Source organism: Callithrix jacchus, chromosome 15 (assembly GCF_049354715.1).
Source record: "Callithrix jacchus isolate 240 chromosome 15, calJac240_pri, whole genome shotgun sequence".
NCBI classification, from domain to species: Eukaryota; Metazoa; Chordata; class Mammalia; order Primates; family Cebidae; genus Callithrix; species Callithrix jacchus.
Genome location: NC_133516.1, coordinates 99,343,731 through 99,614,455, shown reverse-complemented (window position 1 = coordinate 99,614,455; position 270,725 = coordinate 99,343,731). Strand labels below are relative to the sequence as shown.

The window sequence follows — 270,725 nt, the reverse complement described above, 5'->3', positions numbered from 1 at the left end:
ATGTGTGAAGCTGGCTGTGTAAAAACAGAGAGAGTAATAACCAAGGTCACCCTGAACCATTTAGTGTGAATGACATTTCATGCAAATACCCTTCAGATAAGACTGACTGAAGCCATGACTTGAATTGCGGCTATCCTTGAGCTGCTAAGTAAGACACTTAGATTATTGATGTTGTAGCCTGATGCAAGGAACATAATATTTTGTTTGCCATGTTGCCTGGGTAGATGTGGGATGTGATCCACCCAACTTATGATCATACTGCTGATATTTCCAGTCTGTGTTTCTTTGTAGGATTAGTTCTGTGATCATTACATACTAATCACATTTATTTCTTTATGCCTCTTTTAAATCTTCCCTCATTCTACAAACAATAGTATCACCTTAATTTTACCAACTGTGTGATTCTCTATTTAGGAAAGTGGGGAGCCAGAGGAAAGTAAGAGAGAATATGAGCACATGGCACAAAATTCAAAAATTAAAAGATACATGGACTTTCTGTTTTAACATGCTAAGAGCTTGTCTCTCGCTCTCACAAGAAAAAAAAGCTGGACAAACTGAAAAATTAGTGGCTTACTTTAGATCCATCATAGAATTGAGGTTACAGGACAAATCATCGTTCTGAGCACTGTAGAGAATACAGTTGAGTATGGATCGACTTACCTGAAGCTCCGGTAGGAACACTTAAACTGTAATTTTGACAAATTACTAGAGGCTGTGTGAACAGCTTGGGAATTTAAAATTCTTGAGCGCCCTTCCAGTCAACCGTTCTTCAGAGGAGGACCACATGCAGCTATGGCACCCTGTCAGAATGGCATGATCCTAATGTCTCAGTTCCACAAGGAGTGGCCAGTGGCTGTTCAGCTCAACCAGGTGACCCAAAAGATCCACAGATACAAGGCCCAGCAGGCAAAAGCACACTACTGTCGCCTATCACCCTGCATCTGGACCCATCCAGCCCATAGTAATACATCCCACGGGAAGGTATCACACCAAAGTATGAGCTAGCAGGAGCTTCAGCTTAGATGAGTTAATGTGACCAGCATCCATATGGTGACCCCGACCTTTGGTATCTGTGGATCCAAAGAGACATTAGAATAAGGCTGGTGAGTCCTTAAAGGCCAGCAACTCTGGCTGAAGGAGTACTACTCCAAGCTCCTCTTCTTCCCCAGGAAGCCCTTGGATCCCATGAAGGAAGACAGCTCTGCTGAACTCAAATCGGCCACTCAGTTGACAGGACCAGTAATGTGCATGTCAGTGTCTACGAGGAGAAAGCCAGGTTGGTCTCAAACTCCTGACCTCGGGAGATCCGCCCACTTCGGCCTCCCAAAGTGCTGGCATTAAAGAGGTGAGCCACCTGACCAAGCCTAAACATGCGACTGTTTTTCTAATGCAATTTGTTCAGAAACAAAAACTACAAAGGGAATGTCAATATGCATTTAAATAACCCTTACCACCTATTCTGAATTGGGAGTTAGGGGATGTCTTGGTTAGCGGATACTCATGTCAGATTTGGATGTGTGTGTGGTTTTTGTTTGTTTTGGTTTTTGGGGGTGGCCTGTTTTATTAACTAACAAGTCAAAATAGTTAATATTATTTCTCAATAAACTTACCTTAGTGTACAAACCTCCCCCCTCAAAAAAGTACTCTATAGCTTTTTACTAGGCTCTCACATTGTTAAAATCTCCTTAGTGGTCCTCAAATTTGAGTGTATATTAAAATCACCCGGAGGTCTTATTAAACTACAGATTACTGGTACCCAGCAGACACACTGTTATAGACTGAATGTTTGCATTCCCACAAGATTTGTGTGCTGAATCCTAACTCCAGATGTGATGATATTTGGCGGTAGGGCCTTTGGGAAGAAATTAGGTCATGAGAGTGGAGCCCTCATAAATGGGATTAGTGCCCTTATAAAAGAGGCTCAGGAGAGACCCATGCCCCCACTACCACATGAGGACACAGTGAGAAGATACCATTTATGAAGCAAAGAGCAGACCCTCATCACACACCAAAACTGCTGGCGCCTTGATCTCGGACTTCTCAGCAACCAAAACTGTGAGAACTAAATTTCTGTTGTTTATGAGCCACCCAGTCCATGGTATTTTGCTGTAGCAGCCCAGATGGAACTAAGACATCCATCCTCAGAGTTTCTAATTTAGTAGGTCTGGGACAGCTCAAGAATTTGCATTTCTAACAAGTTCCCAGGCAGTGTTAATGGCCCTGATCTTGGTACCATGTTTTCAAATTTGCTGTCTTAAAATACCAGTGCCGTGGTGTCTTCTTCCACACCTATTTTGAGATAATAGACCCCAGTTGGTGTTGGATGCTGTGAGGAGCTGTGTATTATGTTAAATTTCCACAAAGTGGGAATACGGAAGTAACTGAAATACCAAGCACATCATCAAAAGTTGCTTCTCAGAAACAGTGAGGGTTTATTTTCATACTGGTTTAAGAGACAATGTCTCACTGTGTCATAGAGTGCAATGGTGTGATCACAACTCACTGTAGCCTCAACCCATGGGCTCAAGTGATTCTCTTGCCCTCAGTCTCACAAGTACCTGGGACTACAGGTGTATGCCAGCATGCCCAGCTAATTAAAAAAAAAAAAATTAGTAGAGATGGGATCCTGCTATGTTACCCAGACTGGTCTTGAACTCCTGGCCTCAAATGATCCTCCTGCTCTGATCTCCCAAAGCACTGAGATTACAGGCATGAACCACTGAACCTGACCTAATGATTTCTTGTATCATTTTTCTTAAGCTTCAGGAACAACTTGTAAAGATGACAATTATGAGACTATTTTTACCATATATCTTTGTGATAAAAATGAAGACAAAAACCAGTGTCTCATTTAGTGATAATTGAATACCTCACTTTTTTTGAACTTATGAAAGACCGAATCGTTTTAATTTAGGTTTAAATGCCATTGGTTTGATAGAGCATTTGTCAGACATCCTTCTAGGAATAAAAATATTAGAGGAAAATATACTATCACATAGACTGGTCTAATTTTCTGTTTTCAAGAAAAAAGAATTAATATGGCTGACATTGTGTTTTATTATAATATGCAATTGGAGTTTTCTGATGTGAGTCTTAGTGATTACTCTCATTCAGCTTTCTTTAAAAACCTAGGCATCTCATTAGAATTCTGCTACTGAGCAGTGCAATCATTTGTGCAGCAGCTGGAGAACGATCATGTATTTCACAGGACTCCTTAGATTAATGACAAGAAATGCCTGGTAGTGACCCATGAATGGAAAGCAGGAATCTTTCAGAAAAGCTCTTCAAATGTATACGCCAATCTTTTTTAGAGTAAGTATTTTTTTTTAATGATTATGGTAAAGATCTACTTGGTTATACATTGTTTCCCTTCATCTATAGATTCAGTCTCAATATTCTGAGGTCAGTCCTGGCTTTTATCTGGAGATATTTAACCCCCCTGCAGGAGAAGGCAGGGTGACGGTTTCACCTTGTTGAACTTGCTGTCTAGCCAGTCGTAGTTGGATGTCCAGATTCCATTACCTAGGCTTTAGTCTTTTAACGAAATCCTAAATTAAAACCAAGTCCTGATAAATGGATTCCTGTCCTGCCACATGTATTCTGGTTTCCTTTACAAAACTCCAATTCCTCCATGATTAGGGCCTTGTGTAGTCCCCAGGTCTTTCAAGGTATATAGTCCCAGCTCCATTTTTACAGTCTGGCATCCTGTCCAGTACTTTGAAATCTTTTGCTTGCCCATTGGAGATTCCAGTGTATCTCTCCCTGGTTGATCATCATAACTAATATTTGTGTAGGACTCTGCCTTTAACAAACCACCTTAATCTTTTTATACATTCTCTTGTTTGATCATCAGAAATTATCAGGTGAGTGTGGTGATCACATTTTCATTTAATAATTTAATTACAGACAATCTAAGGCTCAGAAGGACTATGTAAACTGCCCAGGATCTTAGAGCTAGTAAATAATAGATAGTTAGGGGAGATCAGGTCTTCAGAGCATAAATTCAGTGTTTTTCTTGTCTTCCCTTTGTGCCAGACTGCCCTGAAATTCTGGCATGCACTTCTGCCTGAACTTGTTTCTACTCCATTCTGTTGGGACCTTCTCAAGGACAGTCTGCTCTTCAAAGCAAACTTGGTCTCCCCCATTTTGCCTATCCTCCTGCCAGTACTCCTGAAAAGAAAAAAACGTTTTATTATTTTTAAAATATTTATATCTGAATCAAATGAAAGTACAGTCCAAAAAAATACATAATTTGAGACTAGAAATAACAAATTTATCTCATAAATAAGGATCCTGGTCCATGGAAAAGTTTATTTTATTTAATTCTATCATCATAATCACCACCATCATGTTTCAACCCTGAATACATTCCAGTTACCAGTTGTTGAAACAATGGTAAAGTGGAACTACAGGCTCAGTAGCCAATATGGTGGTTTGACAGTTATTCTTGATGAGTTCATCATTCAGATAAGCATGACCTTGATGGTATTCTCTGGTACACCTCTGACCTTTAATTTTACTGCCCTCTTTTAAACAATAAGGGTTGCATACCCTTGATCTTAAAGAACTATAGTACTTCCTAAATCAATAGTAGGAAAGTCTTTCTGAGATGACATATTAGTCAAGTTTCTCCAGAGAATTAGAAGCAACGGGGTGTATTGTATGTGTGTACAGAGAGAGCCAGAGTGAGAGAGTTATTATAAGAAACTGGCTCAGATCTTCCGAGACGCACTGGAGACCAGATGGGTGACCGTTCTGTTATTTAAAGGTGTAAAAAATGCAGGAGACTTGAGAAGAGAAGCCATGGAAGGTACCATCGATGGATCACTGATAAATCCTACAGTGACTGTCGATCCATTTCAGATACTTGTGGCAGCAAACAAAGCAGTTCACCTCTACAGTCTGGGAGAAATGAAGACAAGAACTCTATCTGCTGAAATTATGTACAATCTTTCCCCAAATAACAATATATCAGAGGCTTTGAAAAAATTTGGTATCTCAGGAAATGACACTTCAATTCTAATTGTTTACATTGAAGAGGGAGAAAAACAAATAAATCAAGAACACCTGATATCTCAAGTAGAAGGTCGTCAGGTTTCTCTGGAAAATCTTCCTGAAATAACAAATATTACAGAAGTCAAAAAGATATATAAACTCTCTTCACAAGAAGAAAGTATTGGGACATTATTGGATGGTATTATTTGTAGAATGTCAATGACAGATGTTTTGTTAAATGTCAGAAATATTAACAGAAATTCTCAGCATTAAAGAAAACATTGATATTCCTTTCCTGATTATAAAACATATTTCTATATGTTCATTATAGAAAAGTTTCAATCACAGAATGGCATAAAAAACACTTCTAGTGCTACCTCATATTATTTTAAAAGGTAACCAGTTACTATTATTTGTTATTATCTTCTACAGTTCTGTTTCTGTTCAAATGGATTTTATTTTTATATAATTGGAATAAAAGTTCCAAACACTTATGGAGTGCCTACAGTGTATAAAAAAAAAATGTCCCAATGTCTTCAGTTGGCAAGATGCAAATACAAGAGGGCCAATGTGCAGCTTCAGGGTGAGAACCAGCAGATCTGACCGCGGAAGTTCCAGTTTGAAAGCTGGAAAAACAGCGACTCAAGAATAGCCAATGTTTTAGTCAGAGTCCAAAGACCAGAAAAGATTAATGTCCCAGCTCTAAGGAGTCAGGCAGGATGAGTTCCTTCTTATTCTCAGGAGGTCAGCCTTATGTCCTATTCAGATGTTTTGATAGGATAAGGTCTGCCCATATTAGTGAGGCCAATCTGCTTTGCTCAGTCTACCAATTTCTATCTCCTTTCTCTTTTACCTTTCTTAAGAAAAGTTCATTGGCAGACTGAGCAGAGCAGACTGGCCTCAGCCAAAAACACCCTCACAGATATGCCGAAAATAATCTTTGGCAAATATTTGAGTACCCCGTGGCCCACTCAAGTTAAGACAAAAATTTAACCTTCACAAATGACAACATTTAGGATCTCTATACAGGGAAAATGTTCTATTTTAATTTCTATCTCATTTCTCTTTTACGTTTCTTGAGAAAACTTTAGCTACTTTCTCCCCACGCTCCCCTCCCTTTCCTTGCTTCCCTAAAAATTGTGTATTCTGAGATGAGAGTGGGAGCTCTCCCACACACCTGATAGTGGTTTTTCAGTTTTTACCTCTTTCAGTTTCTACTCTAATATTGTACCCTTAGGATAATTACTTAACCTCTCTAAGTGTCAAGTTCTAATTTTTCAAATGGCAAGACCTGTTGCTAATAGTCATTCTTAGTAACAAAATATTTATATTTTACTTTTATGATGTTTTAAAAATATTCTCCCTTTCCTACATTATTTCAGCATGTCAGAGGCTGTTTACTTTGGAGACCTGCTGCAAATATGGGTATGGCCCAGCTTGAGATTTACACCCTCTCCCCCAGATTTTCGAGAGCTAGTGAGAGCTAACCAGAGGCTGCAGGAACCATGACACTTTCCAACACACAGGCCACTATCTTGGGATGAACCCATTCTAGCACACCCTGCCCTTCACAAAGGAAAGAAAACTCTCCCTGGGGCTCCACCAGCTTCTCTGGGATCAGTCATGTTATCATACATATTAATTTTAAAAAATAAGATCTTTCTTTGTATTCCCACTGGTTTTAGGTCAAAACTTCTCATTTCTCTGTTGTATTAAGGTTACCATGTGCCTGAAATCATTGGTCTCATTCTCTCCATCAGTTCTGTCCTGCATCCTACTACCTATTCAATCTTCATAAAATACGAAAACTTTTAAGCCAAATTTTGCTGAAAAGCCTTCAGTATTGAGTTTCCAATAACTTACAACAATAATTCCCAAATTGTGCTTCACTGAACCCCATGATATTGCTCATCTTGAGGTCAACACTTCTTGAGCCACAACAGCTATTCCACGCTCTACTTATCATATTCAGTATTTCCTGTGGTTCCTAGAATATATGAAATACAGTTATAATAACTATTTAATCATCTTATCTACTCATCCCATCATCTGTGTCATTTCTAGCTTCATTTTTATTGGATTTTTCTTCTCATTTATGCGTATTTTTCTGCTTCTTCGAATGCCTGGTAATTTCTTAAAGTATTCTTTAGGTCCACAGCAAAATTGAGAGGAAAGAACGGAGATTTTCCATATACCTCCTGCCCCTACACATACATAGTTACACCCATTATCAACATCCCCACCAGAGTGGTAATGCTTGTTACAACTGATGAACCCACGTTGACACCTTATTATTACTCCAAGTCCATAGTTCACATTAGGGCTCACTCTTGGTATAGTACATCCTACAGATATGGACAAATATATCCACCATTATGGTGTCACTCAGAAAAGCTTCACTGCCCTAAAAGAATCCTCTGTCCTCCACCCATCTCTCCCTCTTCACAACTCCCTGGAAACCACTGATGTTTTTACTGTCTCCATGTTTTGCCTTTCAAGAATGTCATACAGTTGAAGTCATATAGTATATAGCCTTTTCTGCCTAGTAATTTTTAATTAGATGCCAGACATTGTGAATTCTAGCTTGTTGGGTGGTAGATATATTTGTATTCCTATAAATATCCCTGAGCTTTGTTCTGAGATATAATTAAGTTACTTGGAAATGGATTCTTTCCATTTGGATTTTTAAGCTTTGCTAGAAAGGACAAGAGCAGTGTTTAGTCTAGGTCTAATCGCCACTATTGATATGAAACCCTTGTGAATACAATTCCTGATTCCCCATAAAGTATGAAGTTTCCCTTTCTGATTGCAGGCACAAAATCTATTTCTAAAGGGCTCCAAGGATTTTTCTTTTAATTTATTTGAGTAGTCCTTTAATCCTCATAAACATGCATAGATCACTACTCTACTGATGACCAGATAAGGATCCTCTGCAGTTCCCCAGAGCTCTCTCTGAGCAGCTCTCTCCTGTCCAGTGCTCTTCTCTGTCAACTGCAGCCATCGTGGCCACTGCAGACTGCCAGCTTCATATCCTTAACTCAAAGAGGTTGCTGGTGGTGGTCTGAAAATTCCCTGTGCTATGTCCTGGAAACTCTCCAAGCTGAGGCAGTCATGGGGCTCACCTTGTTTGCTCCCCTCTCTCAGGGATCATTGTCCTTTTTGTTTATTAATCAATTACTTAAACCCATTGTATCATGTTCTGTGCTTTTTTTAAAAGTAGATAAACCCCTGTTCACACCTTGTTGGAAGTAAATGTCTCAGTCAAAAGACCGATATTGGGCTTGTTTGAAAAATGTGTTTTGCCCTAAAAGAATGTGTTGAAATCTAGAATAAAATCTAAACTCCTTAGTGAGGCAGCCAAAGCCTTCTACAGCATGCTCTCACTCTGAATTTTGAAATTATTTCCCTGTTCCAAGCACAATGACTAACTATATCTTGCATGTTTCTACCTCTTTATTCACAGATTTCCCATGCTGTCAACACAATGTTGCCTTCCTGGCTACCGTTCTCCCATCTGATCCTCGATTTAGGTCATTCCTACTTCATATGATCATTTTACTTGTATTACCACATCTTACCAAAAAGATCATATGCTCTTTTAGGATGAGAACTACGTCTAATATCTTTATTTTTTTCCTAAAAGGCTTAGCAAAAAGACTGGGCAGTGAGTGGACTCCCAACATATGTTTGTAATTTGTCTAACAGAATGCTGAATAGCTTGACAGTAGGCGCCTAGAATTTTATTCTTGCTAGTCTTAATCAGCAGCATGCCAATTACTATATGATAGCATAAAAATAGGCCATGATGTAACTGCCGAGTGATCATTATATGACATAAATGTAGTCAGCCTGCTTTTTAAAAATCCAGACAGATGGTAAAACACTTCATGTGATTTCATTCTGTGTGCTCTTGTGTCCAGTTCACAACACACAACTTCTCGCTCCCCTATTCTCAGACACCAAGGATCATGGTGCTGAAATTTTCCACCACATTTTTCCTCTGTATTTAGTGGGACAGAGTGTGACATGTCACCTTCTCTATTTTTGCTGATACCAAAGTTGCCTGAATTCTAATTTACTGAGGGTAGTTTTCTCTGGGACCAACCTCAAGGCAAAAAGTCAGAAGAGTTAAAAGCACAGTCTATAGTGTTAGACTGGATGAGTTTGAGTACTGGTCCTGCTGAGTATGAATCAGCACTCCGACCTTGTGAAGTCATCTCTCTTTTCCAAACCTCACTTTCTCACCTACAAACAGAAGACAATAATAGTACCCAGCACATGGAGTCCTGTGTAAACACAGGAACTTAGACCATCTTTCCACACACTCAGTGGGAGTTTACTGCTTCTGGATCGAACTGAGATACATGCTCATACAACTAAGTTAACTCATTGCTTTTAAAGACAAAATTCCTTATCAAACTATTTAAAGCCCATGCCAGAATGCAGAAAAACCCAACCATCATCCAGATTTCAGTGTGTCTGTGTCTCAACTGTTTTACCAAGAAGACTATTGCAAGAAGTTTAAGATCCAGAGAAATCCATCATACCTTATGCCTGCCTACTGGGCTTCCCATGATATAGCCATTCTTTATTATTAAGAAACTGGATCCAATTCTACTCATCTATACCCCCAATATAATTACAGTTCTTTTGTAATAATTGTTTTTTCTCTTTATTAAATACCTTCTCTGTTCTGGGTACTCTTCTGAATATTTTACAGATATTATTTTATTTAAAATGAAAACCGTATGAGGTAGACTGCTATGGTTTGAATATGTGTCCCTTTCAAAACTCATGTTGAAATTTAATTGCCATTGTTACAGTATTAAGAGGTAAACTATTAAGAAAGAGGTGATTAGGTCATGAGGGCTTCTACCTCATTAATGGACTAATACTATTATAAGAAAGTGGATTCTTATAAAAAAAAGTTGCATTCCCCCTCTGCCTTGCTCTCTGTCCCCCACCAAGGGATGATTTTGCAAGAAGGCCCTCACCAGATACAGACTCCTTGGCCTTGAACTTCCTAGTTTCCAAAACTGTAAGAAATAAATTTTTGTTTTTTATAAATTATTCAGTCTGTGGTATTTTGCTACAAAAGCAGAAAACAGACCAAGATGAAGGCATACTATGGAAAAGAAAACTACATCCCAGAAAGAATAAAGAATTGCTCAGTGACACCTAGTTAGACAAGAACAGGGTTGTGATTCACACTCAGTCTGACTTCAGAGCCAACTCTTAACCTCTAAACTCCTCGAGAAGCGATGAGATTTTGTCTATGGTGACATTTTTCAAACCGACAGTTGATCTGACTAGTTTATATACTAAGAAATTCAGAGACATGGTCAACACAAAGTAGGAGTCATGGAAATGCATTGCAGATAACTTCTTAGGGGTGAGATAGGAGACAATTTTTTAAAGAAAGAATTAGACTCTATTAGAATAAAATAAATTGTCTCATAAAACATATGACTATCTGCAGCTGAGAGTCCTTTAAAATGAAAGGTGGTAAAGGATGTTTTCAGGCAGACCTGTGCTAGGGCAAGGTGCGTGGGAGGAGCAAGATTTGCCTCTTCTGGACTATGGAGGAGGGCTGGGAATGTTAGTGTTGAGGTCACCAGAGAAAGGCTAATTGAGGCTGCCCCGTAGGGTTGGCTGGGTAGGCAGATCTGATAAGAATTCAGTAACCCCTGGCAGTTAAACAGAATCCTCCTGCTTGCTTACTGGGGTAGAAAAGTTCTCCAGTCTAGCACAGTAGTTCTCAAAGTGAGATCCCCCAGACAAGTAGCATCAACAGGGAGCTTGTTCATATGCAAATTCTCAGGCCCTGTCTCAGATCTACTGAATCAGAAACTCTGGAAGTGGCACATGGCAATCTGTGTTTTAACAAACCACCTAAATAATTCCAATAAATACTAAATTTTAAGGACAACTGCAAGCAGAAAGCTTTTTGAGCTCCACAACTAGAAATAAGAATATTAAAATGTGAGAACATAGTTGAGAGCTCTTCAAAGTGGATTAGTTATGGATAAAAGTAAATACATTTTCATTCAGTGCATTTGATCTGTTTTCCAATTCTTTTTGATGGAAATAAGTCAACCAAAACATCAGTCCTCACCCTTCTTCTCAGCCATGTACAGGACTCGTGTTCATGAAAGCCAAGGCTTAATAAGGCTCGCAGCATCGATCAGACGGGCTGCAGTTTATGACCAAGTTTCAGCCAGACCCTTCCACTGGAGAAACATATGTGAGTGATATCAAGTAGTAAGTGTTAATGGACAGATATTTTAAAACCTGTTCTAATTTATACTTTTTAAAATGAAAATCACTGGAAAACATCAGAATGCAATTATTATTGGCCTGTTTCAGGTAACTGTCAGGGGTCTTAACACAGACAGGTCTGCTTCTGCTCTAGGGCACCAGTTCCCTGAGGGCAGGGACCTTCCTTATTCACCAGTGCCCACTCTTTGACTGGCTCAATAAACAGATCATGAGCCGAACTGACTGGAAACCTGTGAACAGATCAGAGAGCATTACCCTCACAAGTGAGAAAACAGAAATAGAAAAAGGAAGCAAACAGGGAGAATAAATTTTAGAATTGACAACTTTATCTTCTTTAGTTTAGGATGTGGAAGTATATGCCTCACAGCTGGAAAATTAGGTATGCTCTAATTTGCGTAAGTTGTCATTTTAATGTACTTGTTGGTGGCATGAACTGATTAATAAAGTGCTGCATGGTGAGTTTGTTTATCGAAGCATCACTGTTTAAGAGTTTAGCTTTATTGGCCCATTTGGCACATTTGAGTTGAGTTTCAATCATGAGGGAAGAAGTTGTTCTGCTGAATGACAGACACGGGAGTTTTCCCAGATATTGGAATTGTAAATGAGTATCTCAGAACCGGATATTTCTTCGCTTTTCTTTTTTTTCATATTGCTACTAGACCTGATCAAATAATAAAATCAAAAGATGTTTGTTTGCCTACTATATGCCCTTAATTCTAATTCCAGACCATTTATCTAATAATACAGATATTTTATTTCAAAATTGGAGATCTGATTTCATCAAAAAGTCTGCATTATTTTGAATATATAGCAGACATCAGTGAAATAGATTTTGAAATTTATCACTCAGGTCCAAACAGCAAACAGATAACAACCCACGTTATAAGCCATGGCATCTGCTTTGCCTCCATCTTTACCAGTTAAAGATAACATTTATTACGTTTTGTCAATGTGTAATCTTATTAAAAATGGGCTAGACATGAGAGCATCTAAACAGAAGATACTCCATTGAATAGAGCCACTTGTTAAAAAAACACCCAGTAGCATTAATCCTTCTAGCTGGAAAGTGTTTCCAGTTGATTCTTTCATTTATCATTTTACCACGTTCATGAGGGAAGTTTCTAAATTGCTAAGACCATCAGATGTGTGAGATAAGCAGTTAATGAAACTGAGCAATGCAGTGTGCTGGGTCATTCTGGCTGACAGAAATTTTTCTAATAAGTAGACGTTATCTGCTAAAACATCTGAACCCATGTAGCTACAGAAGATGATTACTGGGGAGTGATTGTGTTGGAAGAGAGAGGTTAAGGTAAATAAACGAGCTCTAGAAAAATATTAAAAGTGAGTTCAGTCATTTACTAGTCATCATTTATCTGTTTTATTTAGAGTAGCATAGCATCTTTACAAAATCATTCTATCCCAAATCACTAGTTTTAAAATATGTCAGCTAATTACTCTTTTGAAGTAATTGCAGTGACCAATGGCCATTTCTTTCCATCTCCTAAAGACTGGAACCCCTATTCTTTAGCTGAAATCAGGGCGTCGTAGACTTTCTACAACAGTGGCCAGGGAAACATAAGCATCCTTTGCAACTAGGTGTAACTGTGTAATTAAGTTCTTAATAATGTGATGTGAATGGAAATGGCAGACAATGTTTGGGAAAAATCCTTAAAGGACATGGCTCTTCTTTTCATCTTCTTTCTTTCCAAGTGGAAATAAACAAAATGGCCGAGTCTCTACCAGAATGTTGAATCATGCCCTGACCTAGGGAATAAAAGCCATGAACGGCCATCGAGACAGAAGAAACCTGCTCTCTTACATTGGGATATACGTAGGAGCCCCGGATTAACTCCTTCCAGACTTAATGAGAGAAATAAACTTTGGCTGTATTTAAGTCACTGTTATTTTAAGGTTTTTCTGTTTTTGACTTCTGTACTTGCAAAGGGCAATTTTGTTATTGTTTTGTTACCCTTGGCAACTAATACTAGGACTACCAAGAAATACTGACTAAATATAACCATTTATAATCCTCCAAAGCTGGACCAAAAAAAATGTTAAGTTATAAAAAGAAAAGATAGGCATATTTAACTGGATAAAAATGTAAGACAGTCCGGGCACAGTGGCTCACGCCTATAGTCCCAGCACTTTGAGAGGCCGAGGAGGGTGGATCACGAGGACAAGAGATCGAGACCATCCTGGCCAACAAGGTGAAACCCCGTCTCTACTAAAAATACAAAAAATTAGCTGGGCATGGTGGTGCGTGCCTGTAATCCCAGCTACTCTGGAGGCTGAGGCAGGAGAATTGCCTGAACCCAGGAGGCAGAGGTTGCGGTGAGCTGAGATCGTGCCATTGCACTCCAGCCTGGGTAACAAGAGCGAAACTCCGTCTCAAAACAAAAAACAAACAAACAAACAAACAAGAAAACAAAACTAAAAACAATAAAAATGTAAGACAAAAGTTACCATAAGTGAATTCAGAAGAAAAATGATAAATTTGGTAAATTAAATTAATAATAAAAGACAAGATTAGCGCACAAAATGTACAAAGAACTATTGCAAATTGAAAAGCAAAAGCAAATACCCCCATAGAAGAGTAGACAAAATAAGCAGGCAGAAAAAACAACTCAGACAAGAACTAATCCAAATGAGTATTTGAAAAGTTGTTCAAATTACTTAATAGATAAATGAAATTAACAATGAAATATTACTTTATACCTATTGGATTGTCAAAAAGTTATAAAGAATGAAAAGGTCTATTACCGTCCGTAATGCAGGAAAAGTATTTTTATATATGACTGGTGAAACTGTTAACCGTCACTAGCTTTTTGGAAAACAATCTGGCAATATCTATTAGAATTTTAAATGTGTATTTTCTTAGACTTAGCATTCCCATCCCAGGATACTTTTGCAAATAAGTGAAATCATGAGTAATGACACACATACAAGGATGCTGATTACATTTTTATAATGGTAAAAAAAAAAAGGTCCATGGGGAATCGCTGAATAAATTATGATACATAAGGATGATATGAAATCATTAAAATCATGCATTTGAGTTGTGGCAGTTGATTTGGCAGATTTTCAATGAGGTATTATTGAGTGAGAAGAATTAGGACATAGAGGCCTGTATATAATTGTTCTTATTTTGTTAAATGGCCCACGACAATATGCAATGTGTCTGAGTATTTGTTTACCTGAGCACATAAGCATGGAGAAAAATATTGAAGAGTACGTCTCAAATTGTTAATCTGGATTATGTGTGGGATGAGTAAAAGCAAGAGGGTAATGTGAGTGGAAGGGTTAAGAGAATCCAAGATCTAATATGGGCTATGACAGAAGGACAAAGGCAAGCTTTATGACATGTTTAACTTCTTGATATGTAAAATTAATTATCTGTTATTTATATATTTACAGGGGCATATTATATAGTGTGTGTATAAAAACATATAAATGACTTTGATCAAACTTTTGAAGTTTGATTTTATTTTTATTTGATAAATAGTAATTGTATATATTTACAGGGTACACTGTAATGTTTCAATATGAAATATATCTACTTCTGACCCTAACTTATACCCAGAAATACTGACCATCACCTTATTTTAAGATAATCTTTATTGAACAAAAAAGATATTTTTATTATAGAAAGAAAAGAGGCCAGGCACAGTGGTTCACGCTTTAATCCCAGCACTTTGGGAGGCCAAAGTGGGGTGGATCACAAGGTCAGGAGACCGAGACCAGCCTGGCCAACATGGTTAACTGCTGTCTTTACTAAAAATACAAAAATTAGCTGGGCATGGTGGCATGTGCCTATAGGCCCAGCTACCCAGGTGGCTGAGGCAGGAGAATCACTTGAACCCTGGAGGCAGAGGTTGCAGTGAGCCAAAATCGTGCCACTGCACTCCAGCCTGGTGACAGAGCGAGACTCTATCTCAAAAAAAAAAAAAAAAAAAAAGAGAAGAGTGGAAAATACAGAGTTGCAAAATCATTTTAAAAAATCCATAATCTCACTACCCAGTGATAGCCAGTTTAGAACTTTTATTATGCATATAATCTTAAATATGTTGTAGATACTGTTTTATAACTCATTCTCATTTAAATATAACACACATCTTTAATAACGAATTCTCAGAAGCATATGATGTTACATTATAACAAATACGAAACTATCATTTTATATCCACACATTAAGTCCTTTGACAAATGTTCTCATTCTCAAATCACACCAACAAAACTGGGAAAGAAGGAAGATAGGCATCTTGGAAGTGAGAGGATTTTTTTCCTTCCTTTGTAAATCTGTAGAAAATCTGCGTGGAAGATGCCCTCTTTCCCTCCCTCCATCACCTAATACATTCTAACATTTGTTATTATATCAACCCTTCTTTAGGAACAGGAAGGAATAACTGGCATTTTAAATTGTGTCTCAGAACACCATCATATGAATTATTTGGCTCTCAAATAGTTGGGTAACATCTGTGTCATAAATGCTAAAAAACATTTCCTCTTTTAGCAATTATATTAGAAAGGTTTCAGAATTGACTTTTGGTTCAGTCAATTACAGTACTAGATGAACTACATGTGAAGCAGGACAACTTGGGTCGTCAATAGGCAAGAAGTCTTCAGAGGGGCTCTACGCTGGGAATAGCTACTTTCATTTTGTCATCAAGTCAGCCATCCACAGATTCTATGGGATTGAATCATTTGGATACAGCAACTGTTAACAGAGCTTAGTTCTCACTTGATTTCGGTGGCCAAGCCTGTAATCCCAGCACTTTGAGAGGCCGAGGCGGGTGGATCACGAGGTCAAGAGATCGAGACCATCCTGGTCAACATGGTGGAACCCCGTCTCTATTAAAAATATGAAAAATTAGCTGGGCACGGTGGTGTGTGCATGTAATCCCAGCTACTCAGGAGGCTGAGGCAAGAGAATTGCCTGAACCCAGGAGGCGGAGGTTGTGGTGAGCCGAGATAGTGCCATTGCACTCCGGCCTGGGTAACAAGAGTGAAACTCCATCTCAAAAAAAAAAAAAAGATCTTCCTTTACATTAAGACCCTTGTTTTGAAATCTATTCCCTGTTCAACCCAGAGAAGAAGTAACACTGCCTCGCGTTCCAGGGGTTATAATAAATGATGCCATAGGCAAAATTTGAATCTCCAGAGTTGCCACACCTGTCTACTCTTCAGATTTGTCAACTACCAAATGCCTACTAAGCCACACCAGCATCTCCCTGATCATGCCTCTTGCCCTTTCTTGGGATTTTTTTTTGTAGACAGGACCACAATCCCCCTCTGTTTGTCCACCATGTTCACTACATACACGTCCTCTTGCTCCCCACAACCTGCTCTCAGAGTCTACTGAGGCATGTCTCCCAACCTTTCAAAAATGGAAATAGGCTTATTACTTTTAACAGCTGTCTCTCATTTATTTCAAACTAAACCCCTCCTGTTAGTTTCTGTAAACCCAGTCCTGTTAATTTCTTCCACAACTGGACATCTTGAATCCTCAGAGCTCCTTGAAATGGAAGTTAAACTGTTTTGTTTGCTTGATGTGGACTGAATCTTTTACAAATGTCTGGACACAACCCCACACCTTTTATTCAGGCCCCAGGCACTCCACTTTCAAATGTCTTGCAGCCTCCCAAAGGCCAAGTGGGGAGCTTTGCTGTCCATTTCCTGTGGACAGAAAGCCAGGCAGGGTGTTATAACTATTGCTTCATCTCATATTGCCTGGATTTCTGTGAGGTTACTGGTGACTTCCATTTACCTATTTACCGTCGCTGGAGATTCTAATTAAATCACATTCCGGTTAGAAGCAACAAGGGTCATCTCATTAGACTGCCATATTGACTTATTTTGGTAAAACTGACTGGGTGTAATTATAAGTACTTGATTCAGCATTTACTGTTAGCTCATTTCTGCCCTCAGTGCTGTTGTCATAGACTTCAGTAGCGGTGTCTCTCTACCATCTTTTATTCCTCAATGGGAAATGGTTAATACATTGTTTCTGTAAAATAGTTATGCGGAACTGACCCATGAGAAGTGAGAACTGATTGCATAAACTGTTTCCTATGACTCGAAGAGTTTGCTTTTTTTTTTACATTATTTCCAAAAAGCCATTTTAAAAATAGTGCAGAAAGTCTTTTGCTGCAGAGAGACATTTTAAGGTTTTGTAAAAGGCTTATAAGTCCTAAGAAAGTAATTCAAAGTCAAAGGCCTAATGGCTAATCTCCCCATTTATAGCAATCAGTCAGCTGTTTGCTTCACCTAGACACTCAGTAAAAGAAAAATTTCTCAATGTCGAAAGAGGCAAATAGAAATGCACTTCTTTGGATAGACAAGACACTTGTAAAAATTACACTTTTGTGTGGGAAAAAAACTAAAGAACTGTATAAGAAGTATGAGATAAAAGTTGTATATCATAATTATTATAAGAATAGATTTTGAAGCCCAACATCTAGGCTCAAATATTGTATCCCAAAATTACTGGCTTATTACCTCTGCCTTTGTTTCCACATCTTTAAAATGGGAATAATAAAATCTATCTTAGGTTGTTATGAGGCTTATATAAATTTACATATGCAAATTGATGGGAACAATCATTTGGAACATAATACAACCTTAATAAATACTGTTTCTTTCTCTTTTTTTTTTTTTTTTTTTTGAGACGGAGTTTTGCTCTTCTTACCAGACTGGAGTGCAATGGCGCGATCTCGGCTCACCGCAACCTCCGCCTCCTGGGTTCAGGCAATTCTCCTGCCTCAGCCTCCCGAGTAGCTGGGATTACAGGCACGCGCCACCATGCCCAGCTAATTTTTTGTATCTTTAGTAGAGACGGGGTTTCACCATGTTGACCAGGATGGTCTCCATCTCTTGACCTCGTGATCCACCCTCTTTGGCCTCACAAAGTGCTGGGATTACAGGCTTGAGCCACCGCGCCCAGCCAATAAATACTGTTTCTTAGTGTTCTTAGAATAGCCTAAATAAATAGTAGATAACTATGATTAACTATTTTCTTGGCAATATGGAAAATGTTGAGAACCTTAACTTAATTGCTCCAAATCACTGGAGAGACAGCACTAGAGCCCAAGGCTCCAAAACTGATGCCACCTCAGAGGGTGTTGCTGCTTCTCTTATTAATATTGTCTAATCCTGTTATGTAGCAAGCATTTGGGGAATGAGTTAAATTAGTCTTCGGATTTTGGTTATAGAAATGGAATCATATTCTGGCATCTCATACCCTTGCCTCAGAGGTATTTGGGGTGCCAAATCCAGATCCAAGGGTTCAACTTCTCAAAAACCAGTAGACAAATTTAGAAACAATGGTAAAATTGACTGAGGCTGTCACCATTGACCTTGACAAGAGTGTATAAAGTCTTGACTCAACCCTGGTCTGCTCATTTCTTTTGATCTTTCCCAGGTAGGTTTCTATCTCTCCCTTTTCCACCAGTACATTGAATAGCGGGTATGAAAAACAATTTGCTATTTTTACTGATAGTTTTTGCATGGGGGTTGTTATATGAAACAAAATATTTTAAGAAAAAGATGACGTATTCATAGAATAGGATAGTTGCTCTGAGGTGAGAATTTTAACAGCAATTTGTTTTAGTATGATATTCTGGAGAATGTATACCTATTATTTTTCTGGCCATATTGAAAACTGTGTTGACAAATCTTTGTTCCTGCTAGACCTGAATCTTGAAACAGAAGCCATGTCTTAATTATTCTGCTATCCCAAGCATTTTGATAATTCTCGGCACTTATTGGGCGTTCAAAAAATTGTTATATTTATTGAACTAGAAAACATAATAGTCTAGTTTTATTTTAGGTAAGTATATCTGAATATTATGCAAAGATGTTTACTACATTTGTACATAGTTAAAACTCATAATTATGCTGGGTTAAGAACATTCAGAAAATACGAAACCAATAAATTATTGAAAATAATGCAATTAATACCTAGAATCTATATGTCACCTTTTAGAATCACTAAAAATATATAATGCATATCGTTTGTGTTGAACAATAGCAGCCTCAATTCTAAACTGGTGCCACTCTACTAGGCAGATCACGGGTCACTGACCCTAAGGAATATTATCACAACAATGCGATTTGAGCTAATATTTATTCCATGACTGTGGTATTAACTAGTATTTTATAGGAGGTTATATTTGCCTTCAGTTATGAAGCACAAAAGGACAGCCCTCAATCTCAGTTTCCTTCAGTTCCTCGTCATAGATCTATCATCAGTATTTTTCCCTCAGCTCTGCTCAAAACTATCATGCTTTCATCCTGCTCCACTGTTACTGGTTGGTGAATGTGGGTCTTGTCCTTGCATACTCGCCTGTAAATTATGAAGCACTGAGCCAGCTGATAGTAAAGAACTTTTAGTTCTCAGATTCAATGGATTCAAAAATCTTGGGGCAATACAATTCAGATGTATTGACTTACATACCTTTATCTAAAAAATAAGTTGCCTATTTCAGTCTTTCCCTACCAGTTTGGTTTCCTTGATATGGTATCCCAGTTGATTTTTATCCGTGGCATACTTCTTTCGAACTGTAAATCTAAATTTTTCTCATCCAACTTAGAAATGAAGTGGTGATGGTTTTTTAGAACAGGGGCATGTTGCCTGTATAGATACGTTGCATTTCGCTTAGATGCTTTTCTAATCAAGAACATCACCCCCTCCTAGGCTGGAAGCTCAGCTAGAGGAAGTACAGCATCATGCTTAAGAGCAGGGACTCAGAAGTCGGACTGATGGGTCTACTTTATTTGCTGATTCATTCCCTAAGTGTTTATGAAAACTCTAGACTGTGCAAAGAACTAGTCTTCTCTGAGTGCTTCAGGCCTAGTCCCTGCCCTCAGATTGCTTATGTTTCCTTTGGCAGATGGGCAATTATATAATCATAGGATGAAAATTATCATGATGCAAGTAGTAAAGAAATCTAAGAACACATCTAGCTGACGGAATGAACCTAGAGAATACCTTCCTGTAGAAATGTTGTCTATCGGAGAACCAAAGGATGATCAAGAATTAGCCAGAGGAGGAGGGACAGGCCTGAATGTTCCCGGCAGGGGTCACATGATGTGTGGACACCCAGAGCTCAGAGAGTTCTCCTGGCATCTATCAACAGTGTCCGAGCCAGGTCAAGCCTGGGGATGAGACAGTAAGACAGATAGGGGTGGGAGTGTCAGTCAGGCAATAGGATGGAGAGCTCTATAGGCTCTGTTCACATGTTGGGGTTTTATCATAGGATGCAGAATGATTTACTTTTATTTTTATTATACTTTAAGTTCTGGGGTATATGTGCAGAACCTGCAGGCTTGTTACATAGGTATACACGTGCCATGGTGGTTTGCTGAATCCATCCCCCTATCATCTATATTAGGTATTTCTCCTAATGTTGGCCCTCCCCAATCTTCCCCACACCCTGCTATCCCTCCTCTAGCCTCCCCACCCCCTGACAGGCCCCAGTGTGTGATGGTCCCCTCCCTGTGTCCATGTGTTCTCATTGTTCAACATCGCCTTTCGAGTGTGAACATGCATTGTTTTTTAAATAAAGATAGTACGATAACTGTGCTTCTCTGCTTGGGGGCCTCATTCTGGATTGGCTGCTGTCAAGAGACTAAGAGAATACAGCGATAAGCCAGCAGAAAAATGATGATGGCCTTGATCCAGATGTGGCAGGGGCGATGGAGAGATGTAGATGGTTCGAGTGGTACTGAGAAAGAGTTAGCAGAGCTTGGCAACTGATTGGATGGAAAGATTAGCAACGTAGAAACAAGAATGACTTTCACGTATCTGGATTTAAAACTACAGACAACACTCGCTAGTTCTCTAAGACTCAGTGTTTCGATAGAATAAAAGTTATTACATATGTCCTTCATAGAGCTATTGTAAAACTGAGTCGTTACGTATAAAGCACTTAACCTAGTACCTGGTGTGTGATACACATTCAGAAATGGTAACTATCTGATACACTCAGACTTGCTTCTATTAAATAGTATATTGGTATTGTTTCCAAAGGTATCATTTCAGGGATGTTTGAGATTCCTTCCTTTAAGTCGTAAACTGTTATTCTTAAAAATACAAATATAGGCCGGGTGCGCGGGTGCGGTGGCTCACGCCTGTAATCCCAGCTCTTTGGGAGGCTGAGGTGGGTGGATCATGAGGTCAAGAGATCGAGACCATCCTGGTCAACAAGGTGAAACCCCATCTGTACTAAAAATACAAAAAATTAGCTGGGCATGGTGGTGCGCGCCTGTAGTCCCAGCCTCTTGGGAGGCTGAGGCAGGAGAATTGCTTGAACCCAGAAGGAGGAGGTTGCGGTGAGCCAAGATTCTGCCATTGCACTCCAGCCTGGGTAACAAGAGCGAAACTCCGTCTCAAAAAAAAAAAAAAAAATACAAATACAGGTGAGTTGGTTATGCCTCCTTGACCTGTATGGCCCTGTACATTGCTCTATCCTCGCACCTACCATTTATCATATTGAATTATAGTCACTGATTTATATCTCTGCTGCCCATGCCCATTAGAGTGGGAACTTCTTGAAGTCTTATTACTTTTTTAATCCACAGATCCTAAGAGGACATACTTTAAAATGAATGTGTAACAGAATTTAATTAGAAGGAGACTGGGCATGGTGGCTCACACCTGTAATCCCAGCACTGGCCAACATGGTGAAACCCTGACTCTACTAAAAATACAAAAAGCTGTGCGTGATGGCAGGTGCCTGTAATCCCAACTACTTGAAAGGCTGAGGCAGGAGAATTACTTGAACCTGGGAGGCGGAGGTCACAGTGAGCTGAGATCACACCATTGCACTCCGGCCTAGGCAAAAAGAGCAAAACTTTGTTTCAAAAAAAAGGAATTTAATCAAAATTTTTTCTCTAGATCAATAGCCAATAGCTCAGTGCAGAGATCCAGCATTTTGATCAGATATTGAGAGAGAGAAAAGTGTAGGAGAAGGTAGTTCTGGAAAGGATAAAAGAGCCAGCAAAAGCTGAGAGAGAGGAACTAGTGAGAGGAGGGAGCAAAAGAGAAATGTCATTGATATTCACAATTTTAACTGTGGATGGAACTTTGATTAGTGAATGAACAACTGGGGAAGAGAAGAAAAAGAAGAGGGAGTGTCAAATGCTGCAAAGAGGGTGAGTAAGATTAGAAACTGAAAAGCACCCATTTAGGATTTGTCTTTAGGAGATCATTAGAAAGAAAATTTTCTGTGGTGGGATGGAAGGAAAAGCCAAATCCCAGTGGGAAAGGAGTGGGGAGCAGAATCTAGGAGTGTAAACTGCATTGCCTGGAGTCCTGTCTGTAGCTGTAATAATAATCACCCTTTTAAGCAAATGCTTTAAATAATAATTTGTGCAATACTCTTGATTTGTAATTCAACCTTTTAACATTCCTCTTTGAAGATAAAACCTGCCTAACGCCCCTGCTATTGTAGAGAGATAAACTGTATATGAATAAATAAACTGCAGGTAGTGACGCTGATTAAGGGGTGGTAGATTTGTGCCTAAAGACTAACCACTTAAGATTTTCTGTGGAGGAAACCTTGCTGATTAAGGCACATGACATGATTATCTCAGCAGCATGAATACTAGGAAGCATCAGCATCATTTGTCTACCCAGTAGTGTCCCCAATTAGGAGCATCTTGCAGCATTTCCCCAGATTTGTGGCATTTACTGGGCCTTGTAACTCAAATGTGTTTCATTTACTGCCTTAAGACATATGTTTCAGCTTGTTTGGGATCATTTAAGTGCTTGATAATTCTTCCCTTTAGCTGTTGACATCTGGATAAATCCATTCTCATTTTCAGGCATTGTCTCCAATTTTAATAATGGAAGAGGCTGTGTCAAAAGATGCTTAGTGTTTGTTTACTCAAAGGAATATTAATATTTGTTTTTATTACTTACATCATGGCGTCCCAGCAGTAGAAGGCTTTGAAAGTAACACGCAAAATAACGTATCTTGATGAAGAACTCAAGCGAATCTAATCAATTATGATGAAACCTCCTTTTTTTTTGAGACGGAGTTTTGCTCTTGTTACCCAGACTGGAGTGCAATGGCGCAATCTCGGCTCACCGCAACCTCCGCCTCCTGGGTTCAGGCAATTCTCCTGCCTCAGCCTCCTGAGCAGCTGTGATTACAGGCACGGGCCACCATGCCCAGCTAATTTTTTTTTTTTGTATTTTTATTAGAGACAGGGTTTCACCATATTGACCAGGATGGTCTCGATCTCTTGACCTTGCGATCCACCCGCCTCAGCCTCCCAAAGTGCTGGGATTACAGGCTTGAGCCACTGCGCCCAGCCTGAAACCTTCTTTAAAAAGTATCAGGGCTGCCAACATGAAAAGAGCTTAACTCTTTTAACAATTCACTTCATAGGCAGCATTTGAGTTTCTGCTTACAGTTAAGGCACTGGAATGCCAAGGAGATACGGATTTCTGCACCCCCCTCATCTCCACATTTATTGTCTAGCTTTGATTGAAGGAGATGGTGCTGAGTGATGGATTTACTGTGGTCAGCAGTAAGAGGACTAGAAAGTGTGACCTTTCAGAAGCGACCACCATCCAAATAGACAATTCCCTTCTCTTATCTCCCTCTACTCAGCTAATAGCTGCCACTCTGTGAATTTCCCTCTTTACTTCCCTGTGCTACTATCCTCCATTATGGTTTTGCACATCTCAGGTCGACTAAGCAATTTGGAAAGCAAAGCTCCCCTCTTCCATACTTAGCACAGTGTTTGAAGACTGTATAAATGCTTGTGGAATAGTCATAAGAACAGCTAACGTGGAGGAAGGTTTTACTCTGCACCAGACAATGTGCTCAGTGTTGTTCACAATCTTCAACCATCTTAGGAGAGAAACTCAAACCTGTGTTAGGACAAAGGCTGAGACACAATGCATTCGTTAAGGATACTTTGATGGCAAATAACGAATACTCACTTGAGATTATTAAAAGTTGGGGAAGAAATGGGAACGTACTGAAAGGTCATTGAGAGAGCTTATAGAAACCAAAGGCAAAAGTGAGTATGGGTCTCAGGAGGTACTGTTGCCAGGAAAGCTCTTGGGAATATAAGAAAGTGGTCTCTCTCTCTCTCTCTCTCTCTCTCTCTCTCTCTCTCTCTCTCTCTCTCTGGTCTGTTATTGCCACTTCTCCTCATCCTTGTGACTTCCTCTCTACTAATACTTTTGCTGATTAGCATGCATGTGGCACCACATGACCATACCACATTGGCAACCCCAACCTTCAAGTTTGTATCACCCCATTCAAGCAAAGAGCCCAGATGGAGAGTGGCTTCTAAATCTCAAATCTGTATTCCAGGTGGGATAGCCTGATTGTCTCTGGTTATCCCAGGAACAGATACTCAAGCCTGGTTTGTAAGCTGGGCCAGGACACCAGTGTCAACTTATGGATATGGCTACTTGTGGCTCATTCCTGTGGCTGAGAGCAGGCACTTCTAACAGGAGTGTGGGCTCAGCAGGCACTCCAAACTCTGTCGGCTACAAGTGGATAAAATCTGGTAATTATACAATCAGTAAAACTTGAAGATGAATTGAATGTGGCATGAGACAGAAGGAGCAATTAGAGATGACTCCAAGGGTTCTATCCTGGGGGACTAAGAGGACTAGGATGAGAAAAACAACAACAAAAACAAGCCCATTGTTTGTTTTTTTTCTTGTAAATCTGTTTTAGTTCTTTGTAAATTCTGGATATCAGCCCTTTGTCAGACGGGTAAACTGCAAAAATTTTTTCCCATTCTGTTGGTTGCCGATTCACTCTAATGACTGTTTCTTTTGCTGTGCAGAAGCTGTGGAGTTTGATTAGGTCCCATTTGTCTATTTTGGCTTTTGTTGCCAATGCTTTTGGTGTTTTGGTCATGAAGTCCTTGCCTACTCCTATGTCCTGGATAGTTTTGCCTAGATTTCCTTCTAGGGTTTTTATCGTGCCAGGTCTTATGTTTAAGTCTTTAATCCATCTGGAGTTAATTTTAGTGTAATGTGTCAGGAAGGGGTCCAGTTTCTGCTTTCTGCACATGGCCAGCCAGTTTTCCCAACACCATTTATTAAACAGGGAATTGTTTCCCCATTGCTTGTTTTTGTCAGGTTTATCAAAGATTGTACGGTTGTAGATATGTTGTGTTGCCTCCGATGCCTCTGTTCTGTTCCATTGGCTTTGTCTCTGTGTTCTGTGGGTCATACAGACAAGTAAATGGACTTTGCAGTTATGAAAAAGCTGTACCCTCATTGTCAGTTTAGAAATTACCATTTCGAGTCATCAATTCTCATATTAGTAGATGGTCCATATGTCCCTATTTGCTTGGGACAACCTTAGATTAAGTTTGTTGTCCTGATTTAAATATTAATAGCATCCCTTCTTAAAAATCCCAGTAAGAAAAAGGATGTCCAGGTTGGGTGATGAATTATATGCGTTCTTAGCAGCATAGTTATGTGATCCCCAGAGCTTAAGCGCTCCAGGACGTATTGATAAATCAAGCTCCTGAATGTTCAGAGGTAGAGCTGGGCCCTAGAAGTGAGACTCACAGCAATGTGGATGCAGCCCTTCTGCCCTACCCTTTCCTCTTCTCCCAGCATTCCATTGCTGCCCGCTGCTCTCCTGTCTTGTAAATATATGCAATAGCAGATGCAAGTGGACATCAGAATCCTCTGATAAACATGTACAAGTATACCAGTCTTGAATATAATCTCCTTTCAACATGTAGATGAACTTTTCCTTCTAAGAGAATTACTTTTAGTTCTATACTCATCTATGTTTCTCTGTCATTCACAAAATATAGCTTCCTGATTATTTTGCTGTCAAGGTTAATTTGTTTACTTCTTTTGGGCATTTGGGCTCTTTCATTTTCTATTTTAAGATGTTGCCAGGACTGGGCTGTGGCAAGTGTGTTATTCTATAAAATGGTAAAGCCATATGTGCTACTGGAACCTAAAGGGACCCCGAAGCCAGTAGGACATTAGGGGGTTAATGAATGCTGAGGGGTCCAAGGAGAAAGGAGGATTTCAATCCTGTTTATGCTCAGGTGAGTCACTCTCTTGGCTTCAGCTACCTATCTCCAAGTGGTTGCCAGGCCCCCCCACTCCTGGCACCTACTGTTTCCTACTTTCTAATGCCTGCTCCTACACATTCTGTTCCTTGTCTACCTTTAAATATGTTAAATGCTCCAAACTTGGAAGGAGAGTTACACAGCTGTGCGCTCTATGTCTTGCTGTGATCTTTTCATCTCTGATGTTATAATAAGAACTACTTGTAAAAAATCTGTTAATTATGAAATATAAGCACATGGCACACATTGACAGACTAGAATGGAATGAAATGAAAGGCAGTTCTCTCCTTCTCCTTCCCACCTCCTGTTCTCACTACTCAGACAGATATCCATTTCTTAGGTATCTTTTCAGGAAGCTTGTACACACATATATTAATGGAGATCTTTTATATTCCAATTATACTTCCTGAGCTCTACTGTCTACTGAGTGTAAGCCACTGGGAAGTCACACATACAGAGAGGAGGAGGACACAGTGCATTCTTTCACAAATGCAGACTCACAACTTGTCTCCCTGACTACAGGTTTGCCTTATCCCCATCTACCCAGAATATGCTGCCAGAGCCATTTCCCTAAATACTGCGTCCTCATGTCCCTGCCCAAAGAGGCAATGATGTTTCCCGTCGTCTGTTTCTAAATTTCTCTGCCTTACTTTCAGAGCTTTCCTTTATCTTGAGTTCTTCTACATCCAACTGTCTAATAACATTATTGCTGTAGTGGTTACAAAACCTGAATCTGAATGCTCGCCCACAGAAAAATCAGTTTTGTCTTTTCTGCTGAGAAATGCCACCTTCAGTCCCATCTCTGGAGGGAATTCACATACGTTGTTTCTCTTAAGCATCTTTTCTTCTCTCCACATCAGGAAATGTTCCTATATGTTAAGAGTAGTCCTTGCATTGCATAGGCGAGAAAACTGCACTTACTGGGGCTGATGCCCACAAGTCACATGCCTACTTTCTGGCAAAAACAAAACTAACTCTGAGCCCGGACCACTATCTTTGCTTTAAACCATACGCCTTGAACCTAGAGCCTAGAAGTGGTATCACTATACCTTTCCAAGCCACCACGAAGAAGAGCGCAGATTAAGTGCAGCGAAATGAGTTTATTGGATTTGTTCATTTCAAGATAGAAAGTGATTACAGCTCATTCTGAAGCTGTTCTGATCTGTCCTCAAAGGCAGCATTTGAGCTAAGCAGACGTGGGCAGTCCTCCTCTACCTTCTCATCTGTAAGTGGGGCTAGTAACACTTGCCTTGCACACTTGCATGAAGAGGAAGACTATTTTTTTTGTCAAAATACAGAGAATAGCTTCGCATTTAAGATCATGAAGGCCCAGTTTCTATTTCTTTCTTTCTTTTTTTTTGAGACGGAGTTTCGCTCTTGTTACCCAGGCTGGAGTGCAATGGCGCGATCTCGGCTCACCGCAACCTCCGCCTCCTGGGTTCAGGCAATTCTCCTGCCTCAGCCTCCCGAGTAGCTGGGACTACAGGCACATGCCACCATGCCCAGCTAATTTTTGTACTTTTAATAGAGACGGAGGTTTGCCTTGTTGATCAGAGTGGTCTCGATCTGTTGACCTCATGATCCACCCGCCTCGGCCTCCCAAAGTGCTGGGATTACAGGCGTGAGCCACCGCACCCGGCCTCCAGTTTCTATTTCTTCTCCTCCCTGCTGTCAAATGTAAAGTGTGAAAATTAAAGGTAAACTATGTCCAGGGTTTGGTATAGAGCAGGTGCTCAGTGACTTCAGCCTTGATAATTTGCCTAGCAACTCAGTCCCTTTAAGACTGGTACTTGCCTTGCTTGAGCCAGTGAGCTTCTTTATTTACTGCAGCCCCACTCTGTCACCCTGTAACCTGCCAGCCACCGTCAGCCTGGGTTTCCTCATTACTGCTCTTGGCCAGGCCTCCCATATGCCCATCTGCACCAGTATTTTTGTAAATCACCTACTCCCAGACACTTATCTCTGCCAAGATACTTATCTTTTTATCCCTTTACCGTATACTACTGAACATTTATCGGAATCACTTCTCTTTGTAACCATATTCTGTCTATGATGGTCTGTCTGCCTGGATATAATTAGATATCTCAAAACCTGCGTCCACTTCTAACAAGGAGCCTAGTGTCTGCAACTTGACGTTTCTCTGGTCCATCCACCACCAGTCAGAACTGCATGGCCCAAGGTTGCATGATGACTTTCACAGGCTATAGGCACTTCTGTCTTTTATTTATTTTATTTATTTTTTTTTGAGACAGAGTTTCACTCTTGTTACCCAGGCTGGAGTGCAATGGCGCGATCTCGGCTCACCGCAACCTCCGCTTCCTGGATTCAAGCAATTCTCCTGCCTCAGCCTCCCGAGTAGCTGGGACTACAGGCGCGTGCCACCATGCCCAGCTAATTTTTGTATTTTTAGTAGAGACAGGGTTTCACCATGTTGACCAGGGTGGTCTCGATCTCTTGACCTCGTGATCCACCTGCCTCGGCCTCCCAAAGTGCTGAGATTATAGGCGTGAGCCACTGCGCCTGGTCCTCTTCTGTCTTTTAAAGACCATTTCTCCGCAAAAAAAAATTAAAAATCAGATTTCATAATTGTGTTGGCATAACAATGAATATAATCCAGGCTCTGTTCACTATTTTGTATCATTCATATTATATTTTTCTTCTGATTTTAAAATAAACATTTTCATGGGCCCCCGAAAGCATCGTGTGCTTCAGGCACTGTGCCTTCTATGTCTAGTGAATAAATCAGCCCTGCTAGAGTCAGATATTCTTGAGTCCAATTGTGTCATAAATTTGAGACATAGCAAAGAGAAAGAAGGGGCACAGGTAGTTAAAGGAAAACTTAACACTCTTTGGTCTGTCTGTGTGGATGGTTGCTCATTTAGGGCTTGATGCCTCATTTCTACTTTTTTTTCTCTATACCTTATTTTTTGCAGAGTGAATCTTTTCTACTCATGTTGAGGCCTCGCCCTTTGTTGGTGGATCACTTTAATGAGGATGGATCTGTCAGAGCTTGGAGAAGCTGCAACCTTCCTCAGAAGAAGCGAGGCTGAGCTGCTTCTGCTACAGGCCACAGCCTTGGACGGTGAGACATATGGTGGCTTCTGGCTTCACTTTATTTTGCTACTTCAAGGTGGCGACTAAGATATTTGATTGATAGACAAGAGCCTTCAGTTCTAGAGACTAACTTCTTTGCTTGGGGTGCAATCAGCCTCTGGGAAACTGAGTAATTGAGGACCTCTGAGTATTCAGGGTAGGTATATGGAGTCTGGAGGTATCCACAGAAAAGGAGGGTGGCTGGGAGGCAGCCTAGGCCCGGGCCCTACACACTTGGTCCTAAGACAGGTTTTCTCTTCAAGGAGCCACAGTTATAACATAGACACCTGCAGGAATGGCCACAGACAAAGCCTCTCCCAGAAACCTTAGTTATCAGTGAATGCCACAGTAGAGAGAGGGGACTGTGAGTTAGACTAGAGGGTGGGGCTTGTGCACTGTGGGGAAGAAGAAAGGGAAAGGCTCTGGTGAGGCTGCAGGCTTTGAAGTTGTCTCTGGCTCTCCGGCGTTTTCTGATGTCGGAGTTTTGCCCTCTGGCAGTCTTCTAGGTTAGCAGGGTCACTCAGCCAGCACTAAACGAAAGATAATCAGGAGAGTTGCTCACCCCGATTCATAAATCCTTGGTAGTTACAAGCAAGGACAAAGGTTAGTGAGGATTTAGCCTTTTTTTTAAAAAAAAGGCTAAGTTCTACTTTGAAATCTCTAAATAAATGCTATTCTTTTTCCAGCTACTTTTACATGTCTGGGCTGAATTTCAGCTAATTGGAGATTTAGAAATCAGATTCACAGTGTGATATAGCATCAAGCTACCTACATGTCGTAATTCCAGTTACTCAACGGTGGAACATAAGAACTGGCTGAATGTCGTTCTTGTACTCAGAATTAGTCAACATTAGACTTTAATATAACCGATTATAACTTAAGCCAGTTATGGAGGATATTATATTTCCATCACAGACCAGTCCTGGATCAGTTCCCAGTTTCCAGTCATTGGATTTCATGACTGTGATTGGATTTTAGGCTAATTACAATCCATCAAATCAAATACATTAACAGAAGTATCCCTGAGGTCAGAACTGGTCATGCAGAGGCTTAGCGCAGGTAATTAGATAATAGAGAACGAGACAATAGTGGTGCCAGGAAGAAACTAAAAATTGCCCCTAAGCATCAGAGATAATTGGATGATGCATTTATTAAAATCAACACCGTAAATAATTACTGAAAACATAGCAATCTACATAATTTTCTATTAATATTTTTGGACAAAACAATCCTTCCTCATAGAAAAGCACTGGCAACAAAGAGACAAGTGTTAGCAAAAGTTGTTCATCTTCCCAGCCTAGTACACAGTGGAGTTTGCCTTTTTGTAGTCGGGTCACAGGGAAGCGGTGTGAGGACGAGTGTTTCCCAGGTAGTCTTAGGCTCCAATTCCCTGTCCTTGGCCATCTCTGGCTGTGTAATTGGAGTAACAACTTCACTATATTGAGCCCTGGTTTCCTCCTGTATTGAAGGAGATAATAATACTTGTCCTGTCTACATTCCTCCATTGCTGTGACGACCAAATGAGACTATACATATGAAAATAAACATAATACATTATTATGATATTTGAGAAGGAAAACTAGAATTCCTAGGTGTCAGGGAAGAAGTCCAGGTGCTTTCAGAGCTAAGACAAAACATTATTCCAAAGCCAAATGTAAATCATTCTTCTTTTTTTTTGAGACGAAGTTTTGCTCTTGTTACCCAGGCTGGAGTGCAATGGCGCGATCTCGGCTCACCGCAACCTCCGCCTCCTGGGTTCAGGCAATTCTCCTGCCTCAGCCTCCCGAGTAGCTGGGACTATAGGCCCGCACCATCCTGCCCAGCTAATTTTTTGTATTTTTAGTAGAGACGGGGTTTCACCATGTTGAGCGGGATGGTCTCGATCTCTTGACCTCGTGATCCACCCGCCTCGGCCTCCCAAAGTGCTGGGATTACAGGTGTGAGCCACTGTGCCCGGCGTAATCTTGACTTTTGTGAACCACTTAAGTGACAATCTGAATGTCAAAAGTCCCCTGGCCCTCGGAATGTCCAGAGCCCCTCACCCTCATCTCCGCCCAGGAGGTGGTTTACATAATCCACTAGTCTGCAGCCCCTCATCCCCACCCCTGCCCCTCACCTTCACTACCAAGGTGGTTTTACAGGTATAAAAGGTCTTGACACCCTCCTTTCGGGGCCATAGGTTGGAGAGACGCGAGTCCTCTGTGGCAATAAAGACCCTGCAATTTGGCACACTTTTGTCTTGGTGTCGACTTTCTATGCTCAGGCCAGTACAACAGTTCGATTACGGATGATTAAAACCATTCTTTTTTTCATACATTTCTCTACTCTTCAAGTTTTCTTCAATAAGCACTTATTAGTTTTATGCTGGAAAAGATATTTAATTGTATAAAAATATGAAATCATGTAGGAAAAGGCCTACTTTACAGATGAGAATACAAAGGCCAAAAGAGATGAAGTCATGGGTTTGTATCTTATTACAAGCAAAGCCAATGTAAAATCCTGGCTGGCTCCTCAAATCCATTGCTGTCTGCATTTCCAGCTCTGCATTGTTTATGGACACCAGGAATTAAAATGGATGGAGTTCATGTACTTCGTTTTCCAAAACGTCCCTGTCAAGGTTTGGGCTCACGTAAGAAAGGATTTCTGAAAACTTTTATCCCCCACTAAGAGTTTCCAGGGGTGGTAAAAGAGAGACTTCATCATGACGCAGGCGGCGAGCGTGCTCCTGGAGTGAAGAATTGGAGGAGAAAAGCTAAGCATGTGTTAGAGGAGGCAAACTGTAAAGCAGGAGCACTGATTCAGGACGGGGAGGATCTCATTTCTAGAGTCATTATGACAGTGACTGCCACTAATTAGCTATGTGACTATGGGCAACTCTATCTCTCTCCCAAAGTTCTTCTTCTAAAAAGATACAGAGAAAGACAGAGGGAGAGAGACTGTGCCAGGTGACCTTCAAGTTTCTTTCAAGTGATAATGCTCTGCATTTTAAACACACAAAAAACTGTATGCTAAATGGATGCTTTTCAGAAGCAAGCATCTTTTCATAGACATGACACAAAGCAAAATTAGTTTTTGCAAAAAGGGACCAAAATAATGAATACAATGCAAAGCCAGTATTTAAAACACAAACGATAAGTAGAAAGCAAATGCACAATCAGTTAGATGGGAACATAAACTCCTCTTGCCAAGCAGTTTTAGTGGTGAATTGTTTGTAATCAGGGAAACAAAATAGGCAGCACTGATAGCAAGAAAGTCGTGAGCAACCCAACTCTTTGCAGAAACAAGCATGGTGGAAGAAGCGGCGAATGACGCCTAACTTCAGCTTCTTCTCACAGGCTCCTTCCCCAGTCTTACTGCCTACCTGTGGGAAATAAGGACAACCTGTCCGGCAGCAGTGAGCCTTCTCTAGCTTTTGTGACCCATATATTTAGAGGTGACGGTGGTACTGAGTTTGCATTATCTATTAGTGCTGTGGTTATAGTAGGGTTTTCGCCTGCGTCTTCCCTAGCCATTGGCTAACATTTTCCCTCTTTCAATCAAAGGCTTTCCCCATCTACCTGAGTAGCCGTGAGCTGGGGACTTCTGTAAGCGTCTACTAGGGCTCATTTTTCATATATATATAGGTATGTTTATATATATATATATATACACATATATACACACACACATATTTTTTCCTTTAAAAGGAGAGTATGACACACCACACACACACACACACACACACACACACACACACACACAACTTTTAAAGGAAAATGAGCCAGCTCCTGGGCTCAGGTGATCCTCCCCATCCAGCCTCCTGAATTGCTAACACTGCAGTCATGCAACATCACACCTGGCTCATTTCTATTTTTAATTTATTTTAAACTAACTCTGAGGCATTTTATTATAAAAAGTTAATACTCATATACATAAAGTAATAAGTACTTAAAATTCATGATACATTTACTTCATTTTTTAGCTTGACCTTCTAGTAGATCTTTAGCGTCATTGATTTTGGCTGCAATATAAGGAGCTCCTCCTCTGTCAGGATGATTTAAAAGCATAATTCGTCAATGAGCATCTCTTATTTTCCCTTTATAGGCAGTAGGCCTTACACCTAGTATTCATGCTGCTTCCGGCTTTGTCATTTTGGGTTCCAACCCACCTCTGTAATAGCCACCACTGAAGGCGGATTTTGGTAGACTTTGAAAAACTTGCTTTACTTGACGCTCCATATGCTTCATGGCTTGCAAAACATAACGGCCTGCAAGTCCTGCAGGGGCAGTGGTCAGCCCAACTGTTACCACTGTACTGGCCATGGCTGCTGGGCTGGGTTCCCTTGCTTCCACCGGGAGCCCGGCTCATCCCAGCGCAGAGATCGCGGCCGACACCCACAGGCCTGGAGCAGAGAGCTCTATTTTTAATTTTTATTTTTTGAGACAGAGTCGAGCTGTGTTGCCAGGCTGGAGTGCAGTGGTGTGATCTCGGCTCACTGCAATCTCGAACTCCCCGTTTCAAGCAATTCTCCTCCCTCAGCCTCTCGAGTAGCTGGGATTACAGGCACGTGCCACCCTGCCTAGCTAATTTTTGTATTTTATAGAGATGGGGTTTCACCATGTTAGCCAGGATGGTCTCAATCTCCTGACCTTGTGATCTGCCTGCATCAGCCTCCCAAACTGTTGGGATTGCAGGCGTGAGCCCCCATGCCTGGCTTAATTTTTTTTTTTTTTTGTAGAGACAGGATGGGGAATGGAGGGTCTTGCTATGTCGCCCAGGCTGGCCTTGAACTGGGATCAAGCGATCTTCTCACCTTGGCCTCCCAAAGTGCTGGAATTATGGACATGAGCCACTGCACTCAGGCCCTTAAAAGCATATTACTTGTTAACACTAGCTATCTGCTGCAAGTGGGAGAGAAAGGGAAGCTGCTTCAGGAGTTCATAAGACTTCTGGGTCATTTCACCCAAGACCTCTTACTGATTAATTACTTTATGGAGGGCTACTTTGCTTAGAGATGAGGTATGGAAGTGAGAAAGCTGAAGAGAGAAAAAAACATATGGGGGGAGAGATAACATGAGCTGGTTACATTATGTGACTGAAACAACCCGTATTCTCTCTCTTCAACCTGACCCTGCCAATTCTATCGTGTAACTCACTTAGCAGACTTCCATTCCAAGATGAGAAGTAAGGTCTAAAGAAACCTGAAGAACATGACCATGAACCTAAATTTTCACTTATTCATCCCCAGACCTTTCTGAATGAGTTTTTTTGAGGGAGGGAATCTGGAAGGGGTGCAAGCACTGGGGCAACCACTGAAGTCCTGGCTGTGAGTGGAGGTTAAGTGTTGGGAGTGTGGTTAAAGTTTTGGCGGGTGTTGGCAGGTAACTTTCTTGTAGCAAAATGGTCTGTGGCGCCCCCAAGGTGCTGCTTGCTGAGATGTTTCTTGTTCCTGTAGAGTCACTGTGTGAGTGAGTGTGTAACTTTCTTGTAGCAAAATGGTCTGTGGCGCCCCCAAGGTGCTGCTTGCTGAGATGTTTCTTGTCCCTGTAGAGTCACTGTGTGAGTGAGTGTGTCTTCAGGATGAGCTTTCATGATTTTATCTAACTTTGCAAATTCCTATAGTCAACAAGCTGATTCAGCAGAAATGAGATTAGACCCATCAGTATGAAAGTGTCCAGTGTACACTTCGATAAGTACTATAGCTATAACCATTTTTTTTTCTGAGACGGAGTTTCACTCTTGTTACCCAGGCTGGAGGGCAATGGTGCGATCTCAGCTCACCGCAACCTCCGCCTCCTGGGTTCAGGCAATTCTCCTGCCTCAGCCTCCCGAGTAGCCGGGATTACAGGCGTGCGCCACCGTGCCCAGCTAATTTTTGTATTTTTAGTAGAGACGGGGTTTCATCATGTTGACCAGGATGGTCTCGGTCTCTTGATCTCGTGATCCACCCGCCTCGGCCTCCCAAAGTGCTGGGATCACAGGCGTGAGCCACTGCGCCTGGCCCAGCTATAACCAATTTTTTTTCTCTGCAGGGAAGAAGAAATGCTGGATTCCTGATGGTGAGCATGCTTACATGGAGGCTGAGGTACAAGGGAGTGAAGATGATGGAACAGTAATTGTTGAGACAACAGATGGAAAGGTAAAGGAATTTTTCTTTCATCGTGGGGATAACTATGTTCTCTATTTATCAAATAACTAAATATATTCTTTTTATAATATTTGAGTTAAAGACCTGGGGTAGGAGATGCTACTGACTCACTTCGAAGTCATTCATTTTAAGAGGCTCCTCCTTAAGTGGACAGGCATAGCGGCTCATGCCTATAATCTGAGTGCTTTGGGAGGCTGAGGCAGGCAGATTGCTTGAGCCCAGAAGTTTGAGACCACCCTGGGCAACATGGCAAAATCCTGTCTCTACAAAAAATACAAAAATAAAGCAGGCCTGGCGGTATGTGCTTGTAGTCCCCAGCTACTTGGGAGGCTGAGGTGGGAGGATCACCTGAGTCTGAGGAGGTCAAGGTTGCAGTGAACAGTGATCACACCACTGCACTCCAGCCTGGGCAGCCAGAGTGAGACCCTGTCACAAAAAAAAAGGGAAGGAAGGAAGGAAGGGAGGGATGAAGGGAGGGAGGGAGGGAGGGAGGGAGGGAAGGAAGGGAAAAAAGGTTTTTGAAAAAAGCTCCTTTACTCACCATCAAGGATTTAATGAAGAACAGTGAATAGATCAGGGTAAAACGATTGCCAGTGGCAAGGATTATTGACTGGAACTCACAGCCATTTTCACTGTTTCATCAATGTTTCATGTTAGTTATTTTAGAAAGGTCTGCCATGGGGTGAATAATGACTTAAAGAACCATGAAGCAAGCTCTGTTTGTAGGATCAAGAGTGAGGTGTATGATTTGAATAAAAGTGGCGTAGTGTCACAGAAGCCAAGAGACGGGGGAATGGCCAGTAATGCCAAACGCTACAGAAGGAGATTAAGAGTTGGAGAGAGCCTTGGATTTCAGAATGAGGAGGTCATCTATGACCTCTGAAAGAAAAGGTTATACCAAGTTTGGGGTATAAGCTCGACTCTAATGTTCACAGAGGAAATGTGTAGTGAAGCCATGGCAGCCCCTCCTCCCTGCCACCAAGGCATTCAGAGCAGCAGGGTAACATTGAGAAGACAGCTGACTTTCCGAACCTTTGCCTGCATTTCTGACTTCACATTACCTGCCCCTTCCTGGTGTAAGCTGAGCCCCATTTCTGTCCTGACTTCAATGAACATTTCCTTATAGATTTTACAGATGACTCCCTGCCAATATTCCCTCCTCTAAGCTCCTTTCAATTCTGCCTCTTCCTAAATCCATAACAAGCCATATCCTATAACAAAGAGATATTGTTGTTGCCGAGAAAGTTTGTCTTTTTAATGCTATCTTTGTTTTTAGGCAATGTATGTTCTAATGTGTTGTAATTTGATATTTAAAATTTTGGAAGCTACTCATAAACTATCACACAGAATGCTTTCATGTCTTCCTGACAGTCAATATCCGTGATGAACAAAAATCTCAAATTAGGTAGATGTTATATAACTCACGAAATTAGGAAAAGAACTCGGTCCTTTTCAACTGGAGTATAAATAAGTGGACAAGCGAAAATTCAGCAAGAAATTTTCCTTAGTCCTAAATTAGTAAACTAAAAAATAGGGAGAAACTCAATCAGGGTCATTTAGCCTTGGGACAATATTTTATTAAAAAACATCCCCCAAAGAAATCTTGTGCCCATTAGCAGTTACAACCCCTTCTTTCCTCCTGCACCAGCCCCAGGCAATCACTGATCTGCTTTCTATCTCTGCAGATTTGCCTATTCTAGCAACTTCACATAAATAAGAGCAAATAATTGGTGACCGTTTGTTTCTGGCTTCTTTCACTTAGCAAAAAGTTTTTGAAGTTCATTCACAATGTGACGTGAATAAACATTTCATTCTTTTTTATGGATAAATGTATTCCATTTTATGGATATACCAGGTTGTTCATCCATTCATCAGTTGATGGTCACTGCGTTGTTTGTATGTTCTGACTATTATGAATGATGCTTCTATGAACATACATGTGCGAGTTTTTGTGGGGATGCCTGTTTTCATTGCTCCTGGGTGTATATCTAAGACTGCATTTGCGGGGTCATATGGTAACTCTTTGTTTAGCATTTTGAGAAATTGCCAAACTTCTATCCAAAGTGGCTACCGTTTTACATTTCCACCGGCAACACATAAGCATTACACTTTCTCCACACCCTCACTGACACACTGTATTTCCTTTTTCATGGCAGCCATTCTAGTGGGCATGAAATTGTTTTACGAGATTTTTATTTGCATTTCCCAGTGACTAATGATGTCAAGCATCTTTTCATGTACATATTGGCCGTTTGTTTGTCTCTTTCAGATAAATGTCTATTCCAGCTCTTTGCCCATGTTTTAAATGGGCTATTACCTCTTCATTATTCAGTTGTAAGAGTTCTTTTTACCTTCTGAATGTATATCCCTTATCACATGTATTATTTGTACATATTTTCTCTCAGTCTATGCATTGTCTTTTCATTTTGTTGACAATGACCAACTACATTTTATTAGGCCTCCAGATGTGAGGCTTGCTCTTCTGAGCACATTCTGCAAAACTGCTGTCCCTTCAGCAGTACTTAAGGTGAGTTGTGATGATAATGTGCTTACGACCACAGGAAGAAGAGCATGAAAGCCATTCATGCACGTAGTAAAAAGAGTCTGAAGGTGGTTTATTGTGTCCTGCTTGTCCTTCCTTCACTTAATGAAGGTCCCATTCCCCCAGCCTCACTTTCTCTCTGTCTCCCTGGCTCCAGGATTCCTCTTCCTGATGTTAGAAGTGACTACACGTCCAATCACCTTTGGTCTTTGTAACATTAACAAAGGCAATAAATCCAGTGGGTGTAAAGGAGTAAAGTACTATTTACTGATAAAATTGGTTATGAAAAATAATAGAAAAATAGAATCAGGGAAAGGGGGTGGTTTTTGAAGATGTATGAGATATGATTACACTCTGCATGGGTTTGAGGGGAGATGAGGAGTCCTTGAAATACAGAAACTGAAGAAACTCAAAAGAAGAAGGATTACTGTTCGAGCAATGTTAAAGAAGACAGCTGGATAGAAATTGAATTAAGAGTGTAAAGAGGCCGGGCGCGGCGACTCACGCCTGTAATCCCAGCACTTTGGGAGGCCGAGGGGGGTGGATCACGAGGTCGAGAGATCGGGACCATCCTGGTCAACACGGTGAAACCCCGTCTCTACTAAAAATACAAAAAATTAGCTGGGCACGGTGGCACGTGCCTGTAATCCCAGCTACTCGGGAGGCTGAGGCAGGAGAATTGCCTGAACCCAGGGGTCAGAGGTTGCGGTGAGCCGAGATCGCACCATTGCACCCCAGCCTGGGTAACAAGAGCGAAACTCCATCTCAAAAAAAAAAGAAAAAAGAATGTAAAGAGTGTGAGAGCCTTGGAAAGAAGTCATCACCAACTGGGATTAAATAGGGCAATCAGTTGACGCAAATATTTATTAATTGTGGAAATGGGCTATCAAAAGAGTGTTAGGAAATCTGTGAGAAGAATCCCAAGAAACGATTTGATAGTTTTAATCAAGATATTAGTATTTATTGAGTATCTACCATATCCCAGGCATTGTGATAGATGCTTGAATAACTGTAGTTATTAAGACGGTAACATCAAAAATGGACATGCATGTGCAAGCTTTTGAACTTCTTAAAGAAGAAGACTGGGAGCCGCGGTGGCTCTGGCCAGTTGTCCTGGCGCTTGAGGAGGCGAGGTTATGAGTTCAAGGCCAACCTGAGCAACATAACAAGCTCTCGTTGATTAACAAAAAAAAAAAGCAGGGCACAGTGGCTCATGCCTATAATCCCAGAACTTTGGGAGGCCGAGGCAGGTGGATCACAAGGTCAAGAGATCGAGACCATCCTGGTCAACAAGGTGAAACCCCGTCTTTACTAAAAATACAAAAATTATCTGGGCATGGTGGTGCGCGCCTATAGTCCCAGCTATTGGGGAGGCTGAGGCAGGAGAATTGCTGGAACCTAGGAGGTGGAGGTTGCGGGGAGCTGAGATCGCACCATTGCACTCTAGTCTGGGTAACAAGAGTGAAACTCCGTCTCAAAAAAAGAAAAAAAAAAAGAAAAGAAAAGAAGAAGACACCATCAAAAATCCTTCTTAAGGTACTTATAATCTAGCCAGAAGATAGTCTAACATAGTCGATTATTAAAACGTACACAAGAGTATTAACGTAAAGATAGTACAAAAGAGGACAAGCTGATGAACTGGAGTAGTTGGGAACGTCTGATGGAGGAGACAGGTTTTGAACTAGGTCCGGAGGGATAAGGTCTGCCTCCTTAATCCTCCACTCCAGATTTCTTCTTCTAAATCTCTAAGGTATGTTGGGACATCAAGGACTAGGGGTTAGAGGCTAGATCATGTGTAATATGATCTATGTGCTCTCAGAGGGAATCGGGGCTAGCAAGAAGCCACAAACTTAAGGTACTGCAAGACAGAAAATCTTGGTATAACAAAAACACTATGTTTGCTTCATCTTTAGGAAACGAGAGGGCTTTTTCAGGGAGAACACCCGTTTCTTCCACAAAGGTTGGCTTAATTTCTTCTGGCCCCATCCCCTAATGAGGCATCTTTTTTTCTTTTTGAGTCTGAATATTCTTTCTAATGCATCGGAAAATGAATAAGCATAGGAGACAGGGGAATATATCATATGTTTTACTTCTCTCTGTAGAGTCTGAGCATACAAGAGGACAAAATCCAGCAGAGGAATCCTCCGGAGTTTGAAATGATTGAGGACATGGCAATGCTGACTCATCTCAATGAGGCCTCCGTGCTGCATACCCTGAAGCGGCGCTATGGCCGGTGGATGATCTATGTGTGTAATGTGCTTTCCTGCTCAACCCTCATGCTGGCACTCACACTGGATGTCCCAATCTCTCCTGGGTGATCTCTTACATTGAGTTTAAGCATGCTCACATGGGGATAGTCCTTAAGGAATTTCTACTGAGATAGGACCTTATCTTAGTGTTTCCCCAATGTTATTTTGTCAACATTCCTGTGCCTTCCCACAGGCCATCCTTAGTTAAAAGCATGAGGCTTAAAGCCTGGCAGACTAGTCATCAGCACCGTCACTTACTAGTTAGTGATTAATGAGTGAGATGATTTTTTCATCATCATTAAATTGATGATTGTTAGTTGCTCTGGTTCTTGGACTTACTCAAAAACTACGCAGCAGAAGCAGTGCTAAATAGATTAAGCTAAGATGTAGCATCGGGGACCCATTGCCATTGAAACTGTAGCATGCAACCAGCTTGCTCCTCAGCTATCTGATTTACCATGTAACTGTGTTCGTTTCCCTGGGATGCTGCTACAAAATTACTACAAACTGGGTGCCTTAAAACAACGGAAATTGTTCTCTTACAGTGCTGGAGGCCAGCAGTCCAAAATCAAATCCCATCAGCAGGGCCGTACTCCTTCTGGAGACTCTTTGGGAAATCCTTCCTCATCTCTTCCAGCTTCTAGTGGCTCTGGCGTTCCTTTTGTTCACAACACTCTAGTCCCTGCCTCCATTGTCACATCACCCTCTCCTCTGTGGGTCTCCTTATAAGAACACGAGTTATTGGATGTAAGACCCACCTGAAGGTCATCATCCTGAGATCCTTAAATTCCGTTTGTAAAGATCACATTTTTTTCCAAATAAGATTACATTCACAGGCTCTGGAGATTAGGACATAAACATATCTATGTGAGGGCCCCAATTCAACCCCTTCAGTGACTAAGTGACCACATGAGCTATTCCTTCTCAGTGCCCTAAAAGTCAAGCCCCTGATCTTGCTGAGGCAGAGTCCCCGCTGGCCTCAAATGCCTGATAGCTGGTCACTGAAGTCTCTGCAGGCCTGCCGTGAGGGTCTTCTCTGTCTTTAGAAGTTCCATGAGTCGGATGTGCTAGTAATTAGCAGGCCTCCCAGGAGAGAGGTAATCCCAGGTCCTGATGTTACCCTAACCTGGTTCTGTCTCTTCTTGTTAGAAGTCCCTTCTCTACATGATTCCAAAAGCTCTCCTCTGAGTTCCTTTATAAGTAGTATTTGAGCAAATGTTACTTGACAGTGGAAGAGCTGACAGACCTGGAAGTATTTCTCATCTAGTTTCTGAAATCTTTTCTGATCTTACCTCAGACATATTCAGGTCTCTTCTGTGTGACCATAAACCCATACAAATGGCTTCCTGTGTATCAGAAAGAAGTTGCGGCTGCCTACAAAGGGAAGAGGCGATCAGAGGCTCCCCCTCACATCTTTGCTGTCGCCGATAACGCATTTCAGGACATGCTTCACAGTGAGTAGCTGCCCTATAAAATCAAAAGTAAAAATATCTGATCTACTTTTTCTCTATATCCCTATGAGGCACTTAGGCATTGTGAGCGGAGCACGGCCTTTACAGTTAGCTAATCACTTGAAGGCTCTGTTTCCCTCTGGATAAAATGTAGGCAAAATAGTACCTACCTCCTAGGGTTATTGGGCCGATTAGTTTGTACATCAAAGCGAGGTAATGCATTTAAAGTGCTTGGTCCAGTAGCTGGCCCAGAGTAGGCCCCTATAATTATATAAAGCATCAGCTACAGTGCCTGGCACAGAGAAGTTATGCCAGAGCTATTATCATACAATGATTCTTCAAAGGCTTAAAATGGCAAGAATCTCAACCATTAGTTGATGATCATTTGTATGTAGGGCAAAGAAATAGGCCTTGACTTTATATGTCCTTATCACTGGCATACATAAGGGCAAGAGAAAATCCATTTTACTCTGTACCATTTGAGTGGTATTTGATTCCAACTATACATGATTCGAATCCTTTCCCTTGTGTCTGATTTCAAACTGTAGCCAGGGAAATTTTGAATAAGATCATGCTAATACATAAGCCTCGAACAGAAGAATATTTTGGCATTTTTCTTTCTTTTGTAGATCGAGAAAATCAGTCCATACTCTTCACGTAAGTGTTTGCCTTGCTTTTCATTTTTGGCCTTAAATAAGTTCCAGTGGCATTAGACACCTCCATTTCACTGGAATAAAACTCATATTCACCGTCTTTGAATTAATTGCCCCCTAGATGCAATACATTTGATAAGAAAAAGATACTCAGGAAATTGTCATAGTGCTTTAGTCAGTGATGACTCCACATATGGTGTCAGCCAGTCTGCCTCCCTCATTTTCAGAGATCTTTTAGAAATAGTGCACGAGCTGGTCTTAATCATCTTCTTGAGGATTAAGAGAGCTCTACTGTTCCAAATGGTTATCTTCAAAGGCCTCTGGACTGGCTAAGCAGAAGGGCTGAATATCCAATAGGTATGACCATGGAACAGATAGCAGGCAGTTGTGGGCAGCCCGATTGGGGCAGGCCAAAGCCCTTGAAGCAGTGGGAACTGAAAGATGGTCAGGTTTAAGCCGGGCGCAGTGGCTCACACCTGTAATCCCAGCACTTTGGGAGGCCGAGGCAGATGGATCAAGAGGACAGCAGATCGAGACCATCCTGGCCAACGTGGTGAAACCCTGTTTCTACTAAATACAAAAAAAATTAGCCTGGCGTGGTGGCACATACCTGTAGTCCCAGCTACTCGGAAGCCTGAGGCAGGGGCAATCACTTCAACCCAGGAGGCGGAGGTTACCGTGAGCTGAGATTGCACCACTGCACTCCAGCCTGGTGACAGAGTGAGACTCCATCTCAAATAAACAAAAAGTATGGTTAGGTTTACAGAAATAAGAAAAGGGTAGAAGGAAAGATCACAGTGATGTCTTATTATATGTCAATTGCGATGAAAAGACGCTTTTACTGGCAGGCCAGGTAGTGTCAGCATGGTGACCGAGATTCAACGGGCTGTGCGTGCTGAAGTCCTTAATCATCCCATGCAATGATGATACCACCTTGTATAGTGGGCTCCACTGGCTTCAGTTATCCCAAGAGGGATCATACGGTCACAGAATTCTAGAGCTAGATGAACAATTGGAGTTCAGCCTTTCACAGAGAAGATAAACAATTTTCTGGGCTGGGCACAGTGGCTCACACCTGTAATCCCAGCACTTTGAGAGGCTGAGATGGGTGGATTGCCTGAGATCAGGAGTTCAAGACCAGCCTGGCCAACATGGTGAAACCCTGACTCTACTAAAAATACAAAACTTAGCTGGGTATGGTGGTGGGTGCCTGTAATCCCAGCTACTTGGGAGGCTGAGGCAGGAGAATGTCTTCTGCCCAGGAGGCGGAGGTTGTAGTGAGCAAAGATTGTGCCACTGCACTCCAGCTTGGGTGACTGAGAGAGACTCTGTCTAAAAAAACAAAACAGAACTATTTTCTGGAGTTTTGTATAGATAAAGGCAGGCAGGCCTTTGAGCCTATGGTGCTTACACTGAAGAGGCTATAAATTCACCACTGTGCTCTTCCCACATTACAAAGTTAGCTGATTGTCAAGAGTAAGGTAAAGCCCAAAACCCAACTGCCTGGTAAAGTGATTGGCAGCCTTCTTCTGAGAAGAGGGTTGGACTTGGCTGTGGTAGCCTTTGCACATGAAAATCTCTTGAACAGCTGGTAGTGAGGAGACTTTCTAGTTAGGAGAGGTGGTGTCCTGCTTTTTGTTATTGGGACCACAAGGAACAAGCTTCCTAATAGTTACAAAAAGTTGTGATTACCTAGCTCCAGATTTTTGCTTGTGCCATTTTTCTAGGCTGAAATGCCCTTGCCCTTCTCCCAACCAAGTAAATGTCACTATATCCTCAAGTTCCATCTGAAACTCTACTTTTATGTAAAGTTTCCCTGCTTGCCATAGCAACTTTCATTGCATTGATAATCAGAACCAGTAAACTGTGTCACTGACTTTCAAATCACAGAGGAGAATCTGGTGCTGGAAAGACTGTGAACAGCAAACATATTATCCAGTATTTTGCCACCATAGCTGCCGTGAGTGAACCCAGGAAAAAGTCGGTAAGTGTTTATGTATCTTGGCAGAAAAGATCAGGTGACCCTATCCAGTGGAGCGTGGAGGCTCTGTCCTGACTACCTTTGGGAAATAAGGAGGCCACAAGCACCGCAGGACAATTTGCAAATTATAGACAAGTATGTTTTTAAATCTTTCCTTTGCTCCTTGAGAGGATTGTCAAGTCCTTCAAACAACAACATGAAAACATGAGTTACATAATTAATCTCATGTCTGCTTAAAAGGGCATTTTCTGGTCTGGTCTTTGTTTGTTGGACCTGTAAGTTATGTCCTCAGCATTCAAACCATCTTACCCGAGGGCTGGGGTCCTCAGGGGCTTACATATTTCTGAACCCCTTTAGTTACTCTGAGATATCAGATTCCCACACATATGTACCAATAAAAGTTTGCTTCATTCATACCTAACTCCTGGATCAAATTCTAAATGCCTAATGGACATACCCTGGATGTTAATCACATACCATGTCCAGAAAAGCTTTGCCTTCCCTATTAAAAAAAAAAAAAAAAATCCTTGTTGATTTTAGTTTAGCTTATTTTGTTTAGCTCCATTAACATGTTAATGAATGTCATAATAACTTGAGAATAACTAAGACCATAAACATTGGTATGCAAAATAAAATTAGATAATGCTGAATAGAACTCAAAATCAATGAGTTATTGAGCTGTTAGACCTCTCATTTTTCTAGAAAAATGTCTGGCAGGATTATTTTGCTTTTCCAATTAGATTCTGGATGTTGTCAGCTGTTTTGCAAAGTAAGAAATATATTAAAATAGCCATCTGGGCCGGGCGTGCTGGCTCACGCCTAGAATCCCAGCACTTTGGGAGGCCAAAGTGGGTGGATCATGAGGTCAGGAGTTCAACACCAGCCTGACAAACATGGTGAAGCCCCGTCTCTATTAAAAATACAAAATTAGCTGGGCATGGTGGCGCGTTTCTGTAATCCCAGCTACTTGGGAGGCTGAGGCAGGAGAATTGCTTGAACCGGGACCCAGGAGGTGGAGGTTGCAGTGGGCTGAGATTGCACGACTGCAGTCCAACCTGGGATGCAGAGCAAGACTCCATCTCAAAAAAAAAAAAAAAAAAAAAAAAAAAAAAAATAGCCATCTGGCCCAATTTTTAAACTATAGAAGCTTCTTTTCTAACCATCACATTCCTGAATTTGATTATTGATTTCTTTGGGTATCATTTAATTCTTTTATTCACTAGATATAACTTTGTTTTTACAAGCATTGTAGATTTTTTGTGGGTTTTTTTGTGTGTGCATTAAATGGTTTGGCCTAGCCATTGAGTTTCATGATAATATATAATGTAATACATAATACATAACACTTCTATGGAAATTTCTGCCCACATATGTAATGTTCTCTAACGTATTTGAAGGACAATAAACCCATATTAATGAGAAGGGATATAATATTTATAAATCCATAAATTATTGAACACTGTGTACTATAAAATTACCCCCACAAATTGGGTCTTTAAGGCTAACTGGAAAACAACAAAGCCATGTAGATATGGTAGATACCTAGACGATCTGTTTGGGCCCATCAGCCTGAGCACCCATGATTCAAATTCAAGGTCAATACTATTAAAAGTCACTACAGGGCCAAGCGCAGTGGCTCACGCCTATAATCCCAGCACTTTGGGAGGCCGAGGCAGGTGGATCACGAGGTCAAGAGATCGAGACCATCCTGGTCAACATGGTGAAACCCCGCCTCTGCTAAAAATACAAAAATTAGCTGGGCATGGTGGCACATGCCTGTAATCCCGGCTACTCAGGAGGCTGAGGCAGGAGAATTGCCTGAACCGAGGAGGCGGAGGTTGCGGTGAGCCGAGGTCGCGCCATTGCACTGCAGCCTGGGTAACAAGAGCGAAACTCTGTCTCAGAAAAAAAAGCCACTACATGGTGTGAACCTCCAGATTGCTTAGGAAAAGAAGCAAGCAGAAGTATAGCTTAATAATGCCGAGAGTCTGTTGTATTATCCTGGGATAAATTTCCAGGTGTGAAGATCAGATGGAAGATTAATAATGGGGGGAATATATGATATAACGTTTATCTGGAAATAAGATCTGGTACATTTTTCTTTTTCATTTGGTGACCATTTTCTTTTCCCACTCAGGCCAATGCCAACCAAAAAGGAAGCCCTGCAAATAAATGAGCTCCCATGTACTCACAGGGGTACTGTGTATTGTCAGCCTCTCTCGTCCATCTGTTTTTCTGATTCCTCATTCCAAGATAATAGAACCAAATTTGGAAGCAGCTTTTGGCTGTTGGTTATCAAAGCAAGAATGGGGTTTGACCTGGGGCTGGAGGGCTTGCCATGTCACAGAAATCTGCTAATAGCTTCCTTGGTCAGCTCTACTTCCCTGCATGTTTCTCAGGGGCCGTTAGAAGATCAGATCGTGCGAGCGAATCCTATCTTGGAAGCATTTGGAAATGCTAAAACCCTGAGAAATGACAACTCCTCTCGGTTTGTAAGTGACATCATTTAGCATGGTATCAAAGTGTTTCATTTGTAAGCGATGGTGAAACTCATATCTAAGCACATAGGTATGGAAAACATTCTAGGCCGGGTGCGGTGGCTCACGCCTGTAATCCCAGCACTTTGGGAGGCCAAGGCGGGTGGATCACGAGGTCAAGAGATCGAGACCATCCTGGTCAACAAAGTGAAACCCCGTCTCTACTAAAAATACAAAAAATTAGCTGGGCATGGTGGCGTGTGCCTGTAAACCCAGCTACTCAGGAGGCTGAGGCAGGAGAATTGCCTGAACCCAGGAGGCGGAGGTTGCGGTGAGCCGAGATTGCGTCATTGCACTCCAGCCTGGGTAACAAGCGAAACTCCGCCTCAAAAAAAAGAAAAAAGAAAAAAGAAAAACATTGTAGGACCCCATGGAAGGTCTTTGATTAAAGTCTGTAATGTTATTTCTTTCAAAAATAATTACCATCTATGTCATTAAGACAATTAAATTTTTATAAATAAATATGCATCTGAAGAGTTCCTATTTGGTCAATGCCAAGAAAAAAGCATTTATCTTAATAGTTTCAAATTCCATTCCCATTAGAGAAGCTCACCAAAAAAATGATAATAATACTTTACATTTATTACATTGTACGTATTTGAAATACTTTCTCCTTCATAATTTCCTAAAGTCCTTATAACAGGTCAATTTAGTAGCACTCCCTAATTTGCTTACTATAATTACTGTTTGTACTTTTGCCTATGGCTTCCCTATCCCTGCATATTTTTCACTGGAAACTTTTTCGGGGGGGGGGGCGGGTATGGAGAAAGTATTTTTAAGTAGCTTTTGATAACTAGAAGTCCCATGACAGGAAGAATTTGGATTTCTAAACCTAGTTTAACAAATCCATATTATGCCAAGAATGAGTGGCAGGGAGCCACTGTATAATTTACAAGAAAATTTGCAGAAGGCTTCCTGTTGGAGTCTCTGGGCATAATTAAATAATAGCCTCATGCTGATTTGGCTAGTTTCCATCCAAAGCCTTAGAGCTGCTCTGGCCACATTCAGATGTGCTTACAGTGTCTGGCTGGTCATAGCAGGTGCTAAGACTGTTCATAAAACAACTGCTGGATTTGGGATTTGTAAGAATGCCAAAGGACTTTCTGCTGAAATCTGAAAGATAGAAAGCTGGGAAAAAGCAAGGGAGGAAAAAGCAAGGAATAGAGGGACAGAAAAATACAATTTTAAAAAAAAGGTCAGAAGAAAGAAAGACAAGGAAAAATAAAAGGAAGAAAAGGAAAAACATCAGGTAGAAAGAAAAGTAACCAGGTATGTTGGCTCAGGCCTGTAACCCTAGCACTTTGGGAGACCAAAGTGAGTGGATCACTTGAGCCCAGAAGTCTAAGATCAGTTGGGATAACACAGTGAGACTCTGTTTCTTTCTTTCTTTCTTTTTTTTTTTGAGACGGAGTTTCTCTCTTGTTTCCCAGGCTGGAGTGCAATGGTGCGATCTCGGCTCACCGCAACCTCCGCCTCCTGGGTTCAGGCAATTCTCCTGCCTCAGCCTCCTGAGTAGCTGGGATTACAGGCACGCACCACCATGCCCAGCTAATTTTTTGTATTTTTAGTAGGGACGAGGTTTTACCATGTTGACCAGGATAGTCTCGATCTCTTGATCTCGTGATCCACCCGCCTCGGCCTCCCAAAGTGCTGGGATTACAGGCGTGAGCCACCGTGCTCAGCTGACTCTGTCTTTACTAAAAATGAAAATAGCCTGGAGTGGCGGTGTACACCTGTAGTCCCAGTTACTCGAGTGGCTGAGGTGGGAGGATGGCTTGAACCTAGGTGTTTGAGGCTGCAATGAGCTATGATCACATGGCTACACTCCAGCCTGGGCAACAGAGGTGGAACTTGCCTTAAACAAAAGATAAAGAAGAAAAGAAAGCAACTGAAAGAGAACAGAAAGGAGACAAAAGTTGGAAAGATAGAAGGAAAGAAGTAAAAGAGCAAAATAAACATAAAGATAGATAAACTGAAGGAAAGAAGAGAGAAGGAAAAAGAGAAAGGAGTTCAAAAAAATCAAGAAATTTAGGTTAAAAGTTTCAATTAATACTGAATAGGTATGTAGACATATACCTCTGTATGTGTGTGTGCACACATATATATGTACCTGCACATTTGTATGTGTGGGTGTATATTCATGTGTGTTTGTGTCTGTGACTCCTACTGTCCTATATATTTTAACATACTAGTTCGATCCCTCTGTACAGAGCTACTCACCTCCCCTTGCCAGGCTGCTGTCCTGCCATGATGCCTTTCTGGCATGTTCCGCCTCCATCAGGCTGCCTTCCTCCCTGTTCCAGCATCCTCATCCCACAGGCTCTAGCTGCCATCAGATGGTGGCACCTTCTCAACTGCATCTGACATTCTCACATGGGCACTGGCACCTCTGGATGGCATTTCTGCCCCTCTAGAGCCTGCCTTCCATGTTTTCAGTGATATGCCAAGGTGTGTTTTGAAACATAAATGGGATCACATCATTCCGCTGCTTCAAACCTTACAATGTCTCCCAAGCACACGTAAAATAAAACCCTACTCTTTTCTGTGTTTGACGTGGCTTACATGATATGGAGTTTGTCTACCTCTTCGACTCCATTTTATGCCCCCTTTTCTCTGACTTTTTAAGTTCTTTGTAACTTACAAAAGCTATCTATCTGGGGCTAGAAGGCAGAACCACCGCTGGTCCTGACGCTTATTCTGGCTTTCTTTAGAGATTAGCTGGTGCTGTCTCATCTCAAACCCACATTGCATTTTTCTTTCTTTCTTTTTTCTTTTGGGGAAGTAGTTGTTTTGAGAGTTACATACAATGAAGCCATTGCAAGTGTTTGGAAAATTTGAATAGGAGACTGTATTCTGTGTTCACACTAGGGCAAATTCATCAGGATGCACTTTGGTGCCAGAGGCATGCTGTCATCTGTGGACATTGATATCTGTAAGTAGTCATTGCACTATCTGATTACTTTTTTTCTTTTCTTTTCCTCCCTCCCTCTCTCCCTCCCTTTCCTCCCTCTTTCCCTCCCTCCCTCCCTCCCTCCCTCCCTCCCTCCCTCCCTCCCTCCCTTCCTTCCTCCCTCCCTCCCTCCTTTCTCTCTTTCTTTCAAGGGTCTCACTATTGTTCGGGCTGGAGTGCAGTGGCATGATCATGGCTCATGATCTGTAGCCTCAAACTCCTGGGCTCAAGCAATCCTCTATCTCAGCCTCTCAAGTAGCTGGGGCTACAGGCATGTGCCACCATGCCCAGCTTAATTTAAAAATTTTTCTTTGTAGAAACGAGGTCTCACTATGTTGTACATGCTGGTTTCAAATCCCTGGCCTCAAGTGATCCTCCTGCCTTGGCCTCCCAAAATGCTGGGATTACAGTTGTGAACTACTGCACTCAGCTTGATTACTTTCCTTCTGTGTTTTGCAAGAACACCTAAGTATGAATCTTTGTTCATTTCTCATCATCCAGATTTGCTTGAAAAGTCTCGGGTGATTTTCCAGCAGCCTGGAGAGAGGAACTATCACATATTCTATCAAATTCTATCTGGACAAAAAGAGCTCCGTGGTAAGTATAAGATTCTGGAGCTTAGGGTTATTCCAAAACAAGGGAAAGAAATCATATTTGGGGAATGAAGATCAGAATATCCATCCTTAAAACTTAGGGAATTGAAGCAATTATAGAACTAGTGTTCCATAATTTTACATGAACAGACAGTAAATGGTAACACTTACTTTACATTTGGTAGCAAAAGGAAGAAGAGTGTTTGAAAGTGGGTGTGATGCCCAGCAGAGGTGAGTGAGTGAGTATGTGTGTGTATGTATAAGCATTCATTGAAGGCCTTCATTAGAGCTACATGGGTGGTATAGACAAGAGGCCAGGGGAGGGAGCTAGTATCACAGTATGTGGTGGTCAGTGGAGGTTTTCTCTCTCTTTTTTTTTTTTTTAAATAGAGATGGAGTTTCACCATGTTGGCCAGGCTTGTCTCAAACTCCTGGCCTCAAGAAATCCTCCCACCTTGGCCTCCCAAAGTGCTGGGATTACAGGTGTGAACCACTGTGTCTGGATCGGGGAGTTTTATAAATAAGGGGAATTTGGGGTGGGATATGAAGAATGGGAAGGGAATTCAGTCAGACAAAGTGAAGAGTGGAGCTGCTTCTGGTAGGAGGAAGAGTGTACACAATGTCAGGAAAGGGATAGCAGGGGCAGGGAACAGAGAGCGCAGCTCCGCTCACGGAAATGGTTTGCATAGAGGAATATGGAGATTGTATTCTGCTGGTATCTGGGCTCGGGGTTGGCAGACCTAGTGTGTCAGTGTGTTGTGGGGTGAGGCAATAGAAGGTCATGATTTGCTGAGGGCAGGGTTTGGGATGATGAAGCTGGTGTGATGGGCAGGATGGTGGAGGCAGAGGTTTGGATGGAAGGGATTGCAAACGTCCCAGGATGAGATGACACGTTAGCGATCTAAGATAGTGTCTGGGAATGGAAGGGTCGGAGGGAGGGATAGATGCATAGAGGAATAGACAGGCCTTGGTAGTGACTGAATATAGGAATGAGGAAGAGTGAAGAGTCAAAAATATCCACAAGTTTTAGAATTGGATTAAGAGGATAATGGGGCCATAAACAGAAAATGAAAAAAATAATTGTGGGATAAGGGCATACATTTCATATATTTATTCAACAATTTTTTTTTTTTTTGAGACGGAGTTTCACTCTTGTTACCCAGGCTGGAGTGCAATGGCGCGATCTTGGCTCACTGCAACCTCCTACTCCTGGGTTCAGGCAATTCTCCTGCCTCAGCCTCCTGAGTAGCTGGGATTACAGGCACGCATCACCGTGCCCAGCTAATTTTTGTATTTTTAGTAGAGACGAGGTTTCACCTTGTTGACCAGGATGGTCTCGATCTCTTGACCTAGTGATCCACCCACCTCGGCCTCCCAAAGTGCTGGGATTACAGGCTTGGGATTACACCATGCCTGGCCTTCAACAACTATTTATTATAGAGCTCTTATGTGTACACCAGGTATTGCTTTTTAATCATGGGCAGTACAGTGGTGAACAAGATAAACCTCTGCCCTTGTGAGCTTACAGTCTAGTATGGAAGACAGGCAACAAAGAATATATGATCTAGGCTGGGCATGGTGGCTCATGCCTGTAATCCCAGCACTTTGGAAGACTGAGGCAGGTAGATTGCTTGAGGTCAGGAGTTTGAGACCAGCTTGGCCAACATGGTAAAACCCAGTCTCTACTAAAACTATAAAACTTAGCCAGGCATGGCAGCAGGTGCTTGTAATCCTGGCTACGCAGGAGGCTGAGGCAGGAGAATCACTTGAACCTGGGAGGCAGAGGTTGCAATGAGCTGAGAATGTACCACTGTACTCTAGCCTGGGTAACAGAGTGAGACTCTGTCTCAAAAAGGAAAAAAAAATGTGATGTAATTTCTTTGTAGGTTATATAGCAGGTCTATAAAGAAAAATAAAGTACAGTGAAGGGATAGAAAGAAATGGAGTTTGGTAGGGTTGTGGACAGTTCTATTTTAGATGAAATTGTCAGGGAATTTCTCCTAAAAGACAATATTTTTGCAGACACCTCAATGAGTAAGGGAGCAAGTAGGCAAAGATTTCCAGGAATAAAATTCCAGGAGGAGGGAACAGTGAGTGCAAAGGTCCTGAGGCAGGAATGCATTTGATTTATTCTTGGAATAGCAAAATGGCCACTGTGGGTGGTAGAGAGCGAGGGTAACGAAGGGTAAAGTAGGCAGGGACCAGATCATGCAGCACATTGCAGAGCATGGCAGAGAGTTTAAAGGGGCACAGGAAGTCACCGGAAATGGAGAATGACACACTGATTAGATTTCCAAGGTATTGCATTTGAGGAAAGTCTTTGAAGATAGCAATGTTCACAGAAGTGGACGTAGGATAAGGTTACAGATCCAGGCTCGCAAACTGCTGGGAACAGTTCTCCCACTCCATTATGCTTAGATTAAGTATGGTGTAAATTTAGCAGTGTTTTGACCACTTGGTCTTTAATGTACCCTTACCAAATGGGGAAAGCTCTGCAAACTGGACAATGGTTTTTGCCATAGATGTAAGTGGTGTTATGTAAGCAGTGTGTATTCTCCTTCCCGCATTCTCTCCACCTCAACCTGGAATGGGAATTTTTTGGTCTTCCATTGATTAGCCCTATCAAACCTAACACTCTTGGCGTGTGTTTCTGCCTGGTATAGGGCAATTGACACATAAGATCTAATGTGGGTACCAGCAGAGACTGCAAGATAGCTTTCAGAACCTCTCTGTTTACTAATAGAAGCATCTGATGCCTTTGGTGTGCTGTGGAAAATTCATGTTTATCCTAAATTCATTTATCTTCAATCTTTGGGGGTTGCTGAGATTGATTACTGTGCAAACCCTGACATCTGGTGGTCAAAATTGGGTATTGTCGATCTACCTGTTTTAGCACCCATTGTTCTTTTGAGGGACATTTTAAAAGATGATCTGGAACTCTTACCATCCCTGTTTGCCAAAGGAGAGCTTCAGAGTATCTTGAGGCTTAATGCAAGAGGGCATATCTTAGCAATACAAGGCTGCTGTCCAAATATCCTGAAATATGAGGATTTGTCCATACGATAAAAGAATTGGGTATGGAAATCACAGCAGAGAGATTGGCCACGCTCTGAAGGAACCAAGGAACGAAGTGACATGTTACCTCAGAGCCAGCCCCTATTTGACCTCTACATGGCCAGGAGCACCCCTTCACCCCCTTGTTCTCGATTACATCTGATGCTTGTTCTGGGCATAGCTAAGGCTAACTTCTTTAGTTCTTTTGGGCAGGGCTCTTTCAGAATCCTTAGTTCTCACTGCCATCTCCATAGCTGGGACCTACACATATCTTCCCTTTTCTCCTCTTTTTTTTTTTTTTTAACTTTTTCTTTTTATTTACATTGTACCTATTCTTGCTATTCAACTAGTGTATAAATTCCAGGAGTGACGGTAAGTGACACAGATATCCTTCCATCTTGGAATCCTCGACATTTGGCCTCATACCCTGAATATTCACTGCATAAAGTGTACAACAATCATGCGTCATCAAGAGAGAATCTACTGAATAAATAGGAAAAACATTTGCAAACTGTACATCCAATAAGGGGTTAATATCTAAAATATATAAAGAACTCACCTCAATTATAGCAAGAAAAAAACCAGATTAAAAAATGGATAAAGGACCTGACACTCATTTCTCAAAAGAAGACATGCAAATGGCTAAAATGAGAAAAGACTCAACATCAATATCGTCAGGGAAATGCAAAACAAAAACCACAGTGAGATATTGTCTTACATCTGCTAGAATGGCTGCTATCAGAAGTCAAGAGATAATAAATATTGGCAAGGATGTGAAGGAAAGGGAACACTTGTTCACCATTGTACATTATTAAAGCCATTATGAAAAATGGTATGAAGCATTACACATAGAAAGGAACAACCAGTATGAGCCTTTCTAAAAATATACCAAAAAGTAAAGAGCATCCACATAAACATGAATTTACATCAACGAATGGATAAAACAGCCAGTTAACATCAAATGGCAGTAACCCTAAATTTAAATCGACTAAATCCCCCAATCAAAAGATACAGCCAAAACCCAACGGTATGCTACATCCAGACCCATTTCACATGCAAGGATACACAAAGACTCAAAACAAAGGGATGGAGAAAAATTTACCAACCAAATGGAGAACAAAAATAAATAAATAAACGAAAAGCAGGAGTTGCAATTCTCACATTTGATAAAATAGATTTCAAAGCAACAAAGATACAGTGGTAAAAGGATCAATGCAACAATAAGAGCTAACGATCCTAACACCCAGATACATAGACAGATTTAGACTTAACGAGACAGAAAATTAATAAAGATATCCGGGACTTGAACTCAGATCCGGAGCAAGTAAACTTAATAAATATTTATAGAGCTCTCCATTTTAAATACACAAAATATACATTATCCACTTTAAATATACAAAATGTTGATCAGCCATTATTAATACCCATTTTTAGAATAAAGCAATATTCCCGTTCTCTCTCCCTCTTTTTCTTCCTCTTTCTTCCTCTCCTTCTCTCCTTTTTTTCCTTTCAAAAAAAAAAGAAAGAAAGAAAAATGGTATGAAGATTCCTCAAAAAACTACAAATAGGCCGGGTGCTGTGGCTCAAGCCTGTAATCCCAGCACTTTGGGAGGCCGAGGCGGGTGGATCACAAGGTCAAGAGCTCAAGACCATCTTGGTCAACATGGTGAGACCCCGTCTCTACTAAAAATACAAAAAATTAGCTGGGCATGCTGGCGCGTGCCTGTAATCCCAGCTACTCAGGAGGCTGAGGCAGGAGAATCGCCTGAACCCAGGAGGCGGAGGTTGTGGCGAGCCGAGATCGCGCCATTGCACTCCAGCCTGGGTAACAAGAGCTAAACTCCATCTCAAAAAAAAAAAAAAAAAAAAAAAAAAAAATGCATATATTATTCACCTTCCGCTTGATTTAAGCTAGGCCTCTTGCTTTTTATTTTTAAAGTTTTATAAAATAAATTTATTGAAGTACTTATCACCTAAAGTACACTGCACATGTTTTAAGTATGCAACAGATAAACGTTAGCATATTATGGATGTGTATGAAACCATCACCACAATGAAGATAATGCATATATACTTTCAACAGTGTCCTTGAATCTTTTATAACACCTCCACCTGCCCTTCTCCTTCCTTGCAACCCTCATCTCCCAGCCTTTGTCCCTAAGCAACCGCTAATATGTTTCCTGTCACCATAGATTAGTTTGCATTTCCTAGAATGTTTAAAGACAAAATTATAACGTACATATTCTTCTTGTCAGACTTATTTCCCCCAGCATTAATTATTTTAAAATTCTTCCATTTCCGGCATGTGTTCATAGGTCATCCCTTCGTTTGCTGAATAACCATCCACTGCATGGATATACAACAGTTTGTAAACCCATTCAACTGCAGATGGACATTTGACTTGTTTTCTGACAAAGCTGCTAGGAACATTTATGTAGCCTAATTTCTTCATTTCTGAAATACGAGGTTTAAGATAACCAATTTTCACTTCACTGAGCAATAAATAGAAAAATAAGATCAGCTCAAAAAAACTTCATTGGGAGCAAGTGTTGAGCAGTGAGAGGTTAACGTGATTGTGCCAAGTCAGTTGATGGGTGCGGCTGACAGCCTGCCTCTGCTTCAGTCTGCGTGATGTTTCCTGGCTAAGGAATCACGTCACGACTCCTAGACATATCAGGGTGCTGCACTGAACACAGCAGCTGATTTATGAATCCCTTGAAAGACAGACTCAGCTCCCCAATAGCAAGGATGTGATGTGACAGGGTTACCCTGCTCATGATCCCCGAGCGCCGACCCCAGCGCCTGGCTGCTTCCTAGCTTTTGAAGCTCAGGTCTGTTCTGCTTGTAATTTTACAAAATACTTATGTCCTCCAGCCCTTAGCCATAAATCTAGGCCAAATTCCTGTTTTCAAAGTTTTGCCAACACACATTATCTGGTTTTGTTTTTGTTTTTTGCACCCATTGAAACTGCTGTAATTGAATTTTGCCAGCCTGTCGTCTCTGGGGAGGCATGGTTACATGACCGACAAGTTAATGGAGGGCAAACATTGACTGTAGACGTTTGGGTCTAAAATATGGATTTTATTTTGGTTTGCTTACAAGTATGATATAGGCTGTAAGAGTAAACTGTGAATATTGTTCAATTATTTTCTAAGGCTTGCGGATTTCTTTAAGCTGTTTAATGAATGGTTTTCCCGCTATAGACATGCTCCTGGTGTCTGCAGACCCCTCCGACTTTCACGTTTGCTCCTGTGGAGTAGTTACTGTGGAGAGCCTGGACGACGCTGAGGAATTGCTGGCCACAGAAGTAAGGCCTGTTATTTGTCAAAGCAAAATCTGGTCATGGCAATGAGAAATGAAAGACAGCACTTGAGAGTTCTGTTCTTCGGGGATCTGGAGAAATGGCCTTGCTTCCGCTAGGGGTGAAGGGCTCCTTCTGTCCAAAGTTTGCTTACTCATGAGAAAACTCCACATTGCCAATATAGTAACTTGGAAGTTTTCAAAAATAGAAAGATATTTCAACCCAATGGCAAACATCTCTAATTTTATGTGTATCTTTATAGTCTTTGGTCTGTTTGTATCTATTTGCAGCTGCTTTTGTATGGTCATGTTGCTGTTTTTTGTTTTCTTACCAAAGACTGCAGTTATGCTGCATATACAGTTGGCATATAGAATTTGCTTTCTTAGGCCAGGCATGGTGGCGCACGCCTGTAATCCCAGCACTTTGGGAGGCCAAGGCAGGTGGATCACGAGGTCAAGAGATTGAGACCATCCTGCTCGACATGGTGAAACCCCGTCTCTACTAAAAATACAAAAAATTAGCTGGGCACAGTGGTGCACACCTGTAATACCAGATACTCAGGAGGCTGAGGCAGGAGAATTGGCTGAACCCAGGAGGCGGAGGTTGCGGTGAGCCCAGATCCCGCCATTGAACTCCAGCCTGGGTAACAAGAGTGAAACTTCGTCTCAAAAAAAAAAAAAAAAAAAAAAAAGAATTTGCTTTCTCAGTTTAATCGTTTAAGCATTTCAGGTATCATTAGGAACTCTTTGCAAACATTTAAGTGGAAACTCAAGATTCCATCGGTCCTGTTGTTCATTGAGCTATTCTCCTAGTGTTAGACTCACGGTTTTCTGGTTTGTTTTTTCACCCCCGCTAAGGTGAATGTCTTTGTGGCTAAACACTTTTTCTGTATACCAGATTCCCCTTATGCTAAATTCCTAGATGTGAAAATACTAAGGATTATGAATGTTTTTATAGTCTCTTGGTACGCATTCTAAATTAACCACAGAAAGATTGTACCGATTTTTTCCCTCCTGGAGAGGATGAGAATGCACATCTTGTGCAGCGGATTCTTAGGCTGCAGTTTTATGGGGAGGTGGCTTTTCTTAAACATTTCCTTTCATCGTCTTTGAAATGTGTCTGCTCTGGAATAAAGTCAGGAGAACATGTGGGACCACAGAAATAAGCAACCCAGCCGATATGGTGCTTTCTGCCCACGAAAGGCAAAATAATGGACCTCATATAGCCAGTAATTGATCTGTTGTGGGAAGGAACAAGAGAGGGGCAGAGCATTGAAGGAAAGTTATAAAACTACTGGAACTAAACAAACCTAGTCCTGGGCCTTCCTAATTCTCATTTAAAGGAATGAGCAGACTGTGGGTGACCAAGTGCCGACAGGGCTGATTTGCATTGCTTTGAACAAAGCTGTCTGTCTCATTCCCTTCAGCCCACAGCCTGAGGTGGAACACAGTGGGGGTGAGGTGCACACTGCAGCCATTAGGCAAATGAAGACAGGGCCATCTGTTTCTCTTTTTACAGCAAGCCATGGACATCTTGGGCTTTCTTCCTGATGAGAAGTATGGATGCTATAAACTCACTGGGGCCATCATGCACTTTGGAAACATGAAATTTAAACAGAAACCTGGAGAAGAGCAACTGGAGGCAGATGGCACAGAAAGTAAGAATTACTTTGAAGACACGGCATATACTTCAAATCCCTGGCCCCAGGCCTGCTCCCCTTTTCCTTGCAGTTAACCTCACCTCTTGAAATTAATCAATAGTGTCTCCCTTGACTGCTGCTCTTCAAAAATGGTTCTGTCAACTACCATTCTAAAGTAGAATCCTTCTATCACAGAATAAGAAGCACTCCTCAATAATTATTGATGATAGAGTCAATTTGCTAAACTTGGGTGAAAGCTAATTGATTAAGACACAGTCTGCCATTAGCACATAGATTATTGAGAAAAATGAGAGAAAGGAGCAAATTATGGCTGGACATTGTGGCTCACACTTGTAATCCCAGCACTTTGGGAGGCCGAGGCAGATGGATCACTTGAGGCCAGGAGTTCAAACCAGCCTGGCCAATATAGAAAAACCCTGTCTCTACTAAAAATACAAAAAATTAGCCAGGTGTGCTGGTGTACACCTATAATCCCATCTACTCAGGAGGCTGAGCCGTGAGAATCGCTGGAACCAGGGAGGCGGGGGTTGCAGTGACCCTAGATCGCATCACTGCACTCCAGCCTCAGTGACAGAGCGAGATTCAATCTCTAAAAAAATAAATTAATATTAAAAAAATAAACAAATTATGACAAAACGTATTAAGTGATATAACGGAAATGTGAACTAAGGCCTTTGGAATTTCAGCAGTAAGTAACTAACTCACAGGGGTGAGACCAGGAGGCTTTACTTCCCCTTCACATTTAACAAATCTGTATTGTTATCTGCTTACCAGAAAGATTTGAGGCACCTTACAATGAATGATCTGTCTAGAATGATCATTGAAAGAAATCCCCACAATTATGAAAGGAAGAAAGCAGTTATTACATTTAATATTAAAATTCCTTTCAACTGAAATGAAAAGAGAAAACACATTCATTCAATTCTTTCAACAAATAATTTTAATTTTACATTTTTAATGTATAAAATATACATAACATACAGTTTACAGTTTTAGTCATGTTTGTATGTACAGCTCAGTGATGTGAAGAACATTCACATTGTTGTGTAATTAGCAATGTTATCCATTGCCAGAACTTTTCATCATGTCAACCTGAGTAAGCTATGCACTCATTAAACCAAAACTCCCCATTATCCCTTTTCCATACTCCTGGTAACCACTATTTTACTTTCTGACTCTAGGCACTTTATGTAAGTATAATTATACAATATTTGACCTTTTGTATCTGGCTTATTTTACTTAGCATAAGGTCTTCAAGGTTCATCAATGTTGTAACAGAATTTCATTCCTTTTTAAGGCTAAATAATATTCCAGTGTATGCATATCTTTTCATCAATCTATGGACACTTGATTGCTTCTACTCTTTGGCTATTGTGAGTAATGGTGCTATGAATGTTGGTAAATTAGATCTGTTTGAGTCTCTGCTTTCGATTCATTTGTGTATATACCTAGAAGTGGAATTGCTAGAATGAATGGCAATTCTATTTTTTAGGAACCATCATATTGTTTTCCACAGTGTACCTCTTTATATTTTCACCAGCAATGCACGAAGTTTCCAATTTCTTCATATCTATGAAAACAGTTGTTGTTTTCTGTTTTGTTTTTTAATTATTATTATCCATTAAGATCTAGGGTACATGTGCAGATCCTGCAGGTTTGTTACATAAGTAAACATATGCCATGGTGCTTTGCTGCATCCATCACCCCATCATCTACATTAGGTATTTCTCCTAACGCTATCCCCCCCAGCCTCACCCCTCTGTTATCCCTACCCTAGCCCCCCACCTTCCAACAGGCCCTGGTGTGTGATGTTCCCCTCCCTGTGTCTGTGTGTTCTCATTGTTCAACACCCACTTATAAGTGAGAACATATGGTGTTTGGTTTTCTGTTCTTGTGTCAATTTGCTGAGAATGATGGTTTCCAGCTTCATCCATGTTCCTGCAAAGGACATGAACTCATCCTTTTTTATGGCTGCATAGTATTCCATGGTGTGTATGTGCCACATTTTCTTTTTCCAGTCTATCATTGATTGGCATTTGGTTCCAAGTCTTTGCTATTTTTAAAAATTTATTTATTATACTTTAAGTTCTGGGATACATGTGCAGATCATGCAGGATTGTTACATAGGTATACATGTGCCATGGTGGTGGTTTGCTGCATCCATCGCCCCATCATCTACATTACTATTTCTCCTAATGCTATCCCTCCCCAATCACCCAACCCCTGCTATTCCTCCCCTAGCCTCCCACCCCCAGACCCCAGTGTGTGATGTTCCCCTCCCTGTATTTGTGTGTTCTCATTGTTCAGCACCCACTTATGAGTAAGAACATGTGGTGTTTGGTTTTCTGTTCTTGTGTCAGTTTGCTGAGAATGATGGTTTCCATTTTCACCCATGTCCCTGCAAACAACATTAACTCATTCTTTTTTATGGCTGCATAGTATTCCATGGTGTATATGTGCCACCTTTTCTTTATCCAGTCTATCATTGATAGGCATTTGGGTTTGTTCCAAGCTATTGTGAACAGTGCTGCAATAAACATACATGTGCATATGTCTTTATACTATAATGATTTATAATCCTTTAGGTATATACCCAGTAATGGGATTGCTGGGTCAAATGGAATTTCTATTTCTAGATCCTTGAGGAGTCACCACACTGTCTTCCACGATGGTTGAACTAATTTACCCTCCCACCAGCAGTGTAAAAGTGTTCCTATTTCTCCACATCCTCTCCATCATTTGTTGTCTCCTGATTTTTTAATGATCACATTCTAACTGGTGTGAGATGGTATTTCAATGTGGTTTTGATTTGCATTTCTCTAATGTTCAGTGATGATGAGCTTTTTTCCATGTTTGTTGGCTGCATAAATGTCTTCTTTTGAGAAGTGTCTGTTTATATCCTTCATCCACTTTTTGATGGAGTTGTTTGTTTCTTTCTTGTATATTTATTTAAGTTCCTTGTACATTCTGGATATTAGCCCTTTGTCAGATAAGTAGATTGCAAAAATTTTTCCCTGTGTGTTGGTTGCCAGTTCACTCTAATGGTGGTTTCTTTTGCAGTGCCAAAGCTCTTTAGTTTGATTAGATTCCATTTGTCAATTTTGGCTTTTGTTGCCGTTACTTTTGGTGTTTCAGTCATGAAATCTTTGCCCACACTTAGTCCCAAATGGTATTGCCTAGGTTTTCTTCTAGCATTTTAATAGTGTTAGATCTTACATTTAAATCTTTAATCAATCTTGAATTAATTTTTGTATAATGTATAAGGAAGGGATCCAGTTTCAGCTTTCTGCTTATGCCTAGCCAGTTTTCCCAACACCATTTGTTAAATAAGGAATCCTTTTCCCATTGCATGTTTTTGTCAGGTTTGTCAAAGATAAGATGGTTGCAGATGTGTGGCGTTATTTATGAGGACTCTGTTCTGTTCCAGTGGTCTATATATCTCTCTTTTGGTACCAGTACCATGCTGGTTTTGCTGTTTTGATTATGGTAGCCTTGTAGTATATCATAGTTTGAAGTAAGTTAGTGTGATGCTGGCCTTTTTTTTTTTTTTTTTTGCTATGCTGTCTGTTTTTTGGTTCCATATGAAATTTAAGGTGTATTTTTTTAAATTCTGTGAAGAAACTCAATAGTAGCTTGATGGGAATAGCATTGATTACTTTGGGCGGTATGGCCATTTTCAAGATACTGATTCTTCCTAACCATGAGCATGGAATATTTTTCTGTCTGTTTGAGTCCTCTCTTATTTCCTTGAGCAGTGGTTTGTAGTTCTCCTTGAAGAGGTCCTTCACATCCCTTGTGAGTTGTATTCCTAGGTATTTTATTCTCTTTGTAGCAATTGTGAATGGGAGTTCCCTCATGATTTGGCTCTCTGTTTGTCTGTTATTGGTGTATAGGAATGCTTGTGATTTTTGCACATTGATTTTGTATTCTGAGACTTTGCTGAAGTTGCTTATTAGCTTAAGGAGATTTTGGGCTGAGACAATGGGGTCTTCTAAATATACAATCATGTCATCTGCAAATACAGACCGTTTGACTTCCTCTTTTCCTAATTGAATATCCTTTATTTCTTTTTCTTGCCTGATTGCCCTGGCCAGAACTTCCAATACCATGTTGAATAGGAATGGTGAGAGAGGGTATGGTATCCTTGTCTTGTGCTGATTTTCAAAGGCAATGCTTCCAGTTTTTGCCCATTCAGTATGATATTGGTTGTGGGTTTATCATGAATAGCTCTTATTATTTTGAGATATGTTCCATTGATACCTAGTTTATTGAGAGATTTTAGCATAAAGAGCTGCTGAATTTTTTTGAAGGCCTTTTCTGCATCCATTGAGATGATCACGTGGTTTTTGTCATTGGTTCTGTTTATGTGATGTATTATATTTATTGATTTGCATATGTTGAACCAGCCTTGTGTCCCAGGGATGAAGCCAACCTGATTGTGATTGATAAGCTTTTTGATATGCTGTTGAATTCAGTTTGCCAGTATTTTATTGAGGATTTTCATATTGATGTTCATCATGGATATTGGCCTGAAATTTTCTTTTTTTGTTGCGTCTCTGCCAGGTTTTGGTATCAGGATGTTTTTGGTCTCATAAAATGAGTTAGGGAGGAGTCCCTCTTTTTCTATTGTTTGGAATAGTTTCAAATGGTACCAGCTCCTCTTTGTACCTCTGGTAGAATTGGGCTGTGACCCATCTGGTCCTGGACTTGTTTTAGTTGGTAGGCTATTAATTGCTGCCTCAATTTCAGACCTTGTTATTGGTCTATTCAGGGATTTGACTTCCTCCTGGTTTACTCTTTGGAGGGTGTAAGTGTCCAGAAATTTATCTGTTTCTTCTAGATTATCAGGTTTATTTGCATAGAGATGTTTATAGTATTCTCTGATGGTAGTTTGTATTTCTGTGGGATAACTGGTGATATCCCTTCATCATATTTTATTGCATCTATTTGATTCTTCTCTCTTTTCTTCTTTATTAGTCTGGCTAGCAGTGTATCTATTTTGTTGATCTTTTCAAAAAACCAGCTCCTGAATTCATTGATTTTTTGAAGGTTTTTTTTGTGTCTGTTTCCTTCAGTTCTGCTTTGATCTTAGTTATTTCTTGTCTTCTGCTACCTTTTGAATTTTTTTGTTCTTGCTCCTCTAGTTCTTTTAATCGTGACATTAGGGTGTCGATTTTAGATCTTTCCTCCTTTCTCTTGTGGGCATTTGGTACTATAAATTTCTGTCTACTCACTGCTTAAAATGTGTCCCAGATATTCTGGTACATTGTGTCTTCATTCTCATTAGTTTTGAAAAAATCTTTATTTCTGCCTTCATTTCATTATTCATTCAGTAGTCACTCAGAAGCAGATTGTTCAGTTTCCATGTAGTTGTGCAGTTTTGAGTGAGTTTCTTAATCCTGAGTTCTAATTTGATTGCACTGTGGTCTGAGAGACTGTTTGATATGATTTCCATTCTTTTGCATTCACTGAGGAGTGTTTTACTTCCAATTATGTGGTCAATTTTAGAATAAGTGCAATGTGGTGCTGAGAAGAACATATATTCTGTGGATTTGGGGTGGAGAGTTCTGTAGATGTCTATTAGGTCCACTTGGTTCAGATCTGATTTCAAGTCCTGGATATCCTATTAATTTTTTTGTCTCATTGATCTGTCTAATATTGACAGTGGGGTGTTACAGTTTCCCACTGTATTATTATGGTGTGGGAGTCTAAGTCTGTTTATAGGTCTTGAAGAACTTGCTTTATGAATCTGGGTGCTCCTGTATTGGGTGCATATATATTTTGGATAGTCAGCTCTTCTTGTTGCATAGATCCCTTTACCATTATGTAATGCCCTTCTTTGTCTTTTTTGATCTTTGTTGGTTTAAAGTCTGTTTTATTAGAGACCACAATTGCAACCCCTGCTTTTATTTTGCTTTCCATTTGTTTGGCAAATATTCCTCCATCCCTTTATTTTGAGCCTGTGTGTGTCTTTCAACGTGGGTCTCCTGAACACAGCACACTGATGGGTCTTGACTCTTTATCCAATTTTCCAGTCTGTGTCTTTTAAATTGGGACATTTAGCCCATTTACCTTTAAAGTTAATATTGTAATGTGTGGATTTTATCCTGACATTATGATACTAGCTGGTTGTTTTGCCCGTTAGTTGATGCATTTTCTTCATAGCATTGATGGTCTTTACAATTTGGTATGTTTTTGGAGTGGCTGGTATTGGTTGTTCCTTTCCATGTTTAGTGCTTCCTTCAGGAGCTCTTGTAAGGCAGGCCTGGTGGTTATAAAATCTCTCAGCAGTTGCTTGTCCATAGAAGATTTTATTTCTCCTTCACTTATGAAGCTTAGTTCGGCTAGATATGAAATTCTGGGGTAAAAATTATTTTCTTTAAGGATGTTGAATATTAGCCCCTGCTCTCTTCTGGCTTGTAGGGTTTCTGCTGAGAGAGCTGGTGTGAGTCTGATGGGCTTCCCTTTGTGGGTAACCTGACCTTTCTCTCTGGCTGCCCTTAGCGATTTTTCCTTCATTTCAATCCTGGTGAATCTGACAATTATATGTCTTGCTCTTCTTGAGGAGTATCTTTGTGGTGTTCACTGTATTTCCTGAATTTGAATGTTGGCCTGTCTTGCCAGGTTGAGGAAGTTCTCCTGGATAATGTTCTGAAGAGTGTTTTCCAACTTGGTTTTATTCTCCCTGTCACTTTCAGGTACACTGATGAAAGGTTGATTTGTTTTTTTCACATAGTCCCATATTTCTTGGAGGCTTTGTTCATTTCTTTTCATTCTTTTTTCTCTAATCTTGTCTTCTCACTTTATTTTACTGAGCTGATCTTCGATCTCTGATATTCTTTCTTCCACATGATCATTTTGGCTATTGTAACTTGTATATACTTCACAAAGTTCTCGTGCTGTGTTTTTCAGCTCCATCAGGTCATTTATGTTCTGCTCTATGCTGGTTATTCTAGTTAGCATTTCGTCTAACCTTTTTTCAAGGTTCTTAATTTCCTTGCATTGGGGTAGAAAATGCTCCTTTAGCTCAGAGAAGTCTGTTATTACCCACCTTCTGAAGCCTGCTTCTGTCAATTTGTCAAACTCATTCTCCATCCAGTTTTGTTCCCTTGCTGGTGAGGAGTTGTGATTCCTCAAAGGAGAAGATGTGTTCTGGTTTTTGGGTTTTTTAGCCTTTTTGTGCTGGTTTCTTTCTATCTTTGTGGATTTATATACCCTTGGTCTTTGAAGTTGTTGACTTTTGGATGGGAGTGGACGTCCTTTGTTGATGTTGAAACTACTTCCTTCTATTTGTTAGTTTTTTTTTCTAACAGTCAGGCCCCTCTGCTGCAGGTCTGCTGGAGTTGGCTAGAGGTCCACTCCAGATCCTGCTTGCCTAGGAATCACCAGCAGGGGCTGCAGAACAGCAAAGATTGCTGCCTATTCCTTCCTCTGGTAGCTTAATCTCAGAAAGGTACCTGCCAGATGCCAGCCAGAGCTCTCCTGTATGAGGTGTCGGTCAGCCTCTGCTGGGAGGTATCTCCCAGTCAGGATACACGGGGGTCAGGGAGCCACTTGACTGTTCCTTATCAGAGCTCGCATGCTGTGCTGGGAAATCTGCTGCTCTCTTCAGAGCTGCCAGGCAGGGATGTTTAAGTCTGCTGAAGCTGTACGCACAACCACCCCTTGTCCCAGGGGCTCTGTCCCAGGAAGGTGGGGCCTTTATTTATAATTCCCTGACAGGTTGCTGCCTTTTTTCAGAGATGCCCTGCCCAGTGAGGAGGGAGTCTAGTGACACAGTTTGCCTGCAGAGGTCTTACTGAGCCGCTATGGGTTCCACCCAGTTGCTGTGTAAACTTCCCAGTGACTTTGTTTACACAGGTGAGGTTAAAATCACCTACTTGAGCGTCAGCAATGGTGGACACCCCTCCCATCACCAAGCTCAAAAGTCCCAGTTTGAGCTCAGATTGCTGTGGTGGCTGCGAGAATTTCAAGCCAATGGATCTTAGCTTATTGGTCTTCGTGGGGGTGGGACCTGCTGAGCCAGATCACTTGGCTCCCTAGCTTCACCCCCCTTTTTAGGGGAGTGAACAGTTCTGTCTCACTGCCATTCCAGGTGTCACTCAGTTGGAAATGCAGAAATCACCCACCTTCTGTGTTGCTCTCACTGGGGGCTGCGTGCTGGAGCTGTTCCTATTTGGCCATCTTGCCAGCAATCCCTAAGGTATTTTTTGTTTTGTTTTTTATAATGGCCATCTTTATGGGTATAAAGTAGTATCTCTTTGTGGTTTTAATTTGCATTTCTCTGATGGTTGGTGATGTTAAACATCCTTTCATGTGCTTGTTGGCCATTTGTATATCTTTTGAGAAATGTCTGTTTAAGTCCTTTGCCCATTTAAAAAATTGGGTTTTTTTTTTTGTTGCTCGACAAATATATGATTCTTTTTTGAGACAGAGTCTTGCTCTGTGGCTTAGGCTGGAGTACAAGGGGAAGTCTTGGGTCACTGCAACCTCCACTTCCCAGGTTCAGTGATTCTTGTTCCTCAGCCTCACAAGTAGCTGGGATTATAGGTGCAGCACTACACTGAGCTAATTTTTCCATTTTTAGTAGAGATGGGGTTTCACCATATTGGCCAGGCTGGTCTCAAACTTCTGATCTTAAGTGATCCATCCACCTTGGCCTCCCAAAGTGCTCCGATTACAGGCGTGAACCACCACGCCAGGCCTGTTGGACAACAAATCATTTTTGAGGCTAGTCTGTGCCAGGGACTCTTCTTGATGCTACGGATACACCTGTGAACGAGATACTGTCCCTGTCTGGACTAGTGTGGGAGTTAGACAATAAATGCACAAATATATAACAAGTTCCATACGAAAAGAAAGTAAAGCAGAGTTTAAAGAAATAAAGAATAATAGGATACAGGGTTGTTGTAGATAGGATGGTCAGAAATTCCCTCAGAGAAGACACAGCACAGATGTGAATGAAGGGAGGGAATGTGCAATGAAGACGTTACAAACATCTTACATGGTAACCTATTCATACATGCTTTCATGGCATCGAATTTTACTTTTGCCATCCTGTTTGCTTTTTCCATGCTTTAAAATGAAGGTTGTTCTCAAAGAATTATTATTATTACAAAACAAGGCATGCTTATTAATAAATCAGAAAACACAAATGAGCAAATAAAGTACGTAATCTCATTAGCTCTCCCTTTTTACTCTTTCTCACGTTCTTCCATGGAGCTTCCACATCTTCCCCACCGCTAACTGCTCTAGGGCTGCTCTGGGCACAACTCTTGAATCTTTTCTCTTCCCTTTCTATACTCATTTCTTTGGTGACCATCTCAAACTCAACATGAATACAACTGAACTCTTCATCCCACCCTGCCTTTACTGCCAACTCTTCATCACTTGGTCTTCTTCATAAATGTCAGCTAGGTTCTCCCAGTTGCCCTGACTCAAATCTCAGAATCATCCTGGACTCCTCTCTTTTTCATCATCCCTACCTTTCAAATACATCCAACAGCTCACGACTTATCACCATGGCCATGTCCACGGCCACCACCTAGCCCGAGCCAACATCTCTACCAGATTATTGCCACAGCCTCCTTCCTAATCTCCCTGCCTGCATCCTTGCTATGATGGATAGATGGATAGCTCTGCACCCAGAAGCTAGTGTCGGTCCTTTCACAGTGTCAGTCAGCCCTTGTCCTGCCATGTCCTGCCTCTGCTCTAAACTCAACAATGGCTCCCTTACTCCAAATAAAACCCCACGTCCCTGTCACAGCTTCCTTAACCTCTATGATATTAGGTTGGTGCAAACGTAATTGCAGTTTTTGTCTTTACTTTTAATGGCAGAAACCACAATTACGTTTGCACCAACCGATACTTCTTTCTCTCTCTAATCCCTCCCATTGGTAGTGAAATCTGCCACCTTCTGTTGTCTGGTTTCCCTCCATGGATATGTCCTGGCTCTTGGTTGTTTCCAGAGCATGTAAGCCCTCCTATTGCAGGGCTGTTTTCATTAGCTCCTCCTTCTGCCTGGAACTTTTCGCCTGTTCTCATGCCTTACTCCCTCACTTATTAAAGTAACTTCTCAGATGTTACCTTATTAGAAAAGCCTTCTTTAGTTACCTCTACCACTATCCCCTACGCTAAATATCTTTCTTCGTGTTATTTATACTGCTGGTTTTTACTGAGTGTCCTTGCCTCCACCCCTCAATCTCCACCAGATGTGCACTTTGTAAGAGTGGGGACCTAATGTGGTGTGTTCCTCGCTATATGTCCAGGTTATAAAATGTGCCTGGCACACAGTAATGGATAATTATTTGTTATGTGAATCCTACCTACTCAGGGACAATCACAGTGAATACCAAAGGACATATTTTTAATGTGATTTTCTAGTTGAATATGGACGTAAAACTTTTTAAAATAAAAATATATGATCATAGCTGGGCGTGGTGGCACGTGCCTGTAATCCCAGCTACTCGGGAGGCTGAGGCAGGAGAATTGCCTGAACCCAGGAGGTGGAGGTTGCGGTGAGCCGAGATCGCGCCATTGCACTCCAGCCTGGGTAACAAGAGCGAAACTCCGTCTCAAAAAAAAAAAAAAAAATATATATATATATATTACATATATATATATATTACATATATATATATATGTAATATATATATATTACATATATATATATATTACATATATATATATATGTAATATATATATATTACATATATATATATATTACATATATATATATATGTAATATATATATATATTACATATATATATTACATATATATATATATGATTATATACATGTTGTTTTATACTAGTTTTTTAAACCAAATTGTATGTATCTTTTGTCTTTTCTGTAATATCTTTTTAGATGGCTACAACGTATTCCATGGTACGGATGTACCATAATTAACTTAAGCATCTTACTGGATACTCAGTTTTTTTCAGTATGCTTCTACCTCCAGCTCATTTTAAAAATGGAGGTGTTGAATTTTTCTTTAATTCTAAGGGTTCTTAATATATTAAGTGTTGGGAAATTTCTCCCAGTTAATTATTTAGGAAGGAATTGAAGGAGCTGGACAGATGGAGAAGAGGTTGGAAGGAGGAAGGGCACCCAAACCCAAAGGGGCATCTCAGCTTTTGCCTCTTTCTTGCGTTCCAACTCCACGTTACCGACTCTCAGCTGTATATTTTCTAGTACCCTAAACTCTGCATGGCTAAGAGTCCATCGTCTTCTTTCCCCCAGTGATGTCTTCCTGTTGGCATTTCTATTCATATTTACAGTATTGTTCTTTTCTCTGCTTCTCAGGCTGGAAACATCCTGGTCATGTTTCTCAGTCTCTCTTTTCCCTTCCTCATTACCAGTTTGGAGCCTCAGCATCTCACACGTCGGCATTCTGCAATGAGTTCACTCTCTGTACTTTTAAACTCTTCCTACTCTTGTCTGTCTTGCACATTTCCAAAATTAAGCATTTGAAGGCATGACTCTAATTATGCCATTTCTCTGCTTACAGCTCCTTTAGCATTTCTCCATTCTTTCATAAAGTATAGGGGCATTAGATGTCTTTTGCAATCAGAAATCACCCACTTTTCTCAGTTTATCACTCACCCCCTGGCATCGTAGACCAATCCATTTGGGTTATAACCTCTTCTTTGACCATACCTTGTATTCTTCAGTGCCTGTGGCTTCAAGTCATGTTGTTGATTGTTATGGAAACTCTTGTGCTCCCATATTTGCTTACAAAAACCCTTGTCATCCTTCAAGGCTCAGATTGAACGTTGTTTCTTTTTTAATCCTTCCCCAGTCATGCAGTCCAGAAGCCCCTACTTCACACTTTTGTGATACTTGATTCTGTGTCTCTTATGCAGTTGTTTTACTGACATACTGTTTTTTTCCTGTATTTTATTTACTCTCAGAGATGATAATTTCTTGATGCCAGGGAGTTTTGCCTTGTTTATCTTCTTATTACATTATCTAGCATCAGGGCTTACATATAGCAAATGCCCAGTAAACGTTGTTTAATAAATTAATGAAATATGAACAGCTCAAAAATTGCATTATAACCTTCCATAAAAGAGATTAATGTCATTATCATAACCCCTGTAGACTAACAAAACTGGGTTTTGTTTCATTCTTCTATATCTGGTTATTTGCAGATGGGACTGAACTAGGATAGAATTTTAAATTTGGAAACAATTGCTTTTTGGATTTCTCTACCTTTTTACCTATTTTCAGGTGAAGTCTTACCTTGTTCTTTCCATCTTCCTGATTTCAAAATGAACTTACCAAATCTGGCTACTATTCTCTAGACAGGAGTTTGCAAACTTGACTGCTCACCAGAACCACTGGGGAACTTTTATAGTCCTGAAGCTTAGGTCTTACCGAAGCCAGATAAGCCAGATTTCTGTGGGTGAATTTCAGGCGTTTGTTTTTACAACTTGCTAGGGACCTCAGTGTGCAGTCAAAGTTGTAAACTACTGCAATAATGACTTTGTTCTTAAACTTTTATATGTATCAGAATCACCTGGGTAACATGGTAAAACTAGAGAGGCCCAGCCCTGACCTGCTTCAGGGAGCCTGTTGTTTCAATCTCTGATGAGCTCTCCAGGCCATTCCAAAACACACTGATGCTTGAGAATCACCGCTCTAGCTAAATGTTACCTCTCCCAGGTAAGATCATGCAGCCTAATTAAAATCCATGGGTTTATTCACAAGGTCCTGAAGGAACTCATGCTTATTGGTGGGAATTTCATAAAGCCTATTTGGGAATATGATTAAAATATATTTATACACATTGCTGCCTTTACAGTAGTAGCTCCTGAATGTCAGATGGGTGTTTATTCATAGATTTACGTTATTGTCATCTTGGTTGTAAGCTGTAAATGTTTAGTGCAAATAAAGTCATGTACTTTTTGGAACATGATGACCTCTATGGTTTCTCCTGACCTGGCCCAAAACACAAAATAAACAGAGAGCATATGTGATGCGTAACGTAAATCTCTGGAGCAAATCCAGGGCACACTAGTCCCATCTGTAGATATGCAACTATCTTTGGAGTAAGTGAAAAAATAATCCTGTAATGTTAGATGCTATTTCTGTTAAGCTTAAGGTGGGATACTCCTGAGAGAATTAGAGTTTCTTTTGTTCATGGATAAAAATAGACTCAAAGGACTGTGCTTAATACTGGAAAGAGGATATATGTAGGCTCTTGGTGTGGGAAACTATACTTGGAGACCATTATTACGTGTATTAGCCCTCTGCATGTTTCCAAAGCTTAGAAAAAACAAATGTGTTTCTCTTTTTTTAAAAAAATCTGGACAGATACTGGAAAATTGTTTTTCACATTGTTGGTTACTGTTCATCTCCACTTGGATTAACCAGGCACATTGTATTTCTTCCCATCTTTGAAATATTTTCACAATGGATTAAACACTCTATGAAATCTTGTCTAGTTCCAAAAGTCTATGATCTGACATACTGGATCCTCAGCTTGAAATTATCAAGCTTTTGCCTACAGACCTGGTACTCTTAGCAGGTGCATCTCTTTTTTCTTTTTTTTTTTTCTTTCTTTGTTTCTTTTTTTTTTTTGAGACAGAGTTTCACTCTTGTTACCCAGGCTGGAGTGCAATGGCGCGATCTCGGCTCACTGCAACCTCTGCCTCCTGGGTTCAGGCAATTCTCCTGCCTCAGCCTCCTGAGTAGCTGAGATTACAGGCACATGCCACCATGCCCAGCTAATTTTTTGTATCTTTAGTAGACACGGGGTTTCACCATGTTGACCAGGATGGTCTCGATCTCTCGACCTCGTGATCCACCCGTCTCGGTCTCCCAAAGTGCTGGGATTACAGGCTTGAGCCACCGCGCCCGGCCAGCAGGCGCATTTCAGCATAGGATGAGCGTGTCTGTTCTACCTTTGATTTTCATTTATTTTTCCAAGTAGGCTTTGTGTTTTGAAAGGTTTCATAGCAACCAAGTACTCAGGCTATTATCAGTGCAAATAAACTAACTTAAAGTAGGTATGTAGCTTGTAGCAATGTATGTATAATATATATTGATTTGAGTTTATAAGCAAATCAAACATTTCAAACATTTTAAGCCTCTGTAAACATTTTAAAGACTTTGAAAAAGAAATTGATATTGCTAATGCAGACGAGATAGAGCTCTCTAATTGTATTTTGTTTTTATTTTCTGTTTGTGATTATTGCTCAGGAAAAGTTGCATTTTTTTCTTTAGTGAATTAAAGGAAGGCTGCATTATCTTCTATTATAAGACATTATTCAATAGAAGGATGTCAGAGATAGTAGCATATCTCCAAATTCATTTATAATAGAAAACGGAGGTTTCAGATGTGTGAAACATTTATTTTGTTTGGTTACTGAAATAATCTACAACTTGAAATATGTTTATAAAGTTTTGCCTGTGTCATTTTTCCTTCTGATAATACTTTTCCTTCTGCGAATACTTATTCTCCACTTCTGTAGGAAATGGAAGTGTTTTAGAAAACAGTTTTGTGGGGTGTAAATATTATTGTTGGATGGCAGAGGGCACTACGGAGTAAACAGAGACTTTGCAGGGAAAGGGAGGGTGTTTTACAGATAACTGGCGAATGTCCTGGCTTCTGTTGATTGGTGCTTGTCTATAATTATCAGATGACATGGCCCGAGTCTGTGTTTTGTGGAAAGAATCCACAAGTACATACAGAAAAGGAGAAAACAGACAAATAATAAAGATGGCATTTTCCATGTCCTTCAGGCAAATTACATCTGAATTTTTTAAATAATCTATTTTTTGATACTAGTCCTCTTTTAGAAGATTGACATACCATAATATTCACCCTTTTAAACTGCATAGTTATTGGGTTTTAGTATTTTCTCAAGGTTGTGCAATCACCACTATCTAATTACAGAATACTTTATCAAGAAAATAAACCTTTTTTTTTTTTTTTTTTTTTTGAGACGGAGTTTCGCTCTTGTTACCCAGGCTGGAGTGCAATGGCACGATCTCGGCTCACCGCAACCTCCACCTCCTGGGTTCAGACAATTCTCCTGCCTCAGCCTCCCGAGCAGCTGGGATTACAGGCACGTGCCACCATGCCCAGCTAATTTTTTGTATTTTTAGTAGAGACGGGGATTCACCATGTTGACCAGGATGGTCTTGATCTCTTGACCTCATGATCCACCCACCTCGGCCTCCCAAAGTGCTGGGATTACAGGCTTGAGCCACCGCGCCCGGCCAAATATAAACCTTAACAATTTTTTTTTTTTTTTAAATTGAGACAGAGTCTTGCTCTGTCACGAAAGCTGGAATGCAGTGGCATGATCTTGGCTCACTGCAACTTCTACCTCCCAGGTTCAAGCAATTCTCCTGTCTCAGCCTCCCAAGTAGCTGGGACTAAAGGTGCACACCACCATGCCGGCTAATTTTTGTACTTTTTGTAGAGACAGGATTTCACCATTTTGAACAGGCTGGTCTCGAACTCCTGACCTCAGGTGACCCACTCACCTCGGCCTCCCAAAGTGCTGTGATTACAGGCAGGAGCCACCATGCCTGGCCAAAAGAAACTCTTAGTAGCAACTATTGGAATCGACTGTCTGTCCTTACGATTTGTTTGTTCTGAACAGTTCATAGAGATGGAACCCTACAATATGTGGCTTTTTGTGTCTGACTCCTTTCACTCAGCATGTTTCCAAGTTTCAGTCACGTGTCAGCACACATCAATGCTTCATTTTGTAAAATGACTGAGCGATATCCTATTATATGAGTATACCATATTTTATTTATCCATCCATCCGTGATGGATATTTCACTTTTCTCCACCTTTTGACTATTGTGAATAATGCTGCTAGAAACTTCTGCATACAATTTTTTGTGTGAACGTGTGTTTTCGTTTCTCGCCGTGTGTACCTAAGAGTCGAATTGCTGGGTTCTAACGGATCTATGTTTAACTTCAGAGTAACTGCCAAACTGTTTCTCACGGCAACAGCACACCATTTTGCATTCCCACCCACAGTGCATGAGGGTTCAGATTTTCCTACATCCTTGCCAACACTTGTTTTTGTCTGCCTTTTTGATTATAGTCATTCTAGTGGGTGTGAAGTGACATTATATTTTCTTTTTCATTAATGCCAACAAACTGATGAAGTGGCATTTCAATGTGACTTTGACTTGCATTTCCAAGAAATAGATTTCTTTAAACTTTTAGGATTCAGGCACTTATTTGAAAACTACCGTCTACCTTCCCGCATCGATCTAAACACACCGTCTTGCTGACCTCTGTGGAGTTAGTTTGGCTGTAATGAAATGAATTTTTACAGGGTTTACCTCTCTGTTTTCTTTTCTTCTTTTATTTCTGATGACCAGATGCTGACAAAGCTGCTTTCCTTATGGGCATTAACTCCTCTGAGTTGATAAAGGGCTTGATCCATCCTAGAATCAAAGTTGGCAATGAATATGTTACCAGAAGTCAAACTATAGAACAGGTAAGTTGATATTTAAAGAGCATTATTATTCTATGATCGTCCAGTAATTGTATATATATTGTACTTATATATTTTTCAATGTGAAGGACATTTGAAATAATTGAAGCTTCTATTAAAAAAAAAAAAACAAACTACTGGGATGAGTGTTCCAAATGTGTTTACTTGTGATGCATGGCACAGTAAATGCTCTTGTCTGAAACATACATTGTGAAAGTGTCCCTTAGGTAGCAAGTGTCTTTACGGGTGAAGGCAAACCCTTCACTTGTTGTGATCAACATCTTGGTCATCCAGCGAGGAAGCTCTCAAAGCTGTTCATTCCTCACATGGATAAAATTGGCAAATTGGCATGCCTCATGTATTTGGCATATTGATTCCTTTGGCATAAAAGACACATGGGACACATTAGTTAAGAAATAGTTTTGGGACATATGCTAAAAACCAGTATTTGAAGGGAGGTGGGTATTGAAAACAGAAATGAGAGGTGGAAGGTCATGTAGGTTAGGGTTAGCATCTGGGACAACGTTACAGTGGCAAAGGTTATAGCGATAGAATAACACATTCTCTGAGGCTTTGCCTTAATGCAGCAAATATTCCCAGGGCCACTGGATAATGAGACCATCGAAGTATGCTGGTATGTTTCAAAAATAATAATTTATATCTGTAACGTGTAAGGGTCAGTATGAGATAACCTGGGCTGCAGTAATGCATACACACTAAAATCTCAGTGACAACAAAATATTTTTTACATCAAGCCCAATACAGAGTATACAGCCTTCTCCATTTTGTAGTTCTATGTAGTTCTTTTGTAGTTCTGTGTAGTTCTATGCCATCTGGGACACATGGCCCCCAAAGTGACTGCACAAGGAGAAAAATAATTTGTAGAGAAAGTACAACCACCTGTAACTGCTTGGGCTAGAAGTAATGTCACTTTCACTAACATTCCATTGGTAAGAATTAGTCAGATAATACCCTGAGCTATGAAAGGGGGCTGGGAAATGTAGCCTTTCTGGAAAGAGCAAATGGTGTCATATATAGTATGAATAAAGCATCCGCAGGTATTATTGCCTTCTATTCTTATAGCAATACTCAGAGCTAAGTAGGGCAGAAATGCGTACTTTATGTATTTTTCTAGTTGAGACAACTGAGGCGAAGGGAATGTTGACTAACATTCCAAGGGATATATAGCTAGTACTCAGGTGACACTGATTGTCTTATTCAGCATATGCCCTAACTTTGAAAGACAGACAAATGTACAAATTCATGATTTAAGACAGTCATCTTATATGTAATGACTAGATGTGTTTCCCTTAGTATATTAAGGTAACTGATGTGTCTATGTTATTTAAAACACGTGAGTAATCAAAATCAATTTATTAATTTAGCTTACTCTATAAATGTATAATTCTACCTCTACTATAATACTAACTATACTATATTGAAGTAATCTGCTAACATTTTTGTCTTCTAACCTCTTTGAGGCATGGGCTATATCTACTTCACCTTGGTACCCCAAGCATCTAAAACAACACCCTGTAAGCAGTAAATGCTCCACACGAGTTAAAATAGACTACATTGAGCTAAACTTGAATCGTGGTCAGCAGGACACATAACGGAGCTGTTTCTCAGCAGTTTTGTGCCCTCTTAGACATTCACCACAACGTACATGCCTGACGTGCTATTTTATACACGGTTTTCCTCTGAGTAAAACTAACGGGGCTGAATAGTAGAGGAGCAGATTTTGAATGTTTCTAAGATAAAGAAATGATCAACGTTTGAGGTATAGATGTGCTGATAACCCCAATTTGATCATTACCACATTGTATACATATGTCAAAAATACTGTACCTCATAAATATATATAATTATTTGTCAATTAAAATAATAATAAAAGCAGAAAAATATATAATAAAACGAATGAACCCAGAGGAAGGCTGAGATCAAGGCTTTGGCTCTCTAATATTGTGCTCTGAGGGACTAAGAACACAGCATCCTGGTAAGGACTCCAGCCTTTACTGTAACAGGACCAGTGAAACAAACTCATCTATTATTATTGAACATTAAAATTAAACAATCCTCCTCTTTGGCTCTCTCCTGGAGACACAGTAAGAAAGCACACTCTAAGGCTTTTTTTTTTCCTTGGGAATTTTACTGATTTTGTAGAGACAATTGCCCCTGCTAAAAATAGAGACATGTATGCTCTGTTCATGACAATTGCAAAAGATGGGAAACATGTTTGGTGCTAACGTTCTATACAAAATTTACTTCTAGTTATAATGCTACCAACTCTGTTACCGTGGATAATTATCTTCATCTCTGAGCCCCCAGGGAAGTGGTTGAACAACTTTGTTTCTCCATGGTAATTGGCATTTACGATGGGACAATTATTTATGGACAAGAGTGTCCTGCACATTGTAGATGTTTGGGATTCCTGGCCCCCAGGTAACTAAATGCCAGTTGCATTCTTAGTCACAGTGACAACTAGAAAATGCCACTCGCATCTCCAAATGCATTCCTCCTTTGGGGAGATATCACCCCAAGGCAAAAACCTCTATATATGACTAATGACTACCAAGAACTAAGGGTCTTCAGGTCTAGTATTTTATGATTCCATGATATTTCTAACTATTTCAACTAGAAATATGTTACTTTATGATTAATAATAACCAAACAATAATAATAATATCCACTGAGTCTAACTGTAGGTGAAATACCAAGTGCTTTGTATGGATTATCTCATTTAATCTAATAACAAGCCTGTGAAGTAGATCTTACTATTTTCATTTTACGGCTAAAGATAATGACCCTTAGAAAGATTGACCACTCAAGGTGACACATCTAGTAAGTAAATACTGGGGTAAGGATGAGGAAGTGAGAAAAGCAGAAAAAGAGTGGGAAAGGGAGGATCAACATTGATTGGATACTAAGTGTCGAACGTGCTCCATCAGTTCACATCCTCTGTCTCATTGGATGTGTCACAAAAACCCTGAGCTATGCATATTTCATTATTCTTATTTTACAGATGGGAAAGGCAGGGATCAGTATAGTTAAAAATTTTGGCTGGGCACAGTGACTCATACCTGTAATCTCAGCACTTCGGGAGGCCAAGGCGGATGGATCACCTGAGGTCAGGAGTTCGAGACCAGCCTGGGCAACATGGTGAAACCTCATTTCTACTAAAAATACCAAAAATTAGCCAGGCGTAGTGGCGTGTGCCTGTAATCCCAGCTACTTAGGAGGCTGAGGCAGGAGAATCACTTGAACCTGGGAGGTGGAGGTTGCGGTGAGCCGGGATCGCACCATCATACTCCAGCCTGGAGTGCAACAGAGCAACACTCTGTCTAAAAAAAAAAAATTAACTATTTGACTTTGTTTTTTTCTGTTGTTTTCTATCACGCACTATTGCCCTCAGTAACCAAAGTCTTCTGTGAGGTTATTTTATTTTATTTTATTTTGTTTTTGTTGTTTTGAGACGGAGTTTCGCTCTTGTTACCCAGGCTGGAGTGCAATGGCACAATCTCGACTCACCGCAACCTCCGCCTCCTGGGTTCAGGCAATTCTCCTGCCTCAGCCTCCTGAGTAGCTGGGATTACAGGCGTGTACCACCATGCCCAGCTAATTTTTGTATTTTTAGTAGAGACGGGATTTCACCATGTTGACCAGGATGGTCTCGATCTCTTGACCTCGTGATCCACCTGCCTCGGCCTCCCAAAGTGCTGGGATTATAGGCATGAGCCACCACGCCCGGCCTTGTGAGGTTATTTTACAAAAAGCTAAGAAATGGATCCATTTAAACCCTGAAAAGTGGAAGTATAGATTTAGCCACCTTATACCCTCTTCATTGGACAGAAAATGATGAAAATGACTAATTAGTGAGTAGCATATTGATCTGCTTCATGAATTCATTCCGTAGACCTTTACCATCCATTTCTCCTTCTGCCCACACCTCCAGGCTTTCTCCCTGTGTTTCCCCACCGCTCGCCACACCTGACCTAACAGTGTCTCTCCCACTCCCACTTGTCAAGTATTTAGGGAATTAAAAGAGGGTGAGCAACTTAGTCATGTTCTTTTTATAGCCTCTGTGACTGCTGTAGACAGAGTGAGTTCTTCGCTGTTAAAGAGGATGAAAATCATTTTTGGTGCTTTATTTGTACGTGTGTGCTCCTCATGCTGATAATGAAAATCTCTGATGCCATCCGGCTTATGGATTACCGTGGAAATGACTCAAGATAACTGATCAGGGAGTCGGTGACTCATAACTAAATCACCACCAGACACCAACTGGCTCCTGCTGCGTGCTCTCTCCTGGGCAGAAGGATGGATGTGATAGGCCTGTTTTAAATGCTAAGTGCTTGGAGCACGTTCTGTTTCCAGGTTTGGAGAATGGCCAGCGAAAATTCTCTCCTCCTTGGAGAATGTCAGAAACCTGCTACTATAGTAGTGCTTTAGAGTTATGAAGCAGGATCTGCAGTCGTAAAGCATCATCCAGGCACAAAGGTTGGAGCTCTCTCTCCCCAGTGGTTACTTTAGAACTTTTGCCACACCCCTCCAGGGAAGGAAAAGGCAGCCTCAGCTTTACAGTAGGAGAATCTGAGTCAGAATGATGCACCAAATGGCTATTCTCTGTCCAGGTTGTTGAGAGCAACACTGGGAACTAATATAATAAAGATTTGGAAGCCAAGGCTAGGAAGACCCTTCAAGGGTGTTTTTCAGATGAAGATGCTGCTTTCTAGAAAGATTAGGTCACTTGCCAGAGCTTACCCAACTCATTAGCAGCTGCAGCAGGAGCAGAACAAAGGTTAGGGATTAGAAGTCGCTAGTGTACTATACCACTGCTTTTCAAACTATTGTGCATGGTATTGAAAACATTTCGAAACTTGTTAAAATGGTAAGGAAGACTTTATTCAGGACTGCTTCAATATATATATGGCAACAGGGGAGAGATATTGTGCTCAGCTGCAAATACAACCAGGATAAGTGGGGATTTATAACACAAGACCAGAGGGAGGGGATCCGTGGTTGGAAAATTACTAACGGTAGGGGGTAGGAGGATTTTTTTTAAACTGACCTAACAGGATTCTTGCTAAGGCAGGCCAAGAACATATACATCAAAGGTGAGGGATGAGGAACTTAATCAGAGATGAACGATGAGGGGATTTCAATGGAGAAATTCAGCAGACTTCTTCCTGCAGCTGGGCTAGTCAGGCTAAAGGCAGGTCGGAGGAGCCTCACTAATGTTTGGTGGAGGAGAGAGTCTTAATAAACTGCCAGGCAATGCTGCTGCTGGGCTTAGGGTCACACTTTGAATAGCAAGGCTTAGGAGCACATCTCCACACCGTACCCTGGGCTAGTTAGTCCTTTAATAATAGGAATCTGATTCCTCTCATCTGTGTTTTCATAAGGTGGCACCAGGGTAGCTTACTCCTTTCTCCTACCCATCTCCGTTTCTTCTTTCCCTCCTTCCCTACTTTTTTCCTCTCTTTTCCCTCTTTTTTTCCCTCCCTCCCTCCCTCCCTTTCTTCCTTCCTTCCTTCCCTTTCCCTTTCTCCTTCGTTTTTCTTTCTCTCTCTCTTCCTTCTTTCTTTCATTTTCCTCTCTCTCCCTCCCTCTCTCTTTCCTTTTTTTTTTTGAGACAGAGTTTCGCTCTTGTTACCCAGGCTGGAGTGCAATGGCGTGATCTCGGCTCACCGCAACCTCCGCCTCCTGGGTTCAGGCAATTCTCCTGCCTCAGCCTCCTGAGTAGCTGGGATTACAGGCACACGCCACCATGCCCAGCTAGTTTTTTGTATTTTTAGTAGAGACGGGGTTTCACCATGTTGACCAGGATGGTCTTGATCTCTTGACCTCGCGATCCACCCGCCTCGGCCTCCCAAAGTGTTTCTTTCTTTCTTTTTATCTTTTTCTTTTCTTTCTCTCTCTTTCTCTTCCTCCCTCCCTCCCTTCCTCCCTTCTCTTTCTTTTTTTCTCTCTCTCTTCTTTCTTTTCTTTCCTTCCTTCCTTTTCCTCCTCTCTTCTTTCTTTTCTTTCTCTTTCTTTTCCTCCCTCCCTCCCTCCTTCCTTCCTTCTCTCTTTTTCTTTCCCTCCCTCCCTTTCTCTCTTTCTCTTCCTCCCTCCCTGCTTGCTTGCTTCCTCCCTCTCTCCCTCCCTCCTTCCTTCTCTCTTTTTCTTTCCCTCCCTCCCTTTCTCTCTCTTTCTTTCTCTCTCTTTCTCTTCCTCCCTCCCTGCTTGCTTGCTTCCTCCCTCCCTCCCTCCCTCCCTCCCTCCCTCCCTCCCTCCCTCCTTCCTTCCTTCTCTCTTTTTCTTTCCCTCCCTCCCTTTCTCTCTCTCTCTTTCTTTCTCTCTCTTTCTCTTCCTCCCTCCCTGCTTGCTTGCTTCCTCCTTCCTCTCTTTTTCTTTCCCTCCCACCCTTTCTCTCTCTCTTTCTTTCTCTCTTTCTCTTCCTCCCTCCCTGCTTGCTTGCTTCCTCCCTCCCTCCCTCCCTCCTTCCTTCCTTCTCTCTTTTTCTTTCCCTCCCACCCTTTCTTTCTCTCTTTCTTTCTCTCTCTTTCTCTTCCTCCCTCCCTGCTTGCTTGCTTCCTTCCTCCCTCCCTCTCTCCCTCCCTCCTTCTCTCTTTTTCTTTCCCTCCCTCCCTTTCTCTCTCTCTTTTTTTCTCTCTTTCTCTTCCTCCCTCCCTGCTTGCTTCCTCCCTCCCTCCCTCCCTCCCTCCCTCCCTCCCTCCCTCCTTCCTTCCTTCCTTCCTTCCTTCCTTCCTTCCTTCCTTCCTTCCTTCTTCCCTCCCTCCCTCCCTCCTTCCTCCCTCCCTCCCTCCCTCCCTCCCTCCTTCCTTCCTTCCTTCCTTCCTTCCTTCCTTCCTTCTTCCCTCCCTCCCTCCCTCCCTCCTCCCTCCCTCCCTCCCTCCCTCCCTCCCTCCCTCCCTCCTTCCTTCCTTCCTTCCTTCCTTCCTCCCTCCCTCCCTCCCTCCCTCCCCCCTCCCTCCCTCCCTCCCTCCCTCCCTCCCTCCCTCCCTCCTTCCTTCCTTCCTTCCTTCCTTCCTTCCTTCCTTCCTTCCTTCTTCCCTCCCTCCCTCCTTCCTCCCTCCCTCCCTCCCTCCCTCCCTCCCTCCCTCCTTCCTTCCTTCTCTCTTTTTCTTTCCCTCCCACCCTTTCTTTCTCTCTTTCTTTCTCTCTCTTTCTCTTCCTCCCTCCCTGCTTGCTTGCTTCCTTCCTCCCTCCCTCTCTCCCTCCCTCCTTCTCTCTTTTTCTTTCCCTCCCTCCCTTTCTCTCTCTCTTTTTTTCTCTCTTTCTCTTCCTCCCTCCCTGCTTGCTTCCTCCCTCCCTCCCTCCCTCCCTCCCTCCCTCCTTCCTTCCTTCCTTCCTTCCTTCCTTCCTTCTTCCCTCCCTCCCTCCCTCCTTCCTCCCTCCCTCCCTCCCTCCCTCCCTCCTTCCTTCCTTCCTTCCTTCCTTCTTCCCTCCCTCCCTCCCTCCCTCCCTCCTCCCTCCCTCCCTCCCTCCCTCCCTCCCTCCCTCCTTCCTTCCTTCCTTCCTTCCTTCCTTCCTTCCTTCTTCCCTCCCTCCCTCCTTCCTCCCTCCCTCCCTCCCTCCCTCCCTCCCTCCCTCCCTCCCTCCTTCCTTCCTTCCTTCCTTCCTTCCTTCCTTCCTTCCTTCTTCCCTCCCTCCCTCCCTCCTTCCTTCCTCCCTCCCTCCCTCCTTCCTTCCGTCTTCCTTCCTTTTCTCATTGTATTCAGCAGAATGCTAGAACCACAGAAGGTCAATAAAGACATCCTGATTTGACTAGAGGGTGGTTGCTGATAGAGAATGCCCAGGATTGACATGAACCCTCCTGTCAGATGAAGGAGTGTTTTCCATGTGATTTCTAGGTAGCCTGTACTGTGGGCGCCCTGTCCAAGTCAATGTATGAAAGGATGTTTAAGTGGCTGGTGGCACGGATCAACAGGGCCCTGGATGCCCAGCTGTCAAGGCAGTTCTTCATTGGCATTCTTGACATCACTGGTTTTGAAATCCTTGAGGTAAGTGTATCTGGTAAGAAGGAAGTCAATGCGTATGTACAAGAAGGTTAGAAAATGTCACTTGAAGATGGGAAAATATGGTCACAGCATGAGGACAATTCTGTGCAAACCTTCAGGGCTAACCTGGTTGGAAAAAAGCTATAATTGTTATTAATAATAATTATTGTTATAATTAATGATAGTATTTATCGATTTCTTAATTCTGGTTCACATAAAGGCAAATCGTGTTAAAGGAATCATGCTTTCAAATTTTAATACCATTAAGTGTTATTTATTGTAATAATCTTCAGAAAATTGCACTTAATGATCTTACAATTCAAAATGACAGTTAATTGAGTTAATTGAGCATTTCTTACTTGTTGAATCTACTTGCCATCATATACTAATGGTTCTGTTTTTGTGTTTACTGGACATTCTTGAAAGTGGACCTTAATTTTATTTTTATCTCTTCTCTTCACCTATTCATATCCTTGAAGTATAATAGCCTTGAGCAACTTTGCATTAATTTTACCAATGAAAAATTACAACAGTTCTTCAACCGGCACATGTTTGTCCTGGAGCAAGAGGAATATAGGAAAGAAAGCATTGAATGGGTGTCTGTTGACTTTGGTCTGGATTTGCAACCTTGCATAGATCTCATTGAGAAGGTAATATATGTTTTCTCCCTGTCCATTTTCATTTCGGGAGGATTGTCCCTGCCTGCTACGTTGATCCATGTCAGGACTCAGGCTATGTCAGGGGATGGGAAACGGGGTCGGAAAGCCCGGCACATTTTATCTCAATGGTGTTTGTGTGCATGACCCGTGGCATCCGAACGAGACTCTCTTGTCGGTTGCCCCACTCCATCATCTCTAACGCAGGCTTTCACTGCACATTTGCTGCTAATGCACGGCCTCCACTGATAATGTGAGAGGAAACTTGTCGAGATTAAAAATGGTCATGCTCTTGACTGGAAAGACACAGAGCTGAAAATATGAGCACTGTAGGGCCTGACCGATTAACATAAGGTGAATGAGTAGACCCAGAGCAGCTTAACGAAATTTGGCAAATTAGCATGCGAACAGACAACTGTCATCAGTCCTCAAGGCTGCTACCTTGCAGGGTGTAGTTTGTTCATTTAATTGGACAAGTACCAGTTAGTTTAAGTAATTTATGACAATACTTCATGGCTTATTAGTAAATTAGCTGCAGTGTACGGTTTCTGAATTTGGTGATGTCCCAGTACTCTGAAATCTTTCTGCTTGTTCTGGGAAAGATGAGTGGGGTTTGCAGGGGAATTCTGTGTGATTCTTTCTGTGGCTTTCTCCACGGGAGCAAGCATGGCAGCATGTGAGTAGTTACAGGACCCTTATGCCTCGCCATAAGCGTGGATTGCGGCAAATCTTGAAGATGGGTCTGGGCAGCCTGAAGCCTTTAATTTCCTGAAAACTCTAGTGATGCTGTCACATTTGATTCTCAACAATCCTGCTCTGAGGGAGCTAGGGCGACTGACCTCTCCATGTCCTTCGCAAGCTTCATGTTTTATCCATCTGTGTCCTATCAATTTCATTTATTAGGCTTTAGATCTTCTTGAAAATAACTATTATTTTCAACAGGGAGTGGATATGCCATTGATTTTATGTATTTTTTAACCAGTGAAATTCCCGGGGGAAAGACAGACTGATTAAAAAATAGTAATAATGAATCAACCATGAGCTGATTACCAATAGTAATAATGATGAAGCGACTCTGATCCGGCCTTATAAAGCTGTAGTTCTCTGATTAGAAACGAAACAAAAGAACTGGAGGTCCTCAGAGGGACAGATTTAGCTTCTGGCAGTTGTCACCTGTACTACATACTCACTTTGATTCTGACAAGATGCTTTTTGTAGACAGGAAGGTGGGACATAGACATTGTTCAGATCCTGACAAGTTTTGTGAATGTTACTGATTTTTAGTTGAGCTGAAGTCTGTTGCCTCATTTATGCCAGTCTTGGTTATTCCAAATAACACACCAGCATCACGGATGTAATTTCCTGTTGTATTTTCTACTGATACGATAAGATGAGAAAAAAATTACTGACCAGATGATAAAATGGAAAGCTAAGTCTTTGGTTTTCCATGAACAATTTTAACAGGATTCAGGTCAGACAAATGAAAATAAGAAACCCTTTCTTGAAAAGATTCTAAATTTTGAAAAGACCCATTATGTTGGTTGGGGGCTTTGTGGAGAAGATTTGTAGCAAATATTAATCATCAAACTCATTCCTTGAAATAAAATGAGTCATGGGTTGTTTTTAAGATTCAAAAGAACTAAAACACATCAACATGCATAAAATGTCATATAGCAGGTATTTCTATATACATATATGAAAAAAGGATTTTCATATATAAAAGTTTCATATTTGGAAGTTTATTTTAAAAAGTTTATATCAGCTGGGTTCAATGGCTTAGTCCTGTAATCCCAGCACTTTGGGATGCCAAGGTGAGCAAATGACTCAAGGTCAGGAGTTTGAGACCAGCCTAGCGAACATGATCAAACCCTGTCTCTACTCAAAATACAACAATTAGCTGGACATGGTGGTGCATGCCTGTAGTCCTAGCTACTAGGGAGGCTGAGGCAGGAATAGCTTGAACCTGGGGGGTGGAGATTGCAGTGAGCAGAGATCATGCCACTGCATGCCTGGATGACAGAGTGAGATTCCATCTCAAAAAGAAAAAAGTTTATATAAACTAAAACAAAAAATGTATTCTAAGACACACTTTCATTGTTAATTTGGTCTTCGAGTTTATAGTGACCTCCTTTCGCATTTATGCCGTGAACAAGTCTGTTATGGAATTAGCTCACACTTATTTCACCACTTGAAATATTCTAGTTTGTTTAGAACTTGGGCATCAAAAATGTACATTCCAAAGTATTAATATATGACTACAAATTCATGGTTGTACATAAGGCATTGGTCAAGAGATTTTCCCTATTATTTCTTAATAAAGGTTCTGCAATTTGTACATTTTAAAACTTATTATTCATTTGGTGTCAACACCCTGGAAGGCAACATACTTACTCCAATGATTTAGCTCTTTGGAAACGTTCTCAGAAGATCGGGTAGATTTTAGAATTTGGCCAGGGAAATTTTCGAGGGCATATTTGCTTCCATACTTTTGGTTCACCGGTTTTTGAGTCCACACTGCACTTTCTCAGAAGATCGGGTAGATTTTAGAATTTGGCCAGGGAAATTTTCGAGGGCAAATTTGCTTCCATACTTTTGGTTCGCCGGTTTTTGAGTCCACACTGTACTTTCTCAGAAGATCGGGTAGATTTTAGAATTTGGCCAGGGAAATTTTCGAGGCAAATTTGCTTCAATACTTTTGGTTCACCGGTTTTTGAGTCCACACTGTTTGATCACACTGTTTGCCTTATTGGCCTGACTCGACCTGAATGAGTTTTATTGTTTCTATACGAAGATATACCATCAGACAGCAGGAATTTTTGATGCATCAGTGGTCCATAGTATCAGATATCCCAAAGTGCTAAAATGTTTTACATCCTAACAACATCTTGGCATTATGTAAGTGTTATCAGCTCCCTAGAGGAGCTTTTCAGATGTGTTAATTCTTGTGGTTTTAACATAAAATAAATCACATTAATATCTAGTTGTATCTTATATGCACATGAATATTTTCCTTAAACACATAACTGCATGCTTTTTTGGTTGGAAACTCTTAAATATTTTGTTTGATAATTGATCACAGCAAAGCAGTGAGGTTCCCAGAACTCAAACCTGTATATCTCAGGGTTCACCTGTCAATTAATTACTTGGCAGAAATGTGCTGAGGGCCTACACTTTAGTTACCTCGGAACTTGCTACCGTAAGAGTTAGGAAGTGCAAACCCCAGAAGGCATCATCCTGGCACTCCAGGAACTTCCAGTATTATTGGAAATAGCCTTAAAACAAAGGCTTTTATTTTTTAATTAAACCATCAAGTTAATCTGTTTTGCAGCTATTTGTTGTGGGGAACTAGCCCCACATCACACCCATGGGTACCCCGAGTTAGGTGGCAACAAAAGAATGAGAAAAAGACAGATTAAGAGAGAAAGTGGGACCCGGGGGGCATCACTCATTACTGGAGGAGACAGTGATCATCTACAGTATTTATTGGTTACAATCACTTTGATCCATAGGGTAGGGGTGGAGAGATGGAGGGGAGAGGGTGACAAGATGGTGGAGTGAACCGGTAAGCCGGAACTGGTATGTCATTCTAAAGATTGGTAACAGTGGCGGTTTGGGAGTGTCACAAAACAAGAACGTGTGGTTATCTTTATCTTATTATGTGTAGCTGGTGGAACGTGGGCCTTACAAGGAGCCTCAAGTCTGGCTATGTCATAGTGCTACGAAGGAGTTCCATGTCCTTGAGCACAATGTTTACGGTAACAGAGCCGAGGTCACCCTGCACCGGAACAGGAGGCGTGGAGAAGTCTGCCTCCGCAGAGGCCTCCTGCAGTTCGCTGTGATTTCTTGTTCCCAGTTTATATGTCATTCATAACCAATTTATGTAGGCACTCTGCAAGTCTGTTCTCCTTTGCTGCTTCCCAACATTTGTTTTGATTGCTTCCTCTTCACCCCATTGCTGAGAGAGGGAATCCCATCCTAGGTTTATGGCAAAGACTGGACATATGACATCTAACACCAGACAGAGGAGAACAGCATTTTATTAGTCACAAATGCACACAGCCTGCAGTGGGGATACCCTGAACCATGAAGGGCCACAAGAGGGTTGTGCTGAGAACAGAGTGAACAAGCAGGGGCTGTGGGAGGCAGACTTTGTCGTAATTACAGGTGACGTGACAATAGGATCCTACAGGAGGATGTCAGAGGCTTGTTTGAATAATGTCATGGGCTGATAGAGAAATTAAACCCATTATTCAGGAGTAAGCAGGCACTATGTCTGGTCCCTGCCATAAGGAGGGTGTTTGGCTAAGGGACCTAACATGGGAACACAATAGAAAGGGAACTTTTGAGCCCCTCCTGGTTTTTCCCACATGTCAAGACATACATAATGTGGGGCCTTCTACCACACTGCTGTATGTAACACTCTGCGTAAATGCTGTAGAAAAATGTAAGCATTTCTTATAAATAGCTTTTCCCTTCAGGAAATTTGCAGTCAAGTAAAGGATTTGTAAGTCTAATAAATGTAAAAATACATTTAAAATATTATGAGCAGTATAAATGCAATAAAATTTTCCTACACACCACATTCTCTCCATCAGCGAGTGGGCACCCAGTTCTAAATTCAATGCATATTTAATTTCTAATGACTTCTCATAAGCTCCAACACTACGAGTACTCTAGACCAAGGGTCAGCAAACAGATTTTGTGGACCCAATCTAGCCTGCAGCCTGTTTATGTAAATCCACTTTTGTGGGAGCATGGCCACACTCATTTTGTTTACATGTTGTCGCATGCTGCTTACAGTGCTTCAATAAGTTGATGGCAAAGGTGTGACAGAGACTATATGGTTCTTTAGAGAAAAACTGTGCTAATGGAGGTCATGAGATTTGCACTGACATATTGTGATTGTTTTTTGAGATGGAGTCTCTCTCCATTGCCAAGGCTGGAGTGCAGTGAGTGGCATGATCTTGGCTCATTGCAGCCTCTGCCTCCTGGGTTCAAGCAATTCTTCTGCATCAGCCTCACAAGTAACAGAGATTACAGGCACGCACCACCATTCCTGGCTAATATTTGTATTTTTAGTAGAGAGAGGGTTTCACCATGTTAGCCAGGTTGGTCTTAAACTCCTGACCTCAGGTGATCCACCCGCCTCAGCCTCCCAAAATGCTGGGATTACAGGTGTGAGGCACCTCACCCAATCTGCTGGCTTTTTAAAAGCCTTTACAAATGTAAAAACCATTCTTAGCTCACTGGCTTTCCAATACAGACTGAAGGCAGGACTGAGCCCATGAGCCCTACTTTCTAAACCAATGATCCTCTTTAAGCATAAATCAAATCACAGTGCTTCATTTAAAAAGTCCCCCAAAGGCTTCCTATTACACTTAAAATAAAAGCCACATGTCTTACTGCAGCCTGTAAGGCCTTTGAGATCCAGCTGCTGCTTAGCTCTTCGACATTCTCTATTACCATGTGCTCCATCGAGCTAGCTTTGCTCTGTTCACACTGACCCCGGTAGGACCTCAGACTTGCTGAGCCCCAGGCTCTGGCCTCGGGGCCTTTGCTGTCTTCATTTTTCTGCCTGGAATACTTGTGCACGGATCTTCTCAGGTTGTTGGTCTCATTTAGGAGAGGTGTCTTACCCGATGACTATCTAAAAGAGCTCCCTTCCTTACCTCCTGTCATTCTCTATTTCTTTACGTTGAATGTTTTCTTCAGAGCCCTTTTATAAACTAAGTCGTTTGTTTCTTCAGTTATTTCTTCGTCTACTTTCCTATTGCCTGCCACCCTGTTAGAAAGCATGCACCCTGAGGACAGGCACTAGGTATACAGGGCTCACAGGCATGGATCACCAGTGGCTACAGGTATCGGTATTAAGGAGCAGATATTTAATTAATATTAGTTGAATGGGCCGGGCGTGGTGGCTCAAGCCTGTAATCCCAGCACTTTGGGAGGCCGAGGCCGGTGGATCACTAGGTTAAGAGATCGAGACCACCCTGGTCAACATGGTGAAACCCCATCTCTACTAAAGATACAAAAAATTAGCTGGGCATGGTGGCGCATGCCTGTAATCCCAGCTACTCAGGAGGCTGAGGCAGGAGAATTGCCTGAACCCAGGAGGCGGAGGTTGCGGTGAGCCGAGATCGCGCCATTGCACTCCAGCCTGGGTAATGAGCGAAACTCCGTCTCAAAAAAAAAGTGTTAGTTGAATGGATGACTGCTAGTTCTGTGCAGTGAATATTCTTCCCTTTGTCAATTGATTAGGTTCCTGGGAAAGAATTTATACTGACCTCCTACTGAAAGTGCAGATTTTTTTTTTTTTAATCTGCTGCTCTTATGCCTCTTCAACAGCCAATGGGCATCCTTTCCATCCTTGAAGAAGAGTGTATGTTTCCTGAGGCTACAGACCTGACTTTCAAGACCAAACTCTTCGACAACCATTTTGGAAAGTCAGTTCATCTCCAGAAGCCCAAGCCTGATAAGAAGAAATGTGAAGCTCATTTTGAACTTGTCCATTATGCAGGTGTGGTGAGTTACCTCTGGACCCCCCGGGCTTCAGTTTTCCTGACTTTGTTTCAAGTGCACTCAGCGAAAGTCCTTAGATAATATTTAAGTAACGTTTAGATTAAATGAAGAGAAGAACAAAATACATCTTAGTCCCCCAACAAAAAAGGTAGTGTTGCCTTTTAGCTCTCAGGAAATGAAATGGCCAACTACAATAGCATTCCATGTGCACAGAGGTCAGAAATCTCCAAATGGACTCTGTCACCTCAACTCAAAGCAAGGCAGCTTCAGAAAGGGATGGAGACAGTAAAAGTCATGGTTTCCCCCCATTTGTCCTTCCTTTTAACTTAACATTGTGTGAATGAGTGATTTCGATTGATCTTTTTATTGAAGATTTTTTTTTTTTATTCTCCCATAAAGAAATAGTCAATGTGAAGTAACGGTCCCCAAACTATGGCCAAAAAAAAGGTTCTAATGATGCTTGCTGCCTCTCCTCATTTCCTCACCAGTGTATATGCCCCTGTTTCTGCATTTCTACTTTTGGCCGATGATTCTGGGTGGAACAAAAAGAGAATTGATAAAGGATAAAATAATACTTCAACCTAAAAATGATCTGCCAGCTGTACACAGCTATGTTTACAGTTTTCTTCTTTGATATACTGGCATATTAATTAGAATGATATATACAGTAAAGTAGCATTATAATTGCTGGCTTTTGAGTGTTCACTGTGCATCAGAGACAGTTATTTCAGCATTCTTGCCTTTGAGGACCAGTGATGTGAAATTCTGTTCAACCTTCCTTCTGCTCTCTTGCTCTCTCTCTGCCTTCTTTTCCCTCCTTTCTTCTGCTTCTTCCCCTAGCTCTCTCCCTTCTCCCCTTCCTGTCTGTTCCTTTCTATTGACAACTTTAATGGTAAGAATCTTGAGAATCTTTCTCGACTGCACAATGGACTTTTGGAGTATTGTTCAGTACTGTTACATTAAACTGATTTAAGGGGAAAGGACCCACACAATTTGTAATTTTTTTTCAAAGTAGTACACAGGCTGGGCATGGCGGCTCCTTATAATTCCAGCACTTTGGGAGGCTGAGGTTGGTGGATTGCTTGAGCCCTAGGAGTTTGAGACCAAACTGAGCAACATGTTGAAACCCTATCTTCACACACACAAAATAAATAAAAATACAAAAAAAAGAATTAGCCAGGCATGGCAGCATGTGCCTATAGTCCCAGCTACTCTGGAGGCTGAGGTGGAACAATAAACTGAGACCAAGAGGTTGAGGCTATAGTGAGCTGTGACCGTGCCACTGCATTCCAGCCTGGATAACAGAAAAACACCCTGTCTCAAAAAAAAAAAAAAGAGAGAGAAAGAAAAGTAATACACAGTCTTCTATGTTAACTTATGCAATTTTTTTCTTTTCGTTACCCAAAATGCATGCCTTTCCAAAGGTACCTTATAATATCAGCGGTTGGCTTGAAAAGAACAAAGATCTCCTTAATGACACAGTGGTAGCTGCATTTCAGAAGTCTTCCAACAGACTCCTGGCGAGGCTTTTTGAAAATTACATGAGTACTGACAGTGGTGAGTCATACAAACTTCCCTGATTTTCCAGCCTCAGAATGAAACCTATGGTTGCCTCCGCTTTTTCAAAAATTCTAGCTTCTTTCCTGTGATATGTTTCTGTTCCCTGCGGACTGGGTCATCCCCTCTTATTAGTCTTTTTGTCCTTGGGCTGGGGGTTCTTCAGGGAGATGGTATTAGTGCTCCAAGATAGATTCAAGAAATCTGTTCCTGGCCTGCTTTTGTCTTCTACTTCACCTAGCTGCAAAGGGAAAACAAAAAACTATTTTCATGAATAATTTGGGGGCAATATCTATCTATCTATCTAGCTAGTTATATATACATATGTATATAGATGGAAGTATCTTGGAATATTCTCTTTCATAGCACTCTGTGCACTTAGGGTTATTATAAGTTTCATGAGGGCAGGGATCATGTCTGACTTGTTCAAATGTAGCCTGTAGCATGCAGCAAATACCTGTTTAGCAGGCATTCTATTCTGACAACTAATCTTGTTTAGTAGTTTGTAATTTACAAACTGCTGTTAGTTACATTATCTTAGTCAATTCTTGCTATGACACTTTAAGATATATACAGAGTGTTTCTATGTTTACCAGTGTTCTTATTTTACCACTTACCATGACACTTTAAGATATATGCAGAGTGTCCCATCTTTCTACCTGGCCTTTGCCATATAGTAGATTTGTAAAATCTATCCGGGAACAAGGACAGAGAAGTCAAGTAGCATCCCTGATTTTACAAATCTACTATATGCCAAAGGCCAGGTAGAAAGAAGGGCTTCTGTTTTCTACTTTAGTGCCTATCACACTCACTGTCTCCCAGGAATGAATAAAACAGAAACTTCTGCCCCATCATATGATGGATTTGAAGATACTGAGCCAAAGTTGCTAACACCAGCCTCATTGAACTAAATGCTAACTACATACAGAGGGAAGCTCTCCACTACTTACAGCAAAAGTCACAGATTGAGAGCCTTTGAGCTGAAACTGGCCTTCAAACACATTTTGTTTGGTCCACAAAAGTTAAAAAATCAGATTTCATATGCACATTTGAGTTTCCGCTTTCTTTTGAAAAAATGGAAATTCTGGGGAAATAGATAATCTAGCCAGCCTGGGTTCTGATTTCCCCATGGCAACAGTGTGGCAGAGTACACCAACTGTTCTTTAAATGGGGCGCGTACTCTCACTTTCCATCATACTTACCCTGCTGTTATCTTACACCCAGCTGCATGTTAACTCCCGGCCCTTATCAGGCTGATTGGTTCTTCCGACTGACATAGGGAATGGAGAGAGAATTTAGCACTTCCTGGCCTCATCAGCACATGATGACATAATTCTGGAACATGCCTGAAATCCTCTGGGCCTGCCTCAAGAAGAGATGGAAGCTATTGTGTCTGGACCCGGCTAATCTTCAGGCAGTACATTTGCCTGATTCTAATGGCTGCTAAAGTACCTCTGAGAAGTCTGATAGTAGCCACATAAGCTTATGACTCCCAGTTGAGTAATTCTCCGATCATAAGAGATCAGAGAATGGTTTGGGCAGAGAATTAGAGGAGAAATCGTCTAACTCTTCAGGGTGTGTTCTGTGTTCTTTGGAACTACAAGACAAGAATTGTCCAGAAAGGCCTTTTTTTTTTTTTTTTTCTTTTGTAATTCTTTAAGCACTCTTTGAAAATACTTGCCTCCACATTTCTGACGAATCCAAACATTAAATTGCTTGTAATAACTATACTTTCTCCTGGGGAATCCAAATAATTTAAACCAGGGTTATAATTCTTTATAAACATTAATGAAAGATAGTGTTATTCCCTTTTCATGGATGGAGAAACTGAAGTACAAAGAAGTCAAGTGTTTCACTTAGAGGCTTGGGTGTTTCAAAGGAACATGACTGGTTAAACTTCGTGACATCTGCCACCGCACAGTTGCTGCTCAGGCACAGAGAATATTTTATTAGTTTTCCATATTGACGGCTAGCCCGTTCTCTCCAGCTTGCCTATGGATTTCGTTGCTGCTGTCTTGAACATCTTAGTGAGTTAGCCTATTCAAACGTTTGTAAAGCTGGTTGGCTTAGAATAGGTTTTTTGCTTTTAGAAACTGAAAATAGATTTTTTTTTTTTTTTTGAGACGGAGTTTCGCTCTTGTTACCCAGGCTGGAGTGCAATGGCACGATCTAAGCTCACCGCAACCTCCGCCTCCTGGGTTCAGGCAATTCTCCTGCCTCAGTCTCCCGAGTAGCTGGGATTACAGGCACGCACCACCATGCCCAGCTAATTTTTTGTATTTTTTTTTTTTTTTAGTAGAGACAGGGTTTCACCATGTTGACCAGGATGGTATCGATCTCTTGACCTGGTGATCCACCCGCCTTGGCCTCCCAAAGTGCTGGTAGATTTTTAAAATAAATCATGGAAATAAATACATGAATGCTGCTAAAAAGCAGAGACAATATAGAAAAACTGAAAAAAGAACAGAAAAATTATCTGTAGTCCCATATAGACTAACAGACGGTTGACATCTTAGTATTTACGCCTCTCCACATTTTCACGTTTATAGTCACCCATAACACAACTGCACTTAAAAACGTGTATACACACTCAGGATCATCACATATAAAATTCAGGCTTTGTAAAGTAACTTTTTGTTTACAAATATCCTAGAAATCCTTCCATAGAAGTTATATGGATCCATGTCATCATTTTAAAAGCTGTTTCACTGTATGCATATTCTCTCATAATCTCCTGTAATGTGCATTTGTTGATTAATTTTATTTTTGCTTAATTTTTTTGCAATGACTAAATAATGCTTCAACGAGTATGCACAATCGCCTGCTTATATCCTTAAGGAAAAGCAGTAAAAGTACACATTTTGTGATAAAAGGCATAACTGTTTTGAAGCTTTTGGTAGCTATTGCCATATTGTTCTAGAACTCGGATGAATTTATGCTTCCATCCGTGGGGTATGATAATGTGACAAAAATGAGCTTTTTACATGTTTTCATCTTTGGTTTTTTTTTTGGCTAGCTATACCATTTGGGGAGAAGAAACGAAAGAAAGGAGCTTCATTCCGAACGATTGCATCTCTGCATAAAGTAATTTTTAATTGCATCTATTCATATATTAATTGCTTCACAATCAAATATGTTATTATTGATGTGACATTTCACATCTTCAAATAAGGATAAAATATCGGGAGTTAGCAAGCTGGAAAACTTGAAGTTTATGTGGTTATTATCGAGGGTTTTAGAGGACACTGCTGGTTCCCACCTGCATCCCTTTATCATCCTGCACCCATCTTCCAGCTGATGTGCATATGGCTCCTAACAACGCTGAGTTGTCAGAACTGGACTTCGCCAAAGGAGAAGCTATGCTCCTCTCTGCCCTCCTCTCCAGACGTTAGCCTCTCCCTTGCCTCCAGGGGGCACCACCTATGGTGAAATTGGTGCATTTGTGTAATCAGGCTAAAGCTGGGTCTCATTAAATGCTTTTCTCTTCCCCTGCTTTTCCCAGCTTTCTTCACTCCCTAAATAAACCTCTTGAACCAGAATTCCCATCTCAGGTTTGGCTTCTAGAGAATCTGACCTAAGACAAACGTTTTCCACAGAGAGAGAACTTGAGAAACAATTTCTTTTTTCAAGTCCTTTTATTGCCCTGCCATAAGTTATTGCTATCAAATTCAAAATAGGTAGAGATGATTCACGACGGAACTATGTCTGTCAGAGAAATATTGACTTGCCACAGGAAAGAAATGATGTGCATTTGGTAGGCAGGAAAGAATGCTGAATTCATTATTTTACTGTTAGAATACATCTTGGCTGTGAGATTAAGTTGATAGATTTGGAGACATTTGTGAAGCGGATTAGTGTTTTTAGTGATTTGTAAAGTGATTTTGTGTTTATTATGGTCTCCATTTTAGGAAAACCTGAATAAATTGATGACTAATCTGAAATCAACAACACCTCATTTTGTGAGATGCATAAATCCCAATGGGAACAAAATGCCAGGTAAGAACTAGATTTCTTTGTAATTCACGCTAGGAAATAGATTTGATTTTAGCTATATTGAATATCTTTTTAAGAAATATTTATTGGTGCCTTTTATATAGGGGTAGAATTTCGTATAGAAAAATGAAAATATGTTAAAAATGAGGTCTTTGGAACTTCCTCAAGATTGCCTTGTAAATGAACGTAGAGAAGAATCTCACAAAGCAGGCTCAATTGGACGTTCGAATGTTTGCTATTACTATTTAAATTCCTCCTTGAATTTATGCTGAACATGGATGAGCTCCCATGCCATTGTCTACAAGGGCAAACTATAAAAAAAAGGAATTGAATAATCAATTAGGGAATTAACGTAGATATTTCAGCATAAAGGAAGTTATTTGGTCCGAGTTATCTAAATTGACCATAAAGATATTTGGTCGGAGTTCTCTAAATTGACCATGAAGACAGTTCCTAAATCCATTTCTAATTGTGATAACACCCTCTAGTCCTCCTTGCCAATACCAGCATCTTCTTCCCTCTGTTTAATAGCATCTGTTTTTTTTAGTTATGTAATTCTGGGCAGTGGATATCTTTTGATCAGTGAATGGTGGTAGGGGGATGATGTAATAGGTAAATGATGGTGATTTTTTTTTTAATGTTTTCAATTCCCCAAACAAAGGTTTTACCAAAATTAACTACATAGATTACTTTCCTTACTTCTTGAGCTTGAAGATCCCCAGCCATCTTGTTGGAGTTACAGGCCCCTCTGGAGCTTTGTTTGGAGGCTGTCAGCCTCCAAGAAGTGCACATGACAAGCCCTATGTCTTCAGAGCACTAGCCACCCTTGTAATACGTAGCCAGATGTTGCTGGTTGTGCTTTCTGAGGTTCTGTAGTTTCTTGCGTTTTTATTAACCTCCTGTAATTAGTGCTCCAATCCTGACAGTCGATGGCCTATTTTGGGAAAGTGTGATACGAAACAATGATGCTGCAATTTGAGTTTTTGCAATACAAACACTTCATGTTCATTCATGGCTGTATGTTTTTGCTTCATTGTTTCCTATCAGCTGGGTTTCTGGATGTGTCTAGGGACACTGCTTCCATCTAGCAAGGAATCTAATTAGCTGCATTCTATTTTGGAGCAATTCTGTTACCTATTAGAGTTGCTTCCCATCAAGTCAACTTGGATTTCAGAGGTTTGGTTTTTTTCTTAAAGTCATAAGACAAAGCCATAAGAAAAGCTTCATGATCTAATCAAAACAGTTATTCATATGTACTTAAAGAGGATGAGTTTGATGTTAAGGTGTCATAGGATTCTACTACTTGTACCCCCCTTTTAAAAAAACAATACCACTTTGAGACAGAGTCTTGCTTTGTCACTGAGGCTAGAGAGCAGTGGCTGGAGTGCAGTGGTATGATCTCGGCTCACCACAACCTCGGCCTCCTGAGTTCAAGCAATTCTTGTGCCTCAGCCTCCTGAGTAGCTGGGACTACAGGCATGTACAACCACACCTGGCTAAGTTTTGTATTTTTAGTAGAGACAGGGGTTTGCCAAGTTGGTCAGTCTGGTCTCAAACTGCTGGCCTCAAGTGACCTGTCCACCTCAACCTCCCAAAGTTTTGTGATTACTGTAATGAGCTGCTGTGCCTGGCCAACTTGTCACTTCTTATAGGTCATTTGTTTCTGTCTGTGAATGGAATTGGAGGATAGAAATACGGGTATATGGTTTAAGTTTATTTCTGTGGCCTTGGGCATAGAGTCCTTTTTGTTTTTGTTTTTTTCATTTTTCATGTAATACCATAGTAGGAATTTGTGTTAGGAGATGTGGTTCTTGGCTTCTTTCAGAAGACTCACTGAGGGCAGGGACAGTGGCTTCTTGGATGATTTTTCAAAGGCTTCTATTGGAGATTGCAGCTGACAGCTGCAGTAGAGCTTCTTTTGATGAATGAGAAGGTGACAGAAGGATGCTATATGCTACAGAATAGAACGTAGATGCTTTCATGAATATAAGGGGAGAATGAAGTCTGGGATGTAGACAAGTCCTTCCTAAGCAAAACTGTAAACAGAATGTGTGGTTATGTCCACCTTCCTTTCTTATCCCATCCCCCTCCTGCACAGAGAGGAAGTTCTCTTTTGTGTTCTTATCACCCTTTCTAGCTGGTTTTGGTTGGAAAACGAATATGAGACCAGCCATTTACATTCTAGCAAAAAAAATGCAATCTTTTTGCCTTCCAAAAATATTTGCTTATAAACATCTCATCTAACTGCGAATTAAGGAGTTTGTTCCATGTTAAAGGAATTTCAGGCAAATCATTTTTGGAGATGCCTGCATAATAGGATGATTACCACGAGTATTATAAGGCTCTAAGTGAGTAAACTACTATGACCCATCATGTAGAAAATATCCAGTTCAGACTATTTCTTTTTAACCAAACATGCAGCAATTGGTACAAAATCTGGGCTAATAATTTTTTAGGCACAGACCCACCATGACTCATTTTTTCCAGGTGTACTGGACCCTTACTTGGTTCTACGGCAGTTGCGCTGTAATGGCGTCTTGGAAGGGCTTAGGATATGCCGTGAAGGTTTTCCAAACCGACTGCTGTATGCTGATTTTAAACAAAGGTAAACATACATTCCAGGATCCAAGAAGCCAGAGGCCGTTCATTCTGTTTTCCTCCCTTTCCGCATGTTTAGGCCTGCATTATTTGTTTGGTTGATGTCCTCCAGACTAGAAATCAATGTGTTTGGTGGTGGTAAGATATATGATGACAGAGTTTCATTATTTTTTCCCTTAAATCCAACATCTATGTAACTGTAATATCCTTAAATCTCTATTAACAGATAATAGACCCACATATAGAAGAAATATATACAGAAGAAACATGGAAGCTGAATTGAATCTCTGAAATGTTCTGTATACTTAATTGTAGCTGCCATCCAAACAGGCTGTGGCTTTACTAGCAAGCCCCTGAATGGATGGAAGCCAGCAGGGTATATGGCAGGAGGCAGAAGCGGCATCTTTTCTATTTCCTGGATTCTAGAAGTTTAAATTATAGGTCATCAAGTCAATTTGAGCAAAGTCTGGTGGGGTAAAAAGGGACATATTTCTTGCTTTAGAATTAAGAGGCATATTTCTTGTTTTCCACCAACTCGCCAACAGGGTGAAAGAATCCTGGAAAAGACATTTAATGTCTCTGCTTTTCCGTTTCCTTATCCATACAATGGAGATTCTTATGCTTTCCCCCCTCCCTCTCTTTCCTCTTCCAATCCCCCCACTCCTGCCACCACCTAAATTGAGCAATCAATCAAATGAAGTTGCCTTTTAAGCAGTATGAAAAGTACAAATTATTATACCAATGAAAGAGATTATTGCTTGTACCCTCATTATTGTTACAAAGAATCTTGTGAAAATTGAACAAATTAGTAACAGATAAAAATCTATATCTCCTTTCACCTCATTTGTCTAGATTAGTCTTTACTTGAATACTAGGATTTTTTCTGTATTTTAAATTAGGTACCGCATCCTGAATCTGAGGACCTTTCCAAAGCGCAAGTTTGTGAGCAGCAGAAAAGCAGCAGAAGAGTTACTTGGCTCCTTGGAGATAGACCATACCCAGTACCGATTTGGAATCACGAAGGTAACCCGAAAACTGCAAAGAATGCATTTAGAGACGAATGGGGGGCGGTCCTAGTGCGTGTCTTAAAATACCTGCGAACACTCAATTATAAAGCATTCTTAGGTGCTCATGACCACAAATATCACTAATAGATCCCAGTTGAAGGTGAAAACTTCAGTGCTGTTTGAGAAAAAAATTTAATGTTTTTTAAACCTCAGTTTTGACTACATTTACATTTTTATAATTAGTCATCTAAGCAAATTTCTGCCAAGATATAAAATAATGAATCAACCTGATGGTATAAGAAGATGTGTATATATCAGAGCTAGAAAAATGTGAATCAACTTCCTGGAGCTAATGGCTTGTCTGTGTGTGAACTGATTCATTCACAGTATCCTTTTAGGGACGAATTTCTAGAAGTCTATTTGAGTAATTTAAAACTTCAAAGTTCTGGCCGGGCATGGTGGCTCACGCTTGTAATCCCAGCACTTTGGGAGGCCGAGGCGGGTGGATCACGAGGTCAAGAGATCGAGACCATCCTGGTCAACAAGGTGAAACGCTGTCTCTACTAAAAATACAAAAAATTAGCTGGGCATGGTGGCGCGTGCCTGTAATCCCAGCTACTCGGGAGGCTGAGGCAGGAGAATTGCCTGAACCCAGGAGGCGGAGGTTGCGGTGAGCCGAGATCGTGCCATTGCCCTCCAGCCTGGGTAACAACAGCGAAACTTCGTCTGAAAAAAAGAAACTTCAAAGTTAACCCACTATCAATTAATCCAAAACCAACTTCCTTAGATGTAATTCCTTAAATTCTGCTTCATCTTAGATGATCTTGGCATGACCCACATATTTTGGGAAACGTCTGACTAATGAATAGATTTGGTCTTATCTGGCAGTCAGTGTCAGTTTGTTCCTAATGACATCCATATAAGAAACAAATTATTTGAAAGAGAGTTGGAAAATTTAGGATGAAGAACTCAGAGAACTAGAACCCTGTAGGATATGGTTATAAAATGGTAACTCCCACATTTTGAGTAACTGAGAGTCAGTTTCTGTTGTTTATTGTTTCTGCTGATTTTCACTGACAATGCCTTCTTTGTGTGTTTAGCTATTTTTGCTGTATACTATTCATCTAGGCCAAGATTGACATGAGGCAAGTGAAGCTCCTAAGGCACAAATTCCAAGGAGGCTCTTATTCTCAGGGTTGAGCAAGTGAGGCTGAGAGGCACACACTCTCAGGACACTCTCACACTGAGTGCCTCCATAAAATGTGTACCTTAGGCACCTCACTCATTTCACCTTGTTTCTTGATAATTATTCTTGAAAAAATACTTTTGTGGATTATTTGATGCCCAGACAAAAGTGCCTTACTGTAGAACAGAGGTCAGGAAACTATGGCCCAAGAGCCATATCCATGGACTATTTTTTTTAAATGGCCTACTAGCCAAAAATGGCTTTAGATGGTTCATGTTTGTTTGAAAAACAAGAATATCCTACAGAGATTGTATGTAGCCCATGAAACCTAAAGTATTTATTATCTGATCCTTTACAGAAAATGTTTGCAGAACACTACCTGGTACTTTGGAGTGCTGCATGCCTGAGCCCATCTTTAAACTTAAGCCAGGCTCCCTGAGCAATCAAGATAAAAGGGGAAGAAATAAGGGGAAGAATAGTTTAAGTTCTTAAGCAAACAATAGAGCCACAATTTAATAAAAAGTCTTTTGCACATTTTAGATGTCTAAAATCAAACTTTCTAGGAAGTAGATTTTATACATTAAATAAATTTAACAAGAAATGGAATTGATATCCCTAGGAACACAACAGTTGCTCACAGGGTCAACAGACCTTTGCTGAATACCCATTATGAGTGGAGCTAACATCTGACTTTTCTTTTAGGTATTTTTTAAAGCTGGGTTTCTGGGCCAACTGGAAGCAATGAGAGATGAAAGACTAGCTAAAGTCTTCACATTGTTCCAAGCCAGAGCACAGGGCAAACTGATGCGAATCAAATTCCAGAAGATTCTAGAAGAAAGGTATTATATGCCCACCCTGAACCCCCACTGCTAGGATAATAGTTTGCCTCAACCAGTGCAACCTAATCTCATTGCCTTATAGCAAGCAAGAGCTGCCTCCTCTGCTTAGGCTGGGTCTTAAACATTTTTATTTATTTATTTATTGAGACAGAGTTTTGCTCTGCTGCCCAGGCTGGAGTGCAGTGATATACTCTTGGCTCACTGCAACCTCCGCCTCCCAGGTTCAAGCAATTCTCTGCCTCAGCCTCCCGAGTAGAGTAGCTGGGATTATAGGCAACTGTCACCATACCTGGCTAATTTTTTGTATTTTTAGTAGGGATGAGGTTTAGCCATGTTGGCCAGGCTGGTCTTGAACTCCTGACCTCCTGATCCACCCACATCAGCCCCCTAAAGTGCTGGGATTACAGGTGTGAGCCACCAGCCTGGCCAAACATTTTTAAATCATGATATAACAAAAAGACAGAGTGCAAAGGGCTTTTATTGCCCTATTTAACCAAGTATAAGCATAATTCAGATATTTCTTGCCATGCTTTCAGGCTTCCCCTTGGGAGGATCTTTGTATTTTGAGAAGTCTGGCTCTGACAGTGGTGTGGCTCACAATTTATATCAGAAGCCGACCTGGAAAGGTTTGCACATATCCCATAGCCAACTCTGCGAGGAAGTGTGCTTCAAAGACCAAGGTGTTCTGACCTCTTTATTACCTCCCGTGGGTCAGAAACTGTGGCTCTTGTTGACATGTAATCATAATGTTCACTAGGGACATTTATCACCATGCTTGGACATTCTTAGGCATTGGTTTTGTCTATTCTTTTTTTTATTGCATTTTAGGTTTGGGGGTACATGTGAAGAACATGCAAGATTGTTGCATAGGTACACACATGGCAGTGTGATTTGCTGCCTTCCTCCCCTTCACCTATATCTGGCATTTCTCCCCATGCTATCTCTCCCCAACTCCCCACCCCCCTCTGTCCCTCCCCCCAACAGACCCCAGTGTGTGATGCTCCCCTCCCTGTGTCCATGTGTTCTCGTTGTTCAACACCTACCTGTGAGTGAGAACAGGCAGTGTTTGATTTTCTGTTCTTGTGTCAGTTTGCTGAGAATGATGGTTTCCAGGTTCATCCATGTCCCTACAAAGGACACAAACTCATTGTTTTTGATGGCTGCATAATATTCCATGGTGTATATGTGCCACATTTTCCCTGTCCGGTCTATCATTGATGGGCATTTGGGTTGGTTCCAGGTCTTTGCTATTGTAAACAGTGCTGCAATGAACATTCCTGTGCATGTGTTCTTATAGTAGAACAATTTATAATCCTTTGGGTATATACCCAGTAATGGGATTGCTGGGTTAAATGGAATTTCTATTTCTAGGTCCTTGAGGAATCACCACACTGTCTTCCACAATGACTGAACTAATTTACACTCCCACCAACATAGTGTTCCTATTTCTCCACATCCTCTCCAGCATCTGTTGTCTCCAGATTTTTTAATGATCTCCATTCTAACTGGCGTGAGATGGTATCTCAATGTGGTTTTGATTTGCATTTCTCTAAGGACCAGTGATGATGAGCATTCTTTCATATGTTTGTCTATTCTTTAATAGAATCATGGAAAGCAAGCTGGGAAAATCTCTAAACAATGGGAGATGAAGATGCTGAAGTTATATTTACTTTTTCGTTAGCATACATTAGCTTCTGAAGAGAGGTCTGCCAATCTTGGTATAACTTATTTAATTGACAGTTTGTTAATTCTGTTTCTTCCCAAGAGAAAATGCTTATTTCGTGGTGATGTTAAAGATATTAGAGAGATGACTCTGAGGGTCTTCTCTGACTCTCATGTAGTGGTCAATGTGATATAGGGGTCTGGAGATCAGGGAACATGGCTTCTAGGACTAGTTGTGTAAACTTGGGTAAGAGTCTTAATTTCTCCATAGCTTACTTTCTTCATGTCTAAAATGAAGCCCTTATGATTCGTTCTGTCTAAATCGTGACTTCAAAGATTATTGTGAAAGATCTCCAGCAAATAGAAAATACAGAAAATATTATAATGCGTATGCACGGAGCCATTACAAAAGTACATCAATTATTAACATTATTTATTTATTTATTATTTATTGTTTTGAGGTGGAGTTTCGCTCTTGTTACCCAGGCTGGAGTGCAATGGTGCGATCTCAGCTCACCGCAACCTCTGCCTCCTGGGTTCAGGCAATTCTCCTGCCTCAACCTCCCGAGTAGCTGGGATTACAGGCATGTGCCACCATGCCCAGCTAATTTTTTTTGTGTGTTTTTAGTAGAGACGGGGTTTCACCATGTTGACCAGGATGGTCTGGATCTCTCGACCTCGTGATCCACCCGCCTTGGCCTCCCAAAGTGCTGGGATTACAGGCTTGAGCCACCGCGCCCGGGCAACATTATTATTATTATTAATGATTTTTGTAGAAACAGGGTCTCCTATGTTGTCCAGTCTGGCCTCAAACTCCTGGGCTCAAGCAAACCTCTTGCCTCAGTCTCCCAAAATGCTGAGATTACAGGCATGGGCCATGGCACCCAGCCAACTCTTAACAATTTTTTTTTCTGTAATTGCTAACAACATTTAAAAAATTAACATACATAGTTGAAGCCCCCATATAGTTCCGCTGTAATCCAAGTCCTACCTTTGTCTTCTCAGATGCTGAGTTTGTGTTTCTGATTTCATGTTTATTTTATTTTATTTTTTGAGACGGAGTTTCGCTCTTGTTACCCAGGCTGGAGTGCAATGGCGCGATCTCGGCTCACCGCAACCTCCGCCTCCTGGGTTCAAGCAATTCTCCTGCCTCAGCCTCCCGAGTAGCTGGGACTACAGGCTCCGCCACCACGCCCAGCTAAATTTTGTATTTTTAGTAGAGATGGGGTTTCACCTTGTTGACCAGGATGGCCTCAATCTCTTGACCTTGTGATCCACCCGCCTCAGCCTCCCAAAGTGCTGGGATTACAGGCTTGAGCCACCGCGCCCGGCCTGATTTTATGTTTTATATATAAATCATATAAAAGTATGTTTTTAATGCCTTTACTTACTTGATATGTAGGTATCCTTAAAATGTGACATGATTTTACATGTGCTTAGTCTTCATGTAAATAATATTCTGTATATATTGTCCTGAAGTTTGTCTTTTATATTCAGTATTATTCTTTGGAATATATCATTGTTAATAAATCTAGGGCTAGATTATTGATTTTAACTACTCTATAGTATTCTATTAAATGAATATATCATAATTTATTCATTTTCCAGCTTAAGTAAATTTGTTATTTTCTTTTTTTTATTTTGCTACCAACTTCTGCAGTGACATTTTTATAAATGTCTCCCCATACATATTTGTAAGAGTTTCTTGAGGCCATCATTACTCAAAATACTCCGTTTTCTGGTAACAGTTTGTGGACAGTGGTTGGTCTGAGGCACACACTTTGAGAGGCATTTCTCTAGAGGATGAATTAATAATAGGTTTTAGGTCACATACAGGTTCAGCTTTGCAAGATGTTGCCAGGTAGATTTCCAATATACCATAGTCTCTGCCAGTGATGTATGAGAGTCCCCTTGTCCCCTGTTCTCACCAGTTGAGGTATATCAATCAGCCTTTAAAAACTTTTCCCAAATGTCTTCATATTTCTGATTTTGGGGAAAGTGGTCATTTCTCTTTAAAGAATGATGTTTTCTGTAGATTTTTTTTGTAGATATGACTTATTGTATGAAGGACATTGCTTCTATTTTGTTTTGTTAAGCATTTTATCAGGAAATGATTTAATCATTTATCTACATCTATTGAAACAATCACCTAGTTTTTCTAAATTAATCTGTAAATGTGTGGAAATATATTAACAGATTTTTTAAAATGTTAAACTCACTTTGGTTAAGAAGTATTTTCATACATTGGTGGGTTTGATTGTAATATTACCACGAGATTTTTACATCAATATTCATGAATAAGATTGGCCTGTAATTTTCTTTTCATCTGCTATGTTATCTGAACTTGAATCAAGGTTATCCTAACCTCATAAACAGTTGAAGAATGTTTACTCTCTTCAAAACATGAACCAACTTAAAACCATATATTTGAATCTTTAGTGGACATTGCCTATAAAGTCATCTGGATCTGGTGGCTCTTTTGTGATAGGTTTTATAATTTTGATTCCATTTATTTATTGGTTACATGTCTAACGAGATATTTTCTTCTTGAATTAGTGCAGGAAAGCTTTCTTTTATTAAAGAAGAAAATTTACATTTTGAGTTTTTCAATTTGATAGAGTTTTAATTTAATTTAATGTAATTTTTGATACAGAATCTCTATTGCCCAGGCCAGAGAGCAGTGGCGTGATACCAGGGCACTGCAACCTCCACCTCCCTGGTTCAAATGATTCTTGTGTCTCAGCCTCTTGAGTAGCTGGGATTACAGGCATGTGCCTCCATGCCCAGCTAATTGTTGCATTTTTAGTAGAGAGAATGTTTCACCATTCTGGCCAGGCTGCTTTGGAACTCTTGGCCTCAGTGATCTGCCTGCCTCAGCCTCCTAAAGTGTTGGGATTACAGATGTGAGCCACCACACCTGGCCTTATTATTTTTAAATCTCTACTGTATCTATAATTCTATTCCTAGTGCCTAATCCCAAGTTATTTATATTTATAGAGTGTTATCATTCCTAGTATTGTTTTCTTGTGCCTTCTCTCCTTTTTCTTTACCATTCATGCCACATGTTTATTTAGTGTATTTAATAAACAAAATTTTCTTCTAGGTCACTAATTTCTGATCTTATTTTTATTCTTTCGTTTCTTCTACTTTCTTTGGGTTTATTCTTTTTCCCTTTTCAACTTTATTCAGTTGTAATTGACAAAGGTTGTGTGTATTTATGGTGTATAATCTGATGTTTTGATAGATATATGTATTGTGAAATGATTACCAGGATCAAACTAATTAAGTGTCACCTCACAAAATTATCTGTTGTGTGTGTGTGTGTGTGTGTGCGTGTGTGCGTGTGTGTGTGTGCAGGCGCATGTGGTGACAACACTTAAGAGCTACTCTCAGCAAATTTCTAGCATACGATACAGCGTTAGTAACATACTGTATATTAGATCCTCGGAACTTACTCATCCTGCATAACTGAAATGTTATGTCCTTTGAGCAGCAGCTCCTCATTTTCCCCATGCCCTGGCTTCTGGTAACCACCATTCTACTCTCTATCTCTGTAAGTTTGACTTTTTAAATATTCTACACATGACTGAGACCATGCTGTATTTGTGTTTCTGTGCCTGGCTTATTAAACTTAGCATAAGGTAACCCATATTGTCACAAATGACAATGCTTTCTTTTTTAAGGTTGAATCATATTCCATTGTATGCATATGCCACATTTGATTGATTTATTTGTCAATAAATACTTAAGTTGATTCCATATCTTGGCTATTGTGAATAACAGTACAATGAATATGGTAGTGCAGATATTTCTTCAAAATAAGAATTTCATTAGTATTTTTTTGTTAAGCATTTTTCTTCATACTGTTTTCCATAATGGCTGTACCAATTTACATTGCCATCAACAGTGTACAAGGGCTCCGCTTCTTTCACATACTTGCCAACAGTTGTCTTTTGTTTTTATTAGTAGCCATTCTAACAGGTGGAAGGTGATAGCTCATTATGGTTTTGATTGGTATTTCCCTTATAATTCGTGATGTTGAACATTTTTTTCATATATCATTGGCCACTTGTAGTCTTTCAAGAAATGTCTATCAGGTTCATTGCTGATTTTTAATGGGGTTATTGATTTTCATGCTATAGAGTTAATTCCTTATATATTTTGAAGATTACCCCTTTATTGCATGTATAGTTTGAAAATATTTTCCCCCGTTCCACAGGTTGTCTTCTCCTTGTTGACTGTCTGCTTTGCTGTGCAGACACTTTGCGTTTGATGTAATCCCATTGTCTATTTTCGCTTGTGTTGCCTTTGATTTTGGGGTCACATTTTTAAAAAATTGCCAAAACCCAGGTCAAGAACCTTTTCTCCAAGTTTTCTTCTGGTAATTTTACAGTTTCAGATCTTACATTTAAGTCTTTAGTTCATTTTGAGCTTATATTTGTATTTGTATGAGATGAAGATTCACTTATTCTTCTGCATGTGGATATCTAATTTACTAACACCATTTATTGAAGAGACTGCCCTTTCCATAATGTGTGTTTTTAGCAACTTTATTGAAGATCAATTGACCATAAATGCATAGATTAATTTCTGGGTTCTCTGCACTGTTCCGTTGGTCTGTATGTTTGTTTTTATGCTAATACCATGCTATTTTGATTTCTATAGCTTTGTAGCATATTTTGAAATTAGGTAATGTGGTTCTTCCAGCTTTGTTTCTTCTGTTTAGGCTATTTGTGGTTCCATTTAAATTTTATGAATATTTTCCTAGTTCTGTAAAAAATGCCACTGTACTTTTGAAAGGGGTTGCATTGAATCTGTAGATCACTTTGGGGACTATTATCTTTTAACCAAAAATATCTTGTGCTCTTCCAATTTATGAACACAGGATATTTTTGCATTTGCATTTGTTTGTGTCTTCAATTTCTTTCATGAATGTTTTATAGTTTTCAACATGCTGATCTTTTACCTCCTATTTAAGCTTTATTCCTATGTGTTTTATTTTATTTTTTGATGCTATTATAAATTGACTTCTTTTTTGGCTAGTCCATTGTTAGTATGTAGAAATGCTACTAACGTTTTATGTTGATTTTTTTGTCCTGTAACCTTACAAATGTATGAAATCTATTTTTTTGGTAGTCTTTAGGGTTTTCTGTATGAGATAGTTTAAATTATTTGTTTCTAATTTGAATGGCTTTTGTTTCCTCTTTTTGCTAATTACTCTGGCTAGGACTTTTAGTACTATATTGAAAACAAGTATTGAGAGTGGTCATTCTTGTCTTGTTCCTGACCTTGGAGGAGAAGCTTTCATTTTTTTCACCATTAAGTATGCTGTTAGCTGTGGGCTTGTCATATATGGCCTTTATTATGCTGAGGTGCCTCTTTTCTATACCTACATTGTTGAAAATTTTTATAATGGATGGATGTTAAATCTTGTCAAATATAAAGATATTTATATCATTTTGATGAATTGACCCATTTGTCATTATATAATATAACTTCTTTATCTCTTGATACAGTTTTTGACTTATATATATTTTGTCTGATATAACTACAGCTATCCCTGATCTTTTTCAGTTTCCATTTGCCTGGAATACCTTTTTCCATTTCTTCACTTTTAATCTGTGTATGTTCTTAGAGCTAAAGTATGTCTCTTGTTGGCAGTGTGTAGTTGGGTTTGGTTTTTCTATTCATTCAGCCACTCTGTCTTTTGATTGGTGAACTTATTTCATTTATATTTAAAGTAAATATTAATAGATAAGGACTTACTACTGCCATTTTGTTATTCGTTTTCTGACTTTTTAAAATGGTTTCTTTCTGATTTCCTTTGTGATGTGATAATAGTTTATATTGCTAGGTATTTATTTCTTTCTCTTAATCTTTTGTGTATTTATTAGAAGACTTTTCTTTGTGGTTACCATGAGGCTTACATAAAACATCCTGTAGTTACATGTTTATCTTAAGCTGACAACATCTTATTTTAGGCTGGCAATAGTTTAACGTCAACTACATATAAAAACTCTGAACTTTAACTTCTCTTGTCCCCACATTTTATGTTATTTATGTCACTTTAATATTTTTAATATTGTGTATCTATTAATCAGTTATTACAGTTATAGTAATTTTAAATAATTTTGTACATTAGCTTTTATTTTAAAGGTGGTTTATGCCCCATTATTACAGTATCATTCTGAATTTGACTATATTCTTTTCAGTGAGTTCTACACTTTTATATATTTTCATGTGGTTAGTTAGCCTCCTTTTGTTTCAACTGGAGGAACCCCCTTTAGCATTCCTTGTAAGGCAGGTAGTAATGATAAACTCCCACAGCTTATGTTTGTGTGGCAGTCTTTATCTCTCCATTTCTGAAGGATAGACTTGCTGGATACAGTATTTCTGGTTGGTGGTTCTTAGTTTTATTTTCTTTTAGCACTTTGATTATATCATACCACTGTCTTCTGGTCTGCAAGATTTTTGGCTAAGAAATCTGTTCATGCTCTCATGAGGGTTTCATTATATGTGACAAGTTGCTTTTTTTTTGCTTCATTCAAAATTCTGTCTTTGACTTTTGAGAGTTTCATGATCATGTGCACTGATGAAGCTCTCTTTATATTTGATCTATTTGGGTTTCTTTGGGCACGATGCATCTAGATGTTTGTTTTCCTCTCCATATTTAAAAGTTCTTTCTCTGCTCCTTCTGTGACTCCTGTAATGTGTATACCAGTAAGCTTCATGATATCCTATAAGTGCTGCAGGCATTCTTCACTCTTTTCATTTGTTTTTCCTTTTTGTTCCTCTAAATGAGTAATTTCAAAGACCTGTCCTTGAGCTCACTGATTCTTCCCCTTGATTGCATTTATACTTTCCATGAACTTTTCAATCCAGTCTTTGTTTTCTTAAATTCCAGAATTTCTATGTCATTCCTTTTAATGGTTTTTATTTCCTTGTTGAATTTCTCCTTTTGTTCATGTATTATTTTTCTGACTTTGTCTAGTTGTTCTCTTGTAGCTCACTAAGCTTTTTTTTTTAAAGTTCATTGTTTTGAATTCTTTGTCAGCAATTCATTGATGTCAATTTAGGATTGATTATTTGAGATTAATTTCATTCTTTTTATTCTGTTCTGTGTCCCTGAGTTTTCATGTTTATTGTAGCTTTGCATGTGTGTCTGTACATTTGAAGAAACAGTAGCCACCCTCCATCATATTTATGAAGTGGCTTTGAGTGGAAAGGACCTTCTCCAGACATCCTGGCTAGAGACTGTAGGCCTTTGTCCCTAACTGCTCCAGATGTCCATTTTGATTGTGTATTTGTTTCAGAAACCTGTAATTTATTACATCTCCAGTGCCTGATTTAGCTACTTTGTAGAGCTCCATTTTTTAAGGAGTGTGTCATATTTTTTTTCCTTTGGTGGTGTCATTTTTTTTTTTATTATTCATGATCTTTGTGGCCTTCCATTAGTGTTTGTGCATTTGAAGTAGTATGTCGTTTAGTGTTTATAGGCTCCAACAGGAAAAGCTCTTCTTCAGTAAGCTCGGTCAGAGATTCTTGGCAGTTCAGCTGGTAGGGTCCACTGGTGAATCTTGGGGCATGATGGCCTGGTTGTGTGACTGGATTGCAGACAATGGGCTTACTTTGCTCCCCAGTGGGCTGTGTTCTTCCAGGCCCTTGGTCCTTCACTCAAGAATGTGGGAGAGGACCCAGCCGGGCATGGTGAGTGATTAAGTAAACATTGAACTCCAAAGAGTTTTACAGAAAGTGATTTATTTAGGCAGAGAGAGAGAAAAAAGGAGAAAGAAATAGAGAGAGAGAGCGAGTTTCCGTGCTGTCACGGAAGGGGATCTAGAAATGGAGTCCGCCCAGATGATAGAGAAGGGGACTTTTAACCTGGGAGATATTCCCGCCATATTCAAGTTTTCTGTCCTATGAAAGGAGTTCTTTTATACTTCTGCTGGAGTGATTGATCTTTGATTATCACCCTGCACATGCGAAAGTTAAACAAAGACCTCTAAGCTCCCAGATGGAGACATGGGTGGAAGTATGGTGCTGGAAGTTCTTGCCTTTGAAACGATGCCTCCTTGTGGACACGGGGAGAGAATACATTCCTTCAGTGGCAGTTTCAGTGCACATGCAGGCCGGGTTACTGGGTCCATGAAGATTATCCTGGAGGCTGTATACACCGGAGCTTGGATCCACATGGGCAGGCCTTGCTGTCTAAGTCTGTGGTAGTGGACCTAGTGAGAGTATGTCTGGATCCTAGGGCCGTGAGATTTGTGTCTTTGGTTAGGATCTACTGGAACACCCTTATTAACTGGGTCCATGGGGACAAGTCTGAAGCGGGGTCTGTGGGGACTGGACTGATTAATGGGATGGTCCTGGAGCCTGGGTCATTGCGGGTAGGCTTGCAGTCTGAGGCTGCATGTCTGGACTGGCACTGGGGCAGGCCTGGAACCTGAGGTTGTAAGGGCCATCCTGGAGTCTGGAGCTGTGGAGGTTTATTCTTTTCTTAATTCACTAGTTTTTTTTTTTTTTCTAGTGTGTCAAATAAGCTACTTAATTTTTCCACTGAGCATTTGATTTCAATTGCTATTTTTTTAGTTTCAGACATTTTATTTGGTCTTCTTTCAAGTCTGTGTGTCCTTTTATCATATGGTTCATTGTTTCTAAAGTTCTTTCCTTTATACTTTAATACTTGTTAACATAATCATTTGATAGTCTCCATCAGATAATTCAATTATCTGAAAATCTTGAGGCTTTCATCAAACTTTTTGTTATTTGTGCTCAACTTCATGGAGGATCCATTTTTCCTGCATGTGTTTTGTAACTTCGGACTGTAAGCCCTCTTTAGGGGCCCTTATCTAGGAGAATTTCTGGTGTTTGGTTTCAAGATATATTTTTTTCCATGTAATTTTGCATTTTCCTACCCCAAGGGTCCCAAAGGTATTTATTATTAGTGTAAAAAAAATCACTGTGCTCATTTCTTGTATATTTCTGTACCATTCAGGCAGTGTAATTTAAACCTTAAATACTTCAGTGGTACTGGACCATTAAAAAATCAGAAGTAGGATTTGTCTTCACTCATACCAAATCAGATGTACTTTAGTTTGATATCTCTCTTTGCTGGTGGGGTTGATTTTTCATTCCTCCATTTTATTATGGGCAAGAGTCTTTGAAGGTTTCTGCCTTACTTTTTATCCATGTGAATATGGAAATACAAACTCTTAACCATATCAAGACTGGTTTCCTCCTTCCATAAACAAGGCCAAGCTATGCAGGCATTCACTTATTGTTCAAGTTTTTGTTGCTTTCTTTTTTTTTTTTGAGATGGAGTTTCGCTCTTGTTACCCAGGCTGGAGTGCAATGGCGCAATCTCGGCTCACTGCAACCTCTGTCTTCTGGGTTCAGGCAATTCTCCTGCCTCAGCCTCCTGAGTAGCTGGGATTACAGGCACACGCCACCATGCCCAGCTAATTTTTTGTATTTTTAGTAGAGACGGGGTTTCACCATGTTGACCAGGATGGTCTCGATCTCTCGACCTCGTGATCCACCCGCCTCGGCCTCCCAAAGTGCTGGGATGACAGGCTTGAGCCACCGTGCCCGGCCAAGTTTTTGTTGCTTTCTATATGTCTCACTCTCTTTAGGCTCAGCTCTCATTCAAAGAATGTTTGTGTTGGGAACATTTTTAAGATATCTAGTCCATAATGCTGGTAACCCCAGATATCCCTTGGAGGGTTTTGTCAGAATCAAAAGACAATCTAGATATAAAAGTGCTTTGAAGACTAATAAGAATGTTTTATGACTCCTGAAAAAGATGTGTTTATTGCGAATCTTAATTTGGAAACGGATTCTCCTATAGTCTAGGCTAACTTGCTTTTCTTTTTTCTGTCTTGATTTAGGGATGCACTTATTTTGATCCAGTGGAACGTAAGAGCTTTCATGGCTGTGAAGAACTGGCCCTGGATGAAGCTCTTCTTTAAGATCAGGCCTCTTGTTAAATCTTCAGAAGTAGGAGAAGAAATAGCTAGACTGAAGGAAGAGTGTGCACAATTGCAGAAAGCCTTGGAGAAATCAGAGTTTCAGAGGGAGGAACTGAAAGCAAAGCAAGTCTCCCTCACTCAGGAAAAAAATGACCTGATTCTTCAGCTTCAGGCTGTGAGTAGCACCACCATTTGTTCTTTAAATCAAGTTTTTAATTAGACTCCCTTGTTAAGCAGGCAATGCTGATGTGGAAAAAAAAAAATAGATGTGTGTGCTTTACAAATACCAAAGGATTTTATAAAACCAAAGACAATGAAAACAAAGAGACACCCTGTTTCGCCATGAAGTGATTTAACCGGCAAGACGTCTTTTAAAAAGGGACAAACTATCAGATGGAGTTTTACAAGGTAATAGCACCTCATGGGGGCCAGGAAGCTCTGGGTCTTGATTTAGAGTTTGCGTGTAGCCCATGATCCATTAGCAAATCAGCAAACAGGATTTTGGTAGGTCCCAAGAAAAGTTTGATTGAGATCTTCAGGAATGTTGCATGTGCTTCTAGTCAGATATCCTGATTTCGTCTCCCTACTTTCCCTTCCTGGGTCCAGATCAACAAGACTAATGAGATGAGTTCTTAAAACAGTTCTTAACCTTGGCTTTGTATCAAATTCATTTGTGAAACGTTAAAAATAAAAATAAATATGCCTAGACCCTACTCTCAGATGTTTTGCTTAAGCAGACTCTGTGTGGGTCCAAATAATCTGTATGGGTGACTCTGATATCCAGTCTAGATTAAAAACCATTGTCTTTTAAAAAGCATCATGTTGCTTCCCTGGTGAGCAACCCTCAGATTATATAATATGTACATTTTAGAGTCCAAACCCCTGGTTTGGGCATTCAAGCTTCTGTCTGCATTCTGATACTGCTGTGTCATTGCTCACTCTCTTTCCTGTTAGTCCTCCCTAGCCACCTGAACCTCTGTGATCCCAAAACAGCCCAAAGGGCCAGGAAGAAATTTTAACCACCTTTGTAATGCTTTCCTCTCTACTTAGCACAGTGTTAAGTTGAAAAAATGTTGGGGTCAAATATAATTTTTCTTGTTTTTTTTAATCAAGAAACAACAGTTTTTCTTATTTTTAAATTTTACCAAAAACAGAGAAAATTTAGTACTTTCAAACTGATCAAGTTATTCTTTTATTATTATTACTCTTTAATGTTTTGGAGCTGAATTATCTGCCAGCATGCCAACAGGCTCTATTTTACATAAGACTTCACATCTGAACCTGCATTTCTGATCATATTTAACATAGCAGTGGTCCTAGAACTTCAGTGTATACCAATCTTACCTGGTATGCTTATTAAAAATACAAATTCCTGGACCCCATTTCAAAGTGACTGTAAGAACTGTAAGAATCACAATTTGTAAAATATGTTGGCTCAGGGAAGAGGTAACTTTGGTTGAGACCTGGCCTCCCAGTTTCCATCATTCTTCCTACTGATGGAAGATAGCCAGTGTTACCTGGGGTGATGCAGGAGCTAGAAATAGACCCAGCTTGTGTAGGGCATGGCAAACGAAAGCTTGGGATGCATGCAAAAGATCATTGCAGGGAGCATGGGAATCACATGGACGCAAACTCCAGAGCAAACCCGAGAAGGCTGAAATGCATTCAGACTGTAACTGAGATGAAGTTGACAGAAGTATCATTATGTATACATTATATTTTATTATTTATTTTAAGAGACAAATCTAAACACAAAAGAATCCAAAAAAAAGAAAAAAGAAATATTTGAAATCCTTCTTTGCTTAGTCGACATTCCACCAGAACTGAGTGACCCCATTCCAATTAATATGGTGAGTACGTCAGAGAATAGCTGCCATTGGGGAAAGGCTCTTCCTACAGCTAAACTGCCACACCGGTGCTCAGCCGGCCCCCAAATCCTGCTGTCACGTTTAATGAAGAGATCAATGATGGTCGATTGGACTGTCCTCTTTGTTCAGTGATGGTGACAGCTCTTGTATACAGGCTGAATGGAATACAGCAAAGAACTGTGCTGCTTGTCACCGTGGGGTGAACTTAGATAAAATGTCTGTATTATTTTCCATGCACTGGAAGCTTCTCTCATTTGCATTGACCCTTCCTAAATGTCCTGATACTTCTTTTTGTTTAGCCCCTGTTTTGGGGTCTTCAGTGAAGTTGCAGATTTGTTATTCTGTATCTCTCTCCATCTGTGCCTCTTTGAGCCGGGTTTGCTGGGTAGGCAGCCATTCTCCAGCCAGGAGCTACTCAGAGGCCAATAGCCTGGATTTTTACCTCCCCCAAGTCCCCGACTCTTGGTCTAATTAGCAGACACAAGTTAAGTGAGGCAAATGGATCATTACTACATTGTCCAACTGGCACATTGTGAAGGATGGACGAGGTCTAGAGATGGAAGATGAAAATGTATGTGAACTTATAACAAGATCTCCAACAATTAAGAAGTTGCTTATGAAGAAGAGGTTTTATTTAGCCTCTAAAAAAGATAAATTAGAGGAGTTTAAAGTTATGAAAGGTGCTCTATAGCAAAAAGCCCCTTTATTTCTTACTTGACCCATACCACAGGAACAGTGGGTCACCCAGTAAGAGCTGGAGGCAGTGCCTGAGAAAGGATAAAGAGTACTATACGCTCTTCGTGTAACTTTGTGCTGGCAGAATCCTTGAGGCAAAAATTTTAGTTGGAAATAACAGTGAAATCTAGTTAATGACTTGCAAATAACCTTATGACTTCTAAATTTAGCCAACAAATTTAAAAAACATGTAACTCAGCTCAATTTATTAGAAGAGATGTATATTAAACAAGCACTTATAATAGCCACAGTGCAATATTCTGAGGGAACCCTGCTTTCTTAAAACATGATTTTCTAAGCAGTTATCAACCTCAAACTCTGTGCCGATGTGGATGTTTCCAGAAGCTGTGATTTAAGCAGCGCGCCACTGATTTTCGGAGGCACGCTAGCTCCTTGAGGCCACCAGGATTCTATTAAGTGCTTTAGAAGAGGTAATCTAATCTACTGAATTGGCCTGAGAGATTGAAAGCACCTCCAAAGAGAAGCAACTTCTCCACCTCTCAGTGATCAGATCGGGGACCTGGGAATATGATTAGCTGTTTAGGAAAGGTAGGTGAAAGTACTGGGCAGAGGGCAGGCAATTATCTCTTTGCTATGTGTTAGCAGCATTTTCGCCCAGCTGATAAATTACTTCCAGCTGTTGGCAACAATTTTCTCCTCATCATGGCAGGAGCAAGAGACACGGGCAAACGTTGAAGAGCAGTGCGAGTGGCTGATTAAATCCAAGATCCAGCTGGAGGCCAGAGTAAAGGAGCTGTCGGAGAGGGTGGAGGAAGAAGAGGAGCTAAATTCTGAGCTGACTGCCAGGGGGCGGAAACTTGAAGATGAATGTTCTGAGTTGAAGAAAGAAATCGATGACCTGGAAACAATATTGGCGAAGTCAGAGAAGGAGAAGCGAGCCACAGAGCACAAGGTACTTTTTCCATAACGTTAGTTAAGAAGGCCCGGCAGCCAGAATTCCACTCTCAAATCAGGTTTTGGTATCCGACTTGCTCTATTTAATTAAAACAGCGGCCTGCAATTTTATAGCATTGAGAGTCAGAACTGGCACAAAATATAGGGTCTGATAAACTGTGCTGTCCTGATTCACATTTCCAGTTTGAACTTATGGAACCGTATTTAATCTCCCAAATGAAACGTTTTCATTTGCTCCAATCCTATTGCATCTGAACTCTGTCATAGAATAAAATGGTTTCATCGGGCCTGTAAGAAACCTTTTTTTTTTTTTGGAAGGAGAGTGAGCATGATAGGGTTTGCTAAAAGATAATTCAGGGTGTGCCTGAGTCCCCTGCTGTATCACTGATTTAGAGTTTGACCTCGAAGATGTCAGTTAATTCTAGTTAAGGACTTCCGAGTTTTGTTTGGGCTGAGGGTTTGGTTGAGGGTTAACTTGTGCATCTATGTGTGGATCGAGGACAGTGAGGAGGCCGCATAAGCCTCCGGGAACCACAGTCTCCACAGTGACACCGTAATTTTGGCAGACTATTAAATAGCACTCTTATTTTTGTATATATCAGCTGGAACCTTTAACTGCCACTTTCTTGGGATACTGAGGCACAACACAATCTGAGGTGTCATGCCATGACACCTCAGAAAAAAGTGCAATCACCTTTAGTGTTGTTACTGTGATATAATACTGTGAATCACATTGACCATCCAACTTCTTTCATATTAATAATGTTAATGAATAAATAATTATTTATACATATTAATCTTTAAACAGAATACTTCATTTCCTGACCATGACAGCTAACAGATCCCTTTTGTGGGGGAAAACCTGAATTTAGTGTTTCAGGAATTTGGCTGAATGCAGCTCTTGATGACACCGGATACTTCATGGGTTGTTCTGGACTCCAGAGGAGAGACGACCCTCAGTGTTACCCCCGGCGTTCCGGCAGAGTCTTTAACGAAGCCGCCATCTTCTTCCCACAGGTCAAGAACCTGACTGAGGAAGTCGAGTTTCTAAATGAGGATATCAGCAAACTTAACAGAGCAGCCAAGGCTGTGCAGGAGGCCCATCAGCAGACTCTGGATGACCTGCACGTGGAGGAGGAGCAGCTCAGCAGCCTGAGCAAGGCAAACCTGAAGCTGGAACAGCAAGTTTGTGAGGTCGGTAGCGGCGTATCTGGTTGGTTAGTGACCTGGCTACATATACACCTAACTCCAGGTTTTACTTCATTAATTTATCTTGACAGTTTCAGGAAAACCTAGTAGCAGAGTTTGTTTTCCTGATGATTGAGAATAAAAGTGTTCTTTTTCTTATACGCTAAACCACAGCAGTATGAGAGAGGTCTCCGCACGTAATCTGTCAGTTTTTAAATGCAACTTTCAATCCTGGGCAATGGGAAACGAACATTAAGACGAATGGTAAAGGGTTGTCACCTTAGGTGACTGGCTTTTCCTCATATCTCCCACGGAACCTGGTGTTTTGCCCCACAGATATGCTGGTACTCTATTTGACACTGGTTTGGAAGAATTCGTTTTAAAGGCCATGTGTGTTTCCCATGGTGTGCCAAGAATTATTTATTGTTGAAAGATATGTGAACACAAGCTGTGTTCTACCTACACTACTGGAAAATACTTTTAAGATGATGCCCATTTTGCCTCTAAATGCCCTGTGAAATAAAGCTGTTTCACACCAGTCTCAATGTGTGGGTTCATAATTCTTCCTTTTTCCCACCCCGGCTGACATAGTGTATGCATTCATGCTCTCAGTAGTCACCAAAGTGCAGCCTTTAAAAATTGTTGACAAGAGTGTTAGGATTTTTTTCCTTATCTACTGCTTTTTCTTCCTGCCTCTATATAAATTTTTTCTATTACCTATTAGTTGTATTACATTTCTTCCGACTTCCACTAATTACATATCTCACACATCCACACACTTATTCTCTCCTGACGTCTTAGTCCATTCAGGCTGCTATAGTAAAATTCCATAAACTGGTCGCAAATAAATAGCAGTTTGTGTCCCACAGTTCTGGAGGCTAGAAAGTCCATGAGCAAAGTGCCAGCAGACTTGGCGTCTAGTGAGAACACATTTCCTGGTTTACAGAGGGTGACTGCTCCGTGTGTCCTCACATGGCAGAAGGAACACGGGAGCTCTACAGGGTCTCTTTTATAAGGACTAATACCATTCACCGGGGCTCCACCCTTAGGACCTCATCACTTCCCAAAGGCCCCACCTCCCAACACCGTCACATTGGGGATTAGGATTTTAAAGCATGACTTTGACAGGGACACAGACTCCACTCCACAGCACTCGCTGTTCTACTTTCAGACTTTTACATATGTCCTTTCCAGAATCTCTCCCTCCCTCCCAGTTTGAGTTTCATCTCTTTGGTTGGTTACAGAGCGTATCTTCCATTGTTACAAGGTAAACATATCAATAAACAAAAGGCCATATTGTGGCCGTTACCTGGTTTCCTGCAAAACTAACCTCCATATCATCCTTGGCACTATTACTCCATGCAAAACTGGAATGTTCTGATGGGGAACATTCAGTGAGGAAGCAGAATATGGCATGATGTCACGAACTGGAAGAGGGTACCAAGGTGGTGACGAGGCTTGGAAATCATGCCGTGTGAGAATGTGTTTGAATGGGCCAGTGATGCCGAGGAGTTCTTCCAGATTATTAAGGATGATCAGGCGGAAACTGATTTGCTTGGTGTTGCTCCAGGGAGCAGAGCTTGTACTTGGGGATAGAATTTCCAGGGAATATTTTGGCTTCTTATGAAGAAGCACTCCCCAGTAAATGGACTTATCCACCCGTGAAATGAGCTGCCATGTGAAGAAGTGAGCTTCCTATCATTGGAAAGCGATCAATCAAGGGCTCACTGGCCATTTCTTGTTTGTTCCTTCCCTAAGACAGAATTTCTATTCTGTAATTTCTAACGTTTTGTTTTATCCCTGTGATTTCTGGATTCTTTTGTCAACCTATTGACATATGCAGTATTTATTTGGAAATCTCTCTGTTATTGGGCATCATTTATAGAATTTGTGCTTGTATCTTTCTTTTTCCAGAAGGTAAGTGGTTAATGAACACATCTAGTGAAGTATAAACTCTACCTATTTATTTGGCTAAATAATATCTCTTTCTGTCAGCTTGAGGGTGCCCTTGAGCAGGAGAGAAAAGCAAGAATGAACTGTGAAAGGGAGCTGCATAAACTGGAGGGCGATTTAAAGCTGAACCGGGAAAGTCTGGAGAACCTGGAGAGCAGCCAGCGACACCTGGCAGAAGAGCTGAGGAAGTAGGCCACCTTTCTGTTGACGTGAGATTCTTGGAGACCTTATATTAGAAGGAATAGCTTTCTCGTTTCATTTATCCTTAGCACTCCAGGGCCAGATAGCTCAAGACCCAAGGCAAGGATAACAGGCCTAGGAAATGATTTTTTTTTTCTTTGCTGTGCTTTATAGCTGTAAAAAGAGAGTAAATGCAATATCTAGAAGGATGTAACTGAGAAAGTATCTGACTAGCAGATGAGAAAGAATAATATAAGGTATATGAGATGTAAATTATTGGGAACCTTCAGCTGTAAATCAAAAAATAAAAATGTCTCTCTCCTTTTACTCATGATGAAACCAATGTCATGATATGTTAAAAAAAAAATTGATCCTGATGTGAAGACTGATATACTCTCTGGTTACTTAAATAATATATGTTTGCCAGACATAATTAATATTTATATAGGAACTTTGATCAAATAATTTACTATATAAACATTAAACCTTCAAATCTGAACCCATGAAGATGATTAAAATTGGGGAAATTTTCTATTCATTTGGATTCCTTATACCCCAAGGAACTTAGAGCAAGATGGCTTTCTCAGTGTAGTTCTCCACATCAGTGACATGATTTTCTCACCTTCTCCCTTTTCTCATCTTCCTCTGTTTAACTAGACTTTTTTTTTTTCTTTTAACCATTAGGGATTTTCCATTTATTTAGATTATACCAAATAAGAGAGGAAAACAGTGAGGATGAAGAGTAAGACAGGCCAGGTTAAACACTGCAGTGTGTCAGTGGTTGAGGCCCACAGTAAAAGAGGGAGGAGAGTCCAGTGACCAGCCATGAGCATCTGACTCTCTTGTTGGTATATACGTATGCTATTATGTATGCTCTTGGTGAGGCTTGACTCATATTCTACTAATGAGCTACTGGGCTTAAAAGGTGTTTAGAAATGATGAAACAAATGACTTTATGGATGGAACGGAATAATGTAAACATGATGATAGAGTTCCCTTTGCATTCAATTTTGAAGATCGTGTTTCAGTGCAAATGATAACTGGCAAAGTGTAAATGATACTCTGTGTTGTGTAGGCCACAGGTCAAGAGCTTTAGCATTTTAGAAATCCATAGTTTTATTTATTTATTTTATTTTTATTATTTTTTGTTTTTCTTTTTGTTTTTTTAAGACGGAGGTTTGCTCTTGTTACCCAGGCACGATCTCGGCTCACCGCAACCTCCGCCTCCTGGGTTCAGGCAATTCTCCTGCCTCAGCCTCCTGAGTAGCTGGGATTACAGGCACGCGCCACCATGCCCAGCTAATTTTTTGTATTTTTAGTAGAGACGGGGTTTCACCATGTTGACCAGGATGGTCTTGATCTCTTGACCTCGTGATCCACCCGCCTCAGCCTCCCAAAGTGCTGGGATTATAGGCTTGAGCCACCGTGCCCGGCCCGAAATCCATAGTTTTAAAAAGTTGTAACTTAATCGTAAAACTTTTTCCCTAGGTAGACCTATGTATATCTGAGACAATACGTGATAAAGGTGGCATTTCAAATTAGTGATGATGAAATACTTAGTAAATGGTACTGGAATTATTAGCTATTCATTTCCTGAGATAAGAGAAATTCCTACCTCATACAATGTATACACCCAAACTTCAGTTGCACTGATGAACTCAATGTCAAAACAAAGTCATAAAACATTAGAAGATGCAACATTATTCACAATGGCCAATACATGGAAACAATCTAAATATCCTTTGATAGATGAATGGATAAAGAAAATGTGGGGTGTGTGTGTGCGTATATATACGTATACACAAAAACCTATTGAAATAAATGAATTAGAATTTAAAAGATGAAAAAAAACCCAAACACACATACATACATTCACACATATATCTGTAAACATACATATGTATAATCTAAATACACACACAATGGACAGTTACTCAGCCTTGGACAGAAATCCCTGCCACGTGCAACAACTTGGATGAATTTGGAGGACATTATACAAAGTGAAATAAGCCAGTCACAAAAAGGATAAAGACTACATGATTCCACTGATAGAAGTATCTAAAATAATCAAATTCACAGAAACAAATTTATAGCAAAGTGGTTGTCCAGGGCTGGGAGGAGAGAGAAATAATGGAGACTTGTTCAATGAGTATAAAGTTGGTTATGCAAGAGGATTAAGTTCTAGAGATCCGCTTTACAACACTGTACCTATAGTTAACAATACTGTATTTTGTTCTTAAAAACTTAAGAGAGTAGAGCTCATGTTAAGTGTTCTTACCACAATTTAAAACAGTTTTTAAAAATATAATCAATAAGTCTTAGGAGATTGACAGGTTAAATCTTCTTGAACAAGTCACAAAAAGCCAAAGACAAAAGGAAGATATCGATATATTTGACATCAAAATTTTAAACATGTGACAAATGCCAACATAAATAGATTGGAAGCAAGATGTAAAGTGAGAGAAAAATTTGTAATAAATATAAAAAATATCAAAAATCAAAGGAAAATTTATAATTAGATGAACAACCTAATAGAAAAATGAGCAAAGGACACAAATAGTTCTTTTGATTTATTGATAATCTAAAAATACGAATAGTTGACAGGATGTAGTCATTACTAGTAATTGAGAACATTCAAAAAGAAAAATGAAATACTATTCTATTGTCTAAGAAAATTTGGGTAGTATGTTATTCTCTACAAATGTAGAGAAACAGTGATCTCACAGTGTTAGTGGAGATTAAAAGAGAGGGTTATCATGTGTTTTAGCACTTACATTACCCAACAATTTCCTGCTCAGTATCCACTCTAGAGAAATGTGTATTCAAGGGGCATGATTATGAACAGTGTGATTTGTAAAAGCAAAATATTAAGGAAGCCCAAGTGCTTATTAATTGGGAAATTCACAAACTAAGGAATGTCTAAATCTTAAAATGCCATGGCATAGTTAATTTTTAAATGGAGTATTCTGTGTAGGCCTGTGTAGAAAAAATAATGGAGTAATAATACATTATTAATATAATAATTAGCTTAAAATATAATAGCTTAAGATTTTTAAGCTTAATATATTGTTAAGAATAATGTTATTCTTAAAATAACATTCTCAATTCAATAATGTATTGAATTAAGTTCAATACATTATTGAACTTTGTAACATTTAAAATATTAAAGATAATATTTAACATATAATAAATGGTATTCTTATCAATATCTTAATGTAATAATGTATTAATATGGATTGTTATTAATCTATAAATGCAAACATACACAATATTCTATCATTGTAAAGAAAATGGAACTCTACAGCTACATATGCACATGCAAGCACAAACATATGTCAGTAGTTAAATTTCTGGAAGGATTTATACTAGATGGATAATGGTGGTTCCCTCTAGTGGGAAAGTGGGGATTGGGTATTATATTAGTTTGTTTCCATGTTGCTGATAAAGACATATCTGAGACTGGCTAATTTCTACAGGAAAAAAGGGTTTAATAAACTTAACAGTTCTACTTTGCTTGGGAGGCCTCACAATCATAGCAGAAGACAAGGACAAGCAAGTCACATCTCATAGGGATGGCGGCAGGAAAAAAGAGAGAGAGAACTTGTGCAGGGGAAAGCCTTTTTATGAAACCATCAGATCTTGTGAGACTAATTCACTATCATGAGAACAGCACAGCAAAGACTAGCCCCCATGATTCAATTATCTCCCACAGAGTCCCTCTCGCAACACATGGAAGTTCAAGATGAGATTTGGGTGGGGACACAGCCAAACCATATCATTCTGCCCTTGGCCCCTCCGAAATCTCATGTCCTCACATTTCAAAACCAGCCATGCCTTCCCAACGGTCCCCCAAGGTCTTAACTCATTTCAGCTTTAATTTAAAAGTCCACAGTCCACGGTCTCATCTGAGACAAGGCAGGTCCCTTCTGCCTATGAGCCTGTAAATTCAAAAGCAAGTTAGTTATTTCCTAGTCACAATGTGGGTACAGGCATTGCCTAAATACAGCCATTCCAAATGAGAGAAATTGGCCAAAACAAAGGGCTACAGGCCCCATGCAAGTCTGTAATCCAGCAGAGCAATCAAATCCTAAAGCTCCAAAATGATCCCCCCATGTCTCACCTCCAGGGTACACTGATGCAAGAGGTGAGTTCCCATGGTCTTGGGCAGCTCCTCCCCTGTGGCTCTGCAGGGTACAGCCTCCTTCCTGGCTGCTATCATGGGCTGGTTGTATGTTTGCGGCTTTTCCAGGTATACAGTGCAAGCTGTCAGTGGATATACCATTCTGGTGTCTGGAGGACAGTGGCCCTCTTCTCACAGTTCCACTTGGAACTGCCCCAGTAGGGACTCTGTGTGGGGGCCCTGACCCCACTTTTCTCTTCTGCACTGCTCTAGCAGAGGTTTTCCATGAGGACCCCACAACAAACTTCTGCTTGGACATCCAAACATTTCCATACATCTTCTGAAACCTAGGTGGAGGTTCCCAAACTCCAATTCTTGACTTCTGTGTACTTGCAGGCTCCACACCAGGTCGAAGTTGCCAGGGCTTGGGGCTTGCACCCTCTGAAGCTATGACCCAAGCTCTATGTTAACCACTCTGAGCCATGGCTGGAGCAGCTGAGATGCAGGGCATCAAGTCCCTAGGCTGCACACAACACAGGGACCCTTGGCCCAGCCCAGGAAACCCTTTTTCCTCCTAGGCCTCTATGCCTGTGTTGGAAGGGGCTTCAGTGAAGACCTCTGACATGCCCTGTTGTCTTGGGGATTAACTTTCAGTGCCTTGTTATTTACATAAATTTCTACAGCTGACTTGATTTTTTTCTCAGAAATAGGGATTTTCTTTTCTATCACATTGTCAGGCTGCAAATCTTCTGAACTTTTATGTTCTGCTTTCCTTGTAAAATGAATGCAGGCCAGGCACAGTGGCTCACGCCTGTAATCCTAACAATTTGGGAGGCCAAGGCAGTCAGATTGCCTTTGCTCAGAAATTCAAGACCAGCCTGGGCAACATGGTGAAATCCTGTCTCTGCTAAATACAAAAAATTAGCTGGGCATGATGGCATGTGCCTATAGTCTCAGCTACTCAGGAGGCTGAGGCAGGAGAATTACTTGAACCTGGGAGGTGGAGGTTGCAGTGAGCCAAGATTACACCACTGCATTCCAGCCTGGGTGACAGAGCGAGACTCAGTCTCCAAAACAACAATAACAACAAACAAACAAACAAAAAGCTGAATGCATTTAACAGCACCCAAGTCACCTCTTGAATGCTTTGCTGCTTAGAAATTCCACCAGATACCCTAAATCATCTCTCTCAAAACAAAGTTCCACAAATCTCAAGGGCAGGGACAAAATGCCACCAATTTCTTTGCTAAAACATAACAAGAGTCACCTTTGCTTCAGTTCCCAGCAGGTTCCTTATCTCCATCTGAGACTACCTTGTCCAAAGGATTTTATTATCCATTTCATTATCAGCATTTTGGTCAAAGCTATTCAACAAATCTCTAGGGAGTTCCAAACTTTCCCCCATTTGTCTTTCTTCTTCTGAGTCCTCCAAACTGTTCCAAGCTCTGCCTGTTACCCATTTCCAAAGTCGCTTCCACATTTTTGGGTAGCTTTTCAGCAGCGCCCCACTATGCTAGTACCAATTTACTGTACTATTCCATTTCCACACTGCTGATAAAGATTTACCTTATACAGGAAAGAGGGTTTAACAGACTTATAGTTCTGTATGGCTGGGAGGCCTCATAATCATGGTGGAAGGCAAGGCGGAGGAAGTCACACTTAACATGAATGGTGACAGGCAAAAAGAGAAATTGTTCAGAACAGCGCCTCTTTATAAAATCATTACATCTTGTGAGACTTACTCACTCTCATGAGGATAACATAGGAAAGACTTGCCTAAATGAGTCAGTTACCTCCCATTGGTTCCTCCCACAGCACGTGGAAATTAAAGATAAGATTCAGGTGGAGACTCAGCCAAGCCATGTCAGGTATCGTAGCTAAGAAAACTTCAGATGTAGGTATAATCATTGAAGTTTAAAAATGAGAATAAATTATTGTATTATATCTATAATTTTAAAAATATTTAAACAGAATGGTATTTTCATTTTTTGGTCAAAGCCTGTTTTTTTATTGATATATAATAATTGTACATATTTTTGGAGTACATGTGCTATTTTGATACCTGTATACAATCTTCCGAGATTCAATTGTGGTAATTGGGATATCTATCACATCAAACATTTATCTTTTCTTTGTGTTAGGAATATTACAATTCTAACTACTTTAAACAAAATGTTATTATTCTGAACAATTGTATTTGTTATATTTTTCTAAACAGAAAAGAATTAGAAGTGAGTCAGATGAATTCAAAAGTGGAGAATGAGAAAGGCCTGGTAGCTCAGCTTCGGAAGATGGTTAAAGAGCATCAGGTAATCGATTATCAAATATGCCTGTGTGCTTATATTCAGATCCAGGGGTGACGACTGGCAGTTCCATGACACATTTATGCCAAGGTATTCATACCCTTAACCAACCACAGGCAGAGGCGGAAAAGACCAGTGGTTAAGAAGGGAAATTGTGGCATTCCACAGATAGAGTTAAGCTTAAATTTCCTTATGAGAATAATAAAAGTGAATACCTAATTTGTTGAATGTTTGCTGTGAACGAGGCATTGTGCTAAAATCCAAAACTTGTTTTTTCAGTCATGAATCCTTCTGGCAACCATTGAGCTCATATTATTAAATGCAATGATATATTTAAGTAATAAGCACAGTGCCTGACCCGTGGTATGCATGCAGTGTTAGCAATTTAATTTTTATAATAATTATTCTTTGTGATTAGAAGGTGAGTGACTGAAAATCAGTAAGTTCTATAGGTACTTGTAGCCTCAAAACATTATGTGATAATAAATAGCTATTTATAAGTTTTAGACTGTGTGAGTTTCATAGCATATGACCATGTTATAAAGTAATTTTACACACAAATGCACACACACGTTCAGATGGATAATTTCCCTTTGGTGCTAAATAAATATCTTAGTAATATAACTATGGCTCGAAATACTTTTGGAACCTCTTTCTGATATTTATCTCCTGAAATATTTTGAGCCAAATAAGAAAACCAGTCTCAACGTTTTGTAAACAGATTTTAGTTTCAGACATGCTATTAACCTGCAAGTGGTTATGGTATTCATTGGGCTTGACTTCAAATGACTCTTGACCTTATTAAAATAAAAAAAAATTTCAATATATCCAAAAGACAAATTTCCTTACCTTAATGCCTTCAGAAAGTTCTATAAAGATTATTTCTGACAGAACATTTCAGAAATGTTTGGTTCCATGGTGGTATGATTTGGGATCAATGTTGTTTTGGATCCCATGATAACCAGCTGGAAGAGGATCACGGTTACTTGAATGTGAAAATCATACTTTTTTTTTAAAGCACCTTTTCCATCATACCTTATCTGTAGAACTGGTAGACTACTTATTTGGTATAATCTAGAAATTAGTTTTTTCTAAGCCACAGTACTCTTATTTAATGGAAAGGAAAACATATTCTAAAACAGTTTCTATCTTGTTTTCTCCTCTCTCTAACCTATGCCTAATTATTTAAAGTGATGAGGATAACAGAGTGGCTTCATTGTTCTGGAATACAGTGATGCTATCAGGATTTATAGACTGATTTGACCTGTACTAAAAGGGCTTGCGGCTCCGCCAGCCGTTAGCCCCTCTTTTTCCAATAATCTTGCCTCTGATGATGTCGCATCACTTCCCACTTTATCAGTCCACATTCCTTTGCCAACTCCCCTTTGTTGTTTTGGATCTCTTACTTGAAATCTCCTGCAGACTAGAAAACCAAGTAACCAAGATTTTTAGAATTATGTGTAAAATTAAATTGATATTGTTTAAGTAAATTGCTTGAAATTGAAGATGTTCATTTTTTTGATCACAATTTTGCCCAAGTCCCAGATAGTTGAGATCAATGAATTTCAGATGAGGAAGATTTTTGTATATAAAATTTATTATCCCAATTTTCATACGTGCTCTTAAACACTCTTGTGTCATATGAAAGATATTTTCCTATTTCTTTGGGAAATACTCTTTACTAAGCTTTCTCCTCCATGTATATAATTTAATGAGCTTGCCCATCATCAGGGGCTGAGTGATTTGGAAGAAATGCAAATTCTAATTCTGGTTTTGGTCCTGAATTGGGGCAAATCACTTAGCTTCTGTCTATTGTGTTTTCTTTAGTTATGCATTGAGAACCAAAAGTTTCATGTTAGCTTTGTAATTTAAAAAATAGAGTAAAGCTCTTAAATATGGACTATGCTACAAGTGCTTAGTAAAAGTCAAAATTATTTATTGGTACAGACTCAAATAAAGGACTTGAAAGAGAAACTAGAAGCTGAAAGGACCACTCGAGCCAAGATGGAAAGGGAGAGAGCTGACCTCACCCAAGACCTGGTTGACTTGAATGAGAGGCTGGAGGAGGTAGGAGGAGCCAGTTTGGCTCAGCTGGAAATAACTAAGAAACAGGAAACGAAATTCCAGAGGCTTCGCCAAGACATGGAAGAGGCCACACTGCACTTTGAGGCAACTTCTGCGTCTTTGAAGAAGAGACATGCAGACAACCTAGCTGAGCTCGAGGGCCAGGTAGAAAATCTGCAGCAGGTGAAGCAGAGACTGGAAAAAGACAAGAGTGACTTGCAGCTGGAAGTAGATGACCTCCTGACCCGTGTTGAGCAGATGACCAGAGCTAAGGTAGATACTCCCATGCTATCCTCATGGGCTTCTGAACATGTAAGTAGGAAGGGGAAGAAATGAGAGGGGAGGGAAAAGAAAAATAGGGCTCATGGGCTTAGTGATTCGATGTATTTTCTAATGAAGACTATAGTTCTTCGTATGGAATAGATCAGGCCTAACCTTAGTGGCCATTGTAAAGGTCACGCATCCATCACCTGAATGTGACCTGAAAGTGGCTTCTGCTTTTACCAGAATTCCAATCCATGTTTCTTACGGGTCTTTTTAGTGACAGCATAAGTAAGTGAGCTGGAAATCTGAGGCCACTATCTATATCTTCCTTGAAGAATGACTTTTGTTGTGAGCGCTCCCTGGTGATGGCATGGATACTCCTAGAGCCTATAATGAATGGTGTACACAAATAGCTTTGCTGAGAGGAGGAAACTTTTCCTCCCTCGTGTCCTCTGGCATCGCTTTAATCAGCCGGTACTATAAGGAAGGCTCATCACATGTTCATTCTTTACTGAGCCCATTCACCTACATGCCGCAAGCTCTCATGTCAAATGGTAACTACCCGATCACGGATAACAGGGACCCTGTCTTCGGGTAGTTGAGAGGAGCTTTGCTTTAGATTAAGCAGAGCAGATGCCTAGTTGCTGCAATCTCTTCTCCTTGTGAGCAGATTTTAATAAAGTCATCTGGGAAAGATACGGCCTGACAATAAAGCTTGATCTTCATGGACTAGGGCCAGAAAAATGTAGAATATCTTCAGTGATATAGAGTGGTTTCTGAAATGTTTAACGGTAATTCCTTTTAAATACCTTACTAAGTAGAAAGAAACAATCTGTGTCTGTCTGTCTGTCTGTCTCTCTCTCACCTCTTTCTTAGTTCATTCCTTGGTGTTTTAGTTCATTTCTGCTGCTCTAACAAAATACCACACGCTGAGTAATTTATAAATAATAGAAAGTTATTTCTCACAGTTCTGGAGGCTGGCAAGTCCAAGATCAAAGTAGCAACAGGTTTATTGTCAGAGGAGGGCTCTCTGCTTTAAAGACGTGCCTCTTGCTGCATCCTCACATTGCAGAAGAGCAAAAACAGGAAAGGGCCGGATGCTCCCTTGCACCTTTAAGATCACTAATCTCATTCACGGAGGCTCATGTCCTCATGACTTCATCACCTCCTAAAGGCCCCACCTAACACTATCACACTGGCAGTGGTTTCAACATACGAATTTTGGGGGGACATGTTCAGTCCATAGCATTCTACTTCTGGCCCCTCAAATTTATGTCCTTTGCATAAGCACCCCAAGAGGCTCCAGAGACTTAAGTCATTTCAGTGTCAACTCAAACGTCTAAAGTCTCATCTAAATCATATAGGAGGGAAACTCAAGGCATGATTCATCTTAAGGCAAATTCTCCCTCCAGCTGTGAGCTTGTGAAATCAAACAAGTTATGTGTTTCCACAATAAAATAGTGGAACGGGCATAGCACAGACATTCCCCTTCCAAAAAAAGAGAAATCAGAAAGAAAAAAGAGGTAACAAAGGGAAAATCACAACACAAACAAAGCGAATAACATGAAATCTTGTAAGTTGGGAATAATCATTTTTGACTCCATGTTTCCATGATCTTCTGGACATACTGAGGTGAAGTTTGGGTCCCCAGGACCCCATGTAGCACTGCTCCCCTGGCAGCACCTCTCAGGAGTTGAAGTTGGCTGCTTGTGGCTCTCCCAGGTTAGTGGGAGAGCTTGCTGGTGGCTCTATAAGTCTGGGGTGTTGGGGGCAACTCTGCCCCCACAGTTCCACTAAGCACTGCCATGGTGGGGGCTCTCTGCAGTGGCTCTTGCTCCCATGGCAATTCTCTGCCTGAACCCCAAGGCTCTCCAAAATATCCTTTGAAATCATGGTGGAGGAGCTATGCTTCGGTATCTCCTGCAGAGCTTGCACTCTGTGGATGCTGCTATGGATTACAGCATGTGCCTTCCAGAGTGGTGACCTGAGCTGAACCTGAGCCTGCCTGAGTGGCAGAGGAGCACTGCACTGGCATGTGGGGAGCTAAGAGTAGAGGCAGCCCTGGGCTGCAAGCTCTGAGATCTCATGGGAATCCTCTCTTGAAATCACATTTCCTTCAAGGCCCTGGCCTTCTGGGCCTTTGTAGGCAGGGCAGCCACAAAGGTCTCAGAAATATCTTCAGGGTCATCCTTCCATCGACCCGATGAATAGCGCCTGGCTTCTTTCTATCCCTACTAACGTCCTTATCAAATGTTTGCTTGTCTACATCCTTAGTGTTTTTTCTTTCTGAAAATACTTTTTTATTCTTCACAATCTGGCCAGGCTGAGAATTTTCTAAGATCTTTAAATTCTGCTTCTCTTTGATTATACATTTCATCTTTATTTCTTTCTCTCTGTATTTTGTTTTAAGCAATCAAGAGAAACCATGGAGCCCCGAACACTTTAAGGATTTCTTCCACCAAATGTCCCAGTTCATCATTCTTACAGTTTACCTTCCACAAGGGACTAGGGCATAGTTCAGCCAAGTTCTTTGGCACTTTGTAATAAGGATGGTCTGTCTTCCAGTTTCCAGTAAAATATCCCCAGCTTCCATTTTAAGACCTCAGTAGAATTGCCTTACTGTCTGTATTTCTACCAGCATTATAATCACAGCCAGCCAACTAATCTCTAAGAAGATTAATTCTCTCTCTACAGTTCTCCTCTTCTTGTCAGCCCTACCAGAAGGATTCTCAATGCTCCATTCATGGGAATATAGGCTTTTTCTAACAGTAGGTGTGTACTTCACTACCTCCGTTCTCCTTTAATCCCTGCCATCTGTCTTTATTTCTCCTGAAGCTGGCACTTCCTCTGAACATTTCTGTCGCTGGCACGTGGTTCTTTTTATAACTCAGGTTCTAGGCCTGAACCGCCTCTTTCTTCCTTGTTTGCTTTTCAGTCAATTATTGCAGCAGGTCAGTCTTTACCATGTCATCGTTTTCTATTCCCATTCCCATGTAGCGCTCTCTCTACCTGTCAACTAGATTACTGCAGTGGTTTCCTTTTTTGCTTCTAGTCTTTCATTTTTTAAAACCATTTTATATTTATATATCCAAATTAATATTTATAGAGTGTTCAGAATATTTACAAAGCATGGATTTATTGAATTATGTCCCCGCTTAAAAATGAACTCCAAACTTCTGCTTTCAAGGTACCTTGTAACCTGTGATCAGAGTCAGCCTGTCTTGCCAGTTTTAGATCCCATTGCTTCGTTTCATGGATCTTCCATTTCAGCTTGCTTTTCACCAAATATTCATTTTTACACCAATGTGTCTTTTCCAAACTAATTATTTTCTTTGGAACGCTCAAGTTCAACCTCCTGCATGAAGAACTTGCCTGTTTTTGAGTTCCTGTAGTACTTTGGGGGTCCCTCTTTATACTGCTGCATTATCTAGTTTTTTAACTTTGCTTAAACTGAAAGCAGAAACTAGGTTTCATTTTCATGTTTACTCTGTGCTTTGTAGAGTCTGCGCAGTCAATTACTAGCATCAGCTTTTACGTATGCCTCTTGGAGCTCATGGATTCAGTGACTTGTCCAAGGCCACACAACTCTATGGAGAAGATGAACTTCAATTCCAAATCCTGTGTATATCTGTTGGGGAGCACGTCCTGCTGCTACTTTAAATATTTGTTGGCACGACAAATGGTTTCTGTTCCCTCTCATAGGCATATACATCAGGCTAAACTGTTCCTTGAGTTGTTTACTTTATCATTTTCTGAATTATAATGCCAAGAATGCCAATGCTCAGTGGTACCACAAAGACAAGCATTTTCAAAAGCATATTATGCTGACAGAGAGGCTCAGGGCAATTTAGAAGTTGTAGGAAATCTCACAATTATCTCGATTATTTTGAATTCCCATTGGTCCCAGCATTTCTGGGATGCAGGATTTTTATGCATCATTTTAAGAATCAGCTATAAGATAAATGTTTCTTATTCCATTAACCTTCTCATCCCTGGTATCAGAACATACCATTTATCCTTATGCTTAAATTAAAAATTCTTTTGAGGGTACAAGTGTTTTGCATGCTATATCCCTATACAGGCCTCTTAGATAAACAATCTAATTGTCTTTTGCTGATTCTGTTTATGAAAATACGTTTTACATGGAAACACTATACTAGTGGTTAGCATTGCCTGTGTGGACACCTTCCATGTGAGGCTCTGCCAAAGGCGAGTGCCTTTTCTATCTGCCCAAGTGGGCTGCCTCCTCTACAGATACACGGAACCCAGCTGGCCCTCACCACATGGACCTCTCTTGAGGAACTGGGAAATTTTGGGCTCCTTTTCTTGCTATTTCTACACACCATTGACTAAGTTGTCTTGTAGAGGTCTGTGCTTTTTTCACCCTAAGCAAACAGGTGCATAGCACAGCATACTCAAGGCCACAAACAGGTGCCATTTCTCACACCTGGATATATTCCTCCTGGCTCAGTTAACAGGTCATTTACTGTTGGAGACATCATAAAACAAAAAGGGTTTTCATAATCATCCTATTTTTACCCATTTTCCTCTGGAGCCCAGCATTCATGCCAATGTGGGCCACCTAGGACATGAAGTCAGTTAATCCTTAACATTTCCTTTGTCACTGCTTCATACGACAGAGGCCTAGGAATCTAATATTGACATTTTCTGTGTGTGTGTGTGCATCTGCACAGGCAGTTTCAGTTCACATTCCGATTCTGACATTTAACCACTCTGTGAATTTGGGATAGTTATTTAGCCTCTCTGATGCTCAGTTTTCTCATTTATAAAACAGAGGCAATCTGAACTTTTGAGAGATAGTGTGAGGAAAAAAAAATAAGCATGCCAACTTTGACTGTCAAAGTCATTTTCAGAAGTGAGAGCAAACAAAATTCAACATATAATTAGAAACTGTGCAGACAACCTAAAAACTGTCACATTCATCATGACTTGAGCTTTCTTCTAGTTATGAGTGGACAGCGGGGACGATTGAGCATGCTGGGTATTTAACATTAATGCCCTAACCTATGTGAAGCTGATGGCATTGTATGAGAAGCTGGCCACTGAATCTCTGTGAAGCCTGTTTTCACCAGGCCTGGGTGTGCTGTAGGACCTCTGTGAACTGGAACTATATAGCACTGCATTGGAGATGTAAGAAGACGTAATTTAGTAGTCTTTCATAGAATAACCATTAGTAAGTGAGACAGCCAGGTGAGAGGGGGTCCCTGGAGAAACTCCAACCAGCCTGCCCACTGGAGTGGAGCCTGGGAAACTTCATGCCATTTGCAGTGGGGTGGAGCCCGGCCCCTCCTCTTTCTATGTGGAACCTGGGATTCAAGCTGCAGGTGGGAAGCACTCTAGCAGGGACTCTAGCCTTGTGAGAATCTCTGTTTCCCCCTTTTCTTCCTTTCCATCCAGGAAAACCATCTTGCTCACCATTCAAATAGTCTGTGACCCTGAATTTTCCTGGCCAGAGACAAAGAACCATCTGTAGCTGACCTAAGGAAAAGTCGTACAACATAGCGTGAGGAAAACGGTCTTCAGCAGAGCATAGGCTGCAGCTAGAGGCGGTCAAGGTTTTGGCTGATACAGAAGTTTTCCAGAGGACTAAACATGGCATCACCCTTGAAACCTTCCTGGTCCTTTGGCCATGGCTCTATCATAGCAATTAGGTTAACACGGAAACGATTAGGCTCCTCATCAGTTTTCTTCATCTCACCAGACCTCACTGTTTTCTCAAAATTTCATTGGTGAAATCTTTTCTTTGTCTCCCAATGCTTCCATTTCCATAGCATGGAACTTAGGAGAGAGCTGGGTGTGTAACAAGCACCCAATCAAGTTAACTGCTGCTGCTGTTGTCTTAATAGTGTCATCATCACCATCACCAATGGTGGGGCAGACGGACGGCATTCAAGGATGATTTATACATGGTTTCATGAAAACAGCTATGTAAAGTCTGTAGAACCGTGCAAGGCACCACCAGTGTAATAGTGTAATTTTACTTTTACTCTTTCTGACCATATAAATAATAAGAATGCAAACGACAGTTAATTCATATGCTAAAGGGAATACCTCATCCTACATTTGGCAGCTCTTAGTCCTGTCTGAGGACCTTGGGCCTCAAAACCATGGGCATGAGTTCTCGGAGTGTGGCAAGAATCTGGTGATTAGATTGGTTACTTAAATTGGGTATATTGGGCAAAGGCCAATGTCGTATCTTTTTCTCCAAGCACGAAAAGCCAATTCTGAGAAGTTGAGTTTGGGGATTGAAGTATTCACCCAACAGGGTCATCTTGAGCTTGTGGCCATAGTCATTTGTGGGGTACAGTTGCTTTGACTGCTCACATTTCTGTTATTAGGCTGCTGCAGCTCAGACCCATCCACTTCCTTCTATCCTGCTTGGGCAGCCTTCCAGATTTCCTTCCTCTTTTTTCCCTCTCCTCCCTCTTTTCCTTCCCCTTCATCTGCTGCTTCCCCCTTGGATATTGCTCTCCTATGTGTCAGGCACTATTCTAGACAATGGGGGTTATATATTTAAACTGGATCTATTCCCTCATGAAAGTTATGTTCTAGAGGAAAAGATAGTTAAATATGTAGTCAGACAATAATCATGTACCTTATTAGTGTTTGACATGCTGCCTTCTCCAGAAAAGTAAATAATTCTGGAAAGAATCCTAATACTCCAGACTTTGGGTGTCTCCCAAGACACTTATACTCTGCAAAGCTTAGGCCTCTTGTGGTCCAGACCCTAGAGGTGATCGTACTTGTTGAAATCAGAAAATGTGGTCTCCCAATGCTGGCTGAGCTCTTCACTATAGAAGAGAGCATGTGGGTCCCTGGAGCCACTCCTCCCCGACTCCTTTGTGCAGCTGATTCAGAGTATCCTCTGTGAGCCATGACCAGCCCTTCTTTCTCAACTCATAGGCAAATGCTGAGAAACTCTGTTCTGTGTATGAAGAGCGCTTGAATGAAGCAAATGCAAAACTAGATAAGGTGACTCAGTTGGCAAATGACCTGACAGCACAAAAGACAAAGCTGTGGAGTGAGAGTGGTAAGTAAGTGTGCTGCGTGACTCACAGCACTTCTTCATCCGGGCAGACTCGTGAAGGCACAACTGAGATAATGAACTACCCACTGCGGCTGCGTGGGCACCTGAAGATCCCGTGGGAGGAATGCTGCCCTGAGACAGCCTTGCCACACACAGGCCTCTTCTCTAGGAAGTGTTACCTCTGTGCCACTTGCCAACTCCTACCTAGTTCCCCTCCCAGAAATAGAAAAGTATAGTAATATGCCATCAGCAGAAGCAACTCTCAAGATCAAAAGATGGGAGGGGCAATCCACAGTCTACTAGTAGACTTTTTTTTTTTATATAATTTCTACCTTATTGAATATTTTTTAATTAAAAAAATTTTTTTTGGATTATAAATCTACATCTCTTTTCACACGGGGCAAAGCAGTGGTCTGTGTGGTTGGCTACCTGATCATGTGTGATTGGACCCCATTCTCTCTGACCTCTTTTCCTACAGGCCCTTTCTCTCACTCTGCATCGGCCACCTCCTTCTGTGCCTTCAACACCCCGGGCACACTCCCACCCTAGAGTCTCTCCCTGGCGGCTCACTCTGCCTGGAACAGCTTATTAATGCTGCAGAGGTTTGAGGACAGGGCTTATTCAAGTGGATATCTGGGGCAAGTCAGGATAGGCCCTGTTGAGAAGGTGACGTTTGAATACTGTCAACCCATTTCCTCAAGTGCTTCTCTCTCCATAGTATTTATTAAGTTCAAACAAACTACTTATTTGATACAATAAATATATTTGTCTCCATCTGTCAGAACATAAGTTCCAGGAGGTCAAGGGTCTTTGTTCATTGATGTATGTCAATCATCTAGAACACTGCCTGGCTCTTATTGATCCTCCATAAACATTTGATAAATGAAAGTAAAAGAATGTCCTATAGTTTATTCGTTACTATCAACCCCCATGGAATTTTTTTTCCTGTTTTTCCAATCTATTAAATTGTAGCAATCTATTAGGGGCTTTTCTTTTTCGATTTATCATAAGCTTTTGTCTTTTGCATAGTCAGTCCTTTATAATGACTGCTTCATTCATCGAGATTGACTATACCTAACCTTGCCCTGCAACTTGACTTGTCTCTCTGCTATGAACAGCATGTGGCTAGATGTTTATCTATAACTAAAATCAGTTTTGGTCATATATTCCCAGAGATAGAATTCCTAGGTCAATGAAAATAAACAATGTATTCTTGATGCTTGAGAGGCAGACACTTTTAAAAAGAGAATGAAGGTGGGTGGATCACGAGGTCAAGAGATCGAGACCATCCTGGTCAACATGGTGAAACCCCGTCTCTACTGAAAATACAAAAAATTAGCTGGGCATGGTGGCACGTGCCTGTAATCCCAGCTACTCAGGAGGCCGAGGCAGGAGAATTGCCTGAACCCAGGAGGCGGAGGTTGCGGTGAGCCGAGATCGCGCCATTGCACTCCAGCCTGGGTGACAAGAGCGAAACTCCATCTCAAAAAAATAAAATAAAAATAAAAAATAAAAAGAGAATGAACACATTTGGTTTATGTAACAGGATTCCTCCAGTAGACACCTCTATTTGCAGATGCTAAATCTAGGATCAGAGCTAAATTAAAATTAGTTGATAAAACTAAAAACCTGGAAATCTAGAGGAAGAAAGTGTCTTCGTTCTATTAAGGACACTGAATGGGACTATTCTTAAAGTGCGCACAGGGTGTGTGACCCCTGGCCTTGCTACCAAGCCCCCATTTTGATCTGTGCTATTTAGGATTTAGTTGGCATGTAGACTCCACAGTTCAGAGACAAAGCTGGAGCATATCTGGATATCTGGCCCTGAAGGAAGTGCTGTGTAAAATCTGTTTGATAGGCATTGCTGTCTCCCCCTAGTTATTGGCATTAATTTTCTACTCACTTTTTTGATGAGGAAATTGGTGGGTAGTGAGTAGAATGAAAGTGGGTCTGAGATGATAATCCTGCTTAGGCTGCAGGATATTTTGCTTCCTTCTTTTAACTTTACCGTTTGATTGGCTTCTGTGTAAATTAAATTCAAAGTACAAATTTATCCAAGCCTATCCTCCCCTTACTGGGTCCATGCTCCAGATTGCTTGTTTTTGTTTTTTGTTTTTTGTTTTCTGGTGGCTACTACCAAAATTTCTTTCTCATGCTCTGTCCTGTCAGCTTACCATGCTCTGCTTTCAGAGGAAACCAATAGTAAATTAGATCAATTAAGCCACATTAACTGGGTAGTGGCTCTGTAATATACATGATATATTAGTCTCAGCCAGCTAGTGGATTTAAGTAAGATGTTTTTGGGCTGGGCATGGTGGCTTATGCCTGTCATCTCAGAACTTTGGGAGGCTGAGGTAGGTGGATCACTTGAGGCAAGGAGTTCGAGACTAGCTTAGTTAACATGGCAAAACTGTGTCTCTACCAAAAAATACAAAAATTAGCCGGCTATGGTGGTGGATGCCTGAAGTCCTAGCTACTCGGGAGGCTGGGGCAGGAGGATCACTTGAACCTGGGAGGTGGAGGTTGCAGCTAGCCGAGGTTATACCACTGTATCCCAGCCTGGGCAACACAGTGAGACTCTGTCTCAAAAGTAAAACAAAAACAGGAGGCTGAGGCAGGAGAATCCTTGAACCCAGGAGGCAGAGGCTGCAGTGAGCCGAGATCGCACCATTGGACTTCAGCCTGTGTAACAGGAGTGAAACTCCATCTCAAAAAAACAAAACAAAACAAAAAAGCAAACAAAAACTCACAAGATGTTTTATTCAGATGCTCTTAAAGTTTGGTTCACATATCCCAAGCGATTCTCAAGACCCTGCAGGGGGTCTATGAGGTTGAAGCTATTTTATTATAATACAGAGAAGCTGTTTGCTCCTTAAATCCTTTTGCCATTTGTATTGATGATGCAAAAGCAACGGTGATTAAAATTCCTGGAGCCTGATCACAAGTCAACATAGTAGCACTAAAACATGCTAGTAAAAATCGTATTCACTAATATGTACTCATAGTTTTTAAAAAGCCAGTTTCACTTAAGGACGTCCTTCAAGAAGCAGGAAAAATGAATTTGATTACGTCTCAACTCTTGAGTGTGTATCTTTTTAATATTCTGTGTGACAAAACAAGAAGTGTGCATAAAAAATTCCACTCCTGTTTCGTACTGGAGTAAGCTGTGTGATTAAGCTCGAGCTGAGCTAGCAGTTTTTTCAGGGAGTATCCCTTTTACTTGAAAAAACGACTGACAAACAAATGAGGCTTATTTAGACTTACACGTTTGGCAGATGATTTCTCAAAAATGAGCAAAGGAAACTTGTCACTTCAAGGAAAACAACTGACAACGTTTGTTGCCAATAAAAATATAGGAGGTTTTAGGTAAAAATTATATTTTAGAAAACATATATTTGCTGTCATTAGGTTGATGGCTCTAAATTCTTAGACTTTTCTGATGAGTTCAGCAGTGATGTTAACAAATATGATTTTTAAAATTATGTGATATTGTGATTTATCAGATAATATACATGTACCTATAGGTGTGATATATACATGTACCTGTAGGTGTGATATATACATGTACCTATAGGTGTGATATATACATGTCCCTGTAGGTGTGATATATACATGTCCCTGTAGGTGTGATATATGTGTGTATGCAGATACATGTGTGTGTATATGTGTGTATATACACACACACACATATCCCTATATGTACATATGTACATGTTTGTGTGTATCTGACACTGTCTCTAAGTAGATAGTGTCAGAATTGAGTTAAATCGTAGGACTTTGGTTGGTTGATCCACAAAGCAGAACCTACAGATATGGAAGGCCAGACTATAATTAACAGGACAGGTTAAGCAGGAACAATAGACTAGACTGTGATAGAATTTCTCCCTCTCGTGGTCACATTTCCCACCTTTTAGTGACTACTGCTGATATTTACTTAGCAGTTCAGTCTATAAAATATATTCACATTAATTTAGTTTTAATTAAGAATCTTTTATGGTTATCTTCATTTTAAAAATGAGGCAAAAGTTATAATTATCTAAAAATTATATAGACAGAAGTGTGCAAAGGCATAGATAATAAACAAGGGAGTGTGGTAGAGAAGAATGTATTCTTCAAGAACTTCATTTGAATCTACCTTCACCAATTACAAACTGTGTATGTTTCTGTGTCAGTCATATTTAAGTAAGTTGCTTTGTTTCCTCCCCTGGAAAACAGTATAATACCTACATTATCAAGGAGTTATGGAAATTAAACTACTATACATAAAGGACCTATGGCATAGAAGTTTCTCAGTAAATAGTAGCTGGTATCTGTTATCGATTCACACTTATCACTAGAAATCAGTTCAGTTTTAGGACTTTCTTTGGAGTCCTGAAAAGGATAATTACCATGGTTTTGCTGAATAACAGAACTCTCGGACCCTTCCTAAATTTCAAAAATATGTGGGTTGGAGTCATTCTGGCTGAACTTAAACTCAGTAAGTCAAGTGGAGGAGGCAATAGATAGGAAGACTGTAATTACGTACTTTTGCGAAATCTTTCTGTAGGCGAGTTTCTACAGAGGCTTGAAGAGAAGGAGGCTCTGGTAAACCAGCTTTCCAGGGAAAAGGGCAACTTCACTCGGCGGATTGAAGAACTGACAGGGCAGCTGGAAAAGGAGACCAAAGTAATGCATCTATTATTTCTCACTAGTAACTTGACTGTGTGTATGTGTGTGTTTTTTTTAAATAGTGCTTGATGAATCAGACTGAAGATTTTTTTCTAAAAAAAGAAGGGAAAATGCCCTAGAAGTTATGGGGGGAAAACCATGCCAGGAAGAACCCCGATGACTGAAGGATCTTCCTTGGTGATTCAGATTGCTTCTTTGCAGATTTAGAGCAAGCCAAGTGTGTGTTTCCATCTTGTGTGAGTGCTTGAACAGAAGGGCAGCAAGGCTCTTTCTGGATTTTGATTCTGAACTGCTCATGAAAAAGTGGAATTAAATAAAAGCCTAGAATAAAACAAGTGGGACGGGGTTAGTTCAGTATTACTTTTAAATTGTCAATAAATTATAGAAATTAGGCATTTCTCCCAATGAATACATAATATTGCTAGAAGATGACTCCAATGAAAGTGATTCTGAAAGGTGAAAGCATATGACTAACATGAGACATAAATTCTTTGAGCTTTGATATTTAAATGAATTCTTAGTTCATTTTCAAGGCATCTTGTTACTAAGAGCCGAAAGTGCCTTACTTGTAGATGATCACACTGTGAAGGCATATACTCTGAAAGATGCACGTAGTTGATTCTGTTTTAAAATATTGTACCCTTCTATTCCCTTAACTCTCTGTATTTTCTATGTTACACAGAAATTTAAAACTTTATCATTGTTTGTGCATCAGACGTTGTACCACATACTTCTATCACGTTATCTCAGTCTTCCTATCAGTCAAATGAAGCAGGCAGAATTGCATCCTTAAAAATGAAAAAAACCAAGCCTCCGATGAAAACTAACATGTCCAAGGTCATATACCTAGTGATATACTGTGAAGGAACTTAAGCACATAGTGAAATGAGTGATATTTTAGAAGGGCTCTCTGGCTGCCTTCCCAGTGACTTCCAGTTGGCCTACAAGCCCCCCGATCTGGCTCCAGCCTCCTTCTGTGACCTACTTCCTCCATCTGCTTCCCTCATTTACTCCCCCTCAGCTGCCCTGGCTTCCCTTCTGCCTCTTAAACCAGCCACCATCATTCCTGCCTTAGGACTTTTATAACTGCCCTTCCCATTCCTTAAAGACCCTTCTCCAAGGTCTTAGAGGGATGATGAGAAGGAGCCAAGCATTCTAGACTGTGCTTATCTTCTCTATTCATTTTACTACTATTAGAAATTTTACTTACTATTTGCTTGATTATTTTGTTTATCTCCTTGTTCCTTTTGGGCTCCTCAGAGCAGGAGACATACTAGTGTCTGGGTCTGGCTCTCAGTAAATATGTGCCATGTAAATGCCACATAAAGGTTTTAAATGTTTTTCCTTTAAAGTAAAATAAACAAGAGGAGAGGTCACAATTTGAACCCAAGTTCATCCAATTCCAAAGCCTGCATCCTTTTCAGAGTCACCATATATTTGTGGCTCCTCATTAACCACCCAAAGGGGTCAGCTGAGGCTGCCATTAACTGAACCTTGTGCCCTGAGAGCTGTATCTTCCTGAAAATGTGCTTTTTTTCTAATTTGCATAAAAGACCCACGAGGACCCGTCAGGACCCTGCTTCTTTCCGTACTAGATTATCTCGGGAATGATGCTGCTAGGTTAGCCAGATCAGCACTTAAGTGATAAAAATGTTTATTAAACCAGTAGGGCTGTTCAATACAGATGTAGGAGCCACTAGTACACTACAGGCAGCTATTTAAACTTACACTGAAGTTAAATAAAATGAAGAATTCAGGGTTGATCACACATTGTACTAGGCACATGGTGAATGCTCCGTGGCCACATGTGGCTCGGTGTTTACCATATTGGGCAGTGTACATACAGAACATTTTCATCATTACGGAAAGTTCTATTGGGCAGCCCTATTTTGAAGTAATAGGAGCTGAGGTTTTTAGAGATTTCAGTGTGAAATAAAAGATTTTATTTTCCTCATCAGCAAGATGAAAAGACTAAATTTCAGTGGTTCTTTCTGGTTCAAACAAGCTCTGAGTCTAATATATTGCTAAATATAAATCTTATTGCCTAAGTGATAGTGAATGTTCTCTTTGCTACCCTTGCATTCTCCACTATTTCTAGAATTCCGGGCCTGTCTAAGTCCAGAGTCAAGCTGGCATTTCCCTAAATAGAATTCCCTTCCCTGCTTCAATGGCAGCAATTAGATACTATCTATCCTTTCTCTCGTTCCAAATTCTCTCCCTAGTATTATTTTACCAGGTTCAGGTTCAGCTTGAATTTGTGGCAGGTTGTTATTAACCTTACCTAAAAAAAAATTACCTTACTTTCAAGACTTGTGTTGTTCGTGACGGTGGTGCCTTTTTCGTTAATGTGTGCCTCCTACAGTCCCAGAGCGCCCTGGCTCAAACGCTGCAGAAGGCCCAGCGCGACTGCGACCTTCTACGAGAGCAGCATGAGGAAGAGCAAGAGGTCAAGTGTGAGCTGCACCGGACCTTATCCAAAGTCAACGCTGAAATGGTGCAGTGGAGAATGAAGTATGAAAGCAACGTCCTCCAGAGAACAGAAGACTTGGAGGAAGCCAAGTGAGTAGCGCGAGGCTGCCCTTCACCTGGATGAGTCACGTGGAGGAGTGTGAGAATGATGACTGTCTCTAAGGCTTCGGGGTGTGCACTTAACGGATCCGTGCCAAGTGCAGGAACAAGCCCAAAACCGAAGCTGAAACGTTCACTGCTGGTAAGAAGCACACTCTCCAGAGGGGCTAAAATGATAAAAAGTATAATACAAAGTGACAGACTATAAAGAGGTCCTGGGGAGAGAGAGAGGCTCTTTCTAGGTGCACAAGGTAAGTTTTCATAAAAGATGTGACTTTGAGCCATGGTTGGAAAACAGGCTATCACTTTAAACCCTGTGTTTCATTTGTAACACCAAAATAATTGAGTCCATGTGTACGTGTGTCCATCAAAGTCGCCGTGTCCCTGGTCTACAACTTACAGACTACAAAGTGGTCTCTGAAGGTGGACAGGGAAGCTGGAAAAACGTTAGGATCTGTCGCTTCTTCTAGGACAAAGGTTGCTTTGAAAAGAAATCATCCCCAGCCCACCCCTAAGGTTAGAATATCAGTTTTATAGCCATTTATGTGTAAAGGTTTTAAAAGTTCTTAGGAGTTACCGAAGTTTGGGGCACAGCTGAACTGAGACTCAGTACCAGGGTATAGAACAAGCATTTTGCTTAGAGGCCGAGAAACTGTATCTTTAAGATAAACTGTCAAACCCCAGCTTATAATTATTAAAGGTTTACTCAAAAGAATGGGTCCCTGGCTTGGTAGCTTGGCAAAAATCCAGGGAAGATCAATACGTTTCTCTTTAGCTTCAACCAGAAATAATGTTTTTCAGTTCTTCACCTAAATCTTTGAGAGGCATTGCTGTGCAATTGCTGAGCAGCCGCTGTGTTTTGTCCCAGAAGGGGAACCAAGTGATCCATCTCTGTACCCACAGTAACTTAAAAAGGGCTTTAGAATGACAGATACTAAAAATACCTGCAGTAGGTGTTTTATCAAAACTCTGGACCACAGAAAGTTATGGCTTTGAACTGAGATGCCTCCTTATATCCAAATATGGCCTTTACCTCTGAAGTAAGATTTTCCCCACCCTTCTAATGATTGAAGAATTCAGGTGAAATTGCCTGTCTATTGTTCTGTTTGATGGTTTCTTTTGGGGGTGCACAGGAAAGAGCAAAAGAATATAGACTACTTTGTGACCCATGGGTTTGTTGAAACTAGTTCTGTAGTAAGTGGTAACTAAAGAAAATAATGGGTGGCCGGGTGCGGTGGGTCAAGCCTGTAATCCCAGCACTTTGGGAGGCCGAGGAGGGTGGATCACAAGGTCAAGAGATCGAGACCATCCTGGTCAACATGGTGAAACCCCGTCTCTACTAAAGATACAAAAAATTAGCTGGGCGTGGTGGCGCGTGCCTGTAATCCCAGCTACTCGGGAGGCTGAGGCAGGAGAATTGCCTGAACCCAGGAGGCGGAGGTTGCGGTGAGCCAAGATCGTGCCATTGCACTCCAGCCTGGGTAACAACAGTGAAACTCCGTCTCAAAAAAAAGAAAGGGGGGGCAAACGTGGCACTCTCTGAAGACACTTTTTTGGCTTTCAAATTGGTGGGACATCAAATAATTAAAATTGTCTGTATTATGCTTTTCCTTTAAGTCACCTCAGAAGGTAGACAGCTGCAAAATGATCTGGGGTCCTGGTTTCTTTTTTTATTATTGAAGTTAAAGGTTTGCCTGCTTTGATTTACAGGATGTGGTTCAAATGATGAGTTAGTTTCACAGACTCAAGCTCTCCTGAGACCCAGTTTACTGCCCCTGAATTCTAGATTCCCCAAGGTTAAGGATTTAGTTTCTTAATTTCCAATATTCCTTTACATATTTGAGACAACTAAGTAGGTGCTTATGGTTGGCAAGTTAAGGAGCAAAATAGTAGTTGATACTAAATGTAGAACGAAGTTACTGGTAAAACAAGGGTACCCAATTTGTCCAGCTTGCCCTGGATGTTTCCCGTCTTGGCTTTGAAAGTCTCATGTCCTGGTGTATCAGTCCATTCTCACACTGCTAATAAAGACATATCTGATACTGGGTAATTTAAAAAGGAAAGAGATTTAGTTGACTCACCATTCAGCATGACTGGGAAGGCCTCAGGAAACTTACAATAGTATTGGAAGGGGAAGCAAACACGTCCTTCTTCACATGGTGGCAGGAAGAGAAGTGAGTGAGTAAAAGACCACCTGCTCTCATGAGAACCTACTGTCACGAGAACGGCATGAGGGTTACAGCCCCCATGATTAAATTACCTCCCACCCAGGCCCTCCCACAACATGTGGAGATTATAGGAACTACAAAATGAGATTTTGGTGGGGACACAGCCATACCATATCACCTAGTGAAGCCCCTCAGTCCCAGGCAATCCAGTATGATTGGTCACCTAAAGTATAACTCCTATTTTCTTTGATCAACAAGCATTTCTAAAGTAGTTTAAATATATATTATATATGTGTGTAATTATTTCACTCAACTCCTCCTGCCTTAGGTAAAGTATCGGAATCTCCTCTTAACACTTAAGAAACGTGAAGCAAAGAAGTGATGTGATGGTGGTTAGAAAGTCAGGTGCAGAGCGTTGGTAGAACTTAGATCCTTCCTGGATCCTGAGCACATAGGGTTTTTTCAGGATTCCACCAAAAGGGGGCTTTATTACCACATTGCTCTGTTGGGCTAGTCATGCGGTCCTGTTAATTCCCGAGAACCTTTTTCTGTTGATAGCAGTAGATGAGAAAAAGCTTTGGTACATACAGTACTTTTCATCTAAGAAGTATAATGAATGAATAAGAATGGGACTGCCAGCAACCCTGCAGGAGACGTAAGCAACAGAACACATTTCAGCCGTTAGAATTCCTAATAGCAGCATATTATGGGGGTGGTGGAGAAAGAAGCACTGTAATAGACCCTCCATCTCAGAGATGCCAAAGGAACAGCAGATGGGGGCTAAAGTACCCCCTAAGAACAGTAGGACCTGTTAAGTGAGCATAACGAGATGGGTTTGGGAACATACATTTGGAGAGAGGAGCTGAGGTGGAGAACAAACTCGGAGAGAAGAACGAATTGTGTCATGTTTAGGAGCCACATGATGAGAGAGAACAAGCAGGAAAAAGCAAGTGTGCTTTAGAAGCAACACTGCTGGACTCAGTACTGACTACCATGGCTGTGGATTTGTCGGGTGCTTGCTGTTGGTAGGGCGTTCAGTATAATCTTCCTTTCCCCCCTCCTTCTTAGGAAATAATCAAATCGGTATTACTTATTAGGGCTTTAGGAGAAGCAAATATTTATAGGATTTCAAAAGATTCTGAGTTCCAAGTGCAGGTTGGCAAAAGGGGAAAATAAAAACCCCGTGCACACAGGAGGCAGAGGTTGGTGGTCACAGACAATGAGGTTACTTTCAGATAGGAGCTGCTGTTGCTTTTAACCACTAAGCCTACCACGGAGGCCATCCTGCTTTGCACCCAAGCTCTATCTTTAATCCAGGGCAGACTTGATGAGCTCTCTGAGAGTCGTTGCCTCACTCACTCTTTGGGTTTCCTCCTTTCTTAGGAAGAAACTGGCAATTAGGTTGCAGGAGGCAGCCGAAGCCATGGTGGTGGCCAGTGCCAGAAATGCCTCCTTGGAGAGAACCAGGCACCGGCTGCAGCTGGAGCTCGGGGATGCCCTGTCTGACCTCGGGAAGGTCCGCTCTGCAGCAGCCAGGCTGGACCAGAAGCAGCTGCAGTCTGGCAAGGCCCTTGCCGACTGGAAGCAGAAGCACGAGGAGTTGCAGGTGTTGCTGGATGCCTCTCAGAAGGAGATCCAGGCTCTCAGCATGGAGCTCTTCAAGCTCAAGCACGCCTACGAGGAGAGCATCGTGGGCCAGGAGACACTCAGGAGGGAGAACAAGAACCTCCAAGGTACACTGAGCTGGGCTTGGAGCCAAAGCCAGAGCGGGTATCTCAGGGAGAGCCCTGGCTACAGGCAAAGCTGTCTTCAGCATTTTCACATTGCCAAAATGTTTTAACTTTTCAATTTTTATACTTCTGCTTGACATTTTTTTTTTTTTACTTTAGATGCTATTTGTATTAAATTAATTCTAGATGTAAGACTCGTTTCCTGCCTTTAACTTCAGTCCGCCTCTGTAAAGGAAGCCACTGCTGAGAATGTCTTCATATTCACAACCTTAGCAAGATTTTCCATGAGTGCTATACTCGTGTGCATTTTTTGCCCAATTTATACATTGTTCTACACCTTTTATTTTTCATATATGAATATATTTCCTGATTTAATGACTATTTCTATAGCCTGTACTATGTACCAGGCACTGTTTATTCATTGTTACATTTTCAGAACAGTCTAGTGTTAGTTTCCTCATCTGTAAAGTGGACATGATATGGGTCGTAAGTTGAGTAACTTGTCCAAATTCACATTTGATAAATCGCAGATCTGGGATTTGAGCCTACCTAGCACGGCTCTAGCATATACACACGTAACTACGGAGCTGTGCAAGCTTCCCGCGCACCTTGTGGCTCTTTGCGTGCCTGTACATGGAGACCTACCACAAGCTTTTTAATAGCTAGTGTTTTGTAATAATGATGGCTATCACTTATCTAGACTTAATTCATTTTAGATCCAATTATTCACAAAGAGGAATAATTCTGCATTATACATGCTTGTACATGTATTTATGCACATGTAAAAATATTTCAGTAGGACGGATCCCTGGAAATGAAATTGCTGGGTTAATGAAATGAATTTTTAAATTTTGATTTACTGCCAAACAGCCCTTCAAAGAGGCTGCCAATTTATCCCAGTACCAACAGCAATGTGCATGAAAACCCTGAGATGCCCTGGAAGCAAGTTCATTACTGTTGGAGGCGTAAATGAAACTTACTTTCCCTGTTGACCTACATAATCTATGATCAAGGCACTAGCTGGGCATGTGAGGGGTGCTAAAATGGTGGTTAGAAAACTTTAGCTACATCCAAAGCAACTGGAGGACTTGTTAAAGCACAGATGGCTGGGGCCCACCCCCAGTTTCTGACTCAGTAGGTCTGAGGAATTTGTATTTCTGACAGTTTTCCAGGTGAGGCCAGTGCTGCTGATCGGGGTACCGCCTTTGGACTGGGGTGGGGTTTGAATATTGAGTGAGCTTTTTCCAGAGCTCTCCAGGTGATTATGGGAAGTCAGAGTTGAGGGCCTCTTCCCTGATTTTTTTTTGATAACCCTCTCCAGGAGAGCACTTAACAGAGAAGAATTTATCACACAATGAAAATTTCCATCTAGCATTTTTGTCTTTGTAACTTCTAAAAATTCTCCTCATGTCATCACAGCCCAGGATCTCAGAACCAGAGGAGCTGGTGACCTATTGAGCTCCTTCCACCACCTCTGAACTGGGGAATTCCCTGAGCTACTTGGCCCCACACTACACCTTTTAGGTACTAAAGGCAGAACTGACAATAAGAATACCAGTTGGAAGAGGTTTTGTGACATCTTGATGTCCTATTTTGTTGTCAAAGGCTTATGTTCATGAAAGCCTAGGGAAAAACACTCAAGTGTTGAGCTAAAGCCACTGTCTTCCTTGGGCCCCTTCTGATTCTCTGGCCTACCTGGGGCCATGCCTTGGATGCTGGCAGATACTGATCTAGCTTCTACTTTAAGTTCCTGTCTCAGTGTTGAAACAATGGCAGCCACTAGTGTTGAAAGCTAAGCACTTACACTGGAAGGATAGGGACTCTGTATTCCTTCAGGTGGAACCTGGAATGGCTCTAATGAGCAGGACTGCCTTGTAAAGTTGCAAAGGTTGTCCAGTGTACAAATACTATGTGAAGCACCAACCTCACCATTTGTCATAGATGATTTTCAGATGGCAAAAGACCATATGTTAAAAATGGATGCCTTTCTACAATTTCTACATCCCATATGGGACAGGTCATCAAGTTACCAAGGGTGACATGAGGCCACTGTTCCAGTGGGCTGGAACAGCCTGTCGTGCCTGGTACCATCGGTCTGAGACTGAGCCCATTCACTAACTTTGTTTTCCTTCCCTCTCTCTCCAGAAGAGATTTCTAATCTGACAAACCAGGTTAGAGAAAGGACCAAGAACTTAACTGAAATGGAAAAGGTCAAGAAACTAATTGAACAAGAGAAGGCCGAAGTCCAGGTGACACTGGAAGAAACAGAGGTATCATCACCAGGGAGAAAAGAAAGTTTCCACTGTGACAAGGCAGAAGACCTGCATTCTAGCAACAGCAGCAGCAACAGAATGACGTGCATTCAAGTGCTTATGTACTATCTGCTAGGCACTATGCCAAATGCATAATTTTAATATAATCACCGTAGCAAACTACGGCCCCCATTTTATAAAAGAGGAAATTGAGACTCAGAGAGCAAGATACGCAGCAGTGAATGCAAATCTCCTGATTGTAGTAAAAGCAGGCACTGTGTCTATCTTGTTCACCGGTTTGTCCCTGGAGCCCAGACCCTCCCTACTCAACATGTGGCCCATGGACATCACTTGGGAGGTTATTAGAAATTCAGAATCTCAGCCCTCTGCCCATCTCTGTTGAATCAGGATCTGCATTTTAACAAGATCCCTTGGTGGTTCATATGCACATTAATATTTGAGAAGCGCTGGCCTAGAACATTGTCTGGCGTGTAGTAGAGGCTCAGTAAATATTTGTCAAATGTTGAATGAATAAATATGCTCATAGCTACCCCCTCCTTAAGGAGTCAGTCAAAAAAACTTTTCAATTTTTTTCTCCCCTAAACTTGCCGTAGTTTCAGAAATAAGATTGAAAGTGATGTCGTCAAACATTTGTTTCTGAAAGCTCATCTTTGTGCAGATTGACAGGAGGGTTTTCGGGGTTATGGATTAACCATTCAGGAAAAGTCTCTGGCTTTATCTCTGAGTGCGCATTAGCAATTGAAAGGACCTCTAAGAAGACGTTTTGCCAAAGAAGGTAAACTAACAAGTCATCCCATCATAGTTCTTAGTTGAGTAAGAAACCCTGATTAGCCACTTTTCTCAGAGCTGAATTTCGTCTTCCTGAATCAACCTTTGAGTAAGTACGCAGACACATTAAAATACAGCCCTGATCCTCCCACCAGTAGAAAAAAAGAGATTTTTGAAAGGTGTGGCAGTCGGTGTCAGGCAGGGGTCCCTTGGATAGTATGGCAGTGGAAAAGCGAGACCCCAAAGGACTGCTCTGTGCCAAGCATCGTCTGTGACATTTGCCTCACCATTATGATTCCAGAAGAAACCTGGAAGCAAATGTGTCCATATTATCCTGTGTTTGGAGTTGTCAGGCAGCAGCTCTCGCCCTGTTGTGCATCCGTTTCCTGAGGCTATCTAACTTTATACAGATGCCAGGCTGTTGGCAGTGTGGCATCCTCTAGTATAGCTGGTCCTTATACAGTTGGTGAACTTCATTTTGGTTACTTGTTCCCTTCGGTTCTCCGGCCATCCTGGCAAGGGACTTTCTGAAGCCACCAGCTTAATTAAAAGAAATACATTTTATGATAGAAATGTCAAACACTAGGACAAGCCAATGAAAAATACATCTAACATGGGCAATTTTTTTTTTTCCCCCGAGACGGAGTTTCCTTCTCGTTACCCAGGCTGGAGTGCAATGGCGCGATCTTGGCTCACCGCAACCTCCGCCTCCTGGGTTCAGGCAATTCTCCTGCCTCAGCCTCCTGAGTAGCTGGGATTACAGGCACACACCACCATGCCCAGCTAATTTCTTGTATTTTTAGTAGAGACGGGGTTTCACCATGTTGACCAGGATGGTCTCCATCTCTTGACCTCGTGATCCACCCGCCTCGGCCTCCCAAAGTGCTGGGATTACAGGCTTGAGCCACCGCGCCCGGCTGGCATGGGCAATTTTTATCCTGTATAACATAGCATCTTTGTATATTCAGTCCATCAGCACTTGCGTCAAGGGTGAGAGTGACATGAAGGCATCGTACCCAAACCATTTAGTACCACTAGGTGGCAATACATTCTATTCACATTTTCCCACCTTCTCTCCAGCCACATCCGTAAATGCTTCATCAACTTGGACATGTATTTGTAACGTTTTATTTATTTCTCTGGGTGAGCCTTTATGAGAAACTTGATCAGATTTTTTTTAAAGCTATAAAACTCAAATTATCCCAGGTCATCTTCCCTAAAGATTCACTTTCTCGGTGCGTTTTAGAGGGTTAAAGGTGACAGTTTCCCGTTGAAGAAACTACACCATTCCTTCTGAGGAAATTGTTGTCCAAGCATTTGTTTTTGAATGTGTGTTAGCAATTTTATTTCCTTTCATACTGAAGCAATTTTATTTTCATTTATATCAAGAGAACATCAAGGGCGGTCTTATTAAAATTCCCATCATCTTTTATATTTTTATTTTAAAACTGCAACTCAGTTTTACCTTTTTACCTTTGGCGGTGTCGGCTAAGCACTCCTCAAAAGAGGCTATAAAAAATTACTTCTGCCTTTAGGACTGCCTGGAGCTAACTGACCACAAAATTGCATCACCCTCTGTGCCCTCACATCATTGGTATTCTGCAAGTGTTTTGGGGGGTTTCTTCTTTTATATACATTTTTGTCTTCAGGACAGGCTTTAAAGATTTAGCCAAACCTATGCTTTTAGAATTGAATTATAACATCCCTGCCAATAATTGCCTTAACTATATTTGAATACACAAAGGGGCAGGGAATCTTCCTGCCTGTCAAGGCAATTCATTTGCAGTAGTGGAACCAATTACGTTGCTAGTGGCTCGTGCTGAGTGTTACTGTCAGGTACATCCTAAATTCCTTTATTTGCTCTTCATATGACACTATTTGGACACTACCCTATTGTTTGTTTTCTGAATGCATCCAATCATCCCACTTTTCCTCTATCCCCTCATGATGTCCAGAATTTAACAGAAGATTCCGGGTAGGAGTTATCACCTTCATTGTTCTAGCTCTGATACTTTTTAAAATTTATCCCAAAGATGGAATATGTTAGAAAAAGTCAAGAGTAATAAGAAGTTTAAATATAGTCACAGACAAGACTGAAAATTTCTGTTTTAAAATAGGCTTTAAAATTCTAGTTCTAGAGCTACAGCTGAAAGACCTAAAATGTCAAATCTATAAGTGAAATGACAACTGAAAGCAGTGGCTTGTCTCACCCTGTTGCAATCTCTAGGGACCTGACTTGAACCTGTATCTCTTCCAGTAACTCTAAGAGAGCCACATTAGCCACATATGTTTTGGGGGAAAAAAAAAATTCTCTAAAAGTGGACTTCATTGTATGCTTTTTCTGTATGTATTCCAGGGAGCCCTGGAACGGAATGAAAGCAAGATTCTTCGTTTCCAGCTTGAACTATTGGAAGCTAAAACAGAACTTGAAAGAAAGCTTTCAGAGAAAGATGAAGAAATGGAAAATTTTAGGTATTCAAGATGATTTTGATGTGTAACAAGTATGTATTTCGGAATCCTTGACTAAACAGAGCTCATGATGTCGAGCTGCTTTTATGGCCCCTGTTGGAGTATTACCAGAGAAACTCAGTGTAGCTCCATATTAGATTCTTCTATACACAATATCTATACAGTATCTGTAACTGTGTATAGATATTCCTTTACACACAGTTAGGTATCCCTTCATACACAATTGTGTGTGGATGTTCCTTTGTATTAATAGTGGTGCACCTTCTAGCTTACTCCCTCATCACTATTAATATAAAGGAATATCTATACACAGTTATTGCCAGATTTTATGATTTTCTTATGTTTGAGGAGCTTCTACTCTCAAGTGAGATTCAAGACAATACCAAATAAATGATTATATGTATAAGGACTGTGTATACTGTCTGGGTGTCCCTATAATGCCACATTCTTTGGCATTAAGAAATTGACTAAAAATGCTGAGCCATGGAGAAAAAGCCAAAAAATTCAGTGCTGTACTTTCAGATGAGAGTGACGTTTTCACATAACCCTTGTCTGTACCTGTAACAATTTGTTTGAAGAGGAGCAGAAGCCAGAAGCTAAGCTGCTTACTGAACCCTCATTAAAGCAGCTGAGTCTTCGTAGTCAGGAAACTGAATTAGACAGGACTCATGGGTTGCAGAATTTTTTCTTAGCTTTTTCATAACAAGCTGATGACTTTAGACATTCTGCTTCTTAGCTCCTCAGTGAAGTGAGGGGATAAAAGCAGCCCCTACGTGTCACAGAAGGTGGTGAGGAAGATCAGTAGGCTGATGTTGGCAAAGCACTTCACATGCTATAGATCAAAGGCACAATTATAAACACAAGGAATTAACGATGATTATATTATCTAATGTGTTCCCTTAAGTCAGTGCCATATGCCAGCAAGAAAAATCATTTGAGCCTGAGGTTCAATTGGCAACTTACTTTCAATGTATTTGTTAAATAGTTAAAAAAAAAAAAAAAAAAAAAAAAACCCTGTTAACATGTTCAATTGAACTGACCTCTTTCCCACAGCCCATTTTTAGACAAAACTCTCAAGGGGGTCAATTTTTTAATGAGGATGTCAAGCCAAATTTGGCCCTCTTTGTGCTTTGAGTTATCCTTGCTCTCACTCACTGGCGTTTTCTTCTATAGGACTGACTGTGGCGAGCAATTCTGATCTGCTTAAGAGGCTCTGAGTGAGTGTCGAAAAGAATTTTTTTGATGAAGGGCAAAAACCTTGGGCCTTAATATTTGCCCTACTTATTTCCACAAGGAATAAAAATGAATGTCTCCTTGTGCAGATTTAAAAAAAGCAACAAATAACACTGATTTCAAGTAATATCAGACCTGTGCCTATAAATAAACCCAGCTGAGGAGGAATGAATCCTCAGAGAGCCTATGTCTCGTCAGGTACATCTGAATGTCATAGAGCAGTTTGCCAATTATAATAATATTAGTGTGGGGAAAAAGCCAGAGATCCAAAGAGTTAGGGCTAGAAGAAGAAAGAACTGAAGAACAGGCATGAGCCATAAAGGGGCTGAGAAAAGGAGGGGGTGGGCTGGAGGCAGGGGACCAGCTATTCATAAAATTTATTTAATGATTCATAATAACTATAATAGGTACATCCAGAAAGAAAAGATGAGCTTATCTTACAAAATATCACAAATACCAGCCCAGCCCCTTTCTACTCTGAGCACAGATTGTATCAAAATGCCTTGGTATAGTCTGATATTTAATTTGACTTTGGGCTAGCAGGGCATCTTAAGGAAACTGAAAAGAATGCCAGGAAATCCCAGCACTTTGGGAGGCTGAGGCGGGTGGATCACGAGGTCAAGAGATCGAGACCATCCTGGTCAACATGATGAAACCCCGTCTCTACTAAAAATACAAAAAATTAGCTGGGCACGGTGACGTGTGCCTGTAATCCCAGCTACTCGGGAGGCTGAGGCGGGAGAATTGCCTGAACCCAGGAGGCAGAGGTAGCGGTGAGCCGAGATGGCGCCATTGCACTCCAGCCTGGGTAACAAGAGTGAAACTCCGTCTCAAAAAAAAAATAATAATAATAAGCCAAGCAGAAGATCCTGAACAATTAAGAATAAGCCAGGGAAGTTATAGAACAAGGAAGACATTGCCTGAGGGCAAGGTCAGGTTCAAGGTCAATGCCCATGAAACCCATCATTAACTCCACAGAAACTGAAGGAGCCTGGTAAGTAAGGCAGAGGGACCAAGAAAGCAAGAGAAACAGACCCAAAGGCAAAGGCAAAATCTTGATACTGCCGCAAACCAGGTAACGCATTCAACTCATTCTCTGCTGCCAGGCCCTCTCTCCACTCTGGTGAGGACTGATTCTGAACGGGCCCAGCCTGGAGGCCTGTTGGTGGAAAGTACAAGCAGATGTGTGTGATGTGTTTCACTTGGTCAACAGATACTGGAATGCTTGATGTTCACCAGACACTGTGCCTCATATTCTAGTCAGGGCTTCGTAGACATTTTTGGATAGAGTATTCTATTTATTTCTATAATAAATAAATAATGTTAGAGTTGGCATAGGTAGAGGTAGGGAGATGACAACGCAGTCACTGATGGAAGGAGAAGAGCTGGTAGCTGCACTTGATCTTCCCATCTTATTAGACGCAGGGAACAAGGCCAGCTTGTAGGCCAACTCATTGCCATTAATTGCCATGTCAGTCAAGTCCTACTGCATGGCTCAAGACTAGCTGACAAAACGTTGGTCAGGTGCATCCTGCATCTTCAGGGAATTCTCTGATCGGAGGCAATGTTGAAATGTGAGAGCCATCACTCTAGTTCACAGCTGTGGTCTTTCTGACCTATATTCTGCTCTCCCACACAAACCCAGAGAGGTGTTTTTGGGAATGAGGCACTGAAATTCCTTATTCTGTCATACTGCATTTGTTCGTTTTGGCTTGATCACCAACAGAAAGGCTGGGCAACCTTTTTCTCTAAGGGTCAGACGTTAAATATTTTCTGCTTTGGTAGATACATGTTTTGTTTGCCAGAGGCGCGACCACTGCTTAACGCTGTAGTTGTAGACTGAAAACAGCCATAGAGAATAGGAAGTAAATGGGTATGGTGGAATTTGGCCCACAGCCCATAGGTTTCCCACCCCTGGCCTAGAGCCTCAAGTATACAATAATGTTCCGTTGTGTTTTCCTTCTGTAAAGTCCACTTCTCCCAACTCGGTCATGTCAAACTTTGTCACGTGGTCTTAATTGATATACACCATCTGACTTGGTTTCTTTTATTGTCTGAGGGTATCTCTGCCAGGATATGCTCACAATTTTTCCCACTTTTAAGTAAAATATTTTCGAGTGTCTTTGAAAATTAGAATCTCATACCCACATGGTAGCAAAATAACTTATTAATTATTTTAAAGCTAGCTCATGTGTATTTGGATTAAGAAAAAAAAAATCTCCTATTTCTCCGACATAGATGAACAATATTGGAGGGAAATAAATGACCTATTGCATTGTCCGTGATGTAAATGATGAGCTAACAATTTAAAATCATCAGCTCTTCAAAGTTCTGTCATCTTGATTCTTCTTTGCATTTGGCTTCTTAAATTATATTTTACATTTTAGGAAAAAGAAGGTACTTCTTCCTATATTGCCCTTGGTCCTGAGTGCATCATTTTCCTTAAAGAATATACTTGAGGGAGCTTTCGTTTTAAAGATTTCTTGACTCTGTGTGAAATGTGTTGATTGTCTAGCAGCCATTCTCCAGGACTATTATACCCATGCCTCTTAAACCATCACATTTTTACTTTTCTGCAGGTACTCGTGAAGTTTCATAAACAACTGTGGGAAAAGTGTAGTTTGAAACATGCAGTTTGTCTGCTTAAGTAGAATGTATTTCTGTTCGAAGGCTTTTGACATCAGGCTGGGGATGCTTCAGTGTAAGGAGTGTGTGCTGTGGCAGAAATGAGAGTTTCCCAGCGTAGGATAGATACGTGTCTGACAGCTTCTGGTGATGTGGAGTGTGAGCATCCCCGTATTGGTTTACTATGGCTGTCATAACAAAATGCACAGATGTGTGGCTTCAGCAGCGGAAATGTATTTCCTTACAGCTCTGGAGACTAAAGGTTCAAGATCAAAGTGTTGGTAGGTTTGGTTTCTCCCGAGGCTGCTCCTTGGCTTGCAGACGGTCACCTTTTCACTGTGTCCTCATCTGTTCTTTCCTCTGTGCACATGCATCCCTATGTCTCTTCCTCGTCTTATAAGGACACGAACTGGTCCCATTGGATTAGGGCCCCATTCTAACAGCCTCATTTAATCTTAATTACAACGTTAAAGGCCCTATCTCCAAATATAATCACATTCTGAAGTCTTGGGGGTTAGGGCAAGAACATAGGAATTTCGGGGGTTGGAGCTCATAATGCAGTCCCTAAAAGTCCGTATTAACTTATTTACTAGGATCCCTAAAGGATTCTGATCTGGAAGCCAAACAAAAGCCCAGAGCCTAAGGATAGGCATGAGATACCAACCTCAGCTTGTGAGGACCAGGGAGAGGGGGCTGGCAGACGACAGCTGCTCACACCGGGCTCTGGAGCCAGACAGAGTTAATTTCTATACATTTCCTTAATTGCTTTGAGGCCTCCCTCACTGATGGGCAGAGTGGGGGTCATGAAAAGTAGCACCTCCACCTGTCAATTAACTTCGAACTCTGACCCCTCTCCTCCCTCTGTAGGCCAAATGCCTTCTTATTTATTTATTTAGAGACAGAGTCCCACTCTGTCACCCAGGCTGGAGTGCAATGATGTGAACTTGGCTCACTGCAACCTCTGCCTCCTGGGTTCAAGTGATTCTCCTGACTCAGCCTCTCAAGTGGTTAGACTACAGGCACCTGCCACCACACCCAGCTGACTTTTGTATTTTTAGTAGAGATAGGATTTCACCCTGTTGGCCAGGCTGGTCTCAAACTCCTGACCTTAAGTGATCTGTCTGCCTTGGCCACCCAAAGTGCTGGGATTATAGGTGTGGGCCACCGTGCCCAGCCTGTATGCCTTCTTGATGGACCTCACAGAGCTCAGGACTGGTTTGATGACAATTCAACATGGAATATAATTCTGATCTAATCTAATTTGTGCAGATAGGCTCTATGACAAAGAAGAATAGAAAGGCTTTTGCCTCCTCTGTTCTCTATTATCTGTCCAGCACCAGCTCCCTGTTTCATGATTTGGGCTGAACAGGGCATGTGTTAATTACAGCAGTTAAACTCCTAACCACCAAATCTGATGACTTCAACAGAAGTTTATTTTTGCCCATGTCCGAGTCCAGTGTGAGGTAGGATGAAGAGTGGGTCCATAGCATTCAAAGTCATTAAAAGACCCAGGTTCTTTCCATTTTGTGATCTCATGACCTTCCACATGCGGCCATCAAGTTTGGTAAAAATGGGGAAGGGTGAGTGCAGGATCTCACAGTGAATGTGTCTTATGGGCCAGCCTTGGCATGGTGAGCTCATTACCACCCACAGTGCATTCACCAGCATCCGGCCACATGGTCTCAAACTACAAACCATTTGGGAAATAAAAATTCCCATGGTTTCCCCAAATTTTTTATGATTTTATTGCCATCCTAAACACATAGCTCTTGTTCTTCTGTCACTTTGCAAATACGTTTTGAGTTCTAGTTTTAATGTAAAGTGTTAAAGTAACTCAATATCACACAATTGGTTTTCTCGGCCAATCCCTGGGTGTTCTCTGGAACTCCCAGAGAAAGATAATCATTTTATTCTGGGAGAGTGATACCTGCAGGCTGTTATAGCAGTATTGCTGCATCTCAGGAATTGTTCCAACCTGAGTGACTTTTTCCTGCCTTACTCGGATATTTTCCACCATTGAAAGCAGTTTAAATATTACGGCTGTCTGAAAGAGCTTCCTTCCTTCATCCTTAGCTGTCCGAGGAAACCCAGGTGCTTGCCCTAGACCATCCTTTAGGGAATCTCAGATAAAACTAAAGCTTCCCCACGGGAACCTTGAAAAGCTCCTGGTATTTTCCTGGATTCTTCAGGGAAGTTGGTCTGAAAACCTCACTTAGTCCATTATGGTGGACATACACTCACTAACCTAACTTCTCATTCTCTCTGTTTTAAAATGAAAACCCTTAGATTCATTTTGTTCGTTACTTAAAATTTTTCTTGGATTTGAATTTTTTGTCTGTTTCTTATACTGTTTTAAACCTAGCAGGTAAATTTGATTAATTTGGGTGTGTCATTTCCCCCACTTCACATGTTATTTCAAATTAGGAGGAAACAGCAGTGTACCATTGACTACCTGCAGTCTAGTCTGGATTCTGAAGCTAAGAGCAGAGTTGAGGCAACCCGGATCAAGAAGAAGATGGAAGACGACCTCAATGAGATGGAACTCCAGCTTAGCTGTGCCAACCGGCAGGTGTCAGAGGCAACCAAATCCCTGGGCCAGCTTCAGATTCAAATCAAGGCATGTTAAAACTGTAAGATGGGGTAGAGAGGGGTGGAAAATGTTTCTGATTGTGTTCAGCAATACAGATGAGGACAATCAATCTAATCTTTCCAGAGAGAAGGAGCATGCTTATGTCCAAATACGTGAAACTATGGTCAGAGCATAAATGCATAGGTGCATAGTCCATGTGGAACTTGGAGGGATCTGTGCTCCACACCCATCTTTTCTCTTCCAGGACCTTCAAATGCAGCTGGATAACAGCACACAACTGAACAGTGATCTGAAGGAGCAGGTGGCTGTGGCTGAGCGGCGCAACTCCCTTCTTCAGTCTGAACTAGAGGAACTAAGGTCCTTGCAAGAGCAGACAGAGCGTGGCTGCAGGCTTTCAGAACAAGAGCTCCTGGAAGCAACAGAAAGAATCAGTCTTTTCTACACCCAGGTGGGGCCCATGTACTCTCCCTGTTACCCGGGCCAGTTGGTTTTCTCAGTCAATCCTTGTGTGTACCCTGAAACTCCTAGAGAATGATAACCATTTTATTCTAGAAGAGTTGTGTCTCCAGGCCATGGTCCCCACACATGGGGCAGCCTTGGACCATGCACAGCTGCCTTGTTAAGGCTTGGATGTGCCTGTGAAGCACAGGGACAGCCTGTGCAGCAGAGCCGTGGTCATACTCTTCATTCGTTCTCAAGCGTATTAGTTCCCTCAGGCTGCCATAATAAAGTACCACAAACAGGGTGGCATAAAACAACAGAAGTTTATTTTCTCACATTCCTGCAGGTTGGAAGCCTGCAGTCAAGTCATCAGCAGGGCCATGTTCCCTCTGAAACCTGTAGGGAAATCCTCCCTTGCCCCTTCCTAGCTTCTGGTGGCTTCCTGGCTATCCATGGCTTGTGGATGCATCACTCTACTCCGCCTTCACAAGGTGTCTTCACAGCACCTTCCCTCTTTGAGGGTCTGTCACTGTCCTAATCACCACTTTTTTTTTTTTTTTTTTTTGAGACGGAGTTTCACTCTTGTTACCCAGGCTGGAGTGCAATGGCGCGATCTCGGCTCACCGCTACCTCCGCCTCCTGGGTTCAGGCAATTCTCCTGCCTCAGCCTCCTGAGTAGCTGGGATCACAGGCATGTGCCACCATGCCCAGCTAACTTTTTGTATTTTTAGTAGAGACGGGGTTTCACTGTGTTGACCAGGATGGTCTCGATCTCTTGACCTCGTGATTCACCCGCCTCAGCCTCCCAAAGTGCTAGGATTACAGGCTTGAGCCACCGTGCCCGGCCCCAAATCACCACTTTTTATAGGGATACCAGTCATTTGATTAAGGTTCAGCGTAGTAGCCTCATTTTAACTCATTTACCCCCAGACTCCTTTTTTCCCATCTTCCTTTTAAAGTAAGACCCTATTTCCAAATAAGGTCACATTCTGAGAAATTCGGGGTTAGGACTTCAACATACCTTTTTTGTGTGAGAGAGACAAAACTCAACCCATAACGATAAGCCTCGTGCCAGAAGAGTGGATTTTCAGGGCATCAATCACCAGGATGCTGGATGTCCCTAACGTTCCAGAACCAGTCCTGCTCCTGGTTCTCCTGCTCCCTCCAAGCCATGTGCTTCCCCAGCAGCCCAGGATAAAAAGAATGCTGCTGCCTTGGAGCCAAGAGAGCTCTAACAGTTCTGAGTGGCAGCTGACATATGACAAGCCGTCTAGAGTCTGGCTTCTAATGGAAGGTTATGTAAGTGACATGAAGCAAGAATCCTTAGATCCTTCTTCTCCTAGAATCAGAAGAAGCCATCGTTACTAGGACAAGCACCTACAGTAAGTGGGTTGTGTGGTGAGTGTTTATAGGGCACCCCCCCATGACCTGGACAGGTGTGCACGGTACATATACAGAATGTCTCCACTCTCCTTACAAAGTGAAGATCAAAGTAAAAAACTGTAGAACACTTTTTTTTTTTTTGCGTTCTACAGTTGGATTTTTAAAAAATGTATTTTATTGTGTTAGGTTTGGGGGTACATGTGAAGAACATAGGTTGCATAGGTACATACATGGCAGTGTGGTTTGCTGCCTTCCTTCCCATCACCTAGTACACGTTTAACAGTATAATGATTGAGCAAGCGCACGCCTACAGAAAGCCCTCCCCGACAATCCCAGAACTAGGCAGAGGCACAGTATGTTTCATCTGAGTCATGACACATGTAAGAAGCTAGCCAGGTAGAGAGAAAAGCCAAGGGCAGAGGCGTGGGGGCGGGGAGAAGGAATTTGGGACTCTACGTGAAATTCACATGCTGGAGGATAGGGTGGGGAGCCAGAAGGAGCAGAACTCATGCTGAGACAGGTAGGGCCAGGCCACCAGGGACCCTGAGCCTGAGACTGATGGAGTTTGAATTTTATCTTGCAGCCCATGGAAATCTGCTGGAGAATTTTGAGTGGCTAAGAGTAAAGTTATCTGATTTGCAGTTTAGGAAGTTTTACTCTGGTGATTATTGTGAAGGACAGATGAAAGCACCTAGGGGCAGAACTGCTGCACTCTGGGGCATTTAGAAACGTCTGTGGGGTCATTTCGGTTGCCACAATGACTGGGAAGTACCACCGGCATTTAGTGAGCAGGGTCCAGAGATACCTAGCCTCCTTCAAGGTGAAGGATAATCCCAAGGAACTGCCCCTTCCAGAATGCCAATTGTCTTCCCACTGAAAAATACTGGATAAAAGAATGTATAAACCAGAAATGTGCCTGTTGAAAGATGTAATTAGTTTGTGCCTACAGTTTGACTTCTGTGTCCATACATGACACAATCCCATCTGGGTACCATGTAGTATAAGAAGAGATAGTCTGTAGGTTATATGTAATTCCCCACAGGCTAGCTCAAACATTGTTTTCCTCCTTCAAGGAAGTTTATCTAAATACAATGAGTTGGATTCTTACAAAATGGATTATGTACTTTTTAAAAAAGTAACTCATCCACTATCTAGAGCAGGGCTCCCCAACCCCTGGGCCACACACCAGTACAGCTCTGGGGCCTGTTAAGAACTGGGCTGCATAGCAGGAAGTGAGAGGAGTGAGCTCTGCCTCCTGTCAGATCAGCAGAAGCCCTAGCTTCTCATAGGAGTGCACATGCTACTGTGAACTGCTCCTGCGAGGGATCTAGGTTGCATGCTCCTTATGAAGATCTGATGCCTGATGATCTGAGGTGGAACAGTTTCATCTCGAATCCATCCCCTACCCAATCCCCCTACTGGGTCTGTGGAAAAATTTTCTTCCATGAAACGAAAAGACTTGGGGGTCACTGGTCTACAGTACTTAATTGCTATTGGTAGCAAATCATTTGCCATGCATATCGTATATGATAATGCACCACTGGGATCCAGTATGATGCTAAGTCACTAGCTTAGAGAGAGAGATGAGGATCAGCCAGAGAAACATCAGGCATAGAGGGGAGAGGATTTGGGGAAAAAGAAAATTAGGCAGTAAAGACCTCGTGGCTAGGGCAGTTTCTGAAACTTGATGTGTACATATAGGAATCCATAAAATAAAAATGTAAATTCTCAGATCTCGCCCCAGATCCACTAACTCTGAAGCTCTGCAATGGGACCTAGAAAGTGAACAAGGTGCTACTGCTCATACAAAGACTACCCTTTGCCCAGCACTGGTCTAGGTGATATTATGTTATTCACAAGGATCTCTCCCCAGCCTAAACCACGCTGGGCACCTTGCTGCTCCTAGAACATTATCAAGCAAAACATATTGAACCTTTTACAGTGCCTTCTTAGCTTGCTCCTGCATTTCCAGACCTCTAGCCTAGATCCAACATATGAGGCTAAACTTATCTTTGATTACAAGTGTCTTTTTCAGTCCTGAGCTGTGACAATCTAGATCCCCTTTCTGCAAAACACCCCCTAACTCCCTTTTCCAAAATAAATAAATAAACAATAAATCAAATAAATAAATTAGAGCGTAATTCAGTTTGCAGAGATTTCAACCCTTGTCTCCATAGCAAATTTTAAATGATTTTATGTACAAACAAATTAGTATTTGTACCTGTGTCTTCCTCTGCAAAGTAGAGTTTCTATGTAGTCTATGCTGTAAGCGTCCAAAAAGCACTCCAAGAAAATACAACTTATTTTCACCCCGTCTCTCAGGCCATGGCCGTGGAAACCGTGGAGGTGTATAGGGCCTGGCTCTCCATAAGGAGAAAGGATGGCAGTCTCAATAAAAATGTGTCATGCCACAGAGAAAGTGGGGTAGATAGGACCGGTGATGCTGGAATATCATACGATTTATTTTATTTTTGTATTTTTCTTATTTTTTTGAGACGGAGTCTCACTTTGCTACTCAGGTTGGAGTGCAATGGTGCAATCTTGGCTCAAGCAATCCTCCCACCTCGGCCTCCCGAGTAACTGGGACCAGAGGTGTGCGCCACCACACCTGGCTATTTTTGGCAAAAGTTTTGGTAGAGATGGGACTTTGCCATGTTGCCCAGGCTGGTCTCAAACTCCTGAGCTCAGGATATTTACCCACTTTATCCTCCCAAAGTGCTGGGATTACAGGCATGAGCCACCATACCCAGCTTGGAATATCCTTCTATTTCCAAGTTTTCATCCTGCTACAGAGAAAGGCACTAGCTGGAGGCATGTGAATGTGAAATGGATAAAGCGAAAGGAGAAATAAAAAATAGAAAGCCTATGTTTTTTACATATACTCTCTGTGAGTTTTCACACCCTCAGAAAAGCTGGGCTTCAAACACAGACCGAATAGCAGCAAAAGGATATTTAGCTTCTAGTGTCACAACTCAGGAAGGAAAGAATTAGGGCAGCACCAACCGTAGAACACAGAATCCGTCGTCGTAGTGAGGGTTCCGAAGGGCTGGAGGAAGGGGCTTCTTCTGAACCACTTTCCTCACCTCCTCTCTGTAAAGTAAGATAGGAAGGGAAGTAGGTAGAGGAGGCATTTTTTGTTTGTTTCTTTCTGGAGCAGCATGCTGGGAGTTATGATTTTCATTCCCAACCTCTCCTCCCCAGATATCTGCATTTTACCCCAATCTGCTCTAGATCACTTGTTTCTACCACATCCAAATGGCAGAGAAACATTTCCTCAACCCGTTGAAAACCAAACACATGTTTTGAGCTTGTAGGTTATCTAGATACCATTCCTCCCTTCAGATTCAGGCTGCCACCTCTTTAATCCCGAACCTGGAATGCGTGAAATCGCTTCCATTCAAGTTCGATGGCAAAAGCCTTTAGGGGTTGGAAGCATTAAGTGGATATGGCTGACTATAATGAAGTTTGCTTCTGGTCAGAGCTGATGCCCGTTGCATGCTCTGAACAGACCAGCTTGCATTTGCATTGCCTAATGGGAATGCTGTTTTGCTTTAGAACACAAGCCTCCTCAGCCAGAAGAAGAAGCTGGAGGCTGATGTTGCCCGGATGCAGAAAGAAGCCGAAGAGATGGTGCAGGAGTGTCAAAATGCAGAAGAGAAGGCCAAGAAGGCAGCCGTTGAGGTGGGTCCATTGACTGCCTACCCAATCCTGTCTCCCAGAGTTCACTGGCACAGTGGCCAAGGGGCGGGCACACATCTGCAGCCAAAAGGTATTCCATTGATTCCCCATACAGCCAAGAGGAGGCAAGCTGACCTCTCTGCCTCTCTGTTCTCATTTTGAAAAATTAGGCCAATTAGCTCCTGCCCACCAACGTACTATGCTGATGAAAAGGAGCAGCTGAATTGCGGTAAGCAAACCCATATACAAGCGGGAGTCTTCTTTTGTTTCGGCCAAGCCACTTTTCATTTGTGAATCAATATATCTAGTGTCTAGAAACAATTCTTTATGTGTTTTCTTACAAATAGCTATTTTTCCTAGGGTCTCAAATGGTTTTATGATGATGATTTGGAAAGAATGCTTAATTCCCTTATTTTTTTTACAACCTGTACTACCGCTTGAAGAGCAAAATCAGGTGAATAAAAAAGGGTTTCAGGGCTGCTGTACTTTCTTTATTCTCCAGTTGTCAATGGCAGTGATTTTCCTAAATGACACTGAGCTCAGAGCTGGCTGCCAGCCTTGGTGCACCTTTGTGGGGACTGAAAAAAGGCCACCCTCTGGGCACCCCCTGTGGCAGATGCAGCACTTCTCTCAAAGGGCATGGTTAGCAGAAGGTACCACTGGGCAAAATATATTAGTGGAGGGGGAGGTTTGTGTGTGGCAGATACAGCTTTGAAGGGCCCAGAGCTTGAAGGGTGGGGCTCGGGTCTGGTTTGTCTCTGCTCACCCCTTCTCCATCACGGGCTTTTGTTCAGTCTGTCAAATGCACAACTACAAGCAACAGCCCAGATCCTGCCACATGAAGGGAAGCAGATCCCCCCCGCCCCGCTAAACTGGGAGACAGGACATTTGTTTATACTTCACATTAGTCATTTTAAAATTCAAAGGAGGTGAAGAGCTTGTGTCTACATTTGCTCAAGTTGTTCAACGCTTGGGGAACTGAACAAACCATTGCACCAAACCCCACCCACCTAATCATTATAGAATCCGGCCCCTCTAAGAATGGCAATCATGCCTATCACTCAGCTGTTTCTATCAAGGCAGATATTCTGATCTCTGATGAAAATGACGTGTATAAATGCTTGAAGGTGTTTGATGGCCAAGGGACAAGACAATATGTGTAACATTTATGAAAATCCACATAGGTAGAAAGGAATAAAAAGAGCTTCTGCTCCTGTTTGATGAATTTGTGCAATCATACATTATGAAGACGCTGTCTGCTTAATCTTGACAACATATTCTTGACAGTGTTGAAGAGTGAACTCATCTCTTACCCCTACCCTCCAGACCTCCCACAGTGTAGCTCTAAGACCCACCCCACATCACAGAATGCAACGCTTTCTCTGCCCTCACCATCTGCACAGAAGTCTCACACTTAAATTCTGCAGATGGTTGGTAACCTGACAGACAGAAAAGCTTTGGCTGTGAGAGCCATGTTCTTACATTAAATGCACCTAGAGATTCTCGAAACACTTCTTAACGATTACATGGAGACACCAAGCCCTCGTCCACATAGCCAAAGCCAAGAGCAGGCTTCACAATTGACCTTTCTCATGCCAGATTGTTGGCAGTGAGGGCGTCTGTTACTGCCAAATTCCTGGAGCCAAACTTGTTTGTGTAGTGAATCACAGAATTACAGAAGTGAGATGTGAAGGATTTTCGTAGGTACCTTCTCCACACCTTTGCTGGTGCATTAACGTGACGCCAGCACTTTATTAAATAATAAATCGTCCCAGTGCTTCATTCAGTTAAAAGCCATTGTTTCCGTTGGTCATCTTCCTTTTATACAGCTGTTCTCATATGGTTCTTCATCTTTGGTCTGTTTCTACCACTCCTTACCCTGTTCTCTCCTATAGCTACTGCTGTCTCTATTGCCTTATTGTTAACAAAGGGGCCGAGGGTGGTGGCGGTTAGGGAGATTATGATGGGAAGAGATCACATATACAGAGGCAAGGCGTGGCAGCCAGTAAGACCAGGAACTGAAGATCATGGTAAAAATGTTAAGATCAATTGATTGCTGAACTAGCTCAGTCCCTTTTATACTCTCCTAGGCAGCAAACTTGTCGGAAGAACTGAAGAAGAAGCAAGACACCATTGCCTACTTGGAAAGGATGAGAGAAAATATGGAGCAGACAATTACAGACTTACAAAAAAGGCTGGCGGAAGCTGAACGGACGGCCCTGATGGGGAGTAGAAAGCAAATTCAGAAACTAGAATCCAGGGTAAGATTTTGAGTAATCATGAGAGCTTGACAGCCCCCCCAATTAAGGGTTCTTTGCCCTGTAATATGACACCAGATTCACCCCCCAACACATACACCCTTTATCACTTTTGCTTTCGCACTTTCAGATGTTTAAGAGTGTTAGATCTCAATATATGCATTTATTCTTTGCCTGACTTTGGGTAAGCACATAGGACTTCCCTTGGACTGGATGAAATCTGCTTTCCCTCTTGCTAGGTGACAATACAGATTTTCCTGCTCACCTCACCAGCGCCAGGCTCTCACTCCAGGGCTACCTGCTGTTTCCAAACACACCCCTGACAGTCTTGCTTCTCTGCCTTAGCTCTTGTTATTTCTTCTGCAGAGAATGCCCGTTTTCTGACAGCCAGATAAAGGAGAGGAAAAACAGCTATATCAATGATCAAGAAAGACCTGGAGAAGATACAGTAAGGACTGACAGAGAGGATGTAGCATCTGCCTTCAGGGAGCTTAAAAACAAGTAGTAACTCATCTTGAAAATAAGATTTGTAAAATGACTGAATCAATTTTAATGACTACATACAGGGCATATGATAAATGCTACAAGAATGGAAAGAATATTCAACTAGGATTCGATTGTTCAATCCTAGTTCAAAAGAGGCTCTGAAAAATAAAGTATCACCTTTGCACATCTATGGTACATCCATTCAGTGGAACACCAACGTCCATTTCAGGTACCTCCATGTAGTCATACTGAGTAAAAAGTAAGGGCGGTGTAGAAAGTGTACACCCTTTTGTTCACAAAAGCAGGGGAATATGAGGGTGTACACATTTGCTTATATTTTCAAAATGAAATGGTAACAGGATAAATTAAAAAATAAAAATAGCTATATAAGAGGATAACACAGAGATGACAATTGGACCTTCCTAATGTACCTTGTTGTTTTCATTGGAAAATCATATAAATTATTTGCATATTTTATATTCAAAAAGGTTAAGTCAAAAAACTCGGCAGTCCTAAAATTTTAACACCAATGGAGGCAAATGAAGTTAACGATATATAAAGTTGGGGGCACTAAACATACACGTGCAAGAATTATTCTCAGTGACTTTTAAACATGGTGTTTTGTTCTTACATCCCTCAATGTTAGGACAAAATTAAGAATGGCAAAAAACATGCATTTATAACTTCGAAATACCAACACTTAATTGCTATTAGCAGTAAGACTATGGTTTATTCAATGACATATATAAGAACCAAGATTTTAGGTATAAGAGAAAAGGCATATAGGTATAAAATTTTAAAAGTATGCATCATTCCCCTAAAAAGTACATGAAAATGGTTTTTCCAACTCAATTTTAAGATTGCAGGATTTTATTTTCAATTGCTGTTTGTTCACTATTAAAAACTAGAACCAGTGATAACTCAGTAGCAATGACCAGCAATGAGCTCCTTAATATCAGATAATACTAAGGAATTATGGTTAATATATATTTTTTTGAGTTGGAGTTTTGCTCTTGTCCAGGCTTGGGTGCAGTGGCATGATCTCAGTTCACCGCAACCTGTGTCTCCTGGGTTCAAGTGATTCTCCTCCCTCAGCCTTCCAAGTAGCTGGGATTACAGGCATGCACCACCACGCCTGGCTAATTTTATATTTTTATTAGAGATGGGGTTTCTCCATGTTGGTCAGGCTGGTCTCAAACTCCCAACCTCAAGTGATCTGCCTACCTCAGCCTCCAAAGTGCTGGGATTGCAGGTGTGAGCCATCGCTCTCAGCCTAATATTCTTAAAGATGCAACCATGGAACCATCATTACCTGTTTGAATGATATCAAATAGTATTTACAGGTGGAATTACATGATGTGTAGGATTTGCTTTAGTAAAGCAGTTTTTTCCCCAAGGTGTTTTAATCACTTTTTTAAAATCCCCCCAAATTCTTAACAAGTGCTTAAAAGTAGAAGGGCCTGTATTAGCTCATATCCCGACAGACAGACAGAACTGTGTGTCAAGTTCCTATATGTCAGGTGCCAGAAGATTGCTTTAAATGGGCTTCATCCACAGGGAAGTCGCACACTTGCTCCCGTGTCTTCACGTTGCTCGTCTCTGAGGAGGTACAGGAGGGAAGAATGGCTCCAGTGGGAGTAAGAGGTGAGGTCAGATGTGCTAGGTACATTCGTGCCTCAGGGCACTGGCCTTCCTGTCCTCAGGTGGCATTGGAGTCAAGGAGAAGGCAGGAAAAAAGCCCCCCAGGCATGGGGAGCAGCCAACATCAGCTCCCTACCTGTTCTCCTGCATTATTCTCTCTATGGCACTTACCCCGTCACACATAGCCTACATTTTACTTTGTTTTGTCTGTCTGCTTCCCCTCATCAGAATGTATGCTAATTCAGGGAAGGGATTTTTGTCGGTTTTGTTCACTGCTGTATTCCTAGCACTGGGGTGTGGTATGTAGGAGGAACCTGCATTGAATGAATGTTACGTTAAGCTCGTTTGTGTGACTATATAAGGCTGCAGGCAGTTCATCCGTATGATAGCTTTCCCACAAAGCAGGACCGTAGGGCTATGGGTGACACGTCTGTGAGATAAACTCGGCATCTGATTTCTTTAGAGAGTCAGAGCTGAACATAGGGAAAGCAACTTAAGATTAGGTAGTATGTTGACCAAATCCTCAAGCGGACTACACATTGCTGACTCTCTATACTTACGTATACATTCATACATACACTTTGGGTGTGATTTTCTAATTCGAGAAGCTTCTCATGTCTGTGTGAATCAGCCTTTCACATATTTCAGAGTCTAAACAGTTTTTTTATGAACCCATTAACGATCCCACTTTTGGCGAGAGTTTTCCCAGAGACATTGCCCTGTTTGGGCACTACCAGAAACAGAGTGTATGCGTGTTCCCTTGAATACTTTGCTGTCTTTCAAATGATTGTGCCAACTGGCAAATAGAATGCCAGCCTTGCTGGCAGCATGTGGTCTGAGGTCATGTTTTGGTTGCAGGTTCATGAACTGGAAGGTGAACTGGAGGGTGAAATCCGTCGCAGTGCAGAGGCCCAGAGGGGAGCCCGCAGACTAGAGCGTTGCGTCAAAGAGCTGACCTATCAGGTACTCCGGGAAACCCTCCCCTGTTTGGCTGGCTGGGCGCTACCCTGCAGAAACGTACTCCTTCAAGCCTGAAATGGCCTTCTGGGACTCCTACCGTTCTCTCTTCATCTTTGTTCTTGCTCAGCAGTAGACACTGACTCACCCTCCCAGAGCTCCTGTGCTATTAGCGGTTTGGATCGGTCTCTTTTCAGAGCTCTCAGGAAATAAAATGTGAGCGGCAAGTTGCAATTAGAAGTGAAAAGCTATTTATACCATCTGTATTTTTTCACACATAGTGTTTGCAGTGCTTTCATAAAGATGCCTTCCTGTGAGTGGCTGAGTGAGAACAATGTGTAAATGAAGTTAAATGGCAGAGGCCTGGGGTGGCTGCCCAGCTGGCAGGTTACATGGGACGCTGACTAAATTGGAGCAGGGGGCATTTCTACTCCTATTTTCTGGATGCGCAAACACTCGAGGCCACTGAGGACACTCTTGCTGGTGCCAGGTGGAAACAAAATACCACAAAGAGACCTCCGAAGTTTTCTCAGTCTAACCTGTTGACTACCATTGGACTCAAGCAGATCATTGAAAAGAGGGGGGCAGACTTCTTACAAGTAACTATACGCATTTCTAAAGTAAAAATATCATCATCGGCCGGGCGCGGTGGCTCACGCCTGTAATCCCAGCACTCTGGGAGGACGAGGTGGGTGGATCACGAGGTCAAGAGATCGAGACCATCCTGGTCAACATGGTGAAACCCCATTTCTACTAAAAATACAAAAAATTAGCTGGGCATGGTGGCGCGTGCCTGTAATCCCAGCTACTCAGGAGGCTGAGGCAGGAGAATTGCCTGAACCCAGGAGGCGGAGGTTGTGGTGAGCCGAGATCGTGCCATTGCACTCCAGCCTGGGTAACAAGAGTGAAACTCCGTCTCAAAAAGGAAGAAAAAAAAATCTACATTTTCACTTTCAACCATTGCTTCCCTTTTGTTTCTAATTCAGTCAACATAGATTCTCTGATGGCAGGGACATGTATTGTTCTCCCCTCTAGGGTCTGGCATCTGCCTGTCACACAGTAGATGCCGGATTTCCATTGTTGAACACAGACGCTAAAAGTCAATTTCCAGTCCTCTCACAATGCACATGATAGCTTATTCCAATACAGAGGCGAATTCATTTTAGGCACCCATTTTTACAGCTTCTTCGACAATTCCAATGAAAGATCTGCCAGTCCTCATTCTGGTTCCTGAGGCTGGGTTGTTAGAGATGTCAAAATCTTCTTCCCTTGCAGCAGAAAGGATAGATAAGAAGGCACAGCACTTCAGAAGCATCATCTTGGGCTAATTAAGATGAAATGAGCTACTTGCACAGCTCTTTTATTATGAAGTGGCTCCTTTTGTAAGATGAGTTGGTCTGACACTTCTTTAGACCATGCTAGGTCTATCAAAGCCAGTGAGGACTGGGCCCATGGTCTGTGTGGCTAAGTAAGTAAACACCTTGGGAACATAAAGGGTTGCAATTCTACTCTTCTTTTGAGGAGGGTGGAGAAGCCACCCACGTTGATGGACTGAAATACTGCTTTCATGTCTGGCTTTTTCTTCTTTGTATTTTCCCATTGATTATTAATATTGTTTTGTTCTGTAAACAACTTCATTATAGAACAAAAAAACCAAGGTTATATTTTTTTGGTTTTCATTGTCCCATGGAATGCATTCTTGTTCTATCGTGTCTTACTTCTGTTTCTTCATTGTAATAATCATAGCATTTCTCATGTACTAGTATGAGATGCATTGATTAATTTCTTCCAAGTGTTTGCACAGTGCTTGGATAGGCCTATTTTCTGCCATCAAATCAGCTAATATCTATTAGGCTAACCCCTCTAAGTTTAAAGAGACATTAGAGGACACCACATTTCCTGTTACTTGGTTTGAAAATGTTCAAGGTTAATGCTGAGTCAATTCAATCATCAAAATAACCACCAAATAACCACCAAAATAACCAAGGAGGCAGGGTGTTTGGTGAAAGCCCATTCCTAGGTACAATTAAAAATGTCATTTTGAAAGGGACACAACTAAGGTTTTCTTAGGAAAAGTCCTCTGGGAAGATTCTACTCTGGAAAGGAGTCAAGTGTGACCCCACTCCATGGCAGTTCTATGGCTGATCCCCACGCGGCATTTACCCTCTCCTTTATATCCCCCTAGCATTTGGAAACTTGTCTATTTCTCTGTCTCTAGCGCCTAGAAAAATGTGCTATAAAGCAGAACATAAGATTAAGTACTTGTAATTACTATAGAAGGTCAAGATAGTTCCTCTGCCCCTCACTCTCCACCCACCTGCTAGGTTCTCCCATCAACTGCCTCCTACATCCTACACAGAAATCTGTGTAGGTAATATTTAATCTTTACACATCTATCGATAATATAGTATCATTTTTAGGGACAAGGACATACAATTTGGTTAACTTGCTGTGTTGAAAGTGTTCTCTCAGAACCAAACGCCAGGATAGAGTTAGATGTACAGGAGATCTATCAGAAGTCACATCTACAAAAGATGAAGATGTAAGCAAGCAGGATGGGGCAGAGACGTAAACGGCCAGGCTGAGGGAGGAAGAGGAGATGGGAAGAGCCTCAGACTGTAGCGCAGCTCTGGGCAAGTCTCCAACACAAAGGTTACCCAGAAAGGACGCCCATGTTGGGCAGAAATGGCCAGACTCTAGTGACTCCACTATGCCCAGCTATTGCCTGGGGGTTGCCTGGGAAGTGTGTGGCCTCGGTGCTAATGTTGTGGCAGGTCCCAAAGGCACTGCAGTTGGAGGTTATCAGGTAACTGCACTTCTCACGGCTGAATGGCAACTTATTTTCTTGAAGGGAAATCTAGGAAGTGCATAGCCATGACCTCAGTTACTCAATGCCGCAGAGCTGAGACAGGAACCTAGGTCTAACGTCAGTGGCTTTGCCTTCCCGAGCGGGAGGAAGGTCAGTAACGTCAGCAACCACTTCTAGCTTTTTCCACTTTTCTTCTCAGTGGCCTCCTTTACCACCAGTTTACTCTCCTCTCAGTGAACTGATTATTGGCAATTCAATATTGATTTTAGAATTTACTGTAAGCACATACTGCTATGAATCTTTGAATTTTATAAACCTGACAAGTAGAGGGATAGGCAGATAAAAACAAAGAAGGGGTTTTATTTGAACCAGATTTGTCTCAGCTCCCCAACTAGGTTCTTTCATATATATTTATCCCTGCCTCCCAATGCTTAATATTAGTAATTATTAATATCTACTTCCATATGGTACTTTAAGGGGGGGGCATGCATTCCAGATGATGAGAACAGCTTAGCTAAACCTAAGGAGGACAGAATAAGCAGGAGCTCTGGGGAAGCAGGGGAATGTGACCTGGCTGTAATGGGTTTGTGGTGCTCGGGGAATGGAAGGTAAGTAGGGGGAACATGAAAGCTGCCAAAAAAGTTGATACCTGATGGAATAGGTCAAAGGGAGCCAGCAAAAAATTTAAGCAGCAGCAGGAGATCTTTCTTGATTGAATCAGCTTCTCAACCCTGAGCAAATTGAGATATTTTCTTCCTTTGAAAAGTTCAATAGCGCTAACATGGCAATACTCCAGTTAAAGGGGTGTGAGGAAAGAGGGAGCAGGCAGAGCCCTATGTACCTGCCTGCATCCATCCTCCTTTCTCCCTGGAATACCGAAGGCTCTGTGGGGCACAGCTGAGAAACAGTATCCCACCAGACTTCCTCTCTCCAGCCCAAGGCTGAATTGTAATTGAGGCAGAAAGAATGGGCACACCAAGCTTCCCACAGTTTGTGGAATCTTCTTTGCTGTGTCTGCTGATGCCTGCGTCAGAAGTGTTCCATTGTGAAAAGCCAAGAGTCAATTAGCAAGTTTAAAGGAAGAGTTGTTTTGAATGGGGAGCAACTGTTTTTCAGTTTTGAATATGTGGCTTTTATAATAATGCAGTTCATTCCTGCTAAATATATAGCTTTTGATTTAGCTACAGCTAAAGCTGTTCTTATCATCTGGAATGCATGCCCCACCACCTTAAAGTACAATATAGCAGTAGATAATTAATTACTCATTTTAAGTATGCAGATACAGCTTGGTTGAGCTGGAAAGACTGAAGACCAAACAGAGCCTAACGGCTTTAACTCTCATTTCAGCAAAGGTTGGTGGATCAGGACAAATGACGGTTAGAGCTGACTGTTCTATTTATTAATTTCTTGGAACTTGGGTGAGTTAAACCCATTTTTAAAATCACAACTCTGAGATGAAGTTTAATAAAGTTCCCTAACCTTTATTTCCCAACATGAGGCTATCCCAATGTAGACAGCTGGGTCTTCTGAATCACCTTCCCATACATGGCTATGCATTGCAGGCAGAGGAAGACAAGAAGAATCTGAGCAGGATGCAAATTCAGATGGATACACTTCAGCTGAAAGTACAAAATTACAAGCAGCAAGTCGAGGTGGCGGTGAGTGCCTGGGGACGTTGGAGCGTCATGGATTTCCCAGCGTTGTTTTGATTAAGGGAGATCTGTGGCCCTGAACTCAGCAAGCAGCTTGTCAGAGAGGGCCAGCTCAGCTTAGAGTCTGCCCATTCTCGTTTTTCTCCTTAAGTTAGAATTCTCACCCGTGGCAATAACGCGTATGGCTTTTCCCTCCGGGAAGCCACAGCTTTCTCCTTTACCTCTGTGGCTTCATCCAAACAGGCACACTGCAAGACATAAGCCATGGAAAAGTCGGGGGTCCTGTAGAGAAGGCCAGTTTTTGGCAAGGTAGTCCACCGTGGGACCTCCCTCACCCCAAAACCTTGGGTGAACATAAACGTGGTTCACAGTATTTGTTCTTGATGGTCCTGGATACAGTTGTGGACAAAACCCATAAATTGAAACGTACTTGCCATCCCTGGATCAGAATCTATAGCTACAGGGGATTGATAAGTGCCACACGTATTGATCTATCCTTAGTATTCACTCTTGAGGCATTTTAATTATTTCAGTGGTTTGGCCTAAAACACTACCTGTTCTAGCCCAAGGTCTAATAATTACCTGTTGACCCATATAATTTTAAACACAAGCCCTCTCTACTCAGAGGTAGAATAGGATGTTAAACTGATGATGAAACAGCTGTGGTTATTCCTTCGGTGAGAGCTCTGCTGTGTCCAGTTATGAAAAGTGCCAACTAGGTTCTGAATTTCCAGGGAACAAAAGTTACCAAAAAATGGATTTTATGTCTGCTAGAAAGTCTGAATCCCAATGTATCATACCAAAAAAAGATCTCTCATTCCATACTGAGAAGTTTAGATTCTTTTCACATTATTCAACGTTCTCATGTCAGAACAGAAAAAAAAACTGACTAGATAGGCATGGAGATTTCTTTATTATTTTTATAGGAAGCACAAGCCAATCAATACCTATCCAAGTACAAGAAGCAGCAACATGAGTTGAATGAAGTGAAGGAAAGGGCAGAGGTGGCAGAATCTCAAGTCAATAAACTCAAGATTAAAGCAAGAGAGTTTGGAAAAAAGGTATGGCAGGTGTTCAACTCTATTCTAAGTCTTAAATCATGTTTGTTTAGGGCTGATGTCATTGCATGAATGAGAAATTTGTTTTTCTCTTTGAAAGCTTTTCTTTTTCCTGCAAATAAATAAATAAGTATATATATATATATGTATGTATATATGATTACTTTAGGTTCTGGGGTACATGTGCAGATCATGCAGAATTGTTGCATAGGTACATACATGGCAATGTGGTTTGCTGCCTCCATCCCCATCACCTATATCTGGCATTTCTCACCATGTTATCCCTCCCCAACCTCTCTACTCTATACTGTCCCTCCCTACTCTCCCCCAACACACCACAGTGTGTGATGCTCCCCTCCCTGTGTCCACGTGTTCTCATTGTTCAACATCCGCTTATGAGTGAGAACATGTGGGTCAGTTTGCTGAGAATGATGGTTTCCAGATTCATCTATGTCCCTGTGAAGGACATGAACTCATCGTTTTTTATGGCTGCATAGTATTCCATGGTGTATATGTGCCACATTTTCCCTGTCCAGTCTATTATTGATGCACATTTGGGTTGGTTCCAGGTCTTTGCTATTGTAAACAGTGCTGCAATGAACATACATGTACATGTGACTTTAAAATAGAACGATTTATAATCCTTTGGATATATACACAGTAATGGGATTGCTGGGTCAAATGGAATTTTCATTTCGAGATCCTTGAGGAATCACCACACTGTCTTCCACAATGGTTGAATTAATTTATACTCCCACCAACAGTGTAAAAGTGTTCCTATTTCTCTGCATCCTCTCCAGCATCTGTTGTCTCCAGATTTTTTAATGATCACCATTCTAACTGGTGTGAGATGGTATCTTAATGTGGTTTTGATTTGCATTTCTCTAATGACCAGTGCTTTATGTAACTGGGTGCTCCTGTATTGGGTGTGTATATATTTAGGATTGTTAGCTCTTCTCATTGCATTGATTCTTTTACCATTATATAATGTCCTTCTTTTGATCTTTGTTGGCTTAAAGTATTTTATCAGAGATGAGAATTGCAACTCCTGCTTTTTTTTTGCTCTCCATTTGCTTGGTAAATCATCCTCCATCCCTTTATTTTAAGCCTATGTGTATCCTTGCATGTAAGATGGGTTTCCTGGATATAGCACACCAATGGGTTTTGGCTTTTTATCCAATTTTCCAGTCTGTGTCTTTTGATTGGTACATTTAGCCCATTGACATTTAGGGTTAATATTGTTATGTGTGAATTTAATTCTGGCATTTTGATGTTAGGTGGCTGTTTTGCCCGTTAGTTGATGCAGTTTCTTCATTGTGTCAATCCTTTTTACCATTTGGTAGGTTTTTGGAGTGGCTGGTACTGGTTGTTCCTTTCTATGTTTAGTGCTTCTTTCAGGAGCTCTTGTAAAACATGCCTGGTGGTGATGAAATCTCTGAGCAATTGCTTCTTGGTAAAGGATTTTTTTCTCCTTTGCTTATGAAACTTAGTTTGGCTGGATATGAAATTCTAGGTAAAGTTCTTTTCTTTAAGGATGTTGAATATTGGCCCCCACTCTCTTCTGGCTTGTAGGGTTTCTGCAGAGAGATCTGCTGTGAGTCTGATGGGCTTCCCTTTGTGGGTAACCTGAGCTTTCTCTCTGGCTGCCCTTAGCATTATCTCCTTCATTTCAACCCTGGTGAATCTGATGATTATGTGCCTTGTGGTTGCTCTTCTTGAGAAATATCTTTGTGATGTTCTCTGTAATTTCCTAGACTTGAATATTGGCCTGCCTTGCTAGGTTGGGGAAGTTCTCCTGGATAATATCCTGAAGAGTATTTTCCAGCTTGGATTTATTCTCTCTGTCACGTTCAGGTATACCTACATTTTTGCTAGGTATCATTTTTGATAGGTATCAAATGTAGGTGTACCTGAACGTGACGGAGAGAATTGCCTTCTCATTTTATTTCATTGAGTTGATCTTCAATCTGTGATATCCTTTCTTCTGCTTGGTCAGTTCGGCTATTGAAACTTGCATATGCTTCGTGAAGTTCTCTTGTGTTTTTCAGCACCACATCAAGTCATTTATATTCTTCTCTCAGTTGTTTATTGTCATTAGCATTTCTTGAAACCTTTTTTCGAGTTTCTTAGTTTCTTTGCATTGGGTTAGAGCATGTTCTTTTCGTTCAGAAAAGTTTGTTATTACCCACCTTCTGAAGCCTGTTTCTGTCAATTTATCAGACTCATTCTCCATCCAGCTTTGTTCCCTTCCTGGTGAAGAGTTGTGTTCCCTTGGAGGAGGAGAGGCATTCTGGGTTTTGGTGTTTTCAACCTTTTTGCTCTGCTTTCTTCCCGTCTTTATGGATTTATCTAACTGTGGTATTTGTAGTTGGTGACTTTCAGATGGGGTCTCTGAGTGGACATCCTTTTTGTTGATATTGAAGTTATTTCTTTCTGTTTCTTAGTTTTTTCTGTCAGGCCCCTCTGCTGTAGGCCTGCTGGAGGTCCACTCCAGACCCTGCTTGCCTGGGGATCACCCATGGGGGCTGAAGAACAGTGAGGGTTGCTACCAGTTTCTCTTCTGTTATCTTCATCCTAGAAGGGTACCTGCCAGATGTCTGTCTGAGCTTTCCTTTATGAGGTCTCTCTTTGGATATACAGGGGTCAGGGAGCTGATAAAGGAGACAGTCTGTTTCTTATAGGAGTTCAAGTGCTGAGCTGGGAGATCCATTGTTCTCTTCAGAGCTTCTGGGAAGATACATTTAAGTCTGCTGCAGTGGAACTCATAAATGCCTTTTTCCCCAGGTGCTGTGTCCTGGGATGGTGAAGCTTTTATTTATAAGTTCCTGACATGCTGCTGCCTTTTTTCAGAGATGCCCTGCCCAGCAAGCTGGTAGTCTAGCCACAGTCTGCCAGCAGAGACATTACTGAGTTGCTGCGGGCTCTGCCCAGCTGCTACATGAACTTCCTGTTAGAACTGCCTCGGTAATGGCAGACTGCCTCAGTAAAGGCAGATTGCCTCGGTAATGGTGGTCTGCCTCAGTAAAGGTAGACTGCCTTGGTAATGGCTCATGCCCTTCCCCCCCATCAAGCTGGACTGTCCCGGGTCCAGCTGCCCTTGCTGTGAAACTCTCAATCCAGAGCGTTTCAGATTGCTGGTCTTTGTTGGGAGTGGGACCCGCTGAGCCAGATCACCTGGCTCCCTGTTTCAGCCCCCTTTTTTCCATTGAATGGGCAACTCTATATCCCAGGCATTCCAGGAGCCTGTTGAAACAGCCACCTGGATTTGTGTGAGTTTTGTGCAGAGAGCAGCAACACCAGCTGAAACAGCTGTGCTGGAAACTCATGGCACTTTTCAGCCTGGCATCTCCTGGTCTGTGGGCAGTAAAACTTGTTTGGAAATGCAGTGATCACTCACCTTCTGCATTCTTCTCGCTGGGAACTTCACTCCAGAGCTGTTCCTGTTTGGCCATCTTGGATCTCCTCCCCATCTTTAAAAGCTTTTAAAAGATAAGAACAAAGGGTTCCGATAAAACCTTGTGGTGTTCACTAAATTATACTTGTCCAGGTAGATGAAATGCTAAGCACTTGAGTAGCATGTGCATTGTATTTATACATTTCAAATGTTTACCTCCATTTTGACTTGCAGGGTCTGACATTTAGGGTCTGGATTCATTTGTGTAGTTAGAAGTCCATGAAACAAAAAGGATTTTAAAAAGTAGATGGATCAGCTCAAAATTCAGAGTGAACTCTTTCCATGGTAGACACATACATGACTTAGTTCCATATCAATATGGAGTCCATGAGGGAAGATGTTTAAAATTGAGGGACATTTGTACCATCTCAATATGGAGTCCAAGAAGGAAGATATTTAAGATTGAGACACTGAAGGAAAACAAATGCAAGAGTCTCTGCTTCATATTCCTGATTCTGCCTGAAAACACAGAAAAAAGGATTTTTCTCTGTCTCCTTGGCCCATGAAACAGCTCTTCTAATCTAATGGCAGAGGCCGTTGCCCTGATTTTACTGGTAGAGTGATGAATGATATACTGAATGTTTGGCAGGGTCAGGTAGTTTCGGCTTCCTTATCAAAATTTTCTCAGGAATACACACTTTTTAAATGAGGTCTGGCTTAGGGGAAGGGAATCAAAGGAGATTGGGTAATGTGATACTAGCTAATAGATTGCCTGAAATCACTGAGCGTAGCTTCTGGCATACCTAGGCACCATCATTTCATTTATTATTTTTTTTAATGTGGTGCATCACTAGCCCTCTTTCTCTGTGTTTTTGGGCAGAATCAGGAATATAAAGCAGAGAACTGCAAAGCAAGACTCCTGCATTTCTTTTCCTTCAGTGTCTCAATCTTAAATATCTTCCCTCTTGGACTCCATATTGAGATGGTACAAATGTGTCTATTACAAAAAGAGTTCACTCCAAATTTTGACTCCATCCATCTGTGCTTTTTAAAATTATCATTTTTCCATGGACTCCTGATTATTTTATACAAATGAATCCAGGAAGTAACTGAATTACTAGCAAACCTGCTAGGCAAGTTGATAGGGTTGCCAATAATCTGCATAAATTCTACCTTAAGGGAGGTCAAAAGCATCTCTTTTGAAGGAGAGCCTAACAGTTGGTTATATTGAATATTTTTAGATCTAAATATAAGAAATATGAATTATTGAGAGAGTCCAGAAATTTTTTACTGATGCCTGAATGGCTGCCTCAAGGATAAGTCCTATGTGAGAGGGCCAATTAAGTGGTTTGAACTCTGGCCTCAATTTGAGAAGCATTATGGCACTGGATTTAGGGTGTTCTATACAGAGCCCGCCAGCAACCTCATCTAAGTTGTGTAGGGAGGTGCCTCCCATGTACTGCAATTGCATTCAGCTGCAGGAGGTCAGAGGGCCTCCAAAACAGATGCCATCCCTTCGACTTTGTCACAGTTATTTTCAACAAAGAACACAGTGAGTGAAGCAGAAACTGCTTTTGAGAGGCCAGAGAGGAATAGGAAAACCCTCCTTGGCAGTACAATGACTAATTGTTTTCCCTTCACAGAAGAAAGGCCAAAAAATCCCTCAACTGTCATAAGCACAAAGAAAAGGTTTTCTGACAGAATTATGTGTCAGGGCTGGGGAGCAAATTGGTGATGTGGCTGCAGAATCTTTGTCCTCATGGGGTTGGCTAAAGGGGGTGCTGCCTTCACTGGCATGGCAGGGCAAGGCAGGCAGAAAATTGAGAGTGACCGAGCATACCCTTGGGGTGAATTACCGGTGTCTGCTTTCTTTATTATAATGCAGATAATTGCCTCAATTCCCTGCCTCCCTTTGAAGTTAATGAAGACTTGGCTAAGGCCTGCTTACCTCTGGAAAGGACTCAGCTTGGTTCTGGGCATGTGTTCCACTGGTGAAAATCACAGGAAATTCACAGAACACACTGACATTCTGTTTTTCAGGTTCAAAAAGAATAAGCATCCCCTGCTTTGAAAGGACAACAGCTGGAGAAGTACAAGAAAGGTGCTGTTTCATGGCCAAAAACATAGATTGCATTGGAAACATTTTTTAAAACATGTTTAAATTGCTTTTCACACCATATAAACAAGGCAATTAGAAAAATAATTAAAGGGAAGATCATTGCTTCCACAGTTAATGGGGAGTTTTTGATCCTCAAATGCAAGTAAACTACCTTCTCATGTTTCACATGACAGATTAAATAAATGAAAGAACGTTTTCAATTCTGTTTAAAAAAATGAATTAATAACTTGATCCTTTGTGCGTATTTCCACTTAATGGGTAGGACTCATAGACGATATCCTTAGACCAGTCAGGTTCCATGGGGACTAGGGCATGGTGAGTGCTTTTTACTGATGTTAGGCGACTTTGGCTCGATATGCCCCTAAATCTATGTACATATGTTGTGAGCCGGCAGTGCTGAGACAGAAGTCATAACATCTCAGCATTGTGGTATACATATAACCATAGTTAGGCAATTTGAACATGTAAGTAAAATCCTCCTAATCAACACACATGTAGGCTATACGCTGGTACACACTTTAAACATGGAGATAACCTCACACAAGACATTCAGTGACAGGTGACATGCTGGATTTGTGCAGTGCCAATTGAGCTAAGTTGGAAGAACATGTCCCGGAATTCCTCTCATGGTTCTGGATTGGCATGGGTCATAAAGAATTTTGCACTGATTTGACAGGCAAAATCAGCATCTATTTTATGCCCATAAGGTCAGTGTACAGACCCAAGCATTGTGACAGCTTGAAAATATGGCTCCATGCCAAAAAGGGGAGCTGCCAGAGACCAGAGACAGCGCCCTGTTCCCAGAGCTCTTCTAACTCCTGCCAGCCTGCTCCTTCAGCTTTGCAGAGTCCTGGCCAGGTGTGTGTGCAGCTCCATGGCAACCAGCAGCAGCTTTTCCTGAGATCACCCACGGCACCGCAGTGGAGGCCGAGACACACACACACATGGGTCCTGTTCGTTCCTATGGACTTCCCTTCATCCTTGCTCCTTGCACAGCCGACCAACAGTGACTTCAGGCCTCAACCAGGTGCAGAGGGAACAGCCTGGCATAGACTTCTCCACCAGCACCTACAGTTGTGTAAGGTTGAAGCTCTGTAATAAATCTTTATTCTGTCATTCTCTAGTTCTGCCTCCCTGACCCAAACCTGACTCATATGGGTAGCCTGAAGATTAATTCAGGGACTGAGTGGTATCAGAGGCACCAGGTTTAGTCCTTTCTGAATCTCTTGTTGCTGTAAGAAGACTTCAGCAGTTCTGAGCATTTTCTCCTCATACAATATCCTGTCTCTTCTTAAAATGGAGAAACACATTCTCAGAAACAGACCTCTGGAATACTTTTCCTCATGTCCTACTGAGATTTCTTTACCTGCTTATGCTGAACCAGTCTAGTGGCAAGAGGACTGCAATTGCCAGGGCTGGCTCAGACAGATCAAAGTGGATTCTCTTGAAAAATCAGGGTACCATTTAGAGCAAGGTGAACCAAATTTGAGTTTTGCGGTTGGTGGAGAGGGATGCACAGCCACAGAGTGAAAACTAGCAGGGATGTGTGTCAGGCTGTATCCAAAGCAGTTGCTCCCTCTTACCGTCAGTCTCAACCCGATGAGAAAACACAAAATGTCTAACAAACATGGAACTTTACTAGGGTTTTTTTTCCCCCTGGAATAGTAATTTTTTAAAACTTCAGTAAAATATAAGTTTGGAATTACCCTTTAATAAGCCAATATTTATATTCAGGAAACCTTTTCTTAGAAATTTGCTGTTGTCATATTACCAATCCTGAAGTCAGGATGCTACTGTTTCTCCACACCCCAGGCACATACTCAATAAAGTCCAACTTCACACTGGGGAAGCATCCCGTTTTATTCTTAAGTATCATAGTCTCTCACTTGGACACAATTTTTAAAAAGGAACCAAGGTTAAGGGAAGCAGAGATGGTAGACACTTAAATACTATTTCATTGGAGTTTTTCTTCACAATATAATTTTTTGTTTTTACCATATCTACCTTTTAAAAAAATGTTACTTTAAGTTCTGGGATACATGTACAGAACATGTAGGTTTGTTACATAGGTATACACGTGCCATGGTGGTTTGCGGTACATTTTGACCCATCCTCTGGGTTTTCTCCCCTTGTTCCCCTACCCCTCAACAGGCCCCAATGTGTGATGTTCTCCTCCCTTTGTCCATGTGTCTTCATTGTTCAGCTCCCACTTATAAGTGAGAACGTGTGGTTTGTTTTTCTGTTCCTGTGTTCGTTTGCTGAGAATGATGTCTTCCAGCTTCATCCATGTCCCTGCAAGGACATGATCTCATTTCTTTTTATGGCTGCATTGTATTCCTTGGTATATATGTACCACATTTGTTTTATCCAGTCTGTCATTGATGGGCATTTGGGTTGGTTCCGAGTCTTCACTATTGTAAGTAGTGCTGCAGTGAACATTCGTGTGCATGTGTCTTTATAGCAGAATGATTTATAATCCTTTAGATATATACCCAGTAATGGCATTGCGGGGTCAAATGGTATTTCTGGTTCTAGATCCTTGAGGAATCGCCACACTGTCTTCCACAATGGTTGAACTAATTTACACTCCCACCAACAGTGTAAAAGTGTTCCTAGTTCTTCACAGCCTCACCAACAGCTATAGTTTTTTGACTTTTTAATAATCCTCATTCTGACTGGAATTCTTAATATTTTGCTATTCGTGGTAACCCATCACAACACTGTAGCAAAAACAGAGTTAACTACGTACATGGTATAGGATTGTGAAACAGAGATCAGATGATACAGAGAATTGGACCAGGACTCAGTGGCAGTTACATCACAATTTAGAATTTGCTTTCTCTTATAGAGTCAAAATCTTGATCAATTAAGTCATACAAAAACCTGGTTAGAGTGACAAGTTCACAGGCATGAACATTAGACTGTTTCTTTTATGTGAATTGATGACTAAAATTAAGGGAAGCAGATCAAGGTAGCTGAGATTTCCCTTCTCCTCTTGCTTAAAAATTTATTTGAAAATCTAAATTAATTGGAAGATTGGTTAGCAAGATGCCAATTGAGCTTGAAGAGTTCACATTATCTTCATAGCTAGTCACTCAGCTATACAAGCTTGGTGTGGTCAGGTGTAACCAACTTCAGAGATGTCAATTCTTGTGTTATAGGGCCCTTTTCTCTAGCAATGTTAAAGATACAGACAGTTTACTCTTTGGTGTCCCTAAGACTCATCCTAAATCTAATTGGTTACCCTGACATAACCATTCATATAAAACTAGACTAAAATACCTTGTCAAATCAATCACCTTGGTTTCCAGCCTCTAGAAAACTTTTTAACCTTTCCACTAAGGTGACTTTGGCTCTTACCTGCTCTCTCACCCATTATCAGTTGATCAGATTGGGAATCAGCCTAGCGATGCATTTCTTCCGATTCTTAGTGGACAGCTCACTGTAACCTCCTGGGCTGACTGCAATGGGAATGTAAATGAATGAGACAGCTCCTTTCGACGTTAAATTGGAATCCTTAATATCCAGGCATTTATACTCAATGCAGGTAGTGGGTCAGCGAATGATCCTTATGTCTTGAAAAATAAATCTGATACTAGAAAACGGTTACAAGTCTTTGCAGTGGTAGAATTGTCCAGTCTGACAGGCCATTGCCTGGAATTGCAGTGAAGAAAGGGGAGATGAAGTCACTGGATATTGAGGATGCTTGTCATGAGTTGTCACAGTTTTGTCCTGTCTCATTTCCTGTACTGGCTGGACATCCTGAAAGGGGCTAGAACCAAGAAAAATAGACTCTAAGCATCGTTGCTCAAGTCAGAATAACCATTTATATCTTAAATATTTAACAATAGTAGTGTTTTGGGGTGGGAGGTAAGAAGCTTTAGGCGATTGCTTGCATCTGTAATTAAAGATCCATGAGACCATTATAAAATAAATCTGAGTCTTATCAGTTAATTTTAGTCTCTTTACTAGCTGTTTCATGGTTATTAACAGTGGGAAAAACAGGTTTACCATACTGCGGGCACTTATTTGTATTCCAATTAATGGAACACATAAAAAATAAAAGGAATGTGGTAAAAAGGAAGTGTACAATCAAACTATAATTCCCAACTGAATCATAGTTGTGTTTCCTTTCACTTGTATACAATGTCATGTTTCATGCCTCTATCAGAAGAATAAGTACATTGCCTCACCCTCATGTGCAAAATGCCATTGGAGATCTCTACAAATAACAATAGAGACAAGAAGAACCGCCATGTATTTAAGCAAGTACAGCCAGTTTAATTATAGACATGGGGAAAAGCCTAATTGTATTTTCCTCGCTATATTATCCTGCAACCCCTCCTGTTGTTTTCTGTATAAACGTCTTGCGTGATAATATGTGAATCAGTCAGAACTTCGATTACCCTGTTAAAGAAGCATTTTCATACTATAAATGGTTTGATAAAGGAATTAATGCCTTACCATGCTCTCATTTTCATTACCAGATGCATTGGTAGCTCTCGCATCAGCACAGACAGGATCTCTTTCTAAAGGAAAAAATTAAAATAACTTAAAATAATTTCTTTGCAAACACCAAAATTCTCCCTTAGTCTTATCTCAATGTACTTATGTTATTAAAATCATCTTATTCTCCCTTCAAGTCTTTAACAAACAACATGAAAAATGCATTCAGTGTCAAAACACATCATTAGAAGCAGCAGCAAATGTGTATGGTTGATCCAAGTGCCCCAGAGCAGGGGAATAAAGGCAGTTCAGTCAGCCCCACAGTTCCTGGCTCCTTGTGATCCTTGGCCTGGTTTCTATCAACTGCTAACAATGGAAATGTATAGCCAAAGAGGGGAGGAGAGTGGTGGTTAAGGAGAAAGGGATATGTCATTTCTCAAAGAATGCCTCCTTTTGGACTTTCCTAAAATATGGCCCTTTAATACATATCCTAGACAAAGTGTATTTTAAAACAGTAATAGAAAAGGGAATTTAAAAATAAAACATAAACCACAGTCATGAAACTACAACCAGGGAGCTGGAGCTAGGAAAGGTTTTGTGGCTTTTCATGTAACTGCTTCAAATATATTTTCAGGCCATCTCACTGCAGAAGTATGGAATCTATTTTTTAAAGTGGCCAATACTGTGACAGAGTTTTTACCCATATCTTTTGACTGCTCCTCAGAACCAGAATTCTTCTCTCAGCCATGGAGGCTGACCTCATTGAGCTCCATCAGCAAGATGTCTGCTCCTCCTGGCTTCTAGTTGGGCTGGAGATCAGAGACAGGGAAGAGTGAAATTAGGTATTCACTCTCCAAGCTTTTTCCCATGTAAGTTCACCTTGACCTGGCTGTGTCCTTCAGTTGAAAGTCACTCTGATTTTTTGAAAGGTTTTTCATGCCTCTATCTCCTTCAGTTCTGCTCTGATTTTAGTTATTTTTTGACTTCTGCTAGCTTTTGAATTTGTTTGCTCTGGCTTCTCCAGTTCTAATTGTGATGTTAGAATGTTGATTTTAGATCTTTCCTGCTTTCCATTGTGGGCATTTAGTGCTATAAATTTCCCCCATAACACTGCTTTAGCTGTGTCCCAGAGATTCTGGTACATTGTATCATTGTTCTCATTGGTTTCAAAGAACTTATTGATTTCTGCCTTGATTTCATTATTTACTGAATAGTCACTCCAGAGAAGGTTGTTCAGTTTCCTTGTAGTTGTATGGTTTTGAGTGAGTTTCTTAATCCTGAATTCTAATCTGATTTCACTGTGGTCTGAGAGACAGTTTTTTATGATTTCTATTCTTTTGCATTTTCTGAGGAGTGTTTTACTTCCAATTATGCGGTCAATTTTAGAATAAGTGTGATGTGGTGCTGAGAAAAATGTATATTCTGCTGATTTGGGGTGAAGAGGTGTAGGTGTCTATTAGGTCTTCTTGGTCCAGAGCTGAGTTCAAGTCCTGAATATCCCTGTTAATTTTCTGTCTCATTGCTCTGTCTAATATTGACAATGGACTATTAAAGTCACCCACTATTATTGTGCGGGAGTCTAAGTCTCTTTGTAGGTCTCTAAGAACTTGCTTTATGAATCTGGGTGCTCCTGTATTGGGTGCATATATATTTAGGATAGTTAGCTCTTGTTGCACTGATCCTTTTACCATTATGTAATGCCCTTCTTTGTCTTTGTTGATCTTTGTTGGTTTAAAGGCTGTTTTACCAGAGACTAGGTTTGCAACCTCTGCTTTTTTTTGGCTTTCCATTTGCTTGGGAAATATTCCTCCATCCCTTTATTTTGAGCCTATATGGGTCTTTGCACATGAGATGGGTCTCCTGAACACAGCACACTGATAGGTCTTGACTCTTTATCCATTTTGCCAGTCTGTGTCTTTCAATTGGGACATTTAGCTCATTTACATTTAAGGTTTATATTGTTATGTGTGAATTTGATTATGTCATCATGCTGCTAGCTGGTTATTTTGCACATTAGTTGATGCGGTTTCCTTATAGTGTCCTTGGTCTTTATATTATGGTATGCTTTTCCAGTGGCTGGTATCAGTTTTTCCTTTCCATATTCAGTGCTTCCTTCAGGAGCTCTTGTAAGGCAGGCCTGGCGGTGACACAATCCCTCAGCATTTGCTTCTCTGTAAAGGATTTTATTTCTCCTTCACTTACAAAGCTTAGTTTGGCTGGATATGAAATTCTAGGTTGAAACTTCTTTAAGGATGTTGAATATTGGCCCTTACTCTCTCTTCTGACTTCTAGGGTTTCTGCAGAGAGATCTGCTGTTAGCCTGATGGGCTTCTCTTTATGGGTAACCCTCTCTTTCTTTCTGACTACCCTTAACATTTTTTCCTTCATTTCAACCTTGGAGAATCTAATGATTATCTGTCTTGAGGTTGCCCTTCTCAAGGAATATCTTAGTGGTGTTCTCTGTATGTCCTGAATTTGAATGTTGGCTTGTCTTGCTAGGTTGGGGAAGTTCTCCAGAATAATACCCTGAAGTGTGTTTTCCAACTTGCTTCCATTCTCCCCATCACTTTCAGGGATGCCAGTCAATTGTAGGTGTGGTCTTTTCACATAGTGTCATATTTCTTGGAGGGTTTGTTCTTTCCTTTTCACTCTTTTTCTCTAATCTTGTCTTCACACCTTATTTCAGTAAGTTGATTTCCAATCTCTGATATCCTTTCTTCCATTTGATCGATGTGGCTATCGATATTTATGCAGGCTTCGTGAAGTTCTCATGTGGTGTTTTTCAGCTCCATCAGGTCAGGGTTTAGTTTCTCCCTAAACTGGTTATTTTAGTTAGCAGTTCCTGTAATCTTTTGTCAAGGTTCTTAGCTTCCTCGCATTGAGTTAGAACATGGTCCTTTAGATCAGAGGAGTCCATTATTACCCACTTTCTGAAGCCTACTTCTGTTAATTCATCAAACTCATTCTCTGTCCATTCTGGTTTTTGGAATTTTTAGCATTTTTGTGCTTGTTTTTCCTCATCCTCATGTATTTATCTACTTTTGATCTTTGAGGCTGATGACCTTTGGATGGGGCTTTGTGTGAGGGTCTTTTGTGTTGATGTTGATGTTATTGCTTTTTCTTAGTTTTTCCTCTAACAGTTAGGCCCCTTTTCTGCAGGTCTCCTGCAGTGTGCTGGAGGTCCACTCCAACCCTGTTTGCAGAGTTATCCCTGGTGCAGCCTGCAGAACAGCAAATATTGATGCCTTCTCCTTCCTCTGGAAGCTTCATCCCAGGGGGCACCAGTCCAATGCCAACTGGAGATCTCATATATGAGGTGTCTGTCAACCCAGGAGCTGTTTTTTTTTTAAAGATTAACAAAATAGATAGACTGCTAGCCACACTAATAAAGAATAAAACAGAGTAGAATCAAATTGACAAAATAAAAAATGATAAAGGGAATATCACCACTGATCTCACAGAAATACAAGCTACCATCAGGGAATACTATAAATACCTCTAAGCAAATAAACTAGAAAACCTAGAAAAAAGTGGATAAATTCCTAGACACCCTCCCAAGACTAAACCAGGAAGAAGTCAAATCCCTGAATAGACCCATAACAAGTCTGAAATTGAGGCAATAATTAATGGCCTACCAACCAATAAAAGCCCAGGACCAAACAGATTCACAGCTGAATTCTACCAGAGGTACAAAGAGAAGCTGGTACCATTCCTTCTGAAAATATTCCAAACAATAGAAAAAGAGGGACTCCTCCCTAACTCATTTTATGCAGCCAGCATCGTGCTGATTCCAAAACCTGGCAGAGACACAACATACAAAAGAAAATCAGGCCAATATCCCTGATGAACATCAATGTGAAAATTCTCAATAAAATACTAGCAAACTGAATCCAGCAGCACATCAAAAAGCTCATCCACCATGATCAAGTCAACTTCATCCCTGGGATGTGAGGCTGGTTCAACATACACTAACCAATAAATGTAACCCATCACATAAACAGAATCAATGACAAAAAAACACTTGATTATCTCAATAGATACAGAAAAGACCTTTAATAAAATTCAATACCACTTCATGCTAAAAACTCTCAATAAAATAGGTATTGATGGAATATGTCTCAAAATAAAAAGAGCAATTTATGACAAACCCATAGCCAATATCATATTGAATAGGCAAAGGCTTGAATTATTCCCTTTAAAAACCAGCACAAGAGAAGCATAGCCTCTCTCATCATAGTTAAACATAGTATTAGAAGTTCTGGCCAGGGCAATCGGGCAAGAAAAAGAAATAAAGAGTATTCAAATAGGAACAGAGGAAGTCAAATTGTCTCTGTTTGAAGATGACATGATTGTATATTTAGAAAACTCCATCATCTCAGCCTAAAATCTCCTTAAGCTGATAAGCAACTTCAGCAAAGTCTCAGGATTCAAAATCAATGTGCAAAAATCACAAGCATTCCTATACACCAGTAACCAACAAGCACAGAGCCAAATCATGAGTGAACTCACATTCACAATTGCTACAAAGAAAATAAAATACCTAGGAATGCAACTTACAAGGGACATGAAGGACATCTTCAAGTAGAACTACAAACCACTCTCAAGGAAATGAGGACACAACCAAACATAAAAACATTTCATACTTATGGATAGGAAGAATCAGTATCATGAAAATGGCCATATTGCCCAAAGTAATTTATAGATTCAATGCTATTCCCATCAAGCTACCATTGACTTTTTTCACAGAATTAAAACAAACTACTTAAAATTTCATATGGAACCAAAAAAGAGCCCATATAGCCAAGAAAGTCCTAAGCAAAAGGAACAAAGTTGGAGGCATCATGCTGCCTGACTTAAGACTATACTACAAGGCTACAATAACCAAAGCAGACACATAGATCAATGGTCAGAATGGAGACCTCAGAAATACCACACATCTGCAACCATTTGATCTTCAACAAATGTAACAAAAACAAGCAATGGGGAAAGGATTCACTGTTTAATAAATTATCTTGGGACAATTGGCTAGCCATGTGCAGAAAACAGAAAGTAGACCCCATTGTTACTCCTTATACAAAAATTAACTCAAATTAAAGACTTAAACCTAAAACCATAAAAACCCTAGAAGAAAACCCATGCAATATCATTTCAGGATATAGGCATGGGCAAAAACTTCATGACTAAAACACCGAAAGCAATTGCAACAAAAAACAAAATTGACAAATGGGATCTAATTAAACTAAAGAGCTTCTGCTCAGCAAAAGAAACTATCATTAGAATCAACAGGCAACCTACAGAATGGGAGAAAATTTTTGCAATCTATCCATCTGACGAAGGTCTAATATCCAGAATTTACAATGAACTTTAAATAATTTTCAAGGAAAAAAAACATCAAAAAGTGGGTGAAGTATATGAACAGACACTTGTCAAAAGAAGACATTTATGTGCCCAACAAACACATGAAAAGAAGCTCATTATCACTGGTCATTAGAGAAATACAAATCAAAACCACAGTGAGACAGATACCATCTTATGCCAGTTAGAATGGCAATCATTAAAAAGTCAAGAAACAATAGATATTGGTGAGGCTATGGAGAACTAGGAATGTATTTACACTGTTGGTGGGAATGTAAATTAGTTCAACCATTGTGGAAGACAGTATGGTGATTCCTTAAGGATCTAGAACCAGAAATATCATTTGACCCAGCAATGCCATTACTGGGTATATACCCAAAGGATTATGAATTCTACTATAAAGACACATGCACATTTATTGCAGCACTATTCACAATAGCAAATACTTGGAACCAACCCAAATGCCCATCAATAATATACTGGATAAAGAAATATATACACAACAGAATACTATGCAGCCATAAAAAAAGAATGAGTTCATGTCCTTTGCAGGGACATGGAGACATGGATGAAGCTGGAAATCATCATTCTCAGCAAACTAACACAGGAACAGAAAACCAAACACTGCATGTTCTCACTCATAAGTGAGAGTTGAACAATGAGAACACATGGACACAGGGAGGGGAATATCATATACTGGGGATTTTCAGGGGTGAGGGTAAAGGGGAGGGAGAGCATTAGGACAAATACCTAATGCATGTGGGTTTAAAACACAGATGACAGGTTGATAGTGCAGTAAACCACCAGGGCACATGTATATCTGTGAAACAAAGCTTCATATTCAGCACATGTATCCCAGAACTTAAAATTAAAAAAAAAAAAAAAAAAAAGCAAGTCATTCTCCTTACAGGGCAACTAATTTTATGCGACTCTCTCCTTCCAAATTTTGGGAACTGCTGTCTGTCCTTGTCCCTCCAAGTTTAAGTTTGCTAGTGAATCACGTGTTCCCAGCCATGAATATACTGTCTCCTAATTTCTTTAATGCAGTTTTGAATGCGCCATGTGTCTTCAGTTGAGAACTGACTTAGGCAGACTTCCACTACAGAAACTAAACTACCATTCTTGGGCAGGATATAGCACCACCTCCCCCATAATTTGAACCTAATCCAATCACGAGGATCAGTATATTAGGTCAACGGTTAAACTTGGGGGACAAGCTAGACTGCCTGTGGTTTCTTCCTACTTCTGGCCAGCCCAGAGTCAGGAACTAGCCCGCCTATTAGTACAAATGATCGCAGGGCTAGAACTGGTGAAATGCTTGCTCTCCATTGCCCTTAAAACTTTATTTTTGGAGTCTATCCAAGATGGCCAAATAGATACAACTCCAGCGCACAACACCCAGTGAAAGAGATACAGAAATCCAGAGATCTCCTAGCTGCAACCAAGGTACCAGGTGCATTTCAACAGGTCTGGTCCAACATTGAGCAAAGCCCACTCAGGGCAGACTGAGGTGGGGAGGGGTGCGACTTCACCCAGAAAGTGCATCTGACCAGCGAGTCTGAGGCTCCCCCTCTGGCACTCCGGTCCAGATACAGCGCTTCCCCCAAAGCCTCAGCAATACACAGAACAGGGGATCTTTGCCAGTCAAGCACTGGAAATTACAGGTGTGGAGTTGAAGGATAATTCAGGAAGGTGTCCTGGATTGGCACAGACATAAACAGATGCATAAGCCCAAAAAGCGGCCTGGAGAACCTGTGGATGGAGCTATTGCCCCCTTCCCCTACCCGGAGAGAGAGGAAGCTGTAAGCAGAAGCAGCTGGGTGGGCCCCTACCCCATAACTGGAGAGAGAGGAAGCTGAAAGGGGGAGATGGCCAGGTGAGGCTGGGCTGGTCCCTACCCTCCCCCACAAACCCCAGAGGGCTGAAGCTCTGACTCTAGTGGGTTTTGCAGCCAGTGATACAGTCTGAGCTGAACCCTGAATGATCCAGCCCAGTGGAGGAAGGGCACAACCCACCATTAGACTGGTGGTACTGGGCTACATGTTTTAACAAAAAACACAGGAAGCCTACATAGCAATGGGACGGCATTCGTGACAACCCTGCAGTGCCTACAGGCCAGCAGAAGAGGCGGGCCTAATCTCCCAGCATAAACAAAATAGACAGGAAACTTCCCTAGTAACCTGGAAGAGTCCCTAGAAACCCAGTAGCACCTCCACAGGCAGATAAGCGATGTCATCGAGGAGTTCCCTGATAACACAGCCAGGTAAACCCACAAAGATGGGGAAAAACCAGCACGAAAAAGATGAAACCATCAAAGACCAGAACACCTCTTCTCATTCAAGGGAACACAACTCCTCAAAAACACAGGATCACATCATGACTGAGAAGGAGTGCAGGGAATTGACAGAAACAGGCTTCAGAAGGTGGGTAATAAGAAACTTTTCTGAGCTAAAGAAACTCGTTTTAACTCAATGCAAAGAAACCAAAAACCTTGAAAAAAAGGCTAGTCAAAGTGCTAACTAGAATAACCAGCTTAGAAAAGAACATAAATGACTTGATGGAGTTGAAAAACACAGCACGAGAATTACATGAAGCAAACACAAGTTTTAATAGCCAAATCGATCGAGCAGAAGAAAGGATATCAGAGATTGAAGATCAACTCAGTGAAATAAAAAGAGAAGGCAAAACAAGAGAAAAAAGAGTGAAAAGAAATAAACAAACCTCCAAGAAATATGGGATTATGTGGAAAGACCTAACCTGCGCTTGATTGGCGTACCTGAATATGATAGGGAGAATGAATCCAAACTGGAAAACACGCTCCAGGATATTATCCAGGAGAACTTCCCAAGCCTAGCAAGGCAGTTCAAATTTCAAATTCAAGAAATACAGAGAACTGCACAAAGATATTCCTCAAGAAGAGCAACTCTAAGGCACATAATGGTCAGATTCATCAGGGTCGAAATGAAGGAAAAAATGCTAAAGACAGCCAGAGAGAAAGGTAAGGTCACCCACAAAGGGAAGCCAATCAGATTCACAGCAGATCTCTCTGCAGAAACTCTACAAGCCAGAAGAGAGTGGGGGTCAATATTCAACATCCTTAAAGAAAAGAACTTTCAACCCAGAATCTCATATCCAGCCAAACTAAGCTTCATAAGTGAAGGAGAAATTAAATCCTTAAGAACCAGCAATTATTGAGATATTTTGTCACCACCAGAACTGCCCTGCAAGAGCTCCTGAAAGAAACACTAAGCATGGAAAGAAACAAGTACCAGTCACTGCAAAAGCAAACTAGTGGGCAGAGACCAAAAATGCAATGAAGAAAATCAGTGAACTAATGGGAAAGAAAACCAGTCCACAACAAAATGTCAGGATCAAATTCACACAACAATAGAAACATTGAATGTAAACAGCCTAAATGCCCCAATCAAAAGACACAGACTGGCAAACTGGATAAAAAGTCAAAACCCATTGGTGTGATGTATTCAGAAAACCCATCTCACATACAAAGATACACATAGACTCAACATAAAGGGATGGAAGAAGATTTACCAAGCAAATGGAGAACAACAACAAAAAAAAGCAGGGGTTGCAATCCTAGTCTCTGATAAAATGGACTTCAAACAAAGATCAAAAGAGATAAAGAAGGGCATTACATAATGGTAAAAGGATCATTCCAACCAGAAGAGCTAACCATCCTAAATACATATGCACCCAACACAGGAGCACCCAGATAAATAAAGCAAGTTCTTAAAAGACCTAAAATGAGATTTAGATTCCCGCACAATAACAGTGGGAGACGTCAACACTCCACTATCAGTATTAGATCAATGAGACAGAAAATTAACAAGGATATCCAGGACTTGAATGCATACGTGGACCAAGTGGATCTAACAGATATATACAGAACGCTCCACCCCAAAGCCACAGAATATACATTTTTTCTCAGCAACACATTGCACTTACTCTAAAATCGACCACATCATTGGAAGCAAATCACTCCTCAGCAAATGCAAAAGAGTGGAAATCATAACAGCCTATCAGACCACAGCACAATAAGACTAAACTCAGTATTAAGAAATACACTCAAACCCGCACAACGACTTGGAAACTGAACAACTTGCTTCTGAGTGTCAACTGGATAAACAACGAAATGAAGGCAGAAATAAAGATGTTCTTCGAAACCAATCAGAATGAAGACACAACTTACCAGAATCTCTGGGACACCTTTAAAGCAGTGTCGAGAGGGAAATTTATAGCAATAAATGCCCACAAGAGAAACAAAAAAAGATCTCAAATTGACACCCTATCATCAAAATTGAAAGAGCTAGAGGAGGAAGATTTAAAAAAAAAAACTTCAAAAGCTAGCAGAAGACAAGAAATAACCAAAATCAGAGCAGAATTGCAGGAGATAGACACACAGAAAACCCTTCCAAAAATCAATAAATCCAGGAGCTGGTTTTTTGAAAAGATCAACAAAATAGACCATTAGCCAGATTAATAAAAAAGGGAGAAGAATCAAATAGATGCAATAAAAAAACGATAAAGGGGGTATCACCACTGATCCCACAGAAATACAAACTACCATCAGAGATTACTACAAACAGCTCTATGCACATAAACCAGTAAACCAGGAAGAAATGGATAAATTCCTAGACACCTGTACTCTACCAAGACTAAACCAGGAGGAAGTTGAAACCCTGAATAGTCCAATAACAAGAGCTGAAGTAGAGTCAGCAATCAATAGCCTACCAACCAAAAAAAGTCCAGGTCCAGACCCGTTCACAGCCGAATTCTACCAGTCGTACAAAGAGGAGCTGGTTCCATTCCTTCTGAAAATGCACCAAACAATACAAAAGGAGGGAATCCTCCCTAACTCATTTTATGAGACCAGCATCATCCTGATACCAAAACCAGACAGAGACTCAACTAAAAAAGAAAACTTCAGGCCAATATCCATGATGAACATAGATGCAAAAATCTTCAATAAAATACTGGCAAACAGATTGCTACAGAATATCGGAAAGCTTATCCATCATGATCACGTAAGCTTTACCCTGGGGATGCAAGGCTGGTTCAACATAGGCAATCCATAAATGTAATCCATCACATGAACTGAACCAAAGACAAAAACCACGATTATCTCAATAGATACAGGAAAGGCCTTTGATAAAATTCAACAGTCTTCATGCTAAAAACTCTCAATAAACTAGGTATTGATAGAACATAACATAAAATGATAAAAGCTATATATGACAAACCTACAGCCAATATTATACTGAATGGGCAAAAACTGGAAGCAATCCCTTTGAAATCTGGCACTAGACAAGGATGCCCTTTCTCACCACTCCTATTCAATATAGTATTAGAATTTCTAGCTAGAGCAATCAGGCAAGAAAAAGAAATAAAGGGTATTCAATTAGGAAAGGAGGAAGTCAAACTGTCTCTATTTGCAGATGACATGATTGTATATCTGGAAGACCCCTCGTCTCAGCCCAAAATCTTCTCAAATTGATAAGCCACTTCAGCAAAGTCTCAGAATACAAAATCAATGTGCAGAAATTACAAGCATTCCTATACACCAATAACAGACAGACAGACAGCCAAATCAAGAGCGAACTACCATTCACAATTGCTACAAAGAGAATAAAATACCTAGGAATGCAACTAGCAAAGGATGTGAAGGACGTCTTCAAGGAGAACTACAAACCACTGCTCAATGAAATAAGAGAGGACACAAACAGATGGAAAACCATTCCAGGCTCATGGTTAGGAAGAATATTATCATGAAAATGGCCATATTGTCCAAAGTAATCTATAGATTCAATGCTATCCCCATCAAGCTACCAATGACCTTCTTCACAGAACTGGAAAAAATCACTTTAAACTTCATATGGAATCACAAGAGAGCCTGCATAGCCAAGACAATCCTAAGCAAAAAGAACAAAGCTGAAGGCATCACACTGCTGGACTTCAAACTATACTACAAGGCTACAGTAATCAAAACAGCATGGTACTGGTACCAAAACAGAGACATAGACAAATGGAACAGAACAGAGGCCCCAGAAGAAACACCCACACATCTACAACCATCTGATCTTTGACAAACCCAGCAAAAACAATCAATGGGGAAAGGACTCCATGTTTAATAAATGGTGTTGAGAAAACTGGCTAACAATGTGCAGAAAGCAGAAACTGGACCCCTACCTATCACCTTACACTAAAATTAACTCCAGATGGATTAAAGATTTAAACATAAAACCAAACACCATAAAAACACTAGAAGAAAATATAGGCAAAACCATCCAGGACATAGGTATAGGCAAGGATTTCATGTCCAAAACACCAAAAGCAATGGCAATAAAAGCCAAGATAGACAAATGGGATCTAACTAAAATTCAGAGGTTCTGTACAGTGAAAGAAACCATCATTAGAGAGAATCAGCAACCAACAGAATGGGAAAAAATTTTGCAGTCTACCCATCTGACAAAGGGCTAATAACCAGAATCTACAAAGAACTAAAACAGATTTACAAGAAAAAAACAAACAAGTCCATTCAAAAGTGGGCAAAGGATATGAACAGATACTTTTAAAAGAAGACATATATAGGCCAACAAACATATGAAAAAATGCTCAACATCACTGGTCATTAGAGAAATGCAAATCAAAACCTCATTGAGATACCATCTCACGCCAGTTAGAATGGCGATCATTGAAAAATCTGGAGACAACAGATGCTGGAGAGGATGTGGAGAAATAGGAACACTTTTACACTGTTGGTGGGAGTGTAAATTAGTTCAACCATTGTGGAAGACAGTGTGGCGATTCCTCAAGGATTTAGAAATGGAAATTCCATTTGACCCAGCAATCCCATTACTGGGTATATATCCAAAGGACTATAAATCATTCTACTATAAGGACACATGCACACGTATGTTCATTGCAGCACTGTTTACAATAGCAAAGACCTGGAACCAACACAAATGCCCATCGATGATAGACTGGACAAAGAAAATGTGGTACATATACACCATGGAATACTATGCAGCCATCAAAAATGATGAGTTTGTGTCTTTTGTAGGGAGTTGGATGAATCTGGAAACCACCATTCTCAGCAAAATGACACAAGAACAGAAAGCCAAACACGTCATGTTCTCACTCATAGGTGGGTGTTGAACAACGAGAACACGTGGCCTCAGGGAGAGGAGCATCACACTGGAGGCAGTTGGAGGGGGTAGGGGAGAGACAGCAGGGGGTGGGGAGGGAGGAAAGGGTGGGGAGGGATAATACAGGGAGAAATGCCAGATATAATATGCACCTAAAGTTAAATAATTTTTTTTTTTTTTTTACAAATTAAATAAATAAATAAATAAAACTTTATTTTCAAGAATGCTTTCTGCTATAACCCAAATTTCCTAACTTCGGCAGGGGCAATAAGCAAATATCAACCAGAAGAACATATAAAAGGGACATAGGATCTATCTCAAGCTCCCAGGACACCCAAAGCCTTCTCAGGGGGATAATGGAATAAGGAAGAACTTCTGGGGGCCTGGACCTGCCTCGGCCACAAGCTGGCTCAGTGATCGTAGACAATCCACCTAAATCTATTTCACGTACTTCCTTAGTACTTGAGCTAACTTCCTGGATTCCTGTTTTCTGACTTGTAAAATATGGAGATCTATTAGATCTAAGTTTTGCCCAGATGCTCTCTAGCTCAAAATTTTATAAGTAAAAGCAAAGTGCTTTAGGAAAGTACTCCCTAAACATACTTCCCATGACCATGGCATCTTAAGATATTTTAAATTACTATAAACAGTAAGGTTTCTTGCATAAAATTTAGAAAAAATTTAATTGAGCAACAATTAAAATGAAATGACCCTTAAGAACTAAAAAATTAATAAAATAATTTTTTAGTTTACTAAAAAATAATAAAAATTTTATTTATTACTAAAAAAAATTTTTAGTTTACTAAAATTAATAAAATAATTTCCAAATTATTTATTGACAATAGTAAGAAATCTAAAACCAATGGCAGTGTGCTGCAATAAGTATGCATGTATACAGTTTGATTGACCTCTGCTCAGGTAACGCAAGATAAATTCCTAGAAGTAGAATGGTTAGGTGGAAATGCAGAAGCATTTTAAAAGATTTTGGATGACTTTTGTGAATTCAGATCAATTTTCATGCCCAGCAGCCGTTCGAGCATGTATTTCCATGTTATCTTTAGGACACATGATACAGGACACCTGGGCAGAGCTCCAATTCTTCCTGAGATCTTACCTCTGCAAAGTTGTACCAGATAAATCCGAAGAGCTGCCAAAATCAGAAGAGCTACGGGAACTGCCGAAATCAGACAGGACACCAAAATCTGTAAACCTTTGTCACAGGAAGCTGTTTCTTGGCTTGATTCTAAATAAAACAGAGAAACAAAGTCTGTGAACTGGAAGAAAAATTACCAAATAAGAAATGTGTGGGTGGGTGAGAGTGGAGTATGTTTACTATTTTTAAAACGAGTTGTTTCTGCATTACAGGTAGGAGGCTGAATTCATATGAAAACATTTTGCACAATAAAAAGGTCCTTTTGGATAAACTTATTTCTGGAATTTTCTTTTTAAAAATTTCAGACTGTGGTTGATTTTGGGTAACAAACTACAGCAAAGGAGGACCTGGAGCTCCTCAGAAATAACTATAGGAGCCTAAACTTTCTCTAGCATCTCAGTCAGGACTAGAATTGTTGAAATTATTATTATTCAACAATTAATGGAAGTGGGGACTCCAGAGACCCTGGGTTACCAAAGTCAGAACCTGCTAACCTTGTGATCTATGTTCTACTAAAATATGGGCAGCAAGCATTTGAGCACAGAGGCCAATTCAGGGGGAAAATGTTTGTGGCTATCCTTTAAAATGAATAGCTCTGTTTATATAACAAATGTCATTTTCTATGAACATATTATAGTGTTTTACAACTAATAAAATATTAATCTCTTCACATATTTGTATTATTCAGAAATTCTATACAGGAGTCCCCATTAGCAACATGGTTTCACTTTCTGAGGTTTCAGTTACCCATGGTCAACTGTAGTGCAGACATAACCAAATGGAAACTTCCAGGAATAGACAACCCGTACGTTTTACACTGTGTGCCATTCTGTGTAACATGATGAAATGCGTTGTGCCACTCCATCCCACCTGGGACGTGACTGCACCTTTTGTCCAGCATATCCATGTTGTGCACACTACTGCCGTGAGTCCTCAGTGGCCATCTCAGTTATCAGATTGACTGTCACGGCGTAACAATACCTGTGTTCAAGTAACCCTTATTTTCTTTAAGAATGGTCTCAAAGCCCAAGAGAAGTGGTGATGGCAATTTAGATATACCAAAAAGAAGCCATAAAGAGCTTCCCTTAACTGAAACAGCTAAAGCGCTTGACTTAAGAAATATCATATATTGGGGTTGCTAGATCTATGATGAAAATGAATCTTCTATCTGTAAAACTGCGAAGAAAGAAAAAAGAAAATTCATTAGTTTTGCTTTCACATCTCAAACTACAACACTTATGGCCACAGTGTGTGGTATGTGTTGACTTAAGATGGAAATGGCATTCAATTTGAGGGTGGAGCACATGAACAGAAATGTGTTCTGGTTGACAATATGTTGCACTGGAAAGCCTTGGGCTTCCATGAAGACTTCAGCAAGAGATCCCTTGAAACGGGCCATTGATTGCAAGGAGAGGATGGCTACACAAATTTAGAAATAAGCTTGGACAGAAAAACATAAAAATGACTGGAGAGGCTGTTTGCTGATGATGAAGCTACAGCCACATTTCCATCCGAAGCAAGTATTTAATTGCAATGAAAAAAAGCTCTGCTAGAAGATGCCCAGTAGAACCTGCATTTATAGAAGTGTGAATGAGGCACCGAGGCACAAACATGGAAGAACAGATTAATCCTGGTACCATGTGGAAATGCATATATAGGGTTTGGTACTATCTATAGTTTCAGGCATCCACTGGGGCTCTTGAAACATATACCCCATGGAAAGGGGGGACTACCGTTCCTATATAAATGAGAGATTAAGTAGAAATGTTAGATTAACTTTCTAAAGTGTTTTCATATGCATATTTCTTCCTCCTAAAGGAAATCCTACAAGGTATAGCTACTTCTCACTGCACTCATGACCCTCAGGTTCCCTCATCTGTAAAGATACTTGCCTAAGGTCACATACTGATTCAGCATCAAAACTTAGCAAGAATTATTTAATTCCATTCAGCTTAGTGCAATCTTAATTGAGCAGATCTAGATTCAAGGAATCATAAGTACTGCTATCTTGTTGTGGCACCTCCTGGGAAAGGCAGCAAATGGAAAAGTCACAATTCAGAACAGGAATCCAAGTTCCTTGAAAGGATGATATTTAAGGTACCAAGACTGTCTTGCCCTGTTCCCTGCCCTGCTGAGGTGGCAGGGAAGGATGAGCACACCCTCCCCCAGCCCCACCTGGCCTAAGTTTACTTGAGAATGAGAGGTTCTGAAAATTCTCTTTTGTCAGAGATGGAATGGTCCTGATGTTTCACTTTTTGTGAACTGAAAATTAGATCTCTGGGTAGGAAGATGGGCCATATGTGGTCTTTAGGACGCTTCTTCTTGCTTTTTTTTTTTTTTTTTACACTCCAAAATGAATCCAACATGAGGCAACATTTTTAAAAATAGATTGGAGGCTTAACTGTATTTTACATAAAACTGACACTTTTATTTTTGGAGAAAAATAGGAGCTTCAAATGCAGTCCCAGTTTTTCATTCTCTACTCTCAAAGTGGCAGCTCTACAAAGGGAGTGTTATTACTCAATGTCCAGAAGCTTCTATGTAGTTGAAGATCACATAACCTAATCTCACTGTGCTCTTATCACCAAATCTCACTGCATAGAATCACCAAAACTTCAAATGTTATTTCTCCTAATTGAAATGATAGAAATATTTCTAAAACGTGAGTTCTACTGGTTCAAATATCTTTATTGAAGGACAGAAAAAGTTACCATGGTCTGCCATGATGTGAAGCTGATAGTTTAAGGGTGGGACTGTCCAGCTCACCTGGAAGGTCAGCTTCATGAGTATATATTCCATGACTCATGGTTAGTCGACTAGAAATATTTTTGGCAGTGAACTATCAACAGAGGTAAAAATGAACTGAACCAGGAATATATAGATATATGTGTGTGTGTGTGTGTGTGTGTGTGTGTGTGTGTGTGCGCGCGCGCGCGCGCACCTCAAATATTCTGTGGTGACTGTTTCCCAGTCCACAGACACTGCCATGTTTTCCCAGCATTCTTCAGGACCCCTATTGTAATTTCCTAATGTGTCTCTAGCCTTGACTCCCCAAACCCCAGGTCTAAGGTTCATATCAGGCACAGCAGTAAACAGAAATGGAAGATGCTCAGCCCATAGAGTCATCAAAATGTATGTTTCCTCCTCATTTCTGAAGCCCCAAAGTCCTGAAAAGGAAATCTGTGGGAGTATTTTTTTTTTTTCAAAACAGGACTTTTGTATAGTTGAAGCAGGGAGAGTAATCAACATCCTGACCAGAAATATCCCCGTAAATCATATTTGAGAGGGTATCAATGTAAAATATTCTTGAAAAGTCAAGCTAATTTTCTGTTTGATAATCACAAACCTCCAATGCTACAGCCAAAACCCATTATCCAAACCTACTTACAACTTACCTACGTGCACTGTGTGGATGGTGAGTAAAGTATATTCATCTGAAGAAATATTGCATAAATATTCCCCACTGTCTGAAAGATGAAGATGCATCAAATTCATGGAGAAGTCACCCTGGTTTATCAGCTCTTTGTTCCATGAGAATCGGGGTTCATTGATAGTTGTATTCTGTGAGGAGCTCAGATAGCAAGCCAGGACAGAGAAAGTCCCACTTCCCACTCTGGACCAAGTAACTTTGAAGTCTTGGTTTGGTGAAAAATAATCATTTACAAGTTGACACGAGAGTGAAACGTTTTCACTTTGCATTTTATGAAGGCCATCTAACAACAGAATAGAAAAGAAAACATCAATGACGATACACATTTCAAAAGAATTTTCTAAGTTACACTTAGAAATCAGGGAACAAAGGTGCAGATACTGCTGTCTTTGGAAGTAACTCTTTGGAAAGTATTAGATATTTGTGCTGTGGTTTCTTAAAAAGCAAATTTTACTATCCCTATTTTAAAGTTTCCCACCAAGGTTAGTTTAGACCTTCAAGAAGGGCTAAGCCAGGGCCAGCTAGAGGGGTGATGCACTTGTTTTAACTCAGAACCTGACAGTAAGCACTCAGAAATAAGCTTGGACTGAAAAATATCAAAATTACCAGAGAGGCTGTGACTGCTGGTGATCAATCTACAGCCACATTTCCATCCAAAGCAAGTCTTTAATTGCAGTGAAAACAAGCTCTGTTGGAAGAAGATGCCCAACACTACCTGCATTCATACAAGTGTGAATGAGGCCCCGAGGCATGTTCTACCAATTACTAGCCTATTAAACTCAATGTTCTCCTGTTGATCCCTCAAATGTTGCTGCTCCCCAGAACACTTCCTTTTGTTACCCTGCCTGCTTTAGCGGTCTCTAGCTTTTATGGCCTCACTACTTCTTAAACTCTTTGTCTAGACAAAGTCTCTTTTTCTGATTGTAAGAATATTTCCAGCTGTGTGCAGGCAACCCCACTGGACTGAGCTCTTTTAGAAGAGAGACTCTGCTGGATTTTCTCAGCTTGCCCCTGCAGACCCAGCTCCATCTTGTCCTTCCTGTTGTGTAGTGCTGTAGGCTGACCTCTATGGAGTATCCTGGATTATTCTCCCTGGCTCTAGACTTGCCTGCCTTCCAGTCTACCTGCAGGAGACTGAAGCCAAAGCAACCCTTCTGAAAAGGAAATCCGGGGCCTCTCTGATGCTTCAGACCTCTCTTTGGATCCATCCTACCTCCAAGACTCAACAACCTCCTTACCAAGGTGGAGAAGGTCTTTCATCTGTTTTTTCCCTCCCTCTCCAGGTTCATCTCTTGATCCATTGATTCCACAAATCCAGGCAATTTTACTTTTCCATGCTTTTTACCTGGAATATTCTCATTCTCCTGGAATGTCCTGCTACTCTTCTAAAATTCCGCCCTTATGCAACTTTCTTAAACACATATTCTATAACAACCCCATTCATATCCGACCACTGAGAATAGAATTAACCGCTCCTTCTGTAAGCGATGTTCCTAATTTTTATATTTGTACTAGAGGCTGTGGATCCCGAAATCAGTAGAGACTATGTTCTTAAGTTCACAGTCTGTGAGCAACAAAACTTGGCACATAATAGCTTTTCAATGGGACCAAACAGTACTGAGCCTAAAGAACTGTTCATGCTTCAAGATACTCAATTCTAAATGAACATGAGAAATTAGGATTTTCCAAGGAAAATATTTATAATATTAACATTTGCAACTCTTTCCCATGTTTCCATTGCTGTCTGCCTGATGGAAAATGAACATTGGGTACTCATGCCCTTAACACTGACTCAGTAAATGTGGTGAATCACCAACAATTTCAGTATGTTTTTGCTGAGCATTTTGAGAATATGAGATGCTAGAAAGGGAAGGCTGAAAAAAAAAATAGCCTCCATTTTCCCTCTATAAGGGAGATTGACAGAAAACTTTTGCTTTGCTACAAATAAAATGTAAAACAAATTTTCTTGGAATTGTATATGGAGATAGAGAGTGAATTTTTATTAAACAGTAGGTTTTGGATATAGAGACTGATCAGAGTTTGTATCTGTTCAAATAAATGAGAGGAAAGAGTGCTAAAAACCAACCATGCTGTGATAGAGGTGGTGGACAGAGGTTGATGGGCTAAAACTATGTAAGAAAACTAAACAGAAGCAATAATAGTAATTAATATTTTGTTTAATTGAAAGATCGGAGGTTGTGATCTGCTGAGACACAAGTGTTTTTTCCCCTTTGAGCTTTTAAACAGCTATGCTGGTAGAAAATCCTGTTTGAAGGATGGGCCATTGAGAAAAGCACTAATATTCAAGGATAGATTTACTTCTTTACATTTCATAAATGTTTTCATTCAACTCACAAATACGTAGCAAGGTAAGACTTACTTCTATTTTATCAATGAGGTACTAATGTTCAAAAGTAAGAATGTCAGCTTAATGTAATATAGCCAGTAAGAACCAGCCCCGGGACTCCGGTCTCAGCCTTCTAACTGCTGCAGATGGATTTGCTTTCTTTTCTTTCATCTTCCTTTGTTTCCTTGCAAATCAGTCCCCATTTCCCCCCAACCTCGACACAGCCCTTTTACACAGAAAGTCATGTGGCGCCTACCTTTCATTGTCCAGCGCCCTGTCCATGTTTGGTTCAGCAGTGAATTTTCGATTGTACATTCATAAGATGAATTTGATCCTGTAACATTCAGTGTGCTGTTAACAGAAAAAGGGCCCAAAGACCCTGTTTCTTCCCTCTTGTTTTCAGGGATAGGTGTGTTGTCCATTTTCCACGTGATAACTGGACGAGGGTGAACACATAACACGCTGCATATTAAGAAGCTATATGTGTTCTTCTTTTCATACTTCGCCACGGGTGTGAGGAAAACTACACAGGAGAAAGAAGGGCACATGAAGAACTGCCGTCATTACCGTCATTAGCTTCTTTACGGCCATCTGTGCAGAATACTTTCTAATACCCATGAAATGAAAAGCTAAGTTTTATGAGCAAAACTTGGCAGTAACTGAAAGGAAAAAAAAAAAGCCCAAAACTCTGTAGAGCCTAAAGATACAGTGTAGTTATCTAGAAAAAATAAGAGCAGGCATGAGTATGTGGCAACTAGCAATCTCAATTCTCTAGAAACATAGCTGGAATCATTGAGCAACCAAATGACGGTGTGTAAGACTGTAGAGTTCACGCGGCATTCTGCACTCCGCAAGTACTCACTCAGAGCGCCTATTTGACTCTTTGTTTACACGTAATTTTGTAATTTCTGAATCAAGGTCTGAAGCAGCTGAAAGGGACAGAAGAAAAAGAAACAAGCGCTGGGAAAAACAATCCATTAGAAAATGCTGCATGTGTGTGTATATATCTATATCTATATCTATATCTATATCTATATCTATATCTATATCTATATGTAAAATTGTAGTATATATTATACTACATTCTAACTATATGACATACACATTAATGATCAGCAGCCTGACCATTAACAGAGCACATCATTCAGGAACTCTTGGTAATCTAGTAATGAGAAACCATGAAGCTCTATGAACTTCAATTTTCATCGAATACCTGTTTGATTCAATATAACAATGGGAATTAGAAACAATTAATATATTAATACAGTTAATATATTATAGTTGTATTAACTATATAGTATAACCACCCTGAAGCTGTGTTTGAGTGATATTAACTGTATATATTAGCTATATTAATGGCTTAGAGTTATAGTTATATAGGTATAGTATTATATATAGTTAAGACAGAGAAGGAAAGCATATAATGTAAAAATTAACCTCATTTATAACACAGACAAATGCAATTTAAATCAACAATTCAATATTTTTTCAGTCATGATATCGGCAGATACTTGGTACTGATAAGACTAAGGGGAAAGTGGACACTCGTGGGCTGCTAGTGTCGTAATGTATTTAAATCTTCTGGTACTTTGCTTTAGGTTATTTCCCACGATGAAGTAGAACTAGCATGTTCATCACAACCATGTAATGTAAAACACTGGAGATGCCTGAATATCCACCAGCAGGGGAACAGTCGTATCATTTATAACATTAGTATACTACGAGACGCTGTGCATTAGAAACAAGTACATTTCTGTGTATTGACTTGGAAGGAAGCTCAGGGCATATTAAGGTAGGAAAAAGACGCTCACTAGTAACGTGAAATGATGCCATCACCATGTTTCCTGAAACTTCACATGTGCACTTACCTCCCACCTTGAGCACCACTTTGTTTGTAATGCTTTGTTTTGTTCCTACATAGCAGGTATAAATTCCATCATCCAGAAGGCTTAATCTTCTGAAAAATAGAGATGCATTCCCATTTTGAATCTCATTATAGAAAAGGGACGTCCTGTTTGCATATCTGGGATCTTGGTTGTCCAAATAGTCACTGCCTTTGAAGTAACTGTGAACGTTGTAGCTATCTTGATCCTTCCAGTGTATTACCACTTCAGATCCACTCTCAAATGAGGAAGGGAGGATTACATCTCCATCAAGTCTTCCAACGACGGTTTGTTCATTCACATAAATATTGCTGAAGAAAGCCAGAAGGAATGTGTCTACAGTCAAGAGCAGAGAAGTTATGAACAGAATTAGTGATGTGTGCCTGTTCAGGATTATTCCAGAACTACCTAGAAGAACCTTCCTCGGTTAGCTGCCTGAATGGACCACATCATCAAAAACACTTGTTGTCTGGTTATTAGAAACAAACCTAAAACTCTGTGTTTGAGTTTTAATTTTAATTGAATATCTGTTTTATTCAATGTAACTGGGGGGAGAATTGGTAACAGCCCAAGGCATAGAAACATTGGTTTGCTGCCCACTTGGTCAATAGTCTCATCTCTCTTCCAGTCCTGGCCTGGAAATCATGTATGTTAAAAGACTCCTTTTGATTTCATTCCCAGAACACATTCACATTTAACTCCTAATATAGCAATAATAAACTAGTTTATCTAGCTAGCTACAGCCGGCAGGCCCTAAAAGAATGGAATAAACTCAGCTTGGTTGGGTAAGAAAATTTTTGGAGCCTGTAGAAAACAATGGTGGGTCCAGGAGTCTGATAGGAATATCTTTGCACTAGATCTAAATAAAGGAGGACATGAGCAGAAGTCCAAAAGGGAAATGGAATCACTCATGTGCTTCAAAACTGCTATCAGGATGTCCTGAATCGGTCAAAATATAGGTAAGGAATATCTGGAGATAAATGTGGAAGCCCCATCCCCACTTCTCTTGATTTACTTATTTTGTTTTGTTTTCACTGTCAACTTCACAAGTTGATTTCAAAAAGCAAATGAAATCAACAAAATAAGGGATTTTGGCAAAGAAAATATACCCGGATACTTCCCATCATTGAAGGCAGTCATCTAGCTTCTTTGATTTACAAAATATTTTAAGTAAATCTTGTCCCTCTCTATGGATTCTAAGATATTAGGACTGGAAAGGGCCTTATTTTTTAGACAATGGAGTAACTCCTTTGGGTCATGCCCAGGCCACCCAAGATGGAAGAACTGGGTCCTCAAATGGCTCTGTCACAGTCTTTATCCTCTGCCTTCCCCTATGGGATTCTTTCTACATACCAGGTCCCACCTCTCTTCCTCAGAGAGACTTGGTTTCTCTGCAGAGAGCTAGAGGGATGTGGCATTATGATGACAGAAAGACACGGAAAGATGGGAAAGGAAAAGAGTGATTGTGGAGCTCTCTAATTGCTCTGCTAAAACCCTCTGCTGTTTCACTGGATAATTAAGAATGCCTGTCATAGGACCTAGCAAAGCTGATAACGCCTTCTGTCAAGTAAGTGGTAAGTACCAAGCTCACACTTAAAAAAAAAATCAATCAATCAAACTTGCCTTTCCAGTGAACTTATTTCTGGTAGCAGATAATAGATTAGAAAGAGTCTTAACCAGAGTGGACAGAAACAGTATATCTAATTTTTAGTCTTCATGGAGACTTCCCACCTGTTCCTTGCTTCTGATTAACTGATCATTTAGGATAGTTCACGATGCTATGGCTATGGAGGAAACAGCCACCTTGCATTGTGTGCTCATATTTCTATCTGATGATGCAAATAGCTAACACTTGTATTTCAGAGGAAATTACCTTGAAATCCACTCAGAGATGATGTGAGAATGAGGAAGAAAGGCAGTACACTCTGTGCCTTCATGTCTTGTGCAGGACATATTAGTCATGCTACCAAAGAGAAGTAAAGAGCACACGTTACGGGTTTAAAATGCAAAAGGGAATTGGAAAAGAGTAGTACATCCACATGAGTAATTCTTTTGTAGCCATTAAACATGGTATTGTAAAGGATGGTTCGATGGCATGGAAGGAATTTCTTAATAGGTTGCAGGAGAAAAATTAAATTACAATACAATGTCTAAATAGCATGGTTCATATTTTAAAAGCATACACATTTCTGCTCATAGGATACTGACAAGACACATGACTAAATAGATGAGGATGTTAAATCTGAAGAGTAGGTTTCATATCTGAAGCAGTGCCTGCTATGTAAGAAGTACTGAAACATGGCTCTTGAATGAATAAAGATTTGGTACATATGTGTGCAACTGTGGTTCTCTGGATAATAGTTTGTTGTGTTTAAAGCTTTCTAAATGGACATATTGCTTTTAGGACAGAAAATACTAAAACCAATTTCAATTCAATATTAGGTGCCAGTGGTGTTAACTATGATGTTATTTATAATCGTACATAAAGAACAACTAAGACCTGATGACACATTTTTACATATCCAATACTAGTGCAAGCCATTAAATTCATGGTTAACAGAGTATTTAAAAAAAAAACTCAACAAGCAAGAAAATATAGATGGCAAAATGTGTACACACAATACTGTTTCAAGTAAAAAATATAACTGATTTCCCAGAGGATAGGATTAAAGATAATATTTACAGTGTAACAAATAGGTTGTTTAAAGAATAGCATATACTTGGTTTTAAAATCTCTAAAAGAAAGTTTTAAAGTTATAATTTGTGGCTAGATGTGATTGCTCACACCTGTAAGCCCAGTGCTTTAGCAGACCAAGGCAGGCAGATGGCTTGAGGTCAGGAGTTCGAGACCAGCCTGGACAACATGGTGAAACCCCGTCTTTACTAAAAATACAAAAATTAGCCGGGTGTGGTGTTGTGTGCCTATGGTCTCAGCTACTCAGGAGGCTAAGACAGGAGAATTGCTTGAACCAGTGAGGCAGAGGCTGCAGAGAGCTGAGATTGCACCACTGCACTCCAGCCTGGGTAAGACAGTGAGACTCTGTCTCCCCCACCAAAAAAAAATTATTTGGGAGCTCTACTATTACAAGAATATATTCTATATTTGTTATGGGATATGTGATTTAAGAATGACTTAAAACTATCCTAAAAAATGAAATTAATCATGCAATTGTCGATCTGTAACAAGCCTGCACGTGTGTCTCCTGAATCTAAAATAACAAATTTTTTAAAAAAGTAAAATTAGATTTCTTAATCATAACTTATCAAAATGAAGCCTGGTAGATAAATAATTTAGAGTTTCATTTTTACATTTTAAAGACTATAAGAAAGTTACTGAAAACACAACCTTAGGAAGAAGGCCTTTTAACCTAACTGTACATTTCCTATTACAGACATCTCTCTACAAAAATGAAAAAAGCAACAAAAATAGAAATATGTTTGCAATATGACAAAATTATTACTCTAATTGTTTTTATTTCTCTTAGAGCAATAACTAAGATACTTGGTGAAGTCAAAAGTGCTCTAAAACAGTATTCGTTATCAAAATTAAGACCTTTATATTTCTTCCTATGGAAGTATTTGAATGTGTAATATATAAAGGATATCACAGTAATTGTCTCCAAATAGTGAGATTACAAGTAATTGTTAAACTCATTTTTCTTCTATGAAAATATGTAAACATGTAATAATACTTTTTGCCTCTCATTAAAAAAAAACTTAAAATTTAATTAATGTCCCTTTCCGAGCAAACATGAACTCAGATTCGCCTTGTTTACTGTAACTTTGAAACCTTCCCTGTCCATTGTCTTACTAGAGGTTCATCCTCCCACCACCTAGGTTGACTCCAGTATTTGCTACCTTCTCGTGAAACTGACATTCCCTTTTCCCGTCTCCCGTCCAGCTGATGCTCTTACTTCATTAATTGTTGTGATTGATTATGGCTACTCCCTCATCCTCCTGTTGCTACCTCAACCAACCTATTAACATGCAGGTGCACTCTTCTTGCCTTTCCTTCTGCTCTTATCCAAGGCCAAACCCTTCACTGTGCTCTACATCTCACACCTTTCTGCATTCGAGAAATTTGTCCCTGCAATCATATTTCCTTTCTGTGCACCATCAGGATTTCTCTCTCTTCTGAACCTATTCTACAAGCATAAATGTTCCAAGCACCCATCTTAGGAACATGAGAAAAAAATATTCTTCCCTAACTCTTGATTACCTATTTCTTAGCTCCATTAATTTTTTGAAATAATTGTCTAAATAGCTGTCTTCATTTCCCACTTTACAATCTCCTATCAACTCTCGGCTCTTTTCTGCATGACATAAGCTGCTCTTGTAGTGTCACCAAGAACACCAAAAACGGTGACATTGCTTTTCCTCCTCTAACTCAACTTCACAGCAGCATTTAATGTAATTGACTGTTACCTTCCTTTGTTAAGAGTCTTCTCTTGGTTTCCGGAACATCAGACTCTCCTAGTTTTTCCTTCTTCACTGCTGTTCCTTCTTAGTCCGTTATGGGTTCTCTTCTGCTTGCCCTATTTATGTGGAAATATGGAATGTTCTCAGGTGTTTTACTTTCTCTCTACTCTCTCCTTAGGCGAGTTTGTCTCATGACTGAATGTAATTTTCACATCAAGGATTCTCAAACGTATCTACTGGGTCAAGTTCATACATTCAACTGTTCTTCTGAACGGTTCATTTAGATGCCCAAAATTAACATGAGCCCTTACTTCCAGCTCATTCCCTTTTCCATTGCTCTATGACCCACCCTCAACACAGCAAAACAGCAAAAAAGTATCCTCTTCTTCCTCCAGTCTTCATCTCAATAACTAGTACCAAATTCTTCCGGTTGTTTGGGCCAGAAACTTAGGAATCAATCCTGACTCTTCCATTCTCTCACGCCCCATATCTAATCTATTAATCAATCTTTTTGTTGTTGTTAATGAATTAGATAAACTCCATTATTTGTCCACTTCTCTCCAACTCTACTATTACCATCCTGCTCCAAAGCCACCATCACTTACCTGGATATCTACAAATAGGCATTTGGCTAGTTACCCTTTTCCTACTGTTGTCTCCTTCCAATCTACTATCAGTACAGCAGTCAGGAGTCACACTTTGAAAATAGAAGTCATTCTATAATATCCTCATAATTCAATCCCTCCAGTGGCTTCCCACCACACTTAGAATAAGATCCAAATTCTTAACCCCAGCATCCCAAGCCCTGGATACTCCGGCTCCTGGTCCTGTCTGTCACCCCAACCTTTCCCACGGCAGCCCACAGAATATATTCCAGGAGACTTGTGAACACAAGTGCTCTAATTCAAGGGTCCGCATGAGCACAAGCTGAAAATGGAGGCTTTGAGGACTATTTAATTCAAGTTTTGAATAAAATGACAAATTACAGTAACTCATTTATCATCTAAGATAAAATACTACAAATTTAAAAAAATACCCAGCCTCTTCCACACAAAGGCTTGATTTAGCGCTGTTGAAATAATTTCAGCATTCAGCTAAGTGAGGCAGTTAATGAGTATTTGGCCCTATTTTTATGCCTACGTTTTATTTTTAGACATTTATTTTTTTTCCTCAAAATAAGCAGAAAGCTTCCACCTTAGATTATACTGAAGTTACCCAAGTTGCAATCAGCACCCTTACAAAAGGGCTGAAATGTGAGAAGCATCTTGTTCTAGTACATTTTGGCTGGATTCCAGATGTGAGGGAGAAAGGCAGAGAGAGGCAGCCTCTGCAGTAGAATATGGCAAAAAAGAAACCCATATGCTAAGACTAATCAGAAGAGAAAATTGAGACCATTTCTACAAGCATAAAATAGCAAAAACAGAACAACTACCCCATACCACCCATCTCGATAGCTACAGACTAAATCGACCACAGCCATCAGTACTAATTGTGACAATGATGATGGCAACATCACTTGCAGTTGGGACAGATTCTCTAGCCTGCACATCAGTAACACTCAAAATCATTCCATAATGTGTATGTATCTTACGACATCATGTTGTACACAGTAAAAATATATGTTATCTGTCAATATTGTTTTAAAAAGACTAGTTCTGGCCTCATAACTGCTGGTCTCAATCTGGCCAGAGCCACAGAACAAGTTGATTCTCTTTTTTGAAAAAGAAGAATGTTTTGCATCACTATCATCAGCACGCCAGTTCACAAATGTTCTGTATTCCTTTGAGGAAATGCAGCTTCTAGGTGCTACATTCTCCTCTGCATTGTTTTACTTGCTGTGCTGAGCTAGTTTGTAAAAGACTCTTTATTTTTATTTATTTATTTATTTAATTTTTTATTGCGTTTTAGGTTTGGGGGACATGAGCAGAACATGAGAGACAGTTGCATAGGTACACACATGGCAGTGTGTTTTGCTGCCTTCCAACCCCTTCACCCACATTTGGCATTTCTTCCCATGCTATCCCTCCCCAGCTCTGCCCCCCCGCTGTCCCTCCCCTATTCCCCCCAATAGACCCCAGTGTGTAGTGCTCCCCTCCCTGTGTCCATGTGTTCTCATTGTTCATCACCCGCCTATGAGTGAGAATATGCGGTGTTTCATTTTCTGTTCTTGTGTCAGTTTGCTGAGAATGATGTTCTCCAGATTCATCCATGTCCCTACAAAGGACACGAACTCAACATTTTTGATTGCTGCATAATATTCCATGGTATATAGGTGCCACATTTTCCCAATCCAGTCTATCATCGATGGGCATTTGGGTTGGTTCCAGGTCTTTGCTATTGTAAAAGACTCTTAACAAAGTAAAACTCTTTGTAGCATCCTGGAGCTGCTCCTCAGCATTCACTTGGACTTTAATAGGATTGATGGTTTAGATAGAAAAAGAACAAAAGAACAATATCAGGATTACTCTCTATTTACCCATAACCTCTCTCCTGATGTTCTACAGTGAAATTCCACCACGTAGGGGACTTACACATGTACTGAAACTTCCATCTCTAGGGGCACTGTCTTTGCCTTCAGTTCTGTTTTGGTATGTTTCTGTTTTTGTTGTTTATTTTGGAAATCAGGCTAAGATGATGTGCTAACACGCGTTGGGTAGGTAAAGAGGTGCAATGGCAGGGCAGGGAGACTGAAGGGAAAGGGGAGGTGAAACAAGGAAGAATGGAAAGCGGGCACGAGGAAGAGTGGAACGCGGACACGAGGAGGAACGGAAAGCAGATTTGCCAGCCACAGCTTCAGAAAGGAAAATAGAGCCACTTGCTCAGTCACAAGGGACAATCTCTAGACATGCTCTCAAGAACCACAGCAGCTCCCAACAATCCATCAGAGGAAAAGAACAAAAGGAATTTATCTGTAAGTTGCCTCCCACTGGTAAAAGTTCCCCCCACAGGCATTAACTCCTGTGTTCTTCCTGGTTGTGCATCTGGCCCCTTGGGACAACCACTACAAAAGCCAAATGCCATGCCTCACTGAATGACATTTTAACTGCATGATGCTTTGTGCTTGAGTCTGGAAACACAGGAAAGGTGAACCTGCCGTCTGAGTTTCCTTGGGTCACGTCTGGACTCTGCAGCCGCTGCACTTCCCGTGCTGGTAGGCATAATGGAGGACATGCTGAACATGGCCTCCCCAGGGAAGACGGGTCAGCTGGTGAAATCTGGAAATTGGGCCTGGTCTCTTTTTTTGTCTAACCAGTTGAGGACCCAAGAGACAAGAGAAACCCAGAAAATTTAGGGATTCTCATAAGTTGGGTCCCGTAAAAGTAGTTATTTAAAGCTTCTCTTCCTTAACCAATTGCAAATCAAAAAACCTTTGGAAAAAAAAGGTAGTTATTTTAAAAATACCACACGTTTGCTATCTGATATTCTGTGAATTTGCAGTTAATCATCTACCTAGGTTTCCTTTTGCTGCTTTTATTGATATAGTTTTCATGCATGCGTTGCTTAGCTGCCGCTACCTGCTCACATAACTTCATCTTTCTTTGGAGGATTGCACTGGGATGATAGAAGCTGCAGTTCTCCGGTTACATTGCTTCGAGACTCCCTGCCCCAGTGGTGGCTTCAAGGCAAGAAACACAGTGTAGTCCAGCGTTCCCCTGGGTTCGGGCTGAACCTTCACCTGAAGCCACATTCTTTCTCAGCTTCTTTCTGCATCGTCCTGCTTCTCACTCTTCAGGTTTCGCACAGTTAATGAGAACAGGCCTTCTTTACTTGCCCCATACATCCTCATCTCAGGAGAGCTTGGTTCCCTTAAAGCTGGGCCCAAGATGAAGCACTTGTACAGGTTCATTACACATTACACAAGAGGGTCCAGGAAACTACTCATGCTTCCAGGGACCACTGTCCAGCTCAGCCTTCAATCATGAAATGTTTCTTCTTGTCAAAAGGGTATATAATATAATCCTCCGTAATAGCTCTCTATATCAGAAAGAATATAGCTAGACAGAGTGGGTTTTTGTTGTTTTAGCAAGAATGCTGCAAAGCTGAGAAAACTGACAAAAGAAATTGTCAGGGTTAACATGGCAGACAGTAGGCATTTTGTCAAATACATCGAGGTAGTGAGCAATTGAACAAAACTCCATTCAATAAAGTTAGTGTTGGACATGTGCACATGTAACGCCAAGGACTTCTTGAAAATAATCAGCTTTTTCTCTGTAAAACATATCACTAGATGCCCATGGCCCACCAAGTGCTTCTAGAAAACCAGTGTGCACTTTCCAAACACTTCCACCCCAGCAGCTCAGTGGATTATCATCAAATAATTCAACAAAATCTTAATTGATTAAATGGAGGACAAGACCAAACCTGGTATTTCTTAAGTGGCTAATTGAGTAAGATGAATGCTTTGGAAAGGCTAAATAAAAGCAAGTCACACAAAAGATGAAAAAAATCAGCTATTGGATTAGATGTGGGGGAGACAATGGCAGAAGATTCAAGCAAATTCCAAGAGTCTAGGAGGAGCTGCACTTTTTTGCACATGTTTGAATGCAAAGGTCTCTGGCTATTTTTAAGAGACAAAAACTGGAAATACTGAATAATGCATTATTGATTCCGCTTGTTCTAGTGATACAGAAAAAAAAATCTAACAGTGGCACCATACTCAGGACAAGGCTTTGACTCTGCTTTTCCCAAAGACTAGAAAATGAGTGGACTTTTAAGTTGAGATTTAAAAAATTCAAAATGTATAACTCAAATAACTTTTTTTTAGCTAGACGAACTAGTTTTTTTGGGGGGTGGTGGAGATGGAGTCTTGCTCTGTTGTCCAGGCTGGAGTCCTGTGGCATGCTCTTGGCTCACCACAACCTCTGCCTCCTGGGTTCAAGCGAGTCTCCTGCCTCAGCCTCCTGAGTAGCTGGGATTACAGGTGCATACCACCATGCCCAGCTAATTTTTGTATTTTTAGTAGAGACTGGGTTTCACCACGTTGGTCAGGCTGGTCTCAAACTCCTGACCTCATGATCCACCTGCCCTAGCCTCCCAAAGTGCTGGGATTACAGGTGTGAGCCACCGCATCTGGCCAACTAGTTTTTATCCAGACATATCTGATTATGTCAGATGTAAGGACTTCCACTGGATGACATGAAACCTCTACAATGATATGGTGAGCTCTCAAAACAGATAATGTGAGACCAAGCTTCCTTAACTGAGAAGGATCAGCAGTATCAGGGGTCGAAAAATCTGGACTACACTGAAATACGAAGCTGGAAACTTCTTTTCCAATGCCAATTTAAGCTTATCACCTAAGTCTGATATCAGCATTCCATCCTATGCTGGTTACAGCTGTTACATTTAAATACCTCTATTGTGTGGTAAGTGATATAACCAGCAATCATCATTCCCCAGTATGAAATTAATCATTCCCACTCAATCCCTTTGTCATCTTTTCAAATCCAGAAGTAAAGAACGCCTACTTGTGTCTACATATCAAGGTGCTTGGGTGGGTGACCTGTAACTGAGTATCAGAATCAAGGATTTGGTATGAAGAATAGGCAAACCCAATCTGTGTAAGACTTACTCCTATCTTCATAGACTGCTTAGAGCTTTTTTTGAAGTTATGCTTTATAATAGACTGTTTTCGCTCAAGTACTTGTGCCTATGTACACCGGAATTAGTGGCTATCCGTCCTCAGAATTTAAAGTGGTTGCTAACATGACTAGCTAGTATACACACACACACACACACACACACACACACACACACACACACTCTCCTGGCCTAGTTCTGCGTATGCACTTCAGTAAGTCATTTCCTACGTACAGTGGTTATCGTGTTGGCTTTGTGCCAGTGAGTATTTTGCGCTCAGAGTCAATTCTTCCAAATAACTCTGGTTTCTAAAACTTCATTGCTTCAGCAGCCTTCTCTTCTACTCCCAATCCACACCTAAGTTAGAGCCAGAAAAGGTTCAAGCTTTGAGAAACAAGAGACAATACCTCCAACTTATCTGGACATCCTAGGAAACAGGGCTAGGGCATTCTTTGTATGGTACCCCCCACTGTCATCTAGAAAGTTTTAGCATCTTTCTTGTCATTAAAAATATATGATTTGAATATCTAGCAGCAAGCTAAATTCCGAGAAATTTATATGTGTGTGTGTGTGTGTGTGTGTGTGTGTGTATATATATATATATATATATATATATATATAGAGAGAGAGAGAGAGAGAGAGAGAGAGAAATAGACTCATTTATTTCTCAGAATTGATGCCTGGAGCTGTAGCTGCCATCTTACAGTTGTGAGGAAATAAGTACCAGCATTAAGAAGTCACAGTAACAAGGATGACGGAGCAGACAGATGGAAAGAAGCTGGGTTTGTGACGACAAATCATATATGTATATATGATTTGAGCATCACCTATGGGTCACGAACTGTACAGGGATGAGTCAGTCCCTAATCTTAGAAAGCTCCATCGGGTACCAAAAGACAGGTGAATTCCGTAAACAAATAAATCACAGTACAGAGATGCAGACAGAAAGAAGGCTCCCAGCAGGTGCTGTGGATGGACACAGGAAAGATACTTGAGCTTGGAAAGGGCAGGGTGTTGAGGAGGACCTCTGAAAGCATCGGGTTTGAGGGACAAAGAGACTCTGGCCTACAAGGAAGAGTAGAAGTTTATTCTGGACAGACAGTAGAACGAAAGTGCAGCAGCAAGCGAGAACATAAATCCTGTATGATAATATTAATACCCAGCAGGCCACATGGAAGAGAAGATGCTGGAAAGGTGTCCAAGGGGTAGATCATGACCCTTATTTTAAGCCACACTGGAAGGCTAATGATGAAGTCAGATTGTGTTTTAGAAAGATCATATCAATGGGATTACAGTGCTTGAGAAAAAGGAGCCAGGCCAGGTGCAATGGCTCACGCCTATAATCCCAGCACTTTGGGAGGGTGAGGTGGGTGGATCATCTGAGGTCAAGAGTTCGAGACCAGCCTGGCCAGCATGACAAAATGCTGTCTCTACTAAAAATACAAAAAATAACCTGGGCATTGTGGTGGGTGTCTGTAATCCCAGTTACTCAGAGGCTGAGGCAGGAGAATCACTAGGTGGAGGTTGCAGTGAGCCGGGATTGCGCCACTGCCCTCCAGCCTGAGCAACAAGAGCAAAACTCCATATAAAAAAAAAAAAGAAAGAAAAAAAAACCAGCTGATAAGCATCAGCTAGGTAAAGGTAAGAGAATACCATTAAAAGAAGACTTTAGTAGGAGATGGATAACATGTGGAAGGACCCTGTGACAGACATCAGTACCATCTGTCCTTCCTTGCTGGCAACTCCTCAAGTTGTGTTGTAGGATGCGATTACCTCTATTTTTCTTTCTTTCTTTTTTTTTTTTTTTTTGAGATGGAGTTTCGCTCTTGTTACCCAGGCTGGAGTGCAATGGCGCGATCTCGGTTCACCGTAACCTCTGCCTCCTGGGTTCAAGCAATTCTCCTGCCTCAGTCTCTCGAGTAGCTGGGACTACAGGCGTGTGCCACCATGCCCAGCTAAATTTTGTATTTTTAGTAGAGATGCCTCTATTGAAAAGAACTGACAAAGTGTCCAGAAAGGTAAATGAGATGAGCATGTCTGGCTCAGGATGGAAATGAGAGCCTCTAAATTGTTTGCAAGAACAGAGCATGATGGCAAACGCCTTCCCTCTACTTTTGGATCGTTGATTTGATGCCCGGAGCTGGAGCTGCCATCTTACAGTTGTAAGGAAACAAGGACCAGCATTAAGAAGTCACAGTAACAAGGATGACGGAGCAGACGGTGGGAAGACGCTGGGCTTGTGACGACACTGTCGAATCTCTGCTCCTGCCTGTGCTGGACCCTCTCCATCTAGTCTTCCTGTTAAGTAATACATTTAAACTACCGTGAGTTGGATTTTCAAATGTCTCCAAACATTCCAAAGTGATGAAAAATGAAGAAAATTAATGACGAAAACTAAGAGATGAAGTTACTGACACATGAACTTAGCTCTGTTTTTTTTTGTTTAAATAAATAAATCAGTGAAAACCAAATGTCTCCTTTCACAACAAAATGTTGAAAGATGTGTTATATTTTAACAGAGTCATGTAAAATGTAAGAGACACACGTTTGCTTAGTCATGGTAGCAAAATACTTTTAATCTGAAGCTAAAACAAATGTTAGTTATGACCCAGTGCAAGTTGGTAGGAAGTTTAATGTGCCTTATGGTTTTTATAGTAGTTTTCTGACAGAATAACCACATTACCTTAAAAATTCCTATTTATTTTTAGTGTCAACATTAAAAGGAAAATACTGACTCTTAACTGAAGCATTATCTTGCAAATATGGGAATTTTCTTTTATATAAAAGAGTTTGAGGCTTGGCATAATGGCTCACCCCTGTAATCCCAGCACTTTGGGAGGCCAAGCTGGGCAGATCACCTGAGGTCAGGAGTTTGATACCAGCCTGACCAACATGGTGAAACCCTGTCTCTACTAAAAATAAAAAAATTAGCAGGGCATGGTGGCAGGAGCCTGTAATCCCAGCTACTCGGAGTCTGAGGCATGAGAATTGCTTGAACTTGGCAGAGGTTGCATTGAGCCAAGATCGCACCACTGCACTCCCAGCCTGGGTAACCATGCGAGACTTCATCTCAAAAAAATAAAAAAAGAAAAAAGAAAAGAGTTTGGCTATTTTAACCTCCAGGACCCCTGTTTCCTTATTTCTTTCAAAGAAAAGAAAAAGAGTAAATCCTTCTTTTCAAGATGTCTTTAAAAATAAGGCTATAAGGTAATAAAACAATGTACAATTTCAGAGTGTATAGCTGGGACTTGAATATTTATGGGAAAAATGAATTGGATATCTTATGACAGAACTGTGTATTTCAATGCCCTCAGTTTATAAATTCAACACCAAATTTAAGACTAAAGAAGGAACAATATAAAAGCTTTTATTTGGTATATAGACTTTCAAATGCCCAGAATTTGAGTTTGATGTATTTGAACACATGGGTGTGTTGATTCATTCATATAAATCAAGCGGCCAAGATATACCAGGTAGGTCAACCTTTGTTTGGTTCTATTTGTTTCTATAATTAGAAATTTTCCAGGGAAGTTTTCTGAGTTAAGACTGGCAAATTTGGGTGAGAGAGGGAGCATGTGTAACCAATGCTGAGCAATTTATAGGATGGGAAGATATCTTTAAGTGGGGCATCTTTACCCACGCCCCCATCTGCTCAAGCAGTGAGGTCCAGGCCCAGCATGAGTCGCTATGGAATGAGTCTTCTTGCACTGGCTTCCAATCCTTTACTGTCCAAAGATTATCACCTTCTTTGAGAGATAGAAACTCTCTGGCAAGTCCTCCCTGTCTCAGTTCTGTCCTTTCCCATCTCTCCCTAAACCTGAGCCCTCCTCCTAATCTGTCTGGCCCTTCACCGAGGGGCTCTTTCCTCCTACCCCCACACACTGAGTAACATTCCTGGACCCTGCTGTTCCCTCTAGGTATGATCCTAATTCCTATCTACCTTTACCTTCCGAGTCTTATTTGGGGCCGCATCTGTTGCCCCTCACTCATCACTCCCTGCTCACAATTTAAAGTCCTTTGAACCAGATTTTTCTTTCTTATCAATCCTGAAATCATTTTTGAAAGGCCCCAAGTGACACAACTGACCAGCCCAAGGCATTCTTAAACCAAATGAGAGTGGTCCAGCCACTCTTCCCTGGCCAACAAATAGGGTGCTCTTTCGTACGTGTGGTAAGTTTGGTAGGAGGTACTGTCATATCAGAGGAGCAGATCCTGTAAGTGAAAAAAGATGGAAGAAAGAATCAATGCACAGTGTTTACTAGGAGATTTACCTGCTAAAATAGAATCAATAACTTTCTCTTTTCTCCTGCATCTTATTTAACCCTTTTGGTAGTATGAATGCTACGTTTCAGTATCACTAAACATATATTAATGTATGCATTACATCTATATTATGTGCTATTACTATAGCATACAGTAAGACACCGTCATTCTGGGCACAATCACATGAAGTATTACAGTTTCCATTTTATAGATGAAGACACTGAGGTTCAGAGAAGTTAAGTAACTTCCTCAAGCTTACAACTGACAAATGGCAACGCTGAGACTAAATTAAGTTGGGCTCATGACTCTGAGGCCTTCTGTTAACCACTCTACTGTGAAATCCCACAGGTCACATCGGTGATTCGCCACCCCTAGGCGATTCCCCTGAGAAGCAACTATGGAGAAGCTGATCGTTTCTTTCAGTGTATATTTAATCTTTCTGTGAATCTTGACCTTTTTGTAAGTCTTATCCCTGGCTCCAAAAAGTTATTTCATCTCAGCAAGTGGTTGATGGTGACTGTCAAACCATGTACGGTTTTATAGTCATAACTACTGTGAAACCTGTATTGCATCAGAAAAGAAGTTAGTGCAACAACTCTAAAATAGTCAGGCTGTTTGCTTTTGGTTGCTCAGCTTTCCTGTGGCAAACAGGCCTTCCATTAATTATTAATCGTAGCCTCTTTTACTTTCAAAAGTGTTCTGGTTTGAATGATAAATGATGTGATCACTCTACTTATGTACCGTTGCCATCTCAGTCTCCTAAAAACATCGATTTGAACATGTAACCCATCTGCCCAAAAGTCAAGAGCTCTTGCTAAGTGTATGGGGCCATTTATGCATGCCCAGAAATCCTGCCTCCAGGACAAGTCTCTCTCCCTGTTTTATCTCATCCTGGAGAGATTATTAACCCTTGTTGATCATGGCAGTCCGCTCTACCACTCCGTCTAAGGATAGGCTAAATAATCCAGGTGTGAATAATCATGGCAACCTATCCAAGGTGAAAGGGGGACATGTCACCCAAGAAAGGCCATGGTCCTCCTGTGAATTAATCAAGGGCTCTCTCTGCTAGGCTCGTAGACAGAAAGCATATACTTAGAACTGCTGGCAGCAATAATTCCTGCCTCACCAAGAGAACTTCAACAGAAAGAAATCAATCAACGATGAGAAGTGAACAGGAAGGCTGAGGGTGAGTGCTTGATGAGAAGTAGTCAGGTGCAGCAGAGCACACGCGTGCCCCTCAGTAAGCACGTTCTCATGACTTGCTTCCTAAGCTTCTTACTTCAATTCTATAAACTACCCCAGTAACTTTCCATTCTAGGTAATGCTAATGAAATCCCTCTGCTTAAGCTCATTTGAATTTTGTTTCTGTAACTTACATGTAAAAGTATACCAACACCTCATATTCCCTAAAATTTCACCTTCAATAATATTCAAAGATATTAAATATTTTAAAATCCTAATGTGTAACCTGGCAGAATGTCAAAGATATATATAAATATATATCTCTACATATATACATATGTGTTTGTGTGTGTTTATATACACACATATACATTAATATTCAGTTCTGAGAAAGATACCTGGAGACAGTGGCTTATATTATTGGTGAGGTCATACACTGATAATCAAGTTTCTGAAAAGCAATTTGGTGATATTTTTCAAATGCCTTTAAAATTGCAAGACCTTTTGTATCATTTAGGGTGAATTTAGTGACAAGAAACAAACAAGTTGAGGACATAATCAAGAAGGAACTTAGAAGGACACTGGTAACTGCAGAACTCAAGGAAGATTGACCAAGCGCCAAAAAGAGCAAAGGTCCAGACAATTCCCCGAAAGTAACCCTGGACACTTCCTGGGTTCTGTCATACAGTGACTCAGTTCCAATCAAACCTCACCTGGATAGGTTTCAGTTCTACTTTCTAAAGTTTCTGGGGGGAACCCGCTTTGATTATGTACTTCTACTCTTGGGAAAGTTCGCCATGGCTAGGACATCCAGCGATTAAGGGAGGACATCGAGATATAAACTGCTCATTGGTGTATTTTCATTCACTCAACTTTGACTGTACAAACACGCACATTCTGCGTAGACAAAGATGCCTCCACCTAACACCACCCAAATCCTCGACGAACAACGGTAAGCTCGCTCATCTTCACGGTGGCAAGCAACCAGAGTTACCCACAGCTGCTGCCTCTGGGAGTAATGATATATTTCACAAGGCCGCTGCTCATTAAGATCAGTGCTTCTCAAACTACCTGTAGTAAAGCAGCAGTAAACTTTGTCGTGGACGAATTCACTGGGAAAATGCAATAAAAATGAATGAATTGCTAGAAAAATGAAATTAAAGAACATCAAATGCAAGCCTCAATTTTTATTATTAAATACAACAGGCATAGAGATGTTAATGCCACCTGCGCAGCACAATTTTAAATACTCTCGTTCTGTACTTCTCTCAGCATGAACCAGTAATAAACAGCTCACACACCAGCACCAGCGTGCATACCCCCCGACTTTGAATAGCACTACTCTTGGTAATGCCATTTCCCCTCAAATCCACTTCAGCCTCTGGTCCAAAATGCATACTTTACCACCAGCAGCACACTGCATGTAAAATGCGGAGAGAAAACATTTTGCTCTAAGTCATGACACAGCAAGCAAGGAAACAGAGCTTTCTTTCTGCCACTCAGCCTTAAAAGCCAGCGCTGGTATTAGGTATTCTCTTTGCTGTTACCCATACGGTAAAAGCCAGCCCCTCCGCTTTTCTTTCAATGGAATAACCCAAACCTTGGTTCTTGAGCTATTGCAGTTCCCAGGGGTCTTGCGTGTTGATCTTTGATTAATCTTCCCCACTGAGCACATGAGGAAAAGTTAGGACCCACGGAATTCCTTTCACATTCCTCCTAGATCTAGTTATACAGCAACATTGCATCTCCCCACCTAGGCAAAGTCAGACACCTCAGCCAACACAGTATCCCGCTTTCTGTCATTTGTTGTCTCCTAGTAGGAAGAGCCCAAATGGCCAGTTTTAGCTTCCAATTTAGAAGAACCACAGTGTATTACATAATGAAAGCATTTCTTCCTTAAGTACTAACAAGAAATGGGTTATCCTAAGAACAACAACAAGCAAGAATTTTGGGAATAGGTTAATTAATCATTGTTAGACACATCAGTCCCTCCTCACTCCTTGGTTCCTAGAACCATGTCTTTTAATTATGGGGAAACTAGTTTCTTATTTCAAACGCTAGTTCAGAGCCTAACCAGTGTTCTACAAAGTACAGATGTCATCAGACGGAAGAAGATGCCCTGTGAGATTGCAACGCTAAGTCTTCGGTGACCATTGCACCACGTCATAAGGCTAACTGCTTCATACGCAGGAAATGTAAAACAGTGAATCACATTTTAATTAGTTCATTGACTTCATTATTTGTTTTTGATCAAATAACTCTAACTCCCTTCATAGCCTATTTGGGTGGGATAACAAGATAGTTTATGAAGCATTTGGGAAGTTTGCAATTGGTAGCACTGGCAGGGGCATAACAGGGAGGACCATGGGAAAAGAGAATGCTGCTCCCTTCCATAATGAGAGCAACTAGGTATACTACAACAAGGAGTTGACTGTGTTTGCTAGGTTTGAGACCGTATCGGAGAGGAGGGCTGGTCTCTAAGCTTGACAAAGGGAGCACTCAGCTGTCGTAGCAGCATGGACTGCCTTGATGAGGGAAAGGCTGTGTGGTGGAGTCTGCACAAAGCCCCTATCGCTACTGTTGTGGCTGCCTCAGTCATGTGCTACCTGGAAACTCATCAGAAAGGCTGAAGCAGCAGCTCTCGATCGCACGAATAGGCATTCATACAGTCGGGTTAGTCCAGCCTCCTTTTCATGCTTGCTCAATGCACTCCTTTACTGTCTCATGTTCTGCATCCATTCCAGTGCTCCATGCTCACATTTCTTCTCTTGACCAACATACGCAAGAGCTTGTCACAGAACCTGACATTAGGTCTCATCTTCATTCAGGTAAACTTACAATGAGATGTATCACCCAACACTCTACCCATTGAGAGGCTTTCCCTTCTCCATTGTCTTTCAGTTAGCCCTGTCAGAGGCTCTAAAGCTGCAAAATCTACTTAAAGTCGGTGGTAGTTGTTATCCTGAAAAGTCGTCCTTTGTACCAAATACCTTGTTAGAGGGACTCCCCATGAGGCCACAAACACAGGTTGCAGATGAGACAGAAATAGGCTGGGCTCAGTGGGCATGTAAACAATCTGTTCATGCAACTGATGTGTTCTTTGTGGGTTTGATGGAATGTGGCCAGGCACATTCAACTTTATCCCTGGCTTTATTGTGTGTCCTGGATCCCTGATCATACAATCTAAAACGCCAACATCTTCATATACTGTGTATACTATCTGATTCACTTAGATGCATTTTCTGAAAAGAATAATTACTTGCTAAAGGGAGCAAAGCCTTTTTCCAAGATCTAGAAACTTTTATTGAAACTCTATTAGGATTTGCTAAGTAAATCATTCAGTATTCAGATCTGCCTTAGTCACTGCATTAATTTGCTCCAATGAGGAGACAACATATGGAACAGCAGTTGCAGTGAGAATCACCACCTGATTAAGTAATGATATGCTGGACAGTGTTTCTGGCACCAGCTCCATCTTTTCCTTGACTCAAGCTCCCGATGTGCAGATCTGCCGTTCCAGCTTCTATAAGGTGACCTGGGATCCCATAGCATCCTTCTAGCCTAAAAGTGACTTCCTCCTGTTACCTGGGCTCCTCACCATCTTCGATTTCATTTCCCAGTTCTTCTATCATTTCTTCCCTGCATTAAATCCCCTCTGTTGTAAATGCTTGGTTGATGCCATTTTCCTAGATAGATGACCTGTGGGTAAGTTAAACTGACTCATAAATAGGCCCTGTGGGATATAATACATTTGTCTCTGAGTAAATAATAGATGTCTATCGTTGGCAAGTTTCTGAATCTGCAAATACGCTCCCGGATCTTTTTTTAAAAGGGTCTGTTACAATAGGAGAGCCAAGTGGCAGTAATTTGTGTTTACCTCACACATTTAAAACAGTTGATCAGAAGCAGTACCACATCCTAGGCCATTTTCAAAGCACTGAAAGATATACATGCAGATACTCGTGTCTTATTCCCATCTAGTTTCTCAGCTTTGATGCCGCATTAATGACACTTGGGGAATGATAGTTTTTGGTGTTGTTTTGTATCAAAATTAAAAATAAAACACAGATCTTAAAGGCTAGCTCATCAACGTGGTTCCCAAAGATTCCATGTTTAATCGAAGCCAGAGACTTCGACTTCTCTGACCATTTCCTGAGCCCCGATGATTTCTTTGCCTTTGGAACTGACTACACCCATTGGAGTCTCCGGTCACCTGTTCTCAGTACAACTCCTCCTAACTCTGCTAGTTCAGAGACCGCATTTTCCTCGCACCCTTCCAGCTGTAGTTCTGGCCTATGAAGAATAGCAACATGCACTTTAAAGGATTCTGTGACCTGCCTTAGCAATTTACTTCCCGTGGGAAAAAAAGATTCTTCTGGGCCCCGACGCAGAACAGAATGAGAGCTAGATGGGTCAGAGACACACACATACATGTATCCAAACCGATATTTCTAGTTCTTACAGGCTTTTGAGCCAAAAAGAATCTGCATAATGAAGGGGAAGGAATTCGGTATCATCTAGTATAGGACAGCATTCAACAATGGTTTGCACTCACCAGGCCATGGAACTTGAAATTAAAGCTGGCTGCCCCGGCTAGCTCATTGAATACAGACTACCTGGTGAGTACTATACCAATGATTTCAGCAAGATCTGAATTTCTGAAAATTCCTCTAAAAATATTATTTCCTCCCTATTCTCTGAGGCACATATGTGTTGAATTTAAATTAATTTTTTTTTGTTACTGAGAAAGCAACACTGAAAAGACAGATATAGGTTTGGACCGTGTAGGGCTGCCAGATAAAATACAGGATGTCCAGTTGAATTTGAATTCAAATAAACTGATTATTTTTTAGTAAACATATATCCTAGGCAATACCTCAGACATACTTATACTGAAATTCAAATTTAACTGGGAATCTTGTACTTTTAATTGATAAATCTGGAAATTCTATGGGTAGGAGCAGTTGGCATTTACTTCTTTTCATATAAAGGAGACTTTGCTACTTTTGGCAAGGGAATAAAAAGAAGTGGTTGAGAACTAACGTTATGACATGAGATTCTTTAGGTTTGAATGGCATCACCTCTACTTACTGACTATGTGGCTCTGGACCAGAACCAGCTACGTGATTTATTAAGTCAGGGTGCTTCATCAGCCTCCATTCTCTTCATTTGGGCATCATCTATCCAGACACCTAGAGTTTCACTTCCAAAGAGATGCCCAGTTGCCTGAGGGTGATAGATCGACTACCTGTTTGGCCACCACTTACCATTACCTTTTAATTTTTTTTTTTTTTTTTTTTTTTTTGAGATGGAGTTTCACTCTTGTTACCCAGGCTGGAGTGCAATGGCTCGATCTCGGCTCACCGCAACCCCCGCCTCCTGGGTTCAGGCAATTCTCCTGCCTCAGCCTCCTGAGTAGCTGGGATTACAGGCACACGCCACCATGCCCAGCTAATTTTTTGTATTTTTAGTAGAAATGGGGTTTCACCATGTTGACCAGGATGGTCTTGATCTCTTGACCTCGTGATCCACCCGCCTCAGCCTCCCAAAGTGCTGGGATTACAGGCTTGAGCCAAGCTTTTAAATTTCTGCACCAGAACACAGAATGGAGCCTTACTGCCTTTTACCCCAGTGACTGATTCCAAATACTACCTTTCTATAGGTGTCTATCATATACAATCTGCCATCAATATTATTTGGGTTTGTTGTTGTTGTTGGTAACAGAAAGGAACCCAGAATAATAAGCAAACCATATTTGTTTGTTTGTTGTTCTTTTGTTTTTTTGAGATGGAGTCTTGCTCTGTTGCCCAGGCTGGAGTGCAGTGGTGCTATCTCGGCTCTGCCTCCCGGGTTCAAGCCTGTAGGCCTGCGTAGCTAGGACTACAGGACATGCCTCCACATCCAGCTAATTTTTGTATTTTCAGTAGAGACGGGGTTTCACCATGTTGGCTAGGATGGTCTCGATCTCCTGACCTCGTGATCCACCTGCCTCGGCCTCCCAAAGTGCTGGGATTACAGGCATGAGCCACCACGCTCAGCCCAACCAATGGATTTTTAATGGATGGAGTCTAAGTTTTCTCATACAATCTAAGGAAGGGCTGCACAAACCAGCTTCAGGAAGGACAGAAACAAGAGAAGCAACATCGAAAGCCAGCTTAGAAACCTGACATCGCTGTACCAGGTCCTCATCTGAGGGTTCCCCGTTGGTATGTCAGGTTTCCAGGGTTTATTTTTTTCACTGAATTTGCATCCAGATGTTCTATTACTGGCTCAGAATGGTCAGACTGAGAATGATGGCACTACCAGAGCCTGCAAATGAATCCACATGAGTTGGGCACACACCCCAGTTTAAGTCTATTGTAAGCTTTGTCTTAGCAACCCTACTGTTAGGACTCTGTTAGAATAATCAGAGATGTAATGATTACATGAACAAGGCTTCTTATTGCACTGAAGATTTGGAAGCAACTAAATGTCCATTAATAGGAGAAAAAGAAAACTATGATAGGCAAATGTACATTATTTATGAAGTGTTTTTAATACTGGATTTTTAGTGTTGTGAAAAATTCTCACATGAAATTTATAAAGCAAGTCAGAATTTTACAATAATGCCTTTTTGCAAAAAGAATTACATAAAATAGACCGGGCGTGGTGGCTCAAGCCCGTAATCCCAGCACTTTGGGAGGCCGAGGCGGGTGGATCACGAGGTCAAGAGATTGAGATCATCCTGGTCAACATGGTGAAACCCTGTCTCTACTAAAAATACAAAAAATTAGCTGGGCATGGTGGCGCATGCCTGTAATCCCAGCTACTCAGGAGGCTGAGGCAGGAGAATTGCCTGAATCCAGAAGGCGGAGGTTGCGGTGAGCCAAGATCACGCCATTGCACTCCAGCCTGGGTAACAAGAGTGAAACTCCATCACAAAAAAAAAAAAAAAAAAAGAAAGAAAGAAAGAAAAGAAAAAAAAAGAATTACATAAAATACACTTAAAAAATTAGAACTAGCTAGTCCTACTGCCTGGAGGTAATTGTGCTCAGTTAAGTAACCTTCATTTTGAACCCAATTCCTCAGTTGGTTCAGCTTACCTTTCCAAGTGAATGTCCTTTGGTTCCTGGACTAGCTAGTCAAGAGAAACTAACTTGGTCTACAATTTTAAGATCCACAGAAATGCCACATCTTTCATGAAATCTCAGACAACTTTCAGTGACCTCGCTTGCCACAAGATTCCTCTCCATTTTGCTTCTATCAGTCATTAGGTACTTATGCGACTTTATGTGGTTAGTTACAAAAGCATGAGAGTGTTTTAAAATTTCACAATTGTTTTCATCAAGGTAGAATGAGGGGAGTAGGAAGGCAGCATAGGAAGAAAGAATAGGAGGAAAATTGGACTATTCTAGCTGAGAGATGCTAGAAAACGCTGATAGCCAAATGTAATACAATCCTTAATTAGATCTTCAATCAAAAACTTGCTACAGGGCTTCTCGAATCAATGTGCTTGTCACTCACTGGGTTCTTATTAAAATACAGTGATGCTATGCTGCTAGTCCAAGGGGCACATTTTGAGAAGCAATTCTCCAAAGGGCATTTCAAGGCCTATTGAAAAATTTTCACTGTATTTTATCTAATACGTCAGTGTTTCATTTCTAGAGTATGAGAAGGGCATGTGATTACAGGAGGTAGTTTTTAATTGCAGGGTAGATGTACTAAAGTGTTTAGGGGTAAAATGTTATGATTACTGTAACTTACTTTCAGATGGTTCCGCAATAAACTTATATGTGTAAGTATATATATGAGGAGAAAATGGGGTAAAATATTAACAATTTATAAACCTCAGTGAGAGGCAAACAAATGCTCACACTTCTGTTTCCTTCAAATTTTTTTCTGATTTTGAAAAATTTTCAAAATATAAAAACTATGAAATGATAAAAAAAATTCAAATCCCCACAGAGATTGAGTCAATATATCTGAAATGAGACCTAGGAGCCCACATTTTAACAAACGCTCCAGAGATTCCATCACCGGTTGTACACAGACCACATTTAGAGAATAGTGTTCTAGATAGCAGTGGAGAGCACTGTTTGCTTCATCACTCATATTCTTGAAGCAGCTGGGGTGCCCAGGTTTGAAACACCCTAATAAACTGTGGCAGCTGTAGACTGATTGCCTAGCAGCCTTTGCAGCCCCCCTTTCCCTCTAACAGCACTTTCCTTCCTTGGGGAACCTCCCACAATTCACAATTTGAGGAAAGATGGACAGAGAAGACCCTCGCCTAATCCTTATCTTTCACAAGCAGGTACTGTATATGTTTTCTATGCTGAATAACAAAATGCCCTAAGTTTAGCAGGTAAATGGCACCATCTCTGTGGGTCAGGCATCTGGGCGTAGCTCAGCTGGTCTTCCACTCAGGGATTTTACCAGGCTGCAGTCCAATCAGCCAGGTTCTAATCTCATCTGAGGCTTGGGATCCCCTTCCAAGCTCACTGGCTGTTGGCAGAAATCAGTTCCTTGCAGTGGTGGCACGGAGGCCCCCAGCCCCTGGAGACACCCGCCATTCCACAGCATGGCAGTTGCTTCTTCAAGGCCATCAGGAGGCCACGGCTTTAAGTCTCTGACCCTCTGTTAAAGGACTCACTGGATTTGGTCGGGGCCACCCAAATAATCTCTTTTGTGGTTAACTCAATCTATTGCTGTTGCTAATTATATCTGCAAAATTTCTGTACCTTTGTTATGAAAGGTAACCTAATCAAAGCAGTGACTATCCAATCACAGGTGCAACCCACATTCAAAGGAAGAGAATCACACAGTGTGTACACTGGCGGCAAGAATCTTGGGGGCCACCTTAGAGTTCTGCCTACCACAGCCCCTGGTGATCAGTTCCTGGTATCCGGATTTGTGTATGGTCCTTTCCCACACTGTACCAGGAATACAATAGAACACAGCGGAAATTATGATATGTCACTTCTGAAATGAGGTGATAAAAGACACTGTGGCTTCCATTTTGGTTTCTTTCTCTGATCACTCACTCTTGAAGAGGTCGGTTGCTATGCTGTGTGAATAGCCCCATGGAGAGCCCATATGGCAAGGAACTGGAGGCTCCTACCAACAGCCTCATGAATGGATTTATAAACAATTTCTCCAGCTGCCTCAAATGACCGAAGCCCTGGCCAATACCTTAAGTGCAACCCCATTAAAAACCCTGAGCCAGAATGAACCAGCTAAGCTGCTCCCAGATTCCTGTCCCTTGGGAACTGAGACATAAATGTGTTTTAAGTCGCCAATTTTTAGAGTAATGTGATGCAGTCCATTGTTCATAAATACCTGACCCCGGGCTGACTACTCTAGGAAGAGTGAAAGATGGCTGTGTCCCTCTTCCACAGAACATGGGAGAAGTACAAGTGCAGTAGAAATTAACAAGCCCACAAAGAGAGGGGCAGACGTCAAAAGCAGGCTGGTGATACAAGAGCAGCAGTGCTAACTTTTCAGCCTCTGCACCTGACCCAGCCAGTTGTGAATTAGTGCCATGCCTGTTCCCAGTATCATGAGCCAATACATTCCCTCACTCCCCTTTAAGTTCAGAATCTTGAAAGTATATTTAGACCTGCTAAAAACATTTTGGCTCTCTGTCCAACTCCAGCAAAAACGAATTTTTACTGATATGCAATGTAGTCAAGCCAAAGACAGTAATTTGTGACGCCCACCCCTCCCCCTCCTTGGTGCCTCTGATCTGATTTCCGCCACTTGCAACCAAGAGTTTTGACTCATAAAACCCCCTATAGGATCAGTTTCGTAACTCACTCAGGATGTTTCTTTTTTTAGGGCATCTTTTCCTCCAAGGTCATGTTGGCTGATCCTCAATCACATGTTAGGTCATGCTTTTCAGGTTCCCTGGAAAGTAAGTTCTGTTTACTTGTACTTCTAAGAAAGCTCCCATGGCATTTTCTCCCAGGGAAGTCTTAACGTGCTGAGAATATAGCAATTTGACTAAATGATCTACATTTATTCCAGGATAAATTTCCTCTATAGTGTATGGCTTTCTGCTTCCTAACTTAGCTAATCAAACACTCACTGGGTACTGAGCCAACTGTTCATGCCGAAGCAGCCTGAGCAGTCATTGTGAAGAGAAACACGATAAACAAATCCCACGCATGAATCCAGCACAAACTCTGATTCTAAGATGTAATTTCTTCATACTTGCTGCTCTCAGTGCAAAAGAGTCTTTAGAGGCCCCACACATAATTCAAAATTCCGCCTCCTCCCAATTCTGAACTGCAGCAAGGAGTGAACACAAATTGAGATCTTTCCTGTGAGTCCCCTTTCCTGCATAACGACTATTGTGATTTTCTCCTAAATACCCCAGTACCACTACTGAAGTGGCACACAAATAATGCAGTGTAAAATTTATAATCATTAGACAAAGTAAAAATGCCACGCCTAACTGACCTCCCCATAATTCCAACATTTACCATGTCTCGGAATAATATAGTATGCAGTCTAAATTCACCTCGACAGCACCATCTCCTACTACTTGCACTCAACACCGAGGTCTACGTAAAGTGTGTGCTCTTGTCCAAGCTACCTAACTCCCCTTCACCTCAGTTTCACATCTAGTAACAAGGATAAGAATATTCACCTCTAAATCACTGTCATAAGAATTCCCTTAATAATATTTGTAAAATAATTCAAATGTTTCCTGGCATGCAGTAATTTTAAAATAAATAGCCGCACAGATAAAATTGAGACCTGTGTATCTCCCCACTTGCCATGGGAGGTGTTTTCTAGGCTTTAGAATAAGCCACAGACGCATCACCATCACAGTCTGCAGGGTTAGTATTCTCCTGCATGCTATGTGGATAAAATTAGATTAAGGTGAACCCAGAATACCAATGCCCCAGATGACTAGCAAAATAAAAACATCAATTCCGTTTGGAAGGAGATACTATACTGAGCTGAAAATTACTTCTATACATTGTTTTGTTGTTGTTGTTGTTGTTTTTGAGACAGTGTCTCACTATGTCACAGGCTGGAATGCAGTGGCACGATCTCAGCTTACTGCAGCCTCCACCTCCCGGATTCAAGTGATTCTCCTACCTCAGCCTTCCAAGTAGCCGGGACTACAGGTGTCTGCCACTACACCTGGCTAATTTTTGTATTTTTAGTAAAGACAGGGTTTCACCATGTTGACCAAGCTGGTCTCCAATTCTTGACCTCAGGTGATCCACCCACTTCAGCTTCCTAAAGTGCTGGGATTATACTGTGAGCCACCATGCCCAGTCTCTGCAACATTTTTGCAAATACAGTGTCTGACAAACACAGTAAAAAAAAAAAAAAAATAGCCAGGCACTCAGAGAAAAGAAAACAATCAAACAGACAGATAACTGAAAATAACACTCACACGCACTTCAGATGTTAGAGTTTTTAGATACAGACTTTAAAATAGTCATACTTGTTTTGTTCAAAGAGACAAGACAAGATAGAGAATTTTTTGAAATGTTTGAAATGTGAGTGGTGGTCATGGAGGTAGTTTTGGTACGATTGACAACTTTGGCAGTAGAGGAAACTTCAGTGGTTGTGGTGGCTTTGGTGGCAGCCATGGTGGTGGCAGATATGGTGGCTGTGGGCATGGCTACATTGGATTTGGTAGACAGAAACAATTTTGAAGGATAGAAAGCTATAATGATTTTTGGCAATTACAATAATCAATCTTCAAATTTTGGACCTATGAAGAGAGGAAACTTTGGAGGCAGAAACTCTGGTTCCTATGGTGGGGGAGGCCAATACTTTGCCAAACTGCAAAGCAAGGTAGCTATGATGGCTCCAGCAGCGATCATAGCAGGAAGTTTTAATTATTGCCAGGAAGCAAAGTTTAACAGGAGAGGAGAGCCAGAGAAGTGACGGGGAGCAACAGGTTACAAGAGATTTGTGAACTCAGCCAAGCGCAGTGGTGGCAGGGCCTAGCTGCTACAAAGAAGACACATTTTATACACTACTCATGTGTACAAAACGAAGAACTGTATTTGTGACGAATTGCATAACAGGCTATTTTAGTTTCTGTGTGTGGGGAGAGTTTAAACTATTCTGACAAAGCGTTTTAAAGTAGTTTTATTTTTGTTTTTTGCCCTCATGATGTTTATTTCTAAATGTAATAGTCTGATCATGACACTGAATAAATGCCTTTCTAATAAATAAGGAGATTAATGATAGAGGGTCTTAAATATGACTTCTAAACACAGATTAAACGCACTGACATTCATATTTTAAATACAGATTAAAGATAGAATTAAAGTACCTAATAATGGCTTAAGATTTTAGAAGGGGCTGAAAGAAAGTGAGGTGTCTAAAAGGAATACAGAATCTTTTCATTGCCCACGAAGAGTATAAAATACCAATTCCTGTAAGGTTTTAAGAACCAATGAGATATATCATAATTTTGTGGCTCACAAACAAAAGAACTATAGAATGTATAATTTCCAGAGAGGTAGGGGGGAAACAGAATTACAGATTTGCAGCAAGGCCCAGAAAAAAGGAAAATTTTAGAGCATATGTAAACCCTAGAATAGATGTGACGAAGAGAAAGCACTGAGTAAGTCAGACACAAAGTAACTCATACTGTATGATTTGAATGACCTGACACTCTGAAAACAGGCAAAACTTAACTATCCACTTTTTCAGGATTCATACTTAGATATTACACTAAAGAAAAGCAAGGGCGGGATTACTGCAGAAGCTGGGAAGTGTTTGCCTTTCACGGAGACCTCGAAGGTAGCAACTTGGAGTGGACATGAGGGAGCCTTGTGAAAGCCTAGGAAAGCTTGACTGCCTGGCAAAGGAGGTGGTTATCTCACAGGCTTTTGTTTTATGTTGATTCATTTGGCTATATTTTGTGCATATCTCTGTATTCGATTTTCACAAAAAAGTAAAGAAAAAGTATAAGGAAGACCTAAATGTGCTGATACAGTTTATCTTCAGAATGTATAGTTAATAAAATAAGGCATGGAACAGCCAAAATGATATGCTCTTGTTCTATTTTAAAAGCTCACATTCTCATAGACATGCTTGTATTCATATGTAAGTAATTCCTCAAAACATACATAGTAACAATTTTAATCTAGCCCACTGCCTCTGAGAGGGCAGGCTAGGACATTGGTATTTATGAGAGGCAGGGACTAATTTTTATCTGTATGCTTTTACTGTGAAAATAACCTTTAATTATAGTTAATAACAAAAAGATTCACCAACCTGTGAAGTAACTATTAAGACAAAGTAGGGTTACCGTTTGATGAAATCATTGTTTTCTAACAAAAGATTGCATTTTGAAATCTCAAGTCTGGCATTTTTAACCAAAAATTGTAAATCACTGCTAAATTTGTTCAAAAGACAGGTACAGTTTTCACAACCAATAAGAAAAGTGGCTTTTATTTTTAATAGATACCTATGAAGTGATTATTTATCAATATCCCTTACATAAGTGGAGGAGAGATATGTATAGATAATGCATTTTCATTTCAGCTCCCTTCTAGAACATTGTAATGCTTCCATCTGCATTACAATAGAGCACTACTAAAAAAAGGAAGCAAATTTAGGGTAAATCAAATGGCTAAATTTAAGAATCTGCCACAAATCATGAAATTGTCCTTTAGGCTTTTAGTCATATGAACAAGTAGTTTAGACCCATCATTCAATAATATGGATAATCTGAGTTGTCAAAGCAATTAGAACATAGTATAGATTTCAGGAACTTGGCAATAAATGGAAAAGTACCCATTGTTGACAAGGTGTGAAGAAATGAGTCCACTCAGGATTTCTGGGTTAGACAGGAGCTTAAATACATGCTTCTAATTTTGTTTCCTAACTCCTTAACTCAATAAAAATTCAGGGAAGGGATTTTTCTTTTAATTTTTTTAAATTTTTTGTGCATACACAGTAGGTATATATATTAATGGGGTACATGAGATGTTTTGATGTGAAATAAGCGCATCATAGAGAATGGGGTATTCATCTCATCAAGCATTTATCCTCTGTGCTAACAAACAATCCAATGAGACTCTTGGTTATTTAAAATTGTACAATTGAGTTACTGACTATAGTCACCCTGTTGCATTATCAAATAGTGGGTCTCATTTCCTTCTTTGTATTCCCTTAACCATCCCCACCTCACTGCCTTCCAATCTCAGATCCCCCACCATGGGAAGGATTTTTTTTTTTTTTTAAGAAATAGATAAAACAGAAAAAGAGGAGAGGCCAAAAAATTAAAAATCGGCAAAAATTTGGAAACTAGAAAAAAATGGGCAAGTATAACTGACTTAGTAGACCCAAGAAAACAAATCTCTGGTTAATACTGGGAAAATATGAAAGTCCACCAACTTGTACCAGAAAATACTCAAAAGGCATAGGAACTGCTTTGAAACTGATAATAACAATGATAAAACATTAAGATACGAAAACCTCATAGGAAAGCTATTTCTTACAGCCATCCAACACAGGTGGGATGGACCTCTCCCAATTAATAGGTGAGTGTCCTGTCTGATGATGCCATGGACACAGCAAGAGGTGAGAACACATTGTATTACATCATGGAACTTTCTAAACAGAGAGAGACAGCACCCACCCAAGCTAGTCTGGAATGGGCTTGAGAATGTCTTGAAAGGGAGAATGAGAGTAAATAGGCTTGGTTTTTGTCATAGGTAGGGGTGGGATGAGGGAAAAATCCACTCCCCCATGTGGGCTGAACTTTCTGCTGTGTCCAGGGCGCAGCACCAGCTTTCTTACTAGCTTGCTCAAACATGGGGCAGAAGAGGAAAGAGTAGGTGGGCATGAAAGTTTTCAGCAGCCAAAGATAAAAATGGATTCAGACTCTATTAAACTATTTAAGAAGTTAAACCTCCCAGATTCTCTCCTGCACTCCACTTTACTGTCCTTTTCTCTTGGAGAAATCTGGAGGCGTGTTCCATGGAGAAACAAAGCATAATTACGTCTGAATTGATGGTCCAGGCACAGATGAGAGTTAAGGTAGGGTTTAGAGTTCATTTATCAAACAGATATCTAATGCTGACTACAGAGACCAGCCCATCTCCCAGCCTACATCTCAGTGACTTCCACCTGAGAGGCATGGCCCACAGTCCAAGCTCTTAGAACCTCCAACACGCTTCCTCATACTTAGTGTTAAGCAGACGTTGAGGGATTACCGAAAACGGCATCCTGGAGTAAATTTTTAAAAAATGCAAGCAAGTGAGGGTAAAAATCAACAAAGCTAAGTGAAATAAAACTATTACTAACGTCTTCAGAGAAATAAGAAAATGTTATTCATAAAAAGGAAACCGAATGCCATAAGAAATTAACAGAGAAGACACCTTGGAATTGAGAAAATAAGAGCAGAAGTCATTAACAGGCTTAGAAAATAAAGTAGAAAATGTCTCCTAGACAGTAAATAGACACAGAGGCAAAAAATAAGCAAAAAAGATTTTTAAAATCGAATGACAACTGTAAAAAATCTAGGAAAAAAAGAGAAAATAGGAAACAGGGTAGAAAACAAAAGTATTTAAAAAATTTTTCCAGAACGATAAATGAATTGCTACTACTTAAAAAAAAAACTTACTGAATAAAAATGGTGGATGAAAGCATTCACACAAAGATACTCCATTTTGGAATTTCAGAAAACTAGAGAAAAAGAAGAAGAACATCAACTTCCAGGAGAAAAAAGCTGATAGAAAGGAGCAGGAAATACAGTGGCTTCGGACTTTGCAACAGCACGCCTTGCAAGCAAAAAGAAAATGCAACCGCATCTAGAATTCTAAAGGGAAATTACTTGGAACCTCAAAGTTGGGTCAAACTCTCAAACTTGGGAGGACAGAATGACATTTTCAGACATGCACAATCTCAAACAAAATAAATGTATTACCCATCCTCCCTTTTCAAGAAGCTGTGGGAAAATGTGCTCCATCGAAATAAAAGTATAAACCAAGAAAGAAGAGGACATGATACAGGAAATTAGTTCAAAATAGAAGAGGAGTAAAGGGTTTCCCAGGAGGATGGTGACCAGACATTCCAAAATACTAACTGGAATCTGGTCCAGACTGGAGAAGAATGAGTCTAAACAGACATGTCTCAGCCTGCTAGAACCATGATCCCCACTGCTTCAGCATAGCCTTTTTAAACAAACAAACAAACAAACAAACAAACAAACAAACAAAAACACCTGGAGAAATGTTCTGGAGAGCCTGACCCAGATAAGAATCTACTGATCTTGACAATTTTGCTAATAAATTCCTTATTCTTTCTTTCAGGTCCTGCTGCCTGTCATCATCAGCTGTGGACATTAATTCATCCTACCAAAGGGTTCTGTTTTCACTGACTTCTGAGAGCTGACACAAGCTTAGCAGCTAGAAACCCAGGGCAATTCATGCCACTCTCACGGTTAGTACCTGCTTTGCATTACGGTCCTTGCAAATGTACGGACTGTAGTGCACCTTATGGTCTCTCCCTCTGAACACACCAGAAAGCCCCTTATAAACTCCCAGGATGCAGAAGACTGTCAAGTTTATCTTGTCCTAGACACCATCCAACAGTGGTGACCATACCCTCCTCACACAACTAGCATTGTGTTTGTTGGCCACATTTTAAAAATCTATGTAATATTTAGGACTATGTATAGTTATACACACACACACACACACACACACACACATACACACACACAATCGTTAAACTATCAAAACTGTGAAGGAAACCAAGGAAATGCTTAACCCTAAATCCTAGATTTACCTGTGGAGAGGGGAGGCATGAAGAAGTACGCTGAGAATCAGCAAACACAGGAGGATTCTATTAGGTTGGTGCAAAAGTAATCATGGTCTTTGCCATTAAAAGTCATGGCAAAAACCACAATTGCTTTTGCACCAACTTAATAAATTATATTTCAAAACCTTGGTGGGAGATTCAAGGGTTAGGTTTTTTCTGTTGTTCTTTGGACTGTACATTTTACCCATAATTTCCCATGCAGAAAATAAGAGGAAAAGAAAGAAGCCTACTCATATAGAAATTGTTGAGGTATAAACTGGGGCAAACCTTCTGGCTGACTTCTTGGCAACAAATATCAAAAACCTTAAAACTGGCCATGCTTTTTGAGCCAATAATTCTTCTAGGAAATAGTCTATGAAAAGTTGGATACCATGCAGAATACACAGAAAGACTTTGCTAAATCAGAAACAGTGAAACATTAGACACCAAAAATATACCCTATCCTACAGAATTTATTAAAATAAGTGGGATATTCATGCAATTGACCAAATGCAGTCATTGGACATGCTGTTATTTAGTGACATGGGTAAAGTCCACATTACACTGAAATTTACTTTCAAACATACATAGGCCATGTGATATGTACATGCATGCACAGTTTGAATCTCTCCCTAGGGATGGTTAGTTGATATTTGAAGAATCCTGTTCAGAGCAAGCACTCCACAAGCCTGTGCTTTAGAAGCAGCTACCGTAAGTGCTTCAATGATAACTAACTCCATCAGTATCAGAGGTTTGCTAACTCGCAAAGAAGATACTCAACATTTTTTATTGCTGGTAAAACGTACAAGCGCATCTGCTCTTGCATTAATAGGGGTATAACAGCAATCACAAGAGCAGTTAGCACTAGAATGTTTCAGTGACTGCCTCTAGTAAAGCTGTCACGAAAAGAATTTCAAGTACCAAAAATAAAAGAGCTTGGTGCATCACCAAGTTTTGCAAGAACATGTTTTATGACTCTTTATGGTCACTTGCTAAATGAGTGTGTGTGTATAATTTGGGGTTCTTCAGAGAAGCCGATGCCAAGACAGAATTACTGCAGAAGATGTATTGGTAGAATATCCAAAAAGGAAAAGGAGATGGAACTGAAGAAGGCAAGAAGAAGCTTCAGACCATAATAAAGTTCTAACACTTGCAAAAGAGTCGAAGGAAGGAAGACCAAGTGGGAAGAGTCTCAGATTAAAGTGGGGTTCCAAGAAAGCTTCAGCCTGACCAACGGAAGTCATACGACAGAGTGGTCAACTCTTACCAGAAGGGACCTGCAGTAATACCCCCCCCCCCAACGTGTGCTCAGTGATTGGCTGGGAGCTGGGAGCAGCCATGGGAAGCATGACCTGACTATAAACAAGGCAATAGATCCAGAGGCTCAACAGCTGGCACTGCCCATCAATTAAGCTCCCACAGCAGGAGGCTGAGTATTTTTATGGTTGCTATAGTATGAGTGGCAAAACTCAGATGGAGAAGCAGCACTTAGTAGAGACTGAGTGCTCTTACTGATAATCTAATCAATGGAAACAATGTAACTACCAGAAAGAATCTGATGATTGTGAAATGGCCAAATTAGCTTAAATCTTTCCCTGGCAATTTAGCTAAGGTAGGCGAGGATTTCAATGTGAAAATGGCATGACTCCATTTTTCTTCTTTAAGTCGAATACATGATGTGGTATGAGGGAATACAAAGTATTTTACTAGCTATCACTACAATTTCTTTTAGGATCTCTGCCTCTCTTCTACCCAGGCCCTCTTATTCTGCACCACCTCATCAAGGCATGCTCCTAAGATACCATGAAAAAGAAATAAACAGGAATTTGGGATGTGGGAAGGCAAGAAAAGAAAAGAAAAGGCACAGAGAAAGCGCACAGGAACACGGTGGTCAGTGGCCTAAAAACTCAGAGCTGCCTTGTGATACGATCTGTGTGTGGGGAGAATGGAGCTTTTTGCGAAGTGGAGATAAGGAAATAGCTACAAAATAAAAGAAATGAGATGTTATAACCAATGCTGACAAAGAGACAAAGATAAATAGGAGTCTCTGAGGAATTCCAGGAATCTTGGAGAGTGCACTGAACTTTCCATGTGGTTTAGGATGGAAGTAAAGCTCATCTAAAAGAGATTGTAAGAAGCAGGATCAACACAACTTATATCTTAAAGACAAACAGACAAAATAAATGCGGGTAGGAAAATATTTGACAGCATGAATAAAATGTTAGTATTGTTCTTTACATGATAGAGTTGATTTCTTTTTTCCTTTCTATTTTCTAATTTTTAATGAACATGAATTAGTATAATATGAAGAAAAAGACACTGGCGGATAAATAAAATAATTTGGGTGGCCGCGTGTTTCCAGGAAGTAGACTGAGCGTTAAGTAAGTGCAGGCAGTTTTCAGCACAGTCGTCAACATTACTGGTGAATTGTAAGAGAACTCCATAGAGCAGGTCAGTTTACCTTGTAACCACGGACAGATGCCTTTTGCAGTTAATGCATCTTGGGAGGCATACTTAGGAGACCATGTTTGTGAAAGTAGGATTTTTAGTTAGGATTTTATTCACGGCCAATGATGATGACTGACTATATGCTCCATGAAATGCTCTTGTCTAAAACCGTTCTTCTCTGCTTTATAATGATGTCTGAAGAAAAATATTGCTCCATAAGGATAGAATTCAAAATTGGCTACAGTCAAAGCTAATAGTTTTTCTTTTCTTTTTGAGACAGAATTTTGCTCTGTTACCCAGGCTGGAATGCAGTGGTGCAATCTTGGCTCATTGTAACCTCTGCCTCCCAAGTTCAAGTGATTCTCCTGCCTCCGCCTCCCGAGTAGCTGGGATTACAGGCAACCACCACTGTGGCCAGCTAATTTTTGTATTTTTAGTAGAGTCCATGTTGGTCAGGCTGGTCTCGAACTCCTGACCTTGTGATCCACCCACCCTGGCCTCCCAAAGTGCTGGGATTCCAGGCTTGAGCCACTGTGCCTGGCAATATTTTCCTTAAGAAGTAATCACCCAGGCTGGGTGTGGTAATTCCAGCACTTTGGGAGGCCAATGTGGGCGGATCACGAGGTCAGGAGTTCAAGACCAGCCTGACAAATGGACTCTACTAAAAATACAAAAGTTAGCCAAGTGTGGTGGCAGGCAGCTATAATCCCAGCTATTCAGGAAGCTGAGGCAGGAGAATCACTTGAACCCAGGAGACAGGTTATGGTGAGCCGAGATCATGCCACTGCAGACTGCACTCCAGCCTGAGCAACAGAGTGACTCTTTCTAAAAAAAGAAAAGTAATCTCCCTACTATCTTAGGCCACCTCACCCTCTTGCAGATTTGACTAATCAGGATTCTGTTAGTAAACTTATATCCTGCCTATGTAAAATAATAAAGTACCAACCTCAAGGACTGGGATATATAGATATTCCCTTCTTCCCTCACTGGTGCTCACTCGTCAACTTTCTGGCTTAATTTCTAAAGCCTATATATCCATTATTAATCAGTAACAGCTGGTACTTTAGACCACCCAACTAGAGGATAGTGAAGAATAGGTATATACTTAAAATACAAATCTTGGTTAGAAATGTCACAGAGATCCTCACTGCACACCATATATCCACTCTGCAGACTTGCTAAACTGTATCCTTGGATTAAGCTGGGTCACAGGAAAATAAATATGTGCTAGCCCTGGCCACAGTATCTTCCTATAAAGACAAAAGGCTCCCCTTCCTCCAGACAGGCCTTGCCTCCTACCATGGTACATGATTTGGTGAAAAGAACCAGGGCTGGATTGCAATTTCTGTTTACCCCATGAGCCTGGTACACTGTTCGACCTGAACAGCTGTCCATGACCGCCATGAATTTTGTGCTTAGAAGACATTACCTTAGTCCCATGAAGAAGTCCTGTCACTAAGTCATGCTTCACCTCTAAACTTTTATTGTCCTCCTAGCTCTCCAGCCATATTTGTTGAGGATCTTAGTGGACCAGTGTTCACAGCTTTTTGGATTTCATGGGTTGGTTAAACTCCCAAAGAAAATGGTTTTGGGAAACAGACATGGGGTTGCCAAGTTTTATTTGGAAAAAAAAAAATAGGACCTAAAGTGTACAATTTAGTAAGCGTAGTAATTTCAAAATAAAAGCCAGTATTTCCAGAGAAATAAAAGCTGTTTACATAAATCCACACTTTTACTTTGATAAAGCTTAAATCAGTGCACTGGGATGTGGTTAACCTTAGCTGTCACTGTCTGCCTTCCCAGCATCCTCTGAGCCACTCTCTACCCAGGTACACCAGTTGTCTCAGGTTCTCCAGCCTACCCCATCACTTATCTTAGTCTCTGAACCTGGTTGATGCCTTTCAATCTTTCAGGTCTCAGACCAGGGAGTCAAGGAAGGATTCTAAGCCAAAGACATCTATGCAAATGTAGGAACTCTTACTTTTCCATAAATGATACAAAAGCAAGGCACACCTATTACATATCAACAGATTTAATATTTATTATGCCTACTAGACTGTGGGCTTCATAAGAACAGCATTCATGCCTATGTAGTTTCGCGTCTGGCACCTGGCCCAGTATCTGGCTAATAATAGGTACCTTAGTACTTGTTTTGAACCACGGGAACTTCTTCCCTTCTTTCTGAATATTAAAGATGTTATCATTTGTTTCTCTCCTCGCCCTGCTTCCAAGAATCTCAGACACAGGATTATACTTTATCACAGCAACTACATTAACTTTTCTGGCTGGAATGTTTACTCTTTCCTCTTTCATCTTTTTCCTTCTTTTCTTTTTTAACTGTTTGTTTTAAGCTGTTCTAAGCTGTTTCAAAATTCAGAAAGATACAAGCTGTAAATAAATAAATAAAAGCCTTATAATGCAATGGCTCACCTGTTCCTGAAATAAAATGCTGACATTTCAGATGTTCCTTACTGTAAAGGTTAGATGATTAAATATATTCCTCTTCTGCTACTGTAGATTACCCAAATAAACACCCAGCACATATATAAAGCACACAAATATCATGCTTGTGAAGGAGGTAGTTTTAAGGGTCAGGTAGCTGTTTGAAAAATCAAGATAAAAGAAAATGCAAGCTATAGCATTCTAGTTTAAAAACAAACAACTATAAGAAAACTACCACATATACTTCTATTTATGCTTATTATGTGCCCTTTAAAAATACCAGGAAAAGCCAGCTGCCAGCTGAGTGCTTTCCAAAGATTCTGAACAAGCATCAGGACTCTATTCTCCCATGAGGATTATATAGGTCTACTCTTAACATTCTAAATGGATGTGAGTACCTATCTCTAGTTTAGTAAATAATACTTAAAACTGGGCCAAGTATCAACCAACCTTCAAATTCTGTATTATCTTCTAATAAGGAGGATTTAACACAAAATATACAGAAGGCAATACATTCTAATTGGCCAAATGGCTCCTCTAAGACATATATCCCTGTAATGATAGAGTAATTGCTCTAAGAAAATACACTGACAAGGACCCTGTACATAAGCTATAAGACATTATCATCCCCATTCTATGAAACATCTTGGTCATATCTGAGGATTCTCCAATAGCTGAAGTTCTTGTCTCCAACGCTGCAGGGCTCAATCAGCACACATAGCACTGTTATGGAACACCCAGGGCTCAGCTCTGAACTCAAGGCACTTCTGAGGGCAGAGAGGCAAGAGAATGCACCCCTGGCATGCATTTGCCGAGTCCCCTGGAATTTAATTCCACAGGGTGAGAGCCTCTCATGAAATTCCTAACGTAAATACAAAAGCACCATTTCCCACCCATCTGGGAAAATAAGGGTATTTGTTCTTCTGAAGAGCTGAAAAGAAGTTTTGGCCCAGAGCCTGGCATCTTGCTTAGCAGGCAAACTTTCTACTCAGATAAGTAGGGGGGAAAATCCCAATCCACTATTCTTTGATAGTGGCGACACCTGAGCCTCAGGGTCAACCCAGGGGTGCTTTAGCAGGAGGCAGTTGAGAGCATGGGCTCTGGAGTCGGGCTTGGCTTTGACTTTCAGCTCCAAAATGTACTAATGAGATGACTCACAATATGATCATCTTTAAACTGTTTCCTCCCTTGTGAAATGGAGGTTCAAGGTGGCAGTGGATAAAAATAGTGTCTTTCATCTTCACATCAACGAATGAAGTCAAATGTCTGACTCTGTGATAGGTACACAAATATTTGTTCACATCCTACCACCCTCTGCTCACTTTCTTCTGTCTTCTCAGCTTTGCTTCTGACCAGGAAGGTTGCAGGTGACATGAAAAGAGGAGCTATATTGTAGCTAGGTCTAGCCTGAGGCATCTGGGGTCAGGAAAACCCCTCCCCATCCTTGACAACCTTCCTCACTGCCCCTAATAATATTCTTATCCTATCTAAATGTTGGGAAGCAATGAATTTCAATAACTTCAAGAACAGATTTAAAAGGGGAAGGAATCCACAAAATGGAAAAAGGCCAGCTTAAGGATGTGGGAGTAGGAAAAGCTTTTTTTTTTTTTTTTTAAGAGACAGTATGGGGCCGTGGATTTTCTTTGCTCTTGCTGACAAGAGTAGGTGCTCACAAGAATACAGAATATAGTGCTAAAGCTCTTCCGCCAATCTCCTCCATCTCTTTCTCCCTTGACCTCTTTCTCTGTATCAAGTATTCATAGGCACAACTCTTAGTACAACAGATTACCAACTTGCTAGTGTTGTGTGCACAAAGATAAAAAAAAAATTCTGAAATCCATACAGCAGAAGTAAAGGTATGTACAAGGATGCGACATCACAGTGTGTACCAGAGTTAATGCTAGGAATGATGGAACTCAGAAGAGAAAGTGATACCTCCCCTGTGAATTGATCGTAGTCCCCAAAGGTAATTAAATTGTGCATTTCAAATTAAGGAGGACTTAGCTGAGGTCTGCAGACAAAAAGGACGGGCTCCAATGAAGTCATCACAACCCTAAAAGACGTATGCTTGGAGGTCAGTTCCTGAACACTCTTAGCTTTGATTTCCACACTAGTAAGTTAGGACTGACTTGCCCAAGGTCACAGAGGTTAATTTCTATGTGGCAAAGAGCCAGACCTTACCCCAAATCCAGTCTTTTCAGGACCCCGTGGCTATAACTACAGGTAAGGTCCAAACAGGACACCTGTCATGCAGACTTCATCTACTTAGTCAACCTCTCACTCCAGCCACATGTCACAGTCAGTTCTGTGACGGTTTTAACCAGGTGGCTACAGAGGCAGTCATTGACACTTTGCCTTGATACTGCCCCACTGCCCCAAGAGCTCTGAAGCAGAGAGTGACAGTGCCACAGGAATCCTCTCAGCAGCCCCCACCACAGCATATGCACACACAACCCAGAAACAGAGGAGGTAGTATCCATAGGGGTAATATCCAGGGCTGGAGAGGATAACAAGTGCTCCCACTCCTTGCCCTTGTTGAATGGTGCTGAAACACATTTCCTAATGGTCTCCAGAAAATGCCACAGGATGAGCAGAGTTTTCAATAGTGGGATTCAATTAAGAACACATCCGTGTTGACCTTCCTTCTGCCATTCCTCATTTCACTCCTTCTGAGTCACAGTTCTCTTCACGGGTACCACAAGACTACCCACACCAGCCTTTTGCCAAAATAAAGAGTTATGCATGACTCAAGCCTGAGAAAAACTGTCTTTATATCATTATCTCACAGAGTGTATATTTCTAGTCTTAGAACACACTTGCATTTCTAACTACCACACAGGTACTGGTACTCTTGAAAACTAGGAATTCCACATTCCACTGCTCAGAAGTACAGTATCATCCTTTTGCCATGAAAACTAGCCTCTCCGGACCTTAATTTTAGTGAAGAACCACTTTTCTCCTTAATTTCATAATGTTGAGTCCTCCCACAACTGTTCATTCCTCAAGAATGTTCAGCTGCTGTATTTTTAATTCCTATCATCACTACATTGTTGGGAACTATAATTGAAGCTCTGTTCACAACCTCCATTTCGCCATCTTACCAGATAACAGATTTTCTCCATTCCCTCTGTAAAATACCCTCTTAGTTCAGGTTCCCTGGAAGCAGAGGCAGAAATGGCGGTTAGCATGCAGGGGTATTATTGAGGGCGAGCTTTCGGAAGAAGACTGTAAGGAATCAAGGAAGTAGGACAGAAAAAGGGAAGAAGCCGAGCAAAAAACGAACTTGGCTGAAGTCTGGTCTCTACCTCATAGCACAAGGAGCACTGGAGCCCGAGTGGCACCACAGACTTGCTCAGCCTTGCCGCAAGGGGCCAGCTTTTTGTGTCCTTAAATCAGTCTGTCATTGGACATGGGACACCCTCAGGGAAACATCATAGCTTCCCAGGCATCTCTGGGCAAAGGTAAGTCTCTGGAAAGGAGTGCATACAAAAGTCATTAGCAGCCAGCACTCACAGCAGCTGGAATTTGGGTGTGCCTGCCTAGAAAAGGGGATCTGGGCAGGACTTCAGTAGGCCCTACTGTTCATCTTGATCCCTGTCCCTGGAGATAGCTAGTAGTCTACAAGGCACAGCCAGGGAATAGCAACACCATAGGTTATTGAAAAGGAAGGCATTTATTATCTTACAGAAAATTGGCCACATGGGTAATAGCTGGGAAGCAATAGGGGTGAGTGAGGCAATCCAGAAATTAGCAGTAACAAGAAGCTGCTATCACCCATAAGGCTGGAGGGACCACAAAAGAAGGTGCTGCTGACAGTCAGAGCTGTCTTGGGGGAGTTAGAGCCACTAAGACAATGCAGAAGAGTGGCAGCCTCTGCCAGAGCACCTCAGGAAGTAAGGCTGGTGAGTAGGGCAAGGGAACGTGGTTTCTCCCCTCCCCTCCCCTCCCCTCCAGCCCTCCCGTTTTCTGCCTGTGCCTGCCATTGGCTTGACATACACAGAAACCGGGGAAAGGCAGTCTGGGAAATGTGGTTCCTTGCAACGTGGCACAGAGCAGAGTGGGGAAGGGCAGAAAAGAACAAGAACTGATAAGCAGGCATGGACCCATCACTGCAGTACATCTGCACACTTCTGTTCATGCCAAGTGAGTTACATGCTTACCAAAACAGCTGTGTTTTGTCCATTTTCTCTGCTATTATGGAGAGTAGACTAGTTTGGGGACATAGGCATCTCTTTAGATTAAAATAGAAGTAATCAAATCTATGTCAGGCCCTAGTCACTGCAATCAAATGTGTATATACCGTGTGTGGTTTCTCTAGCTCAGTTTCTAGTTCTCAGCTGTGGAAAAGAGCAACCTTGAAAGCTATACTTCTTTCTTGTGCCCGATACAACCTTAAATATGGAAAAAGGAATAAGCTTTTTTCCAGAGCTTGGCTCTAGAAAAGTTGGAGGATTTTTGAAGGTAGTACCAAGAATCCAATTCCATTCCATCCATAATTTTGACACAGGCTGATTTGCCAGGATGCTCCTTTCACTTGAATTTCTATTTTTTCCTCTTTATATCTGGTTAAATAATACTTAATGTTTGATATCACTAGATGTTTTCAAAATGTTAGCCCTCACTTTAAATATTTCACTGTGCACTAAATAACATAATTAAGTATTAAACATGGGTCCAAATTTAGTTGGCATGTTTACATGTGTCTTTAATTATTATTTGCCAACTTGTGTCAGTATTTGGGATTACTCAAGAGGCAGTTTAGACGAAGGCCATCCAAGGGGCTTAACTGATTACAGGCTTGTTAGAAAACACAGAAAGACAAGCTTCCCAGGTGTTGTTCTCTACTGCTTGCAAATCACACTGCTGGAAAAAACTACAAGTTTGTTATGAGTAGAACAATTTCCCAAGTAAATATACTACATACAGACACATATCCCTGTTTACACGTGGTAAAGCGAGAAGCAACTGATTTCTGTTAATGTTCTTAATTCTGTATTTCTTTAAAACAACGTGGAAGGTCTACAAGTTATAACCCTCTACCAAATTTATAATGCGTTTTGGTGAATGGTAAAAGCTTATGCAAGAAATAGTATTTTTGTGTAGGAATATCTGCATACATTTGACACAACTTCATTTGTGCTAAAGATGCTGACTGAATATGTTGTATTAAAATTTTTCTGTTCAAGGTATTTGTACACAGAGTCAAATATAATATACTGAGTACTCACATCTTCCCAAAATCTAATTCTCAATGGTCTCTCAACCTTTCAAATCAGCCTTGAGATGCACCAGAAGGGCATCCAGTTCTGTATGTGCTGAGATGAGAAATCAAATCCTTAATCATAACAAACAAGCAAATTTATTCTCACTGCCAATATGGATGTGGGATGCAGTTCATTTTCAGTGATTAATGACTTGTGAGAATCAGAATTCAGATCATTATGCAATGAACATTTCTCTTGATAATCCAAATGAATTACTCTGACTTGCCAAGAAATATATAAAAAAAAAATTAACAATTAAACCAGCTGATTTTTCCAATAAGAGGAGAACAATATGTCATTAACCTCTACAGAATATAATGGATGAAAATAACACAATATATTAACAGATACTTTTGAAAAATTTTGAATTCTTTGGGTATTTCTCCCCTGAAGGTAATATGTAAAATGTCTAATTGCTTTTTATTCATGTAAGACTTGTTTTTCCTATAAATATCAAAACTGGGACTAAAATAACATCTTTTATTAATGTAGCCTAAAATTTCTCTCTAGAAAAATATTTTTTCTCTAATGTAGATAAATGTATGTGGTATAAGAATACAGATTTGGGGAGTCATGAGGAGGAGAAGGAAAGTTCTAATTTTTAGAAAGTAGGGACATGTCAAAAGGACACAGGCTCCAACTTCAAAGAGCCCATAATGACAGAAGCTGGAAAATTTAAGCAGCAAAATAAATTATTATATTGGATTATAACCCAAATAATAAAAAATCCATGTAATAGAAATAATCCACTAATATGCATAAATGGTTAAATACATAACGTTTTGCCATACCCAATAATTTCAAATAATATATATGCACATAATACCCTCCTCCGAGAGTTGAGGCAGCTTGATTCCTCTCCCCTTGAGTGTGAGCTGGATTTAGTCATTTAGTTCCAACAACTAGAGCATGGGGAAAAAATAGTAACTTTATAATGGAAAACCCTAACAGACATTACTTTAACCTTGTGATTGAGATTAATATTATCAATAAGTCATGTTGCTATTATATAGTCCTACATGTGTTAAGGGCACTACACTATGTAGAACTCTGCCACAAAACCCACAACCCCAGTCTTATGAGAGAAACATTAGGACAAAACCAAATTAAAGACAGTCTACACATTACCTGACCATTAGATCTCAAAACTGTCAAGGTCACAAAAAAACAAAAAAGGAGAAACTTGCAGTTTAGTAAAGTCTAAGAAGACTAACTACTACAAAAGCTATCCTAAGCAAAAAGAATAAAACTGGAGGAATCACATTACCTGACTTCAAATTATACTATAGAGCTATAATAGCCAAAACATTGTGCTACTTGCATAAAAACAGACACATAGACCAGTGGAACAGAATAGAGAAGCCAGAAACAAATCCACACATGTACAGTAAATTCATTTACAACAAAGGTACCAAGAACATTCACTGGGGAAAAGATAATCTCTTCAATGTAAGGGGCTTGCAAAAGCAGATATCCATATGCAGAAGACTGAAACGAGAACCCTATCTCTTGCCATATACAAAAATCAAATGAAAGCGGACTAAAGACTTAAATCTAAGTCCTGAAATAATGAAATGACTACAGGAAACATTGGGGAAAATCTCCAGGACACTGGTCTGAGCAAAAATTTCTGGAGCAATACCCCATAAGCACAGACAACCAAAGCTAACATGGACAAATGGGATCACATCAAGTTCAAAACTTCTGCACGGCAAAGGAAACAATCAACAATGTGAAGAGACAACTCACAGAATGGGAGAAAATATTTGCAAACTGCACCTCTGACAAGGGATTCATCACCAGACTATATAAGGAGCTCACTCTATAGGAAAAAATATCTAATAATCCAATCTGGGAGGCCGAGGTGGGTGGATCATGAGGTCAAGAGATTGAGACCATCCTGGTCAACATGGTGAAACCCCGTCTCCACTAAAAATACAAAAAATTAGTGGGGCATGGTGATGTCTGCTTGTAATCCCAGCTACTCAGGAGGCTGAGGCAGGAGAATTGCCTGAACCCAGGAGGCGGAGGTTGCAGTGAGCCGAGATCATGCCATTGCACTCCAGCCTGGGTAACAAGAGTGAAACTCCGTCTCAATAATAATAATAATAATAATAATAATAATCCAATCAAAAACGAGCAAAAGATTTGAATGGACATTTCTCAGAAGATGTACAAATGGTACACAGGCATATGCAAAGGTGCTCAACATCATTCATCATCAGAGAAATGCAAATCAAAACTATAATGAGATATCATCTCACCCCAGTTAAAATGGCTTCTATCCAAAAGATAGGCAATAATAAATGCTGGCGAGGATGTGGAGAAAAGGGAACCTTCATACCCTGTTGGTGGGAATGTAAATTAGTACAACACTATGAAGAAAAGGTTGGAGGTGCCTCAAAAAATTAAAACTTGAACAACTGTATGACCCAGCAATCTCACTGCTGGGTATATACCCCAAAGAAAGGAAATCAGTATATCGAACAGATATTTGCACTCCTATATTTGTTACATCACTGTTTATAATAGCTAAGATTTGGAAGCAACATAAGTGTCCATCAACAGATAAATGGATAAAAGAAAATGTGGGGAAGATCCAAGATGGCCAATTAGGAGAAGCTCAGGATGGCAGCTCCCAGTGAAAGCACAGAGGGTGAGTGGACGCTGCATTTCCAGATGGATTTTTATTGCCCACAGACCAGGAGATTCCCAGGCAGAGGAGCCCCACGGGTCGCCAGCGCGGTTCTTTTGCCGGTGCCCTGGCGTGGCGATTCTCCATACAAAATACACTGGTCTGGGTGTCCTTTTAGCTGGCAATTGGAGCTCCAGGAAGGCAGAGTCACCCATTCATCCGATTAAAAAGGGAACTGAAACAGGAGCCAGGCCAGGAGATTCCCAGGCCAAAAAGCACCACCAATATCAGTGCCGCTGTTTCAGCTGGTGCAGTGGGTCACCGCATGGGAAATCACACAGATCCTGGCACCTTTTCAACAGGCAACTGGAACACCTGGGAGAGAGTCGACCATTCAACTAAAAAAAAAAAGGCTGTGAGGCAGGGAGCCACTTGATCAAGCTTGACTGGTCACACCCCACCAAAAAAACAGCAATTGGAAGGCTGGGCGTGGTGGCTCAAGGCTGTAATCCCAGCACTTTGGAACACCGAGACAGGTGGATCACGAGGTTAAGAGATCGAGACCATTCTGGTCAACATAGTGAAACCCCGTCTCTACTAAAAATACAAAAAATTAGCTGGGCATGGTGGCGTGTGCCTGTAATCCCAGCTACTCAGGAGGCTGAGGCAGGAGAATTGCCTGAACCCAGGAGGCGGAGGTTGTGGTGAGCCGAGATCGCGCCATTGCACTCCTGCCTGGGTAACAAGAGTGAAACTCCGTCTCAAAAAAAAAAAAAAAGAAAACAGCAATTGGAAATGCTCTGGGTTGAGAGTTTCACAGCAAGCACAGCTGAACCTGGGACGGTCCAGCTCTTTGGGGGAGGGGTGTCGGCCATTACCGAGGCAGTCCACCACTACAGAGGTAGTCTGCCATTGCTGAGGCAGCCCACCATTGCCTCAACCCACCATTACAGAGAGAGTTCACCATTACAGAGGTGGGCCACCATTGCCGAGGCAGTTCTAACTACACCCATAAAAACAGGACTGCAGGGAAGTTCACATAGCAGCTGGGTGGAGCCCACAGCAGCTCAGCAAAGCCTCTGCAGGCAGACAGTGACTAGGCTGCCTCTATGCTGGGCAGGGCAGCCCTGAAAAAAGGGAGCAGCTCAACGGAAACTCATCAATAAAGCCCTAACTCCCCGGGACAGAACACCTGGGAAAGAAAAAGGGGTTTATGAATTCTGCTGCAGCAGACTTAAACGTATCTGCCCAGCGGCTCTGAATGAACAACAGAGCTCACAGTTCAGAACTTGAGCTCCCATAAAGGACAGACTGTCTCCTCAAGCAGGTCCCTGACCCCCATATATCCAAAGACTCACCTCATAAAGGAGAGATCAGACTGACATTTGGTGGGTATCCTCTGGGGACAAAGATAGCAGAAGAAGAAACTGGTAGCAACCCTTACTGTTCTGTAGCTGCTGCAGGTGATCCCCAGGCAAGCAGGGCTTGGAGTGGACCTCAGCAGTCCTACAGCAGAGGGGCCAGACTGTTAGAAGGAAAACTAAGAAACAGAAATAACTTCATCATCAACAAACTGGACATCCACTCAGAGACCCAATCTGAAAGTCAGCAACTACAAAGACGACAGGTGGATAAATCCACAAAGATGGGAAGAAACCAGTGAAAAAAGGATAAAAACACCCGAAACCAGAACACCTCTCCTCCTACAAGAGATCACAACTCCTCACCAGCAAGTGAACAAGGCTGGATGGAGAATGAGTGTGATGAAATGACAGAATCAGGCTTCAGAAGGTGGGTAATGAGAAACTTCTGCGAGCTAATCTCTGATAAAATGAACTTCCAACCAACAAAGATCAAAAGAGACATAGAAGGGCATTACATAAGAGTGAAAGGATCAATGCAACAAGAAGAGCTAACAATTCAAAATATATACTCACCCAATACAGGAGCACCCAGACACATAAAGTAAGTTCTTAATAACCTACAAAAAGACTTAGACCCCCACACAATAATAGTGGGAAAATTTAACACTCGACTGTCAATATTAAACAGATCGATGGGACAGAAAATTAACAAGAATATCCAGGACTTGAACTCAGACCTGGAACAAGCAAACCTAACAGACACTTACATAACTCTCCACCCCAGATCCACAGAATATAGATCCTTCTCAGCACATCACACCTACTCTAAAATTGACCACATAATTGGAAGTAAATCACTCCTCAGCAAATGCAAAAGAACGGAAATCATAACAAACAGTCTCTCAGACCACAGTGCAATCAAGTTAGAACTCAGAATTCAGAAACTAATTCAGAACCGCACAGCTTCATGGAAACTGAACAACTGGCTCTTGATTGTTGACAGGACCAACAATGAAATGAAGGCAGAAATAAAGTTCTTTGAAACCAACGAGAATGAATACACAATATACCAGAATATCTGGGACAAATTTAAAGCAGTCTCTAGAGGAAAATATATAGCAATAAGTACCCACATGAGAAGCAAGGAGAGATCCAAAATTGACACCCTAATGTCAAAATTGAAAGAGCTAGAGGAGCAAGATCAAAAAAACTCAAAACCTAGTAGAAGACAAGAAATAACTAAGATCAGAGCAGAACTGAAGGAGATACGCACAAAAAAAACCTTCCAAAAATCAATAAATCTAGGAGCTGGTTTTTCGAAAAGATCAACAAAATAGACCACTAGCCAGATTAATAAAAAAGAAAAGAAAGAATAACCAAATAGATGCAATAAAAAATGATAAAGGGATATCACCACAGATTCCACAGGAATTCAAACCATCATCAGAGATTATTACGAACATCTCTATGCACATAAACTAGTAAACCTGGAAGAAATGGACAAATTCCTGGATACTTGACTCCTCCCAAGCCTAAACCAGGAAGAAGTCAAAACCCTGAATAGACCAATGACAAGGTCTGAAGTGGAGGCAGCAATTAAAAGCCTACCACCCAAAAAAAGCCCAGGTCCAGATGGGTTAATAGCCGAATTCTACCAGACATACAAAGAGGAACTGGTACCATTCCTTCTGAAACTATTCCAAATAATCCAGAAAGAGGGAATCCTTCCCAAATCATTTTATGAGACCGACATCATCCTGATACCAAAACCCAGCAGAGACTCAACAAGAAAAAAAAACTTCAGGCCAATATCCATGATGAACATAGATACAAAAATCTTCAATAAAATGCTGGCAAGCCGAATGCAACAGCAAATCAAAAAGCTTATCCACCATGATCAAGTAGGTTTCATCCCGGGGATGCAAGGCTGGTTTAACATATGCAAGTCTGTAAACGTAATTCACCACACAAACAGAACCAAAGACAAAAACCACATGATTATCTCATTTGTTGCAGAGAAGGCCTTTGACAAAATTCAACAGCCCTTTATGCTAAAAACCCTCAATAAACTAGGTATTGATAGAACGTATCTCAAAATCATAAAAGCTATTTACAACAAACCAACAGCCAATATCATACTGAATGGCCAAAAACTAGAAGCATTCCCTTTGAAATCTGGCACTAGACAAGAATGCCCTCTCTCACCACTCCTATTCAATATAGTACTGGAAATTCTAGTCAGAGCATTCAGGCCAGAAAAAGAAATAAAGGGTATTCAGATAGGAAAGGAGGAAGTCAAATTGTCTGTATTTGCAGACAACATGATTGTATATATAGAAGACCCCATCACCTCAGCCCAAAATCTCCTGAAACTGATAAGCAACTTCAGCAAAGTCTCATGATACAAAATCAATGTGCAAAAATCACAAGCATTCCTCTACACCAATAACAGACTTAAAGAGAGCCAAATCAAGAACGAACTGCCATTCACAATTGCTACAAAGAGAATAAAATACCTAGGAATACAACTAACAAGGAACATAAAGAACCTCTTCAAGGAGAACTACAAACCACTGCTCAATGAAATCAGAGAGGACACAAACATATGGAGAAACATTCCATGTTCATGGTTAGGAAGAATCAATATCGTGAAAATGGCCATACTGCCCAAAGTAATTTACAGATTCAACACTGTCCCCATCAAACTACCAATGACTTTCTTCACAGAACTGGAAAAAACCACCTTAAACTTCATATGGAACCAAAAGAGAGCCCGCATAGCCAAGTCAATTCAAAGGAAAAAGAACAAAGCAGGAGACATCACACTATAGGGTTTCAAACTATACTACAAGGCTACAGTAATGAAAACAGCATGGTCCTGGTACCAAAACAGAGGTATAGACCAATGGAACAGAACAGAGGCCTCAGAAGCAACACAGCATATCTACAACCATCCAATCTTTGACAAACCTGACAAAAACAAGCAATGGGGAAAGGATTCCCTGTTTAATAAATGGTGTTGGGATAACTGGCTAGCCATGTGCAGAAAGCAGAAACTGGACCCCTTACACTAAAATTAACTCCAGATGAATTAAAGACTTAAACATAAGACCTAACATCAGAAAAACCCGAGAAGAAAATATAGGCAAAACCATTCAGGACATAGGAGTAGGCAAGGACTTCATGACCAAAACACCAAAAGCATTGGCAACAAAAGCCAAAATAGACAAATGGGACCTAATCAAACCACACAGCTTCTGCACAGCAAAAGAAAATTCTTAGAGTGAATCGGCAACCAACAGAATGGGAAAAAAAATTTGCAATCTACCCATCTGACAAAGGGCTGATATCCAGAATTTACAAAGAACTCAAACATATTTACAAGAAAAAAACTAACAAGCCCATTCAAAAGTGAGTGAAGGATATGAACAGAAACTTTACAAAAGAAGACCTACATGAGGCCAACAAACATATGAAAAAATGCTCATCATCTCTGGTCATTAGAGAAATGAAAATCAAAACTACATTGAGATACCATCTCTTGCCAGTTAGAATGGCGATCATTAAAAAATCTGGAGACAACAAATGCTGGAGAGATGTGGAGAAATAGGAACACTTTTACACTGTTGGTGGGAGTGTAAATTAGTTCAACCATTGTGGAAGACAGTGTGGAGATTCCTCAAGGACCTAGAAATAGAAATTCCATTTGACCTAGCAATCCCATTACTGGGTTTATATCCAAAGGATTATAAATCGTTCTACTATAAGGACACATGCACACGAATGTTCATTGCAGCACTGTTTACAATAGCAAAGACCTGGAACCAACCCAAATGCCCATCGATGATAGACCGGACAGGGAAAATGTGACACATATACACCATGGAATATTATGCAGCAATCAAAAACGATGAGTTCGTGTCCTTTGTAGGGACACGAGAATGATGGAAACCATCATTCTCAGCAAACTGACACAAGAACAGAAAATCAAACACTGCATGTTCTCACTCATAGGTGGATGTTGAACAATGTGAACACATGGACATGGGGAGGAGAGCACTACACACTGGGGTCTGTTGGGGGGAATAGAGGAGGGACAGCAGGGGGTGGGGAGTTGGGGAGAGATAGCATGGGGAGAAATGCCAGATATAGGTGAAGGGGAAGAAGACAGCAAATCACACTGCCACATGTGTACCTATGCAACAATCTTGCATGTTCTTTACATGTACCCCAAAACCTAAAATGCAATTAAAAAAAAGAAAATGTGGTACATACATACAATGAAGTACTACTAGGCCATAAAAAAGAACAAGATCCAATCAGTTGCAATGACATGGATGGAGCTGAAGATCATTATGTTAAGTGAAATAAGCCAGGCACGTAAATACAAACATCACATATTCTCCCTCATTTGTGGGATCTAAAATTCAAAACCATTAAACTCATGGGCCTAGAGAGTAGAAGGATGGTTACTGGAGGCTGGGAAGGGTAGTGGTATTTACAGGGGAGGTGGGGACGGTTAATGTGTATTAAAAAAATGGCAAGAATGAATAAGACCTATTATGTGACAGCACAACAGAGTGACTATAGTCAATAACTTAATTGTACATTTTTAAAAACTTAAAGAGTGTAATTGAAGTGTTTGTAACTCAACTGCCAAATGCTTAATGGGATGGATACCCCATTCTCCATGATGTACTTATTTTACACTGCATGCCTTATTAAAACGTCCCATGTGCCTCATACATATATATACCTGTATGTGCCCACACAAAATAAAAATATAAATATAAGAATAAAATACCTGGCCGGGCACGGTGGCTCACGCCTGTAATCCCAGCACTTTGGGAGGCCAAGGCAGGTGGATCGCGAGGTCAAGAGATCCAGACCATCCTGCTCAACATGCTGAAACCCCGTCTCTACAAAAAATTAGCTGGGCATGGTGGCGCATGCCTGTAATCCCAGCTGCTCAGGAGGCTGAGGCAGGAGAATTGCCTGAACCCAGGAGGCGGAGGTTGCCGTGAGCCGAGATCGCGCCATTGCACTCCAGCCTGGGTAACGAGAGCAAAACTCTCTCAAAAAATAAATAATAATAATAATAATAATAAAATAAAATACCTACTACTAAATGCATTGTGGTGTTCTGGATTGGATCCTAATACAAAAGGAAATTCACTGGAAAGACTGGTGATCCTCAAATAGAATCTGTAGTTCAGTTAGTAGTATTATACCATGCGAATTTCTAAGTTTTGCCAAATGAACCGTGTGTATAAGATGTTAACTTGGGGAAGCTGGGTAAAAGTTAAGAAGACACTCAGCATATCTTCACAACTTTTCTGCAACTCTAGTTATTCTAAAATAAAAGTGGTTTATTACTTAGAACCAAATTTTAAAAACACAACATATAACAAGAGGTAGAATGCAATAAAATCAGTCTTAAGGAGAATTTAGTCACAAACATCTGTATTAGAAAGGAATAAAGGTTAAACATATATTAAACGAGTATAAAACCTAAGTTAGAAAATTTTTTTTAAAAAAGGGCCGGGCAGGGTGGTTCACGTTTGTAATCCCAGCACTTTGGGAGGCCTAGGTGGGTGGATTACCTGAAGTTAGGGGTTCCAGACCAGCCTGGCCAACATGGTGAAATCCTGTCTCTACTAAAAACACAAAACTTATCTGGACATGGTGGTGGGTGCCTGTAATTCCAGCTACTCTGGAGGCTAAGGCAGGACAATTGCTTGAACCAAGGAGGTGGAGGTTGCAGTGAGTTGAGAGTGCACTATTGTACTCCAGCCTGGGTGACACAGGGAGACTCTGTCTCAAAAAAAAAAGAAAAGAAAAGAAAGAAAGAATGATAAAAAGAAAAATTTTTTAAAAGTAGCGGGAAAATATAATAGTGGAAATAAAATAGAAAAAAAATAAATATATGTGTATACAATGGAAAAGAGAAAAGTCAAAAACTGATTAAGACGAAAACTTGGTAACAGACACACTTCTGGCAAAACTAAATGAGAAAATGCAGTATGATGTAAAAGTTGGCATAACTACAGATAAAGCAGAAATGTGAAAAGGTAATATTATCAGCAAGATTCTGCCAGTGGATTTAAAAATCGTTTTGTAAGAATCTTTCTTTAACTGATACACTCACAAAATAGAAATCTCAGAGTCCTATAATTATTAAAGAAATTGGAGAACAGTTTAAAACCTTCACACACACACACACACACACACACACAGGGAGAGGGGTAGAACTCAAGCAGGCCCAGATGGTTTTCCAGACAAATTCTGCTAAACTTCAAGGACAGTATTATTTAAAGCCAGGCAAAGACTGTATGAGGACAGAGATAATCTATTTCACTCAGGAAAAGAGATCTAAAAACCTGGACGAAATGCTGTAAACCAAACCTAACAATGTTAAAACAGACAATGCATTACGACAGTGCTAATCATGTCCTCCAAGAAGCAGACACCAAAATGGGACGTGCTGTTCAAGGGGTATCAGTGAGAAATTCCTGTGAAGGGTAAAGGGGGAAAACAGAAGTCAGGAGAACTTTCCAACCATGAGGCTACAGGAGAGGGGAAGGGCGGAAATGGAGTGAAACGAACGCCAGGCTGCAGCCATTCTAAGAAAGCTTTGTCAGATCACTGGGGAGCCCTTGCACCGAAGCCATCCATTAGCGGAGTCCCTGTTAGCCTTGGCACTGTGCTCCATCACTGAGGGATGAATGATCAGTAGAGCAACAGCTGATATCAGCCATGGCCATGACACAAAGGCGGTGATGGATCCAGAGAGCAGCACCTGGGGCTCCAATCGCCCACGCTCCTTGCTGCAGATGTGAGCTCACGTTTTCATGGCTGCCACAGTGCCCAGGTTGGGTTTTCTCCAGGAATCCAAAGAAGATTCAGCATTAGAGGATTTATAAATGTTATTTATCACATGTATCAGACCCAAGTCTTGTGTGACTCAGACTCCCTTGGCTCAAATGTGTCACTGACCTTAATTGTTACTGGGAGGTTCTGATGAGTCATTTGCCCCAGGAGTGCCAAGCCTTTCTCCTTGGCCACCACCCAGAGCTGAGCCAACCAGCCGCATATCTGGAGTGTCTGGTCCCTCCTGATACTTCTGGAATGGAATGGAACTCTATACTGCAGGGCATGGGACTTGGCATCCTGAGCCGCTATTAAAGGGACTAGATAATGACATTGGGATATACGGGACCGTCTATTTCCTGTGAGGTAAATTTTAACCAACAGCAATGAGCAGATCTGAGCAGATGAATCCTCCCACCTTCTTTCCTCCCGTGGAGGACTTTGAGACACAGTTTTTTATATCCCTCATTCAGCAAAGTCCTTAATGCTGAGTGAATGCTCCGACCAAGAGAATTGCTGGGTCTCTTTTTGACTGCTCATGAAGTGGTTGTCAGCCTGGTAATCTGTCCCTTCACAAAGCTGCCCATCTTTCCTTGCCTTCCTTCTGTTTTCCTTCTCCCTCACAGCCCTGAGTTTTTACCTCCCAAATAAAGCATCAGCATTTTAATCCTTGCTTCAGGAGGATTGTTTCAAGGCTAAAAGCATATTAAGCAGATTAGAGTTAAAAAACCCATCATCTGAATACATGCAGGAAAAAATAGACAATATACAAAATAATTGTAAATAACTCATTAAATGAATCAAAGGCTTTAATATTACAAAGAATATGTCTGAAAACCCTATAAAAATATAATCTTTAATGGGGAAACATTAGAAATATTCCCTTTAAAATCAATTATAAGGCAAGGATGCAAAATCAACCAGTAATCCCACTCAGGCAGCAAATATGACAATGTATTGCTGTAATTATGAATAGTTAACTAAGTGACTATTTATACAGCTGCAGTCAGGGTTAAGGGAAACTAACAAGAATGATGCTGTACCCCAAGACTAGCAACACGGACAAGTACCCTAACTCCCTGGGCTGAAGGAGCAACTTCCCAGATCTAGAGAGATAGGGATCTGCAGAACAACCCTTTGGTGCAGAGGCGAAGCCCATTTTCAGACACAGCAGATTGGTGCTGAAGACCTTGAAAGCTCTAATGTATTTGTAGTGGATTGACTAGTTGTCCTTCAAAATTTCATATCCACCGAGAAACTCAGATTGGGAGCTTACTTGAAAATAGGGTCTTTGTAGATGCAATTAAGGTAAAGATTGAGATGAAATCCTACTGGGTTAAGCTGTGCCCCAAGTCCAATGAGAGGTAGGAAAGGACACCTAGACAGCGGCAGAGACTGAAATTATATTGACACAAGGCAGGGGAACACCAGAAGTCACCAGACGTTGGCAGAGGCAAGAAAGGCATGGCCCCTGGAATCTTAAGAAGTGTGGCCGTGCCATCACCTTGATTTTGGACTTCCAGCCTTCGGAACTGTGAGAGAATATGTTTTTGTTATTTTAAGCCACCATATTTGTGGTAGTTTGTTAAAGGAGACCAAGAAAACTAATACAATGCCTAAATCTGGAGAGAAATCTCTCTTCTTTCTTGACTGTGGAGTAGTAGGAACGAAATGGGAACATAAATGATGGCATTGACATGACAATGGGAGCACAGCTTATAAAATGATACACTCAACAGGGAAAAGCCAGTCAAAACCCCAGTGCATTCGCCTTTAAATGCTGCACTCGCATATACACATCCCCAACTCAACGGTGCCAACACTGAAATGTGATATTCAGGAGGTCCAAAAATGAGAGTCAGTTCAGTTATCTGACAAAAAGTTTATTTCCACCCCTTCCAATAACTCAGCCTAAGAAAATAAGGGTAACGCACCAAATATCCAGCCATCAGAGTCACCTGATGTGAGGGGATGGTGATAGTGGTTGCAATAATGGATCCTAGGTCTCAGACAAAATGAGAAAAAAAAACAATCAAGAGCCCATCACACACCTACTATGTCAGAACTGATTTGATTACCCAGCCACTGACTGAGCAAAATAAAAAAATGACATGCTACATAATACACACTATAGTCCCAAAGAGCTGGGGTACAGGAATGGCATGGAAATGACCAAAAATAAAATAAAATAAAGCCCAACCTGGAATGGTTCAAAGAACAGAAACAAAACCTTCACTTATATTAGGTCTATGCCCTCTAGAAAAATTATACAAAACAATTATATTTTTATATTAGAAATACCCAGAATATGTACACAACAAAACAAGTACTCAAAAACAAGCTGAAAAAAACAACAGGATGAGAAGAGGATTGTAGATTGGACAAAACAAAATATGGACTAAAATTTCTAGAGATGACTAATAGGAACACAGAGCTGGCCGGGAGCAGTGGCTCAAGCGCATAATCCCAGCACTTTGGGAGGCCAAGGTGGGTGGATCACGAGGTCAAGAGATCGAGACCATCCTGCTCAACATGGTGAAACCCCGTCTCTACTAAAAATACAAAAAATTAGCTGGGCATGGTGGCGCGTGCCTGTAATCCCAGCTACTCGGGAGGCTGAGGCAGGACAAGTGCCTGAACCCAGGAGGCGGAGGTTGCGGTGAGCCGAGATCGCACCATTGCACTCCAGCCTGGGTAACAAGAGCGAAACTCCGTCTCAAAAAGAAAGAAAGAAAGAAAAAGAACATAGAGCTAGCAAAGTACAGAAGAGATATCACTGAAAGCCGAAGTAGAGAAAGATTTGCGGTATGTTGGTGAATTCGGATTAAAGAGATGAATGCACTAGATGAGGTTGAGCTATAGAACATAAATTGAATGCAATTACATGAGGTCACATGATAGCACATAAATGACACAATATAAGGATAATTGATATTGGCCCCTGAAGTCAAGAACTCATCAAACCAAAAGAGTTGACACATAAATAAGAAAACTTCCCGTAAATGAAGATAGAATTGAATCTGTTGATGTAAAGTTTCCACATTCTAGGAGAAATAGATACAGGAAACCCAGAACCAAGACATATCTGAATGAAGCAGTTGAATGCCAAATAGAGGAAGAAATTCTTACTCTTTTGCCTCAACAAGCAACAGAGAGGTAGGGCATGGGTGGAAAAGAAGAAAAAGAAGAAGCTCTGACTTCTCCACAAAAGACAACAGAGGATACTGATTCCAGGATTTTTTATTTCCTATTAGTGTGTGCTGTTTTCAGGGAGAGAGCCAGCCCGGAACAGAAAAAGCAGCACCAGGAAGCATTTCTAATAAATACCCTGAAGGAATTTATTTCCTCCTCTCTCTTCTTACCTCTTCCCCTTTTCTCTCTTGACTTCAGGACCGTATTGCACAATTTCTCCTGTGAATCAGGTCTCCAACAATAAAATTAGAAGAAGGCTCACTGCAGCCTCTGCCTCCTGGGTTCAAGCAATTCTCCTGTCTCAGCCTCCTGAGTAGCTGGAAGGAGAGTGAAGTAGCATTTGCTTTAGACCTTAGAAAAGCCTGTGTGGCCAAGGAAATACTAAAGAAGTGTTTCCAACTTGAATTGGGGAAAACAAAATGAAACTGAAAACTAATTCAAAAAAGTGGACTACTTGACTTGAAGAGAGTTGAACGTCTTGGATGGTCAGAATCAAGGAATCCCCATGTGGAATTTAAACCAATCAAAGTATGATTAGCAGGGGAAAGCTGGGAGAGATATTAGTCAATGAAATGTCTGTTCAGCATACTATCAAGACGATAAGGGGTAGGAGGTGCGATCCCTGATAGTGAAATAGTTACAGGTTTCAGTAATCATGGTTTCCAGGCATCCCGCTATTTCAGACCAGTTATCACATAAATAACCAGCAAAACAGAAAATGAAATCAGATATTTTCTCTTTCAAACTCATTTATATACCATGTTAAAGTCAAATTGTTTAATCCTCATGTTAAAATATTCATTTCCCTACCACAGAAATTAGATCTATTTAACTCCTAAGTGTCCATTCTTGTATGAATTAGAAGGTAAATATAAGTAGCAACACAGAAATCAAATCTAGATTGTTACTTATGTCCTAAATTACAGCACATCTCAACGTTCTTCTAAAATTAGAATACCAACCCAACAGTCCAGCTCAGTCACTGGATTACCTTTCATAGTGTACAGGCAGCACACAAACCACTGAGCTCATAGGCAATGCTTGGGAAGTGTGAGTCACTCAGATCAAACCAACACAGAAGCTGAAGAGAAACAACAGAACACTAAAGGTAGGGAACAGGAAGCAGTGAAAAGTAAGACGTGCTGCCTGGTTCCAAGAAGAAAGGAGGCCGCAAGATGACCTTGAGGCTGCTTGAGTTGAGGGAGAAAGGAGTAGAATCCTTATGAGAAAAGATTACATGAATTTGCCAGGCAGATTAAAACTACCAGGGGCCACCCTCAAATTTCAAAAGGGAAAGAGAAATAATGTAGTCTCTCAAATTAGCCTACGGAAGAAAATAGGAGTATCAGAGGGAAGGACAATTGAAATAATTGGTGGCAAGAAAGGAAAATGGTGGTGGGAGAAAAATAAGGGGAAAGAATTGAATAGCAGTTGCCTTGATAAAAAAGACGGCCAGAAGATAACTCTAGAAGAAAGCAAATCCCTCAAAAACAGCAAATGTGTTTGGAATTCTCAGAAAGGCAAATAAAAGTGGGAGAATAGAACCTGTACATACTTAGTATTCAGTCATCTATTTCTGCAGTCACGTCTCTGGAATTCACAGGCAAGACAAAAGAACAGTAAAAAGAGGTAAAAAGCTTTTCAAAGACAGCTTGCAGAACGATGTCAGTACATGCAACACTAAAAGCACAAGAACGAACAAGAATTAGAAATGTAATCTACAAAGCGCACTTAGGGTATATTGTTGTTTTGCATATAAAATAGAAAGCGAAATTCAACGGGGGAAACTGATTTGGAGGGCCTAGGTCTCTTCGCACTCAAATTTTAAGTTAACTAACTCTCAGATCAGAAGACAGAAATTAGAAGAGATATGTGTGCATGTATAATATCTTCCTTTCCGTGTGAAAGGAAATTCTCTTCTTTCACTTCATTGTACTGCTATGAAATATTTCAGCTGTTTTAGAAGCTAAACTTAAATATTTGATGTCATTAGTCATTTTTGATTACTGCCAATTCCAAGATTAAAGCATATTTTGATAAATATGACAGCATTATTAAAATAAAGTGTTTGGGAATTTAGATTTCAGTTGCAAGCAGTAAGAACAACATCCTGGAACTGGCTTAGACAACAAAGGAAATCTCCCGAGAAATGTAACTGAGGCTTCTGGGAGCCTCCGGCCAGCTCTACCCAGGACACATGTCACCAGGTCTCATGTCTCTGCTTTGCCTCCTGTGGGTTTACCTTATACACAGTCTGGCTTCCATCGCTGTAGATGTTTCAGGTCTCGTGTCTCTGCTTTGCCTCCTGTGGGTTTACCTTATACACAGTCTAGCTTCCATCACTGTAGATGTTTCAGGCCTCATGTCTCTGCTTTGCCTCCTGTGGGTTTACCTTATACACAGTCTAGCTTCCATCACTGTAGATGTTTCAGGTCTCATGTCTCTGCTTTGCCTGCTGTGGGTTTACCTTATACAAAGTGTAGCTTCCATCACTGTAGATGTTTCAGGTCTCATGTCTCTGCTTTGCCTGCTGTGGGTTTACCTTATACACAGTGTAGCTTCCATCACTGTAGATGTTTCAGGTCTCGTGTCTCTGCTTTGCCTGCTGTGGGTTTACCTTATACACAGTCTAGCTTCCATCGCTGTAGATGTTTCAGGCCTCATGTCTCTGCTTTGCCTCCTGTGGGTTTACCTTATACACAGTCTGGCTTCCATCGCTGTAGATGTTTCAGGCCTGGCATCGAGCACACCACTAAACCCAGGTGAAAAGAACTGGAGCTTCAGAACGTCTTGTTAAGGAGAGAAGCTGATTTCCTGGAAGCCCCAATAAACCATGTTTTTCCTATTATTGGCTCACCTGGTTTATATTCCTATCTCACCCATCACTCTGGCTTTCCCTACCCCCAACTGGTTTCTTCTAAGAGCACTGTTTTAACAAATCACTTGCACCTGAATCTTTGACTCATCAACACTTTGTGGTGAAATCCTCTCTGTGAAACAAAGGCATGCACTGAAACCCCGTGGCAGGCTGTCCTTGAATTCCCTGGGCTATTTCTTCCCACCCTGCCTCCTGTCTCTACAAAAGCTGGTACATCATGCTGTGAACTGGACACGTGCTTACTCATCTTCTCACACACTACCTCTCCCAGGTTCTGTGCTGCTTCCCCTCGACCCACCCAGCCTTCCCCTTCTGTTGCTCCTCTCAAAGCTCTTCCCTGGTTAGGGATTCGAGACCAGCATGGCCAACGTGGTGAAACCCCGTATCTACTTAAAAATACAAAAATTAGCCAGGTGTGGTGGTGTGCACCTGTAATCCCAGCTACTCGGGAGGCTGAGGGAGGAGAATTGCATGAACCTGGGAGGCAGAGGTTGGAATGAGCAGGGAGCACACCATTGCACTACAGCCTGGGTGACAGAGTGAGACTCTGTCTCCAATAAAAAAACAAAGCTCTTCTCTGTGTCCTCTGAAAACATCATTAGACAATAAACTGCCTGTTACCCACAGCCTGCTCTGATTCCTGCTGCCTTCCAGCCTCAGTTGGAGCTCAATTCTTCCCCCAAAGTACCATTTCCCCATCTCCTTCTTCTCAAGAAGAGTTGCTCATTTTCCCATCTTCTCGCCACACTGGAATCTGAAAATAAAGCTGGCAGTCTCTTCAAACAACTGTGCTGTTTCCCAGCCATCACTCTGTATCTTGAGGGAATCTATATCTCACTGTGGGAATCTAAATTTATTCTAGAGTGACGCTGGCTCCTACACGGACGGGTAACAGGGAGCGTCAATTGTATTTAAGCTGAATGGGGCATATCTGGTTGGTTAGCGTATTATTTGTACCTTTGTGGGTCTGAAACATGTAAGAAATGCTTGTCACTTGGGTCATCTGAGCTTTTCTCCGCCTCTTTCTCCTCTCTTATCTACGAAATTCTTATCAGCAAATCTAAAACTCTAGGAAGAAAAAGACAAGAACTCCAAAACCAGTTACTTCTACTCCACTCAGCCTAGTATTTCCACAGATAGATTCCTGCATTTATCACCCAGAGCTTTCCATTCCACCCCTGAACTCACAAACTCAGAACATACACTACACCAATGGAATTCTTTGTAACCCGATCCGCCTCTCCTTTCTCTTTTCCCACCACACCAACAATATTTCTAAGCTCTGACGCCATCAATTTCACCCTTTTCACTTATTTTCTATAGTAAATACATACTATATTTATGTAACATACTTACATAGTTCTGTATTGTAACAGTTATATGAAGGGGATACATATATGTATTTCCTGGGTTTTTTACAAAAGTGATTTAACTTTTTTTGCCTTTTTTTTTAAACTAAGTTTATTTTCCTTGTTTCCAAGTTAATATAAATACAGAGCTACTAGCTTAGCATGCATGTAATTAGATTAGGAATATAATTTGTCGATTTGTAAATAGAAATATTACAAAAGTCAGGCATAGTAACATTAATTTCGTGTAACTGACAGGCCATGTTAGTGATCGCAGTTAAGGGATGTAGAGTATGGGACAGAAAGAAAAGGCAAAATATTTTTTTCTTCAGAAGGCGTTCTCGGTGATGCCGCTAATCTATGTTAAGTTAGATAGAAAGGATCTCATTTCTCAAAGGTGGTCTCTAGGACAGTCCTGGATAGCCGTGGAGAAGACATCCCTCCTGAAACAGAAGTAAGGAAGGTCCAAGTGTACATTTACCTATCTTTGCTTTGTATCTTAATTTCTTATCTTGGTAATTAGTAGTCTGAACTCTAAATGGCTGGTAAGGAGCAATGTGCAATGACAGATTATAAGATTCCAAGATCAAGGACTAAGGGAAAACAAGCCACCTCTTACTCAGAATTTTAAAATGAGCCTCTGAGAAGACACTTAACAGTTTTTACAGAGAGAAAAATATCTGAGTCTGCAGTTATTATAAGAAGCTGCACCTGCTAGCTAATTCTAGTCACTAACAGAAAAAGAAGCGATAGAGTACATTTATCTCAGATACCTGCTGGAAATGAATATCCAGAGAGAAGCAAGCCTCCAAGGGCAAAGCCTATGCCGAAAAAGAGGAATACGCGTTCTGTAAGGTGGTAGGGTAAAAGAGACCTGCAAATACATACTGGGAACTTTAGTTGGGGCTAAAGTAGAGGGATTTTGAACATATCAACAGCACAACTGAATATCAAGGAAAGGTGTGTATGTGTTATAAAGAGAGTATTGTGTTAGAAAGGAGAACCTAAAATTATAGTAAGCCAGAATAGCAGGACTTTTCAGGTGGCATGTTTATAGCCCCAGTGAAGTGGAATGAACTTCAATCTTTTTTCTTTTCTATGAGAGTCAGGTCAGAGTCCTAGGGAGGGAACACCTAACAGCTAGTCTCATCTGAGAGAAGAATAAGGAGGAAGGAATTTTTCGTGAGTAGGCAATTGGTCTTCCCAGAAATTAAGTCAGGAAGCAACTGGCTCTCTGATAGCCCCTGGGCTGCTGCTATGTAGCTGCTGGGAAAAGAGGTGTTTATTCCTACTAGGCAGGGGAAAGGTTTGCATGCCTGCAGTCAGAAGTCAGACAGACATTTGGAGCCTCAAAGAGGATGCTGGTTATGTAACTCAGAACAAACTCCCCACTCCTGGGTGAGTCTCTAGGAAGTCAGAGTTGGCATGACAGCTTCAGGAGGAAAAACACCTCATCCGTTGCCTTACTACGTGACCTACCCTGGTTACTGACCAGAGCAAGAAGGAGCCACCCAGGATCGTTGGTTAATGATTAAAATATTCAGACATCTACGGTCTCCTTTAAGCACCTGGAAGAAAACTCAATACAGGAATTGGTTTCTTTCCCAGCTGAGGCCAAGTGATAGAGCATGCTGGTGGGCCACACGCCAAAAGTAGGCAAAGCCTTCATTCATGGATTCATTTAAGAGCCACCAAACTTCAGGTTACTCAATATTATTATATGGGAAATGACTTGTCTTTTACATCTATATTCTGAAATAATATTTATTAAACACTTTCTACATACCAGGCACTTTGCTAAGCACTGTAATAAATTTCATTTAATCTTCACAGCAATCCTGGGAACTTCTGTCTACCCACATTGTACAGATCAGGAAACTGGCCCAGAGAAAAATATGCAACTGGTTAATGATGAAGCAGGTAATTGCATCAAGGATGATTTGGCTCTCTAAACCTTGACCACTACACTTTATTTCATCTTTGAATTAAAATATGCTTATAAATGAGATATGACACCAATTTACCATTTTGGACAGAAATTATTTCCTCCAAGTTTCCAGGAAATAGGGAATCTCAAGTTTGCTTTGTCAGGTACCAATGACACACACACAAAAACCAAGTTCCCTGTGAATACTTTTTTCTCTAGTTCAAAGTCCCAAACAATAGAAATCCAATGAGAATTGAATGTAAACTTTTTCAATCTTTTTTTAGGCATCAAAAATGACATAAACTTAATGATTCTCCCTTGAGACAGCAGAAATGTCCAGGAGACTTCTAAGTTTCTTGTTTTAGAATTCAAAGATCACGATTCTTCTGCAAGATAACCACGACTACAGTCCTTTTGTTTCCACCACAGAATGGAAAGCAGTGCATCCCTGGAGCAGCTAATAAGCCTCTGTCATGTAACTAGTTAGACAATTACAAGTAAGAATACACCCTCAGAGATTTGTTTAAAGGTCCCAGATAATTTTCAAAACAAACATTGCTCATCCCTCCTTCACTGTCTTATGAGAATGTTCGGCCTTCTCCTCATTTTTGCTAAGTTCTTTTATTTGAAATATAGCAGCATGTTCACGACAACCTCTTACTAAATATTTGTTTGGTGCATATGCACAATATATAGTATGTGCACTAAATCCATTTAAAAGATCAGTCACTCATTTTTTCCTAAGAAGAAAATAAAGTGTCAAGTAAAAACCACACATATTTGATTTATTCATGCCCACGTTTAAGTTCTAGGTATAAATGACTTAGAAATCCTTACCTTACTTAGAAATTCATTCCTTCTAGTCAAATGCTAAGTAGTCCATAAGAATAAACATTGAATTCGGCTGTAAGTTTCTCAGAGAGCAAAGTCTAAGGTACATTTGATTAGCTACCTGTGACAGACCAACGAAATGAATCACGTGATCACCAGGGGCTCCCTCCTTCATACTAAGCCCCACCCAGATCTGAGTCAACACAGATCTGAAAAGTCTAGAAATTAGAAGATGCAGTTTCAGATAATGTCCTGAAACAGCCAAGCACCGACCTGTGGGAGCAGTGGGACTCTGGTTTCCATGCTATGGTGTCCGTTTCACCATCACGTGACGCAGAGAACTTCCTGAGGTGGGACTGCATGTGACCTGTCTAGTTTGCTGCAGATTTGTAAAGAAAATTGTGTAGCTGGTTGCAGTGGGTTCCGTGAGAAAGAACTTTACCCTACGCAAAGTTCATCTGCACCTACAATTCCCATTGCAGTTCTGCTTGCTAGAACACCCAAGCTTAAACTCAGCTTCAGAGAAAAGCCTTCTTTGTAAAGACTTCCTTGAATTCCACACGGAGTCAGGCAGTGCCCAGCCTCTATGCGATCATATTACTTAACCTCTCTGTCCCTCAGAGTCACACGCATGGCACACATGCACATGCAACAGATGTTAGGAGTCATGCTTTACTCATTGCTGTATCGCAAACAACTACCACTTACTTACTAGCACATAGTAGTTGGTCAATATCTGCTTGTTGAGTGCACATGAGAAAAAGTAACAAAGTGAACAAAAAAGTACCCTAGGAGGACAATAAACGGAACCCTTCTGTCTGGGACAAAGGATGCCATCCAAGCCTTGGCACAGCACACGAATCCCCTGATCATATAATCACAGGGGCCTGTGTAGTTTTACTCACCACATCAGTGTTAACTTCCCGCGAC

At 40.8% G+C, this 270,725-nt stretch overlaps 3 protein-coding genes, 1 long non-coding RNA gene and 1 pseudogene across 12 annotated transcripts; 2 read left to right on the top strand and 3 right to left on the bottom strand.

Annotated features, from left to right (window-relative positions):
- The first annotated feature begins 792 nt into the window (after positions 1-792).
- On the top strand, positions 793-5,489 carry LOC100405430 (EKC/KEOPS complex subunit TPRKB-like). Its single transcript, XM_078352415.1, has 4 exons — positions 793-981; positions 1,138-1,276; positions 3,854-3,863; positions 4,695-5,489. Exons 1-4 carry the CDS (start codon positions 793-795, stop codon positions 5,266-5,268), a joined length of 912 nt encoding a protein of 303 aa, XP_078208541.1. The 3' UTR covers positions 5,269-5,489.
- A 23,674-nt stretch (positions 5,490-29,163) lies between these two features.
- Positions 29,164-182,309, top strand: MYH15 (myosin heavy chain 15). Its single transcript, XM_078352276.1, has 41 exons — positions 29,164-29,428; positions 35,451-35,557; positions 40,211-40,354; positions 41,655-41,811; positions 42,438-42,465; positions 44,352-44,445; positions 46,842-46,934; positions 49,848-49,911; positions 50,431-50,526; positions 56,780-56,883; positions 58,396-58,534; positions 74,895-75,017; positions 82,871-83,016; positions 83,493-83,663; positions 90,015-90,191; positions 91,613-91,745; positions 94,762-94,829; positions 95,654-95,741; positions 98,226-98,343; positions 99,236-99,359; positions 101,232-101,368; positions 112,921-113,176; positions 116,275-116,517; positions 117,537-117,713; positions 119,703-119,848; positions 126,179-126,269; positions 128,211-128,600; positions 135,516-135,642; positions 140,186-140,304; positions 142,670-142,866; positions 146,427-146,776; positions 148,919-149,043; positions 152,171-152,286; positions 158,566-158,758; positions 158,976-159,179; positions 164,111-164,236; positions 166,324-166,494; positions 169,477-169,581; positions 173,947-174,042; positions 174,963-175,097; positions 180,529-182,309. Exons 1-41 carry the CDS (start codon positions 29,335-29,337, stop codon positions 180,541-180,543), a joined length of 5,787 nt encoding a protein of 1,928 aa, XP_078208402.1. The 5' UTR covers positions 29,164-29,334; the 3' UTR covers positions 180,544-182,309.
- LOC100401448 (mitochondrial import inner membrane translocase subunit TIM14 pseudogene) lies at positions 33,317-33,740 on the bottom strand (annotated as a pseudogene).
- Positions 159,163-184,100, bottom strand: LOC144579618 (uncharacterized). Of its 2 annotated transcripts, none has more exons than XR_013527725.1 (4): positions 183,968-184,100; positions 180,437-180,570; positions 178,492-178,573; positions 159,163-163,645 (listed from the first exon to the last, which is right to left on the bottom strand). It is a non-coding gene; the product is annotated as an uncharacterized LOC144579618 (long non-coding RNA). The 2 variants fall into 2 exon arrangements; XR_013527724.1 differs by lacking the exon at positions 159,163-163,645 and adding an exon at positions 170,294-174,284.
- HHLA2 (HHLA2 member of B7 family) lies at positions 182,439-269,847 on the bottom strand. 8 transcript variants are annotated; one of them, XM_054246132.2, is made up of 10 exons: positions 269,802-269,847; positions 231,621-231,710; positions 210,810-210,919; positions 208,258-208,347; positions 206,370-206,720; positions 204,758-205,024; positions 202,120-202,437; positions 198,686-198,814; positions 185,072-185,136; positions 182,439-184,379 (listed from the first exon to the last, which is right to left on the bottom strand). In XM_054246132.2, exons 4-10 carry the CDS (start codon positions 208,319-208,321, stop codon positions 184,317-184,319), a joined length of 1,257 nt encoding a protein of 418 aa, XP_054102107.2. In that variant the 5' UTR covers positions 208,322-208,347; positions 210,810-210,919; positions 231,621-231,710; positions 269,802-269,847; the 3' UTR covers positions 182,439-184,316. The 8 variants fall into 8 exon arrangements, 7 of the variants coding, with proteins under 7 accessions (XP_054102107.2, XP_078208404.1, XP_078208403.1 ...); XM_078352278.1 differs by having other exon boundaries at positions 231,621-269,847; XM_078352277.1 differs by having other exon boundaries at positions 210,810-231,710.
- Between the last annotated feature and the right edge of the window lie 878 nt (positions 269,848-270,725).

Excerpts from the sequence above, each read along its gene's own strand:
- MYH15 (XM_078352276.1), top strand. The coding sequence starts at position 29,335 with ATGAGGATGGATCTGTCAGAGCTTGGAGAAGCTGCAACCTTCCTCAGA. Across the intron at positions 29,429-35,450 it reads ACAGGCCACAGCCTTGGACG|GGAAGAAGAAATGCTGGATT; the intron begins GTGAGACATATG and ends TTTTCTCTGCAG. Across the intron at positions 158,759-158,975 it reads AGCTTCAGATTCAAATCAAG|GACCTTCAAATGCAGCTGGA; the intron begins GCATGTTAAAAC and ends TTTCTCTTCCAG.
- LOC100405430 (XM_078352415.1), top strand. The coding sequence starts at position 793 with ATGGCACCCTGTCAGAATGGCATGATCCTAATGTCTCAGTTCCACAAG. Across the intron at positions 982-1,137 it reads GTAATACATCCCACGGGAAG|GAGTACTACTCCAAGCTCCT; the intron begins GTATCACACCAA and ends CTCTGGCTGAAG.
- HHLA2 (XM_078352278.1), bottom strand. The coding sequence starts at position 208,321 with ATGAAGGCACAGAGTGTACTGCCTTTCTTCCTCATTCTCACATCATCT. Across the intron at positions 206,721-208,257 it reads ATCTCTGAGTGGATTTCAAG|ACACATTCCTTCTGGCTTTC; the intron begins GTAATTTCCTCT and ends TCTTGACTGTAG. Across the intron at positions 202,438-204,757 it reads AGGGCGCTGGACAATGAAAG|ATGGCCTTCATAAAATGCAA; the intron begins GTAGGCGCCACA and ends TTCTGTTGTTAG.